This window comes from Melitaea cinxia, chromosome 23 (assembly GCF_905220565.1).
Source record: "Melitaea cinxia chromosome 23, ilMelCinx1.1, whole genome shotgun sequence".
NCBI classification, from domain to species: domain Eukaryota; kingdom Metazoa; phylum Arthropoda; class Insecta; order Lepidoptera; family Nymphalidae; genus Melitaea; species Melitaea cinxia.
Window position 1 is genome coordinate 853,880 of NC_059416.1, and position 250,430 is coordinate 1,104,309.

Below are 250,430 nucleotides of genomic sequence, written 5' to 3' on the forward strand. Positions count from 1 at the left end.
AATTTTTTAATTTATAAATCTTTCGAATGCTAAGTAGTGTTAGACAAGCAAAGCTCTGTGAATCAGTGTTAAGACATATATATACTTTAAAGATATAATAAAAGTAATTAATATAGTTAATGGTGTAACAAATATTCAATAGCATTTAAAAATATAGGTACATTAATACGGGAATTTTTATTACATAAGTACAACCTGTTAGTATCAACTAATTAGTAAATATATTAAATTCACAATAAATAAAAGGTCACAATATTATTATAAGTAACTGAGTGCTTATAATTTATAATACTACTACATTAATTAAGTTTATTTTTTATTAATTTCTCTCGCCGTTCTCTCGTTCTACGGCCAAATTCAAAAATCTTAACTACAGTAAACTGTACGTACCAACATCAAATTCAAATTTAAGGAAATTTTCATAATATAAATCAAAAATTAAGTACCATTAAATCTATAATCTACAAAAATTGGATTAATAATACAAAACTTGCAGTTATCAACAAATCTACTTTTTTACATATTTTCAGGGGCATAGCTACTACAAGTGTCAACAAAAATAAACAAAGCACGCTTAGGGCGTGTTTTACCAATTGTGGATCGCTATTTGACGGATGACAATATTCGACAGTATAAAGTTTTTCATTCATTTTTTTACCACCGAATTCTACTTTATTTATGAGATATATCTGCTCGTATATAATACTCTTAAAGTTTCCGTTTATTAATTGAGGAGAAACAGGTCCTACTGGTCTATTCTACCTCCTGTTTTCAAAGTCTATTTGTATCGTCGTCCGCCAAATAGCGTTATCCACAGGTGGTGAAACAGGCCCCTAATGAATATATTTTAACCTATTACCATTATAAAAAAAATAGTATAATTAGATTAGAATATATATTTTACAGACAGACAATAATTTTTTAGGTTAATATGTAAGAATGTATACATTTTTCTTTGGTATACTCTCTTTTTTTATAATCGTATTAATCATGAAATTGGTTTTAAAGAATGAAGTAGGTAATATACTTCGTAAAAAAATTACGAGCGCAAAAGTTGTTAATCGATTGAATTGACAAAGGTAAGACTTCGTGACATGAACTTAATTTTTATCTTGCGTTCGTTAGCTGTATGTCTTGTCTTGTTGATGGCAATATTAAATAAAAATAAAGAAATCTTAGTTATTTTTGAACACTAACGATTAAACCGTTTGCTATAGAACTTAGTACTTAGATACTTAAGGAACCAGACTTACACAAGACTACTTATGACAAATAAAACTACTAGACACCAACTACATTTAGTATCTGTGGAGTTTCTAACCAATCATTCCCTTCAGAATATTCCAAATTGGTGGCAGCATGATTTTAACTATAATTAATAAAAAAAAAAAAAAAAAAATTGTAATTTGTAAAAATTAATTTTAAAAGTGCTTTTGAAGCCTATTTGAAGTAATTCTTGATTTTGTTTCTACACGACACCTACGCTACGCCCCTGGAACTACGGTCAAACCTGCCTTACACGGAGAATTCCCTCAGCTTGTCGACCACTAGCTTCCTGTTCTTCTTGAGCCAGTCGATGTTCACGCGAGCGCTCTCAATACCCTGAGCGACGGTTATATTCGCACCGGACAGGTATTTCTCGTTTTTCTCTTTCCATGACATGAACTGAATTGACAAAAAATTATTTCAATTAGAAATCTATCTATATAAATATATTTGCAGATTGATTATAAAAAAGGAAATCCTTATTTAATTTTTATTTATTTATTTATTGAAGTAAAAGTTCTTTACGCACGCTTGACTTGGGGAGTAAGCTGGTGAGTGACGAGAGCGTTACGGAAAGTGTAATTGGGCGAGGTGAACGGAAGTTAAGACGGAGATATTAGTTAGATGGAGCTAAAGTAGTTTTACTTCAGTCGTATGGTCTAATGCACATTCGTTTTATTTTTGTTATGAATAATCTATTAAAAGCTAATGGACAGCCTTTAAACATTCTTTTACCAGGAGAATTCTACTATCACTGAGCAATATTTTAATAGGATAAAATGGGTCAATAAACAGTCAAATAATAGTAGTGAAATTGACGCAAACGAAGCAGACGAAGCGAAGCAGTTTTAAAAATATTAAATATTACGTAAATTTTTGATAATTTAATTTTACACATTTTTTTTTTAATTAAATAACCCAAATACAATAACATCCTAATAATATCGCACAACTAGACAAAAGGCTTTTCTTCTAAGTTACAAAAAAGAATCGTTATTCACGTGGGAAAAACCCGTAATCAGCATCAATGGATTTTTTGACACAAGACATTAGAATGGTCGCCAATAAAGTTATACGCTTATGAATAAAAATTACCTCATCAAGTTCCTTCTCAATGGTGAACTGGGCTAACAAAGTCTTCACGATGCCACCGATACGACGTTCTTGATCGCGGAAACTGAAAACATAAAAATATTTTATTTTATTTTGGATATGAATATTTACGCCTGTAATATCCCACAGCTGGACATAGGCCTCTTTCCCCATGTAGGAGAAGGAGCCGAGCCTAATCCATCACGCTGCACGCTGCTCCAAGGCGTTAACACGTTAAATGCCGCCTCGATTTTTTGGTTTTTCTGTTTGGGACATGGGGGACATCCTTTAGTCGACACACAATTGTTCCGTTGGTGCCGCATGGGACAGCACATGAACGCGAGGTGGAGTCAATTTAAAAATATGACAGAAAAATATGTCATATAATGTATGGAAAAATAAGTAAGACCTTTAAGAATGGGTATGGTAGTGAAATAAAAACATATCATAAGAATTCCATAGCTTAATTGGCTAGAGTACCGTCACGGTCAGTTGGAGATGCAGGTTCGATCCCCGTTGGAATGGTCGATTTTTGATATGATATTAAAAAATGTTTATCATAAGAATTTCGTAAAATGGTCTTTTAAGCTGGCCTCCTGGGCTAAACAAGTGAGGCCCTACTGGTGTCCCGCATGGCGTCCAACGTGATATAAGTAAAATAATAAATAGTAATAAATTTAAACTTACGCTTTAAAAATATCCCCAATCCTGTTGTATATGAAGTCTCTAGCAACATAGAATCCCACATCGGAGCGAGTGACCGCCATTATGACACTTCCGGCGTCCTGAAGTCGAATCTCTGATCCTTCCGTTATAGTCCACTCTAGGTATCTGCGAATAACATTAATAGGCTTAGTTAACACTCTATATAATGTCATGTAAATACGTATATGTGTGGACTTGGTGACGCTGTATTTCATTCAAGATATTACTAAATTTGTGTAAAAACACAGTTTATTTACAAAAAAGCTGCAATTTATTTCTAAAAAGTAACTGCGTAGATTCTTCTTATTCTTCTTTGCGGAATCTGCATATCGAATCGGAGGTAGTTTCATTTTTAAAAATTAAATTTTAATTCGCAAAATGACTCGAAGGTGCTTTTGAGGCCTATTTGAATAAAGGTATATTTGATTTGATTTGTAGTGTAACCAATTTATTGTGATAAGTATCAATTATGAAAAATTTAAGATATACATTTTTGTAATTTATGATATACATGGTAGGGCACAGCAGGAATTTCCTGCTCAAAGTATGGAGCAGCCCGACTGGGGTAGTACCTCGACCTTACAGAAGATCACAGCTAAATAATACTGCTTTCAAGCAGTATTGTGTTCCTGTTGGTGAGTAAGGTGACCAGAGCTCCTGGGGGGGATTGGGGATTGGGTCGGCAACACGCTTGCGATTCTTCTGGTGTTGCAGGCGTCTATAAGCTACGGTAATCTCTTACCATTAGGCGAGCCGTACGCTTGTTTGCCGACCTAGTGACATTTAAAAAAAAAACGTTTATAAGCTAAATAACAGTCTTAGAGTAAGAATCAACCCTCCAGCCCTCGGATCTGAAAGCAGGATCAATCATCTGTGCAACGGGCTAGTCAAAACCCTAAAGAAATATAAAGAGACCGAGCTCGTCGATAAAACACATTTTTTACTGAGGTAGAGCACAGCCGGAATTGTCCTGCTCCAAATCTAGAGCAGCCCAACTGGGGAAGTACCGCGACCTTATAGAAGATCACAGCTAAATAGTACTACTTTTTAACCGACTTCAAAAAAAAAGAGGAGGTTATTCAATTTGATCGTATATATATGTATATATATGTATATATATATGTATGTTCGGGGATAACTCCGTCGTTTATGAACCGATTTCGATAATTCTTTTTTTGTTGGAAAGGAGATATCCCTAGTTTGGTACCATGTACCATGATAAGGAAACCAGGATCTGATGATGTGATCTCAGAGAAATCGAGGGAAACTCTCGAAAATCTGCATAACTTTTTAGTGGGTGTACCGATTTTAATGATTTTTAATTTAATCGAAAGCCGATGTTTATATCATGTGGTCACACTTATACATCGAGATCTGATTACAACTTTTGAAGTAACATTTGATAATGCGTATTTACTTGACTACTTTTCGTTGACCTACGTTGTATTACTTTTTGATATAATTGAAGTCGGTTTTTCTTCGTTTGCCTGCAAACACAATTATTTGTATTGTGTAGTGTTGTGTTTCTGTTGTGAGTGAGGCAACCAAAGCTCCTATAGGAAATTGGGGGTAGAGTCGGCAACGCGCTTGCGACGCTTCTGGTGTTGCAGGCGTCTATAAGCTACGGTAGTCGCTTGCCATCAGCTGTACAGAACGTGGCACTCACTGCGCCAGCAGCCAGACGTCCCTGGTGCAGGCGAGCGCGTGCAGCAGCGTGTCGCGCGCCGTGGCCACGTTGGAGGCGCGCAGCCGCGCCAGCGCGAACCGCCACTCGCGCACGCCGCCGCGCCGCAGCGCCACGCAGTACACCGGCCGCCGCAGGTCCACGGGCGTGCTGGGGCGAGGAAAGTGGGCTCGGGCGGGGCGGACGGAGCAAGAGAGAAATATGCACATTTCCTTTCTCTCTTCCTCTCATAGCCAGTTAGCGGGCGGAGCAAGAGAGAGAGGTGCGAGCGCACGTTTCCTTTCTCTCTTCCTCTCATGGCCAGGTACGTTTCGTACATGTAAGGCACAGTGCGGGCCTATTGCTAAAGAAGTTTTTTTATTTTTCGTGTATAACTTTGTTATACCTACAATTTAAATGCTAGACTAGGCTCAATAAATTTTGCTCATTGAAAAAAAAATTATTAAAATAACACGGCGTATTTATACTTTTTGCCTACTTTTAAGTTGTAACTGGCCGAAGTCTGTACTTTCGAGTTTGGATGTTACACCACAACCGCTCTCGTGTAGCAATGCGAGTAATCGCCTAAAACACCGACGGTTTTTGGATTCGTTTATCGCTCAAAATGGAAATTTGCATTTTTACAAACATTTTATACCGATTTGGATGTCTGTGCTTATGGGTCTCCCCATCGTGCATCGGAAAGCACATTAAGCCGTCGGTCCCAGTTATTATCACAAATACCTGATAGCGATCGTTACTCATAGTAGAGAACATATCTGCCAACCCGCAAAACCCCCAGACCTACCCGATATGCACACAAAATTTCATAAAAATCGGTCTAGCCATTTCGGATGAGTATGGTAACTAACATTGTGACACGAGAATTTCATATATAAGATAACATGTAATATCTTAAATATATGTTTGCAAGCGTGTCTAAACCGCTAAGCTATTTACCATTCACTCACGTACAAGCGACGCAGGCACGAAAGTACAACCGTTAACCGGTCTGACGACACCCACGGGAAGAGAGGGGGTGGCTATATTCTTTGATGCCGTAACAACACAATCATACATATCACTTGTCAATGAACCCTTTTCTTAGCAAAATAGTCAGTTTTATGACAATTGTACCAACACATCGTCAAAATATTATGTTACTATGAAACAAATGCATTAATAGAATATTTAGTGCATAAAGATTGACGGTGGCACTTAATATTAGTATGTATTCGGATCACGGTCTCATATAAAGGTCTTGCAACGGAGGAGATAAGTACGATAAATAAGGCTGCAATGATGATGATGAATGATGTGATAGAAAAATAAACAGAATGCTATTCTATTTTCGTTGCAGAGCACACTAATCGATCGTCATGCCTCTGGCGGCTCTAAATTAAAAAAAAAGCGCAACAATTAAGCCAACGTACCCCCACTACTTTGTTGCATGACCTGTGCAGAAGACCGTGATTCGAATACTATCTGACTGATGTTCTCCTGTCTTGTAAACTATCAAAATAATAAGTAAAGTTTAAATAATCGTGAAGTTTTCAAAAAAAATGGTCTAAATTATCGCTAATTTATGTATGATGAATAATTCATCATACATAATTTAGCGAGCCAATTTATTTGTATAGATATTTGAATACGTATATACTTACGGGTTGTTCTCATCGGGGTTGTCCGTGTCCATCCACTGCTGGAACATCTGCATGGCGTTCTCCTCACAACCGGGGACCTTAACATTGCACGCCCATAAACTCGTCGTCACCTGGCGGGGAGGGAGATATTACTTTTACACATATATACAACTATAGTGTCAAAAAAGCGTATGATTCACCCGATGGTAAGAGGTCATTATAGCCTATAGACGCTTGCAATTTTAGAAGTATTGCAATCGTGTTACCGACCCTAGTTTCAATGCTTCCCAGGAGCTAAAGCCAACTTTACTCACCACAGAAACACAACACTGCTTGAAAGCTGATCACAGCTAAATAATACTATTTGTCTGTGATCTTTTGTAAAGTCGAGATACTTCCCCAATTGGGCTGCTCCAGATTTTGAGCAGGATATTTCCAATTATGTTCTACATTGATAATAATGCACACGAGAAATATGACGATAGATGATTCTCCTACAAACTACTTTTTAAGTAACATTAGGTATGTGTACTCGTATATTCTGGTGAAAGCTCAGAGTAATTCCAAAAAGTTTTTATGTTTGTACTTATTAGAATGATAAATAACTTATGAAGACAAATACACAAAACTATTAGGGAGGAAAAATGCCCACCAATTATCTAAATGAAAAGTAATGAAGACGCTATACAACTAAAGAGTATTTGCTCTGCAATATATAACAGTCATAGTCTTTTTAAATTGCTATATGATAATTTTTAAAATACGAGTAGTACCAAACTCAGGAATGTTTACAGAAGACCTTAAAACATCTAGATAACTATAATATCATCTAAAAGTACCTAAAGAGTTCACACACCTGCAACTTAACGCTGGTTAAGTCGTCTCCATTCAAGATTTTCTTGACAGCCAGTCCCCCGGACTTGTGGAAGATGTCTGTCAGAAGTCTCCTCATGAACTTCTGGAAGGCTCCAAAGTCTGATGTCCTTCTCAGCACATTCTCGATCTTTCCGAGCGCCGCGAGACCGGTATAAAACGGCAGGTAGATGGTCTCGCGCTTCAGGTAGCTTGCTAGCCTGAAGTTCAGTATCATTTGTTATTGAGTCATGATAGCCTTTTCAAATATATCATGATGTATAGGCTATATATGCACATTATATAATCAGCTATAATATTCACTAACACCGATAAACTTTAAAAAACTTAGTATGACTGTGAAACCAGTTCGTTCTTTCTGGTTAAGGATAAATCCGGAAACAAAAAATGTAAACACCTCCGACTGTACAGGATTTAGCACGATTGTCGCTTTGAAACTCCTGACCGTGACCATGGCGTCTGCAACATCGCCGAAAGGTCGGGAGTTTCAAAGTGACAATTTCCTTGAACCTTGAATCTGAGATGTTTGTGGTGACCGTAAAAGCTTAAAACCTTATATCAGAAACTTTGAATCTATCTCAAGTACTACAATTTGCGTTTCGGTTAATTTTTTATAGGACAATTGGTAAGTTAAGTGCCGATCTCAGTTATTTGTGGGAGAAAAGTACTTTGCATAGCAGAATAGCTTTTATCTATTATAAAACCACTTACTGCATAGTAATGCCGTAGTCCAGTTTGTTGTTCCAAGCAAGTGCGAATGCATCCGATAGGAGTTGAACCCGCCCCTCCACCGGAATGTTTTCGAACGAGTCACTGTTCAATGCGGCCGCCAGTAGCTTCCAGTTACGTTCGTCGTAGTTGATACGGTAAGGTGCTGGAATTTTGGTATTTTTAGGAGGTCTTTATTGCATGGAAAAAATCATTAATACTTAATTTTAGTAATATTTTTTCACTATTCAGAGACAAACGTATTCTTTATACAAAAAAAAGTACAAACTTAAAAAAAATAGATAATAAAAAACCAGAATCAAAAAGGAAACAATTTGTCTGCTAAGGAACATTCCACACATGAAGGAATTTTCAGTTTATCCTGAAACTCTTGACGTCTTACGTAAAAGCTTCAATAGACACACACAACTTGAAACAATTAAATTCGATTAGTGATCCTTGAAGTAAGGATCTCAATTTCGATGTAAGAAATACAGGTACCCAGAATAGCCAACTCACCAATCATATTATAGTTGAACAGCACCCACTGGTCTGGTTGGGCACCGTGCTCGAACCTGTGCTCGGCCGTCACCCCCTCCCCCTTGCCTAGCCACTGAACCTCTTGAGGGGTAGGCTCGCCCTCACATAGCACGCTCAGTGGCACCCACCAGGACGAGTCAGATCGGTCCATACCCAGAGACAGGTAGCGTTTCTGAAGGAGAAGACAGGAAGCATTATTTACACATATTTAAAATAAGAATTTTGGGACAAATGTCGAATTAATAACTGTTGTTTTTTCTACTAATCTCATATGCACATTTCGGAAGAAATCCTGAAACTAGCAACTACACCACTTTCATTGAAGTAGGCATAGCAGGATATATCCTGCTCCAAATATGGTACAACCCAACGGGTGAAGGACCTTACAAAAAATACAGTTAAAGCTTACTGCTTTCAAGGAGTGTTGTGTTCCTGTGGTGAGTAAGATGACCAAAGCACTTGGAGCAGGAGCAGATTAGGGGTAGATGCACTTGCAATGCTTCTGGTGTTGCAGGCGTTTATAAGTTACAGTAACCACCTACCATCAGGTGAGCCGTACGCTGGTTAGATTAAATATCAAGTCTTAGCCTGTACAGACAAAGATACCCAATCCTAGTACAGACCGTGAGCTGCTACAGTGCCTAGTCCAAACCCACCTGTGTCATGGTGAGCGATTGGTCACTGTAGTCCCTATTGACGGTGAGCAGCGGGTACCCAGTCTGTGTGGTCCACGTGTCCATAACCTCCTTGACGGTCACGTTCCTGCTCAGACCGCCGTACTGTCTGTTAACAGCTGTTAGCTCGTCCCACAGGTCATCTTTCTCCGCGTTCGAGTACGAGTACTTAGTCAGGTAACTGGAGATTAGTGTGAAATAATTGAATTTTGGAACAAGATAAGCAAAGCAAAACCTAAATGCTCTTATATTTAATTTAGCATTTAGAAAATAAGGTGCTCAGATGGATGTAAATGAGAAAAGTATGTTGTGTTTAACGGTGTCTTCATAAAAGATTTTATGGTTTCTTAAGAAAAAACAATTCACGTAACTTCAATACTGTAACACATCGCCACTTAATCTATATTTCCAATAATTTATATATCTTTAAGCATCTTCACAGACTATAAAAGAAAATTTAAAATTAATATTATAAAAGTACTATCGAGTCACCCTAACAATGTATCAACTATAAGTATATATGTATCTATATATGTATGATGTTTAGTTATTTATATATGCCTATTTTACAATGTTATATGTATGTGTATCGCTAAGTGTTAACTGTGTCTCAACATCAAAATTCTCTAATAAGCATTTTTTGTGTATCGAAATGTACTGATTGTGACTATTGCTTTCTTTTTCTTGTCAATGATAACTCCATAATCCCAATTTGTTAACCTTATGGAAACCTGTTATTGGCTTTATTATTTGTTGTATGCTATATGATAAAAATGATATGTGTAAGCTGTTAGTTTTCTAGATAAATAAATACTTACTTCTAAAAGACAAAAGCTAACAATACGTAACACTTTGATCATTGACAACAGATCAGGCCTAATGTCCATCTGTGAAATATTACAGATTGAATCAATCCATGAATCAAACTTTGTTTATATAGCCTGATCTATAAAATCAAATCAAAGAGGTAGTACTGTTTAATAGTAGATATAGCGATAGGCACGTACTTATGCAATGCCATCCGGAAGACATCTTCCCCGAGGAACATGAGCATCATTCGGATAACAGTTGAGCCCTTGCGGTACGAGATTATGTCGAAGATCTCCGATATCTTAGTCGGGTTCTCTAGTGGAACTGATACCTTAGAAACGGAAATATTCACTATTATTATTTATCAATCCATAGATTAGGAGCATCGCGACAGTGGCGTAGCGACGGGGGGGGGGGGGGCATGCCCCGGGCGCTAATTATAAAGGGGCGCCAGAGTTCTCAAAAAAAAAAGTTACTCAACATATTATATGGTTTCCGCGTAGGGGAGAGGTAGCGTTAAAAAGGTTTTGTACCCCAAGCGTGAGTTAGCTGGCTACGTGTCGTCACTACGTCACTGTCACGTGAACATTAAAACAATTTTTTCGCACCATATACAGTTTGTAATATACGCATACTACGGATTGACTTTCAAGAGGTGAATGAACCACTGAGGTTTTAGATTACTCGGCCACTAATTCTTGAATAAAATAAACTTGTTCGTGGTACTCGTCGTAAGAATCTTTTATTTAGTGTTTAAACTTCGAATAAGCCTTAATTCGATAAGATTATACATGAAAGAAATAACTTACTCTGGAGATATTTTTCATTACAACTTAACTCAATTGATCCAGACATTTTGTAATTAGTGAAGAGATTGAAGTTTTTATCCAAAGGAGATAATTTAGGTCACCATTATAGGGGGAAAAATAATAAATAATAAACCAACGCTTCACACTCAACGACCCCCAGTAGGATTTTCTCCTGTGCTGGGGGTCCGGAAACACACACATTACACAAGCACTAACGCCCAGACCACGACAAACATCTATATGACCATTACAAATATCTAAAATGGCTACAGAAAGCTAAATGTGAGAAGATATGGTATAATATATCATTTAGGAGAATTCAGAACATTATTAACACTTATAAAAGTAGATATCATTATACTTTACGTGTCAGGACTGACAATGGTACTATTTGCTTACTGAAATTAATGATAATAATTGATAAAACTTACAGGATGAGAAGATTCCAAAGCATCCAAACTCAAAACAGCCAGAATGTTTTCTACACCGTAGTTGACATCGGCATGCCAGGTCTTTTCCACTGCATTTACACCGATCGAAGCTATAAAGGTTGCGAAACCCTCGTTCAGCCACAGATCTGACCACCATTTCATGGTCACCAGGTTACCGAACCACTGGTGGGCAAGTTCGTGGGCTATTACCTATGGGAGGGAGAGTATTATTATTATCTTAGTAGATTTTAATCTTAGTTTTATATAAAAATCTTAATTTTTTAAAGTATATTGCACAATATTTGTTTTATACCCAAACTTACTAAATTTTACCCAAACTTTTTAGAGTAAAATTTCTTTACGCAACGCTTGACTTGGGATGTACGCTGGTGAATGCGTGACGAGAGCGTTACGAAAAATCTGATCGGACGAGGCGAACGGAGCAAGAGAGAGATGTGCGAGCGCACATTTCCTTTCTCTCTATCTTTCATAGCCAGTTACGGTTCGTATATCTAAGACACAGTGCAGGCCTATTGCTAAAGAAGTTTTACTTCAGTCGTGTGGTCGGGTCGGGCAGTGCGAGTAAAGCACATTCGTTTTTTGATAGTATATTATTTAAAATAGTAAAATATGATTTGCAATGAGGATTAATGAATTCTCATTTGAAGTGAATTTTTATATCTTTATGTGTGAATACGGCATTAAGAATATAGCCACCCCTTCTCTTCCCGTGGGTGTCGTAAGAGGCGATTAAGGGATAACAAGGTTCCACAACCACCTTGGAACTTAAAAGGCGGGATAACCATCCAACTGCTGGCTGTGAAATACACAGGCCGAAGACGGCCAGCAGCGTCTTCGTTGCGACATAGCCAGCCCTGCAGTCACCAACCCACCTGCCCAGCGTGCTCCATTTTTGGCGCGAACTTGTGGAGGCCTATGTCCAACAGTGGACTGTATTAGGCTGAAGTGATGATGATGATGTGGCATAGAACCTGTCTTCTATATGCTAAAATACTGTCTTCAGACCGAACTTACTTCAGCGATCCTCTCCTTGTTAAAGAAAGACGATTCATCTTTATCGTACAATAAGGCATTTTCTCTGTAAGTAATGAGTCCCCAGTTTTCCATAGCACCCGACGAGAAGTCCGGGATGGCGAACATATCTTGCTTCGGAAGTGGGTACGGGATGTTGAACCATTTTTCGAAGTAAGACAGCACTTTGGGACCGATTTGGGCAGCGTATGAAGTCTGAAAATTATTAAATAATCATTAATTAATAAAACATCTATGTAAGGTGGTATGGAAACACACAAAACAAACATCCAGGCTGTGTTAAATATCTGTATGATCTTTCTTTTTATGTCACTAGGTCGGCAAACAACCGTACGGCTCACCTGATGGTAAGCGATTACCGTAGCTTATAGACGCCTGCAACACCAGAAGCATCGCAAGCGCGTTACTGACCCAATCCCCAATCCCCCCAGGAGCTCTGGTCACCTTACTCACAACAGGAACACAATACTGCTATCAACAGCTATCTATACAAACAGTGGTCATAAGTGGATCGACCCGCCGTCAAATTGTAAATTAATAATAATTAAGTAATTTATTTATATTGTCCTTAGCCATTATTATATATTTATCTGAAATTTGCGAGATCAGATTTTCCATTCGAATGTGGCAGTAACTTCACTTTTAACCATTTACGTTAGTAAATTCCAAGGGAATACCTATGTTAATTAGTTTCATCACTAGCGGTACATTTAACTTAGAGTGAATTATCATACATATAATAATCGCGCTATCACTATCACGTTTAACTGCTGAAAGATCAAAGGAACACTTTTGTAGCGCGTTTATGGTTTATAAATTTTCATAATAAAACGGCCTATCTTACACAATAAAAACATAATGAGACAGTAATAGGCTTTGAAACTTTACGACTCGAAGACGCGAAGATTTAACCATAAACGCAAATTAAACTACTTTATCAAGAATATATTGAAAATGTTAACTAACCTGACCAATAGCATCCTTCCTCGCCCATATTCTGAACTTAGTGCTGGAAAGTTCTGGTGAACTTTCCACGTACGAAAACTTGGATACAACGTAAGCCACCAGGTAGGTTGACATCGGTACGGATTTGTGGAATTGATCCCATACGAAGTTCGATTGGGATTTTCTAGATAAAGAACACAAATTAGGTTAAAGCTAAGTAATAGTTAGTATTAGGTTAAAACATTTTGAAAAAAATACAACAGAAAAATAGGTAATGATAACAGGTAAAAGAAATTTTTAACATTTTACTTGTGTTTTAAGTTAACAGTCAAGAAGTCAAGATAAATGTTTCAAAAGAAGAATTAAAAAATAATTTTAGTTGTTTTACAAATATGCATTAAATTTGATTGAAAAAATTAAATATTAATAAATAATAATGACGCCGCGTTGGCGCGACGGTTACAGCCATGGATTGTACCCGTTACGCTGGCGGTTGCGGGTTCGATCCCCGCACATGACAAACATTTGTATTGGCCATACAGGTGTTTGCCGTGGTCTGGGTGTTTGTGCAGTCCTTGTAGGTCTCCCCACCGTGCCTGGGAGAGCACGTTAAGCCGTCGGTCCCGGTTGTTATCGTGTACACCTGATAGCGATCGTTACTCATAGTAGGGAATATATCCGCCAACCCGCATTGGAGCAGCGTGTTGGATTAAGCTCTGATCCTTCTCCTACATGGGAAAAGAGGCCTATGCCCAGTAGTGGGATATTACAGGCTGAAGCGTAAATAATAATGAGGCGTTTAATTATTATAATGACACTCAACGGCCCCAGTAGCATTTTCTCCTGTGTCGGGGGTCCGGACACACACAATACATAAGCACAAAAGCCGATATAATACTTACTTAAACTTTTTCCCGATAGTCTCCCATGGCCAGTAATCCTCCAGAGAACTGTAATAAAGAAAATGATATAACAAAAAACACGAAATATTTGGTAGGTAAACGAATGTATTTAAAAATATTTTTGAGGCAGCCATACAGTAGAACATTCAAATAAATCCTAAAACATATAATCCTAAACATATAACATTTCAACACATTTTGTCAACGTATTTAATTAAATAGCTTTGATTACGAACTAGATTAGATTTCATTACCCCATTTTTCCCAAATTCATCCCTTAAGAGAGGGGCGGAACCGACAATTTATTCATTTCAAATAACATAATGTGATACAGCGTGACAAATGTTGGGGGAGAGTTTAGGGAGACCAAATTTGCATGACGTGTTTTACAAATGGACCCCCAAGCTTTCAGGAACTGAATAGGGTGGGAGGGAAGCATAATTAATTTGGACACAAAATGTGTAGGCTCCATAATAGGCCTATTTTTATTATTGTTATTATTTTGTGTTTTGTGCACTATATGGATTATTTTTTAAATTACCAAGCGTCTCACGCTGATTTACTTGAGTAGAACTTTGATAAAAGTCAGTTTGTGTGACATTTAAACATCCCGTAGCGCACCTTTAAATCATAGCGTCATTTTACAGAGTCTACGTATCTTCTGAATGATAAAGCTCTATGACCATTAGCGTCAATTAATGACTAAAATTGTTACATGAATTTTAGGTTTCTTTCGATTACAAAGAATCAAACAAATATATGTATAGATTTATATAATAACTAGCTGATCCCGTTGTTTCGCCATATATGTTATTAACCCCCTTAATCCCCCCCCCGTCGATTCTCAAGATCTACCCGATATGCAAAAAGTTCATAAAAATCGGTCCAGCAGTTTCGGAGGAGTATTGTAACTATCATTGTGACAGGAGAATTTTATATATAAGACTAGCTGCGCCCGCGACTTCGTCCGCGTGGAATTTAACAAAATAGTTATTTTTCAGTTCGCATAGTTATCAAATAAATAAAGTTCTAAAATAAAAGTAGCCTAAGTTACTTCTTAAATTACCTAACTCCTTTAGTTACATAAGCTATCGGCCAGTGAAAGTCCCGTCGAAATGGGTCGAGTCGTTTCAGAGATTAGCCGGAATAAACAGACTGACAGACAGACAAACATTGTAAAAAAATGTTATTTTCTTATATGTACCGTGTATATATCCATATGCAATTAGTTAAAAGCGGTTATTTTAATATTACAAACACACTCCAATTTTAATGAATAAAATAACAATAACTGTTAGTTGTTTTTTATAAGAAGTGGAACAGAGGAATTAAGCTCTCCAAAGCACCGCTGGAACACCTATACCGGTAAACACCCTAATAAAAAAATATTTGTACAAATACATAGTTACATCTACGTGAGGAAGGGAATTTCCCGCCACAGATACCAATACATTCTGCCGGCAATATTATCTAAAATTTCCACAAAAGAAACCCAACTTACTTGGTACCACTTGAACTCATCAAGGGCATGTTGGATACGGCGTTGTAGTCCTTGTGGTGGCCGATGTTAATGGTGAAAGTTGCTTTGTAGTTAGGCTCGTCGAAGCATGGGAATCCCTTACGAGCTGATATAGCTTCGAACTGGGTTGATATCAAGTACCTGCATAAAAAATGAATATTTCAATAAGTTAAAACTATATTCAGAATTCGTGAAATTTGTAGATTTAATATAATTAGTTTTTAAATTCTAGTTTTCAAGATCTTTATAGCATGAATTATTTATATACTATTATAAATATATATATATATTTTTTTCCCTTTAAGCCCTCGCCTTATTCATAAGCTATGGTTTTATGCACTGGAAGATAAAATTTCATCAAAATGTTCATCTATCGCATGTCGCATGTCGCAAGTGTTCCGCGGTATTTGTGTTTTTTGATCTGAATATGTGTTATTTTTTTTATTTTTTAAATTTAAAACACAAAATTACTTTTTTATCACAATTTATTCACAAAATTAAATTAATTAACATTTATTTATACGAGTCTTTTGAATACTTTATTGCACATTCAGAATTACATTAAAGAAATTATAATATTCTAACTTAATAAGCGCAAAAGTGATCTTATCACTAATTATCACAAAAGTTCTTACAGACAACTTCTATCAATAGAGCAATATTTTTTTATACATACAACTCGGTCGGCAACAAGCGTACGGCTCACCCGATGGTAAGCAATTACCGTAGCCTATAGACGCCTGCAACTACACGCATCGCAAGCGCGTTGCCGACCCTACCACAATCCCCCAGGAGCTTTGGTCACCTTACTCACCACAGAAACACAACATTGCTTAAAAGCAGTATACTGCTTGATATTGTGATCTTCTGTAAGATCGAAGTACTACCCCAGTCTGGCTGCTCCAGATTTTGCAGCAGAAAATATCCTGCTGTGCCCTACCTCAGTTAAGTTATAACATAAACAATAAAGTACACATTTATTTAAATTACATCATCGACTAAAATGTAACCATCTACTCACTCGATTTCCTTGCTCTTTTTATTCTGATAGGAACTAATATACGCTCCGTCCAAACCTTTAACAAGGTTTCCGTAGAACGGTATCGTAATGGTGTAGTTCTCATTTTCCTTCAATTCCTTATCCAGTGATATCGTCAGGAAGTTGAAGGTGTCGTTTAGTTTGACTCCAGTCACTTTCGGAGACTCGCTCGCGCCAGTTACCGATACTTTCTCATCGTCTACTACGAAGTCTTGAGCGTGGAGCACGATCTTCTGTGTATTTTTCTTTGCTGTCACCTGTAACAAGAGGTTTTAATTAATCTTATATACAAAATTGTCGTGTCGCGGTGTTTGTAGCTAACTCCTCCGAAACGGCTTGACCGATTCTCATGAAATTTTGTGAGCATATTGGGTAGGTCTGAGAATCAAATAACATCTATTTTTCATCCCCCTAAATGTTAAGGGTAGTCTACCCCTAATTTTTTTTTTAATTTTAAGATAAATTATTTATTTGCTATTTTTTTATGATACTACATTAAAAAATACATACAACCCAAAATTTTCAACCCTCTACGATCAACCCCTATTTTTAAATAGCGTTTAGCGGCAAGACAACGTTTGCCGAGTCAGCTAGTATTAATATATTTTTTGTTGCGTTCCCGTGTAGTCATGGTTGTCATCCCCTAAAAATATATCTGTATTAATACATATTTGGCTTATATTTGTATTCCAACAAATATCTGTATCTGGTCCGGAAGTATGTCCTGGTGGGTCTCCCCAGTGTTCCTCAGCACGTAAAGCGTCGGTTTCGGTTGTTTATCACAGACATCTGATATTGTTTGTAACTAATAATGGGGATTATATCCGCGAACTCCACTGGAGCAGCATGGCTAATTAGGCTCCAGCTCTTCTCTGACACGGAGAAAGAAGCCCACGCCAATTACTAAGATGTTACAGCTGAATCGACAAATAATTAAAATATTACAACAAAAATTTTGACTTCTTAGTCTTCAAAGAGAAAGTCGCTGAACATTTCCAAAAATGATTTATCTGGCTATTTATCGTTTATATTATTCATGTCTTACAACTGACAATATTTATTGTCTTTTTTTTTAATCTTTAATGTATGTGAATAAAACGGTAAAATGATACGTTCACCTTTGGAACAACATCTCGCTTACATAACTTGATGTCACCATCATCATCATTATTATTCCAGCCTAATGCAGTCCACTGCTGGACATAGGCCTCCACAAGTTCACGCCAAAAATAGCGTGAACTCATGTGTGTTGCCCATAGTCACCACGCTGGGCAGGCGGGTTGGTGACCGCAGGGCTAGCTTTGTCGCACCGAAGACGCTGCTGCCCATCTTCGGCTTGTGTGTTTCAAAGCCAGCGGTTAGATGGTTATTCCGCCATCGGTCGGTTTCTTAAATTCAAAGGTGGTAGTGGAACCTTGTTATCCCTTAGTCGCCTCTTACGACACCCACGAGAAGAGAGGGGGTGACTATATTCTTTGGTGCCGTAGCCCCTCAGCACACTTGATGTACCGACAATGAAACAGGCTGTTGTTTCATGCATGTTTATAAAAACAGCAAAATTAGTTTAGGAGTTGTCCATAAAATATGTCACCAAAAAAGGTAAATATTGTTTTATATATGTTCATTTATTGAGGTAGAACATAAATGGTAGGGGTAAAGCCATAAGTGTTCGCGTCACCGACATGGTCATGACTGGCGCATGCGCAGCGGCCGTGTGCTGTACACGTTAGACGCTTTTTGGAAGGGTGAAATCTTGTGCGTTCTCGTTACTGACGAGCAAATTTTAATACTAAGCTTTCACTTCTATTGGCAGCCTCTAGAACTCACTTCAGCCTATTGCAGTCCACTGCTGGACTTAGGCCTCCCCAAGTTCGCGCCAGACATCCCGGTTTTCTGCAATCCTCATCCAGCCTACACCGGCAATCTTACATAGATCGTCGGTCCAACGGGTCGGAGGAGCCTCTAGAACTGCTGATTTTTTATACTGTATTCTATTTTTAATCACGAAATCATGTATGAGAATATGACCTAACTTATACGACGTTATATTTGTAAGAAGCTCACTGAAATAAACTTAGCGTAAGTGATCGAATTCGTTTTCGAATGTTACGCGAACATATTCTTTATTGCACTAAGTAAATTTTACAATAATCATTATAATATAGAAAGTTGGCGAGGGCGAACTTATCTCTACAAGAGATCTCTTCCAGTCAACCCATGGCAGTGAGAAATTATGTGAACGCGGGCTAAAGTAGTGCAGGAATAGAAGAATAATAAATAACATATAAAATACATACACTACACATACATAAACATATATAAATATACACAGATACACCTACATACACACATACAACACCCGCATACACACATACACCCGTATACATACATATACATAACATAAATATAATACATATCTCATACATCTGTACTGATTTTGGAAAGCAGATAGTTCTGAAGATTGTTTTCGAAATTGGACAGCGATGAGCTTTCTCAAATGAATTTTGGGAGATTATTCCAAAGGTTAGCAGCGCGTACAGAAAATGAATTTAACCATTCTAGCGGTATAAGCGTAACATTTAAGTTTTAAATAATAAAAAAATAAATGTTATAATGATAATATCGTAACAATACGCTATTCAGTACAAGGTGTGGGCGACACAATGCATTTGGGTTATGAATAAGAACGATTAATTTTCTATTTTTTACGAGGTCGGCGACCTCAATAGCTGACAAAATGCAATAACCATTGTTAATATTTTATAAGTGAAAATGAATACAGATGCAAATTATTACACACATATACACCTACTGAGACTTCCTGAATTTCCTTTGTTCCAAACGGCGCTAACGAAACCCAGACAACATACATAGACGTTTAAATAGATTACCCTTTACTTTTGAATTATACTATAAGTACATATAATAAAATAACATACATATACATACATACATATAATAAAATGGTAGGAAAGTCAAAACTGTAAATTGAATATTTTTTTAAAAGAATACTTGGGGTGTGATCTACAGTCGATACCGAAGCCAAAAATATAGTTTTAGAATTTTTGTCTGTTTGTCTGTATATATGTCCGGGATAAACTCAAAAAGTACCGCGTGGATTTACTTCAAATTTGGCACGAATATTATTAAGAAGTCGGGTCAACATATAGGCTACATATTATCATGCTATCACCTACCGGGAACGAGCAGTGAACCTTTACTTCCTCAATGCATTCTGTAACAACGTGTTTTTTTTTTTTTTTTTTTTGATATCGCAGGGTAACCCATTTACGGGTGATATCCAGGATGCCCGGGTAGGCATTCCTAGACCGTATGTCGGCTTAGCACTTGGGGGTGCACTACCGACCAAAACCCCTGCGGGAGCCTTCAGCCGCTTTAATTGGAGGGTCCCGGAACTGCAGGCAACAGGATCCCTCCAGCGACAGGCTGGCCTCGGCGAAAAGACCAGACTTCTCCTCCATGGGACTGTCCGGCTCACCTCTGAACAATCCCGACGACGCCATGTCTAGCTGGACCGGGTTCCCATCCCGGCCCGACATGGGCACAGGGGCGTTACTGGAGACGCATTAAGTAGCGCCTCCTACGCACCCCCGTTCGTCGCCTGCGGACGGAGGCCTCGTCGGCGGCCCCCTCTCTCATCCGCTCGTCGTTCTCCTTCTGGGACATTACTGTCTCGCAGAAGGAGACCATCACCTTCCAGGACTCGTCGTCACCGAGCATCGCGGTGATAACGCTCGGCAGTGACAAGTCCCCTCCGAGGACTGTCGTCAGATCGCGACGTAGCGCCGCCCATCTCGGGCACACCTCGAGGGTGTGCTGGGCAGAGTCCACCGCCGCGCCACAATCGTGACATTCAGTCGTCGGCTCCCTTTGGGCCGTCCGACACAAGTATTCACCAAAGCAGCCATGCCCGGTGAGAACCTGCGTCAGACGGAAGGTGAGGGGTTTGCGCTTACGGCGCATCCACCGCTCAAGGACCGGGCGCAAGGCAGCCGTTACGCGTGTGCCATACGGCTGCTCCACCAGGTCCTCCCCCCACCTCCGCATTATTGCTTCTTGCCCCATCCGGCGCACCCGTAGGATTCCGTCCAACGTGAGGTTCTCACCGAGAGCCCTCCTACCCGAGACGTATGAGTAGGTCTCGGCAAGGACCTCCGCCACGAGCTCCCACGGGGGGTCGCCAGCTAGAGCAGTAGCTGCAGCCCACGATACCGTACGATACCCCCGAATCACCCTCACCGCGATGATCTTCTGCGCCGACCGCAGTGCGGCCTTATTCTTCGCAGTGAGGCGATCCGCCCAAACCGGGGCACAACAACGTGTAATCTAACGACGCATATTTGAATGGTGTTGTTATTATGTTAATAACCATGCTATATAAGCTAGCTTCACACTATAAAAATCACGCAATATAAGTAATTAAGCCGATAAACATAATTAAATGAATATAAGTAGATAAGACAATTTTAAGGCAGCGCCATCTATGAGATTTTTCTGTATTTATGAAATGTAAAGAAGAAACGGGTAAATGAATGTTATTTTAAAAGGTATAATCGTAGGTATTTTTGGTGCTGTATAGCATTCACGCAGACGACGTCGCGGGCAGCAGCTAGTAATTAATAAAAACAAAAACTTAATTGACCATACAATCTATACCACTTACGATTACAACGTAAGTACCTACCCTATAAATATCTCATACTTTAAATGCGTCAAATCGTGCCATATACAGAGCGTGCTAAGAATTGTTTGAATACATAATTATGATCATACCTACATAAATACATATGCTTGATAAATAGCCTTACTTCGCAGTTTTGTAAAATTACTTACTCTTCTGATAAAATTTATCTCGCATATATGTTGCTGATAGGATTTATTAGCAGGAGGTAATATCGACTCTTAGGACCTGTTGAAATTCAGACAACAACTTCAACGGCCCAACAACAAGGATTCACTCCTGGGTCGGAGGTCCGGAAACACATAGAATACTGCAGCACAAATGCTCAGACCACGGCAAACATCTGTATGACCAATACAAATGTATGTCATATGCGAGGATCGAAGCCGCAACCGCCAGCGCAACAGCCATAAGCCAGTGCTGTGACCGCTGCGCTAACGCGTTGTCTAATACAAACATACGAAAGCATAAAAATAATTATATTAAAATTCGTTTCCTACTTTCTTTCACATATTAATCACGCGTTTGATGCGGCAAAAACAGTGCGCATCGCCGGTGGTTGGATGAGGACTTCGGAGAATCAGAAAGTTTGGTCCGAACTTGGGGGGGCCTATGTCCAACAGTGGACGGAAGCGGAATAAACTGTGCGTGCTAATAACAAAACAATACCCAAACATCACACGCTTCATTTATTAGAAGTATATTTATATTTATTTTATTGCAGTAAAGATATTTCGAAAGGCATTAAAATAAGTATTTAGAGCATTGTCGAATTTTTCCTTAGCCTTCTAGGTTGGCAGACGTTGCGACAGTATTAAGCAAGAAATTTTATATAAAAAGTAAAACAAAACAAATAATATGTATTTATTTTTATATAAATATTATGTATTGTTGTTTTTTTCGATTCTAAATTAATTAATTAATATATATAGGTATATAGGTATATCAAGAAATTGTGAACTGTAATTATATAACACTTAAAAACTTTTTTAAATAATATATATTTAATTTGTACGATTTTATTTTTGTGTTACCTACGCATTAGGAAATTCTAAACATTTTTAACCGACTTCCAAAAAGGAGGAGGTTCTCCATTCGACTGTATTTTTTTTTATGTATGTTACATCAGAACTTTTGACCGGGTGGACCGATTTCGACAATTTTTTTTTATCGAAAGGTGGTGTGTTGTTTAGTCCCATTTAAATTTATTTGAGATCTAACAACTACTTTTCGAGTTATATCTAATAATGCGTTTTTACTTGACGCTTTTTTCGTCGACCTACGTTAATTATAGCTTTTTACTGGATGTACCGATTTTGATAATTTTTTTTGTTGAAAAGGAGATATCCCTAGTTTTGTACCATGATAAGGAAACCAGGATTTGATGATGGAATCCCAGAGAAATCGAAGGAAACTCTCGAAAATCTGCATAACTTTTTACTGGGTGTACCGATTTTGATCATTTTTAATTTAATCAAAAGCTGATGCTTATCATGTGGTCACATTTAAATTTTATCGAAATCTGATAACTACTTTTTGAGTAATCTTTGATAACGCGTAGTTACTTGACTATTTTTCGTCGATCTACGTTGTATTACTTGTCGATGTAATTGAAGTCGGTTTTTTTCGTTTATCTAGGGATATCTTCTTTCCAAAAAAAAAGAATTATCAAAATCGGTACACCCAGTAAAAAGTTATGCGGTATAATACAACGTAGGTCGACGAAAAAAGCGTCAAGTAAAAACGCATTACTAGATATAACTCGAAAAGTAGTTGTTAGATCTCAAATAAATTTCAATGGGACCAATTGGCACACACCACCTTTCGATTAAAACAAAATTTGTCGAAATCTACCCGGTCAAAAGTTCTGATGTAACATACATAAAAAAAAACAATCGAATTGAGAACCTCCTCCTTTTTTGGAATTCGGTTAAAAAATGTACCTATAAATTAAAACCAGCCAGCTGTTACCTAAAACACAACCACTAAGTTGCCTACCTTATAAACTGACAATATTAATTTATAAGTATGTTAAACATAAACATTTGTGTTAATTCTTAAATAAAAAAAACCGCCTTCAAATGACACCGATAAGTAACCAAAATGAGAACATATTCAATACAGTAATACCCCGGACTTACGCGATAGGTGGGACTGAGCGCTATCCGCGTAAGTCGAATTCGCGTAAGTCGGGGTACAGTTTTGCGGGGTACTTTTTGTAATTGATCTGACTGTCGATTCCCAAAAAACACAAAATCGCAACTTATGTACCTACGCGCCGATTCCGCACTACACGTCTGTGCCTGTTGTAAACTGAACGAATAATAATGCGGGTGGGGGGAATCAAACAAAAAACGAATAGACGAGAAAATTAAATCGCGTAACTCCGAATTCGCGTAAGTCGGGGTAGCGTAAGTCGGGGTATTACTGTATCTTTAAAATGAATCAAATACATATTACGTATTCGCAATAACTCTAAAACTATTCGTCAGATATAACCTAATTAAATGGGACCACACTACAAGCATCAGCTTTCAAAAAAAAACGAGTGTGCTTTAGACCACACGACTGAAGTAAAACTTTTCTAACGTAACTCTCTCTCTTTCTATCTTCACTAACTTATATCTCCTTCTCAACTTTCGTTCACCCCGCCCGATCAAACTTTTCGTAACGCTCTCGTTACGCATTCACGAACATGCGTAAAGAAGTCTTACTTAAAAACAACAATCATCAAATTCTGTATACCCAGTAAAAAGATATGAGGTCACACAGATAAAAAATAGTCGAATTGAGAATGTCCTCCTATTTTGAAGTCCAATATATTAATGAAACGCAAGTCTGAGCTATATTCTCTAAATGTAATCGTCGAGCCACGGCCGGTGGTCACACAAACACGATTAGGTACCTCGTTCACGTGTGACTGGAAACCTTCACAGTAACATTGCCGCGAGCGCCTCGCGAATAACAAGCACCGACCTTTATTCATATGAATTAAGATTGACTACAATACTGCAATATCATTGTAAAACTGGTAAAAGTAAAGAAAGAAACACGTTTATTCGGGACATCGCACAAATCGCAGACCGTTTTTACATAATTTAATTACATAATTACACATTTAAGATAAATACAGTTAAATAGAATCAATAATAAAGAATAAGTAAATACATATAGAGAAAAAAAAGTTATAAATCAATATAAAAAAAGTCACAATAAAATTTAAATCTAAGATTTCAAAGAATATAGCCACCCCCTCTCTTCCCGTGGGTATCGTAAGAGGCGACTAAGGGATAACACAGTTCCACTACCACCTTGGAACTTAAGAAGCCGATCGATCTCGGGATAGCCATCTAACCGCTGGCTTTGAAATACAAAGGCCGAAGAAGGCAGCAGCGTCTTAGGTGCGACAAAGCCAGCCACCAGCCACCAACCCGCCTGCCCAGCGTGGTGACTATGGGCAACACACATGAGTTCACGCATTTTTGGCGCCAACTTGTGGAGGCCTATGTCCAGCAGTGGACTGCAATAGGCTGTCATAATGATGATGAATGATAAAGATTTCCAAAAAGTTATGAAAACTGGTAAAAGTTTTGTATAACAGACGAAAGATAGTTATAGCGTATACTCATACATTGAGACTGAGAAATTGTTACAAATGATGGAGAAAAACTGGGCAAGTATCTTATAACCTTACAATTAAATAAGTATTGGTCTCAAGTAGTGTTGCCTTCTGTAGCGAGTATAGTAACAAGTAGTAACAAGAGATTCTGGAGAGAGTCGCGGGTAGAACCGTACCGAACCGTACACTGTGTACCACGATAGTATGTATTTGCTCGCAAACGAAAAAAAAACCGACTTCAATTACATCGACGAGTAATACAACGTAGATCGACGAAAAAATAGTCAAGTAACTACGCGTTATCAAAGATTACTCAAAAAGTAGTTATCAGATCTCGATAAAATTTAAATGTGACCATATGATAAACATCAGCTTTCGATAAAATAAAAAATTATCAAAATCGGTATACCCAGTAAAAAGTTATTGCGGATTTTCGAGAGTTTCCCTCGATTTCTCTGTGACCCGATCATCAGATCCTGGTTTTCTTATCATGGTACCCAACTAGGGATATCTCTTTTCCAACAAAAATAGAATTATTGAAATCGGTACATCCAGTAGAAAGTTATGCGGTATAATACAACGTAGGACGACGAAAAAAGCGTCAAGTAAAAACGCATTATAGATATAACTCGAAAAGTAGTTGTTAGATCTCAAATAAATTTAAATGGAACCAAATGACACACACCACCTTTCGATTAAAAAAAATTGTCGAAATCGGTCCATACATAAAAAAAATACAGTCGAATTGAGAACCTCCTCCTTTTTTGGAAGTCGGTTAAAAAGAAATAATAAGTAGCTATACCTAGTAACCACGGCTTGCACTAGCGATCGCGCTGTTGATACGACTCATTTTTTGTAATTTTTCGTATACCTATGTCGCTTAGACAAATTATACGTAGTATTAAGCAGCATATTTAAATGTTATCTCAACATTTTCATAACTTCATCACAACTGGCACACACGGTGATTACGTTAACGACAACAATATTTGGCCATGAAAACGACATATTAGAGTAATTTTGGCACTGTTTAATTTTAATTTTACATTTAACGGGGAGTACTTGAAAATGCTTATAATTTATTTTTTTCTGTTTTAAAATAATTACCATTCGTTTTGTATATTTATTATATACTATTTTTAAAGTTATTACCTACATTTTGAAGTTGGTACATTGACATTTTTCTAATTCATTATTTCTAATACTTCTTTAATTTTTAGTTGATTAAATATACAAGCAATTGCATCTTGACCACTTATATTTAATTAGACAGAAACATTATTGATATGTTATCCTTAACATCTCTAATACACAGACATCGACAGATTCCAATTTTATTTATGATCGAAATTTTCTTCATTCAGGCTTCAAAAGTATTTCTAAAGTGTTATTAAAACTATATTTGTATAGATTACCGAATATACTGAAAATAAAAATAATGCAAGTCTGTGAAAGTGACCGTTACATTCACTTGAACATTACTTACATGACTCCGTTACTTAACTACTCGTAAGTAACTATTTTTGTAGAACATAATTTATATTATTACTAGCTGACCCCGCAAACGTTGCTTTGCCATATATCTTATTAACCCGCTTAATCCCCCCCCCTCCCTTATAACTTAGGGGTATGAAAAATAGATGTTAGCCGATTCTCAGACCTACCCGATATGCCCACAAAATTTTATTAAAATCGGTCGAATCGTTTCGGAGGAGTTCAATGTTTAACACCATGACACGAGAATTATATATTAGAGAAGATTATTTAAAAGTACAAATCGTATTTGCGAGTGATTCTTAAATTAAATACATCAATTTTAATTTTATGTAAATATTTATACTTCGGGTCGGTTTCGCTTTGGTATTTGGTCGCGGTTTCGATTCCGCGTGGAATACATATTTGCACAAAAAAAAATACGGTCTGGGTGTTTATTCTTGTAGGTCTATCCACTGTGATCGGATCGGAGAGCGCGTTAAGATGACGGCCTCGGTTGTCATCATATACACCTGATGGTAATCGTTACTCGCAATAGAGAATTCATCCTCCAACCAGCAGTGGAGCAGCGTGGTGGATTAAGCTCTGATCCTTCTCCTACATGGGAAAAGTGGCCTATGTCCAGTAGTAGGATATTACAGGCTGAAGCGATATACTACAAGATAGACACTGAGCGTTTTTTATCTCAAAATTTAGCACGATTTCCTCGGTAGCGGGAGTGTAAGTCAATATGATTATCACGAATCATGCCCCATGTAGAACTTATTCAGTTCGTAGTTACAAAATAAATAAATTTTTAAAATAAAAGTAGCCTAAGTTACTCCTTATTACACCAGCTATTTGCCATTGAAAGTCCCGTCAAAATCGGTCCAGCCGTTTCAAAGATTAGCCAGAACAAACAAACAGACAGACTGACAAAAATTGTAAAAAATGTTATTTTGATATAGGATTTTGATATTACTAACAAACACTCCAATTTTATCTATTTGTATAGATACTATGCTTGTCGATGATAATTTAAGTCGATTTTTTTTTCAAACAAACATAGTTATAAGTTTTTATTAGAACAGTCAAACATCGTACCATACTCTTGTTTACATCATTTCTTAAATACCTTTTTAGGAATCAATGACCTCATTCAACTTAATGCAAATCATCACTTCAAGATATTTGTTGGATGATGTCAGGATATGACGTAGAATTTATCGAAATTTTATTTGGAAACCATAAACATGTCAAACACACACCCGGACATAATATTTAAAAAAAAAAGTCAGATAAGAAGTTATATTAGCGGCTTTTAAATGTCTTATTTTGAATGTGGAATTAACAATTCATATTGAAACATCGACAAACACGCTGTACTTTATATATAATACTCGTATAAATTTATTGAATAATAATTGTGTTTGCTCGCAAACGAAAAAAAAAACCGACTTCAATTACACCAACTAGTAATACAACGTAGATTGACAAAAAAATAGTCATGCAACTACGCGTTATCAAAGATTACTCAAAAAGTAGTTATCAGATCTCGATAAAATTTATATGTGACCACATGATAAACACCAGCTTTCGATTAAATTAAAAATTATCAAAATCGGTACACCCAGTAAAAAGTTATTGCGGATTTTCGAGAGTTTCCCTCGATTTGTCTAGGATCCCATCATCAGATCCTGGTTTCCTTATCATGGTACCAAACTAAGGATATCCCCTTTCCAACAAAAAAAGAATTATCAAAATCGGTACATCCAGTACAAAGTTATGTGGTATAATACAACGTAGGTCGACAAAAAAAGCGTCAAGTAAAAACGCATTATTAGATATAACTCGAAAAGTAGTTGTTAGATCTCAAATAAATTTAAATGGGACCAATTGGCACATAAAACCTTTCGATTAAAACAAAATTTGTCATAATCGGTCTACCCGGTCAAAAGTTCTGATGTAACATACATAAAAATAAAAAAAAACAGTCGAATTGAGAACCTCCTCCTTTTTTGGAAGTAGGTTAATAATAAAAAATTGATCCATAGCTGTGACTATTGTAAGCGCGCCATCCCATCGGTCCAAATGCAACAATGTAACTATACTTGTAAATATTATAAAGGAAACCTGTTATTGGCCTTATTTTTTTTATAATTTGGTTATAGTATGTATTAACTGAAACGTTGTTGGTTTTCTTAATAAATAAATAAATAAATAAAAATAAATAAACAATATATATATTATGTTATACATATATGTTATGTATATAAATCTAAATTTTTAGTTCTTAAGTTATGAATTGTAAATATGTATAATATTTTGTATAAATAAAGTTATTATAAATATAAATCTGCATTAACATTAAACTACGAAATAAAATCGAAAGCGCGAATGGTAACTTAACTAAATAACTGATCTAATATGTATTTCCTATGGATCGATTCAGCCTGTAACATCTCACTGCTGAACATTGGCCTCTTTCCCCACGTAGGAGAAGGATCAGAGCTTAATCCACCACGCTGCTCCACTGCGAGTTGACGGATAATTTGTAATAATATTATTTAAAAGTATTTGCGCGTGTTGTTTATATATACCCGACTAGAAAAAAGGTCAGACTCAACCATATCATGTATCTGGACCGGATCAGGATAGAATAAGGCATGCCAGATCCGGCAAGGTCAATCAGGACCAGGTCTGATCCAGACAAGGATAGCCTAATGTAAAATATAATCAAGTATGGTAAGGCATACTGGATCAGGACCCGGTCCGGTCCAGATCAGGATATCCTGATGTAAAATATAATCAAGTATGCCCGAGTAGAAATTTTTTCGTCTTCCTTAGAAGGACCGGACCAGGCATGCCTGATCAGGACTAGATAAAGCACGTAACGCAGATGATTGGTCTGGACCTGATCAGGATGAGATGAGATTACCCGATCAGGTCCAGATCAGGAAATCTCATCTCATCCTGATCAGCCGGTTCGGTCCGGTCCTTTTAAAAAACACGAATGTATATTCTTGAAAAAATTGTTTAACAAAAAAAAATAAATAAATAAATAAAGCGAATTGATAGTATAAATATGTTACTTAACATAATTATTATGATATTTATTACCTTATGAACTTCCTTTCTCACCTCATGAACATAAAACTAGTTGCACTATTATTCGGCTACAATCTTCTGTAAAGTTGAGCTAATTCCCCAATCGGGCTGTTCCATATTGAACTAAGATATTTTCTTGTCCAGTTTCTGAGTCCAAATTTATATTAAATGTTTGCAATGTAACTTACCAGGATATCAGCAATGCCAAAGAAGCTGAAGTTAGAGGCTGGATCTATGTCGTACGCGAATCTTAGTTCATAATGTGAAGGTGCGACGTCACCAGGTAGAAGGTACTGGGAGCTAAGCTGGACTACTGCCAGCATACAGAGGGCCGTAAACCGACCCATTGTGTCGTCTGAAACAAATGATTATATATTAATTATGCACTTTTAAAACGGTATTGACTATTATCCTTGACTGGAATTGGGTCTGTGGCTGATGATTGACAGTGTTCATAAAAGCGTCATGGCGGAGTTTCTTGCGGGTTATTCTCTGCATAATCTACAGTCCAGATCGATGGTAGGTCTTCACATTGTTAAAATTAATTAATTGAAAAGCAACATTATTTCAATTTGCGAAATGACGGTTCAAATGTGCTTTTAATCTTGTGTAAAGTAATTTTTAAATTTGATTTTTGACTTAATTCATCAGTTATTTATTTAGATAATCTTGCAAATAAATTAGTGATAAGCTGTCAGAGACCTAGTATCGTTGTAGAGATTTTTATAAATAACGAAATTTTTTGCATTAATAAATTGTCGAGAACTATTATACCTAGATATATTAAATTATGTTATTATTATTATTATTGAATAATACAAAATTAAAATAATTTAATACAATTAATAGTTTCTTTTATTTGAATGAATTTATTATATTTGATTATTCATTTTAATTATTTAAAATTAAATCAAATTATTTATTTTATTTAATATTTAATTTAATAATATATTATTCATATCATTAAGTAACTATTATACAACAACTGATTGAATAACAAAATCACTTACTGTCGTATCACAAAAAAAAAAACACTTAAATTAACAACTTTTTGGTCAAAAAACTCCTTTTCAAATCGCAATATACATATATCTCCAATGGAACTACACTTACCAAGTCGAAACAACAATGTACGCAACAATCGAAGAACAAATGATGTCTGACAATAACGTCACACATATATATGCATGTAATTAACATATAAAAATCATTTTCATAACCATAGCCGAGGTTACACGCTGTACATAAGGAGAGAGTTACATAACTTGAACGTATATAATGTGAAATTTATGTTTAAGGAATAAATTTTTAAAAAAGGATATATTTGTCATATTACATTGTAACGCGGTTTCAGTTTGTAAAGTTTGTGCTAAACGCTATTAAGAAATAGGGGTTGGTGTTAGAAGGGTAAAAATTTAGGGTTGTATGTATTTTTTAATGTTGTATCATAAAAAAATAGAAATTAAAAATTTTGTCAAAAAAATAAAAAAATTTTTTTTGGGGTGGACTACCCCTAACATTTAGGGGGATGAAAAATAGATGTTGGCCGATTCTCATAGATAACTGATAAGTACAAAAAATTTCATCAAAATCGGTCAAGCCGTTTCGGAGGAGTATGGCAACAAAAACTGTGACACGAGAATTTTATATATTAGATTCTCGTGTCACAATGTTAGTTAACATACTCCTCCGAAACGGCTGGACCGATTTATATGAAATTTCGCGTGCATATCGGGTAGGTCTGAGAATCGGCCAACATCTATTTTTCATACCCCTAAGTTATAAATGAATCATACAGGGACAGTGTAAAGGCGCCCTATGTGTCACAGTTTAATATTATGCTAACAATAATACTGGCCCAGTTTTTATACGACTTTACTATGGTAATAAGATTTATAATTAAGATCCCGCATGACACGGAAAATCAATGTTCCTCAAGTTTAAATGAAACTAACTGTACCATGCAGTTTTGTCTGATTATCTTCCAATTTTATGGTAATTTTAGATAAAGTGCGTTAAACGTTAAATTTATTAAGGCTTAAAATCTGGAGCAGCCCGACTGGGGAAGTATTTCGTTCTTACAGAAGATCACAGTTAAATAGTACTGTTTTCACCCAGTGTTGTGTTCCTGTGGTGAGGGAGGTGACCAAAGCTCCTGGGGGGGAGGGTCGGCAACGCGTTTGAGATGCTTCTGGTGTTTCATGCGTCTATAGGCTACGGCAACGTCTTACCTACAGTATAAAAAGAATTGAAGTAGTCCATTACCTTCTCAGTTATCAATGACTCTGATTTCCGCTACAGGGTTGTGGGTTTCAATTGAACAAATTGTTAGGTTTTAATTTACAAGGCTTAAGTATATTATTCTAAGATGATTACAAGGTATACCTACATTCAGAAGCTAAAAGGACATATCATTTTTCCTCATACAATTAACATATCTATAAACTGTTTTATTCATCGTTATTTGCAACATAAATATTTATGTTACCGTAAACAAAGAACGGTCTCTGTATGAACTTGGACAAAACGAAAGTTACGTTTAACAACCAAGTCATACCGAGACCGGTATCGGTCGATGGTACCCTTCTCGAAGTTGTTATGGATTATATATATCCTAGGCCATACTATCCAACTAGGCCGCAACAACTTCGAGAAGGAGGCTGACAGTAGGATTCGTTTGGGCTGGGCGGCGTTTGGTAGGCTTCGTCGAGTCTTCACTTCGAAGATTCCGCAATGCTTGAAGACAAAAGTCTTCGAGCAATGCGTCCTGCCTGTGTTAACATACGGAGTCGAGACGTGGACACTGACGAAGGGACTGGTCCACAAATTTAAAGTCGCTCAACGGGCTATGCTTGGGGTTTCTCTCAAAGATATGATAGCCCACAGAATTAGAAAGTTGAAGTGGCAGTGACCGTGGGGTGGTCATCTGTGTCGCAGGACCGATGGCCGTTGGAGGAGACGAGTCCTGGAGTGGAGAACGCGTCTTGGCAAACGCAGTGTGGGACGTCCTCCGGCCCGTTGGACCGACGATCTACGTAAGATTGCCGGTGTAGGCTGGATGAGGATTGCGGAAAACCGGGATGTCTGGCGCGAACTTGGGGAGGCCTAGGTCCAGCAGTGGACTGCCATAAGCTGAAGTGATGAAACAAAGAATAATATACAATTTTGTTTCAGTGACGAAAACAAATATTTTGTTTACTTCTGTTGGCTGTAATTGAGGTAGGGCACAGCAGGAAATGTCCTGCTCAAAATCTGGAGCAGCCAGACTGGGGTAGTACCTCGACCTTACAGAAGATCACAGCTAAATAATATATGGTGACCAGAACTCCTGAGGGAATTGAAAATAGGGTCACCGATATTTCTGGTGTTGCAGGCGTCTATAGGCTACGGTAATTGCTTACCATCAGGTGAGCCGTACGCTTGTTTGCCGACGTAGTTATATATGAAAAAAGACTTCAAAAGCATTCTAATTGTCAACAACATCGACAGACCATGTCTGAACAGAATTATTTTTTTAATTCCAAGAATGACTCGACGCCATGGACTCTACAACCTGTTCTATATCCCCAATTATTGTACTAATATAGGTAATAGTTCTAATTTTTGTGACTTTTATGATTTAGATATAATTGATAATAACATATACAAATTTAAATCACTCTTCTCTGGATATCTGTCAGTTTATATCTGACATTGTCCGTTGTATAACTGACATATTTGTATTTAATTTATATGTTTTTAGTTCATTTATGTTTCTTTTCCTCTCTTGTCATTACAAACTTAATTTTAATTAATTTCCTTTCACTCTGTTTAGGTTTAAGTTCTTAACATGTAGTCGCCTTAAAGTGTAATCGCCTTGTTTCTTATTGTTGTAATTTCCAAGTCGATCCGTCTGATATATATGTGGACGATTGCAATACTAGTAGCATCATAGTACACGCTATCCTAACGCATCCCGAGCAGCGGTGGTTATCTGGCACTAAGACAATATTTCAAAGCAGTATCGCATGGCTGTAATTTTTTATAAGTTTAAAGTTCTTCCCCAGTTGATCTACGTTAAATTTACTCCAGATAGTAACATTATTTCATCCCACTTCTATCCTTTTCCTTCTGCCAGGTATTATGTATAAATGTCCCAAAAATCTCTCCAAATACTAGCGTATGAAATTGCAACAAAGTCAAACATACTTTATCAAAATATGTTAACAGTAAACAAGGGAACACATTACGCTGTAGCTCTGTACCTGTTCAGTAACAACCCGTTGTTAACTGTATTTTACTTAAGGTTGTCAATTTCTTGAAACAATAAATCCGCGTGGAATTTAACAAAAAGTTATTGTTCAGTTCGCGGAGTTATAAAATAAATAAATTTCTAAAACAAAAGTAGCCTAAGTTACTCCTTATTACATCAGCTATCTGCCAGTGAAAGTTCCTTCAAAATCGGTCCAGCCGTTTCAGAGATTAGCCGGAACAAACGGACTGACAGATAGACAAAAATTTAAAAAAATGTTATTTTGGTATATGTAACGTATATTATTAGTAAAAAGCGGTTATTTTAATATTACAAACGGACGCACCAATTTTATTTATTTGTATAAATATATTGCCTTTGCTTTGAAAATAACTGTGTTTTTCAAGTGCGTATAATTATATATACGATACTAAAATACAAGCAAACGATTTTAAAATGTATGTTTGTCTGTCTGTGTATCTGCCTTTTTGTTTGTTCGGGCTAATCTTCAGAGCGACTGAATCGATTTTTATGGGACTTTCACTGGAAGATAAGACTGGTTGTGGAGTGTCATATACGCTACTTATAATCCCGGAATTCACGCAAATTTACGTGGAAAACCCGTGTTTTTCATTTAATACAACAATTTTTGCGACCCAAATCACTAAAAACCCAAAAGGTTTAAATTGTAAAAAATATATATAAACACAATATAAACAAATAAAATTAAAACACTACATTCTGCATACCAAAAAATGTACTTTGTACTGTCAAGTCTTAATTATTATTATTTTTTACTTATTTCGCGTCAAATTGGCTAAATCAGTTATAAATAACAAGTTTGGCAGCCCTGGTTCACCAGTATGTGACTGCATACTTTCTTTCTCATTAAGGCGGAGCAACCGTTCCAATACATTAATTACCCATGTTCTTCGAACTTTTCAACGCTTGTTATGTGACTTTTTGCCATTAATTATAAAATCTTTGCTAATTATTACCGCAATGATAAGATAGAAGTATAAAATACTAAAGGCCAGTTTAAAGGTTGTGGTTATAGTCTATCCTGCACATAAGTTGCGAATAGCCTTTAGCAGCAGGAGGTAGAATAGATCATTAGGACCTATCAACTCCTCATTTACGCCATATACACCTGATAGCGATCGTTACTCATAGTAGGGAATATATCCGCCAACCCGCATTGGAGCAGCGAGGTGAATTAAGCTCTGATCCTACTCCTACATGGGGAAAGAGGCCTATGACCAGTAGTGGGATATTACAGGATGAAGCGAAGCGTATAGCTCCTCGTTTAATAAAGTAGATAAGTAGGTAGTACTTACTACTTTTAAACGCATATTTACGGATAGAAATATCTCATAATTATAGTGGAAAAAAATATGTACATTTAACGTTGTCTTTTGCTACGGTAGCAAAATTAATGCCTATGTATGAGTAACAGCCGTTGGACGTTATAATATCATTTTTACACCTACATTAATCTATATAATCGCACCTTCGGTGCAACAAAGTCACTACAGCTCATTTCTTAATTTTACAGGAGAGGGCTTTTAATTTTTTTTATCGCATTTTTTCCTCATTTCTGGATTACTATTTATGGTAGGTTTGAAACCTTTATAAAATTAATAGTTTATTTTCTTTGCTATAGTTTAAAAATCTTATATTGAAGTATCAAAAACTCCTAATAAAAGACATAACAAAAAAAGTGTAATTGTGACTTTGTTGAACCGAAGGTGCGATTATATAAATCGATATTCATCCGAGCTAATATCGGAGAGCTATTGGAACGATTTTAATGAAATTTTGCACAGATATGTAACTTTGTGCAACTTAAAATACAGGCATATTTTTTATTTTGCTCAATGACTGCGATATTTTTATCGAATTATAAAAAAAGGCGATGCATATTTCCTTTATTTTACGTGGGGAAAATTCATCATGGATCCAGCGCGGGGGCGCCAGAGGGCTATGTCAGACTCCTACTGACTAAAAAACCACCACGTGTAAGCAGACGCCTGGGTAGGGCGAGAAGGAGTCGCGCTAGCATTCGCCACGTCGATATGTTGCAGTCAGAACTCTTAACCAGTCAAAAGTACTATTAACTAGCGAAATCAGTCAAAAGTACTTTTGACTGGACAAGTTGGTCAAAAGTGGTTTTGACTGAAAATTATTGGTTATTAGTACTTTTGACTGCAAATTCGCGGTTAAAAATACTTTTGACTGACGCTCTCCGTCAAAAGTAGTTTTAACTGCAAAAAGCGTCAGTCAAAAGCACTATTAACTCGTTAGATGTGAATAAATTTAGTCAAATGATCCTGATAAACCATAATAAATTTATGCCCGCGATCTTCTTGTGACTGCATGTCAATCAGATCGACTTGGCAGCGGCTGTTCATTTCAGTGTGCAGGATCAGTTTCTAAGCCTGATCCATCCTTTTCTTGCTTTCCTCCTTTGGCATACTTCGCACATTGATAAATATATATTAATCATTTCTTTTGTAACATTAGCGTACTTTTTGCCGTTTTATTCTTAAGTCTATCGCGACCACCATGCCCTATAGAAATATGAGCAGCATCAATAATGTCGTAGATTTCCTCAGCCGGCAAAAATATTTGACAGGTTCTGTTTGTAACTAATTTTTTTTTGTACCACAAACTGGTGTTTCTTTTTCATTAAATTTCGCGTCTTCCACATCCATTGCAAACTTTTCAAATTTTTCTTTTGTCATCACATTGAAATGACTATATTTCATATCTTCCATCGCTAAAATTCTTTGGAAAAAGCCTTCTTTCTTTTCGTAGTCATTCATTTTTGTTCTAATATCAGCACGTTCTCCACTAATAATGAGTAATATAAAAGTTTATATGTGCGTTTGTCGTTATTTTTATCGACAACCTTAACTTTTTAAGAGTTTTGACTGATACAACCGGTCAAAACCACTTTTGACGAAATCATTTAGTCAAAAGTACTTTTAACCAGCTACATTGGGCAAAAGTACTTTTAACTGTTATTTTAGTCAAAAGTATTATTGACTAAAGCAAACGGTCAAAAGTACTTCTGACTGATTTTGCTAGTCAATAGTGCTTTTGACTGGTTTAGAGTTTTGACTGCAACAGATACATATTTCCCTAGGTCAGCTAGTTGAATATAAATAAATAAATGTAAATTACATCCAGGCTCGATATATTGCAATCAAACACACTACCCCCAGGGAAGAAAGCAGGGTCAATGCCAACTACGCCAAAGGATCAGTTATCTAAAGATCTAAACACTTGCGACAAAAGTATAAGACACAAATAGGCCTATAGGCAAATACAGTGTCAAACAACTTAGGTAAGTTTTCTTTAACCGAAGCGTAAACCTTGACATTATTATATTACCTCATAAGCTGTGATTTCCAGCGTCAAGGCGAATCAGTCAAGCGCTACTAAAATGTCGTTAAGTTGTTACCTGTACTTGTATAAAAGACCCAGCGAACTTCGTACCGTTGAAGATTTTTTTTTGTTTTAAAACTTCTTAACGCAAGCTTAACTTTGGGAGTAAGCTGGTGAATGTATGACGAGAGCGTTATGAAAAATGTGATCGGGCGAAGTGAACGGAAGTTGAGAGCGAGATATAAGTTAGTGAGTTAGAAAGAGTTACGTTTCGTAAGTTTTACTTCAGTCGTGTGGTCTAAAGAACACTCATTTTTTTTTTTTTAATTAAAACTTCATAACGCACGGTTGACTTGGGGTGTAAGCTGATGAATGCGTGACGAGAGCGTTACGAAAAGGATGATTGGGTGAGTTGAACGGAAGTTGAGAGATATAAATTAGTGAAGCGTGTACACACATTTCGGTGGATTATTTATATTTATATAGATAACTGAAGTTTGTTGGTTTGTTTGTAATAACGTATCTACAAAATAGCATCAATCGTTTGTAAATAATCGTGTATGATTAATTTTCGTTTAACTCGGAATTTTAAAGGTTTGCTATTTTGATGCAAACGCAGGTAAAACCGGAGGAAGATATCTAGCCTAACATACTTTTAGTACGCAGAAACGGTAATATGTGATTAAGAATGTATTGAGCGTCATCAGAATAAAATAAACATAAGTCACGAGGAAAACGAGCCCATGAATCATATAGCCTTGAAAACTTGGTACATATATATTTTTACGTATATAATAAAATTGTAACCAACGACACCAGGAGCGTTGCCGACCTCACAACCCAATCCCCCAGGAGCTCCGGTCACCTTACTCGGCACAGGAACACAACATTGCTTGAAAGCAGTATACTGCTTGAAATTATTTAGCTGTGATCTTCTGTAAGGTCGAGGTACTTCCCCAGTCGGGCTGCTCCATATATTGAGCAGGATATTCCCTGCTGTAACCTACAATGTGCGAAGGATGAGTGCAAAGCTCTGGCAACCTCACTCACCACAAGCACACTACACTATTTGAGAGCAGAGTTATTTGAGGATATTTATATATATATAAATATCGTATATATATATATATATATATATATATATATACACTAGCCAACTCGTCAAACGTTGTCTTGCCGCTAAACTCTATTTAAAAATAGGGGTTGGTGGTAGAAGAAATTTAGGGGTGGACTACCCTTAACATTAAGGGGGATGAAAAATAGACGTTGTTCGATTCTCAAACCTACCCAATATGCACATAAAATTTCATGAGAATCGGTCAAGCCGTTTCGGAGGAGTTAGCTACAAACACCGCGACACGAGAATTTTATATATTAGACAAACTAATAAGTTATGCGATAAATTAAAAAAAGTAATGTCGTCATTAGACGAAAAACGTCAGTCTGAACAAAATACACACAAAAATCTTTTAACAAATATAGTCATGCCTTTTACTGGACCGGACCTTGAAGTGTTTTAAGAATTGAAAGGCAGTGATAGTGATAGAACGAAGACAAGAAGGATAACTGCGAAATGAAATCATGCCTTGTTAAGCATATTGCGTATTTATGTACCTAGTATCTAAATTATTATCTATATAATAAAACGCGCAACAAAAACTTGTACCACTTTTTACGAAAATTGCGCGAACGGAGGAGTACGAAATTTCGCACACATAGTTTATATAGAGAAGGAGTGCAGAATGCTAATTTTTTTTTTTTAAATTATACTTAAAAATATATTAAATCAAGAAAAACAACATTACACACTCTACCATGTATTTGACACTCACACACATATATGTATTTATTTTCTCTTTTGTTTATTGTTAAAGTCTGACGTCATATTGAGAATAGAATAAAGATTATTAATCTATATTGAACGTCTACACTGAATGTCACAATTAACATAATATTTTTTTTTCATCTTTATTCATTACTTTATTTCTTGATTATTTATAATTATATAACAATATTTATTAAAATTATACATATTTACAATTCACAACTTAAGAACTAAATATTTACAGATAGTTTTGGTATAAATCATGTCCGCGTGGAATTGTGCCAAGAATGCTGGCAGCATTTCCCCGTTGAATCGCTATGCCGATTCTCTGGGCAAAAAATGCACCAACCCTCTTGTCACCAGTGGAGTCAATAAAAATACATACATAAATTCATTTACAATATATATATACTAGCTGTACACTGCGCGCATCGTTATTTTTTTTTTTTGGTCGTACCAACTCAGAAACCTTTGTGGGCTCATGCACAACACTTTGCTGAAGATCATGACTTGATCAAATGCATAGTTTACGATTATATAAAGGACATACAGACAAACATTAATTTTTATATTTATTGATTAAAATTAATTATGGTCAAATTTTTAATATTGTGTGTGATCCAATAAGTGTTTGGCACCCACTAGTTATTGCCGCATAGATTAAACAAATTTGGCTATTTTGTTTTATCTAATCTGGCAACAGTCTCTCTCATTCAGCTATAGCATTATACATCGTAGGCATTCTACTGGTAAAAATTTTGAAGCTGTATCCATTGAAATACAACCTCAATATTTTAATGTTGCGTATGAGCCTTGGTCAGGTAATCCGACTTATGCCGAACCGAACCAATTTGGTGCATTCCTGAAGCACTTGATAGTTTGAAAATTGTCAGAGAATTAAATGTATGTTACTTTCTATAGTCGATTGTCTATCTGTGTTGTTGTCTCTTGAGTGTGATCCAATCAATGATTTTTCTTTCTTTCTTTTACAGCAACCACTCGGTGTAGTTGTGCGTGTTTCATGTAGATACGCCACTAACAACCGGCGGTGTTCGCGTTCGATTCCCGCTCGGAATGGATATTTGTAACATTTGTTTCCGATTTGTTATGGGTCTCCCCACTGTGTCGCAGAGAGCACGTTTAGCTGTCGGTCCCGATTGTTATCTTATATTGGGAAAAAAATCTTGGGAATTTATCCGCAAACCCGCAGTAGAGCAGCATTGTGTATTAAACTCAAATCCTTCTCTTACATGGAGAGAGAGAGCTATGCCCACCAGTGGGATGTTACAGGTGGAGTCGTAAAGCCTCTTTTCCATATCAGAGATAAAGCTTAATCCATCATATTATTGTACTGCTTGTTGGCGAATAATTTATTTTCTTTTTTATTTCCTATATAGCGTATGATGGGTTTTATATGTCTCCAATATCACAGTGGCACTTACATTGACAAATACTCAAACAGCAATCAAATTATATTTACAAATATAAATATCTGCTCTAAGTGAGAATCGAATTTGCTTCAATTAAGGATACAGAAATATTCGAGAGACCCGTTTCGTGCAAGGAAAACCGTTAAAATAATTGTCGAAATGTTTATCGAATAATGTAATCAAAATCAAATAAGATATTGTGTATAAAAACAACTATTTGATTATATTTAGCAATATAAACATTTTTTATAGCTGAAAATTTCTTGTACATTACACACGCTTCATCTCTAAATGAAATAAATATATGTTTAAAAACACACACACACACACACACACGCACGCACGCACGCACACACCCACGTACGCACGCACGCATGCACAAACGCACGCACGCAAGGCAATTTAACAGGTAAGGCAACTCATACATGTTTTTTAGGTAAGAATCATGTACATATCTATATGTATATATCTACACTAATATTATAAAGCTGAAGAGTTTGTTTGTTTGTTTGCTTGAATGCGCTAATCTCGGGAACCGGTCCGATTTTAAGAATTCTTTCAGTGTTAGATAGCCCATTTATCGAGTAAGACTTTTTGTTTTTCAAATTAAATTCAATGTGTACTACATAATAGAAATAGGGAAACTAACATAATATCGGATATAACGCGGGGAAAACCGTCGACACAGCCAATAGCTAATAAAGACAACTTCTTTATAATTATTATTATGTAAAAAAATTAAGTAATATTCACCTGTTACAAATAAATAATAAATTAAGTGTAATGTAATCGCTTTCACTTTAAAATTTCACAGATAACTTTGTTTATATGAAAATATATATTTCGAGATCAAGATGGCTAAAACGTCAAAATGACAGTTGGAGACTCCTAGAGACTCTGGAGTTAAAACTCTTTTGTCTTGAAAACCGTCTTTAAGCTACAGTAATGGCTCACCATCAGGTGATCCGTACGATTTTTTGTTGACTTAGTTGTATAAAAAAAATAGTCCCTAAGGCAGGCATCTTAATGATTTTTTTTCTTAGCTAAAATCCGACTTATATAATACACACGCATTTATGATTCTATTAATTAATAAATACAGAAAAATATAATATGTAAGTGTTTCACCCAGGTTTGGAACGATAATTGAACCTATAACCCTCTCCTGGATCTGTAAGCAGCCAGCTGAACCAACAGATTAGTAATCTAGGACCAGTAGTTTATAAAAACCTCGCGTCACGATGTTGTCACGATCTTTGAAAACTGGATTTTATGGAATTTGGCACAGAGTAACTTTGCCCAACTTAAAACTAGGCCATTTGTTATTTCGATATAAGTTATTATTATATTCACAAAAAAATATGGCGTCAATTAGTAAATGTATTTATTGTATCATTTTATAATTTAATTAAACTAATTTTATATTTATTTTATTGAAATAATTATTTACATATAATAATGTTTTAACTTATTTCCTCATGGAATACTGGCAAGAATACAACAGCGTTTCCTGGCTAAATTCTGCCAGGAATTCCCCGTCATTGCCATTATCAGATCAAATAATAAACAAGCCCTCTTATTAACTATGAATGACTCCATAGTCACATGCTATCAATATTTTCGTTAAATAACCTTTAAAAGACTTGATTTACATATACTATTATTTTCCACTGAATTTTTTGTTCAATAAAAATAAAATATAGCCTATATAACTCCTGAATAGTGTAGCTTTCTGTTAGTGAAAGAATTTTCATGATCGGATCAGTATTTGCGAAGATTACCCGCTACAAACAAACAAAGTTAGAAACTTTATCTCTATAATATTACTATAGATTATATAATTGTTAACAAGAAAATTCTATCTTTTAATTCCACTGATTGATCATGAGATAAAATTAATTCGTATAATTTAGAATGTACAAATATTAACACATCAGTCTCTGAATAAAACGTATTCGTTGTGAAGTGTTTTTTAATTTTTATTTATTCACATAAAAAAAATTATATACGCCTAAAAACGACAACAACATAAAAATATTTAAGAAATTATTGAAATATATACAACTCGTTTATTCGAAGTTCATCATCCTCATACAAGATCGTTATTAGACTGTTTGAATTTTAAGTATTCTATCATAATAAAAAATAGCATCAGCAAATGAGGAATAATTTCAAGTAGGTATTCAATTAAATTGCCTTCCAAACACGTCAAGTAGATCAAAATTGATTCATCCATTCGAAAGTTTTGATGTAAGCTAATTGACAAACTTTTAAACTTTTGAAATGTCATGTATACGTCATCCTTATAAGATAGTGAAAATAATTTTAAAAAAGTTTAAACTTAAAATCCTGGAAGTTTCATGAAAAAACATGAGAATGCAAAGTTCGCCGGGTAAGCTAGTGTGTTTATAAAAAAAAGATATACTAACAACGAATATATAAAAAAAAACAATACTTAGGAAATCATAATCACATAAAGAACGATTGATCACAGGACTGCTGTGATGTTCATTCATTCATTCATTACAGCCTATACAGTCCACTGCTGAACATAGGCCTCCACAAGTTGACGCCAAAAATAACGTGAACTCATGTGTTTTGCCCATAGTCACCACGCTGGGCAGGCGGGTTGGTGACCGCAGTACTGGCTTTGTCGCACCGAAGACGCTGTGATGTAATGGTCGCAAATTCGCTTCCCGCCGGGAGTCGATTTTTGTGTTTATACAAATATGTATTTCCGGTCTGGTTGCTAGTCCTTGCGGGTCTTCCAACCGTGCCTCGGAGAGCACGTTAAGCTGTCACTCCCGGTTGTTATCATGTACACCTGATAGCGATCGTTACCCGTAGTAGGGAATATATAATATATCCGCCAATTCGCAGTGGAGTAACGTGATGGATTAAGCATCCAATCCTTCTCCTACATAGGGAAGGCCTATGCCCAGCAGTGGGATGTTACAAGCTAATGCGTAAAATAAATCAATTATAAGCTATGAAATATACTTACAAATATAAAATCATTTCTTTTTTAAGCGTAATTTTTGTCGAATATAGGAACAACTTATTAAAATTACATTGAACAGTAATACAACGTAGGTAGATATAAAGTCAAGTAAATACGCATTATTAGAGTGAACTCAAAAAGTACTCATAAGATCTCAATCATATTTGAATAAAACTACATGACGAGCACCACCTTTTGATTAAAAAAAGCATCGTCGAAATCAGTAAACAGTTATGAGGTAACACGCATCTATACAAATAAATAAAATTGAAGTGTCTGTTTGTATTATTAAAATAACCGCTTTTTACTAAATGCATATGGATGTATACACGATACATATACCAAAATAACATTTTTTACAATTTTTGTCTGTGTGTCTGTTTGTACCGGCTAATCTCTGAAACGGCTGGATTGATTTTGATGGGATTTTCACTGGCAGATATCTGATATAATAAGGAATAACTTAGCCTACTTTTATTTTACAAATTTATTTATTTTATAAGTCTGTGAACTGAGCAATAACTTTTTTGTTAAATTCCACGCGGACGAAGTCGCAGGCACAGCTAGTAGAAAATAGTGTGCTAATTGAGAACCTACTCCTTTTTTAACCGACTTCCAAAAAAGGAGGAGGTTCTCAATTCGACTGATTTTTTTTTTTTTTATGAATGTTACATCAGAACTTTTGACCGTGTGGACCGATTTCGACAAATGGTTTTTTAATCGAAAGGTGGTGTGTGCCAATTGGTCCCATTTAAATTTATTTGAGATCTCACAACTACTTTTCGAGTTATATCTAATAATGCGTTTTTACTTGACGCTTTTTTCGTCGACCTACGTTGTATTATACCGCATAACTTTCTACTGGATGTACCGATTTTGATAATTCTTTTTTTGTTGGAAAGAAGATATCCCTAGTTTAGTACCATGATAAGAAAACTAGGATCTGTTGATGGGATCCCAGAGAAATCGAGGGAAACTCTTGAAAATCCGCAATAACTTTTTACTGGTTATACAGATTTTGATAATTCTTTTTTTGTTGGAAAGAAGATATCCTTAGTTTAGCACCATGATAAGGAAACCAGGATCTGATGATGGGATCCCAGAGAAATCGAGGGAAACTCTTGAAAATCCGCAATAACTTTTTACTGGGTGTACCGATTTTGATAATTTTTAATTTAATCGAAAGCTGATGTTTGTCATGTGGTCACATATAAATTTTATTAAGATCTGATCACTACTTTTTGAGTAATGTTTGATAACGCGTAGTTACTTGACTATTTTTTCGTCGATCTACGTTGTATTACTCGTCGATGTAATTGAAGTCGGTTTTTTTTTTCGTTTGCAAGCAAACACAATTATTTATTAGACATTTACAAAAACTTTCACAAAAGAGTTAACTTTTAAAATATTGTCGTAAGTTTGTGAAAAAGTGGGGTGAGCCTACAGTTTAAAAAATTATCTGAATTATATTTACTATTTAATATACATTTATAAATTATGGTTTTATAAATAAATAATTCGCTAAAGTATTTAGAACTTACAAATATGGCTACTTATTATTACGCTTTGAAAACATAAACAATATTTTTTTTATTGAGCCTTTTACGCCCCACAGCTGAGGAAGATTAAGTAAATATTATAGCTATTTTATGAGGTATTAGTTATGCGTTCAGTCCTACTGTCATTATATAAGGAAAACAAAAACTATTTCGTGTTTATTAACGTACGTAAGCTCACCTGTATGTACACTAACGTTACTCCAGCACGACACTCAAACGACTACTGACGGGTGAATTGTTTTATATAATAAACCAATCGACGAAAGAATCGTGACGTTTCATAGCTTACGACATCGCGGTCACGACGATATTTTAAATATAAATCCTAAGAATAGTTAAAAAAGTTATTTAAAAAAGATTGTAGTTTTTTTTTAATAGTTAATCGTATTTTACCGCAGATTATGGATATAATAGAGATATAATAGGATATGTATAAAGGGTTATGATTTAAATTGAAATATTAACCTAACTATACTATATAATTACTTCACACAGCTAAGGAGAGATATTTTTCTCCACGCACAGGAAATATCGGAGCTTAATCAGCTGCAAGCTTAATTCGTAACGATCTTTATCAAGAATCGACAGTCGTTGGGTTGATCTAAATGATATTCGTGCTTAAGCCCAATTGTGCTCAGTTAGATCTTTTATAGCCTATTCAAACAAGTTTGTTGCGAGCGAGGATCGAACTTACATCTAACGAAACAGCTTAATGACCTCCTTTTCATGAGACAAGTTCACTTATAATTGTGTTTGCTCGCAAACGAAAAAAAAACCGACTTCAATTACATCGAAGAGTAATACAACGTAGATCGACGAAAAAATAGTAATACTTTGTTCGTATTCCATATAACGCGACATTATAAAATTGTAGAATTATATAATGTTCTACTGTTATTTCTAGCATTTTGTTAGCGATTGTAGGCAGAAATTTCATAAAAGTCCCGTCGTCGATTCGCGCGAAGCGCTGACATCGCTTATTACGGCGGGTTTTTTAGTTGAAGCGGATTTATATTGTATTACGGTTTATGTCTTTTTTATTAAAAATATGTAATGTTCATGTTTTCACACAGCTCCGATGCACGACTGGAGTTTACCCCTTCAGATCAACTGTCTAAATAGGCACAAAAAGGCTTACTAGTCTAAGAAATATATTATTACTATATCAAATTGTAAATAAATGAATCCAATAACGCCATCTATCGGAACCTAATTACGTTATTAGAAAACGTCTGAACGCCATCTCTAACAAGGTCATTCGTTCAGTAGATTTTACTGTTCAATTTTTTCATTCCGGGGCCTTAAATGAAAATCGATTCTTAAGGAGAAAACTCCAAAAACAGTCACGTAAATACGCCATATCAGATATAGCTCAAAAAGTTCGAGTCAAATCTCAATTATATTTAAATGGGACCACATGACAAGCACCACCTATCGATTAAAAAAAGAATCATCGATATCGGTCCACCAAGTAAAATAGTAATGAGGTTAATATAACGTTGGTCGACGTAAAATAGCCAAGTAAATACCCAGTATTAGCGATAACTCAAAAATTAAAAGCTCAAATATATTTATAACGAATAAACTGCTACTCTCTACTCTAGTGGAATATTGTAATTTGATCGATAGTGAACGAAGTAATTTCATTACATTTTGATAGATGGCGTTGTGGCAAAGTATTGAACATGACCACAGTCGTCTTAACATCGTCATGTAAATACGTGTCATCAAAGATTACTCAAAAATTGCTCATTATATCTCAATCATATTTAAAACGGACGACATGACAAGTATTAGCTTTTGATTTATACAAAAAAGATCAAAATCAGTGCACCCAGTAAAAAGATATAACGTATAATACAACGTAGGGTGACGAAAAAACCGTCAAGTAAATACGCAATATTAGATATAACTCACAAATTACGAATCAAATCTCAATTAAATTTGAATGGGACCACGTGACGAATAGTAGCTTTTAATTTATATAAGAAACGTCAAAATCGGTGCACTCAGTAAAAAGTTATGAGGTATAATACAACGTAAGGTGACGAAAATAATGTCAAGTAAATATGCGTTATCAAAGATTTATCAAAAAGTAGTCATCAGATCTCAATAAAATTTATATGTGACCACATGATAAACATCAGCTTTCGATTAAAGTAAAAATTATCAAAATCGATACACCCAGTAAAAAGTTATTGCGGATTTTCAAGAGTTTCTCTCGATTTCTCTGGGATCCCATCATCAGATCCTGGTTTCCTTATCATGCTACCAAACTAGGGATATCCCCTTTCCAACAAAAAAAGAATTATCAAAATCGGTACACCCAGTGGAAAGTTATGTGGTATAATACAACGTAGGTCGACGAAAAAAGCTTCAAGTAAAAACGCATTATTAGATATAATTCGAAAAATAGTTGTTAGATCTCAAATAAATTTAAATGGGACCAATCGGCACACACCACCTTTCGATTAAAACAAAATTTGTCGAAATCGGTCTACCTGGTCAAAAGTTCTGATGTAACATACATAAAAAAAAAAAAAAAAAAATACAGTCGAATTGAGAACCTCCTCCTTTTTTGGAAGTCGGTTAAAAATGCGGTACAAAAGATATGCCATTAGCTAAGTACAATCAAAGTTGGTAATTAACATTATTTAAATAATATAAATTTAGAGAGACGGCCTTATCACTATTGATAGTGATAAGGCCGTCTCTGCACTTTTTTATAAGTTACAGTATTATTATTTTCCTTATGTAATTTGCAAATATGCAACAAAGTGTTAAATAAATGAATAAACAAAAGTATCATGTCAATAATCTACAACAGGAAAAATGCTTGAGTTTAAGTCTTAAATCTTGATCTCTATAGCTAAGGAGAGCGTCGTCGCTTACATAACGCAACGGACTTTCACCAAAAGGACAAAGTTGTGCAATTGGGTACATCTCAATTTAAATAACTACCAGAATACTAATAAATATTTCGATTCAACACTTGAATAGTGTATAAATAATATTAATTCTTTCCTAAATGATTTTATAACTGGACGATACGTTGGCGCAGTGTCACAGCACTGGCTGTTGAGTTCGCCGTGGCCGATTTGATCACCGCACATGACAAAGATTTGGATAGGCCACGTAGATGTTTGTCATGGTCTAGGCGTTTGCGCTTGTGTATTGTATGTGTTTCTAGACCCATGGCACAGGGGAAAATCCTACTGGGGGCCATTGAGTGTGAGACGTTATTTAATAAAAGAGATGTTTATGACCTATTTGTTTGAAAGTGAGTTTAAATTAAATTTTATTTTCAAAACGTAAAGCGTATTTTAAAGCTGATATATTCGTGTATTATATTTTTATGACTGCATAATAATAACAACGTTTATCTATTTAGACATCCTTGGTCCATTTTTGATAAAATAAAATCTATACTAATATTATAAAGCAAAAGAGTTTGTTTGTTTGTTTGTTTGAGCGCGCTAATCTCAGAAAGTACTGGTCCGAATTGATTGAATTCTTTCAGTGTTAGATAGCCCATTTATCAAGGAAGGCCATATATATATATGGACCGAACCGGAAACATAAATAATAAGTAACGGAAAATACGAAAAACGATAATTTAATTTTCCAATATTCCAAGCTGTATATGTGTGTGTGCTGATGTCTTTTGTCAAAAATATTTTCAATTGGTGTTCAAATATTTATAGATGCGTTCAGAATGTGATCCATACTTTTCACAACTATATGTAGTTGATACAAAGTTCACCGAGTCATCTAGTCATTGATATAATCTTGAACTATCGAATAAACATTCTTTTTTTTGTAATTTTACAACTATACACATTAAAACAATATACATTTTATACAACTATATACATTTTATTATATTATAGAGGTTTTAGAATGGAAGTCGATGTCTGTGGCCGTATATTTTTAAGAGAGCATATTTACTATTTATCCGTTTTGTATAAATTTTTATATTGAGATTCCATTTTATTTGAATATAGTTTTAGCTTTTTTTTTTTTTTTATTAAATCAATAAAATCGTGTGTTATAAACGAGACAGAAGTGATAGTTTGGTTCAATATGGAACGAGTCTAGTCGTGTTGGTCGATTCGTTAGTTTTACAACGAGCGGCTGACGGATTATTAATCGCTCCATTTTGTATTGTAATATTTATTTAACAATCTTATCTTAACATCTACTTTTTTTACACAAATTTCTAACAGTTTTATTTATACAAAATATTATACATATTTACAATTCACAACTTAAGAACTAAATATTTAAAGATAGTTTTGGTATAAATCATGTCCGCGTGGAATTGTGCCAAGAATGCTGGCAGCATTTCCCCGTTGAATCGCTATGCCGATTATCTGAGCAAAAAATGCACCAGCCTACTTGTCATCAGTGGAGGCAATAAGGCGAGGTGTTATCTCATTTCAAAAAATTTTAGCACTGCTACTCCAAGGTCCAAGTGTTTCGACTGCAAACGGTACAAAGATGTAATTTGGAATTAGTGACGAATATTTGTGCCTTTGAGTCGTTTCAGCTTTCTCCGCTGCGGCTCCCGCTTTTAAGGCTATTTCCCTGACATCTAATTTATCTATTCTATCTATTATAATATATTGTAATCTATTCTACATACCTATAGTAAACTATTTGGAAAAGTGATTGTCGGTCAAATTTAAATCAATTCACAGAAAATAAACTTTTGCGTAACAAGCAATTTGCTTTTACTAGAGAACGCTCAATAACTGATGGTTGTGTAGAGCTTTTTACTTCGATAGTCAATGCTTTGGTTTAGATGTATTTTGTGACTTATCCAAAGCATTTGATTGTGTTTATCATGGTACATTAATCAGAAAACTCGGTCACTATGGCATTAAAATTACCGCGCTAAAACTTCTGAGTTCTTATCTTAGTCATAGAATTCAGGGATTTCAAGTAAATGCTACTACATTGCCTGGGTTGCATTTACATCTGTACTCCCATCTGGGAGTCCCACAAGGGTAAATTTTAGTCGATTTTTATTAATAATGATAGTGGTCGCCCAGTGGTCGAAATTTAACCATAATTAAAAAGAAACCAAAAAATAATGAAATTAAAGAACCTTTTTTTAATTTTTCAATTTAACTACAGTCTTTGACAATCGCCAAAAGAGTGTAATATGCGTGTGTGTCAAATACATGGTAGTGTGAGTAATTTTTTTTACTCATTTAAAATATTTTTCTGCATAATAAAAAAAAAAATAGAATTCTGCACTCCTTCTCTATATAAACTATAAGTGTGCGAAATTTCATACTCCTCCGTCCGCGCAAATTTCAAAAAAGGCGTACAAAGTTTTTGCTTCACGTACCACCTACCGTAGTTAGTAGAGAAAAAGCATGGAATAGTACTGTTTTCTGATGATAATTTATTTAAATTGCGTTTAAAAAACCAAACTGTGACGATTTAGATAAAAAAGTCACTGAAGTGGTGCATTTGATAAACGTAAATAACTTACTTCTCCATAGTAAAAAAACCAATTGTGACAAATTTTCAGCTCCAAACGTAAGAAAAATTTATGTACGACCAGAACTTCATCCTGATAAATGGAACTTAGTTGGTTATACCGTTTTCCTTGGAATCACTATCGATTTTAAGTTGCAGTGGAGACCCCGTATCTGTCGATTAAAGGATAGTCTGAGTTTTATCGCATACGCGGTTAAAAAATACGGTCGAAAATAACAAATAAATACTAGTAAATACAAGTCGAAAAAGTCTATTGCGAGCAGGTAGCGTGTTGTGATTTCGGCACACATCATCGACTGTCCCGCGTTTGTTCTGAGCACTTTATGGCCATACTGTAAAGCAAACTATCCCACGATTATCGGAAATTGTATTTATGTTAATAGGTCCCTGTATCATCGAGCATCGATATAAGGCATCTTTATTTTAATGAATTCAGCGAATTATTTCATAGACACATAAGTAAAATGCATTATAATTTTGTTTATATATTTATATATATTAGATAATGGCAATTATATATGTTTTGTTGAAAAGTTAGTGTCTCTAAGACGATTTGGTATAATTATGGTAAAAAGTTGTGACTTAAATATTATATACTTTTACAATTATGAATGTGCTTGTGTTCGAATTTAAATTTAAATAAAAGTTTCAATGACATCAACACTATTTTCATGCACAATTGTTTACAAATCATAGAATTTTTAATTAGCTAGACTTTAGACGTAGCTAGAACTTGTGGAACCTGTTTTTTTTTATATTACAAAGAGGACAAACAAACAAACGTTTGAGGGTGAGCGGATAACGTGGTTTATGGTCGCCTGCAATACCAAGAGACAAGCAAAAGTGTTACCGAATTTATCTCAAACCTACCCAGGAGCTCTGGCCATCTTATAGACCCAGGGCCGAATTTAGAGGTCTGGAAGCCTCGGGGCAACAAAGGAGTGAAGACTCCTTGGCCCCAAATTATTTTCCAAATAAAATGGTTAATTTTTTTAAAGGTAAAATGCAAACAAAATATGAATGAAAATGTTGTTTATTAGTCTGAATTTTAATGTTTTTTTTCTGAAGTCTATTGTGGAGGCCGCTCTTTTTTGGAGATCCCGGGGCTGTAGCCCTCGTTACCCTACCCTAAATCCGGCTCTGTATAGACCACAGAAACACAACAATACGTGAAACCAGTATTATTTAGCTTTGACCTTCCGTAAAGTTGAAGGTACTTCTCCAGTCGAGCTAATTAATTGTATACAATCATATCGATCTACTATTTTTTTTCAGTCCCCGATTTATATTAGTTAAAAGCGTATCTTGTAAGTTGATATATTCCTGTATTATGTATTTATTGATACATAATATATTTTTTTCTTTTTGTTGATATTAGAGACTTTTGTCCTACAAGGACACGCCAGTCTCATTGTAAGTTTTACAAAATAATCGCAACACGCACAAAAAACTTAAACAAAAATACCTCAATTACTAAAATCTAGTTACATAAATCAAACAAAGGATAATTTATAAAAATCAAAAATCATTCTAGCAGATTCTGATAAGGGATCCGCTAGAATACTTTGCACTGCCCCAACATCGAACAAACAAAGTTTTAAGTTCCTAAACAATACTTATCTCTGAGTCTGCAATTTGATACATTCCATCAACAAGTGATATAAATCTTCTTTAGTTCCACATGTATCACAATTAGGAGAGCCAATTTTTTTCATAAGAAATCCAAAATTGCTTCATAATAATAACACCGTTTATCTATTGAGGCATCCTTGATCCATTTTGATTTTGACGACGCGTTGGGGCAGCGGCCACAGCACTGGCTGTTGAGCTGGCGGTCGCGGGTTATATACCCGCTCATGACAGACATTTGTAGTCCATATAGATGTTTGTCGTTGTCTGGGCGTTGTGTTTGTGTATTGTGTGTGTTTCCGGACCCCCGAGACAGGAGAAAATCCTAGTGGGGCCGTTGAGTGTGAAGCGTTTGTTTATTTCTTATGTATTTATAAATAAAATACAAAGTTTATATCTAAATTAGTTATTGTGTTTATATGCATTTTATAACTTACATTTAAATCAAATCAAAAATTACTTTATCGAAGTAGGCTTTTTAAAGCCTGCACGTTTAAATCGCCATTTTACAAATTTAAATTATATTTTTCAATTTATTATAGTTAAAAGTGAAGTAACCACTGATTCGGAATAAAGATTCTGCAGCGGAAAATCTTTAACTTTGCTGTTACTCTTTAAAAAAAAAAACTAGCAATTATTGTATAATATACCATTGCTCAGCGCCACTAAGCCCACACATCTTTAGATAGATCAATATAATCTTGAACGATACAATAAATCTTGAAAAATCAAGAATCTCGAAGTTAGAATGCTATTCAATAAAAACATTCAAAAAAGTTATAATTTTTATGTTAAAATAAGTGGTCCAACATTTTTAACACAACTATCCAGCGTGACAACTTACCGCAAATTGAGGAGCAGGACCACTGTCGTGGCAAGCCGAAAAATCGACTTCAAATACACATTATTAGGTGTAACTCAAAAACTAATCGTCAAATGTCGCTCAAATTTAAATGGCACCAGATGACAAGCACCAGCTTTCGAATACAAAAAGAATCATCAAAACCAATACACTCAGTAAGATGGAAGTAGCACACAGAAAAAAATTATACAGTAAATTCGAAAACACTCCATTTTTTTGTGTAATCGGTTAAAAAGATATTTGCTAAAAAAATTGTGATTTTTCAATATATTTTATAATAATTACATAGGGGTACATTCAACAAGTTAGTATCAAAAAAAAATTATATTTCTTTATATATCGTAACGTATCAGTAGACGAGAGTGCAATGAACTAAAGCTGAGACTATTCTGAATAATGAATAAATTACGTCGTTTAGTTTAAAGTTACGAACTGGACGTTATAGTTATTAATAATTGTTTCGTTTGCTCGCAAACGAAAAAAAACCGACTTCAATTACATCGACGAATAATACAACGTAGATCGACGAAAAAATAGTCAAGTAACTATGCGTTATCAAAGATTACTCAAAAAGTAATTATCAGATCTCGATAAAATTTATATGTGACCACATGATAAATATTAGCTTTCGATTAAATTAAAAATTATCAAAATCGGTATACCCAGTAAAAAGTTATTGCGGATTTTCGAGAGTTTCACTCGATTTCTCTGGGATCCCATCATCAGATCCTGGTTTCCTTATCATGGTACCAAACTAGGGATATCCCCTTTCCAACAAAAAAAGAATTATTAAAATCAGTAGGTACATCCAGTAGAAAGTTATGCGGTATAATACAACGTAGGTCGACGAAAAAAGCGTCAAGTAAAAACGCATTATTAGATATAACTCGAAAAGTAGTTGTTAGATTTCAAATAAATTTAAATGGGACCAATTGACACAGACCACCTTTCGATTAAAAAAAATTGTCGAAATCGGTCCACCCGGTCAAAAGTTCTGATGTAACATACATCAAAAAAAATACAGTCGAATTGAAAACCCCCTCCTTTTTTGGAAGTCGGTTAAAAATATTGAAATTTTTGATGTAAAACTTCTTTACACACGCTTGATTGGTGAATGCGTGACGAGAGCGATACGAAAAGTGTGATCCGGCGAGACGAACGGAAGTTGAGAGGGAGATATAAGGTAGATGGAGCTAAAGAAGTACTACTTCAAAATCAAAAACAGCTTTATTCAAATAGGCTCCAAGAACACTTTCGAATCGTCATTTTACAAATTAAAACTTTACAAATAAATTATTATTTTTGTAAAAGTAAAGCTACCACCGATTCGGAATGTAGATTCTGCAGAGAAGAATCGGCAAGAACCTCCGCAGTTACTCCTTTGAAAAATAATATATAAACTGTGTTTTAGTACAAAATTAATAACATGTTGCATAAAATACAGCGTCACTAAGTCCACACATCTTTATCAACTATGTAATCCTGCACCGAGTAATAACTTTAAATTTACGTTGAGACAATTCCAAAATTGTTTGTGGGATTTTATTATACATGCGAATAACACAAGCACAACCCAGAAAGGAAACGTTTACTTTTCGCAGTCGGAAACTTGGAGTTACAATTTTGTTATTCCTTCTCGTGTTTACAATGCGATTATTACTATTTATCTCAAAACAATGAATATTCTGGCAGATATACATAATATTATTATAAATATACTGCGACGCAATCGTTAATATGTCTACCTTTTGGAAAACATCCCGTAGAGAGACTCGAACTCCAAGATCGTAAATGCCGCGAATAGCCCTTTTTTGCAAGATAAATATCGTCTCAATATCTGCAGCATTGACCCACAGTAACAGGCCGTAAGACTAACACTATGGAAATAAAATATATTAAGCGTGCAGTTCAGTCGTGTAGTCACAGTAGTGTAAAACACACTCGATTTTTAAAAGATGTCCGTGATAACAAATGTTTGTATGAAATAAAATATTTACTTCTTATCAAACTCTATAAACTGATATATTGGTTTATTTATTTACTCCTTGTAAAAGATGTATCAAAAGCTCAAAATTAAGTTGTAGCTTTTAACTGAAAATTACAGGACCTTCATACAATTTTTTGCTTATTTTAGCTCCTTATTAATTTTGTGACTACTTTGTGTTACAAATTTTGTGCTAAACAGTTGCTGTGCAACAGTTTATATACTATTTTCAAAAGAGAAACTGCGGAGTTTCTTGCCGTTTCTTCTCTGCAGAATATATTAATACATTTCGAATCGGTGGTAGCTTTACTTGTACAAAAATAATAATTTATTTTTAAAGTTTTAATTTGTAAAATGACAATTTAAAAGTGCTGTTTGAATAAAGTTGTTTTTGATTTTGATTTTTTAAATTAAAATGAATCAGTCTGTAGAGTCATTCTGCTGAACAGTAGCCTTTTTGTATGTTATTTATTCTAATTTATATGAAAATTATTCGTAAACTTCCTAAGAACTTTTCTATTCTTTGTCCTTATACCCAAAGATTGTCTGAAAGAAAAAAAATCTCTTTTAGAGATAAACCCGCTTTTGTACATCTTCCACTAATTGTGCTAACTTTTTTTTGTTTGTATCTTTTAATGGCGTACAATAAAGAATATTATTATTATTTTCTTAATATTGGAAGAGTGGGAGCTTAATCATCCACGCTCCTTCACTACGGATTGGCGGATAATTTCTCTACTGTGAATAACGATCGCTATCAGGTGTGAGTGATAACAATCAGGCCCAGCGAGAGCTGTATTTCCAATAAAACTTAAGCATACGTGTTTTGTAGAACATCACAAAATTTTGTTACCCTTTACTTTTCTAAAGATGACAATTAGATATACGTACATACATTTTGTAAGACCGTATAAAATAAAACAAATGCATCGATTTCAATGATTTATTAACAAAAGTTATCAATTCTATATTACTATAATAATAAAAATTCCATTACGCTACATTACATTCTAATTACATTAAAAAAAATAACTCAAATATCTTTTTTCCGATTAAGAAACAAATGGACGATACTTAAATATTTCAAACGTCTAGAATAAACGAAAAAAAATAATAATGAAATAGTATCTATAAATCTTCACTAATCCATTTTAAAAATAAATTAATTGAAGCATCATGTAATAGCTACTTACATAATTATTGCATATAATGAAAAGTCTACCACATACATAGATGTATACATAAGGCAAGAATTTGAACCAAATACCTCTACATGCCTTTTCTAAGCTATATACAGTCAAATATATGGAGTAGTTCAAGTTCAGCTGTCAACTTGTCTCGTGTCAATACTGCTACTGTTTGACTGACATGTCTATAGCTTATAAATGTAATGTAGTGTATGCGATTTAATATCACTCGCTTATATACATCTGTTTATTGGCAAAAACCAAAAAATTCAAAGTATTAACACGGTATCAATTAAACCATATAATAGCGTACATAAGTCTGGCCAATATGCAGTAATAAATGTTACGTACAATAAAAAAATGTTATATAGTATATATAGTTGAGATTAACGATTTATTTAAGTCATTTTATGGTTTTTTTTTTTCTGAACCATTACAGTATTATGTAAAATTAGTAATTTTTGTTGTTACGGTACAGATTTAAAAAAAAAAAACATTTCTTTTACCATTTATTTAACTAATTGCTGTATTTTACTAGCGCGTCTAATTAATTACTACAAAGGCAGACTGTGTCAAACTTTTTGATATTATGTTCATTTTTGAAGCGAATTAAGAATATTGTAGATTTATTTGCATTTCTTAATTATTCGCTTTTATTTGATTTCTTAGAAAATAGAGCATAGGAAATTTTGTGACAGGATTTATTTATACAAAAAATGGATTTTTTGATATTTATAAAAACTTTTAATTATATTAAATCATATTTATTTAGAACAAAGAATTCATTAATAAGGCATTGATTTATCATCTAAAAAAATCGAGACGAGAAATAAGAAAAAAAAAACAAATTCATCAAACTGCTAAGTTTTTTAATTACCCTCTTCGACACAAAAAAAGAAAAAATATAAAAAAAAGGTTGAAAATATTACTTATCTGTAATTCTAATTATGGCGTGATTAGCAAAATTTGACAACATGGCGTCTCATCGGTGGTTTTAATCTATTGTCATGATTTTATTGTAAAGAAAACAGTTCAATGTTAATTATTTCTGTTACATATTACAACAAGTTATTACGACTTTATCGCTCTTAATTTCAAACGTTTATTTTCAAAAGTAATTAAAACATTTTTTTAACTAAATTGTTATACGCTTATGAATGTTGGAACCAATTAAATACCTTTGAAACCAAGATTAAGATAAAGTAAATTACTTAAACATAATTTTAAGTTTGTACCATTAAAAAAATTGCCTTTATTACTTTCAAATATTGTCATAGATATTATGAAAAATTCAACTTTGACAAGTTTTGGGAATTCCTGATTTTACTCAATAAGTTCAGAGCGATCAAGTTACTCGAAATATTACAAAAATACAAACGTAAAAAAGCTTAATTATTTTTGGTCGATATATTATTGAACTATAAAATAACACAAAATAAAAAAAGCATAATATTTTTAATTTTATATTTCGAAATGCAAGTTATATTACACTATTGCCGTTTTCTTCAAAACCATTTCGTATTAACTAACAAAATGGACCGCACATCACTAACAAAACGTTATAGAATAAAACTTATTGACTAACTTATTTTAATATATTTTTTAAAATCGAATCTTGTTTTCATTTCATTTGAAAACTTAATGGAAGAAAAAAAGAAACGTTGATCCGATCTTAAAAACGACTTAAATCAAAATGGACTTGTTATTTATTAAGGAATTTTATAATATGTACGATTTTATTTTTGTGTTACCCACACATTAGAAATTCTAAACATTTTTGAGCGTCTCATCACATACATCGTTCCATAGCTTAATTGGCTAGAGCACCGACACGGTCAGTCGGAGACGCGGGTTCGATCCCCGCTGGAGCGGTCGATTTTTGATGTGATATTCAAAAATGTAAGGAATTTTATTTTGAATATTTATTCATACTGATAAGAAATTTCGCATTTAGCAATCAGTTTTAAAAAGACGTCTTCACTCGTATAAATACTACTAATACTAGTTGGCAATGATGTTTGTTACTCTTTCACACACCAACTATTAAACTTATTGAAAAATTAATTTTAGTGTTAGTTAATTTTTTTTTTACAAATTTATCGCAATCCTATAATTAAAATCATTTAGCTTTCAATAATTACACCGTGATCAAATTCAGCCTAAAATAAGAATTAACACATAAGTGTTGCACGAGTTTGCATCTGCTTAATACCGATTGTAACTCAAGAAATAAAGATTACTCCATAATTATAAAACCATCAATAAATGACAAGTCCTCGATATCTACAAGTCACGTGATAAAACTTTTTTAAGTCCGAGTTTAAAACACAGTACCTCGCTCGGTACATAACGACTACTCTCGCATATAACGTTCTCTGAACACATTTCATATTTGCATGTATTACTCGTTACTATGTACATACAATATGTAAGTAAAAAATATCATTATTGTGATTTTTTTCTAAACAAAATATATGTTTTAAAGTATAAACAGATAAATAATGGTTGAATAAACAAAACACAGCGCCTAGGATTATTATTAACTTTTTTTTATATGAAATTGCTTCAAAAAGTATTTATTTATAAGGAAATAATGATTGAACATATAAAACACACATGATCATTTAGCTATATTACAAATGTATTATAACTTTGCTCAATTTCTCATCAATCTAGTAATTCATTGTGTTCATTTCACAATTTATATGTTTTTTTTTTAAATATCAATTATCAACAAGTAATCTATGAAATAATATATACAGAATACAAGCGAGGAATTAATTGAAACCAACACACCCTACATAGGTACCATTCACCCTACATAGGTACCATTTACAAACAGAAGCCGTAATTAGTGTCTGTTTCAACGTTTGTGGATAATGCTATTTGACGGATGATGGTATCCAACAGATAAAATTTTATGATATATTCTTTTTTACCATAGAATTCAACTATATCTATGAGATTAAAAGTTGTTTTTTGTTAATTGAGGAGAAACACGTCCTACTCGCTTATTCTATCTCCTGCCGTTAAAGACTATTCGTAACTTATGTGCTGGATAAACATTATCCACACTGAATCCGATCCTAAGTTCAATTGTAAGCCTATCTCCTGGCTAAAGTACTTCTTCCATTTCACCGATGTCTTGTACATAGTTTGTAGATGGTAAATAGTGTATGTGGTTCAATTTAATAGCACATGATACACATAAACACATAGTAACGAGTAATACAGACTGTAAATAATATATTATCAATACTAGTAAATATGCATAATTTTTCACACTTTGATTGCTCAATTTTACAAAGAATATCGATTTAGAGACAATTGCGTTTACTTCGTAATATAAATAATGAAATTTTGTTATATCAATATTTAATGAAAGTTTCAAAATGTAATTCTCAGTAAATCCCGTGAAATGAAAAGCTTTATATCATATGAAAAAAGCGCTTGCGTTTCTGATACAAATCTATTTACTAATGTAAATATATAAAATTCTCTTGTCACAGTGTTAGGGGTCCAACTCCTCCGAAACGACTTGACCGATTCTTATAAACATCTTTCTGCATATTTGGTAGGTCTGAGAATCGGTCGTCAACTATTTTTTAAACCCCTAAATTATACGAGTCCACACCAAAAAAAAAAAATAATAATTTATGACTAAATTTCCATTTTTATTTTATTAAGATTTGAGATGAGTTTAGCGGTAAAACGATTGCAGAGTCAGCTAGTTTTTAAGATATAACGTAAAATTATTTACATAAGAACCATTTTATTTGACACTTAGCTTAGCCACGCCCCTCGACCAATCAAATCATAGAAAATTAGAATGCCGTGTATAAATTAACGAGTTGAAAAAAGTTTTACATACACTGGTAACAATATTTTTGTCTGTGTGTTCGCTCTCAAGTATCCTGTTTAAATATAATTGAACGTGTCTTTGGTGATTCTTATTTATTTATTTTTTTTACTATTGTCAATTATTAATATTAAGGATCTTAATTTAAAATTTATATTATGAAGTAAACGCTTTTGAATTTCTTTTAATAACCTTCATGATACAAATGATCCGTAGCCACCTTGCTCGGATATTTAACAGATCAAGAACATTATCGAAACGCCTAGATTAAAAACTTTATCAACACAGATAAAAAATATATTATGTTACCATTTTAACGCTTCTTTTAAAGAAACTAACGGATACTAAAGAAATTTCTTATATTTAGAATCAACCTAGACATTTCATTATCGTCTAATCTAATGTAAAACAACGTCTTGCAAATCTTAACACTCAGAGACAATATTAACGTACAATATTTGTACTATGACCAGTCCCGTGTTCGATTTCATAAAATATTCTGAAATTATACTACTCGTGAATAATATCTAAACTGACGCTGATATTGGTTGACAAACATTATATTTAACTAAATATTTGTCAAATTCGTACCTTCATTACTAATAAAGTAGAAATTTAATCATTTTATTTAATAAAACATTATTTTTTGCTGGTTATTTTGAAAGATAATTTTACTTTCATATATAATGTAAAAATATTTTGAATATTGTTAGCAAAATCCAGTTTTGAGCAAAATATATCCCAGCACTCGGCAAAGATTTAGTAAATAAGCACCAAACACAGCATCAGTTATCTCAAGTTATGATATAATTAATCACAAGTAGTATAATACAAACACTTACATGAGAATACACCTCTTGCTGTCCCTTTCTACGGTTGGCTGGGGGGTGTTGGATGTGTATGGGATGTTGGGGGTGATGGTGACGGGTGTGCTGACGTCGATAGGTTTGATGGCTTCAGGGTCGAAGGTTTCTGTTGATGCGACCGGTGCGGTTAAAGGCAGGTCGGTGTTGATCCCTACGATCTGGAAAATGAAATTAAATTATTTAACATGACCCACAAAAAAAAAAGATTTTTAACTATCTTAATCATTTGTTTTATTATAATTGGCTTGTTCCAGTAGTTTCGTTGTACTGAATCGATAGTAGACCAACGACCAGACTAGACCTAGACCCAGGCGGTGTGTCACACACGAGGCGGGCCAGAGACTCACCTCGGGCGGGGCGGCGCGGAAGGGGCGCGCGAGGCGCTCCAGCAGGCGCGGGCGCTTGTCCCCAGGCGGTGTGTCACACACGAGGCGGGCCAGAGACTCACCACGGGCGGGGCGGCGCGGAAGGGGCGCGCGAGGCGCTCCAGCAGGCGCGGGCGCTTGTCCCCAGGCGGTGTGTCACACACGAGGCGGGCCAGAGACTCACCTCGGGCGGGGCGGCGCGGAAGGGGCGCGCGAGGCGCTCCAGCAGGCGCGGGCGCTTGTCCCCAGGCGGTGTGTCACACACGAGGCGGGCCAGAGACTCACCTCGGGCGGGGCGGCGCGGAAGGGGCGCGCGAGGCGCTCCAGCAGGCGCGGGCGCTTGTCCCCAGGCGGTGTGTCACACACGAGGCGGGCCAGAGACTCACCTCGGGCGGGGCGGCGCGGAAGGGGCGCGCGAGGCGCTCCAGCAGGCGCGGGCGCTTGTCCCCAGGCGGTGTGTCACACACGAGGCGGGCCAGAGACTCACCTCGGGCGGGGCGGCGCGGAAGGGGCGCGCGAGGCGCTCCAGCAGGCGCGGGCGCTTGTCCCCAGGCGGTGTGTCACACACGAGGCGGGCCAGAGACTCACCTCGGGCGGGGCGGCGCGGAAGGGGCGCGCGAGGCGCTCCAGCAGGCGCGGGCGCTTGTCCCCAGGCGGTGTGTCACACACGAGGCGGGCCAGAGACTCACCTCGGGCGGGGCGGCGCGGAAGGGGCGCGCGAGGCGCTCCAGCAGGCGCGGGCGCTTGTCCCCAGGCGGTGTGTCACACACGAGGCGGGCCAGAGACTCACCTCGGGCGGGGCGGCGCGGAAGGGGCGCGCGAGGCGCTCCAGCAGGCGCGGGCGCTTGTCCCCAGGCGGTGTGTCACACACGAGGCGGGCCAGAGACTCACCTCGGGCGGGGCGGCGCGGAAGGGGCGCGCGAGGCGCTCCAGCAGGCGCGGGCGCTTGTCCCCAGGCGGTGTGTCACACACGAGGCGGGCCAGAGACTCACCTCGGGCGGGGCGGCGCGGAAGGGGCGCGCGAGGCGCTCCAGCAGGCGCGGGCGCTTGTCCCCAGGCGGTGTGTCACACACGAGGCGGGCCAGAGACTCACCTCGGGCGGGGCGGCGCGGAAGGGGCGCGCGAGGCGCTCCAGCAGGCGCGGGCGCTTGTCCCCAGGCGGTGTGTCACACACGAGGCGGGCCAGAGACTCACCTCGGGCGGGGCGGCGCGGAAGGGGCGCGCGAGGCGCTCCAGCAGGCGCGGGCGCTTGTCCCCAGGCGGTGTGTCACACACGAGGCGGGCCAGAGACTCACCTCGGGCGGGGCGGCGCGGAAGGGGCGCGCGAGGCGCTCCAGCAGGCGCGGGCGCTTGTCCCCAGGCGGTGTGTCACACACGAGGCGGGCCAGAGACTCACCTCGGGCGGGGCGGCGCGGAAGGGGCGCGCGAGGCGCTCCAGCAGGCGCGGGCGCTTGTCCCCAGGCGGTGTGTCACACACGAGGCGGGCCAGAGACTCACCTCGGGCGGGGCGGCGCGGAAGGGGCGCGCGAGGCGCTCCAGCAGGCGCGGGCGCTTGTCCCCAGGCGGTGTGTCACACACGAGGCGGGCCAGAGACTCACCTCGGGCGGGGCGGCGCGGAAGGGGCGCGCGAGGCGCTCCAGCAGGCGCGGGCGCTTGTCCCCAGGCGGTGTGTCACACACGAGGCGGGCCAGAGACTCACCTCGGGCGGGGCGGCGCGGAAGGGGCGCGCGAGGCGCTCCAGCAGGCGCGGGCGCTTATCCCCAGGCGGTGTGTCACACACGAGGCGGGCCAGAGACTCACCTCGGGCGGGGCGGCGCGGAAGGGGCGCGCGAGGCGCTCCAGCAGGCGCGGGCGCTTGTCCCCAGGCGGTGTGTCACACACGAGGCGGGCCAGAGACTCACCTCGGGCGGGGCGGCGCGGAAGGGGCGCGCGAGGCGCTCCAGCAGGCGCGGGCGCTTGTCCCCAGGCGGTGTGTCACACACGAGGCGGGCCAGAGACTCACCTCGGGCGGGGCGGCGCGGAAGGGGCGCGCGAGGCGCTCCAGCAGGCGCGGGCGCTTGTCCCCAGGCGGTGTGTCACACACGAGGCGGGCCAGAGACTCACCTCGGGCGGGGCGGCGCGGAAGGGGCGCGCGAGGCGCTCCAGCAGGCGCGGGCGCTTGTCCCCAGGCGGTGTGTCACACACGAGGCGGGCCAGAGACTCACCTCGGGCGGGGCGGCGCGGAAGGGGCGCGCGAGGCGCTCCAGCAGGCGCGGGCGCTTGTCCCCAGGCGGTGTGTCACACACGAGGCGGGCCAGAGACTCACCTCGGGCGGGGCGGCGCGGAAGGGGCGCGCGAGGCGCTCCAGCAGGCGCGGGCGCTTGTCCCCAGGCGGTGTGTCACACACGAGGCGGGCCAGAGACTCACCTCGGGCGGGGCGGCGCGGAAGGGGCGCGCGAGGCGCTCCAGCAGGCGCGGGCGCTTGTCCCCAGGCGGTGTGTCACACACGAGGCGGGCCAGAGACTCACCTCGGGCGGGGCGGCGCGGAAGGGGCGCGCGAGGCGCTCCAGCAGGCGCGGGCGCTTGTCCCCAGGCGGTGTGTCACACACGAGGCGGGCCAGAGACTCACCTCGGGCGGGGCGGCGCGGAAGGGGCGCGCGAGGCGCTCCAGCAGGCGCGGGCGCTTGTCCCCAGGCGGTGTGTCACACACGAGGCGGGCCAGAGACTCACCTCGGGCGGGGCGGCGCGGAAGGGGCGCGCGAGGCGCTCCAGCAGGCGCGGGCGCTTGTCCCCAGGCGGTGTGTCACACACGAGGCGGGCCAGAGACTCACCTCGGGCGGGGCGGCGCGGAAGGGGCGCGCGAGGCGCTCCAGCAGGCGCGGGCGCTTGTCCCCAGGCGGTGTGTCACACACGAGGCGGGCCAGAGACTCACCTCGGGCGGGGCGGCGCGGAAGGGGCGCGCGAGGCGCTCCAGCAGGCGCGGGCGCTTGTCCCCAGGCGGTGTGTCACACACGAGGCGGGCCAGAGACTCACCTCGGGCGGGGCGGCGCGGAAGGGGCGCGCGAGGCGCTCCAGCAGGCGCGGGCGCTTGTCCCCAGGCGGTGTGTCACACACGAGGCGGGCCAGAGACTCACCTCGGGCGGGGCGGCGCGGAAGGGGCGCGCGAGGCGCTCCAGCAGGCGCGGGCGCTTGTCCCCAGGCGGTGTGTCACACACGAGGCGGGCCAGAGACTCACCTCGGGCGGGGCGGCGCGGAAGGGGCGCGCGAGGCGCTCCAGCAGGCGCGGGCGCTTGTCCCCAGGCGGTGTGTCACACACGAGGCGGGCCAGAGACTCACCTCGGGCGGGGCGGCGCGGAAGGGGCGCGCGAGGCGCTCCAGCAGGCGCGGGCGCTTGTCCCCAGGCGGTGTGTCACACACGAGGCGGGCCAGAGACTCACCTCGGGCGGGGCGGCGCGGAAGGGGCGCGCGAGGCGCTCCAGCAGGCGCGGGCGCTTGTCCCCAGGCGGTGTGTCACACACGAGGCGGGCCAGAGACTCACCTCGGGCGGGGCGGCGCGGAAGGGGCGCGCGAGGCGCTCCAGCAGGCGCGGGCGCTTGTCCCCAGGCGGTGTGTCACACACGAGGCGGGCCAGAGACTCACCTCGGGCGGGGCGGCGCGGAAGGGGCGCGCGAGGCGCTCCAGCAGGCGCGGGCGCTTGTCCCCAGGCGGTGTGTCACACACGAGGCGGGCCAGAGACTCACCTCGGGCGGGGCGGCGCGGAAGGGGCGCGCGAGGCGCTCCAGCAGGCGCGGGCGCTTGTCCCCAGGCGGTGTGTCACACACGAGGCGGGCCAGAGACTCACCTCGGGCGGGGCGGCGCGGAAGGGGCGCGCGAGGCGCTCCAGCAGGCGCGGGCGCTTGTCCCCAGGCGGTGTGTCACACACGAGGCGGGCCAGAGACTCACCTCGGGCGGGGCGGCGCGGAAGGGGCGCGCGAGGCGCTCCAGCAGGCGCGGGCGCTTGTCCCCAGGCGGTGTGTCACACACGAGGCGGGCCAGAGACTCACCTCGGGCGGGGCGGCGCGGAAGGGGCGCGCGAGGCGCTCCAGCAGGCGCGGGCGCTTGTCCCCAGGCGGTGTGTCACACACGAGGCGGGCCAGAGACTCACCTCGGGCGGGGCGGCGCGGAAGGGGCGCGCGAGGCGCTCCAGCAGGCGCGGGCGCTTGTCCCCAGGCGGTGTGTCACACACGAGGCGGGCCAGAGACTCACCTCGGGCGGGGCGGCGCGGAAGGGGCGCGCGAGGCGCTCCAGCAGGCGCGGGCGCTTGTCCCCAGGCGGTGTGTCACACACGAGGCGGGCCAGAGACTCACCTCGGGCGGGGCGGCGCGGAAGGGGCGCGCGAGGCGCTCCAGCAGGCGCGGGCGCTTGTCCCCAGGCGGTGTGTCACACACGAGGCGGGCCAGAGACTCACCTCGGGCGGGGCGGCGCGGAAGGGGCGCGCGAGGCGCTCCAGCAGGCGCGGGCGCTTGTCCCCAGGCGGTGTGTCACACACGAGGCGGGCCAGAGACTCACCTCGGGCGGGGCGGCGCGGAAGGGGCGCGCGAGGCGCTCCAGCAGGCGCGGGCGCTTGTCCCCAGGCGGTGTGTCACACACGAGGCGGGCCAGAGACTCACCTCGGGCGGGGCGGCGCGGAAGGGGCGCGCGAGGCGCTCCAGCAGGCGCGGGCGCTTGTCCCCAGGCGGTGTGTCACACACGAGGCGGGCCAGAGACTCACCTCGGGCGGGGCGGCGCGGAAGGGGCGCGCGAGGCGCTCCAGCAGGCGCGGGCGCTTGTCCCCAGGCGGTGTGTCACACACGAGGCGGGCCAGAGACTCACCTCGGGCGGGGCGGCGCGGAAGGGGCGCGCGAGGCGCTCCAGCAGGCGCGGGCGCTTGTCCCCAGGCGGTGTGTCACACACGAGGCGGGCCAGAGACTCACCTCGGGCGGGGCGGCGCGGAAGGGGCGCGCGAGGCGCTCCAGCAGGCGCGGGCGCTTGTCCCCAGGCGGTGTGTCACACACGAGGCGGGCCAGAGACTCACCTCGGGCGGGGCGGCGCGGAAGGGGCGCGCGAGGCGCTCCAGCAGGCGCGGGCGCTTGTCCCCAGGCGGTGTGTCACACACGAGGCGGGCCAGAGACTCACCTCGGGCGGGGCGGCGCGGAAGGGGCGCGCGAGGCGCTCCAGCAGGCGCGGGCGCTTGTCCCCAGGCGGTGTGTCACACACGAGGCGGGCCAGAGACTCACCTCGGGCGGGGCGGCGCGGAAGGGGCGCGCGAGGCGCTCCAGCAGGCGCGGGCGCTTGTCCCCAGGCGGTGTGTCACACACGAGGCGGGCCAGAGACTCACCTCGGGCGGGGCGGCGCGGAAGGGGCGCGCGAGGCGCTCCAGCAGGCGCGGGCGCTTGTCCCCAGGCGGTGTGTCACACACGAGGCGGGCCAGAGACTCACCTCGGGCGGGGCGGCGCGGAAGGGGCGCGCGAGGCGCTCCAGCAGGCGCGGGCGCTTGTCCCCAGGCGGTGTGTCACACACGAGGCGGGCCAGAGACTCACCTCGGGCGGGGCGGCGCGGAAGGGGCGCGCGAGGCGCTCCAGCAGGCGCGGGCGCTTGTCCCCAGGCGGTGTGTCACACACGAGGCGGGCCAGAGACTCACCTCGGGCGGGGCGGCGCGGAAGGGGCGCGCGAGGCGCTCCAGCAGGCGCGGGCGCTTGTCCCCAGGCGGTGTGTCACACACGAGGCGGGCCAGAGACTCACCTCGGGCGGGGCGGCGCGGAAGGGGCGCGCGAGGCGCTCCAGCAGGCGCGGGCGCTTGTCCCCAGGCGGTGTGTCACACACGAGGCGGGCCAGAGACTCACCTCGGGCGGGGCGGCGCGGAAGGGGCGCGCGAGGCGCTCCAGCAGGCGCGGGCGCTTGTCCCCAGGCGGTGTGTCACACACGAGGCGGGCCAGAGACTCACCTCGGGCGGGGCGGCGCGGAAGGGGCGCGCGAGGCGCTCCAGCAGGCGCGGGCGCTTGTCCCCAGGCGGTGTGTCACACACGAGGCGGGCCAGAGACTCACCTCGGGCGGGGCGGCGCGGAAGGGGCGCGCGAGGCGCTCCAGCAGGCGCGGGCGCTTGTCCCCAGGCGGTGTGTCACACACGAGGCGGGCCAGAGACTCACCTCGGGCGGGGCGGCGCGGAAGGGGCGCGCGAGGCGCTCCAGCAGGCGCGGGCGCTTGTCCCCAGGCGGTGTGTCACACACGAGGCGGGCCAGAGACTCACCTCGGGCGGGGCGGCGCGGAAGGGGCGCGCGAGGCGCTCCAGCAGGCGCGGGCGCTTGTCCCCAGGCGGTGTGTCACACACGAGGCGGGCCAGAGACTCACCTCGGGCGGGGCGGCGCGGAAGGGGCGCGCGAGGCGCTCCAGCAGGCGCGGGCGCTTGTCCCCAGGCGGTGTGTCACACACGAGGCGGGCCAGAGACTCACCTCGGGCGGGGCGGCGCGGAAGGGGCGCGCGAGGCGCTCCAGCAGGCGCGGGCGCTTGTCCCCAGGCGGTGTGTCACACACGAGGCGGGCCAGAGACTCACCTCGGGCGGGGCGGCGCGGAAGGGGCGCGCGAGGCGCTCCAGCAGGCGCGGGCGCTTGTCCCGCTCGGCGCGCTCCTCGGCCTCGGGCCGGCGCTTGCGGCCCACCACCGTGCCCGTGGGGCGGCTCGGCGGCTCGGGCGTAGCTGGAAGAGGGGTTTGTTATTAGCTAACTTCTTTAGAATCACACTTCAGCCTATCGTAGACCACTGTTGAACATTAGATCACCGCAGAAAAAAATAGTATTTAAAGCAATAGCTTTTAATGTTGTTTCTTTTTACAGGTTTGTAATTATTTACTTGTGTTAAAAAAATGCCAGATCAAGAGTACCCTAAACTGAAGAGCATGTATGAAGGGAATAATGAAATTAGATGAAGCTAAAGAAGTGTGTAAGGATCGTAGCAAGTGGAAAGAAGTGGTCTCTGCCTACCGCTACGGGAAAGAGGAGTGATTATATGTACGTTTAAAAAAAAATTTGTAATAATGTTTCATAAAAAATAAATTTCTCTTTACAGAGAAACAATTTTAATTTTTGTTACAATAAACGACATATTACATGCAAAAGTAAATTAAATTTTTTAATTTATCAAAACCAGCGAACCTCCTTAACTCAAATCCCACCTACTTACCAGTAACTGATATAGCAGAGCGAGTACTCCGGTTGATAGAGATATTCCTGAGAGACATCTCCTGCAGAGGGCGGTAGGACCTCCGGGCTCGGATGCTGCGGAGACCGCTGAGATAAGGACTGTCGCCAGTCTCTAGGAGGGATGGTTCCGTGATATCCATCTCCATTGTTGTGTTGTTACCTATAAAGTGATATCACTTTCAATGAAATTATGCAAAAAAGTGGTCCACTAAATACACTCATAAAGACAGACATGAACGTGACTGAATTGAAAAGACTTATAAATGTCCTGATGACCGCGTTAGCGTAATGATTCATGTATGGCACATGCGTGTATTCGTGTACACGCCGAAACATCGTCGGTTGCAGGTTCGATTTCCTTTGTATTTATAGAAATATTGGTATCCAGTCTGTTTGTCTGTCGCTGCGAGTATCCCCACCGTGCTTCGGAGAGCACGTTAAGCCGTCAGTCCCAGTTGTTATCATATACTCCTGATAGCGATCGTTACTCATAGTAGGGAACATATCCGCCAGCCCGTAGTGAGGCAACGTGGCGGAATAAGAGGTGGAGGCCTCAGTAGTCTGATGTTTCCGGCTGGATCGAGGGTAATCAACCACTCACCCGTGTAGTTGGCCAGCAGCGACACATCGGTGTTGTCGGTGTGGTCGAGCCGACTGCGGCGGTAGGGGGACACCTTCACCCTGGACTTGGAGTAGTTGGTGTCCGACTTGACGCGACGCGACTCTGTGGACGCGATACATCACACTACACTTATCGTCATACCGCTCTAAATTACACTCACTTTGTGGAAAAATAAACCAAGTACATTTTTTTTTAAATTTCAGACAATATTAATATTACTTTTAGGGTGAATCACTCACAAGTCATCTTTTAAAATTTACCCAATCATTAGTAAAATAAATTGATCGAATGGGGTCGGTTACTTCATTCGCTGCAATTTTAAAATTAGCAGCTTACAGATCATATATTTTGCACTATTGGAAAAGTCTGCCCTTACTCTATTTTGAAGGCATTTGAATGGAACTTATTTACGCACTTTCAAAAAAAAAATGATTCGTACTAAAACTTTTTCTACTTATATATATATACATTTCTATCAAACTCAATGGACAAAATATTTTTGAAATTAAAAAAAAAAACAATCAGTTAACTAAATATGTCAAATATATGAAATAAATCTAAATTGAAAATATTCTATTTACCTTCATTTTCAACTTCAACGACTTCAACTTCGATTTCAATTTCATTTTTATCCTCGTCCGTCTTACAAGGTTCCTCTTGCACGGGTTTCAGAGTATCTTTCTTTGGAGATTCTGATTTCTTGGAATCCTGAACCTTTTCCATCTTTTTGTCCTGAGGTTTCGGTGAATCAGATGAACGTAGCTTGCGGTCCGTTGATATATTGTCATCTTTTAATTTCAGTAATTTTGACTGGAACAAAAAATATTATCATTAGAAAATATGCGTGTGCAATTCACACACGGCAGAAGCGAAACTTCTGAATAGTAGATTACAAGAAATTTGTTCCACCGAGGATATAAAATACTGTGTAATGTATTCTGTCTCATTCTCTCCTATACATTTATGTGTTTTCTTTTTTAATCGTGTCGCATTTTCGTTTCATCGAGTTTTAAATTCTAAAGAAGTTTTACTTTAAAATATAAATAATAGCCCAGCGTTCCACTAAACAATCTCAAGCGGTCATATTTAGTGTATCCAGAAATTACATGGAGCAAATATTACTTTACACCAAAAGCAAAAAAATGGTTTTGCTCAATTGGTATAAAATCTTCACCTAATTTATAGCTTTTTTGAACAAAAGCGAAAAAGAAAGGTAATTTTATACGAGTAATTTTTTGCTTATTTTTTCTTTTTAATTAGATACCAGCTTTTATTTTTAAATTGTCAATCTCGATCTCACATTTATATTGTAATTATTTAGTGTTCTCGTGACGACTATTTATTTATTTATCAATGATTTATTTAACTTTTACAAATAAATTAAAACCGTAATAAATAATTTATTGTCAACATTACAAATGAAAATAATCCGAAAATAAAATTAAAAGTAAACACAGGTGGCTTGCATTATCAATACAGTCACTATGTAGACAAATGTAGGTTAATATTACTATATGTTTTATTAATACTAAAGTGAATATTTGTTTTTTGGCTATTTTATATCCAACTAGCGACCCGCCCTGGCTTCGCACGGTTGCAAAAAACTATCAGTGTTCCTCTATTATATTATGCATGTATTATACTTATAAACCTTACTCTTCAATACTCTATCTATTAAAAAAAACCGCATCAAAATCCGTTGCGTAGTTTTAAAGATTTAAGCATAGGGACAGAGAAAGCGACTTTGTTTTTAACCGACTTCCAAAAAAGGAGGAGGTTCTTAATTCGATTGTATTTTTTTTTTTATGTATGTTACATCAGAACTTTTGACTCGGTGGAGCGATTTCGACAATTTTCTTTTAATCGAAAGGTAGTGTGTGCCAATTGGTCCCATTTAAATTTATTTGAGATCTAACAATTACTTTTCGAGTTATATCTAATAATGCGTTTTTACTTGACGCTTTTTTCGTCGACCTACGTTGTATTATACCGCATAACTTTCTACTGGATCTACCGATTTTGATAATTCTTTTTTTATTAGAAAGGAGATATCCCTAGTTTAGTACAATGATAAGGAAACCAGGATCTGATGATGGGATCCCAGAGAAATCGAGGGAAACTCTTGAAAATCCGCAATAACTTTTAACTGGGTGTACCGATTTTAATAATTTTTAATTTAATCGAAAGCTGATGTTTGTCATGTGGTCACATATAAATTTTATTGAGATCTGATAACTACTTTTTGAGTAATCTTTGATAACGCGTAGTTACTTGACAATTTTTCGTCGATCTACGTTGTATTACTCGTCGATGTAATTGAAGTCGGTTTTTTTTTCGTTTGCGAGCAAATACAATTATATACTATGTAGTGATGGCACACAATATACAGGCCATACAGAGACCGAAGACGGGCAGCAGCGTCTTCGGTGCGACAAAGCCAGCCCTGCGGTCACCAACCCGCCTGCCCAACGTGGTGACTATGGGCAAAACACATGAATTCACGTTATTTTTGGCGTAAACTTGTGGAGGCCTATGTCCAGCAGTGGACTGTATAGGCTGTAATGAAAGTTAGTCAAACACGTTTTATTATATTTGAAAGGCCTCACGATCCATCGTGAAGGCCTTACGATCCATCGTGAAGGACCAAAATGTTATTAGTTTAATATAAGAAAAAAAAAAAAACAAGATTCATAACGAACAAAAATTGGATTATTTTCTGCTGCTATACTAATAACTGCTGCTTCGTGCACGGTTTCAGTAGAACTTCTTCAAACTACTACATAAATGAATTTATAAAAAGACGGTATGCTTTAAGCCACACGATTGAAGTAAAGCCTATTTAGCAATAGGCCAGCACTGTCTTCGATATACGAAACGGCTAAGAGAAAGAAAATGTGTGCTCGCACCTCTCTCTCTTGCTCCGTTCGCCTCGCCCGATCACGCTTTTCGTAAAGCTTTCGACACGTATTCACCAGCTTAATTCCAAAGTCAGCGTGCGTGAGGAAGTTTAACTTCAAAAAAAATCTGCTTATTATTTATTGGCAGTGATGCTTTTATCTTTATCATTTCAACGGTTAAGTCAATAAATAATTTAATTTGGCTTGTCTGAAAGAATTGGTTAAAATAGCCACAAGTCCGTCCACTGTACCTGATGACATGTAATATATCTTAAGGGCTATAAGCTTTGTTTGTAATGTATTTTTGGTGTACAATAAAGTATAAAAAGTAATATACATGAGTCATAGTCGATATACATAATATAGCCTGGCCAGGAATTTTTCATATAGACGTTTGTCGTGGTCTGTGCGTTTGTGTCTGTGTTTCCAGACCCCCGACACAAAGTGAGTGTGAAAGATTTATCATAAAACTAGCTGACATGGCGAACTTCGTACCGCCTTATTTTTTTTTTCCGAAATATAATAAATAAATATATAAAAATGAAATATAGCCTATCGTTCAAGTTGGATCAAAGTTAACTCACATCATCGGGTACGTAGTCTTTGTCCACGTTTTTCTCGGAAGCCGGCCGGGGCGTCTCAGGAGTGCGGGTCGCCTTCACCTATCACCACACACGTTAGTACAGACGGACACAAAACTACTATTAGTAGTGATGAAGCGTCACTGGTGTTTACGTACAAATTTTAAGTTGTTGATATTTGGTTTTGCAACTCATAGAATTTTGAAATTGAGCTCCGAAAGTTAAATGGAAAGAAACAAACGAAATCTTTTACATTCATAATATTAGTATAAATTTGGACTTCCCAGGTTTCCCAGTTTAGTCAATTTCAGATTATGTAGATTGACAAACAAACATATATCTGCAAAGACGAATTGGTATGGAATTTAGTGCAATTTCCACATTTATTAGAATACATAAAAATGTGCAACTATGTAACAACAAAAAAAAAACAGTGCTTTCTTTACTAACAAAACATCCCTTCACCGAGTTTATATTGTGCTTAATGTTAAGTTGTCGCTCAGTTAAAAAACATCAGTCACAATATACATGAGATGATATCTTTATAATTTATATTTTATTACCTTTAAGAGGACAAAATTTTATTATAAATATTTATATCTTAGAAATAATGAAAAAGACTTACATTGACGTCGAATTCCTCCGATTTCTGAGAGAGAACTAAATCTAGTCTTACCTTCAAGCTTAGCAGTACTGGCGGTAGATATAATAATAATACAATTAAACCTATAGGCCCTTATTGGTATCTCGAATAATTTTGAAAGTCGAGAGAATAAACCTTGTAGTGCGTGAGTTGTCTATCTCGTTCCAGAACGTCGCAGCTTCCGATTGAGACATAGGGACTCTTGAGACCTGTCTGAGAAACCCTTATATATGGCTACCACCACCATAAATATCGATGCTTGATAGAACTATCTTCAATCCTCAACATATCGCTGACAATATTTCCCAGACACCGTCCAAAAAAAAAACGGAAAAAGCAAAAAATAACTCATAACCTTCACCCGAAGAATGATCAGGATTAAGCTTGGGCAAAACTCCAGAGCTTCAAACACCCACGCTCCCAAAGGCGGATAATTTGATGACAAAGTTTGGGCAAATGGCAACCCCAACTATAACCTAATTTTACTGACCTGCGATCGGCGTGTATAGCTGCGACTGGGCAGACCCTCGGGGGTGTTGGGTTCGAAACACTCGTCAGAGTCATCGTAGGCAAGTTCGGGAAACATCTCAGCGTCAGACTCGATATCCTCGTCCGAACTCACCGTGTCACCGTTCTGTTCTCCGTTCACGCCGTTTTCTTTAGACTTCGATTCCGGTTTCTTTGCCTTATCGTCGTTGCTTTCGGGCTGGAAATTGACAATTTATTCTAAACAGAAACGTATTAACTATGACAATTCTTTAGATTTTACGATTGCTGAAATTTAAATCGATTTAATAAAATAATTTAGATGATGATATTCAAAAATGTTTAGAATTCCTAATGTGTGGGTAACACAAAAATAAAATCGTACATATTAAAAATAGCATGGTGTCGTCTCCTGTCAAAGATTTTCATTGTAATATGAAACTTTGAATAGTTACGGGTCTCTGTAAAGAACTCACTATAGACGTCGCCACGGTTCGCTTAAACCGAAAACAAAAATCATCATATCAAAAATTTCGCTCTAGCGGGTGCATCGTTCCACAGCTTAATTGGCTAGAGCGCCGACACGGTCAGACGGAGACGCGGGTTCGAACCCCGCTGGAGCGGTCAATTTTTGATATGATATTCAAAAATGTTTAAAATAATTTAGGTTTTATAAACCTATATACAGCACATTTTGTAATTTAGACAATACAATCGCTCACCTACTGATTTTTGAGCTGACTTTTACTATGGAATTTGACACGAAACACAAAAAATGCAATTCTTGCTATTCAGTTATTTTGGGAAATTATTCAACCATATTGATAAATCCAAAAGTTGGTTTACCTTGCCATTCTTCTCTTTACTATCGCTTGTCTTTTCTGCTTGAGCGTCCTTTTTATCTGACACCTTTTTGTCAGTAGCCTTTTCTGTGCTATTGTCTTTCTTCTCAGAATTTTCCTTTTTGTCAGCACCTTTATCTATTCTATCTGCTTTATCCTTTTTCTCTACATGTTTATCTGCGACCTTTTCGGGTTTATCTTTCTTTTCTGGACCTTTATCTGTACTCTTTTCTGCTTTTTCTTTTTTCTCTGCAGACTTGTCTATACCCTTTTCTTGCTTATCTTTCTTTTCGGCAGGTTTTTCCGCAGTTTTCTCTGTGGATTTCTCCGTCTTTTTCTCGTTTTGAGCGGCTTTCTCTGCATTTTTCTCAGCCGCTTGCTTCTCCTTCTCTGCGTTAGCGGCTAATTTTTTCTTCATTTCTTTTACTGGGCTGTCTGCTTGTCTCTGTTTAAAAAATATAACGATATTTAACAGTTATTCATATAATATAAATAATGGTTACTTATTGGTATTAAAAGAGACAAAAAAAAAACTATTATTGCTAGTACCTAGTTAAGTTAAATTACCTAAATTGAAAAAAATAATGCGGTTCTACGTTTGTTTTTTTTTTTAGACCACCCAAGAAGACGTTTATTAATCCGCCCGAATTAATTAGCATCACTTGTATCTTTTGTAACCATAGCAATTTATTTATTTTAATAAAACTCCATTAAAAACAGGGTCCCGAGCACTCTGAGAACGAATTGAGTAATAACATTCTTTATTATACACATAAATATAAACAGTAATAATGCGATGAAAGGTATGCAAGATGATTTTATCACAAAAAGCAATTTCTTCGAAATAAATTTTCGAGTATAGGACATGATATAGTAGCATTGGTTAGAAAGTGTACTTGCCTTATCTTTGTCCTCACCCACCGGCCCTTTACGCGTAACTATCTGACTCATGATTTACCTGTAAAGAAAAATTGAAAATTAAACAAAAAATTGATTATTTCTTGTGATTTTTAGCCACTTTTGGCGGTTTTTGGAATTTACTCAAAATTAGGATGTAGTTAACAAACGGACCCTAAATTCAAATTCAGCGCATGGAAATACATAACCCTAGATGGGTCTGGTCAAAGCTACAGTGCACTTTTTATGGGCCAGCGTTTTTTAAGCGGATTACATGTTAAATGATGACCTATATCAATCAAAAAAATTTCTTCAACGCTAGATTAACAACAAAAATCTCAAAAATACGAGGAAGTTTTGTGGTGAAAGGAGAAAGCCTCTGGCCCTCTATCTCTCTCCTTACAAAATCAAGCCTTTAATCTACAAATTTTGTGCACTAATTTTTTTTTTTTTTTTACAAAAATCATTACGCGAGGGTGAAACAGCGCCTAGTATGTGTAGTTTGTCATAAAAACCAGGTACGGACAAAGAAACACGCATCGAGACAATTATGTAATGAACAAGTGATCGGTGTATGAAGTGGTGGGCGAAGGAATTTAAATTCATTATACTGATCTAAATTAATATAATAAAATATATTTTTGCTTTCGAAATAAACTTGTCATGTTAACAGGAAAGAGAGAGTAAAGTGTCTAGTTTGAATTTAATTAATACGCTAGAGATAGTTACAACTTTGGTACATTCATTTAATCAAAAACTTATCTACGACTGTCCTATTACCTCAATTTGCAGTAACACTGCCTTTTGTATCGGGATTGTGGGTTTGTTTCCCATCATTATTACATATACATAACAAAGCAATTCAATATTTATTTTTTTAAATGTATAAATAACTTTTATAACATACGTAGTCCATTATTTTATATACACTTTCCGCCCTAACGTAAAGCTCTCTAAACAATTAAAAACCCCAGAGACGCTCGGTTTTAAAAAGTAATGGTACCATAGACTTAAGTAACATTAGACCCGAATTTCAATTAATAAAAAGAACATTATAATTTACCAATACTTGATATGATATTTCGTTGGTAGGCGGTTAAAAGTAGAGAATATTTAAAAATTAAAAAAGTATAGATATTTATTGAAAGTTTTATATTTCTATTTATTGAAACTTTTAAGTAAAGTTAAGAAATAAATGACGATTTAAATTATAACATTTATTTTTGAAAAAAAAATCACAAAAAAATCTAGATTCAATTAAAAAAACCATTAGATCTCTAGCATTAAAAAAACAAATACAATTAAAAATTTGTTATCTTGTTTTTTCATCACCAGTCTATCGCAGTCCACAGCTGGAGACGTAGACCTCCACAAGTTCGCGCCAAAAATGACGTGAACTCATCATGTAATATCTTGCTTTTTAGTGTACCTTAAACTCAACTTAATTCGCCAACGTATTAAGTTAATAATTTATTTTTTGTCAAAATAAAACAAATATATGAACAGTCTATCAACGCAGGGCTCTACATCGTCATACACGAATAGAGACTCGGGGTGAACGAACTCGCCGACGCACACTGTGATATATCGTTTGTGAGCTAAAAAAATGCTTAGGTGGTATACGGAATAAGTCGAATAGGAATTTTTATTATTACAAAACTTAATAAAATGTGATATTTATATATTGTAACATTTTTGTCGTCGAATTAAATAATTTAAATGTATTGTAAACTGTAACATCCTACTATTGACTGGAGAATGATATTGAGGAGAATGATGGAAGCTTAGTCCACTACGATGATTGACTGCAAGTTAGGAGGATATATTCCCCACTCGATCGGATCGACAGCTTAGTACTGTCCAAGGACAGAGTGGAGAGACCCAAAAAGACAGACATATGGAAATAAATACTTGTACAATTACAAATAATTTCAATGACAAATCATATTTTTTATTAATCGCTACAGCTTCTACTTTGAGTCACATAACACGCACACACACACACGAACACAAGGGTCGCCATTAGTTCTACGAGCAGATGCGAGCAATCACACCAGCGTAATACAATATTAGCCGTTGAGTGGAGAACGGCCAGTACCAAGGACGATCATTAAATTATTATAACTCCAAGAATTTAAGAGTCAATCTTGACTGTAATCTGTCTTATTTTTGTATTTATTCTTTCATTTGTATTTAAAAGTGTGGCAACATACGTCCAATGAATTTTGTATTTCTTTATAGTTATATTGGTCAATACGAAACAAATACATAATATTTTTAACCAACTTAAAAAAGGAGGTCTCAATTCGACTGTATTTTTTTATGTCTTACCTCAGAACTTTTGAATGATTTTGATTTTTTAACCGACTTCCAAAAAAGGAGGAGGTTCTTAATTCGATTGTATTTTTTTTTAATGTATGTTACATCAGAACTTTTGACTCGGTGGAGCGATTTCGACAATTTTCTTTTAATCGAAAGGTAGTGTGTGCCAATTGGTCCCATTTAAATTTATTTGAGATCTAACAACTACTTTTCGAGCTATATCTAATAATGCGTTTTTACTTGACGCTTTTTTCGTCGACCTACGTTGTATTATACCGCATAACTTTCTACTGGATGTACGGATTTTGATAATTCTTTTTTTGTTGGAAAGGAGATATCCCAAGTTAAGTACCATGATAGGGAAACCAGGATCTGATGATGGGATCCCAGAGAAATCGAGGGAATTTCTTGAAAATCCGCAATAACTTTTTATTAGGTGTACCGATTTTAATGATTTTTAATTTAATCGAAAGCCGAAGTTTATCATGTGGTCACATTTAAATTTCATCGAGATCTGATAACTACTTTTTGAGTAATCTTTGATAATGCGTTGTTACTTGACTATTTTTTCGTCGATCTGCGTTGTATTACTCGTCGATGTAATTGAAGTCGGTTTTTTTTTCGTTTGCGAGCCAACACAATTATTTGATTACTTTTTATACTCTGCACTCACGATTACACAGTACGTGTTGTAATCGTCATCCTTACCCATTACACTGATTACATTTTAGCAAGTCTGCAGGATGGTAAGCGATTACCGTTGCTTATGGAAGCTTGCAATACCAGAAGCATTGCAAGTGCGTTGTCGATCCTACCTCTAATCCCACCAGGAGCTCTGATCACCCTACTCCCCACAGGAACACATAACTACTTGAAAGCAATATTATTTAGCATTATTATTTAAGAAAGCTCACACGCACTCCCGAATCTTGTCTTCCGAAACCTATAGGAGTGAAATATGTCTAGCGCAGTCGGTATATGCCTATATAACTTGTCTATATTTTTTAAACCCAAAGCCAAATGCCAAACAGTTAAACAACCAAACGACATTTTTTTCGTCAACGCTCAAAGAGCTTTCAAAGCTAGGAGCTTCTAAGTAAACAAACATTCACAACACATGGTCGATGAACATGGAATGACAGATGCCAGATATATTTACATATTTCGCTAACAGGTACGACAAAGCCGTTTTCCCTTTTACAAATAGATAGATAGATAGATAGATAGATAGATAGATAGAATATACTTTATTGCACACCACTCGGAAAAAAAACATTACATAAAACAGTTATTTACACATAGAGATAGTAATGTACAAAGGCGGTCTTATCGCTTAGTAGCGATCTCTTCCAGACAACCTTTAGATATAGGATAATATGCATTGAAAAGGTAGCAGCGCAATTATCTGTATAATTTGTAAATTCAACATTATGCATGCAAACATGATGCATTTTCGTTCCCTACTCAAAAAATATAGAAAAAAAAATACTTCATACATAGACATATATACATAAAATATCTACATACATACAAAGCATACGTACTTACATGCAAACACATATACATATATACATACATACATACATACATACATACATACATACATACATACATACATCCATACATATATACATACATACATACATACATACATAACATGTCGTCACAATTTAACAAAGTTAATAGAAAAAGAAGATAAAATAAGTAAAAGTGATGCAAATTGGAAAAAGCTAAACTGATTAATTAATCATAGTGAGATAGTAGGCTTTAACTAACTTTTTAAAGGAGATAAGTGATTGTGCTTTTTTGATGTTGAGTGGCAACGCATTCCATAATTGGACTGCCTGTACAGAAAAAGACAATTTGTAAAATTTGGTGTTGTGCACAGGAACCCTTAGTGTCAGGTTCTCTGCTGAACGAAGAGTTTTATTGTGAGTTCCAAGAAATTCAAATTTATCTTTGAGGTAGATTGGTGCATTTTTGTGGAATAACACACAGTACAATAGCGAGAGAACATGCAGATTCCGGCGAAGACGAATAGGTAACCATTTGAGCCTTGAACGAAATTCGGACACGTGATCATATTTGCGCAAACCAAATATGAAACGTATGGCGATGTTTTGAAGTCGCTCAAGTTTATTCATTTGTTCTTCGGTTAAATTGAGATAGCTTGCGTCGGCATAGTCGAGAATGGATAGGATTAGAGATTGGGCTAGCATAATTTTGGTAGGAATTGGCAGAAAATAACGCAACCTCTGAAGAGATTTTAGTGATGCTATAGTTTTTCGGCTTAATTCTTTAATGTGATAGGTCCACGATAACGTGGAGTCTATGTATAAACCGAGGTTTTTTACATTCTTGCTATATGGTATGACGGTTCCGTTGAATTTTAGCTTCGGTAATTCCACCCAATCGATTCTAGAAATCAGATTCTGGCTGCCAACTACAATAGCCTGAGACTTAGCAGGATTTACTGTGAGGCCGTACATCTTGCTCCAGTCACAAATAATTTCCAAGTCCTTATTGATAACAGAGACAGCTGTAGGTAGCCCCTCAAGAGAAGACTGAAGATAAATTTGTACATCGTCTGCATACATGTGTGAGAGAGAAGTTATGTTGGAAGTTATTGAATTAATATACAATGAAAAAAGTAAAGGAGACAATACACCACCCTGGGGTACACCGGCCATTACATCACACCACGAAGAGAAAGTCTCTTCAATACGAATGCGTTGCCGGCGCCCTTTAAGATAACTTCGAAACCAATCAACCACTGCTGGAGATATGTTAAGAGAGCGCAGCAGACCTAACAGTAAGTCAAAGTCAACGGTATTAAACGCATTACTGAAGTCAAGTAAAGTGAGTACCGTTAGGCACTTATTATCCATACCCCATCGTATGTCATCGGTTACCTTCACCAGAGCTGACATTGTACTATGACCGGAACGGAAACCGGATTGTAGAGGGTTAAGGATATTGAATTTATTTAGGAAGAGACTAAGCTGGTTATGCACTATTTTTTCTAAAACTTTAGAAAGGAACGGTAAAATGGAGATAGGACGAAAGTCAGTATACATGGAAGCATTAGGTTTTTTAGGCAGTGGGATAATTTGAGCTTGCTTCCATGCGTCAGGAAATTCACAGTTAAAAATGGAATGGTTTAGGATATGGGTCAAAATAGGAGTGACAATATCGATTATAGGAACAATCATAGCACGGCTAATGTTATCAGCACCGACGGCATTAGAAGCAATAGACAAAATGCTCTTCTTAACATCACAATCAGTGATTTGATTAAAGATAAACGGAGGATAGTCTGGAATTTGGCAATGAGAAAGAGTGTTACTAGTTGATTTTTTAATAGCGCTATCCATAACGTTAGCAGCTGAAAAATGTTGATTGAGGCGTTCAATATCCACGTTACTTAAAGGAGTACTATGAGATGTTTTGCCAATTCCAATTGTTTTCAGAAACTTCCATGTTTTCGCTGGGTCGCCGTTTTCGACTGATTTATGAATGTGGCGTCTCTGTGCATCTCTACACAATGTATTGCAGCGATTTCTGATCCTGATGTATTTTTTACGGTTATCCTCAGTTGGTTGACATTTATAACGATTTTTGTAGAAGCTCTTTTTTGCAATTAGTGCTCTTATGTTATCGGTTAACCATGGTGCAGGAAGGTGTTTCATTTTAACTGGTCTTACAGGCGCATGTTTATCATACAATTTAATCAAAAGTGAATTAAAAATATCGATCTTATTATTAACTGAAGTAGCTTCAGCGACTACCGACCAATCAACCTGACGAGCATCATCACAGAGACGGTTACTATCCATTCCACCAAAACTACGCTGCAAAAGTATTTTCGACTTTGCCTTGACGGGACGAACTTTGTAGGAAAGAAAGATAAGATCGTGATAAGAGAAGGTATCAGCAGGACACTGACCAAACCTATAAACACGATCTAATGAAGAAACCATGATCAAATCCAAAAGTGATGGCATGGAATTTGGAAAATTATGGGTGGCTGCTAGTGGCAAGATATGCATGTTGCAAGATTCAACCGCAGATAACAAACGTTTACTACGAGTATCGTCTTTGAGTAAACAGGTGTTAAAGTCACCCATAATTATTGTATGGTCATATAAGTGTATAAGAACATATTAGAATACTTTAGGTATACTATTGGTCTTCCATTTACTATTTTTTTTTTTAATTTTCGTTATAAGGCTTTTCATTATTTTAATTTCACACTTATTATTTAGCGTTGAAAACAAAAAGAAATATCATTATATAATTTTTAGACTTGATTCGTTAACTTACATTAACTATAACAAAAAAAAAAAATAGCACAAAATACAATGGAAACGAAATGATAAAAATATGATTAGATCGTACATAAATGTTAAGTTTTCCTAATCGTTCCTAACCTAATGTTTTTTTTTAAATGAAACAGAATAATACATTACATGCATTATCATATTCATGGCATAAACACACGAAAATATTTTAAGAACAAGTTTTACAACATCATTATATAAATGTCACATGTTTTTGAGATAAAGTAATGCAAAAATAATTCTCAACTTTATGTAACAACTAGCTGACACAGCAAACTTCGTTTTGCCATATATATTATAACCCCCTTAATCCCCCCCCCCCTGTAATTTTAAGGGTATGAATAGATGTTGGCCGATTCTCAGACCTACCGGATATGCACACAAAATTTCATAAAAATCGGTCAAGCCGTTTCGGAGGAGTACGTTTAACCAACATTATAACACAAAAATTTTACATATTAGTTGACTTAAAAGTCAAACGGCCAGTTTCAAAACTTAATCTATCTCTGGTTTTGCTTACTAGAAATAGATTTTTGATACATTATTATAAATTGGCCTACAATTTATTAATTAATTTAAAAGCCACGTACCGAGCATTGCTTCCCATAAAAAAAAACTTTAACAATGCAAGATTATATAAAATCTGGTTATATAAAAAATAAATTAGACCGTAACTACGCGACTACTAGACGACGCGTTGGCGCAGCGGTAATAACACTGGCTGTTGCGCTGGCAGTCGCGGGTTCGATTCCCGCTCACGACAGACATTTGTATCGACCATATAGATGTTAGTCGTGGTTTGGGCGTTGTGTTTGTGTATTGTGTGTTTCCGGACCCCCAACACAGGAGAAAATCCTACTGGGGGATCCGTTGAATATGAAGCGTTTATTATTATTATTAACTCTATTCGTTTAATTTATTTTATGTTATCAGAGAGCGTTCTATAATCTACACCTAATTGTCTAGACAATAAATCAACAGACAAAATATAATTTTTTATTATTGTCCATCTGTAGCCATGCATCACGCTGTATGTCAATGAATGTATTTTAATTAAACTTTGCATGATTTGAGACTTTATGACGTGCTAGGGCATTCGATACTTTTTTATGAAATTCAGTAGATAACCTACCTTGGTAGGGTAAATAAAATTATATATGTATAATCACACAGGCCGAAGACGGGCAGCAGCGTCTTCAGTGCGACAAAGCCAGTTACTGCCCCGCCTGCCCAGCCTGGTGACTATGGGCAAAACACATGAGTTTACGTAATTTTTGGCGTAAACTTGTGGAGGCCTATGTCCAGCAGTGAACTGTATAGGCTGTGATGATGTATAATCGGCTACGTCAGGAGTACAGCTAGTAATATAAATTAAAGGAAATTCTTTATCATGATTGTAGGATATGATTTATCGATCTATTATAATAATAATAATAATAATAATCATTTATTTCAGAAAAAAATCCATAATCAAAATTAAATTAAATTAAATTAAATTAGGTGTTAGTAACAAATATACTTCAAATAAGATAAAACAAAAAGAGGGTTAGTAACAATTACATTATATAAATTAAATTAAACTAAATTAAAATTTGTTGTTTCCGGTGAGACTCCCGTACTAAAAATAGTAGTCCGCAGCGGGAGCATGGAGCTGTATCCAGCGATGAATCAATGGGGAGTCCCATCGGTCGGCCAACACACTCAGGACGGTGTTCGATGTTCCACGCACTGAGGCGCACCGCTTTCTAATGATCGCGTAGAAGCAATTAGTATGCGCCTCGGCGAACATAGACGACGCACTACAGAAGCGTGGCAGACCGAACAACATCCTGAACGCGTTATTGTATTGGACGCGCAGTGCGCTGTATGCTCGCTGCGTGAAGTCGACCCACAGACTGCAAGTGTAGAAAGATTGACAGTAAGCTTTGAAAAGCGTCAGTTTGACTTGTTTACTACAGCGTGCAAATCTGTGAATCAACATGTTACAACGAACAGACAACGCCCTACGCTCTCTTTCAATGTCAACCGTATCTGACAAGTTCTCAGTGACCCAGTGACCCAGATATTTGAATCGGTCAACTCTTTTCAGCTGGGATCCCCCTAGTGTAACACAAGCAACTCTCCTACTCCTCGTATCCTTAGCCTGAAAAACCATGAACTCACTTTTAAGCGCGTTATATTTGAGCCCATGAGCCACTGCGTATTCCTCACATAATTTAAGTAACTTAGTCAGGGCACCGATCGACGATTATAATTAGTTACTAACTTGTGAGTTGTAAATATCATATTGTTATATTTATTTTATTTAGGATCACCAGTCTTTGTTAACACGAATATGTAACTATATACCAGTCGGCTGCTACCTATAACACAAGCATTAAGTTGCTTACTTTAGGAACAGACGAACGTGTATTTAAAAAAAAAAAAGAGAAACCTAATTCAATTAATCTACATTACAGTTGGGTGTTACAATTTCTTAATGTGAACACTACATTCAATAATATATAACATGTACAACATCGTAAAATTTGGAAACATTGTACCGTCCAAACATTTCCAAAATACTGGTAATAATTTTCACGGTATCTCTCTTATCAGCGCGCTGTCAAACCAAAGGTGTGCCTCGTTTATCGCTAGCACGTCAAGTTTATATGATCTAGTTTTGAATACTGATTTTAAAATTCTACATATTATAGATATATTATACTAAGCAAACGTTCAAACGAATTTAATAGAATACTAGCTGACCTGGCGAACTTCGTATCACCTTATTTTTTTCTGAAATATAATAATAACATAATATATCAAAATAAAATATAGCCTATCTTTTAAGTTGGATCAAACTGCACACAGTGTGCAAATTTGACTAAAATCGGTTAAGTAGTTTAGGAGTCCATTGAGGACAAACATTGTGACACGAGATTTATATATATTAAGATAACTCGGATACGCAAGCGCAATAGCCAATGCTAGGACCGCTGTGCCAACGTCGTGCCACTGATCATCTAATAAATAACATACACACATACATACATATAATCACGCCCCTATCCCGTAGGGGTAGGCAGAGATCACTTCTTTCCACTAGCTACGATCCTTACACACTTCTTTCGCTTCGTCCAACTTCATTATTCCCTTCATACATGCTCTTCGGTTTAGGATACTCTTGACCTGGCCTTTTTTCAAGACGTCCCTTATTTGGTCTCGGAACGTCCATCTAGGTCTACCCCTGCCAACCCTTCCCTTCACACTCGCCTTATACACTTTTTTCGTCAATCGTTCTTCTAATAAATAAATCAAAATAAAATTAACCATTGAGAAATTCAACTAACTATTCTAATTACAAAAATAAACGTGAGATGTATATCAACTTGGCGGATCACAAAACCTACCTTATAACCGAAATTAAGGGCATTGACAACAATGTCAAGGAATTGTATCATATCAGTTTGTAGTCAGACATCGGGACCTATGAAAAACCAGCCACCCACCAACGCCCGACGTGATTCGAAAAATAATTTCTGATATTAGCGCATAACGAAGTACTAAGCTTTATAACTATGTTTTTATCAAACAGGCGTACGGCTCACCTGATGGTAAGCGGTTACCGTAGCTTGTAGACGCCTGCAAACAGTACAAGCATCACAAGCACGTTGCCGACTCTACCCCCAATTCCCTATAGGAGCTCTGGTCTCCTTACTCACCACAGGAACACAGCACTGCTTGAAAGCAGTATTATTTATCTGTGGTCTTTTGTAAAATTGAGGTACTATCCCATTCGCGCCGCATCATATTTTGAGTTGGTTAAGATTTCGGATCTTTATTTCGTATTATCTTGTAAATATCAATAGTAGTCAAATAAAATTGAATTATACATTCCAGAGAAATCAAAATACGCGATAAAAATATCAACACAATAAAATAAACTAAAACAAATATTGATAAAAAAGAACGGAGATAAGAACTCAAGGTCTAGGTTATACGTATACATATAAACAAAACAATCGCATTACTCTCCGCACTCGAGACGTAATTGGGTCAAGTAGTATTTGTATAAAAAAAAATTATCTCTATAATAAATTCGTAATTTTTTTAATGGTTGATAGATAACGTACTACGGTTGCGGGTTCGATCCCCGCACATGACAAACATTTGTATTGGCCATACAGGTGTTTGCCGTGGTCTGGGTGTTTGTGCAGTCCTTGTGGGTCTCCCCACCGTGCCTCGGAGAGCACGTTAAGCCTTCGGTCCTGTTTGTTATCGTGTACACCTGATAGCGATCGTTACTCATAGTAGGGAATATATCCGCCAACCCGCATTGGAGCAGCGTGGTGGATTAGGCTCTGATCCTTCTCCTACATGGGGAAAGAGGCCTATGCCCAGTAGTGGGATATTACAGGCTGAAGCGTGAAGATAACGTACTGGTTTTGAAATTTCACCAACCAATATTGTCTTAATTTGCTCTCACAGTGGAAAATCAGTGACGGATACTTTTTCAAAAATATATCATTATTATCTTCGATACAATTGTATTGCAGAAAATTTATATATTGTATAGATTAACATAAGCGCTGACATTCGCTAGCATTCTAGTATATTTGCTGAGCCTATAATGCAACAAAATTATAAACTTTAGTAGTTACGTAGTGAAGCAAAGAAACGGATTAAGCTTCCACGACCTTTGTAATATACCTAAAGAAGCTTTAGTTCTGTAATACGAGTATGGAGACTCACATAGCGTATTAACTTCAGAAATTATACTGGTATTCAAATCACAATTTTGGTGGTTCTTGATATTATGATTTTTTTATACGACTAGGGTCGAAAACCAACGTACCGTAACCCATTGACGCCTGCAAGACCAGAAGCATCACAAGCGCCTACCCTCCCCAAGAACTCTGACTGCCTTACATGTCCATAACAGGAACTCAATTTTAATTGAGAGCAGTACTATTTAGCTTTGATCTTCTGTAAGGTTGAGGTACTCAATTTCCCAGTTTGGCTCCTCGAGATTTACCAACTTGCTAGCAATATATCCGTAATAGTTTCGTAAAACTTGATTTTATTTACATTTAGAAAGCATAGTATCGAGTCAAACAACTTTTTATTTGAAAGGGGACGTTCACTAACATAAAATACGTTTATCATACACGTTCGTCTGTGGGCAACTTAATATTTTACAATATACTAGCGACCCGCCCCGGCTTCGCACGGGTGCAATGCTGATACTAAATATACTACAGAATGTCTTTATTTATAGTTTGAAGCTAGCTTTTAGCGTGGTTATAAACATAATAACAACATTCAAATATGATTCGTTAGATTACACGTTGTTACAGAATACGTTGACGAAATAAAGGTTCACTGCTCGTTCCCGGTAGGTGATAGCGTGATAATTTGTAGCCTATATGTTGACCCGACTTCTTAATAATATTCATGCCAAATTTGAAGTAAATCTATGCAGTACTTTTTGAGTTTATCCCGGACATACATACAGACAAACAGACAAAAATTCTAAAAACTATATTTTTGGCTTCGGTATCGATTGTAGATCACACCCTAAGTATTATTTTAAAAAAATATTCAATGTACAGTTTTGACTTTCCTACCATTTTAATATATGTATAGATTACTTTTAATATAGTTACTATAGTTATTAGTAGTAGTTTTTAATATAGGTTACTATATCTAATTTTGCTTACTAAAGGCATAATCTATATCTATACATATAAATAAAATTAGAATGTCTTTTTTGTAATAATAATAATAAATAACCGCTTTTTATTAAATGCATATGGGTATACACGGTACATATACGTAAGTAACATTTTTTACAGTTTTTGTCTTTCTGTCTGTCTGTTTGATGTAGCTAATCTCTGAAACGGCTGGACATATTTTAACGTCTGACTGTCACTGGCAGATCTGATGTAACAAGGAGTAACTTAGGCTACTTTTATTTTAGAAATTTATTTATTTTGTAACTCTGCGAACCGTACCGAACCGTTTCTAATTCCACACGGACAAAGTCACGGGCACAGCTAGTTTTAATATAAAATTACGATTCAAAGGTGGTTTTAAAGCCTATTTTGAAGAAAGTGTCTTTTGATTTTGAAGATATAAATTCTTGCTGACTTATTTACAGAATTTTAAACTATTCATCAAAATCAGCTATAGATAACTAAAATCGTCGGTAAATACGCTTGTCATAACATATCTCTAATATTTAACGTTTTACAATTCACAGAATATTGTCAATCCGTGTGAAATCAAAGTTGGATGTGCGCCAGTGCGACGTGAACAAACAATGGACGAAACATTGAACTCGCTTTAAAATAATTAAAATAATTTTTAACTAAAGGAAATATTATTATCATTGTTGAAGTTATAACACTACGTATAATATTTTTGGCGGTTTTAAATTTTTGTTAACATTCGCTAGAAAATAAAAAACGCTAAAACAACTTTAGCTAGTCAAAACCGAGCAATATTAAATTTATCTTGTAAAATAAATCGCTATTTATAGTAACAATATAACGATGTTTACTAAAAGATCTAAATTATATACCGAGGTTTAAAAATAATTGTATTTGCTCGCAAACGAAAAAAAAAACCGACTTCAATTACATCGACCAGTGATATAACGTAGGTCGACGAAACGACAATAAATACGCATTATTATAAATAGCTAAAAAATACTTATCAGATCTCGATTAAGTTTAAATGGGACCACATGACATAAGCCACTTTTCGATTAAAAAAAGGAATAATCGAAATCGGTCCCACCCAGTAAAAAGTTACGATAAAACACACATAAAAAAAATCTGTCGAATTGAGAACCTCGTTCTTTTAATATTAAAATAAATCCATAATTATACAAGTCGAAAGACTTCTAAACTAATCAACAAAATTACAATACCATCCATTGTTATCATTTGAACGATTAATTTCTAAATTGCACAAACTTTGAAATACCTACTTTTGCTATTACAAATAGATTACGTTTTGTTTTAAAATCACTTAATCTTCCATTCTTACATTTGGTTTAAACATTTTAATGGCGCCAAAAATTACAGATTATTTCGCCAATGTCACGAAGAACGGAGATCGAACTGTGCGGTCAAGGTTACAAACTTCGTAACGGTATAAAACTTAAAACTAAATAAATAAAACAATGCATGGATATTCAAATACTTTTTCACAAACATATATTGCAAAGAAAAAAATCATTTCAAATTACTATCGACGGTTCTTTAAGTCTCTTCTCCTTCTTGATATTGTATGAACAATATCAAGAAGAGAATATTTTTCGGAGACAGTTAATAAAACAGTTGCAAAATTAAAACTCAAAAAATTATAAAAAAATGTCGCTGTCACGCTATATTTTGTCTTTGATCGACTTCCCTATTATTTTGCCCGTTTACGATACTATAATTACGAAATTACACTCGTTAATGTTGAACATAAAGTAATCTCGTAAAAAAATTATTTCGGACATAGAACAATAAAGCCACACAGGATATGAGATACCAACTGCCAATATGCCGACACATTTGGAATCACAATTGATGATACTCAAAAGAAATCATCGCTGATTTATTTTTTAACCGACTTTAAGAAGTAGGTTCTTGGTTTTAAGAAAATGTTTTTTTTTTTGTGTTTGTTGGTGTGCGACAAGCAATCTCTTATCACTGCCATGCATCATTAACTCACCGTAGTAGACTAAACTAGGGTGTAACTAAATCTATCTTGTAAATGTTATTTCTCAAACACTCGTCACGTTAATTATACATTTTTCTCTACTTACCTTTTAGTACGGGAGCCAGAGACAGATATTCATGACCAACTTTTTGATCGGGAGGAAATAATTGACCAAATTTTTACGTCGCTCCCGTACCATAAGTTAATCAGCCAAGTATTTGATTACATACTTCATTTCCACCGATTACAATACAAAATGCTTTTTAAAAGCCATGATATATTTCAATTGAAGTAAAGATGACTTAATAAAGCGTCGTCCTGTAGCCGAGTGTGGAGTTACCGAGGTTAATGGTTCGCGAGTAACTTCGTATAATAAAATTGGCATGTATGTTTTTACGTCTGTGTATTGACTTAAATATGTACGCATATAATTTTATGTGTTGTAGGCACAGGTGGCTGGAGTTGTTATATGCTTTACAAAGTAAATAATATTCTTATATATACATGTTTATGCTATAAAAAAAAAAAACAAAATATCTCAAAAATTATTGCATTTAACTATTTATGACACGAAATCATTTCATCATTTCATCATAATCATTTCATCATTATCATTTCAGCCTATTGCAGTCCACTACCATACTAGACATAGGCCTCCACAAGTTAGCACCAAAAATGGCATGAACCCATGTGTATTGCCCATAGTCACCACGCTAGACAGGCGGGCTGGTGATTTTTTTCATAATAAATAATAAATAACTAAAAAAATGTACCTGCTCTGGAAGTGACGCTCTCGTGAGAAAGAGATGAACAATTTTTAAATATCAATTATCGATAACCGTTAGTAACAGTAAAGACCAGTCGTAGCTGACACACTCGTTTCATTCATAATTATCTTCTCCAATGAACTGACACGTATTCGATGGCACGTGAAATCGTTCAAGGTTAAACGAGAAAAAATAACTAATTTAAATATTATTTCACAAGAATCTTTTATCGATACATTTTCTTAATGCGCCATGAACACTAGGATCAAGGTCGACCTGAGCCTGAATAGTAAACATACAGAGAAACATAGTCACTTTATGCGTTTCCTTAGGTGTTATTCACTTCCTAGCTGACTCGCCAGACGGGCAGCAGCGTCTTCGGTGCGACAAAACCAGCCCTGCCGCCACCAAGCCGCCTGCCCCGTGTGGTGACGATGGGCAACACACATTCACACATTTCGCGCCATTTTTAGTGCGAGCTCTTGAAGGCCTATGTCCGGCAGTTGACTGCGATAGACTGAAGTCGGTGTGTGTGAGTGAGCTGACTTGCTAGACGTCCTTTATTGCAAACTATCAAACACGTGTAACTTAAATAATCGTTTCGGTTTTCATTTGTTTTTCCAATATTCTGCTCAATTTCCTAATTTTTACTATACCAACGTTTCCAAAAGATTTAAAGTTAAGCGGGAGTGCAGCTAGCTTGTACATATATTAAAATGTCACGAACATTAAGCACAATGCTTCGCCAAGTTTGAGCTATTACAATAATCCCATCATGGCCTACATACTGAGTTAAGTTTCGTATTACGCTAATGTATGTAGAATCATTTGAAACGGCTATAATGAAAATATGTATCAAATTTCTAGTGCAAGGTTTAGTGATGATACGATAAAATTAATAATTATTAATTTTTGAATGCAATATTTAAAAGCTACCGATTAAAAGAGTAGTGAACTAGTCGCCGGTGATTGCGGATTATATTCAAAAAGTCACTTCCCGCTGTCTGTATGCTTAGATCTTTCGAACTATTTTCATTAACTATTGGATTTTGATTTGGTCTTCTTTAGTCAATAGAGTGATTCCAGACGAAGGTTTATATGTATAATACATGCGTAATAGAGAGGAACACTGATAGTTTTTGCAACCGTGCGAAGGGAGGGCCGGTCGCTAGTATATTATAAAATATAAGACAGTCTTTGTTAACATGTTAATTCACTAAATTAACATTTGCAAAGCTAGTCATATTGTATATATGCAATAGTGTCCTATTCAGTGGTTCTTGAACCTAGATTTCTCTTAGGGTCGGACGAGATCTGTCTGGAATTTGAATTGCAAATACTATGTTTACGAAACACTACCATCTTAAGATGAATGTTACGAGCAAATGAAAATTCTTGACAGTAATATGGTCTATACTCAATTATAAGTCACACGTTATTTTATATTATCTCGATTTATATTGAAATCCAAAGAATTATAAAAATACTAACTTTAATTAAAAACACGATTTTTATTACAACAAAAATAATATAAATTAATATGTATCAAATTCAATTCATCTTATTATGTAATACGTTATGTAATTTTTTGTATAGTTAATATAGTTTATAATATGTGTATGTTTGTATGCATGTATGTATGTATGTTTCTTCCTGTTTTCTTCCATTTTAATTCTGTACACCTCCGCTTTTTTCACATTATCTCCTCCAAGCTAGTTGTCTGGAAGAGATCGCTGTTTAGCGATAAGACCGTCTATTGTACTTTTTTTTTGTGAATTGTTTTATAAATTGTAAACTTCTTTTTGTGTGTACAATAAAGAGTAAATTAAATTATAGATATATACATACATTTATTAATAAAATTTTTGGTTTGAAGATTTTCCATAAAATTAAAAATTCCATAAAATATTTATTCCAGACAAACTATCATGACATGACATGACTTGAGCTGATTAAGCACAACAATTTTGTTGTTAACAAGACGCAATACAAATCGACCTCACAACAGTGGCTTATGATAATAAGAAATATCAGAATATCACCTAGCAACTAAATCCATGAATGAAAAAAAAGACAAAAAAACAAAAGCTACTGAGCGTGAAGCCCTCCTTTGTTACAGTACAATCAAATACTTAAAAGTTGTACAAAGCCTTAAAATTTACAATTATTCAAACATAATTATTACTAGCTGCTGGCTTCACCCGCGTATTTCCGATCCCGCAATTATGTCGGTATAAAAGGTAGTCACTGAATTATTTTGGATCCTAAATAGTGGTGCGTGCGCCATGTACGCGCTAAACACAGGCGGTTGCGGGTTCGATTCTCGCTTGGGGTGGATTTTTTTTTTTTTAGAAAAATACTTCTTTCTCATTTGGATGACCCAACCGTGCCTCGGAGAGCACGTTAAGCTGTCGGTTCCGGTGTACACACACACCTGATAGCAATGGTTACTCATAGTACAGTTAGTTACAGGTTGAATCGGGTAGCTATTTATGTACCAAGTTTCATTATAGCTTTTCATTAAACTTATATAGTTTTTGGTCATTGAAACAAGCAAGCAGCGCTTTGTCTTTCCGTGGGTGTCGTAAGAGGCGACTTAGGGATAACACAGTTCCACTACCGCCTTGGAACTTATAAAGCCGACCGATGGCGGGATAACCACCCAACTCCTGGCTTACAAATACACGGGCCGAAGATGGGCAGCAACGTCTTTGGTGCCACAAAGCCAGCCCATTGCGGTCACCAACCCGCCTGTCCAGCGTGGTGATTATGGGCAAACACATGAGTTTTTTCACATGAAACACATGAGTTCGACATTTTTGAAGCGAAGTTGGGGAGGCCTATGTCCAGCAGTGGACTGCAATAGGCTGAAGTGATGATATGATGATGAAACAAGCAAGGTGCAGCCAGTACAATATAAAGTACGTAGTCGACACAAATTTTATCAGAGTGTAAGGCTCATGTTACGACATAGATCACACTCCAATGATTTTTACGCATCAGTTGTTTTGTGTAAAGGACCATGCTTCCTTTGTGATTAAGTCGTTATATAATATGACTAGCTTCTGAGCCCGACTGAAGACATATATTTAGATTTAGCTTATAAAGTTTTTTTATAAGTAAATAATTATTTTAGTAATATAAATTTAAAATTACTTTAATTAAACTATTATATGATAAATTTAACGTTTCAATCGATATACAAATAACACAATTGGAGTGTCTGGTTAAATTGTTGTACAAAAATAGCCGCTTATTACTAAATGCATATGGATGTATACATAGTACATATAAAAAAAAATATTTTTTTTGTTACAATTTTTGTCTGTCTGTCCGTCAGCCTGTTTGTTCCAGATAATCTCGGATACAGCTGAACCGATTTTGACGGGACTATAACGAGCAGATAGTTGATGTAATAAGGAGTAACTTCGGCTACTTTTATTCTAGTAATTTATTAATTATTTTATAATTCTGCGAACTGCACAATAACCTTTTTGTAAAATTTTACGCGGACGAAGTCGCGAGCACAGCTAGTGTTAAAAAATATACATAGCCGACCTAGCGATCTTCGTGTCGCCTTATTTTTTTTTTTTTTTCGTGAATATAATAATTTTATACATCAAAAAAAAATATAGCTTATATTTGAAGTTGGACATGTACATACGTACAAGATACGCGCGTAAAACATTACAATACAATTTATTCAAGTAAAAATTACTAGATTTATAATGGAAAAAATACAACAAAACTACCGTGAGACTGAAAACCCAAAATAAATTTTGATTATCCAATGTGGGTGTTAAGTTAAAGGAATTATCAAGAGGATCTTTAAATGCTATGTCAAAACCATATTTAAAATAATTTTACAGTCCATTTTTTTTTAAATTGTATTTCTTTTTTTATATAAACTCCACACTTGACAGTTCCCAAGACATATTAATGTCTGTCTGCTTAGCTTGTATATAATAATGTTAATTTAGTCAGCTAGTATATATAAACATAATAATTTGCATATTACTTTCTACAAATTAATATTGCATAAATAATTTGTAGAAAGAAATCATTATAGTAAGCACTCAAATGAGTGTAAATATTTACAACAATTATTAACAATATTCAAGCTTTTACTTAATGTTATTTGGTATACATTGGTTTTAACCAACTTCAAAAAAGGAGGAGGATAGTTACTAATTTTTTTTGTGTATCTTGTAACATACACACACAGTCGTCTGTTCCTCTGATAAGCAACTTAATACTCGCGTTACAGGTAACATCCGACTATTAGAACTATTTTCTTTAATATACATACAAATAATACATATATAAATACAAATATACACCCAGACATAGGCGGGAATCGAACCCACAACTCGCGGAACAGAAAGCAGGGCCACTACAAACTGCGCCAACAAGCTAGTCGACCGTCGACGTCGATATATGTATGTATATATATATGTGTATGTTAGGGGTAACTTCGTCGTTTATGAACAGATTTTATAATTATTTTTTTGTTGGAAAGGATACATCCTACGTGTAGTACCATGATAAGGAAACAAGGATCTGATCATGGAGTCCCAGAGAAATCGAGGTAAACCCTCGAAAATCGTAGTGCATTTGTTAATATTTTTCGTCTACTTACGTTGTATTACTTGTCAATTTAATTGAAGTCAGTTTTTTTCGCTTGCGAGCAAACACAATTATTATTATTCTTACTTTCTTATTGTTATAATTTACCTCATATATTTTAAATTTATTATCTAATAGAAATACAAAAACATATAAGCCTATCAATATAAATTGACACAAACGAGATCAATTACACATGTCCATTAAAGGTCGTCGAACTTGTGATTCATTGCTTATGTATTAATGTAAAAATAATTAATACAGATACTGCAAGTGTATTAATAAAACAATTAATTAAATATAACGTGTAAAGGACTAGATCTAGAGTTTGGGGACAGAATTTTCTGCTACACATTATAAGTACTATCAACACAACCAAAAAATCAGTTTTCATTTTTTGTTTATAAATATTTTTTTAATTAGATTATACATAGATTTCAGTCGAAAAAATACTTTTTAAGGCCTAAATAAAGTAGGTATAAAATGATTTAAACAATTACATTATTTTTTTAATTCTTTGTATTAATAAAAGCTAATCAAAATTATTAAAAATTAGCACTTTAATTTGTACTTGGATTGAAATTAATTATATTGAAAATAATTATAATTATAATATAGAATATTGAAAATAAAATAAAATTAAAAATAATAATAAATAGTTATTGATTATCTTATCAAATACTAACTAACTTATCATATATACAAACAAAATCAAATAAATATCACAAATATTATACAATACAAACAGTTTACTATACTAATTTTTTTTCTATGAATAATTTATTCAAGTTTTTGTTAAAGCAACAATAAAAAATAATGTGGTTTTTCTAAAATTTACATTTTAATTACAATTAAAATTAAAATGAGAGTAAGATTTATATTAAAATTAAAATAAATATAATTATTGATTCCACCCGCAAACTGGTTTCGAGTCTAGTAAAAAAACTAAGATGTAATTTGTATAACTATTTCACCAACTTCGCCGAGTAAGGTCATGGGTAAAAACAGTTGATACTTCCTTGTTTTTTGTTAAGGCTTCTATTGAACCAGTTTACGGCGGTAATTAGGGCACGTGAATATCCCTAAATTCCTAATTACCATTAAATTTATGATTAAATATAAACAATATCTATAAATGTTCATGCTATGCGATTTTTTTTTCCGGAAAAACGCAATAATTTTCCTAACCTTAATGATATAACTTTGCTTATTTATGTAACTTAAAAGTTATATTGTGATACGAAAGTACTTATTAATAATGAAAGTACTATTTTAGATAAAAAACAAAGGTAGCAAAATCGAATTAATCACAAAAAATAAATTGAAAGAATGGCGGGCGGCATAACATGGCGCGCGGCTAGATTTACAATTATATTAATGTATAAAAGTGTACTTACGTGTAATCAGGAAAAAATCCACAATCAAAAAATGAAAACACTCAACAACTACAAATTATGTCCGAAAATATCAACGAAAATAACTTTTTAAGTTTAAAGCCTTCTAACAGTTCATCACATCACAGCACAGCGGCACAAACGTAAAAATGACAATGTTGCCAGACTATCACTTAAATTCTTGTTGACACAAAATCACAAAATTCACAAATAAGTACCTAAAATCTAAATAACATATTTTATTTTGATAGTTTTCACTTTAATTAATTTATTTAATGTCATTGAATCCTAACTGTAATAAGTAATAGTATACTAGAAAATAAAATATTAATGTTTATAATTGATAATTGTGACTAAGGATTATTAATATATTTTTATTACTTTGAAAATTGTAGTAGAAGTAAATTTTATTGATTTGGCTTTTAGGTGAAAAAAATATATAAAGTGTGTGTATGCAATTCACACACGCTAAAAGTGAACATTCGGAAAAGTAGCCTACAAGAGTTTTCTTTTTTTACACTGAAAATATAAAATAGTGTATATTGTACCATGTATTCTATCTCATTGTCTCGTATTCATTTATGTGTTTGTTTCTCTATCGAGGTGCATTTTCGTTTCATCGAGCAATCGATAAATTGCAGTGTCTGTTTATTTATTTAAAATAACTGTTTCTTAATTATTATTTTTTTGCTATTTTATATTAATAAAATGGCAATATCTATAAGAATATGTCAAGAGTAACCTCAAATTATTAATCTGTCGTACAAAGTCACCGGTGTTCTCACAATGTGTTTTGGTATTGTCAAAAATACCATGTGAGTTTATTGTATTTGGTGTTGAAAATAGTTCTGTGTTATAAAATAAAAATAACATGGATTACGTGGTAGGCAGTGTCGCTGCCTTAATATCAGGTAACGTAACGCCGAACCGCCCCAAGAGATTAAAAAAAGCGGCTACACCTATGAAACATCAGCCCTCGCCTAACGTGACACCAAAAAGTGAGTTTGTAGACGACAGGTCTATATTTTTATCACCTTCAATGCAAAAGAAAAAGGCTATAGTTAAAAAATCACCTAAAAGAATATTCGAGAACCCAGATTTAGATGTTACTAAGGAAGACGAGAAGAGTGCGACCATAACTAGCCCCAAGGCTGATAAAGTAAAGAAGCATCTCAAAGAAGACTTGGACGCGAATTTTGTAGCTAGCCAAATTATGTTAAGTCCTAAATCACCAAATGATGAACAAGAGAAAGAACCTAAATCACCATCATCAAAGAAAAAATTGAAAATAAGTGAAGATAATGTTACTAATGTGAACGACAGTCCATCAAAAAAAAGGAAAAGGCGTAAATCAGTCGCTGACCGAGAAATTTTGGAATATCATGATGAAAATATTGCTGAAGAAAAAGAAAATATTGCATCAAATGTAAATGCAACTGAAAGTGCGAAACCTAAAAAGAAGGCTAAAAAGCCAAAATTGGTATCTGAAGAGATAGTTGAGAAGGAACCAGATACAAACACAAATGACGAACGAAACTTAAAAAGGAAGAAAAAAAATAAATCAAATCGACCTCCAGTAGAACAAAACATAGAAACAATAAGTAATGAATTACAATCACAAAGCCCTAAAAAGAAAAACAAAAAAAGGAAAAATAAAAAGCAAAAAGCTATTGACAAAGTTGAGTTTAAAAGCAATACAAACTTGGAGGATATTAATAATAAAAATTCAACAGATGGTGAAACTAAAACAGAATCAATAATGGAAGATGTTAATAAACAATTATCAACAACTAAATCACAATCTTCTAAAAAGAAAAACAAAAAGAAAAATAAAAAGCAAAAAGCTATTGACAAAGTTGTGTCTCAAAGCAACTCAAACTTGGAGGATATTCACAATAAAGATTCAACAGATGATGAAACTAAAACAGAATCAATAACGGAAGATATTAATGAACAATCAACAACTAAATCACAATCTTCTAAAAAGAAAAACAAAAAACGAAATAACAAACAAACATCCAATGATAACATTGAAAGCGTAAATGTAAACGCAAACGCAATTACAAACAAAGACACCGACTCCGAACACGAGTCAGACGATGAAATAGAATCGGAAGATGATGAAATAAACAAAAAGTCTCTTGAAACCGCTCCCTCCGATAGTTCCGAGAACGAAAGTGAAGATGTAGCAAAGAAGGAAAAGAACGTGGCTAAAAGTGAAGCTAAGAAAGAAACCCACGTTGCTACAGAGGATGAAGTTAAGAAAACAATCTTTGTAGGCAATGTGCCATTTAGCAGTAAATGTAAGAAGGAGATTAAGAAGATCTTCAGTGAATACGGTCAAATTGAAACTGTTAGGTAAGAAGTTGTCTACATCTGTTTAAATAAATAAAATTAATCATTGAATATAAATGCCATGCTCTCAGGAACCAATTCTATCTAGCCATATTTATTTCTAAAGTTTTCTAATACTTTCTATAAGGTTCTTTTGGAAAGAATAAGTGGTAATTAATAACAATTATATTAAGTACTAGCGACCCGCCCCAGCTTCGCACGGGTGCAATGCTGATACTAAATATACTACAGAATGTCTTTATTTATAGTGTGAAGCTAGCTTATGACATGGTTATTAACATAATAACAACAACATTCAAATATGCGTCGTTAATTACACGTTGTTACAGAATGCGTTGAAGAAATAAAGGGTCACTGCTCGTTCCCGTAGGTGATAGCATGATAGTATGTAGCCTATATGTTGTCCCGACTTCTTAATAATATTTGTGCCAAATTTGAATTAAATCCATGCAGTACTTTTTGAATTTATCCCGGACATAGATATAGACAAACAGACAAAAATTCTAAAAACTATATTTTTGGCTTCGGTATCGATTGTAGATCACACCCCAAGTATTCTTTTAAAAAATATTCAATGTACAGTTTTGACTTTCCTACCATTTTAATATATGTATAGATTGGTCATAAGTAGCAGTATTGAAATTATTTAAAACGGGATATTTACTTACTATGTTTTTTATTTTTATTTTGTGGAGCTCGATATTTAGACGTTATCTACGAATGTCTTGGTCACGAAACTCGTTAAAATAATAATTTATATATTATATATATATATATATATATATATATATATATATATATATATTTTTTTTTTTATGTATAACTATAGAAATAATTTTTGTAATGAAAATAACCACGCTAATTTAAAATCTTATATAGTAGCTGTATGTTAAGAGTAACTGCAGAGTCTCTTTCCCTGATTCTTTTTTGCCGAATCTACATTCCGAATCATTGGTAACTTCACTATAATAAATAAATAACAAACAAATATAAATATAATTTGAAAAATGATGATTCGAAAGTGCTTTCAAGGCCTCGTTGAATAAGTAAATTTGAATATATATTTTTTTATTGTTGTTTGTGTACAGAATACGCACGATACCAGTAAAGGACGCTAGAGTGACTCCTAAGTTAGCTGTGATCAAGAATGAGCTACATCCCGACCGTAGCACTGTCAATGTTTATGTGAAATATGCTGACCCTAGCTGTGTGGACAGGGTAAGTCCTTTCTGAACTTGATATTTTATATTTAAAATTTTTTAGACAAATGGGACTAAAACAGGTTTTAAATTTTAATGATTTTAAAAATTATTTTAATGATTTTTTTTAATATTTATCATTTAATGATTTTTCCTTAGCCCTTTACACCCGACTTGATATGATAGTGAGACTTGATTTTCAAAAATTCTGGCGCGTACGCAAATTGATTTTTCGAGACGCAACCGGCCTCGATAGATCGTGAGACTATCCTTTTCTTAGAAAAAAACTCGCGCGGGCTTCTTGTGATCATATTTGAACCTGTTAGTCGCCCGTAATCAGAGTGAAGGATGGCTGCCTTTATTGGCGCGCGAACTCACCCAGGTAAGTAATTTATTTTCTATAAAATTATTCCAATTTTTATAGTTTTGTTTGTGTGATTTACTTAAATAAGTGTTGTTTTATACATATATGTATCTAATTTGAACCTAACACGTTTATTTAGGCATATATTGTGACTCAAAATCAAAGACGCACGATCGTGTAGGTTAGGTGTTATGTACTAAATGGATATTTATAATTTTTTTGTACCTTAACAGGATTTTCCAGTACTTATGATCGTTTGACAAGGGTTTTATCTTAATTTTTAGAAATACCCCTAAGGGATGACCAAGTAGCGCAAATATTAGCAGATGGAAATGACTCGGAAATTGAGGAATTTGCCGATGATGAGGATGATATTATGGCGGGAGTCTAAGACCATCTAGAAGAGAGTGGATCTGGTTCTGGCGATGAGTGCTCTTAAGTGGATGAGGCACCACCACTTATACCAATAATACCCAGAAGCAGGGGTTCTCTAGAGGCAAATCAGGTAGAAAAATATATAGATGACTGGCTAGTGCAAGAGATAGAGGGCAGATTATGGGAAGAAGACAGGTTAGAGGAAGAGGACAGGCTAAAAGAAGAAGAGAGACAGGTGAGAGAGTGTGTGTAGAAACTGTCTATACAGATAAAGCTCACGATTACACTCCGCTTATGATAAATCAAGTTCGCTCTCCGATTGATTATTTCCGTGACTACTTTGATGATTCATTCCTGGAAGAAGTTGCTAGGTGCACGAGTCTATCTATACCATTTGCGCAAATCCTGCATCGAATTCAAAACTCCCAGACTGGAAATAGTAAAACTCTTTGTTCTTCAACTAATCATGGACTGTATTTCCTATCCAAAACTATCTATGTACTGGAAAACTGGAATTAAACTGGCATTGGTCAGCGACATCATGACCAGAGACAGGTTTCTAACTCTACGTAATGCACTTCACGCTGTCGACAGCGACACGCCAACAGAAGCTGAAAAAGGCAATGCTCTGGGGAAGGTACAACCCACCCTAAAAAAGTTCAAAGAAACGTGTAACCGATTGGAGAGCACCCAGCTACTACTTAATAGATGAGCAAATGATACCTTTTACTGGACGATGCAAACTTCGCCAAGTAGTAAAAAATAAACCAAGGCCAGTATTGTTGAAAAACTATGTTTTAACAACCATATTTTATAAGTTTTATACCAAAAAAGATTAATAACCTAAGTAAGGAAGAAATATTTTAGTTTTCTAATAAGATTGTTGATTGTTTTGTCAAAAACATTATAACAAATGTATAAAAATTACTCATTATTAATATCGTCAATAAATGATTGTAAAGACTGTTCAATTAATTTAATTTTCATTTAGATAATATTAAAATATATCCAAAAACTAGACAAAACTCACATCTCGAGCTATCTCCTAAGCCCCACGCTCGTGAGGGTATGTTTTCAGGAAACCAGAGACTTCAGGATTTTTTTAAATATTTTTTACATAATACTTAGAGGCCCATGAAATAGTCATGTGAATTTCAAAAATAGCTGAGTGAATTATTTTCTTCGGTTGTAAAGGGTTAGTCACGAAAATTTGTTTTGGAGATATTTAATCGAGAAAATGTGTTATATTTAGTATTGTTACCTTTTATGGGAATAAATGGTACAATAGAAAGCTAAACAAAATTTGATCTGATATTTTTAAAAGGAAATATTACGAAAAACACATTTAATAATTATTATACAGCTGTATAACACAAAAAATATCTCGAAAAGATAGAATTAATCACGTGTTTTCTTTTAATTCTTATATATTTCTTCCAGGCCTTGGCAGCTAATAATACGGTCCTAAATGGTAATCATCTGAGAGTATCTCGTAGTGACACAACTGGCGCAGAACACGATCCAAAGTGCGCAATTTTTGTCGGAAATATACCGTTTGCTTTAGAGGATGAAGCTCTGAGGGCTAAGTTTGAGAAATGTGGGGAAATCGAGTCTGTACGGATTGTAAGAGACGCGAAAACAAATGCTGGAAAAGGTAGTAAAATTATTAGTAAACCCCTTAAGTACCTTCACATGAATTATTATGACACATGATATTACAACATAAAAATATGTTTTATCGTATTAAAAATAAAATATACAATACCTGTATATACATGTATCTAAGGATCAACAATTGTTGACTATTTTTGTGTGGACCTGTGTGGTTATGGCAGTAAAGAATATAACCACCCCCTCTTTTCCCGTGGGTGTCGTAAGTGGCGATTAAGGGATAACACAGTTCCACTACCACCTTGGAACTCAATAAGCCAACTGATGGCGGGATAGCCATCCAACTACTGGCTTTGAAATACACAACTCGAAGACCACAACCACCAACCAAGGTCACCAACCCGCCTGCCCAGCGTGGTGACTATGGGCAAAACACATGAGTTCACGCCATTTTTGGCGCGAACTTGGGGAGGTCTATATCCAGTAGTAGACTGCGATAGGCTGAAGTGAGTAATGTTTATTGAAGACGATCTTACTAAATTAAGGTTATTTTTAAGTAGCAAGAAAGAGTTTAAAGCAAAAACCAAGTTTTTCAGAAACATTTTCCAATAGTTATTAATATATTACAGGATTTGGGTACGTGAACTTTGCTTCTAAAGATGGCGTAGAATTAGCGTTAGCACTCACAGAAGAAGATCTAACGATAAAAAACAGAATATTAAGAGTGAAAAGATGTACTCAGCCTACACAGAAAAAATTAAATGATAATAAATGTAATAGAAACACACAAGTTTATAATAGTAATGCAAATAATAAGTTTAATAGAAACACGCATGGTAATAATAATAATCCGAATAATAAGTTTGATAAGAATACACAAGGTTATGATAGAAATCCGGATAATAAGTTTAATAGAAATACGCAAGGATATAATAGAAATGTTAATCAAAAGTTCGAAGGCAAATTTCAAGGAAAACAGAATGACGACAGGGCAGACGGAGCTTATAGACGTGTAATGAATAAAAGGAAATATCAGGTAATTATTTGTTGTCTTTTTTTAATAACAACTAGCTTGGCAAATAAGCGTACGTCTCACCTGATTATAAGTTATTACTGTAGCTCTTAGACATCTGCAACACCAGAAGCATCGCAAGTGTTTTGCCGACCCTACCCCAATCCCAAGAGCTCTGGTCACCTTGCTCACTACAGGAACACTAGCTGGTGCTTGTCACATCCTATTTAAATTTGATTGACATCTGATAAGTACTTTGTGAATTATATCTAATAATGCGTATTTACTTGACTATCTTTTTGTGTAACTACGTTGTAAAACTGGTCGATATAATTGAAGTCGGTTTTATTTTGTTTGCAAGCAACACAATTATATTTATTATATTCCAATTTATTCGATAGAGATAAATATCTTTAAGTTTATTAAAAGTTTTTGACCACCCACAGAAATTAGACTGATATATGATATATATCTTGTTAGTACTAAATTATATATTATAATGTACTGTTTGTTTCCCAAATACAAATAAATAAAATAAAACACTGAAAAAAAAATGAGTGTGCTTTAGACCACACGACTGAAGTAAAATTTACGAAACGTCTCTCAACTTAAGTTTGCTGCGCCCGATCACGCTTTTCGTAACGCTCATTACGCATTAACTAGCTTACTCTCTCAGTTAAGCGTGCGCAAAGGAGTTTTACTTAAAAATGTTGTTGAACTTATGAAAGATTAAATATAGGTTTTTCTCAAGTATATGTTCTAGGACCGCATCTCTATGATTTTATTTATGTGTATATTTTTCTTTACTTATAATTTTTAAACTGTAAAAGGATGATAACGACGGGCCTCCCAACAAACGTCAAAACACGAACCAACCGCGCAGAGAGAAGAAGGAGAGAAAAGAGTTCGTTGGAATGACAGCGGAGAAGAAAAAGGTATAATTTAATTTTATGCGTAATTTTATTAATTCTATAAATTGATTTTATAAGTAAGAATATGAAAGAGCGGGGCATCCTGACACAGGTAAAACACTTACTTAAAAGGATGTCCCAACAACGGTATCATGTTATGTAAACGTTTTTCTAAATATCTGGTACCTGCAGTGAGATGTTACAGGCTGAATTAATCAATCAATTTCAATTAATTATGAATGTGTTTCTAAGCTTATTAAATAAGATCATGTTTATAGCTGTTGCTTCATGGCTCAGTTTTTTCTGTTGTTTATAGTCTAGACCAGGGGTTCCCTGTTAACCTATTTTGTCTACTGCTCAGTAAGAGAATAAATTATTTTATAGTGCCCACTTTGAGCAATCTTTTAATGAATATTAGTTGATGTTCACAATTTGTAGTCGAGAGTCCTTATAGCTTAAATGACAAATCCCCAAGCTTCTACACAACGGCACCAATTTTTTTTAGGTCTCTTACCCCTTTAGTACTGTTGCGCCCACTAGGGGGCGTTATCGCCCACTTTGGAAAAACAATGGTCTAGACTCTAGTTCGTTACTAGGAGATTTGTTCTGAGAAACTGAATTTCTAAAATGATCAAAGCTTTATTATTTACAAGCAAATAACATTTTATTTTTTATACTATTTACTAGACAACATTTGAATAAAAACTCAGTTAATTAGAACTCGTTATTAAAAAAAAAAAAAAAAAAATTATGAAATGTTACTATATTAATACTAATTACTATACTAATATTTGAAATTAATAAACGTAATTTCATTTCTTCAAATTGTTTTTAATAATGATGCTATTATAGTTAACTTTTTAAAGTTTTTTTTTTCTTATTTTCAGAAACAAAAGTTCAACAAGGGACAGAAGAAGAAGAAAGTGTTGAGTGAGATTTTAACAAAGAAGTAATTTGTGTTTTGTGTGATAATTTAAATAATTACATATTGTAAATTGTTTTACATGAATATTGTATCAATAAACTGTTAATTTGAGTAATGTGTTGTTATTTATTAATTGTAAATGATGCTTGAAGGCCCCTTCACTGGCGGTCATGAGTCCGATTCTCGTTGGGATATTGTTTTGTATTAATACTTGTTTCCTGTTTGGATGTCTGTTCTGTTCCTCCGAGGCACGGTGGATGTTAAATCAATCATTTTAATAAAAAAATAAATAAAATATTGTAGTAGAGTTTAATATGAGATAATAAAACAACATTATTATTATTTGGTACAGTTTTATTGTATAATTTTCATTACAAAAATGTCAATGTTAGCAAAAATAATCACAGTCTGACACTTGTATACAATTAATAGTCACTCGCAATAGAAACACAGTATTGCCAGCTTACTACAATAAAACATATTACAGAAAATAAATATACAAGTTTTGTCGATTGTAATCTTAAACGCAAGCATCTTTACTCAGCGAGAATAAAAAATAAATAAAAAAATGGCATCAATCCAATGTTGCCTGTTGTGTGTTAAGACATATCTTGAAATATAAACATACATTATTAATAACCTTACATACAGCTTATTACTAAGATTTATACTTACTGTACAAATATACATAATACTAAAGACAACCAATCGAAAATTCCCATAAAAATATACGAATCGTAGGTGGCTTTAAGAAGCATAGATAAAAACTAAACTGCCATAAATGTTTTGGTGTTGCCATGTTCAAAACTGGTAGATATTTTTAGTTTTTTTTTTTTTTTTTTTGTTATAGTTGAAATAAATCACCATTACGTCTATGGCACCATCCTATTCTATGGTAACTCATTAATCAGGTATCGTACTACCTCTACCTCGAAAGGTACCCAGAAAGCGCAGGACCAGTCATTATTGCTAACATTCCCTAAACCTTAGTGTACTAGTGTACTCTATCATAAATACGTCTAATATTTACAACGACTAACAGTCATTTAGCTACAAGTAATAGAGTATGGCGGTGGACGCGATCGATACTTTTTGTTTGTATTTGAAAGAAAATTATGTGTAGCTTTTTCATTTATTTGGGCAAAGATAATGTTCACAATTTACATTTTAGTAGCATTGAACGCTGTCATTTGACAGTTGACATTTTAAATGTAACTTTTTTTTTAAGTCAAGAGGAGTATTACGTGGTGCCAGTGTATGTACTGTGTGAATATAGCCATTCCCTTTTTTCCTGTAGGTGTCGTAAGAGGTGACTAAGGGATAACACAGTTCCGTTACCGCTTTGGAACTTAAAAAGCCGATCGATGGTGAGATAACCATCCAACTGCTGGCTTTGAAATACACAGGCCGAAGACGGGCAGTAGCGTCTTCGGTGTGACGAAGCTAGTACTGCGGTCACCAACCCGCCTGCCCAGCGTGGTGACTATGGGCAAAACACATGAGTTTACATTATTTTTGGCGTAAACTCGTGGAAGCCTATTGTATAGGCTGTAATGAATGAATGAATGAAAGTTTACGTTAGTTATATCAATGACGTACGAATGCCACATTACCCGCCTGCCCAGCGTGTTGACTGTAGGCAACACACACGAGTTCACGTTATTTTTGGCGTAAACTCGTGGAGCCCTATGTCCAGCAGTGGACTGTATAGGCTGTAATGAATGGACGAATGAAAGTGTACGTCAGCTACATCAATGACGTGCGTATGCCACGTTATATAATTCTAATATCGGGTCGAATAGCCACAGCAGAGGACAGTCGCTGGCGGCCTGTGTCCAGCAGTGGACTGTATAGGCTGTAATGAATGAACGAATGGAAGTGTACGTTTGCTACATCAGTGACGTACGTATGCCACATATTATAATTGTAATATCGGGTCGAGTGGCCGCAGCGAGGCGAGCGCTAGCCGCGCTTGAAGCGCAGGATGAGCAGCGTGAGCGACAGGAAGAGCGCGATCCAGGCCAGCGTGGCGAGGAAGCCGAGGTACACGGCGGGCTCGGCGAGCGGCCAGCCGCGCGTGAGCACGGCGCGCAGCGCGGACGTGGCCAGCGTGAGCGGCAGGCCCAGCGCCGCGCCGCGCAGCGCCCACGGCATGCCCTCGATGGGCCAGATGACGCCCGACAGCAGCAGCGTGGGGTAGAACGAGCCCAGCGCCAGCTGGATGGCGTTGCGCTCCAGCTCGCACGCCGCCGAGATCACGAACCCGAAGCACATGCCGCACAGCCCTGCCGACACCACGTTCACACTGTTCAACCTACTCTTACTAGGTCGGCAAACAAGAGTATGAATGCGAAATGTATAATATTATAAATGTGAAAGTTTCGATATTAAGAGCAAAAACCCCATGGAATCCCCCTATAATCTCTTACACCTCATCAAAACATGGATTTTTTTTTTATGTCACTAGGTCGGCAAAGAAGAGTAGGGCTCACCTGATGGTAAGCGATTACCGTAGCTTATAGACACCTGCAACACCAGAAGCATCGCAAGCGCGTTACCGACCAAATCCCCAATCCCCCCAGGAGCTCTGGTCACCTTACTCACCAACAGGAACACAATACTGCTTGCAAACAGTATTATTTTGCTGTGGTCTTCTGTAAGGTCGAGGTACTACCCCAGTTGGTACTCTACTTGTACAGCTGAGGTAGGGCACCGCGGGAATCTCCTGCTCAACGTATGGAACAGCCCGCCTGGGGTACTACCTCGACCTTACAGAAGATTACACCTAAATAATACTGCTTTCGAGCAGTATTTGTTCCTGTTGGTAAGTAAGGTGACCAGAGCTCCTGGGGGGATTGGGGATTGGGTCGGCAACGCGCTTGCGATACTTCTGATGTTGCAGATGTCTATAAACTACGGTAGTCTCTTACCATCATCTACGTACGCTTGTTTACCAAACTGGTGACGTAAAAAAAATATCTCACAATTTACCAAAAAATATTGACTAACGTTGATATAAAAAAAAACTGCAACTAACTCGAATTTAACCTCGATCCATACCAAAATTTAGCAACCAACTCAAATATTATCATAAACAAACTACAACAACTTTTATTTAACAACTTCAATCTCCCACTCACCTTGCAACAGCGTCAACATAATCACATAGACAATGTTCCCGTTACACTTGACCCCGAACACCAGGATCATGAAGATCAGCACCAGCGCCGTCTGGCCGCACATCACCACGAACTGGGTCACCACGTGCGAGAACAGGATCTCCCCCGGGGACACCCCGGCCACCCAAGAACGGTCCAAGAGCCCCTCCATCCTCTCCACGATGAGGGCTGATGAGGTCAAGGCGACTGCTAGGAAGAATACGATCCTGTGGAGAGAGAATTTACATTCTTGAGAAATATTTTTTTGGTGAAATTGAATTTTTTTTAACATCATTCTTTTTTTAAAGTAATTTTTAAATTGAAGATGTATAATATATATATGTGTGTTTGCTCGCAAACGAAAAATACCGACTACAATTACATCGACAAGTAATACAACATAAATTGACGAAAAAAATTAAGAAAGGCATTAGTCGTCACTACGATTTTCGAAGATTCCCCTCGATTTCTCCAGGATCTCATCATTAGATCCTGGTTTCCTTATAGTGGTACCACCCTTGAGATATACCACCCTTGAGATATCCCCTTTCGAACAAAAAAGAATTATCAAAATCGGTTCATAAACGAAGAAGTTATCTCCGAACATACATTAATATATATATATATATATATATACGGTCGAATTGATTAGCCTCCTCCTTTTTTGAAGTCGATTAAAAAGACAGTTAAAAGGCAAAAATGTGGAAAAGTCCTTTTCATTAAAATTACTACATTGTATAATCATGCCGGTCTTTAATTTCTTTTTAGACGATGTCTCTCCTAGTATTTTTCCATACCACGATGTCTGAGTCTCTTTTAAGGAGGAAACTTTAGTTATATTTGGGAGTTTGTTACTCACGTGAGAATAACTCCGGGCGCAACGAAGTCGGTAAAAGAGGGGTTGTTGTCTCCGTAGATTGGGTCCTTGAAGTCGATGGGGATGTCGCCCACCTTGGGGTTGTAGTTGCAGGTCGAGAGCAGATCCTGGAAGACACGTGGAACATGTTACAACTAGCCATTATAACATTTTATAATAACCTCTTAAGGACCAAAAAAACTAATTTAAGGACCAAAAAGAATTGTGTGGTTGTATGAAACCACGATGCAAATGAAACTTTAGTGAATAAAAACATTTATTATTTATTTATTTTATTTTATACTTTATTGTACACCACAAATATATAAATACACAAACAAAGCATAAAGATAGTTACAGACAGTGAAGTACAATGGGCGGACTTATGGCTAATTAGCCATTTCTTCCAGACAACCCATTACATTAATCTCCTTTATCCAACCCATTACATCATCCTCAGATCATCCCGTTTACATTAATCCTCAGATCAAAACACACAAATACCGCGGAACATCCGACATGCGATTGATGAACGAAAAATTTTGTGGCGATAGAATAAGTTTCACTTTAAAAAACATTTAGAATTTACGGTCCAATTCGATTCCCAAAATCATACAATAACGGCCCAGTGACCTAAAATTGTGCAACAAGATGTAAACCTATTTTTGTTTTTTTTTTTTTTTTTTAAGAAATGTAACATTTTATAAATCCTTATCAAAATATGATAAAAACTAGAACTTGTCATTTTTAAGCTAAATAACGTTGCGTCAACAGACTGTGGAAGAGAGAACAAGGTCTTGGAACGCAACCATTAGAACTATTTTTTCACTTCCCAAAAATATCCTACGAGGTATCAGAAAACTTTGCAAAATAGGTTGCGGAAATCAGTAAAGTCGATCTCGAGTTATGACGTGACGAAAGGAAATGAGGAATAATACTGACCCCGCAAACGTTGTTTTGCTATATATGTTATTAACCCACTTAAGCCCCCCTTTATATCTTAGGGGTATGAAAAATAGATGTTTTATTTTATTTTATTTTATTTTCAAATTTTGAAAACTTACAGCTAAAATACAAATATAAAAAAACAATGATCAAGTTACGGCCAATTACAAGTTTTCGCAAATAGTATGTTGGACATATGGAATAAAATCAATTTAATATAAGATCGAAAACAATAACTTCGCAAACAACTCCATACAACGGCCAAGAACACACCACTTCTGAAATAAATATACTACCGTTGATTTGCGAAAAAATCGATACACAACGCTCTTTTTAGTCTTGTCACAGTTGTGCTAAATATATCAATATCGACCCTCCGGCACACCGTATTGAACAACCGGCAAGCTCTGATCATGAATGAATTCTGCCTGTAGATACTACGGGTGGCAGGAGTGTAAAGAAGATCATGTTTTCGTAATTGAGCTGATGGTACGCGCATGTTGGCCGATTCTCAGACCTACCCGATATGCACACAAAATTTCATGAAAATCGGTCATGCCCTTTCGAAGGAGTATTTTAACTAACAAAATATATATAAGATGATATATAAATATATAGATATACAGTGTTACCTTGGCAAAGTCCCGGTACGAGAACTGTATGTCCCGGTTGAGCATGAGGCCGATCTGCTGGTTGGACATGTCGAGCCACACTTGCACCTCCGAAGACGATATGGTTTCATTGTCCGCAGTGTCCGCTAAAATCATGATCATCAATGATGAATCCTTTAATTGAATATTTGTTTAGATCGAAGATTATATTATAATATATTGGGTAAAACGTACGCTTGTTTGCCGACCCAGTTGTGTATACATATATATATAAAATTGAAGTTGGTAGGTAGATAGTTGTAGATACGCTTCATCCTGTAATATCCCACTACTGGGCATAGGCCTCTTTCCCCATGTAGGAGAAGGGTCTGAGTTTAATCCACCACGCTGCTCCAATGCGGGTTGGCGGATATATTCCCTACTATGAGTAACGATCGCTATCAGGTGTACATGATAACAACCGGGACCGACGGCTCAACGTGCTCTACGAGGCACGGTGGGGAGACTCACAAGGACTGCACAAACACCCAGACCACGGCAAACACCTGTATGGCCAATACAAATGTTTGTCATGTGCGGGGATCGAACCCGCAACCGCCAGCGCAACTGGCACAATCCATGGCTGTGACCGTTGCGCCAACGTGGATAATAACACATTTAAATTATGAGCAGATCTACAAGGTGAAACTAGTTACATATAAATGTTGAATGAAAGAATAGTAACATTCATCCTCCTGATTCCCATTTGAGATTTAACGATCACAATTAAATAATACGCCTCTGAATCGATTCAGCCCGTAACATCCCACTGCTGGGCTTAAGCCTTTTTGTCCATGTAGGAGAAGGGTCATCACTTCTTAATGCAACTACTTTCTTCTCATTACCTATTTTTACACAAAGAACACTCACCCAGAGCCAACCTAGCAACCAGGGAATCCGTATAATTCTCATTGAAGTAGATAGCTCCCCAAGCATGGCCAACCTCCACGGCATGTATGGCGGAACTGAGGTCCGCGTAGTAATCCTTGATGATGGACTGGTTCTTGAGGTTGGCGAGGTACCGGCAGGACAGGTTCTTCATGGAGCAAGAGGCGTTGTAGGGGCAGTAGCCGTCCAGGACGTGGACATCGTCGTTTACTATAGCCTAGAATTAGGTAAATGTAATGTTTCATTGTCGTCTAATATAGCCCAGGTTGGAGGTTATATTATTTAATAATATTGTTTAAATTGTACAGTTGTTTGATAACTTTTCGAACGATATTAGGAAATATGGTATAGAAATGTGTGCAATGTAACTAATTGTAATAATCAGAACGGTATTGTTAAATTGTTACATGTATAATTGTAACTGTGTTTATCTTATCTATGTGTATAAAATGAATGTTTGTCTGTATGTCCGTTATGGAATCGTAAACTATGCATTTGAACATGTCATGAACTTCAGCAAAGTGTTGTGCATGAGTCCAAAAAATTTTCTTAATTGGTACGACCAAAAAAAATAAAAATTTTTTTTATGTATGTTACTTCAGAACTTTTGACTGGGTGGACCGATTTCAACAATTATTGTTTAATCGAAATGTGGTGTGTGTCAATTGGTCCCACTTAAATTTACTTGAGATCTAACAACAACTTTTCGAATTATATCTAATAATGCGTTTTTACTTGACTATTTTTTCGTCGACCTACGTTGTATTATACCACATAACTTTTTACTGGGTGTATTACCGATTTTGATGATTTTTAATTGAATCGAAAGCTGATGTTTATCGTGTGGTTTATTTAAATTTCATCGAGATCTGATAACAACTTTTTGAGCAATCTTTGATAACGCGTATTTACTTCACTATATTTTCGTCTCCCTACGTTGTATTACTTTTCGATGTAATTGAAGTCGGTTTTTTTCGTTTGCGAGCAAATACAATTAATGTTTATTATAGGAGCAAAAACGCTGAGCATTACTTTTCCAATAAATATATAGACGAAAAAGTTACTTACAAAACGTATGCTATTTAAATGAAAGTTATTTTGAAAAGATCGATAAATAGACTACACACACAAACAGTTCATGACACTCATGATTAAAATTTACAATTTTATTTGCGATATAGATTTAAAGTTAATAACATGTAACGATAAGAAGCAAGAAGAAGGGAGTACCCACCAGGTGGAGGCCGCTGGGGTCCCTGCCGATGGCCAGGCAGAAGAGGATGACCTGCATGACGGGCAGCGCGAAGATGAACAGCATCACGCCGATGTTGCGCCACATGCGCAGGAAGTTCTTCTGGATCAGCGCCTTGATCTTGCCGCGGGACGTGAACTGGAAAGGGGCATTTATTGATCAATTGTATAATATTGCATCATCATTATTTCCTATCAGAATTATAATTCGCTCACTGAGAAACATAACAAAGCTAAAAACGAGCGTGCTTTGAGAAAACATGACTGAAGTAAATCTTCTTTAGTTACCCCTACAGTAATATAGGAATCATAACTCTCTCTCCTTCTATCTTCACTAACTTATATCTCCCTCTTGACTTTAGTTCGCCTCCGATCCCACTTTTCGTAACTCTCGTCACGCATTCACCAGCTCTCTCCCCAAGCCAAGCGTGCGTAAAGAAGTTTTACTTCAATACCAATGAGAGTTAAATGCGACTTAAGCTTCACCATCCACAAATAGTTCACCAAACAAAAATAACGTTACATAACATAAACATCTGGAGATCTTTGGTGGAAGAGAAGATATCAAAAAAATTAAACTAGAACGAAGAGATCATCATCATCGTGTAAACATCTGGCAATCTTCAATTGAATAGAAGGCACCAGTAAAGTAAAACTTCAATAAAGTTTTTTTAAGTTATTGATACTAATATAATAATTTTAACAATAGCTAAACTTAGATAATCAAGATACAAACAGTAGAAAAATATTATACTCTCATGTTAAAAATGTAAATATATATAAATATATATTAAATTATATACCTTTTACATCATCACAAACAAAATATATATTACGAAACAAACACTTCTTTGAAGAAAAAAAATCGAATATTGTGCGATATTTCCATGCAAATATTATGGTGTTACACAAGGAACCATACTTTGTCCATTACTTTTCGATTTATATCCAATTGACTAGCAAATTAATATCATTAATTACATGAATTTTTAATACAATAATGCTTTAAGAATTAGAATTAATATAAAACTCACGTTGAAACAATTACCGCAGTCCTCGCACTCAGATTTCACAGCTTCTGTCATTTTACCCGGAAGCTGAAACAAAATTACATATTTCAATCTGTATTAATATTACAAATAAGAATTATTTGATTTTTTTAATTATCTGTAATCGATAGTTTGTTTTATTTATTAGAAAGCCATCGTAATGAATATATAAATATTACAAAATATATTACAATTACGGGCTAACTTAACATACAGTAAACTCAAAATGTACTGGATTTATATTAAAAATTCTTTCACCAGGAAAATGCCACGGTATTACTGAATAGTGTGGGATATATTTTACCAGGCGAAAAGTGAGTCTATATCTATTATTGGCAAAATCGCTAGTGGAAAGCTAGTATTAGATAAAATTGCTTAGTCATATAACTATTTAGTATTTAAAGCGTATTACAATGTACTTTTACTTTCATTCCTAAAGCAATTAATGACTAATCAGATATTAACTGATAATGATTTAGAAAGTACACACGCATATTATACTCTTTTGTTGGTTTGTCAAAGTATGTAGTCAAATTGAAAAATTCTATAAAAGGTTCTTTATTTTCTTAATTTTTGGTTTTCTTTAATTCAAAAATGTAATTATGGTCGAATTTCGACCTCTGGGCGACCACTAGTATTATCATTAAAATCTTTAATTATCAATACTCTTGTATTGATATAAGGTAAGAAAAGGATTATATAAAAGCGCTAGTCTCTGATGCTAGGATCTCAAATAGGAATAAGGAATTAGGAAATAAGGAATAAGGAAATTAAATAGACCAAAATATGATTTGTAGGTGAATATAATTTATTTACATGCCCAAGGTTACATAAAGAACCTCTATCTACTCTATAAATCCGTATGAGTGTTACAGAAGCGATCAATTAAGAGGAGGAACCAACTGATAGATGGACTGTTAGGCTCATTTAACCATTTAAAAATTCAAAATTGTTTAATTATTTTACATAGACCGAAGACGGGCAGCAGCGTCTTCGGTGCGACAAAGCCAGCCCTGCGGTCACCAACCCACCTGCCCTGCGTGGTGACTATGGGGAGTTTACGCCATTTTTGGCACGAACTTGTGGAGGCCTATGTCCAGCAGTGGACTGCGATAGGCTGAAGTGAGTGAATTATTTTAAACAAATGATAGTTATGTTAGATAAAATTTTATAATATATGTATAGTAAAAATAATAATAATTGAATATTGTATGTATATGTTGACAAGCGTTAACTCCGCCGATAAACTGTCACGAAAGTTTGGCGGGTTAAGAAATTGTACAGTATTTGATCTAATAAAGAATTTACTATTATTATTTATAGCTTTGGTGTATAGATAGACAGCTAATGATTTTTAAAACATAAAGATTATTTTTAATATTGGAATTTCACAAGATGTACCTTAGATGAAAGGACTAATGATAATGACTAAGGATGAATTGATGGAATTAATGACGCTATAACTGTAAGTTATATAAATACTCGTCTTTTGTATATTGAGCAACATATTTGAAAAACAGTTTTAATCCTCAAATTTCAAAAGGTAGTCTAATGACGTAGGACAACTGATTTTGGACTTAGCATGGGTACGTATGTAAACTTACGTCGCCATTAGATCCAGCAGCGTGGTCAACTATCAGCACCTCCTTGCTCTGGTGGAAGTTCAGACCTACAACTTGGTTATCCTCAGCCGCGTAGGGCGCTTCTTCACGTTTGGACATCTTGTTTAGTCCAAGGGCACCCCCTGATACGTTCAGCTCTACAACTTGGTTTGCTTGACCTGGAAAGATCAGTTATATGTTAACGTTAAAGACACATTGTTACTAGATAGGTGTTACGCTAAAATATATAAATAAATCCTTTCCTAATACATATATCTCAAAAATTAATGTAAGAAAACATATGTAGTGACATTTATCGCGCGGCATACAAACTCGAGAAAACTGACGTATCCTACATCGCGCTATCAAAGTTATCAAAGTGATTGAGTATATATACAAGATCCCGACAACAACCGTTGGGGGCGTTAGCCCGCCAGACACAACACCCGTCTGGTCGGAGGATCCTCCCTTTTCGATGGCCGACGTGAATCTTCACACCACGTTCCTCTTCGTACCCCAAACATACATATGTATAAGTCATACAGATATTAGCCGTGGTCTGCGCATTTATGATTACGCATAGTTTATTTCCAGACTCTAGACGCAGGTTTCTAAATAGAGATTCCTAATGGAGCCGTTGTATGTAAATATACGCTTCAGCCTGTAATATCTCACTACTGGGCATAGGCCTCTTTCCCCATGTAGGAGAATGATCAGAGCTTAATCCACCACGCTGCTCCAATGCGGTTTGGCGGATGTATGTAAATTTAAATATGTAATAGTATGTATAAATATGTATAGTGTATATAAACATAAATAAATAAATATCTTGTAACATACACACACGGTCGTATGTTCCTATTGCAAGCAACCTTATGCTTGCGTTATAGGTAACGGCCGACTTATAACTAGCTACATAGTTTTTTTTTTTTTTTGATAATTAAACATAGAAATAATACATACATAAATATATAAATACAATTATTATACACAGGCAGGAATTGAACACGCAACCCGCGGAGCAGAAATCGAGTTCTTTGACGATAACATATATAATTAATAGTATTAATGAGAATAATATTCAATGCTCCTAAAAAATTTTAAGATATAAAGAAACAACAATGGAAAACGTTAAAAACATTAACACAACAAGAAGCTCTCGTATATGGACAAAATCTAAGCATTTTTAAGGTTACTCAATTCGAAAGTATATATATATATTTTTTCGAACATACATAATATAATAGGATAATAGGATAACTCCGTCGTTTATGAACCGATTTTGATAATTCTTTTTTTGTTGGAAAGGAGATCTTAGTTTGGTACCATGATAAGGAAACCAGGATCTGATGATGGGATCCCAGAGTAATCGAGGGAAACTCTCGAAAATCCGCATAACTTTTAACTGGGTGTACCGATGATTGTTAATTGATGATTTTTAATTTAATCGAAAGCCAATGCTTATCATGTGGTCACATTTAAATTTCATCGAGATTTGATTACAACTTTTGGAGTAATCTTTGATAATGCGTATTTACTTCACAATTTTTTCGTCTACCTACGTTGTATTACTTGTCGATATAATTATAAAACAAACACAATTATATTTAAAAAAATCAAACCGGATTATATATATATATATATATTTCGTGATTTAAAAAATCAAAGAACGTAAAGAACGCATCGTTGATCGTAACTCAGACATTACACAAAAAATTTAGGCAAAAAAACGTAATCCCAACTTTTAACGTATGAATTAATTTTTTATTAGTTTTGTTTGTACGCTTTAACGCCTTGGTTGAGTTTTATTAAATTTTAGACATAGAAAGTATGGTATAAGATTATAGCCTTAAATATTTTATTTGAATTTACTAAAATTACAAATGCGAAATGTATAATAATATAATTGTAAAAGTTTCGATATTAAGAGCAAAAACCCCATAGGCCCCCCCTATAATCTCTTAGACCTCATCAAAACATGGACAAATACGGACCAAATTTTCATAGATCTCATATAGCCTCTCATAACTCGGTATTAGATTTATTCCATAGGTACACACGTAAATAGAGAATTACTTGAGTGTGAAACCGGGAAGCGTAGCGAGTATGATTATATAAATTAGTTTTAATGTAAAAAAAAAAAAACATTAATAAATATTAATGTTTATTTGTAAACTAGCTGTGCCCGCGACTTCGTCCGCGTGGAACTTAACAAAAAAGTTATTGTTCAGTTAGCAGAGTTATAAAATAAATAAATTTCTAAATAAAATTAGCCTAAGTTACTCATTATATCAGCTAGTGAAAATCCCGTTAAAACCGGTTCAGCCGTTTCAGAGATTAGCCGGAGTAAACAGACAGATAGACAAAAGTTGTAAAAAATGTTATTTTGGTATATGTATCAGATCCATATGCATTTAGTCAAAAGCGGTTATTTTAATATTACAAACTTATAGATTTCACACCAGTCCTGATTTTGATGTAATATTTGTTTCTCCATTGTGTGTTTGTCGTCGACTCCCCATTAATGTGCCTCAAACAGCTCGTAAAGCTTGAGCCAGTTAACATAACAACGACGTTTACTTAAACCTCTGATTGTAATCATTAAACTTACTAGATAACTTTTTTAAGTATAAAATTTACTGAATTTAATGGTTTGTGCTTTCCTAATATAATCTTTTAATCTTTAATCGCTGCCAATTTAAAAACCAGTTCTGTTTGTTAAGCATTAAAAAGTGTGCGTGCGGAAGTTTTGAGAAAATAACTGTTTCAGCTCGATTGTTTTATACGCAGCTTTTCAACGCTTCAGCCTATAATATCCCACTGCTGGGCATAGGCCTCTTTCTCCATTTAGAAGGATCAGAGCTTAATCTACCACGCTGCTCCAATGCGGGTTAGCGGATATATTCCCTACTGTGAGTAACGATCGCTATCAGGTGTACATGATAACAACCGGGACTACTGCTCAACATTATTCATCAATCCTAGTGAATGCCTTTTAGATTATTTTCTTATAGATATAATTTTTCTTATACTTGAATAAAGTAAGTTGTAAAAATAATTAAGTACTTAACATACACATGGAAACCAATCAATAACATTAAGATATGGACTATGTCTGAAACAAAATAAGTAAATAAAAATTGATATACAAAAAATTAAATAAAATACAACGATTGAAGATTTTGTAATTATATTAGTACTTCAACTGATGCTATTATTTTAATCTACAGATCCTGAATCTGAAGTCGGCATTTTTTGCTTTTTTAGCTGTGATATTTAAACTGCAATTTGTGCTGTGCGGCTACGGCACTAAAGAATTTAGCCACCCCCTCTCTTCCCGTGGGTGTCGTAAGAGGCGACTAAGGGATAACAAGGTTCCACAACCACCCTGGAACTTAAAAAGCCGACCGATGGCGGGATAACCATCCAACTGCTGGCTTTGAAATACTCAGGCCGAAGACGGGCAGCAGCGTCTTCGGTGCGACAAAGCCAGTACTGCGGTCACCAACCCGCCTGCCCAGCGTGGTGACTATGGGCAAAACACATGAGTTCACGTTATTTTTGGCGTAAACTTGTGGAGGCCTATGTCCAGCAGTGGACTGTATAGGCTGTAATGATGATTTAAATGTAATTTGACAGCTACAATTGCACAATATTTGCTATCATATTCCTAACACGTAACAGTACGACCAAACTTAAATCTTACTTTCAAAAGAAGGGTATAAAAGTCATTTAAGCGCACTTAAGTAAAAAAAAGTGTACATCACGCATCGTAACGCAAATCCGTCAGCAATGAAACAAGTAAATTGAACCAATAACATCATTCGCGTGCAAGCTCGTTACGAAACAAAGCAAGGTTGCAGCGAGCGATGTATCACCGAGCCTTGGGCTTGTTTCACTGACGAAATACCATTTTAACACTAGTTTTGATGGCATTTTTTAAAAGTTCGTATGTATGTAATGTTTGTGTTTACGTCCGGTCGAGAAACGGAGAGGTTATAATTGTGTTTGCAGGCAAACGAAAAAAATCGACTTCAATTACATCGACAAGTAAAACGACGTAAGTAGACGAAATAAATTAACAATCGCACGAGCCGTCACTACGATTTTCGAAGGTTTCCCTCGATTTCTCTGGGATGCCATCATCAGATCCTGGTTTACTTATCATAGTACCACCCTTGGGATATCTCCTTTCCAACAAAAAAAAAAAAAAGAATCAGCAAAATAGGTTTATAAACGACGATGTTAGTTATCCGCGAATACACATAAATATATGTATATGTAATATATATATGTATTTATATTTATATATACGGTGGAATTGAGAAACCTTCTCCTTTTTTTAAGACGGTTAAAAACTAATGGTTATAAAATAAATATTTTATATATAAATCGCTGGGTGTTCCGGTTTTAACAATGCAATTTCCGATCCCGTGGGGAACGTCTACTCAGTAGCCCAGGTTTTAATATGAATCTCCAGATATCTACATACACAACTTTCCTACAAGAAATCATTTTTTTTGTGTGTGAAAAAGGAAAAAACATCCATATTTTCATCCTGAGAAACTTTCATATTATAATATTAGTAGAATATCTTGTATAGAGACATTTTATTGAGCCATTCCCTAAAATTCTCTGGTCTCGTTATACCCTAAATTCGTTCGTATCTTCCTTAATAGCATTGGGTATATAAGTTGCATTAGAACACATCAAAGAGCAGAACACCGAAGCTCTCAAATAGCCGAAACCAAAACCGAAATCGGCTAATCCGGGTTTGCTATATTCAGAAAACTTTTCGCTTTATTGTTGTTCGCTTTGTAATTTAAATAAATATAATAAAAAATAAAAAAATCTCAATATTACATTACTTATGTCATGTCAGTCAATCAGTCAATTCAGTCTGTCAGTCCACTGCTGGACATAGGCCTCCCTAAGTTCGCGCCAGACATCGCGGTTTTCCGCAATCCTCATGTCATGTAAAATTAACATAATCATGACATAGTGCTAGACGCTTACGTTGTTTCGTAAAAAATAAACGTGATTTTCGCAGTTAAGTCTGTTTTTTATTGGTGTTTTTGTAATGTTTTATTGCAAAGTTTTGCTTTAGTATATTTTTGTACATATTTTTTTATAGTTTAAATTATTAGCTATTAACGTGATTATTATATGTTTTATATAAATTGTTCTGATAAATGGCGACGTTACCCAAACAGAAACTTTATTTCGCAATAGGAATGACAGATATTAGTATCTTTAAAATAAAATCAAAGATTCACTTTATCGAAGTAGGTTTTACAAGTAATATTTAATCACTATCTTACAATAAATATGGATTCAGTAAATCTTTAGCGCACACCGGTAAAGTAGAATCAACTGAGAAGAATTCTCGTCACAAATTCAATATTTACTCATTGAAAATTCGTAATATATTCAAAATATATTTTACGCCGCGTTGGCTCAACGATTACAGACATGGATTGTACCTGTTGCGCTGGCGTTTGCGGGTTCGATCCCCGCACATGACAAACATTTTTATTGGACATACAGGTGTTTGCCGTGGTCTGGGTGTTTGTGCAGTCCTTGTGGGTCTCCCCACCGTGCCTCGGAGAGCACGTTAAGCCGTCGGTCCCGGTTGTTATCATGTACACCTGATAGCGATCGTTACTCATAGTGAGGAATATATCCGCCAACCCGCATTGGAGCAGCGTGGTGGATTAAGCTCTGATCCTTCTCCTACACGGGGAAAGAGGCCTACGCCCAGTCGTGAGATATTACAGACTGAAGCGATATTTGAATTCAAACGACCAAGTTTTAGATCGTCGTCTTGACTATTTTTTCGTGTACCTACATTGTATTACTTGTCGATGTAATTGAAGTGGATTTTTTTTATTTTGCCCGCCAACACAATTATTAATAATGAATTAACGCAAAATAAAAAATAACGATAAATTAATAATTGATACAAAATACACAATTAAAAGATTGAGAGTAATTGCTTCTCAAAAACTGATAGGCGCTCCAACAAAGGGTGTTTTTTTTTTTTAAAATCATATTTAAATATGAATTACATATTTATAAAATATGAATAATATTTTTTTTACCGGCAATAATAAAAAATATAAATAAATATAAAATATCAAAAATAAAAAACAATTAAAAATAATAATGATAAAATAAGAATAATATTTTTCAATTTTACCAACATAATAATAAAAAATAAGACCTGCCTCTTTAAATAAAAAATAACGAGTGCAATTTAATAGAAAAGAAAAAATAATTGATCCCCGGACATGGGGATTTGAACCACGACTTCTAAGACGACGTCAAGTTTTAGATTACGTATCATTTACAAAATTTCTTTTTTTATATCCTATCTTTGCATATTATATAATACAAAAGAACCACAAACAAAATAAGAATACAAGTCTCAAATAATCCTAAAGGTCAGATATAATTAATTTCAACGAACAAAGTTAACAATGATTTATGTAATACACATTCAGCTTACGAATGATACACACGTACATTGCGTCAAATTACATAAAACATTACCTAACATATGGGAAATTCATTAAATATTAATACTAAAATACATAGGGTCATATGATATTAGCATATAATATGCTAATGTTGTCTTGTGAGTAAAAACTCTTTGTATATTACGTGTGTCGATTTGTTTGCTCAGTTAATCGTTGATTCTCGGTTCACAAGGTTAACGATTTTAACATCTTTAACTTGTTTTGAATTGACGTATAATTTTTGCGTACGTATGTAATTTTTTTTTTTTGTTCAAAATTGATTTTGAGCGTGTTATTTATAACTAGCAATACTCGTGCGAATAATTCGCACTAAATAAGTAAAAATGCTACCGACCGTCAATCATGTTGATTTGGTTTCTAAATTAAAGTCGTCATAATTATATATAATGTTAATAATTAATTATTATACAAAAACAATAATAATTTTTTAGTTGTAGATGCCGGTAAAGCAAGCGATTATCTATAAAAAAAATATATAATTTATGTGGAGTAATTGTGAGTTTTTTTTTTTTTTTTTTTTTTTGTAAAAAGGGAGACAAACATCTTAACCTTAGCGGATTAATATATATGACAATTAATTACCTGAAATGGATTACATGTCGTAATACCGCCAATATAGTAATAGGTAGTATAAAGTATGACAACTTCTAAAAATATTTGTTTTTGTTCTAAAGCAAAGAAATAACAGTCTTCAAATGCACATTATTATGAATAGCTCAAAAACATCAGAACTTGCTCAAATTAAACAGTGGTCTCATTCGAAAAGCACCTGCTTTCGAGAAAAAATTAAAAAAAAGTGTGTGCGTACCAAGTACACACGTCAGAAGTGGAACTTCTTTGGCAAACTAATTTTTACGTCTCGTTTATATATAAAAATCTAAAGCATTAGACTTCAGTTCCAGCGCCATCGAAAACGTTGCCATTTCATCAAAACGTTGCCGTTTCATCCGTGTGAAAATCTCACCCTCATGCGCCTAAAGAATTTTCACTTCAAAAATAATCATCAAAATCGGTACACCTAGTAAGCAATTATGAGGTTAGACGCTTTTTTAAACGGTTTTATTTAGCTCACCCCGTTTGTTTTATTTTTTATTCTTGGGTCAAATTTAGTAATTCAAATTTCACCCTCTTCCTGTCAACCGATTAATCTGAAATTTTGTACACACTTTGGATTTTGGTGACAATACAATTATGTTTATTCATTACCATTATAAATTCAAGATGGCCGCCGCTACAAAATGGCGGATAATTTATATTTTATTAATCCCATCAATATGGGTATCAAATGAAAGGGCTCAACAAGCAGAATACAATATAATATAAAAAATTGAAATCCAAGATGGCGGCCGCTACAAAATGGCGGATAACGTAGGTTTTATCAATCCCATCAATATGGGTATCAAATGAAAGGGCTCAACAAGCAGAATACAATATACTATAAAAAATTAAAATACAAGATGGCGGCCGCTACAAAATGGCGGATAACGTAGGTTTTATCGATCTTATCAATATGGGTATCAAATGAAAGTGCTCAACCAGTATAATCAATGTACTATATAAAATTAAAATCCAAGATGGCGGCCTCTACAAAATGGCGGATAACTTAGGTTTTATCAATCCCATCAACATGGGTATCAAATGAAAGGTCTCAACAAGTAGAATACAATTTACTATGCAAAATTGAAATCTAAGCTGGCCGCCGCTACCAAATGTCTGATAACAATTTTTTATCAATCCCACCAATATGGGTATCAAATAAAAGGGCTTGACAAGAAGAATACAGTGCACTATACAACCTCAATATTTAAGATGGGCCTTGCAATAATGAAGCACTAAATGAATTAAACAGAATGCGAAATAAAAACTAAAAACTAGAAAATAAAAATAGGTAAAAAAACTTTTTAAGTTAAACGGTTTTATGTTAAACATACATTGCAATGTTTAAGATAAATGTACTAAAAACCAAAAAATAATAAAATAGATACAGTCGTGGGAATTATAAACATATGCATAGACTAGACTAAAATAAAACCGTGGGGCACGTCAATTGTCTACAAATTATCGACTTAATGTGCGATAGAAGAATCGTTTAATTTGTCGTTAAAATAGGCAGTTGGCCCGCAGACGGTGAGGAAATTACTTACTATTTTCTTGCTCATGGAAATTCCAATAGTTATACACTCCATGTAAATAAAAGAGATGTTTCAACTAGTTTATCGTTGGACATTCACTCTGCTGGCTGGCGAGGAATCGTTTCACTGCTCGTAGTTTGTCTTTAATCGACAAAACATATGATAAAAGTACTACTCGCTCACCACTATGAAACCCTAAAACTCGCTTATAATCGAGCTTGCTAGCTTGTTTCCACATTCTAGCCCTACTTATCACACGTCCATCGTTGTCGGTTGAACAACTGCCTAATTATAGTGTAACATTACAAAACAAACATTTTAATCAACGATTGTAGACAATTGACGTGCCCCACGGTTTTATTTTAGTCTAGTCTATGCATATGTTTATAATTCCCACGACTGTATCTATTTTATTATTTTTTGGTTTTTAGTACATTTATCTTAAACATTGCAATGTATGTTTAACATAAAACCGTTTAACTTAAAAAGTTTTTTTACCTATTTTTTTTTACATCGAAGCGAGAATTGAGTCAGAACTGCCTCCGTTTTTTGAAATCGTTTAAGCAATTGCGATTCTGAGAATTGTCGGATGTACTTTAGTTACAAAGTACATGCCTTAGAATGATCTCGAAGGTTTTCTCACGAAATTTTCCTTAAGCATCGAACATGAGACGAATGTTTAAAAATATTTAAGACTATAAAATCACTTAAATGTGCTAAGGTTGACTCGACTGAGTCGCGGTCAACAGTTTCGACCACGTGCTTGAGCCAGCGAGTCAACTCTAAATATTTTTTTTATAATGTATGCTGTATAAGTTTTTCAATTTTCACACTCACTAATACTATGTAAACAAGATATTTATCCCGATACAATAAAAAATAATCACTAAATATATCGCGCTTGCAAAACTTAAGAACGGCTGTAACCAATTTGGTATTTTTTAAAGTTAAAAAACTGGAAAAGTTTCTAACTAAATGAAAAATTAAGAAAATTTCACAGAAAATTGGAAAATTGTATAAAACGTAATGCTAGTTTTCAAAATAGGACAACGTTGCTTAGATCAACTAGTTTTTATTAAGAATACAAAACAGGTAACAATATAATAACACAATTCGTTATTAAATAATTATCGTGATTATTTTTACACACCGCTTAAATATTTTTAACATTAATAGTTTACGTGGCGAATATTTAAAATTTTGTAATTTATTTTAAGAATGTAACTTTATATAATGCGTGACTGAAATAATTATCGCTTGGCTAGTTTTGTAAACAGCACGGTAAAGACATCTGTGGCCAGAATCCGTTTGATTGACTCCCATTTTGAGTCTGGAATGTTATATTTTTTTTTTGTGTACATTTATTTAACACTAGCGGCGTCTTCGTTGCGACAAAATCAGACCTGCGGTCACCAACCCGTCTTGGTGGTGACTATGGGCAAAACACGCCATTTTCGGCCCGAACTTGTGGCGGTATATGTCCAGCAATGGACGGCGATAGGCTGAAGTGATTTATTTAATACAGCATGTTACGAGTATGTCCGCCAGCTATTATCTACTCATTACTCAGGCATTAAGTTGCTTACAAATAAACTAAAGTGTTGTTTGGAAGAGATGAAGAATGGAGAGAATTTAGCGATAAGACTGCCTATATCCGTACATTTTTTATGTAAAATATATATGTATGTATCCAATATGTGTTTATATCGTTTGCTTACCCTGTCTTCTGGAGAGTTTTAAGAACACGTCTTCTAAGGAAACACAGCTGTACATGGTGAGGAGAGCCTGAGGCGACTCCTCGGCTAGAAGGCGTCCACTGCGCATCAGACCGATCTGAAAATAATATACACATATTAAATAAAAGATAATTACGCATTCAACATAGTATTAAAATTTTGTAGTTGATCTATGGCAATCTTTGCTTTGAAGCCGGCAGAAACTTGATGTTAAATCTATACAAATAAATAAAATTGGAGTGTCTGTTTGTTATATTAAAATAACCGCTTTTTACTAAATTCATATGGATGTATACACAGTACATATACCAAAATAACCTTTTTTTTAATTTTTGTCGGTCTGTCTGTCTATCTGTCTGTTTGTTCCGGCTAATCTCTGAAATGGCTGGACCGATTTTGACGGGCCTTTTACTGGGAGATAGCTGATGTATTAAGGAGTAACTGAGGCTACTTTTATTTTAGAACTTTATTTATTTTATAACTCTACGAAGTGAAGAATAAGTTTTTATTAAATTCCACGCGGACGAAGTCGCGGGCATAGCTAGTATAATATAATTTTGAAAAATTGTGGAAATTGAACTTGTGAGTCGACGACCTTTTTCGCCAGTGTGTCACCCTAAGGACGCGTACTTTAAAACCGCCGAGTACTATATAATATATTTTATGCAGTAAGATAAATCATCATCACAGACAAATGTTTACAGAGTCAGTAAGGAGTTAAGACAGGATATTCTTTTAACGCGTAATGGAAAGTTTTACGTGGTTAAGCCTAAAAAAGAGCTATACAAGTTTTAATGTTCGAGGTCGGACATGTATACGTGTGCGTAGCTATATGTACACATATGTAGTTTAATATTTGTATATAATACAAGTATTTAGTTTTTACAAGGTTCGGCACTCGAAGTGTTACTAACTTTACGTTGCCATAGCAACTAAACTGTTTACTGCATGGCGCCCATTTTTTCACATTCCTTAGTTTATTGTATTGTTAATAAACTTACAAAAGCCTATTATTTTTCGTCGTTGTTAAAAAAAGTTTTGCAGATGGAAGTCAAACGAAACAGTGTCATTTCTTTGTATTTGGCTGGAAAATCGCAGTCAGTCATCGTTAATGAGCTAGGAGGACATTTACATTTGAACAAAATGTTTGTGTATCGGACCATCATGCGTCACAATGATACGGGTAGCATCAAAAAATGCCATGGAGGTGGACATCCAACAACAGCAACATCATCAGAAACGGTTCGAAAGGTAAAGGCTAGAATTGAACGAAATCCACGACAAAGCGCAGTTAAATTGGCGAAAAGTCTTAATGTATCTGCCCGGAGCATATGACGCATATTGAAAAATAAACTTCAACTGAAGCCCTACAAATTACAAAAAGTGCAAGACGTAACACGTGCACAAAAGGCAACTCGTCTTGAAAGAGCTAAGAACTTAAAGCACTTGCACGTTGGTGGCATGCTTGAAAATTTGGTATTTTTCGATGAAAAATTTTTTACGGTTCAGCAATATGTGAACAAACAAAATGATCGCGTATGGTTAAAGTGTAAATCAAATGACAATTTAGACCAACGAATTGCCTTGCGAAAGCAAGCACCAGCATCTGTGATGGTTTGGGCTGCGGTAACTGCCACGGGACGCTGCACGGGCTTTCATTGACCAGGGTGTAAAGATAAACCAGCAGATCTACCGTAAAAACATTTTAAACGATGCTTTGTTACCTTGGGCACGTAAACAAATTGGTAGAAATCATTGGACCTTTCAACAAGAATCGGCACCATCTCACAAAGCACGTGAAACCCAAATTTTTTTACAAGAAAATGTTCCGAGCTTCATTTCTTCGCAACAATGGCCACCATATTCCCTGGACTTAAACCCAATGGAATTTTCTATATGGTCAATTCTAGAAGCCAAAGTTTCAACAAAAAAATATGTGACGGTCGACGCCTTAAAGATTGCTCTCCGCCGAGAGTGGAACAAAATACCAGCAGACCACATTCGTGCAGCGTGTGAAGCCTTCTCGGTCAGACTCGATGCTGTTATCCGCGCTAAAGGTCATATTGAACAATAATTTCTTTTTTATTTATTTTATATGTTTTCTTTTCGATACTAAAGTTTTAAAATAAATATGCTCATAATTAAAAAAATTACAGCATTTTGTATTAGTAACACTTCGAATGCCGAACCCTGTATATGGTTGTCACCAATATAGAGTGATTTCTGAGCAAGGTTTAGGGCTTAGGGGTATAGTTTTTTAAGGTTTTGAGTAAATTTGTTTAAATACGATATGAGACTCTGATTAATCAGGGACCTAGCAATTTTCATCCAAAACAATGCCTAAACTCTTAAAAAAAAATGATGGAATAATTTTATCATAGTTATATATTATACGTTATATTTATTTTCAACAGACAACACCAATTTTTTTTTCATTCAAGGCCATTAATCCAAATGATTGAATCCCTTCTCTTTTAAAGCTGTAATGGCTGGTTTACACAGTGCGAGCTAGCGTACGAGTCAGCCTTCCGAGTAGCTGCACTGCAGCAACTCACATCGTTAATTGGACGTTTAGTGCGAGTTGGTCAGTGGCTCACATCCGAGTTACTTAAATATTTTTTGTTTTCACTCGCCTGCTCGCCCGGCAGTAACTCGTACATGACAGTGGCTCGGCCGTCGCTCGCATGGTTTGGACGCGTTCGGCAATAGCTCGCCAGTGCGAAGTGTTATCAAATTTAAAAGTCTTTTGACTTGTTCAGGTATCACTCTCATCACTGCTTTATGTTCTCGGGGGTCTTCATGGTAGAGCTCGTTGACAATCATACGTGTTGCCCCAAAATATCTTCTAGTCATCCAGTCTCTAATCCAAATCCATTTCTTTGACTCTTTTTTTTATATTGGTTATAGATATTTTCCAATTCCTGACATAATATTGTAGTCATAGAGCGTACCACCGGTTTTTTTATTAAAACAAGTTCACCAGACATCGCGACTTGACTCGGACTGGGCAGTAGCTAGGTGTCGTGTAGACAGCAAAGGCGAGCCGAGCTACTGGCGTACGAGTAGACAAACCGAGTAGCTGTCTACTGGCCAGGTAACAGCTCGCACTGAGTAAACCAGCTATAACGCATTCTATCTAGTTTTACGTAACCCTGTCAGACCTAATGGTTTAATATTAAATTCCAACCTTAGATATGATGTAGTTGTAATGTAATGCATTATCATTTATAAACTTAAAAATGTCGTTTATGTGTTATTTAGTTCATCTAAATAAAAAACTAATCCATCACAGATAAGCCTTGATTTATGCTATGGGAGACAAAAAAACATTTATCACAACTTATATATCCTTAGGAGGCCTTTGGGGAAAAAGTGAATGTAACGTAAAAATTTGATGAAGTATAGGCGTAGTAGTAATAACGACTTTTGTGTGATCAGTAACGATTTGATCAAGTTGCGAGTGTAGCGACATCTTTCTCGCGACATATAAACTAGAGAAAACTGACGTATCCTACATCGCGCTATCAAAGTTATAAAGTGATTGAGTATGTATACAAGAACCCGACAACATCCGTCGGGGGCGGTAGCCCACCAGACACAACTCCCGTCTGGTTGGAGGATCCTTCCTTTGCGATGGCGGACGAAAACTTCACAACCTATTCTTAGCAACCCCACCAACAGGCTTGTTGATCATAACAAGAGTTTTTGTAAATTTACGAAAAAAAAGTAATAAAAATCATAAATGTCGTTTAGGAAGCGGAAATAAGCACGTCACTCATAACTGTAAATGTTCTGTTACATATAGTGTGTTCCGTTTAAAATTATTTTTGTCAACAATAATGTTCGAACATTTACTTTAATTAACAACGATTATAGTTAATGGTTTTAGAAATTGTTTCGTGGTTTTAAATTGTGATGTGGTTCGCGAGGAATTTACTTTTTTTTCGGAAATAAAAAATATATTTAGATTATTTTATTATTACATTATACGACCCGTTGGCGCAACCCCTCCGCTCACTACAAACATTTGCATTGGCCATATAGATGTTTGTCGTGGTATGGGCGTTTGTGCTTGTGTATTTGCGGACCCCCGACACAGGAGAAAATCGTACCGGGGGTCGTTGAGTGTGAAGCGTTTATTTATTATTTATTTACTTACATTAAAATTCAGAATATACACTTTAGCTACAGCACATAACAGAAAAAAAAATAGTTATTAAGTTTCATTTCCAGACTACTTCGCTGTTAAGTAATAAAAAAAAAATACGATAATTTCATTAAATATAAAGTTATTACATTTTAAGAAATATTAATTCTTATAAAGGCTACCTACTAAATAATATATGAAAAATAAATATATTGCGCATCATCCCAATATAGACAAAATAGCGAGTCTTAGCTTTCTTGCCACAATAACGCTATTAATATTACGAAACCTATTAACCTTAAATTTTTCATCAGCAAAGTTCTTAACATTTTTTTAATATCATATCAAAAATCGACCGTTCCAGCGGGGATCGAACCTGCATCTCGTGGAACGATGTATCCGCTAGATCGAAATTTTTGATATGATGATTATTCGGTTTAAGGGACCGTGGCGCCGTCTATAGTGAGTTCTTTACAGAAACACGTAACTATTCAAAGTTTCATATTACAATGAAAATCTTTGACATGAGACGACACCATGCTATTTTTAATTTGTACGGTTTTATTTTTGTGTTACCCACACATTACGACATTCTAAACATTTTTTAATATCATATCAAAAATCGACCGTTCTAGCGGGGATCGAACCTGCATCTCCGACTGACCGTGTCGGTGCTCTAGCCGATTAATCTAGATGTATCCGCTAGATCGAAATTTTTGATATGATGATTTTATAATAAAATCGTACAAAGCAAAGTTCTTAATTTCCTTGATGGCGTGTTATTTTATACCCACGTCAAGTAAATACAGACAGTTCAACTACATAGTCTTTATAAGTCAGCAAATTGATACTTACACAGTGCGCCTGCCTCGCCTCTTCAATATAATGCGTGGTGATGATGACGGTCTTATCACCGGAGCTGGTGATGCGGACCAGGTGGGTCCAGATGGACTGCCGGAGGAGTGGGTCCACCCCCACAGTGGGTTCATCCAGGATTAGGAGCTCAGGATCATGCATCAGAGCCACCGCGAACGATACTCGACGTTGTTGACCTCCACTAGTAATAAATAATAATATATGTTAGCGAATAAAAATTACTACGTTTCATATATGTGTGTATAAAATTAATTGCTGTAATGTAGGCGTATAATTTCAACCGCCTGCATTTAATAAGATAAGCAAGGAAAATGTTTGTATCAATGAAAATTTAAAAAATAACGATTTTTTTATACATTTAAAAAAATGCCAAAACGAAGTACTCTGGGTAAGCCAGTATTATTTGTTTGTTTATTTTTATATAGCTAGGTCAGTAAACAAGCGTACGGCTCATCTGATGGTAAGCGATCACTATAGATTATAGACGTTTGCAACACCAGAAGCATTGCAAGCGCTTTACCAACCCTATCCCTAATTCCATATAAGAATCCATATAAATATTCCCTCCAGGAGCTCTGGTCACCTTACTCACCAACAGGAACACAACACTGCTTAAAAATCTCCCAAGGACTGCACAAACACCCAAACCACGGCAAACATCTGTATGTCCCCCGTTGTGATATACAAATGTTTGTCCCCCGCAACCGCCAGCGCAACAGCCACAAACCATTGCTATGACCGTTGCGCCAACGCATCATCAACAACACCAATCAGATCTTAAATGATAAACTTCATAAGTCATCACAGGCGCTAAGAAAATTTATCAAGCAACCGGCGAACCCATTTCACTAATAACGAGCATCAATTATTTACAATAATAGGTAAACAATGAAACCGAATGCCGTACAATTTACACAGCACTCAAACATGCTAATAGCCATCGTTATGGTAATTACACCACAATGGTGTAACGAATGTAATGTTACACCGTACGAGCTGTGACGAGCTATTATTTACTTTAAATTGAACTGAAACAGTCCAGACGTTCTGTAACAATGGCTTGTGTGACAAATGTGTAAAGGCAAATGAATGTTTTGAAAGCTAAGTGAATTATCGTGGAAAGTTGGGTCTTTAATAGGATTTGTTATGGGAACTGAATCGGGCTGAAAAATACCACTTTCAGGGTAAACGCCTTTTATAAATCATATTTGAGAATGATGTTGCATATTCTCATTTTAATTATTGATATCTCATATTTTTTTATTCAACTTCAGAAAAGGAAGAGGTTACCCGATTCGACCGTATATATTTTGTGTAATTTCGGGGATGATGGCTTTTAGATGTTAACGATAAGAACCGCGGCAAACTGCTTTGCGTGCTCTCCGAAGTATAGTATATATAGTGTAAATATTTGTAAAAATTAAATATCTACCCCAAGTGGAAATCAAACCCGAGACCGCTGTGGAACCATATCTACACGCTCCAGTATACTAACAACAAACAGAACAGACAAAATTTCATATAGGTGCTAATTAAATACGGTTATAATTGGCAGAGCTGTTAAACATTTGTCGATTGTGTGATTATTGCAAATCTTTTATTTAATCGTTACTTAGCGATAGCAACCTCTGTAAATCAGCATTCTCATGTATATTCAGTTAAAGTTATTTATTTTTGGAGCTTACTCTTAAATACTCGATTTTCATATAAGGCCCCCGGTATGAAAACAATCATCATCATCATCATCATCATCATCACAGCCTTTCGCAGCCTTTTGCAGTCGACTACTGGACATAGGCCTCCACAAGTTCACGGCTGAACAATGGCTTGAACTCATGTGTGTTGCCTATAGTCACCACGCTGGGCAGGCGGGTTGGTGACCGATGGTGGATGAAAACAATATGAGAAGTAAAATCTACTGAACGAATGATTTCGTTACTTTTCTCGTAACGCCATAGACGACGACATTTTCTAATTAAAAAACCTATTCGGTTCCGATAGGTGGCGTTATTTGATTCCTTTATTTACCATTTGATATGATATTAATCTTTTACTTAGATTAGTAAGCCTTTTTGTGCCTATTTAGACAGTCAATCTGAAGGAGTACATACACTCCAGTCATGCGTCTGAACTGACGAGCACACTTTTTTTAATCTCTACAAAGGTGTACAATATAGCATAAGATTTATTGTGAATAATTCTTAAGTTATAAAAGTCTAAGATAAATATAAGACATTATTATTATATTTATTTACTACCCGACATCCTGTCTTGCGAAGAATCAAACGGGTTAAGATTAAGGAATCGTTACAGCAGTCCTTTTGAGCAATAACGTATTCTATCTCATTCTCTCCTGTACATTTATGTGTTTCTTTCTTTATCCAAAAATGTCGCGAACTCATGTGTTTTAGCCATAATCACCACGCGGGGCAGGCGGGTTGGTGACCGCAGGACTGGCTTTGTCGCACCGAAGACGCTGCCTTTGGACTCTCCTTATAGTATAGCCCGTAGAAAATCAATTTTATTTATATCTTAAAATGCTCAAAATTTACTTATATAGAGCAATATGTACCAATTAATATTTAATTGAAGTCACAAATTAACAATTAAACAACTTAAACATGATTTTTGTTATAAATTATAATAAATTAAAACAAAATAATTTAAGTCACGTTTCATACCACGATATAGTTTAAACAATAAAAAATACCGGTTTTGGTTGTAGTTAAGAATTTATTTTATCATTGCAAGTTTTATTTAATTCTACCCACATTTTTACGTCAATGAAGTAGGAAAAAGTGTAATAATTTTATCGACTACTATTTCCGTAATTAAATCATTCTCGCTGTGACTTGTGATTTTTATGTGACTTTAAAAAAAAGTAATGAATGAAAAAGTTGTTTCATCATTATGAGAATGATCTCAATCCAACTGTATTTTCATCTGTGTTAGCTTATACCATTCTACGGACTGATCTTAATTATTCTTTTTTTTATACGCGACTGCTGATGCTTGTTATTAGTTTCATTTGAATTGGAACGAGATCTCACGAGTCGTTTTTGAGATTTTCCTTATAAATGTTTTGTCATTTATAACGACGCGTTGGCGCAACGGTCACAGCACTGGTTTGAGCCTGTGGTCTGACGGTTCCGCGTTCGATCTCCGCACATGCCAAACATTTGTATTGGCCATACAGATGTTTGCCGTTGTCTGGGTGTTTGTGCAGTCCTTGTGGGTCTCCCCAACACGCCTCGTAGAGCACGTTATGGCGTCGGTTCGATCGTTACTCATATTAGGGAATATATCCACCAATCCACATTTGAACAGCGCGGTGGATTAAACTCTGATCCTTCTCCTACATGGGGAAAGAGGCCTATGCCCAGCAGCGGGATATTACAGGCCGAAGAGATAACTGTTTGCGATTGTATGAGTTATGTTGAGAATGTGTTATAGAGACACATGCTAGGTTTTAATATAGTAACTTGATCATAAAAAAGCAGGAAAATGTTAAATGTTATTGACCGTAAAGGTAATGTTATGTGAAATTGTCGAATTAATCGAGTGTCTCTGTTCACTTCCTCAAAAGCTTTTTTTGAAGTTAAATATTGTGTAAACAAAATTATTGTAAAAATAAGTTTATTTTTTGAGGAATTAAGGAAACGACAATTTCTGAAGTAAATAATTATTTTTACATATTTGGTATCGTCAATGTAATTATTTCCAGGTAAACGTTCTTCCGCCAACCCGATTGGAGCAGCGTGATGGATTAAGCTCTAATCCTTCTCCTACACGGGGAAAGGGGCCTATTCCCAGCAGTGGGATATTACAGGCTGAAGCTTTCTTAACAAATAATAAATTTCCAGTATCAATTATTTGGTTTGTATTAAAAGTATTTGTAATATTATTAATTTAGTTCATTCCATACACTTTTGTAACATGTATTTAAAGAACAAGAAAGTTGTATATCTATACAAATAAATTAAATTGAAGTGTCTGTTTGTAATATTAAAATAAACCCTTTTACTAAATTCATATGTATGTACACTACACTATATTGGCAAAAACACACAGTCTTAAAATAAAAAATAACGTTATTCAAATAGGCATCAAAAGCACTTTCGAATCGTCATTTTACAAATTAAAATTTTAAAGTTAATATTATTTTTAAAGCTATTTGCAAGGTTACGGTGGTCCATGGACGCCTGCAACACCAAAAGCATCGCAAGAGTAGACGATCTTAAATCAATAAACAATGTAACAGCACTAACCTCAAATTCTTAACCATTCTGTTCTCGCTGGGTAAGTCCAAGAAGTCCAAAAGAAAGCGCAGTCTGTCCACGATCTCCTTGGTCTCCATACCGAAGATCCAGCCGAAATACATCATAGTTTCCTTGATGGTGAACTCGCCGTACAGGGCTATTTCCTGAGGCATGTAGCCCACACGCTTGCCTGGTACGCCAGAACCTGTTAATATTTCGTTATTTTAAAACTTTTATAAAACAAAAGCAAACGGCAACAACAACAACGACAGTCCTCCCGTGACTATGGTTCCTGTAAATTATCCGAAACGTCAGGCATGTAAAAACTTAATAAATCGCCATAAAATCCGAAAAAGTTGTTTCATTGTAAAAAGCAACAATTTTCAACCAATTTATTAGTACGTACATTATTAATATATGTTATAGTTTTTAGTTACATACGTTTAAAATATCGATTCAGCCTGTGACATCCTACTGTTGGGCATAGACCTCTTTCTCCACGAAGGAGAGGGAGTACAATAGGCATTTTAAGACATTAGGATGTTGTGTTATAAGTGAATCGCATTATATACTACAAATGACACGTATTAGAGTGAAAAACGCGCGGTGTCGTGGGACACCAGATAGGAATGAAATTCCTTATTATAAAATATTAATTTCAAGTTATATTCGAGGTATATGAAAAATAATTATTCGGGTATACAGTATACACCTTTATTTTTTAATCGACTTCAAAAAAAGGAGGAGGTTACTCAATTCGACCGTATATATATATATCTTTTTTTATGTATGTTCGAGGATAACTCCGTCGTTTATGAACCGATTTTGATAATTCTTTTTTTGTTAGAAAGAAGATATCTCTAGTTTGGTACGATTATAAGGGAACCAGGATCAGATGATGGGATCCCAGAGAAATCTAGGGAAACTCTCGAAAATCCGCATAACTTTTTACTGGGTGTATTGAAAGCCGATGTTTATCATGTGGCCACATTTAAATTTCATCGAGATCTGATTACAACTTTTGGAGTAATCTTTGACAATGCGTATTTACTTGCCTATTTTTTCGTCTACCTACGTTGTATTACTTGTCGATATAATTAAAGTCAGTTTTTCTTCGTTTGCATGCAAACACAATTATTATCTAAATCCTAAAAATATTCACGCTTTTAATATTTAAAAAATAAAGATACTATCATATTAAAATTAGTCATAACATGCATATTTTTTATTTCATATCAGTTTGATTTCTAACCGAATCCGTTTCTGTTGGTATGTGGTTTCGTGTGTGTTCAAGTGTCTTCTATATTTGTTTTAATTCCGACGTAAGTTTCATTCGCATAGGTACCGATAATTTTTCTTTCAATATATTTATAATTATCGAATGATATAATAGTAATAGCAAACTGCAATAATAATAACAGCCATCACTAGATTATACATTATACACTGTATAGCCATCATACATTACTACATATAAGAATATTTCGCTATTATTTAAAGTTACGGACGTTTTTTGCCGGCTCGGCCGTTACTCTACGCCGGCGGCTCCGCAAATCTCTATAAGGAACTTCGTTCCAAAGATTTCTTTACGCACGCTTGACTTGGAGAGTAAGCTGGTGAATGCGTGACGAGAGTTACGAAAATCAAGCGAGGCTTAAGATGGAGATATGAGTCAGTGAAGTTAGAAAGTTTCAGCCGTGTAGTCTAAAGCACAGGGCAGGGCTATACTACAATTGCTTACTTATTGCTCACTACTCTTGCATAAGCTGTAGATTGTATCGTATACAGATTGGAGGAACGTAATAAAAAAGGTAATTATAGACTGTACGCGTTCAGTTTCACATCCTTGCTCTCTGACCTTGCATAATATGAAAATACGCAACGACGAAGAAAAAGTTTTGAATAAAAAATAGTTAAATATTATGATTTTTTTTAAATATTCAACATGGTAAGTATAATTTACATTTTTTTAAATCATTCAACATCTCTCAATCGTAACCAATTCCTTATTTTATGTTTTCTAATGTTTTTAATTAAGATCCTATTACTACTTTTCATTCAAATAGCAGGAAAATTCCTGCTCAAAATATGGAGCAGCCCGACTGGGATAGTACCTCTGACCTTGTCAGTGTTGTGTTCCTATTAGTGAGTATGACCAGAGCTCCTGGTGGGAGTTTGGGAATAGAGTCGGCAACGCGTTTGCGATATTTCTGGTGTTGCAGACGTCTATAAGCAACGGTAATCGCTTACCATCAGGTGAGCCGTACGCTTGTTTACCGACCAAATCATATACAAAAAAACATATCGGAAAGAGTCAAGACGATAAAAGACGCTGATCATTATTTAAAAGGAATTTTAAAAAATCCAGTTTTAGCGGTGCATCATGCAGAATTTTCACTTTTTGCTTTTTTGCTGGTTTGGTACACAATTATTTTATATCTTTACAAGATTACATGCCAAAGTTTTTATGCGTGGATATCAGACAACTTGTTTCGTGACGAAAATCGTAATAATGTAATATTTGTTATAAGTAAATAAATATTTTTTAATAGATTTATAAAAGAACGACCTACTACCGGACGTCGAAACCTTGGAAGGATTATAACATTGCTTCTAAGAATGTAATGAATGTTGTTGAACTCAATTTGGAATAAGTAACCAGATTTAATTTATGACGGCAAAAATATTGCCTATTTAGCCTTTAGAATATTCTAATATAAAAATATTACAAAAAGTGCGTTATTAAGCAACAATGCTCTATTGTAGTGATAATTCAAGTAACATTTTTTTTAATTACAAAATGCAACGAAGTTTTTAATGCCTGTCTTAATACTTAATATAAAAATATTGAAATTTAAGTAGTTAAAATTATACTTTATTCGTCACTATTCAACAATGTACTCCTTAGCGATACTCTTTAGCGATAAGATCGCCGTTGTACATCTTGTATTGTATCTTTCTTTATGTGTCTGTATTTTGGTGTACATTAAGAACAAATAAATAAATGTATGATAATCACGTGTCATTGTTCTAACAATTTACAATTAACAACTATTCGAATGTGAATTCCGTTGAAATGAACCGACAAGAAACGAAAGAGTATCTTATTTTATATAGCACTGGGATGGTAAACAAGAGTAGGTACAATCCACCACATAGTAACGGTTTCGGTAGCCTATGGAAACTAACAGTACACTAGAAGCATCGCCAATTATCCGTATCTCACACCCTCCTCGCGTACCTTTCACACAAGAATACAACACGATTTGGGAGCAGTAATACTTGGCTGTGATTCTGTAAGGCTGACTTCCTCAGGTGGACCGTGACATAACCCATACACTATTGTGACATCCTCAAATAGACAGGTCTTACCTTTAGTCCCAGGCTTTCCTCCGAGTACCCATATCTCTCCCCGGTTGAGTTTCCGCCGCCCGACTATACAGGACAGTAAAGTTGTTTTTCCACATCCTGACGCGCCGAGAAGACCGTATCTGTAAAAGAAATGTAACTTTTTGCATTTTGAAACGGTAACTTAAAATTATATTTGACAATAATTACAGTATAATTTAATATATTTCGAAGTAAAACTTCTTTACGCACGTTGACTTGGGGAGTAAGCTGGTGAATGCGTGACGAGAGCGTTACGAAAAGTGTGATCGGGAAGGCGAATGGAAGTGGAGGGAGATATAAATTAGTGAAGATAGAAAGTCTTACTTCAGTCGTGTGATCTAAAGCACACTCGTTATTCTATATCTATCATCTCTATCGTATCTTCGCTAGCGCAAGTTTAAAAACTTCTATTAACCCTTGAAATAAAACAAAGAACAATTGTCACCAACAAATTAAGGTTTTTTTTTCCTTAACAGTTCGTTTTGCCACCAATTCGAAAACTCAATAATGGGATTTGTAAACGAAGCAAGTCTTAGTTCCAGAATTACACGTGAAGTCAATTATAATTTGTAGTGTGTAAAGTCAAAATAAATTTGAAATCATATGACCACGGTTGCTGTAAAGTATCTGAAACGTCGGGCATGTAAAAAACCTAATAAACCGCGATAAAATCCGAAAAAGTTGTTTCATTATGCTTTCAAAGGAGAATGCGACTTTTGGGCCAAAATGTAATGAGTAGAGATATTGTTTAAAAAATTGTTCATATTTTTTTTATTTTAAAATATAAAATATCAGCTCAATTCTGAATCTAGAAGCGGAGAAAATTGAGAAAGATAGTTTTCATCAAATTATTTGGGTATCGATTCCACTATAATCGATTACAGAATTCAAAAAGAAAATGTTTGCACTAGTTAATTAACTCAAGATATTCAGATGCATAATTAAAGCTGTAAACAATAACGTGTATTTAAATAAAGATACATTAATATCGAAAATATCAATTAATATTTGATAAACCAAAACGATTATCGATTTCGTATCGATTTAAAATAAATCATATTTTTAATGACAGCTTTGACAGCTTACTAACAGTAATACTGTGTCCGTCACTCGTTTCGTGTTTACTGTTTTCCGATGCATTCTGAGTCCATTCCTGATATTTATTTATGGTTTCAAGTGTATATTAATATTTGTAATGAGTTTTCAAACAGTCTTTACTAAATATAACAAACATTAATGCTACAAGAACTTAGTGATCGGGTTTTTTATAGACATTGTAACATAACCTCACTTTTACAAAAAGTCTAATAACTCCACTCTCAGATAGCCAAAATATAGATAATTTTCAGCGAGGGATCAATAAGCCTAAATGCATTAATTTATACCATTTTCATTTCATTACATTTTGGCCCAAGAATGTATGGAACCGTATCCATCTCCTTTACGTTTTATGCCCTTGCAACCTTAAAACTAAAGTCATATCTCTCATTTACTTATTACTAGAGTAAACGTGTATTAAATATTATAATATAAGAAATGTCTTGTCAATTTTTAAATAATTAATATTTTCAAAGAAAAATCATTAAAAAATCATTTGATACGCTATGAGTAACATTTAACAGATATTGCTCAAAAATGATGACGAATCCATTAATAAATGATGAATCACGTCCAAGTAATAAGAAAGTAATTACAAATAAACAAATGTACAGACACACAATTGTTATTTCTCAATATGGATGACAATTGGTGATTAATAATTTTAAACTGCTTAGTGATGATTGTAGCGTTGTTTTAAAATCGTAAATGTTGACTCAGGATTAACACATTTTCATGACATGTCTTTATTATATACTAGCTGCCCGGACAGACTTCATTCTGTGAAAATTTAAGGGTAAAATTTAATATATTTTTTATTATTATTAAAAAATTCCGTGGGCCTTAAGGAACATACAAAAAATAAATTAGCCGAATTGGTCGAGAGGTTATATTATAACGGAAGAACTGTAACTGAGGTACAGCACAGTAGGAAATTTCCTGCTCAAAATATGGAGCAGGGCGATTGGGGTAGTACCTCGATCTTACTGAAGATAACAGTTCCTGTTGGCGAGAATGGTGACCAGAGCTCCTGGGTGGATTGGGGGTATGGTCGGAAACGCGATGCTTCTATAGTGTTGCAGACGTCTGTCTTCTTCTTCTCACGGTGCCTCTTCTCTACGAAGGTTGGCGACCATCATGGCTATCTTAATCTTCGAAGCTGCAGCGCGGAAGAGAGAACGAGTACTTAGCCTAAACCACTCACGGAGGTTCTTCAGCCAGGATGTTTTCCTTCTGCCAGGTCGGCGTTTACCCTCGATTTTTCCTTGAATCACAAGCTGAAGAATTCGATATCTGTGTCCTCTCATTATGTAACCAAAATACTGTAGTTTCCTCTCCTTCACAGTCCTCATTATTTCCATCTTATTACTCATTCGACGTTTATAAGCTACGGTAATCACTTACCGTCAGGTAAGCTACGGCCTGCCGACCTAGAAGAACTAAGAAAAAGAAAATGGAACAGCTAAAATCGAATAGTCCACGCGGGTGTAGCAGCAACCATGACGCTTGTCGATTATTAAATATTATCGTGGACTAAGAGCTTGCTATATTTTTCGTAATTCCCAATTAAATTAATTTTAAAGTGGATATGAACGATTAAGCCCTTATAATAGTCATTAATACTATATATGTATAACTAAAGAACTGTAATTGTTAAGTAAATGTAATTTGTTCTTGAAGTTAATTATATATTTAGATCTCTGATACAGCTACGTGTTTTTCTAAGATCAAACAAGGTCGTTCAGATCTAATCCAGATACAGTTCTACTCAAGTACAGTTCAAGGTATTTATGTAAGTTTTACACGCGTGTATAATTTTTTTTAAATATATTTTATTTTAAGCAAGAAAACCAACGCTTCACACTCAACGGATCCCCCAGTAGGATTTTCTCCTGTGTCGGGGGTCCGGAAACACACAATACACAAGCACAAACGTCCAAACCACGACGAACATCTATATGGCGAATACAAATATCTGTAGTGAGCGGGGATAGAACCCGCGACGCCAACGTCAGTCGTTACGTATGTCAAAGCAATTGACATACGTAAAAGATTTTCAGACGACGTATTTTTATATATTACTAGCTTTTACCCGCGGCTTTGCAAGCGTTGATTTATTTTCAATAAACAGTATTCAATGTTACTTCTAATATCTCCAAGAATATGTGTTCAAAGCTTCATGATGATCGGTTGAGTAGACAGAGTCTTTCACATTTATAACATTAATTAGGGATTAGGGATTAAACATAAGCCTCCATTGTCTATGTATAATTTTTAACCGACTTCCAAAAAAGGAGGAGGTTCTCAATTCGACTGTATTTTTTTTTTTATGTATGTTACATCAGAACTTCTGACCGTGTGGACCGATTTCGATAAATTTTATTTTAATCGAAAGGTGGTGTGTGCCAATTGGTCCCATTTAAATTTATTTGAGATCTAACAACTGCTTTTCGAGTTATATCTAATAATGCCTTTTTACTTGACGCTTCTTTTGGTCGACCTCCGTTGTATTATACCGCATAACTTTCTACTGGATGTACCGATTTTGATAATTCTTTTTTTGTTGGAAAGGAGATATCCCAAATTTAGTACCATGATAAGGAAACCAGGATCTGATGATGGGATCCCAGAGAAATCGAGGGAAACTCTTGAAAATCCGCAATAACTTTTTACTGGGTGTACCGATTTTGATAATTCTTTTTTTGTTGGAAAGAAGATATCCCTAGTTTGGTACCATGATAAGGAAACCAGGATCTGACGATGGAATCCCAGAGAAATCGAGGGAACTTCTTGAAAATCCGCAATAACTTTTTACTAGGTGTACCGATTTTGATAATTTTTAATTTAATCGATAGCTGATGTTTGTCAAGTGGTTACATATAAATTTTATTAAGATCTGATAATTACTTTTTGAGTAATCTTTGATAACGCGTAGTTACTTGACTATTTTTGCGTCGATCTACGTTGTATTACTCGTCGATGTAATTGAAGTCGGTTTTTTTTTCGTTTGCGAGCAAACACAATTATTATTTCTCCACAGTAACTCCTTAATTATTCAATCCGTATAAATTTATAGCATACGACTCAATAAAGGCATTCAGTAAATTTTTATTATGAAATAGATACTAGCTGTGGCCGTAGTTTCATTTGCGTTGATGTGAAAAAAGCTACTAAAATGTTATATAGTCTGTAGCCTACCGCGGGAAATGGACTGTCAAACACAAGAAGATTTTTTTCCATTCGGACCAGTTGTGAGATTAGCGAGTTCTAACAAAGTTTTCAGCTTTATAATATTAGTGTAGATAAAATTTGAAATATTTATAGATCGTGTGTAAATAAGTCGTTGGCTAACAGTGTTCTCGATATTAAATGCATGCAATTAAAAATGAGTTGTCCGTACAAGGCGATGCAACAGGAAAAGAGCTAGAGAAATTTGAACAAGGTCGCTTTACAGTTAATAAACATGGACTGTTTGTAAAGTATATATTGATTTATTTAAATACTTTATTTTATTAGAAAATAGACATATAGTAAAATTGTTCAGCGTCTGTATCTTGCGCATTTGTGATAATTGTGTTTGGTCACAAATGAAAAAAACCGACTTCAATTACATCGATAAGTAATACAACGTTAAGTAGACGAAAAAACAGTCAAGCAAATACGCGTTGCTGGGGATAACTCAATATTTACTCGTCACTTGAATTTAAATGAGACCACATAATAAGCGCCTTAAGTGCTGTGTGGCTACGGCACCATAGATTATAGGCACCCCCTCTCTTCCCGTGGGTGTCGTAAGAGGCGACTAAGGGATAACAAGGTTCCACTACCACCTTGGAACTTAAGAAGCCGACCGATGTCGGGATAACCATCTAACCGCTGGCTTTGAAACACACAGGCCAATAATGGGCAGCAGCGTCTTCGGTGCGACAAAGCTAGCCCTGCGGTCACCAACCCGCCTGCCCAGCGTAGTGACTATGGGCAACACACATGAGTTCACGCATTTTTGGCGCGAACTTGTGGAGGCCTATATCCAGTAGTCGACTACAATAGGCTGGAATCATGATGATGATGATGATGATGATAAGCGGCAAAAAGTCAAATTAAAAAAAAATTAATTACGATCTCACGAAAGTAGATCCTGAGATTGTAACGAAACATTTAACGTAACAAAGTAGTTACACAGAGGTCATTGAACTCGTTAATGTTGGACTAAAGTCTAACAAGACGTTCTAAATTTGGCAATTCGTACAGAAAACAAATCGTTATTGAATGTAGTAGTATTACTTAAATAAAAATATGTTTATTTAGTGCTAACCACCTTATACTTAACAGACCCCAGTAGTAATTTAACTGTGTTGGGGGCTCGGAAACAATACCCAAGTACAAACGCCCAGACCACGGCAAACATCTGTATGGCAATAAAATAGTTCGCCATGAGCTATGACCGCTACGCCAACGCGTCGTCATTACCATTATTTTCAACCGACTTCCAAAAAAGTAGAAGGTTTTCAATTCGATTGTATTTTTTATGTATGTGTTACCTCATAACTTTTGACTGTTTGAGTTACATCTAATAATACGTATTTATTTGACTATTGTTTTTGTCGACCTACGTTGTATTATAACCGCATAACTTTTCACTGGGTGTACCGATTTTGATTATTTCCATTTTATTCGAAATCTGATGCTTATCATGTGGTCCTATTAAAATTTGTTTGATATCTGATGACTACTTTTTGAGTAATCTTTAATAACGCGTATTTACTTGACTAATTTTTCGTGTACTTACGTTGTATTACTCGTCGATGTAATTGAAGTCGATATTTTGTTCCTTTGCGAGCAAACATAACTTTTAAGATATAGCTTACGTAGTAAGCTACAGCTGCCACCAGGGTTATTATGATGTTACATAAGCTGACTTTTCACTGTAAAGTCCACAGGTCATATACAAAACCTTTCACTTACTAAGAGCACAATAAAAATAACTCTTTGGCTAAAAGTAAACAAACTATCAAGTATCAAAACGTTTTGAACCGTATACATTATACTTCAATGTCGCAATTTAATAAGTCTCGATATTTGCGATTGAAGTGCAAAGAAATTTGAACTATAAATATATAGCAATACGTTTTAAATACATTTATGTGTACGTGTGTCTGTTTATATATCGTAGAATGTGAGTTTCGACAGCGAACGTGCAACGATGAAACAGACCGTTGCAATTGCATTGCATTATTCACTTTACACATTTAACTATGTTTTCAATTATATAAACAGTTAACAGGTACACAACGACCCTCAGTAGTATCAGATGTTAAGGAAACACACACGTACCTAGACTATATCTTTACGACCTTTAAGGACATTTTGTTGTAGTAGTGACGATGTAGTCATCATGTTACTCTATTATTTTAAAATTTGACACAATATCTAAAGCTTATTGTTATGTTTACAAGAATAATCTACTTTTATTATGACTATATCTTAAGCCACAGAAAAGATAATCAAGATTTCGAGATATTAAGAGCTATAAAATGGCATTACACTTCTCATCACTTGTCTCAATCACGCTTTTATAAATCTTTAATGATTTTTATGTAATGAATCAACTTTTTTTTGGATTTTTTTTTATTTATTTATTTATAGAACACCAACAAAGTATCCGCCATATTTCAAGTACATATACAATAACAGTAGAGTCTATGTGTAACTTTAATTATAGGTGATAACTACATTAAATTTGACTAACATACACTAATAACATACATAAATAATATACACATGGAAATAACTTAAGATAGTGTTTTACAATTAAATTAACTACAATACAAGATTAAAACAAAAGAAATCTAAGAATTAAAGAGATATTTATCGCGGTTAATTAGGTATTTACATGCCCGATGTTTCGGATACTTTACAGCAACTATGGTCGCGGGAGGAGTGTACCCGTCGTCCGCTACCGCGTGCCGCTAGTCATTGTTAACAAAGTTGTTTGATATTCGCGTAAAAATTAGAAAAAAATATAATTTTATAAATCACTTATAAAAATAATCAATGTGCTGTGTGGCTACGGCACTAAAGAATTTAGCCACCCCCTCTCTTCCCGTGGGTGTCGTAAGAGGCGACTAAGGGATAACAAGGTTCCATAACCATCTTGGAACTTAAGAAGCTGACCGATGGCGGGATAACCATCTAACTGCTGGCTTTGAAATACACAGGCCGAAGACGGGCAGCAGCGTCTTCGGTGCGACAAAGCCAGTACTGCGGTCACCAACCCGCTTGCCCAGCGTGGTGACTATGGGCAAAACACATGAGTTCACGTTATTTTTGGCGTAAACTTGTGGAGGCCTATGTCCAGCAGTGGACTGTATAGGCTGTAATGATGATAAAAATAATCGTCACAATAAACTGTCTTGTAATTGCAGTCCTTATATTATGTCTTGTATTTATTTCTATGTGAATAGTAATAAAATCAATATACTGTTTTTTTTTTACCCTGAGGCCTAATCCTCTAATCGTCTGACAGATATCGTTCTTAAACCTTTGTACATAATTTTTTGCTTATTCTTGGAGTAGTGTCTATATAAACAATGATTATTTATTAAACACTAAGCTCTTTACACATATGACTCTATCTTGACGTCGGTCACTCGATACAACGTTGCGTAAGATCACAAATATGATATTACGCGGCGAGCTCCGTCCGATTCACGCTTTGAATATGAGGCCAGCAGACTAGCCTTAAACTATGGTGAGATTTACTTGGAATACTTATTATTTCATATATAGTTATAGTATAGGGTCTTAGTTCGTATTAAATTTTCAATGCTAAGAATTTTTGATGGAATAACTTGTTTTTATAAATTGGTTTATCAATGGAAAGTTTTAACAAAATATCTTTAAAAAGAAAAGAAAAAATAATTTTTATTTTGAAAATGATTCCATAATTTTCTTACAAACTGGATGGTCATTTTTATGTCTACGCCAATTAAAGGCAGTCGAAAGAAATAACCTAAATAGTATGTAGCATTATAATATTTTAGGGCAGTGATTATTGAGCGTCTCAACGGAGGTGTTAATGTGCAAACATTGACTGTGCTAGCGACTTACACAATAACACTTATATCTGTTAACTTGTTCTACAAATGAATAGGTGACCAACTAAAGTATTTATTGAGTTGTCGTCCCCGAACTTAAATAATCGTGGTCACAAGTTTGTGAATCGTGACTCATTTTGAAATCTGAATATCATTACATAGCATAAAACAAAATCGCTAGCCGCTGTCTGTATGCTTAGATCTTTAAAACTACGTAACGGATTTTGATGCAGTTTTCTTTAGTGAATAGAATAATTCCAGAGGAAGGTTTATATGTATAATAGATGCGTAATATAGTAGAGAAACATTGATAGTTTTAGAGGTTTCTAATGTGATGTCATAAATGAAAACATTGTTTTGCGCATATATTCTATATTATATTTATTTTATTGTATATTTATTTTATATTTCGTATCAGTATTGCAACCGTGCGAAGCTGAGGCGGAAATAAATATTTCCAACCGTGAACCGTCTGCAACGTCTCCGAATTATCGAGAGTTTCTAAATGAAAGTCGCGGTAAGTCCCGTACAATCGAAAATGTTCTCGGTGATCGTGAAAGCCTTAAATCTTATAACCTAATCACAGTTTAGTATTATCATCTGATTTAGGATTATCGAAAAGTACTAAAAAACTAATCTAAGCTTGGGACACCATAAATACTGCTATTTAGCACTAAAAGTTTTCCCATTTTAATTCTTAATGCAAATGTAATTAGGTAGTTTCTTCCGTCAAACTTTTATTACGACGTCTCACGAACCAAAATTTTACACCAGTACAAGCCTTAAGAGCGAACACAACCGATACATCCTTTTTTAGCTCAACACACGAACGTCATAACTATTGTAATAAGTAACTAAGGTCTCTATTTTCTAAGACATAAGGTTTTTAGATCAATGGCTTTTAGAACAATGGTTCTCAAAGGTTAATAATCTTTTGTTTGCTAGGTTGTATGTTGGCGTGCTGCCACCCTTCCTTCTCGCTAACGTCATTAGACAGGCATAGACTCATTATGTGGTATATCAATTACACAGACGTATTTAGCTCTGAATATATAAGCAGTTTGAAATTGTTCCGGAATCTTATGCTTAAGCCTTAATTTAAAGATTTGTAGGAAAAATATGTTTGTATGTATGTATGTGTATGTGTGTGTGTGTGTGTGTGTGTGTGTGTGTTTTTGTACACGTTCTACCGCGTCTCTATTTTTCTACGCCTAAGTCCTTGTATGCCCAAAGGTTGTCTGGAAGAAATCGCTTTTAGCGATAAGACCGCCGAGACCTTTGTACATCTTTATTTGTATGTATCACTTTTTTTGTAATGTTTCTTTGTGGTGTACAATATATATATATATATATATATATATATATGTGTGTTTTTCATGAACTCTGAACTTTGATTGCCATGATAATAAGCCTGTAAACGCTTACAATACTACAAGCATCTCAAGCTCGTCCACTCTACCCTCGACTCTCCCCAGTTATTTTGGCCTTACCTTACCCACCACAGGAATACAACACTATTGGAGAACAGCATCGCAGAATCGCCGCATCGACTTCGCTCTTCGTTTTGAGCGAGATAGAACTCGAAAAGATGTTGCTCCAGATTTTGACCAAGAGTAAGTAGAATAAAACATAATTAGGTAACTTACATGGTCCCCTTTGCGACGGACATGTTCAGATTGCTGAGGACGTGGTTCGGTCTCTTGTTGGAGCCGTAGTGTTTGAACGCGTGCCGCACGCACACCGCTTGCTGTCGCTTCTGCCACATCTGTTGGAACAATAACATAATGAATAACAACAATGCTCCAGTTTAATCAATAACCCTTCTTCTACGGGGAAAAAGACGCCTATGACCGGCAGTGGGATGTTGACTAGCATAAAATGTTACAGATTGAATAAATGAATCAATTATTATCATCATCATCATCACAGCAGCCTTTCGCAGTCCACTACTGGGCATAGGCCTTCACAAGTTTACGCCAAAAATGGCGTGAACTCATGTGTTTTGCCCATAGTCACCACGCTGGGCGGGCGGGTTGGTGACCGCAGGGCTGGTTTTGTCGCACCGAAGACGCTGCTGCCCGTCCTCGGCCTGTGTATTTCAAAGCCAGCAGTTGGATGGTTATCCCACCATCGGTTCCCGTCATCATTTTCCTATTCGAGAAGGCCTTAACTTTGAATCGGCACTTTACAAATTAATAGTGTAAATCTAGAATCGATTCGCCATACAGACTACTGTCCTACTTATAGGAACCTGCAACAAACTCCTAAATCTTACTATAATAAACAATTTTATACTCAAACATATAAATAACATCATATGACTGATGAGACTTGGCATAGTAACTATTAGCAATAGATAATATTAAAGATATATATATACTTGTATAAAGAGGAAAAAACAACATATGTATGTTGCTTCAAAGACTAACGCGCCAGACAGCTATAAACGCTTCTGACTATCCTTCCTACATAGTATTTGATGTAACCATTTTCGTTTTATAGACCATTGTGTGTGCTGCTTGAGAATAAATATTAACTATTACTTACATATTTGTATGTAATTACATTTTAAAACATTTACGTCAAAGTACGTCGCCTTATGTCTACGTTAACGAATATTTTTATACACAAAAAATGTATCTAATTTTAGAGTGTTAATAAAAATTCTAATTAGAGTAGATATACGATTAAAAAGGCCGGTTCCATCAGTTGTTGATATAAATCCAATAGTTTAAGTTTATTTCTTTACAATAAATAGGTCATATATTATATAACTAGCGACCCGCCCAGTGGCTACGGCAGTAAAGAATATAGCCACTCTCTCTTGAACTTGTGGAGGCATATGTCCAGCAGTGGACTGCAATAGGCTGAAGTGATGATGATGATGATGATCTGCTCCGGCGTCGCATGGTTGCAAAAACTATGAGTATTCCTCTATATATTATGCATGTATTATACATATAAACCTTCCACTGGAATCACTCTATTTAATAAAGAAGACCACATCAAAATCTGTTGAGTAGTTTTAAAGACCTATGCATACAGAAAGCGGAAAGCGGCTTTGTTTTATATAATACTATGTAATGATTATATAGGTCTGCTTTACGACTTTATTAGATATAGCTCGAAAAGTATTTATCAGATCTCAATTTTATTTAAATGAGTCCAAACGACACGCACCACCTTCGATTAAAAAGAAACATCGAAATCGGACCACCCAGTTCTGATACTTATAAAAATACAATCGAAATGAGAAATTACTCCTTGTTTGGAAGTAGGTTAAAAAGTTAGGTAAATCACTTAGGTTTTATATATATATATATATATATATATATATATATATATATATATATATATATATATGATAAAAGCGATTGTAACATACCTGCGAGATATGAGAAGCTTTTTTTCTTGCTAGCATATTTAAAAACAAAGCTTTCAGAAGAGAAAGAGTTATCGAACTAATATGTAACTTAATTAATGCAACGAGCAAACGTTCGTTTATAAGTATTAAGGCGCTCTCAAATTTAATAAATATTGATATAAAAATGTATGTATTTATACTTGTAAGTATGTGATATATTACAGCTATTTAGTTATTATCTTTACGTTGTTATTTCTTGCACTGTGTTCCCCGCTATATGACTCTCTCATGACCATTGGGTGACTGGAAGAGATCTCTTCTAGAGATAAGTCCACCTTTGCCATTAACTTTACGTATAATTTTCTGTATATTATTTTTTGTGCAATATTATATTATATTATTTATTTTGTATTGGCCATACAGGTGTTTGCTATGGTCTGGCTGCAGTCTTTGTGGGTCTCCCCACCGTGCCTCGGAGAGCACGTTAAGCAGTCGGCCCCGGTTGTTATCATGTACACCTGACAGCGATCGTTACTCATAGTAGGGATCCGCCAAGCCGCATTGGAGCAGCGTGGTGATTTAAGCGCTGATCCTTCTCCTACATGGGGAAATCTCCTATGCCCAGGAGTGGGATATTACTGGCTGAAGCGTATATATACAAATCTTAATTTATAATTATAAATATTTTTATTTTCTCCTTTGAAATACTAAGCATGTTATACGTAACTTATTTTCGTTTATAATACAAAACTCAACATTACGTGCAAAATTTGAACGCAAAAGTTTGCGACATCATTTCGATAGCAAGTCGCAATGTATGTCTATTTGTAACTATGTTATAGAATGAAATAAAACCATTATTTAATTAACGTAATGTTCTCACTAATACTTATATAACAGTTACTTAATTTTTATTTACATATTAAAAAGGTTTATGTAATTATTTTAACCTTTTTTTTTTAATACTAAAAAAATATTTTAAACTTTTACAATTTTATACATAGCAACACTGATTCTGTTTCGTGTCTTCCCCATTTCACTCAAAATTTGAGTAATCATCTTCGCACTTGGGAATATTTTATTACTGCAATTAATTATAATCCATACTAATATGATTTTGATAAAATTTGGCACAAAGATAGATTAGATTTTAGGAAAGGACATATACTACCATTTGTTGCGGAAAAAAGGTTTGAAGGGGTTGAAGTAAGGGGTGAAAATAAATATGTTATTAAGTATACATGGACACTGACGAAGGGACTGGGCAACAAGTTTAAAATCGCTCAACGTGCAATGGAACGGACTATGCTTGGGGTATCTCTCAAAGATAAGATTAAAAATGAGACTTTCCACGAGAGAACGAAAGTAACCGACATAACCCAGAGAATTTGCAAGTTGAAGTGGCAGTGGGCTGTCACCTATGTCACACGACTGATGGCCACTGGATCAGACGTGTTCGGGAGACCGCGTGTTGGCAAACGCAGTGTGAGCATTGATTTATAGAAAAAAAACTTTATAAATCAATAAGTTTGAAACGTCCTTCAGTCAACCGGACCGACGGACCAGGCGATGGAGCCTGGCTGAGGATTGCGGAAAACCGGGATGTCTGGCGCGAACTTGGGAAGGCATACATATAGCAGTGGACTACGATAGGTTGAACTGAACTGAAATTACTACTAATGAAACGCAGACAACGTCACGAGTACCAATTAGTAATTCAATACATTGAAATTAACTGTTATATAAAAATAAAAAAAACGAGTCTGATTTAGACCACACGACTGAAATAAAACTTACGAAACTCAACATCCGTTCGCCTCACCCGATCACACTTTTCGTAACGTTCTCGTCACGCATTCACCAGCTGACTCCCCAAGTCAAGCGGTGTAAAGAAGTTTTACACCAAAAAAGTTTTATATTTATTATATAAATACAATTACATACACTCATATCCTTTGTGCATAATTTTAAAACATTTAGGTTAAAGAAAGCACTCCTAATGTAAATAAAAATCCATGAATACTAAACACATGAAAGTTCCATTGTGGTTTTACTTTCAAGCCTTATTGTCTTCAAATTCAAATCAACATTTCACAAATGATAAAACCGAGACTTATTTTATAATTTTTGACCAAAATAGCAATTGAAGCGCTTAGCGAAAATGTAGCCCAACTAACACGAGCATTTATTTTATTACGATTATATGTAGTCCTAAAATTAACAAATACCTTTATCTTGTAATCATTACATAATATAAAACGAAGTCGCTAGCCGCTGTCTGTATGTTTAGATCTTTAAAAGTACGCAACGGATTTTGATGCAGTTTTTTTAGTAAATAGAGTGATTCCAGAGGAAGATTTATATGTATAATGCATGCATAATATAGTAGAGGAACGCTGATAGTTTTTGCAACCGTGCAAAGCGGAGGCGGGTCTTTTTAACGAGAGTTATATTATATATGTATTTTTTGTAAGGTTTAAAAATCAAGCTTACCATTTTGTATTTATTGTGTTTGTATTGGTAATTTAGCAATTTTTATTTTACTCTACGTTTTAGCGTTCTGATATAAAACCAATGGCATTGCACTGACAAAATGTTCCCAGTGAATAGACCATAATAACACAAACTATACACGCGTTAGCGCAGCGGTCACAGCACTGGCTGTTGCGCTAGTGGTTGCGGGTTCGATCCCTGGACATGATAAACATTTTTATCGGTCATATAAATGTTTTCCGTGAACTCCCGACACGGAAAAAATCAAAGTACGGGCCGTTGAGTGTGAAGCGATTTATCACTATTACTAGTGGTCACCCAGTAGTGGTCGAAATTCGAGCATAATTAATATAAATTATACGTTTGAACATTAAACAAAAGAGTAAGAAATACATGGTATAGTGTGTAATATATATTTATATTGTTTTAATGTATTTTTATGCCTAGTTTAAAAAAAAATAGCATTATGCACTTCTCTATATAAACTATAAGTGTGCAAAATTTCACAATCCACCGTCCGCGCGATTTTCGTAAAAAGGGGTACAAAGTTTTTGCTTCACGTACTAAAATATAGAAGATTTATATAGATACATAAATACGATTATCAGTTTCGCTCAAACGAACAATATTCGGTTTGTTATTAATACCAATATTATAAAGTTAAAGAGTTTGTTTGGTTGTTTGTTTGAACGCGCTAATCTCAAGAGCTACTGGTCTGATTGGAAAAAATCTTTCAGTGTTAGATAGCCCATTCATCTAGGAAGGCTATAGGCTATATATCATCATGCAAAGATCAATAGTAGGGGAGCACTTATGAAGAACGTTTCAAAATCGGGATTTTTTTTTCAAGTAACTATTCAACGCGGATGAAGTCACGGGCAGTAGTAGCTAGTTAGTAGATATATCATTTACTTACAGTACTACTTGTTTTTTCTAGTGGTGGTGAAAATTGCACTTGATTCATCTTGGACTCCTTCTCGTCGCCGATGGGCGACGTAGGCGAGGTCTCTCTGTGGACAACAAATTAACGATTAGTATTTGCTTATATATCCGCCAACCCGCATTGGAGCAGCGTGGTGATTAAGCTCTGATCCTTCTCCTACATGGAGAAAGAGGCCTATGCCCAGCAGTGGGATATTACGGCTGAAAAAAATCAAAAACATTTCATTCGAATAAGTTTCAAGAATGCTTTTAAATCGTCATTTTATAAATTATAATTATGTCAGCTTTTAATAATAGGCTGTTATTTCGCGCACAATAGTGTAAAATAAACCGATAGAAATTAAGATGAATAGACGCAGCGGAATAGAAGCAATAACTTCTATTTGACTGATATTCTGTATAAAGTAAAGAAATGGTATTTATAATTGAACAACTTTTTCGCGGTTTATTAAGTTTTTTTCGATGAGTCCTCCCGTGACCATGGTTCTTGTAAAGTATTCGAAACGTCGGGCATCTAAAAAACTTAATAAACCGCGATAAAATCAGAAAAGGTTGTTTCATTATAATGAGTGAAATTCGCGTAAAAGAAAATAATAAAAGAAACGGTGTGTAATATATTATGTTTAAATTAAAATTAAACAATAAAAACGTGCATGGCAGCTCCGGCACGCGACTGGAGTTAACTCTTAAGAACGATGCCGTATTTGAAAAAAATCATTTAGGAGTAAGCACCAATAACTGTTGAAATAAATAATAGCAGTCACTTACATAGGTACGTTATTCCTTTAAATTATTATTATTAGACGACACTGAATACGATGGTAGCTTTAAATCTTTTTTATATATTTAACGCAATATATATTTATATAAGATAAATACATAATATACTACCATATTGCGTCAATGTTAACCAAAAAACGAATTTGTATATGTCGGCTTATTTATCTACGAGTTTTTAAAATTATTAATAGTACAGATTAACTAAACGATTGTGTCAGTGATTGCTATTATTATTATTAAAAGATAAAAAGTATTATTAATTAAAATACTGAAATAATTACATAAAGAAGAATGGGACTTTTGGGCCAAAATGTAATGAGTAGAGATATTGTTTAAAAAATTGGTCATATTTTTTTATTTAAAAATATAAAATATCAGCTCAATTCTGAATCTAGAAGCGGAGAAAATTGAGAAAGATAGTTTTCATCAAATTATTTGGGTATCGATTCAACTATAATCGATTACAGAATTCAAAAAAAAAAGGTTTGCACTAGTTAATTAATTCAAGATATTTAGATGCACAATTAAAGCTGTAAACAATAAAGTGCATTTAAATAAAGTTACATTAATATGGACAATATCAATTAATATCTGATAAACCAAAATGATTATCGATTTCATATCGATTTAAAATAAATCATATTTTTAATGACAGCTTTGAAAGCTGACTAACAATAATACTGTGTCCGTCACTCGTTTCGTGTTTACTGTTTTCCGATGCATTCTGAGCCCATTCCTGATATTTATTTATGGTTTCAAGTGTATATCAATATTCGTAGTGAGTTTTCAAACAGTCTTCACTAAATATAACAAATATTAATGCTACAAGAACTTAGTGATCGGGTTTTTATAGACATTGTAACATAACCTCACTTTTACAAAAAGTTTAATAACTCCACTCTCAGATAGCCAAAATATAGATAATTTTCAGCGAGGAAGCAATAAGCCTAAATGCATTAATTGATACCATTTTCATTTCATTACATTTTGGCCCAAGAATGTATGGAATCGTATCATTCTCCTTTAGTAAAATTCTTTCACCCTTCAAATGCTGTAGAAATTATAGGCTTTAAACCGATGTGTAGAGTAACAAATTTAAGTAAAATTAACAAACCAAACCAAACATAACTCACCATGTTTGATACGATACATAAAAGAAATATCATAAGGTCAAAGAACTAATTTTTCATAAAACTAATGTGATCGAACTCAGAAATACATAAATAATATCACTTAATTAATCTCCACGCAAACATAAGGTCGACGTAACTCCTAGGGTATAGATAGGGTTGCCAGATGGTCGGGATTCGTCGGGATTATCCCGACATTTCGTATGATGTCCAGAGTCCCGAAAAAATACTAAATGTCCCGACAAACAACAGCAAAACAAAAATCTAAAACTATCGCGATAATAAATGTAATGCGAAGTACATGTGGCAGTAATTTATCAAAAAGGAGTTCAAATTACTAATAATTATAATACTTATTAGAATAAGTGATTGTGATAATTAATGATCTCAGAATCTGCCAAAAAATGCTATTTTTTTTTTGTTTATTGTTTTTGTGATTTTTATTTTTATAATAAAAAGTAATGTTGTTTATTGTTTTTGTGATTTAAATTTTTATAATAAAAAGTAATTTTTTATATTTCTTAATATTTATTTGTCCCGTTGGTCCCGACCCTAATCCCAAAATCCCGACTTTTTGAAAATTTGCCCAGATATTTTAGTCTACCCATCTGGTAAACCTAGGTATAGACCTGTTACGATACAAATCTGGATTGCATTCTGCCGCCATTGTTCTTACATTTTTAATTCAAACGGCATAGGCGCATTTATATTCAGACCACTAACAGACTCCTTGTTTTGACATATTGCTCACGGTCATCGTGGCGAAATTATTACGATAAATTACGCGGCGTAGCTTATAGAAATATCTCTAGCTCTGTCTAACAACGGCCTTGGTTGCGTGTTACGTATTGCTGTTTCGTTTCGTCAGACTAATTCGTCGTAAATTAGAGATGATTGTTGCGATACAAATTGTCGTGATCGTTTGGTTAGTGATATGATGTTAGCGTTTGTTTTGATATGTTTGATATGTCAGATTCCTATGTTTTCTTGACTTAGCAACTAAATCTATATTGGGCATAAACTAGTTAGTTGATCTTCTAAAACGTTTAAACTCTGAAAAAGAAACTTTCTTCTGACGACTGTCTTTAAAACTTATTAGGTTATACTAACTTATTACTATGACCAGTACAAACGACAAATTTTTAAATTAGGTTTTCTTTAATTTCAAGTAACGACTTATATTTTTTTTAATAATTGTATATACCACACACATAGATAATACATCTGCACTCGATTGTGGAATCAAACCTACATCCTTGCAACAGAAATCAGAGTCACTGCCAACTGTAAGTAATCACTCTATTTTATATACTTACGCATTTATTTATTTTTTTATATTTTGAAATCGTTCAATAATATAATAACTAATATTAACATCGATAAAGGCAAATAAAAATAGTAAATGACTTAGTATGTGGGCTTTAAAACTTGTTGTTGTGACGTCAATTTTTTTCCATTGACGTCAGGCGCTGCTACGGTATAATTCACTAGCTTATATTCGCAGCTTCTGCAATATTATATTAGTGCGCGGATTTACCAGCAGAGTGAGTAAGCTGAAGGTCTAGAGAGGATTAGGCGACAAAAGGGGACGACAATTATGATCTATTTTTTTGGTCTAAATTAATCAAGAAGATTTAATAGTTAGTAGATGTGACAAATTTAAGTAGCGTACAGTTTGCAAATTTGCAAATACGCCATCCAGCTACGACAAATAACCTTACTTCAGGGAATATTGGGTGGAGCGAAGTCGCGGCGTAATACGATAAGAAACGATATTTAGAGCATAACAACCAGTCCATAAGCATATTAATTTATAAAAACCTGTGTTTAATACATTGGAGGCGGCCTCGATGCCCGTTGTAACGTCTATTTTATTCCGTAAACAGTGTTATATTTAGTATTTTTACGCATATATCAATTTTTATAATATTTAATGAAGTTTTTCTATGGTAATGTACTAAAAATATTTAGAATTTATATGAGGATCCAACTCAGGAGTCAAGTACAAAATAAAATTGTTAACTCATTAGAAGTATTGAAATGTTTGTCAGCTCAGCCAATTATAAAAAATATATGTTTAGAATACATAACGATTCAACATTTTACATCCCACTGCTGGGCATAGGCCTGTTTATACACGTAGGAGAAGGATCGGAGCTTAATCCACCACGCTGCTTCACTGCGGGTTGGGGGATATTACCATACTACGAGTTAGAGTTTATTATCAGCTGTATATGAAAAGAACTGGAACCGACATCTTAAATAAACAGTCATCTATACCCAAGGTAGGAAACTTGATGCCCGTAACATCCCTCGTGTTTAAGATACACACAAACGATTATCCATTTCAATGGTAGGAAAATTGATACCTATACTTTAGCTAACAGCCTTCTGATATACCAATAGTATTTATAAGTATCTGCCTTATAAATTAAATAATAAATACTTGAAATAAAAACTATTTACGTTAACAACAAAATCTTTTAAAACCAAATTGCAATGAAATATTAATAAATAAATAAAAATTTCGTAAGAATATATAATTTAAATACTGCGGAACTTAAACATCGACATTATATTATATATATTTATATATGTGTATATAGTAAATATTCGCTTATTTCCCACCATAATGGAAGTGTTTATGTAAGTGTCGGTCCGCTAGGAAGCCGGCACTTGCTTCCTTCTACTCGATAATATGTACTTGCGACATTTTTACGATGCTGGCTTGATGAAGCGTAATGTTTTACATAATTATATGAACATATTTAAGTTATATATATTGATATAGTGGTAGACCTAATTATGTGTGATTTTGTTTAATATCCCTATATATACTAGTATTATAAAGCTGAAGAGTTTGTTTGAACGCGCTAATCTCAGAAACTACTGGTCCGATTTGAAAAATTATTTCAATGTTAGATAGCCCATTTATCGAGAAAGGCTATAGGCTATATCATCACTCTAAGACTAATAGGAGCGGAGTCCACGCGGACGAAGTCGCGGCTCGAAGCTAGTATGAAATAATATTAATCAAAGGATCGCCTTTAAAGATTTAACATGACATAAAACATGATTTGTTCCCGTTGGTTCCCGTTGATAGATGACTTAGTCTTTAAATTTAATTCGAATTTAGCTGAAAGTGTGTTCCCGTAAAAATCATACTCCATATATCGGTTTAATAATAGAGTTCTGAACAAAAAAAAAAACACGTGAATTTAAAACTATTTTTATATAATTGTGTTTGGTTGCAAACGAAAATAAACCGACTTCAATTACAGTGACAAGTAAAACGTAGGTAGATGAAAAAATAGTCAAGTAAATATGCATTATCAAATATTACTCTTAAAGTTGTCATCAAATCTCGATGAAATTTAAACGCGACCACATGATAAACATCGGCTTTCGATTTAATTAAAAATCAAATTTCAAATCAAAATCGGTACACCCAGTAAAAAGTTATGCGGATTTTGAGGGTTTCCCTCGATTTCTCTGGGATCCCATCATCAGATCCTGGTTTCCTTATCATGGTACCAAACTAGGGATATCTCCTTTCTAACGAAACAAGAATTATCAAAATCGGTTCATAAACGACGAAGTTATCCCCGAACATATATAACATATACGATCGAATTGAGTAACCTCCTTCTTTTTTTGAAGTCGATTAAAAAAGGTTAAAAACTAAACTAACAAATGACGTTTAGAATAATATCAATGTACCATTTACTTTTATATTTCTGATATGGTAAAGCAAAGCTAAAAATACTGGGCTATATACTGCTATAAAACCTTCTTCAAATCTTCTCCATTCTACGTGAAATTAGTGAAATGATCTGTGCTATTTTCGCACTATTGAAAACCATTAATACAAAATTAATTTATAAACTACTAGCTGCCCGGACAGACTACGTTCTGTCAAAAGTTATTAGTAAACATTATATAGTTTCTTTGTAGGCCTTAAGGAATATACAAAAAACAAATTAGCCGAATCGGTCGAGCCATTCTCGAGTTATGCGCTTAGCAATGTTCTTTTTTATTTATATAGATTATTGAAATAAACATACCTAATAATTTTGACAAGACACTTAATTTTCGTGAATTTTTTCACATTCACATTCGTAACTTTCGTGTGAAGCCGAACTGAGACTCTAGTAGAGACTAAATCACTATGCCTATATTATATGTTATTAACTATGTATGGGTTATGTGTGTATCTAAGACGTATGTCCTTGTACGCTTAAAAGGAATAACTTAAAACTAACAGGATGGCAAATACTTTAAAGAATATATTTTGCATGTATCCGGTCGTAGATAACATGTATTTATATTATGTTAATATTAACATTTTAACTCACAAAATAAAAAAAAAATATGTTTATTTTGCAATTTCCTATATTCTATATAAATAAAAATGAATGTTTCTAAACGCGTAACTCGAGAATGGCTCGACCAAATTAGTTAATTTATTTTTTGTATGTTCCGTAAGGCAAATGGAAGGTTTTAATACTAAAAAAAGAAATTTAAAAAAATTCAAATAAAAATTAGTTTTTACTATTAACTTTAGACAGAACGAAGACTGTCCGGGCAGCTAGTATTTAAATAAACATTTAGTTTATCCTTCTCCTACATGGAGAAAGAGGCCTATGTCCAGCAGTGGGATGTTACAGGCTGAATCGTGACGAAACATTGCGTTAATAATAATAATTTTATATTAAACAAAAAAACAAATTCTTCTATGACTTGACCGACTTGTGTATTTTTAGTAGAAATTGAATGTACGAATGTCAACATTGTTTTCAATTTGTAACCCAAGTTGTCATAGCAAAAAATATAAATAAAAGAGCTTTTAATAAACGTATTTAATATATACACACCGTCTGTAAAAGCTAGTACATATATCATTCCCGAATTCGAGGTGGAAATTGACTGAACAGACCCTAGAACAGAAAGCAGGTACCTACTAAGTGATTCAAAGTACGACCACGGTTTGGGGCAATATTATTATTGTTAAAAATAACATATAACCACACGGGCAACATCCTGTTTTTCATATAAATCATAGTGTCAATGATCGCGAAAGCAAAAAACCTATATCACATAAATTTATAAATATAATTTAAAAAAATCTAACACAAATATCTTGTTATACGTAAATCCTATTAAATATAACTATTTTATAACATTTTACATTTTAAATATTTCTATATCATTCAACGTTGCTTGTTTACAATAAATAATAAATCTTTAACCTGTGTAATATTTGCACGTCACGAGCAGAAACAAAGATCATGCAAAAAACTTGTGGAAAATCTTGCGTACTGAGACAAAACAATGCGCGCAGCATTGACCCACCACCTCGACTCTGTACAACAATAAATTACACTAAACGTTTCCTAGTGTTAGTGCTTATTACGTAGTTCAAAGGGTCAAATTTTAATAGAATTAATTATAAAAATAATTACGTATTACTTTAACAATATTATATTAACTGATACCAAGATTTTTCTTGACGTTGATTTTCTTAACGTATCTACGTTGGCGCAACGGTCACGGCACTTGTTTATGACTGCTACTTTGTGTCTTTTTTTTTTAAAGTGTAACTTCTTTAGGCCCATGAGGGTAAAATTTTTACGGATGAAACGGCAACGTTCTTGTTGATGGCGCTGGAACGGAAATCTAAAGCTTTAGATTTGTATAAATATAAACGAGACTTAAAAATTTGTTTGCCACAGAAGTTTCACTTCTGACGTGTGTACTTTGTACGCACGTACTTTTTTTTTGTTGCGGGTTAAATCCTCGCACATGGTAACATTTGTATTGGCCATTCTGATGTTTTCCGTGGTCTTGGCGTTTGTGCTTGGGTATTGTGTTGTGCTTGTGTATTGTGTGTTTCTGGAGTTCAGGAGTTAATCCAAGTGGGGATCGTTAAGTGAGGTGTTTACGTTTATTAATTTTATTTTTGGAAAATAATTGAAACAAGCTGTGGATGTTTTTGGGTTAAACTTCTGAGTTGGTGGAACTTATTTTTGTTTAAAGTAATAATAATACTAACTAAACCAATGTTCAAAGACTGAGTTACCTTACCAAATCAATGTCTCTAATTTATTAAACGTTTTTTCTTTAAAGGTGCCATGAAAAGAAGCAATTTACTGAGAAGAATTGAGTTAGAATACTGGGTATTTTGATACATAAACAATAACAGCTAAAATATTTTTTTTGTAAATATATATGAGAATGTTACTGTAATAACAACATCACGAAATCCTCACGCAATGTAAAATATCCTTAACTTGATCAGTCACGCGTTAGTTATATTTAGAAATCCGTTCTAATTGATATAACAAATAATTTTTTTGCGAGGTAATATTTAAAATACTTAGCGTACATAATTTTCGGTGATTCATTTTTATTTATACCTATAGATAGATAGCATATTGTATATTAATGAATAAAATAATTGTGTTTGCTCGCAAACGAAAAAAAAACCGACTTCAATTACATCGACAAGTAATATAACGTAGATCGACGAAAGAATAGTCAAGCAACTACGCGTTATTAAAGATTACTCAAAAAGTAGTTATCAGATCTCGATAAAATTTATATGTGACCACATGATAAACATCAGCTTTCGATTAAATTAAAAATTATCAAAATCAGTACATCCAGTAAAAAGTTATTACGGATTTTCGAGAGTTTCCCTCGATTCCTCTGGGATCCCATCATCAGATCCTAGTTTCCTTATCACGGTACCAAACTAGGAATATCCCCTTTCGAACAAAAAAAGAATTATCAAAATCGGTATATCCAGTAGAAAGTTATGTGGTATAATACAACGTAGGTCGACGAAAAAAGCGTCAAGTAAAAACACATTATTAGATATAACTCGAAAAGTAGTTGTTAGATCTCAAATAAATTTAAATGGGACCAATTGGCACACACCACCTTTCGATTAAAACAAAATTTGTCGAAATCGGTCCACACGGGCAAAAGTTCTGATGTAACATACATAAAAAAAAAAAAAAAAAAAAAAAAAAAAAAAAATACAGTCGAATTGAGAACCTCCTCCTTTTTTGGAAGTCGGTTAAAAAAACGAGAACGAGACCACACGACTGAAGTAAAACTTCTGTAGGAATAGACCTGCACAATAGTCCTGCACTGTCTTAGACATACGAAACGTAACTAGCTATGAGAGAAAGAGAGAAAGAAAATGTCTACTTGCACTTCTCTCTTGCTCCGTTCGCCTCACCCGATCACACTTTTCGTAACGCTCTCGTCACGCATTCACCATCCTCCCAAGTCAAGCGTGCGAAAAGATGTTTTACTTAAAAAATATTGACTGTTAACAATCGAATGCTCCCACGTTAGAGGTACGTGCTGAATAAAATGCATATGCAACGTTCGTGCATACAATGCTTGAATCACCGTCCAGGCATGTCGTGTGTAAATTTATATCATCCTTTGTCTGTCCGTCTGTCGTGTGATATATAACTTTACACATTTGTGATGGTATTACTTATTTATTTCTTAATCGTAAGTTTTCTACTTAATAGTATATGTAGTATATATCTATATAAATATCAAATAAACTAGTATTCAAACTTGTAAATAAAATGATACATAAACGCACAGTACATATATCTAAAAATGCAAAAATTCCGAAAACGCATAACTTTCTTTTTGGAGAGGCTGTATTAAATATTCTGATAAGCATGTTTTAACATACTACTCGTATATACCTATGATCAAAGATCCAAGTCTTTGTTTAACCTTGATTGTACTATACACTACATTATTATGTAAGTTTTGAAGTTACTCGTACCAACCCCTACCGTACTGAAACCTCTCTAATAAGCCTTCATATCTCACCACATTACTGTACCACATAGAACAATCGAACACTTTTACTCACATATATTTCTTCTTATCATGGTCATATTCACACTACGTGATAAAAATACCGACGCCTACACCGATAAGCTCTTGTTCCGAGACGTGACACTTATAACCGATAAAATTCGCATCAGCAATTCTTTAATCAGCCATTCACGAGACGCTAGTTGCACAAATGGATATTACGACAAAATGTCGCAGATGATACTTTATATGATGATACATTTGGGTTACTATGTTAGCGATCGCTAAATTTATTAAGGTAGGTACAGCATACGGAAAGTACTACAGTCTTTACTTGCGATTATGGACCCTGGAGATTCTGAAATCGTTAGGTTTTCCGAAGCAACGGCGTAGATAATATATATTTATTCGATCCTCACTTGTGACAATTATTTGTATGATGTATTTTGTAAGTTGTACAGATGTTTTTCGTGGTCTTGGCGTTTTTGTTGTCTGTGTTTCGTTAGAATGTTTCCCTAAGTGTGAGACGTTTGTCATTTTATTTATTGAAGTAAAACTTCTATAAGCATGCTTGACTTGAGCAGTAAGCTGGCGAATGTGTGACAAGAGCGTTACGGAAAGTGTAATCGGGCGAGGTGAGCGGAAGATATATAGATTGAGCTACAGAATTTTTACTTCAGTCAGTGTGGTATAAAGCACACTCGTTTTTTTATTTGTTGAGAGTTGGATCGTAGGCATTCAAGGTCGCCTTTTTTACAATCGCAGTAAGATTCAAATTATTTGATTTTAAAATACTTCACCTCAAAAAGCGCTTTAAGGCGTAAAATTTTTAGTAGCTTTTTGTAGAGTCGGGATGTGTCGTTTTGAAGTTGAGTTAGTATCCTCTTTACTTTATTATTAAGTAATTGCAATGACAATGTGATCAAATCATGACAGACGAAGTCGTCAGCTAGTATTCTAATAAATGCTATACAGATAAATTAGAATAAGACGACTGTGTTATCGTGAATAGCGACTTTAACGGGCTTAGGTTACAGACTTCTTGGTGGTTTGTCATTTGTTAAATTCTCGTAATAAATTATACAGACTGTTAGTCGTGGCTTGGATATTTCTTTGTCATAAACACCAAAAGTTTAATTATTTTCTCAGTTGATTTTAGTAATAAATTGCTAAAATATAAAAACAATATTTGTTTTAGGAAAAATATTAGTGAAATCGATATTTATAATTTTTTAAATTATGCTACGAATTATTATGGCGAAGACTAAAAACCAGATTTTACTAATTATTATACACAAACGCTTATGAGTCAAGTGTTTTTGTTCGTTTTACACATTTTTCATTCATCATATGATAGAAAAGATTTCTTAAAATATTTTAATATTAAGTAACATAACCAAATAAAAGATTTGTTCGTTTGTATTTTATTTATTTTTATTTGAGAAACAAACAGTGCACTATTACACAAAAAATAAGAGACAAAAACAAGATATCGCCCAAACCAGTCCACTGATAACTAATAAAAACAGGAAGCAGAAAGAAAAATGATATGAATTTAGAGAATTAAAACAAGAATTTATTAGAATATAAAACAACTACATACAAAAATAAAACTCATGCAATTAAACCAAAAAGCTGGGCTGTGACTACGTTGAAGGAATTCAATTAATTAATTTAACAATTGATTGATTCCTATATAATTATCAAATTAAAGTATTGACCTGACTTTAATAGTTCTCACAGCATCAGAAAACTACAGTATTAATTAATTCTGAAACGAAGTTTAACTTAATCTCTAATTATACTGAATATGTTCAATATAAATAATAATGTACAACAGCCTGGAATGTGTATTATTATTATTATATACTTTATTGCACTAAAAAAATAATATACAGAAAATTACACGTAAAGTTGATGGCAAAGGTGGACTTATCCCTAGAAGAGATTTCTTCCAGTCACTACCCCTATTAAGAGATCTCTTCCAGTCAACCAATGGTCATGAGAGAGAGTGTCATATAGCGGGGGACACAGTGCAAGGAATAACAACGTCATGAAAATAGCTATATAACTGTAATATATCTATACAAATAAATGCAATTAGAATGTACGTTTGTTATAATAAAATAACCGCTTTTTATTAAATGCATATGGATGTATACACGGTACATATACGTAAGTAACAATTTTTACAATTTTTGTCTGTCTGTTTGTTCCGGCTAATCTCTGAAACGGTTGGACTGATTTTGACGGGACTTTCACTGGCAGATAGCTGATGTCATAAGGAGTAACTTAGGCTACTTTTGTTTTAGAAATTTATTTATTTTATAACTCCGCGAACTGAAGAATAACTTTTTTGTTAAATTCCACGCGGACGAAGTCGCGGACACAACTAGTTACTATATATTACTGTCAGAGAAACTCGTAACACGATCCCAAAAAAATCAAAAATAACTATCGAACAGGTTTCAAAATCACATTCGACTTGTCATATTACAAATAATTTTTTTTATCACCGTTAAAAGTTAAGCTACAACCGATTTCATAAAAAAAAACTATGTTTTATTATAAAATCGGTAAATAGTACATGAAAGGCTGTCACCACTGCGGGAACGCGTCATCAAATACCGGTTATTTGATAGTACAAAATCCCTAGTTAATATTATAAAATAATGTAAGTTTGTTTGTTACGCTTTCACGCGAAAATTACTTAACGGATCATCATAAAACTTTGTACACGTGTACTTGGAGGTATTGGAAGTAACAAAGGATACTTTTTATTTTAAAAAAATTAAATGCGAGCGAAGCTACGGGTAAAAGCTAGTCATTTATAATTTGTAGTTTACGTCTTAACAATCTCGTAGACTGAAGCGAATGCATAACGCTTCTTACAATACAATATTCTTCCTGCTTCCCATTGCGCGACACACTTCTTGTATGTCTATTTGTGTGTTACGAAATACAACGTAATCAATGCCCGTTTTCCTTAGCGCTTTATTTTAATGGTTTATGGTTCAAGTTGAATTATAGTATTTTTTTTTTTCATTTTAATGACACAGAATTACAGGTTTTGTAAAATTATTTATTTTTGAAGTAAAACTTCTTTACACCCGCTTGATTTGGGGAGTAAGCTGGTAAATGCGTGACTAGAGCGTTACGAAAAGTGTGAACGGGCGAGGCGAACGGAGCAAGACAGAGAGGTGCGAGGATACCTTTTCTTTCTCTCTTTCACTCATTGCTACTTACGTTTTGTATATCTAAGACACAGTGCAGACCTATTGATGTGCAGACCTATTGATGTGCAGGCCTATTGCTAAAGAAGTTTTACTTCAGTCGTGTGGTCTAAAGAACACTCGTGTTTTTGTAATGAAAAACTATAAAGCTGGTAACGCTCCATGTCATGTAACAGGGACCCTTTCGCACTACTTTGACCCCTCGTAACAAACCTACAACTCGTAAACTATTTAATCTACATACAGCAAGTGTGGTACTTTTATTAAACCCACCTTTTAAAGAATTTAAAATTTCGTTAATTTAGTTCCAACGGTTACTGACATACTAACATTTATCTTGGAAACTTATTTACATGGAAACATAACTGCGAAATTGCCGTATTCACTGCATTAATACATTCATATTTCATACAAAAATCACATGACATTTAACAGACTTATTTTATTTACTAGTTTTTACCCGCGGATTCACTCGCACCAATTTTTTATTTTCAATAAAAAATATCCTATGTTACTTCTAATACATCCAAGAATATGTCTACAAAGTTTCATAATGATCGGATAAGTAGTTTTCACGTGAAAACGTAACAAACAAACTTACGATCACATTTATAATATTAGTAGGGATTTATTTACGAAAGGGACGTATTATTACAAAACACATAATCAAGACTAATGTGAATTCCGAAGCGATTGTTTAACGATTTATACAATTACAGCCACAATTATAAAATTGCTGTTATTTCGCTAAACGGCTACGGGTGTGGGTATAGCTTTATGAATACGCAATTTATAAAGGCGCGGTATCTAGGGCTAACAAGTGTATAGAGAGTGATTAATCGAACAAAACATATATTAAGAAAATAATTTTACATACGATGATAATTACTTCGGGAAATTAAATTAACTGCGGGAAAGGGGTGTTATTACATTCCATTTCTTTCATGTAATACAAATATGAATGGCTTCCGCAAAACTACTACAGGGTCAATTAGTAAGGGAGTATGAAACATGATTGTGTCCGATAAAGATTATTATTAAAAAATACAATAATTTCTGCAGAATAATTTCTTCTAAGAGTGGCTTAGTAAGCCATCAAGATGAATTTTAATTTTTAAATTATTTACATCTATACTAATATAATAAAGCTGAATAGTTTGTTTTTTTGAACGCACAAATCACAGGGGCGTCTTCGGTGCGACAAAGCCAGTACTGCGGTCACCAACCCGCCTGCCCAGCGTGGTGACTATGGGCAAAACACATGAGTTCACGTTATTTTTGGCGTGAACTTGTGGAGGCCTATGTCCAGCAGTGGACTGTATAGGCTGTTATGATGAAATCACAGGGGCTCTTTTTGTTTTCGATAGTTCTGTGGGATATCCATACATATACAAACTTTTTTATATCAGAATAATAATCAAACCTCGTTTGTAAATATAGTATATGTGGTTCAATTTAATGACTCTCGGTTGTAAGCACGCTGCATTTATCACTCTGGCAACTGAACACGTGTATATAGATAATAGTTTAATATACTCATTAAAATGATAGGGTTAAGGTCGAACTATTATGTTACAAAGATGCATGTTTCTTAAAATCACCACTTACACACTCTTACCACGTGGATAGTGAGTCCGCGTTTTTATTTAGAGAAATATGTTTTAACTATTCGGTTTAAATTAAATTGAAAACAAATATTTTAAGTACTTGAATACGTCAAAGACATGTCATTTCCGAATGTCCGCCATTTTTAATTTATAGTCTATGACTTCAACCACTATTTAATTACTTTTTTATCTGTATCATATGTTTAACTACAAAAATTTTATTATATTTAAAAATTAAGATTCTAATACACTTTATCGTACACCAAAAACAGAAATGATACATATCAAAGAAAGAAAAAATATTAACAATATATTCATTAGGTACAAAGGGCGGCCTTATCGCTAAAAAGCGATCTCTTCCAGGCAACCTTAGGGCAAAGGAAATGGTCTAGCGTCAGCATAGGTGTACAAGTTACAACAAATTTATTATAAATATTCAAATAATTAAACATATACATACATACATACATACTGACATCTGTACGTATATACCCACGTACATGCATACATACATATATATAAATAATATATACATTATAATTATGAATTATTTGTTCATTGTTGAGTTTGAAGAAAAAGCTATACAAATAATATATATATATATATATATATATACGTATCTCCAAGTATATGTTAAATTTGTAACACCTAAGGAGTTTTTATGTGATAAAAACTGTAATGAAAAAACCTATATTATAAATTTTATTATCTTGACCATAATTATGAATAATATAGAAAAATCCATTTAGGTTATTTACTGCTCTCATGTAATTAGGTTTAAAAAAGCAATTTTTTTATCAAGTTTTTATTAGGAAAACATGAAAAAGTTTGAATGGGTTTTTTCAAACATTCACGCTTCTGGGTCACGTGTTAAAAAAATTCAAGATTGCGCGTTTTTTTTTTAATTCTTAAAACTCTGTTGAGTATTATGTATTCGTGGTGCACAATAAAATATTAAAGAATAAATAAATATGTACCGAATTTGCATGCACAATTACGTTTTTAGGACTAAGCATTTTACGTAATTTTAACGATTTAGTATGTATTTAAGAACATTAAATTCTGTCAATAAATATACAAGATTACATTGAAAATATCCGAATGAGCGGTATTTTGATCGTTTTGGCTAATCTCAGACACAATTGCACTCATTTGGACAATTATTTTACCATTTACAACGCACCTTATACTAGATGACAAATATACAAACATCAAAACTAAATGCGAAAGAAATATGTATTTTTTTATATATTTTTTTTACTATTGTTAGGTACCATTTTTAAGATTTTTGTGATTTTTATTTCGACGTATACCTACAATATCAACGCTATTGAGAAAAACAATATTAACAATACTATCATATTAATCAAATCATTAAGAATGCGAGGGTAGTTGACGAAAAAGTGATGCATTGCTTATTCTTTTATAACATACTAGCGACCTCTGTCCGTACACATTTTTACACGATAAGTAATCTCCAACATATCATATACTAAAACCTTTGTCGAAACACTCTGCATCGTATGCTATAAGTATTATTCCGATTGATAAAGTAGTTTTCGCAGTATAATCGAACAAAAAAACTGGCTCTTCATTTTTTTGTATATATATATATAGGTAGATTCAAATGTGTAAAAACTCGCTTTATTATTTGTAACATCGCACGTCAAAACACGACAATAAGAGAAAATAATTAAAGTAGGAGAAGTTTGTTTGATTGGTAGGTTAAGCTCAAAGATTCAACAGAAAATTTCAAGCGCTGATGATGCTACCAATTACACGGCTTTCTACACTTATCGAAATGACAGTCACCTTCAAGATGTGATTACGTTCGCAGATGCGTTATGTTATGTCTTACAATTTGTATTTATCTCATACAGAATTAAATTTTGTAATATACTATTTTAACAGAATAATTTACAAAAAAAAGACTTAATTAAAAATTAAAAATAAGACTAATGGTCGTTTTCAGTAATCTCAATCAGTTTCGCAGGAAGTTTCCTGTTCAAAATATGGAGCAGCCCGCCTGGGGTAGTACTTCGGCCTTACTGAATATCACAGCTAAATAATACTGCTTTCAAGCAGTATTGTGTTTCTGTTGGTGAATAAGGTGACCAGAGCTCCTGGGGGATTGGGTATAGGGTCGGCAACGCGCTTGCAATGCTTATGGTGTTGCAGATGTCTATAAGCTACAGTAATCGCTTACCATCAGATGAGCCATACCCTTGTACGGCTTGTATCTATCTCTGGTATTGCCTACTACCAATGGTTTTTTGACATATGATCGACCACGATTCAGCCTGTAACATTCCACAGCTGGGAATACGCATCTTTCTCCGTGTAGGAATTCAATAACAATACATTTTTAGTACAAAAATCAATTTTAACATAGTCACAAATTCAACATTCAATTATAAAGAATGTTAAAACATACGTACACATACATGTTAAAAACAAATCCAGCACGAATCGTTACATCTGTTACCGCATCGGAGAAACAAAAAAAAAACTAGACTAATTTTAATAGTTTCACAGTTATTGCACTTAAATTATAATACTCGTATCTTTAACTGTATAATATTGCTATTTATAATTAAAATCATCTTGTGACACACTTTCTTTGTGAAGGTAAATGAGGTCGACGTACTTTAAAACCCAGAATATTAACTGTTTCTTAACTTTGTAATCGGAATTAGACATTTTGAAATAAGACTTTTTTTTTTTTTTTTCTTTATTAAAGAGCTTTGCCGCTACTGCGACTATGTCGCTCTGTTATTATACATTTATGTTAATACAATTACATGATTGATTGAACTTCATCGACCAATTTATATAATTTCTTTGCCGAAATAGATTCTGGTTTTGTCAATATACTATTACATTCTCCAACATTCGTATAAAACAGTTTATATGGGAAAAATTGGCGTCTTCTGGTTTCGTTCTTAACACATTCCATTAATATATGATAGGCATCCTCTACTACTCCACAAACTGAACAATTAGGGTGTGGAGTTATACCCATCAAATGGCCAAATTTATTGAATGGAATATGTCCAGACCGCAACCGTAAAGCGGTGACAACGTCTTTTCTGTTCAATAACACTGTGTCTATCCAAGGTATATTGGGTGGGTGAGGTTGTATGGTCCGGTACCAGATGCCTTTGTCTTTCGACCTTTTATCAAAATATTCTCTCCACAAATCAATGCATTTATTTTTAACTATGTGTAAACACTCGGAAAAAATAGGCCTAACAATCATTTCTATACCATCGCAAGCGCCATACTTTGCTAGAGTATCCGCCATATCGTTACCTAATAGGTCAATATGAGATGGAATCCATTGCAAAAAAACTGTTTTAGACTGTTCTCTTAAACTACATATTTGTTTTAAAATTCTGTACGCTACGGGAGTACTTCTAGCGTTAGATGTACATCGAGCTACATGTTGAAGAGCGCACTTAGAGTCTGAGAAAATAACAAATTTGTCGTAATCAATGGAGGATACATATGATAAAGCTTCAGAAACAGCCAATAGCTCAGCGTGCATGATAGAAATATTACTACTAATTTTAAAGTAAATTGAATCTGAAGATTCGGCATCAAAAAATGCTGCACCTATGTGTAGGCCATCCTTAGAACCGTCAGTGAAAATTTTGTAAAATCCGTTATACTGTTCGTCAATAAAGTTCTTACAGTGGTTATTTAAATATGATGTACTATAGTTTCTTTTAGGTTTATTAATATTCATTATATCTATTTTAATTAAATTTGCTATTTGAATATTGTTCGGCCACGTATCAAGTGAGAAGATATCCAAAGATTTACTTTTATTGACCTCAACATTTTTTAAAATATCGTAGACCTCTATTAACAACGGTTTACGCTTTCTTTTCCACGAAGTAACTAAATTTGAAGATATAAATTTGTCTAATATTTGTATGAGTGAGCTATTGGTCATAGACATCGATTTCAATAAAAATTTACCCGCTAAATAAAATCTTCTGAAACAAAGAGGTTGTATACACAAATCTGATTCCATTACGTGAGATGGTGTACTCCTAATGTACCCACCAATTATTCGCAAAGCTCTGTTTTGCATCCTATCTAATTTAATCAAATGAGCTACACTGCTATCGTTATAAACAAAACAGGCATAATCTATTCGGCTTCGTATAACAGACAAATATAAGCGTCTTAAATGTTTTGGATGAACACCCCATCCATAGCCAGCCAAAACTTTAAAAATGTTAAGAAAATTCGAAATCTTGTTACATAAATCATTAATATGTTTGCCCCACCTTAGCGATCTATCTAACCATACTCCCAAATACTTTGCATGATGTACTACGGACAGTGTGGAACCGTTGACGATAATGTTTACTGGATATCTATTAAGTCCCTTTTTAAACACACAAACTTTACTTTTGGACGACGAAATGTTCAACCCTAAATTACCTACCATAACGACAAATTCATCAACTGCCGCTTGAAGTTCTCTCTCAGCCTCACCAACACTTTGTCTCGTAACATATAAAACAAAATCGTCAGCATATTGAGAGATATGAACATAGTTATTCATTACTTCACATATATTTCTTGTTGCAATATTGAAAAGCAATGGAGATAATGGATCTCCTTGGGCTATACCCTGGCTAGTCTTACGAGAAATCGTTACATTGTTAGTTCTTATTTTAAGGAATCTTTTAGACAAAAAGCTCCATAAATAACGACAAAACTTTGTGCCTACACCCAAATTATCTAAAATGCGCAGCAATGAATAAATATCAATATTATTATAGGCATTGTCAATATCCATGAAGCAGCCAACAGTTACATAATTATTACAAAAACCGTTTTGAATTCTAGACACAAGTACACTAAGGCTATCAACTGCAGACCGCGATTTTCTAAATCCTACGGTGTCTGGAGAGAAAAGGCCGTTTCTTTCAACAAACCATTCTAACCTTTTATTAATAATTGAATGAAGAATTTTACATAAACACGAAATTAGGGAAATTGGCCGAAAAGTATCTGAATAAGAACCTTGCTTAGGAATAGGAACAATTGAAATATCACGCCACTGATAGGGTATAACATTTGATATAAAAATTCTATTATAAAGATCAAGTAGTATAGTTTTAGCTATTACTGGTAAGCATTTAATCATAGAAAATGAAATATTGTCGTACCCTGGTGCAGTATCATTAGGTTTAATACATGCTTCTAACTCATGTAACGAAATTTCACGTTCCAAATCGTAATTAAATGAAGTAAAGTTTGGTGAATTTCGGCAAGTAAAATCAGGACATAAACTATGTAATAATTTATTAACATTCTCTTCACTGATCATGGATCTTTGAATTTTATATCCTTTAATCCACTTCATTCGGTTCCACACTTCCGAAGTTGTTGACAATCCGTGTAAAGATGAACAAAATTTTCTCCATGCCGCACACTGGGCAATTCTAATAAGCTTCAAGGAATGTTTTATTTTATCGTTTAGAATATCTTAATTACGTGGAGTAGGGTTACGACGAAAATTTCTTAATGCCAACCGACGAATAGCTACGGCTTTTGAAAGCTCTGGAGTCCAGTAGGGTTTTGGAATGAATTTACTGTGTGGGGTAAGACAAACTTTAATGTAGGGAATATATTTGTCTGCAGCCTCGTTCACATAGCCAATAAATAAATCGTAATCTTTTTGAATATCATGAGTAAAATTAAATCCAATAAAAAGAGATTCTAAATATGTTCGATAACCAACCCAGTCAGCGCGTTTGAAATTACGTTTCTTTAAATGATTTAACTCACAATGTATTGTAGTATTTAATTTAATAATAAGATGATCACTGCCCAGTGATTCATTCGAAACTAACCAAGAAAAATCCATAGAAATATCTGATGTTATTAAAGTTAAGTCGGGTGATGACTTGCGTAAAATATTTTCATTTAGTTGAAGTCGAGTAGGGCTACCGTCATTGAGAAGGACAAGATTAGTTTCAAGTAATGAATCATGAATTTGCGTACCTCTAGTATCCGTTTTAACAGACCAGCTTGAATGGTGTCCATTAAAATCACCCATCAATATTGATTTCATGTTAACTAAAGAAAATAAGACTTCTTGACGCACGCTTGGATTCGGGAGTAAGATGGTGAATGCGTTACGAGAGCGTTGCGAAAATTATGCGAGGCGAACGGAGCAAGAGAGTGACGTGCGAGCACACATTTTCTTTAACTTTTTCGCTCATAGACAAATGGAAACGTAATTACGTTTCGTATATCTAAAACAGTGCCTATTGTGCAAAAATTTGACTTCAACCGTGAGGTGTAAGGCACACTCGTTTTTTATATATTAAAAAAGATACGAGAATATAAGATAATATAGTACAATAAAGTAGGTTCAAATGCAACGTGTATGACAATTGTTTTCATACTTCAAATACAATCGAATAAAAATAGCTTTATAAAAATAGTTCTTTTATCTGTTTTACTTACACGTAATACTCCAGTCTCTTAACGATATTACGTGTAAGAATGTAAGTAATATCTAGATTGAATTGAGCGTATCTGGAGAATATTTATTTATTCATCGGTTTAAGGTGCCCAAGTTACGTGTGACAGAAAACACAGAATCCTAAAAAGCAACTCGGCTGCCCAATTTGTCTGAGTCTGATATTAGCCTCTAGCTGGTGTGTTGTTGATCTTTACAGCTGATTTTGTATTAGACTTAAGACAGTTCTCAAAATTCAGATTGGAAAAGATTTAAATGCTCTCGAATCAAAGCGATCAGAGATAGAGTGTAATAGAGAAACCTTTTCAACGGTGAACATTTGAAGCGATTCGGCCAAACTATACCCATCCAGTTTATTCTGAAAAAGTTAGAGCACAGATCTCATAAATTTATGCCTACATCACACGCACGAACACATACAAACCGTCACGTAACAAAACTCAACAAAGATCAAGACAAGAAAAAAAATATGTAACGAAATGATTAAGACTCGCCAAAATATTCACTTTCTAGTCGAACGGAAGAAGTCGGACCAGTCGAGATCATGACCCACATAACTTGCGCAAGCGCCGAAATCAACGTAATACGACATAATGACGATTGCGTCACATGACGGACAATTAACTACCTTACTTATACTTATTGTAGGAAGAATAATATTTAATAGGAAGCAATTGGTAAGCAAATTATTGTATATAAGCAACCTTGCGCTCGTTATTATAGAGCTGCTTTTTGAGTGATTGGTGTGTAATAAGATTAATTTTAAGGGTATATTAGTTTATCAATTAGTTTATACTAATTGTGTTAAATTATTTTTTTTTGGGGTTTTAACAAATATTTGTGACATTGTAGGAATTTTCGAAGTAAAACTTCTTTAGCACGCTTGACTTGTGTGATCGGGCGAGAGGGAGACATAAGTCAGATGGAGCTAAAGAAGTTTTACTTCAGTCGTGTGGTCTAAAACGCACTTGTTTTTTTTTTCATTTACATACATTTTTCATCTTTACAATGAAACGGATTAGACCCAGCGGTCGGACGAAATCTTGTATCAACTTAAATTGTAGTAGAAAAAAATTACGATACCTCTGCGCCTATATTACGCATTAAACATAAATAAGTAAATTTAAAATTAATTTATAATATTACAACTATTTACGTCCCACCGGGATAGTAATAGCTTTTAATTAATGCTATCTTACAAAATTTTAATAACAGGATAAACTAAACCAAAAGCAGCGAATGGTAGAAAGGAAGCCTCATTTTATATAATTATGTATCGGACTAAATTATAATCACACATGCAATAAATATTTAAAAACCGCACCGAACGTGAACCGAGGCCGTCGTATGTGGGTAAGTGTGTCCCTTACATAATGCAACGTTGGACCAACGTTTGTTAACAAAGCCAAACTTAGCACCAACACGTGCTAAAATCACATCCGCTGTCGATGACGCGTCCTTGATGAGAGAGTCAATTGTAATCGGATTAACATATTGTATTGAAGATCATAATGATCAATCACTGAACTTTTTTTATTAACAAGGGCTCAAACGAGTAGACGTTTTGAGTGACCGTTTGATGTTAAACGGTTTCCATCGCCCGATATTTGTGACTTTAGAAGAGTCACGGGTGCACGGGGAACTGAAACTTGAACTTTATACCTGTTGCGTCTTTATATTTAACTAATTTCCTCAAAAAAAATCATTAATGTAACAGAAAATCTTTCTTTTTTCGATTTTATATCTATTTAATCATTATATAAAGCCTATTTCCTGATAAGCTTTAGGTTATGTCCGAGTTAATCACAATTGAAAGCGGTACGATTATGAAAGCGTAACATAAAACCAAAGTTACTTTCGTATTCATAATAAGCACAGCGTAGAAGTTTGCAGTCCAACACTTTTGAAGTTTCGTGAAATGATGCTTTGTCATTTAGGACTTAGTTTAAGTTTACCAAGTATGAAATATTTTTGACCAACTTCAAAAATGAGAATGTTGTCAATTCGGTTGATTTTTTTTAGGTATGTACACCGATTACGCCGAGATTTCTGATCCAATTTACGTGATTATTTTTTTATACGGAATAGCTGCCATTTGGTTCCATAATATATAAGTAATAATAATATATAATCCTTATAAGTAAATAAATAAATAAATAAATAAAAATTTAATTGCGTTTGGCTCGAAAGTTTCTGCTCTATGCTCCATCTACATTAATTAAATTGGTCGATGTCATTCTAACGATACTTTGTTTATATGTACACCGATTACTTAAAGATTTCTGCCATTTTCGCCTAAATAAATTTGACCTAATAACTTTCATTTTACGAGCAGTGTCGGTTCCAAGCCAAATGTAACACTTGCCGTGACGTCGTCTAGACCTAGAACAAAATAGCCCAAGCGTAGTAGGGATTTCATTGCAATAATTTACCAGTGTTCATTTGAGCTGTTTATAATATTAAGTTTCATTTTGTGTAGGGCCTGAACTGTGTTACTTTTGGCTTGGTGTCGACTTTAAGCCTTATTAGTAGATAGCACATACAAATAATAGTATTTTACTAAAGGTAGTAAGTAGCACAAGACGTGTTTCAAATTAAATCTTTATAAGTTATTTTTTTCTTTTTAGTTTATGGAGTTGATTTTTTTAACCGCAGTTTATTTATTTATACATATTTTTAATAATTCGGCTTCAGCATTTGGGGGTAATAATAAAAGTTCTACATAGTTCACTTCTATCGTGCAATATCACTCTATCTGACCATAGATAGATGGAGTAGTGGTTCTTTATAGGCTGATTGTGGATTCAAATTTGTCACGTAACAAATCGTACGGCTATATTAATTTTTAGAAATATGATTTATTGATAAATTCGCGAATCTAAGTATTCATAATAGAGCTACTATTAATACTACTATGTGTTGAGATGTGTACTTTGCACACATACATTTTTATTTTCATAAACCAATTCGATTCGTGGAAGGCAAAAAAGAAATTATACGCTCAAAATCTGCCATAGCTCATATTACTTTAATATTATGACCATTCTATTACACCTAAAAACATACCTATCAAATAAACTTACAATGTAATCAATAAAACAACAATTTACACAAACAGCGAATTTATGACGTAATTAAAGATTGCGACACCGTTTAGCACCGGCGACCATCTTCCGATAGTTATAGGTCGCACGAAATTTCACCGGCCTTCGGTATTGCGGCACACTACTATTCGCAACGTTGCGATATTTACGCAGGTATAATTAATTTTTATTTATCTGATACATATAGTGTTTGATACGCTACGCGTGTTTTAGTAAACGTCCTTGTATAGAATTGAAGTTGATTTACAACTGGAATTCAAAAAATGATTCGTTATTTCGAAATATTCAATTTCGAACATGTGTTTTACATAACAATAACAAATTGTTATATATAACATTTGAAAATAGAAACCGAGCGCGTGATATTTGGTTCTAATCTAAGTGTATTTATGTGCGTCGTAGAGCACGTAACCGAGTTAGTTTTCATTATAGGCACCATATAACAGTCGTCAATCAAGGTAGAGAAAAATCTGCAAACCCATAGCTGAGTAGAATAGTGGAACAGTTCTACGTTGTAACCTTTCTCTATTATAAAGAGTATGTCTTCGACCACCTGCGGTATCTCTACATTAATTTCAGTTCAATACAACACGCTTTAATTCAAGTGCAAATTCATATAATGTTTTATTAGGTTTTGCATGATTGCAAAAACTATCAGTGTTCCTCTACTATATTATGCATGTATTATACATATAAACCTTTCTCTGGAATTGCTCTATTTACTAAAGAAAACCGCATCAAAATCCGTTGCGTAGTTTTAAAAATCTAAGCATACAGACAGCGAGAAGAGACTTATTTTATACTATGTAGTGATTAGAATTAATGACTTTTAACAATCCCAAAAAAGTATGGAAGATTTTGCCAATGTCACGAAGTAGAGAAGTTGATTGATTGGAGCTCAATAAATGCATTGAATTATAAGCAAGAATGATAAACAAGATTTGTGCGTGATTAGCGTCAATGTCAAAGTTGCCATTTTGTTATTTTCATTATAATCTGCAATTGAGGAATAAGTTTTTGTTTCGCTTTCAATTTAAATGATTTCCCGTAAACAATCGATTTAGAATATTAAGTAAATATAACTAAATGTAAGTATAATTGTGTTTGCTAGCAAATGAAAAAAAAAATGACTTCAATCACATCGACGTATAACTATATATAATAGGACGCAGTTATACGAAAACAATTAACAAACGCACTAGTCGCCACCACGATTTTCAAAGATTCCCTTCGATTTCTTGAGAGAGATGCCATCATCAGAACGTGGTTTCCTTATCATGGTACCACCTTTGGGATATCTCCTTTCCTACAAATATATATATATATATATATATATATATATATATATATATATATATATATATATATATATATATACGGTCGAATCGTAAAACCTCCTCCTTTTTTGAAGTCGGTTAAAAATATGAAACTTGACTTGTTATATAATTTTAGACATTCTTATGTACGCCATACACAGTTACCTACTCGTATTGTATTTCAGTCTCTACTCAAGACACAATCCGGTTTCACTCGAAAGTTACAAATAAAAATACAATAAATATTTAGCGAAATTATTAGGTTTGTTTATTTTACAATAGTTCAATCTTTTATTTTGATATTAATGGCTTTCATTGGTGCCAACACAGCATAGCTGATTTCGCCGATGTCACGTAAATAGAGGAGGTACTAAGAAGATTTACCGGTACGGTCGAGGTTACAACCTTGATAGAATTTTGAAGGTCGTAAAAATTGAATGTATTTCTTATTTATCTCTTCATCTAGAACCAATATTGTATACATTCTTGTAACGAATGTAGAGACGTTAAAAGAGCCAACAGTTTTAGGCTATTTAGTTCAAATTTATGTTAAAATAAAAGTAAATTAATAATGATGAGAACATTAATATTCGCCTCAGCTACACGGACGGACACTGTAATGCTAATATCGGCACATGTGGACCTTGAGATATCGACCTTTTCTGTCAAAGGAACAAGGTTTGATATGAATTAAGTAAGTTTTTAATTCTATTTGCAAATTACGGACATTCGGATAGTGATCGAACACAAATAACTTTATTTCGTTTTGTTTAGTTTTAACGGAGAATTATCATTTGTGAAATACGCAACTGTGTTTCTACTGTCAATAGTAGGTGTTAATTTATACAGAATATATAAATGAGAGGCCTCACAAACACAAATCAAATCACATGTAGGTACTATGTACTATGATATGTATGTACTATGTAGGTATGAGCCTATCGCAGTCCACTGCTGGACAGAGGTCTCCACAAGTTCGCGCCAAAAACGGAGTAAACTCATCTGTTTTGCCATTGTCACCACGCTGAGTAGGCGGGTTAATGACTGCAGGGCTGGCTTTGTTGCACCAAAGACACTGCTGCCCGACTTCGGTCTGTGTATTTCAAAGCCAGCAGTTGGATGGTTATACCGCCATCGATCGGCTTTTTATGTTCCAAGGTGGTAGTGGAACTATGGTATCCTTTAGTCGCCTCTTACGACACCCACGGCAAGAGAGGCGGTAACTATATTCTATGTTGCCGTAACCACACAGCCTATATGAAAAGTATTATGACATAATAATTACCCAAAATATTCATCAGAAGTTCTTATAAAGTAGTTTTTGAAGTTATACTTTTTTTGGCACATCATTCGTCATCATCATCATTTCAGCCTATTACAGTCCACTGCTGGACATAGGCCTCCACAAGTTCATGCCAAAAAATGGCGTAAACTCATGTGTTCTTTTGCGCGCGCACACTGTTACAAAAAAAACCGACACCCTGAACTTAGCTAGCTAATGAAGTATAACTTCTTACGTGCGTACATATGTACACACATACTGTTTTTATTGCTACTATTTATAATATATATACACACACATATAATTAACATTCAATGTACTTGATTTTAGCTTCCTATAAAACAAATGAAGGAAATTACACTACAACTGAAATTTGTATTTTAATCGATAAAATAATATAGTGATATTCTTGGCTAAGTAGTTTATAAGTATAAATGTCCATATTTATTTTATACTTAAAGTATCGTTTAAATATTTTATTAAGATGACTTGCAATATATCGTGATGACACTGTTCGTGACAGACACTTTTATTACAATTTACATTCAAAGTAACAATCCATATTAAACGAAAATCTACTATCACTTAATATCATTTTACTGAGATTATGTTAGGATAAAATAAAAACTCATATAATTATAAATAAATATAAATGAGACGCATTACACTCAAACCCCTATTAGGATTTTCTCCTGTGTCGGGTATCCGTAAACACTTACAATACACAAGCACAAAGAACCACGGTAAAAAACTGTATGGGCAATACAAATATACGCCATTTGCGTAGATCGAACCCGTAACGGCGTTAAGCCAGGACACTGACCGTAGCGCTAACACTTCGTCGATAAAAAATAGTCGAAAAAGAAATTAATAAATTAAATTTGTTCACACCATAATACGCATGTACGAGTAGATTAACTATGAAAACGGCTGACAGCTGATACACACGTTACATAGTTCAGCTGTAAATCAGCTTCCACCCTGACTCTACCCTCGCCGCCCTCATGAACTCTGAGTACCTTACTACAGAAACACACCATTGCTTGTAAGCAGTATTTGGCTGTGATCTTTTGTAAGGTTGACTTAATTCACTCATCCATTTCATAGAACGATTTTAGTTGCAAAATCGTCAATCACTCGAACACTCTACAATAGTATAGTGGATCGGTTGACATACACAGTATGTCCCTGGCTAGGTTTAAAACTATTATTGCCCATAAGCTGAATTTGTAGTTTCACATATACTTACAGCCTCGGTATTTAGCAGACTGTTTAGTTTGTAAGATTTTTTTTATATATATAATATAAATAGCATGGGTCGTATACCTATAATTGATTGTGTCATTGTCATCAGCATATCACAGTCCACCGCTGGACGTGAACCTCCCCCAGGGTTCACTACAAGCCCCGATTACCCGCTTTCGCCATTCACTACCAGCTACTCTCTTTAAGTTGTCAGGCCATTTGGCTGATTAATTGAATTTGAATTGATTTTGTAATTAGTTCAAATGCCATATGTATTTGTCAGTAAATGTAAGTTCCATTGAAACAATCATTGGTATATCAAATTGGGGAATATATATTTAAAAAATTTCCCAGTCGATACCCAAATTATAGTATGATATTTCTTTCTGTGCTCTACGTCAATAGAGAGTTTTGATTTTATACCCTCTTACAACCTTATAAAGATGAACTCAAATAATCCTCAACCAACAAGTACGGTTATTCTCAATCTAAACTAAAATAAAAATAGGTAAAAAAACTTTTTAAGTTAAACGGTTTTATGTTAAACATACATTGCAATGTTTAAGATAAATGTACTAAAAACCAAAAAATAATAAAATAGATACAGTCGTGGGAATTATAAACATATGCATAGACTAGACTAAAATAAAACCGTGGGGCACGTCAATTGTCTACAAATTATCGACTTAATGTGCGATAGAAGAATCGTTTAATTCGTCGTTAAAATAGGCATTTGGCCCGCAGACGGTGAAGAAATTACTTACTATTTTCTTGCTCATGGAAATTCCAATAGTTATACACTCCATGTAAATAAAAGAGATGTTTCAACTAGTTTATCGTTGGACATTCACACTGCTGGCTGGCGAGGAATCGTTTCACTGCTCGTAGTTTGTCTTTAATCGACAAAACATATGATAAAAGTACTACTCGCTCACCACTATGAAACCCTAAAACTCGCTTATAATCGAGTTTGCTAGCTTGTTTCCACATTCTAGCCCTACTTATCACACGTCCATCGTTGTCGGTTGAACAACTGCCTAATTATAGTGTAACATTACAAAACAAACATTTAAATCAACGATTGTAGACAATTGACGTGCCCCACGGTTTAACTTAAAAAGTTTTTTTACCTATTTTTATTTTCTAGTTTTTAGTTTTTATTTCGAATTCTGTTTAATTCATTTAGTGCTTCATTATTGCAAGGCCCATCTTAAATATTGAGGTTGTATAGTGCACTGTATTCTTCTTGTCAAGCCCTTTTATTTGATACCCATATTGGTGGGATTGAGAAAAAATTGTTATCAGACATTTGGTAGCGGCGGCCAGCTTAGATTTCAATTTTGCATAGTAAATTGTATTCTACTTGTTGAGACCTTTCATTTGATACCCATGTTGATGGGATTGATAAAACCTAAGTTATCCGCCATTTTGTAGAGGCCGCCATCTTGGATTTTAATTTTATATAGTACATTGATTATACTGGTTGAGCACTTTCATTTGATACCCATATTGATGGGATCGATAAAACCTACGTTATCCGCCATTTTGTAGCGGCCGCCATCTTGTATTTCAATTTTTTATAGTATATTGTATTCTGCTTGTTGAGCCCTTTCATTTGATACCCATATTGATGGGATTGATAAAACCTACGTTACCCGCCATTTTGTAGCGCCCGCCATCTTGGATTTCAATTTTTTATAGTATATTGTATTCTGCTTGTTGAGCCCTTTCATTTGATACCCATATTGATGGGATTAATAAAATATAAATTATCCGCCATTTTGTAGCGGCGGCCATCTTGAATTTATAATGATAATGAATAAACATAATTGTATTGTCACCAAAATCCAAAGTGTATACAAAATTTCAGATTAATCGGTTGACAGGAAGAGGGTGAAATTTGAATTACTAAATTTGACCCAAGAATAATAAAAAATAAAACAAACGGGATGAGCTAAATAAAACCGTTTAATTAAAAAGACCGAATCGACACATTACACTCTCCGTAATAATCCACACTCAAAAGGTCATTGATCTCCAACTTATATATTTTTTTCTTTATTACTCATAAGTTTCCGTGTTATTAAATTTTAAAACATGGGTATTTTTAATTCAACTTAAGCAGAATTAAGGTTAATTGTTATACATGATGCTAAATTCTTTTCATTAATTCTAAAGCTATAATTGTGAAGCAAATGATCAAAATGGCGTAACTGGGAAATTTTCTGGTTTAACTTTGTGACATGCGCCAAGGATTGTGGGCTATGGTCTTAATTCACATACGTATTATTTATATGTACATACATTTATTATAAAAAAATATGTATGTATCAGCCAGCTGTTAGCTTAAACAAAAGCATTATGTCCACTTAAGGAGTGTACGACAGTGTACGTAGATTACATTTTTTTTTACTTTTTTTCGGTTTTCATAGAAATACAGAAGTATTCTGGTATTTAATTTAAGAGTCATATAAACGTAAAAATAAAATTAATCACATAATAAAGATTACATTAAGAAGTATCTTGATATATTTTTTTATACTATGAAAATGTGGTCTAAGAATAATAATAATAATGTTTATTCTAATTCATCTAAATTCGATTGACCAAATTTAAACCAGACTTAGCTACGCATAACACAAAACTTGTTTAGACACGTTGCAAAGCCTACAATGATTGATGATTTTTTTTTTACACTTACATTATTACACAACGATAACTGATGAGTTTAAAACTATAATGGACACATCCTCGTGATAACGTAAATTATTCTGTCAATATTTAACTTTCACTGGGTAATCCCCCCTTGCGAATGTTCTCGAACAACCAGGATACAGGTGAATGGCCTTATGACGGAGTTCATTTTGTGGATAGCTAGCTTTCCGTCATTTATTGCATTAAAAGATTAACTTACACATTAACGTTACCAGGATTATATTGATGACAAAGATGTGTGGATTTAGTGAGGCTGTAATTCATTCAAGATATTACCAATTTTATATAAATATAAAATTTTTGTTTTTTTTTTAAATGTAACTGCGAAGTTTCTTGCCGATTCTTCTCTGCTGGATCTACATTCTGAATCGCTGGTAGCTTCACTGATTTGAATCCCTTTGAAGCCTATTTTTTCAAGTTATTTTTGATTAAAACAAATAATATTATTAGTTAATTCATTTTTGGCCTTATTAGCGTTATTTCAATATAGTTACTGTGAAATATCTAAGTAACTATTTCCTTACTTCAAATAATACCAACTCTCAATCAGTGCTGTGTTGCTGTAGTGAGTAAGGCGATCAGAGCTCCTAGGTGGAGTTGAGGGTAGGATTGGTAACGCGCTTGCGAGGCTCTTAGCGTTCCAAGCGTCTATAGTATACGGTAATTCTCATAGATCTAAAGGAAGGAACGTCGGTAACAAACAAACTAATTATATTATATAACTAGAAATCTATTACTTATATATATTAAACGGTGTGTAATACAATTTTGTACATATCATAAAAAAGTAAATTTTGAGTGTGACGCGTTGATGTCTTTCCTATGGGTGTTATATAATGCAGTTGTAACTCTACATTTCATTACATATTTTAAAATTAACTGAGCTGTTACAACTTACAAACACAGAACTTTGTCTGCTCACATTTTTTCTTTATGAATTATTTTATAAATATTGCTTAATCTTTTCATTTTCTACTCCCAACACAACTACGTCCAAAACAAAACTATTGTTAAGTTATTGCTACACGTGGAAACTTGTCAATGGCCTTCTGTTGTTATAATTTATATTATTGCTAGTGTTAGCTGTAAGTTTCCCAAAAAAATAAAAAATAAATAAAAAAAAATACATTTTGACACGATGTTGACTGATATTTAGGTACTTTAATATAAAAACTAATACATATATAGAAATATGTAGAAAGCCCTAGTCACTCCTTTATTGCATTTACAATTGTTACATTGAATCACAACATTGGATAAACTAAAATAAATTAAATTAACGAAAAACAAAGACAAATAACGTAAAATGAAATGAACTATTAAATACCATAAGTAATGAATCATTATTATTATTTATTTTTGAAGTAAAACTTCCTAACGAACGCTTGATTTGGGGAGAAATCTGGTGAATGCGTGACGAGAGCGTTACGAAAAGTGTGATCGGGTGAGGCGAACGGAGCAAGACAGAGAGGTACGGGCACACATTTTCTTTCTCTCTGTCTCTCATAGCCAGTTACGTTTCATATATCTAAGACACAGTGCAAGCCTATTGTGCAGAAGTTTTACGTTTTTTACGTTTTCGTACGGTCTAAAGCACATTCGTTTTTTTTATTTTATATTATGTATTCTAAATAATATAAACGATAATAAAAAACAAAAAAAAACTCTATACATCTTGAACCCAAGCACAAAAAAATTATTTTCAAGGTGGGTAAAAATATATTCATGATTAATATTTTAATATTCCTTCCGAGACGCAATTTTATTGTATAAACTTAATTCATATAAACATACTGGTTGTGCCCCTCGGTTTCACCCGCCTTAATTTGAGGAAACAACATACTAAAACATATAACCTAGCTAATATACGTGATCTCTTTATTATTTGCATGCTATGTTTATTTATTGTATATAGCAAAATGAACCTTCGCAGATTATCACTTAATGCACATGCAAATTGTTCGTCTCGATTCAAACTTCTGAAGTTCAATGCTGACATAATAACAATAATCGTGACGTCACACATTTTATTTCATGACAACATAATCACTTATTCACGACATGCGATACGTAATCTTTGTCATTTCATTAAAAATAAATTATATTTTTCGGTAACTCGAACTTAATTATATAATTTTAATAATTTGGGTCCTGTCTTTTTTAAATTAGGTAATTATTCTTATTAAATTATTAACTTTATCAAAAGCTATGTAATCATTGAATTATTTTTTACTTTTATTTCCTTATTAGTATTTTATCTGAATTAAATTTGAATATAAATGTCTAAATAATAGACAAAGCCTATCTAAGAGAGAAATTCAATATAGGACAGAGATCGAAGCTAATTGAGATATATTTCAAAATTAGCGACCCGCCCCGGCTTCTCACGGTTGCGAAAACTATAAGCTTTCCTGTACTATATCATGCATGTATTATACATATAAACCTTCCTCTGGAATTACTCTATTAACTGAAGAAAACCGCATCAAAATCCGTTGCGTAGTTTTAAAGATCTAAGCATACAGATAGCGGGAAGCGACTTTGTTTTATACTATGTAATGATGGTGAATTATTATTTACAAAGGGTAACAATTACAGCAATTTTATTAATGTTTAGTATTTCAATAATATATAGCAGACCTTCTGGGGTAGCACCTCGAAGGTACAGAAGATCACAGCTAAATAATACTGCTTTCAACAGTGTTGTGTCCTGGTGGTTAGGTGATGTTAGAGTAGGATGGTCATTTCTGGTGTTGCAGACTTCTATAAGATACGGTAATCGCTTACCACCGGGTAAGCCGTTCGCCTATTTACAAAGTTGAGTAAAAAGGTTGCTTAGACCAAATATAAAATCATCATATCAAAAATTTCGATCTAGCGGGTACATCGTTCCATAGCTTAATTGGCTAGAGCACCGACACGGTCAGTCGGAGATGCAGGTTCGATCCCCGCTGGAATGGTCGATTTTTAAAATGATATTTAAAAAAAGTTTAAAGTTGAGTAAATTTACAATTGATTACAGAACGTAATAGCAATTCATATTTATTTATCTTTTATTGAATCTAACGACACTAAATTTATTTCGAAATACAATATTATACATATTTACAACTCAACTCACTTCATACAATTCATTACACAATGGTTTAATGTACTGAAACAGCAACAAGCGACGACATGTCTCTATTGTACATTATTTTAAACTATAATGTAATGTATCTCTTTCCGCTTTATCAGTACAAGACTAATCAGAGCGCGGTGTTCTCCTTACGAAAACGCATTCTCTCTTATATAACGTCGGTTACTGTGTGTAGATCTTGGGATTTATGTTTGATGTTGCTGTATTTAATTTTTATAATAAATCAAATATTTTAAATTTCTTAAATTAAATAGACTTAAAAAAGGTATTTTTGAATTGTAATTTTTCATACGTCATTTTTCATAAACCGACTATTAAATAAATTAATTATAATTAATACATCGTTCGATTCGGACTGTAAATTTTTCTTAACAGAATTAGCTAGTTAGTCTTTAAAAAAACATCAATAAAAAAGTTATCAGTATGAGGAGTACTTAATACGCTGAAGTTTTTTTTTCACTACTTTTTTATAAAGCAATAAAATATGACCAAAAAAAATCTAATAAACTTCCTGCTTGGAATCTGACTGTCTTATTATTAATGCAATAATTTTATACATAGTTTTTAGCTATATAAAATTTAACATACGTATTTCCTTGTTCTACTTACGTAAACAAAAAATTAAAAACAAGACCCTTCAAGTCGTAATGAAAGTAAAGTACAACCTGAATAGTTGTATTGTCATTAAACTGGTTTTTGTCGAAAACGTTTTCCACTTCAATCTACGAAATAACAACTATAATGTAATAAAGAATTCAAATATTATTTTTGTGCTTTGAACACATGTCCGTACGGACTACGGTTGATCCTTTCAGACTACATGGCCTTTCCTGCAACAAGAGTCCAGGTAGGTTTTCCCGCCACGGTGCCCTAAATGAAACCATAAAAAGAGCCATCTTGCCACCATCGACGTTCCTCCTCTTATTGAGCGTACTGGAATTAGTCACGATGATGGAGAGACCTGATGGATTGACGTTAATTCCCTGCGAAAGGGGATGAGCGCTTTTGAGGAACGCAACCTGCGTTGACGCACTTCCTCCGTCTCATGTTAAGGAAACAGCCTTATAAGCGGGAGCCGCAGCGGAAAATGCTGAAACGACTAAACGGCACAAATATTCGTCACTAATTCCAAATTACATCTTTGTGCCGTTTGCAGTCGAAACACTTGGACCTTGGAGTGGAAGTGCTAAAAATTTGATCATGAGATAACTCCTCGTCATATTGCTTCCACTGGTGACAAGAGAGCTAATGCATGTTTTGCCCAAAGATTCGGCATAGCGATTCAACGCAGAAATTCTACCAGCATTCTTGGCACAATTCCACGCGGACATGATTTATACCGCAACTATCTGTAATATTTACTTCTTTAGTTGTGAATTGTAAATATGATGTATAATATAGCAAAATTTCGAACGCTTCAGCCTGTAATATCCCACTACTGGGCATAGGCCTCTTTCCCCATGTGGGAGAAGGATTAGAGCTTAATCCACCACGCTGCTCCAATGCGGGTTGGCGGATATATTCCCTACTATGAGTAACGACCGCTATCAGGTGTACATGATAACAACCGGGACCGACGGCTTAACGTGCTCTCCGAGGTGGGGAGACCCACAAGGACTGCACAAACACCCAGACCACGGCAAACACCTGTATGTCCAATACAAATGTTTATCATGTGCGGGGATCGAACCCGCAACCGCCAGCGCAACAGGTAGAATCCATGGCTGTAACCGTTGCGCCAACGCGGCGTCTTTTCAAAATTTCGAAATAAAAAAATATTATATATTTATACATATTTATACTTTATGGTACACCACAAATGTATTTTAAAAAAAAGCATAAATATATACACACAGTGAAGTAGAATGGGCGGACTTATGGCTAATTAGCCATTTCTTGTATACATATTTTAGCACTGAAATAAAAAATTTATGAACACAAAAAAAAAACACCAAAAACCAACCTCCCACGTCATAAAAATCATTTAGCATCTTATAAGTCGATATATATATTTTCAAGTTTTACGAAACCTTGGTGATTATTTCTTCCTAGTTTTTTTCCGAGTCAGTTGGATAAACCTACGTGTTATGCTAATGAACGGTGAGAAATAAGGCTACATATTTACTTTGCTAGTTACTTTATTTGCATCACGAGTATGTTGAACGGAATGGATTTTCTGTTATAGCGTTACTTTTTTATAAATAAAACTAGTCATACTCAAAAGCCTCATAGTAAGACGTAAATTCTCCAAAAGTACAATCAACAAAGGACAAATGTATATATATAGCTTAGACAGACAATTTTGTCATGAGTGAGAATCAATATGGAAACCGCTAGACCAATACGCAAGCTAGTCATCGTGATCATTTGAACATATCTCGTACTATTACTCCACATACACTACATACAATTGCAACTCATATAACAAAACACCAGTCAAATAGAATCAGTAGTTTAAAGACAAGATAGGTTAACAACTGAACTTAGAACAACTGTAACATTTATATATCTATACTTACCTGATCACTTTTTACATACAAGTCAAATATATAGAATCGCTTCTATAATCTGCTTACATGAATATTGTAACCTTGATATTAACCTAATAGGCCTAATAGTTATTTTTAGAAGAATTCGAAAGAATGTGATTTTGATGTTTTGAACAAAGTTTCTTAATCCATATGCTTTGTTTGTTTAGTCCGAAAGGAACTAAGGTGGTACTACTATTACCTATTTAACTGAGGTATGTGAATATGAAGCAACCCGACTCGGATAGTACCTCGACCTTACAGAAGATCTCAGCTAAATTATTATGTTCATATTATGTTCATGTTGGTGAGTAGGGTGACCAGAGCTTCTGGCGGTAATTGGGGAGATGGTCGGCAACGCGCTTGCGGTGTGATGCTTCTGGTGTTGTAGGCGTCTACTGATACTGATCTGAACGCTTGTTTACCGACCTAATTATAAAAAAAAAATATAGATCCACTTGTTATTTCAAAGACAATCCCATCAAGGTTTTCCTATTGACATATTATTATTATTACATAATATACAAGATACGATTCTCAACCATCTTAACGAATTAATTACTAAAGGTTTTTAAACATCCTTCAAGCTCACGTTTCGAGTAAATCAAGGTGAAAAACAGACCGACCTCCAGTTCAGGTTTAACCAAAGGACTTGTCATTTAGTTACATGACATTTTACATATAAAAAAGTTTTACGGGGTCACATACCATATTAATGTTTTTTGCTTCATTACAATAAACATTTCACCATAAATGTCAATGTATTACAACTGAATGTGATATGACAATTTTCGTTACTGACCCCTTACTTTTTACGACGCTATTATACAAGCTTTTCCCGCCACTTCTTATAGAAATCTAGACAATGGTATCAATATGTAACGGTGAATATTTTAGGGATAAAAAGTAGTCGAGAAACTACTCGTATTGTACCAATTTTGATGGTTATTTTTAATTTCGAAAGCGGGTGTTTGTCGCCAGGTTTCATTTCAATTTGAGCGAAATAGTTTCGAATTATCCCTAATAATTTGTATTATACTATACTGTGCCAACCCGCATTGAAGTAGCGTGGTGGATTAAGCTTTGATCCTTCGCCTATGCCCAGCGGTGGAATATTACAGGCTGAAGCGTACTAGACTTATTATATATTGCAGTTGATTTTTTTATTATTACATATTTAAAATTAACATCTATGGGCTCTAAAATGCCTACGCATTTTGTTGAACATCATGCATTTTTTTTTTGCATCATGCATTATAGTCATGCTTATCCTACAGGCGATTTATTATTCAAACTCAAGATCGACAGTCCTGTGACTGCCTAGTAAAGCTAGGACGTGGTCCGACGCTGAGGGAATTTTTCTCTTACATCTATATTTTTTTTACTGTACAGTTTTCATTTTTTGCGCATAGCCTTAGCGCTATGGGCGTATACTCACAAGAAAATAGAGTTATTTCAATATAATAAGCGGGCTGAAATCGATTTCAATATAGTGTACATCGTTTGATTAGTTCCGCCACGAGAGTAACAAGAATCATTAAAAAGTACAATAATGAAAATTTATAGATTTAAAGTAATAAGGTTTTATGTCTTTACATCTATACTAATATTATAAAGCTGAAGAGTTTGTTTGTTTAGTTTGTTTGTTTGTTTGAACGCGCTAATCTCAAGAACTACTGGTCCGATTTGAAAAATTCTTTCAGTGTTAGATAGCCTATTTACCGAGGAAGGCTAAGGCTATATATTATTTACACTAAGATCAATAGGAGCGGAGTACTAATGAAGAATGTTTCAAAATTGGGATTTTTTTTTCAAGTAACTATTCAACGCGGACGAAGTCGCTGGCAGTAGCTAGTTATAAAATATTCCAATTAAACAAATTCCTGTTAATACGAACTTTGTTTTGAAACTGGTTGCGATCAATGTCGGTAACTTTTAATACGAATTTATACATTCTTATTAAAACCGTCAATGAACGTTAGAATTTGTACCTTCAACTCTCGACACTTAGTCAACAAATTCAAGTACACTTGGATAACAGATTTGGTCGTGAAAAAACGTAAACATGTATTTAAAATATACCAAAAACCTCGTATCAGAAATAATATAGAATAAGAGTAAAAAACTGTTTATGTTGTACTAAGTGCACGTATAGTGAATGCTTTGTATATAATTTGTTTGTGTTATTTTTTATGTAATACGCATACATGAGGAAATTACAAAAGAGAGAGAGAGAACACACAAGTAAAAAAGGAGGGATCGAACCCGCACTTCCGACTCACCATGTCTTTGAAACGGTCGGTATTTTTTCAATGATATTAAAAATGTTTATAATTTGTATATAAGCAAACGTCTATAAATAATAAAAAAATTTTTTGCTCACAAATTAAAAAACAAATACTTCAAGTTACATGAAAAAGTACTATAACTCAGCTATATTCGATTTTAAATCGGATCATATGACAAGCAACAATTTTCAATTGAAAAGAAGAGTCATCAAAATCGGTACACCCAGTGAGTTAAGTTAGTTAGTGAGTGTAAGTTATGACGTAACACATAAAATACCTATACAGTCGAATTGTAGTTACCAGTATTACTTGTAGTTTTTGTTTCATTTTTCTTTATACGACTATGGTTTGGTTTTAACTTTGTGTATGTTTTGTTTATATAACTAGGTCGGTTAACAAGCGTACAGCTCACCTGGTGGTAAGGGATTACCGAACGAACCGAACTTATAGACGCCTACACTACCAAAAGCATTGCAAGCGCATTGCCACCCCTACCTTCAATTCCCCCCAGGAGCTCTGGTCACCTTACTCACCAACAGAAACACAAAACTGCTTGAAAACAGTCTTATATTAAGCTTAGCTGTGGTCTTCTTGGTACTTACTACCCCAGTCGAGCTGCTCCATATTAATAAAATTATATATAATTAATAAAATTGTGTCTAGGCAATAATGCTAAAAATAAAAAAACCTTAAGCTTAGATAAACGTATTAGTTTAATATCATCAATAAATATAGCTTTAATTCGTACCTTGCAACATTCTGTGTTTTATTTTTAAAGCTCGGTCGAACCAGACTTGTGTCATAGTTAACTAACAGGTAGAACCTAGCTATTAATCTACCCTGTTAACGCGATCGTCATAGCAACTGACCATATCTCTGACACGATCCCCAATCTCAAACCCGCTTCTGATAAATTTGTGTATTAGGCATATTGAACCTATCTTAAGCTCGGGCTTATATTAGCAATATTAGGAATCAGTTTCTCTATTTAAAAAAATTATTGTGTTTACTCGCAAACGTAAAAAAACCGAGTTTAGTTACATCGACAAGTAATACAACATACACGTAGGCGCACGAAAAAAATAGTCAAGTAACTACGCGTTATCAGATCTCAATCAAATTTAACAATATTAATATATATCTTAATAATATAAGATATATATAAGAAACCAACCCCTTTATAAGAACCTTGCCCTTTATAAGAAAAAAATAATACAATGACATACTTATTACATTCTCCTCTTTACGTTATAAAACATGGTAAAATAAAACTAGTCTTTGACAACAGAACCTTAATAACGTTCAAACTTATAATTTAAATTATGTAATTACTAGCGACCAGCCCTGGCTTTGCACGGTTGCAAAAACCATCATTCTTCCTCTACTATATTATGCATATATTATACATATGAACCTTCCTCTGAAATCACTATATTTACTCAATAAAACCGCATCATAATCCGTTTCGTAGTTTTAAAGATCTAAGCATACAGACAGCGGGTAGCGACTTTGTTTTATACTATGTAATGATGGTCGAATTTTGATCACTCGGCGACCACTAGTAATGATTATTTCATCTATTTTTTATTTAAAATGGTTACAGTCAGTCAAAAAGAAGTTATAGCTTAGACACGAGATACGTTTCCAACTGAATTGTAACTGCTAATTCATTTGATTAATATTTTGTATATAGCTTAGAAATGTTATCATTGATAATGTTATGAAGCTAAAAAGTTTGTTTGTTTGTTTGTTTGAAGGCGCGGTTCGACTGTAGAACATACTACCGAAAAAGGCTATAGGATATATATTATTTTACTAAGTATTTCTTACAATTAATGCGGGTGATGCCGCGGGCTACGCCTAGTGTAGTATATGTGGTCTATATTATTGCTTCTCCTTGTATTTTCTATGAATCTATTTAAGGTTTTCTTTAGATAAAGCGCGAAACTCGTTTTTTTTTTTCAAATATGAATACAGATTGGTATAGTAGAGGCATAGTTTTGATGTATTACGAGAGAGCGCGAAAATAAATCTGTAACTTGTTTTCAAACTGGTTCCGATCGCAAAATAGAACGATATCGAAGGACTTTGACATACGATTCGGTATTGTATTTAATTTCAATAATATTTATTTAAAAACAATCTTGTTAAGTAACTTCAGTTGTACTGAATATTTATTTAAGGTTGGCAATAATGATTTACCCCATAATGTTACATGTGTATCCTGTCGCTGTCCCTTTTGTTTATATCAAACGAATCGATGTTAATATAAAAATAGTATAGTAAAAAAAACAGTCTTGATAAATAATTTTAAAGCCATCATGCGCAAGAGGTGCGCGTCGTTACTTAAGCGTTTCCGCGGCAGCTAAAATAGTATTCTGAAAGTGTTTGTAGATCGATGGAAGAGTCCAATGCTGCGACATTGGATAAAGCTCCATGTAATATGAATATAAATATAAAAATGTTATTATTTTAAATTTGTTGTACTAACACTAGATTATAAGAAACATTGTTACTAACACTATATGAGCTAGTCCCGAAATAAATGCTATTATTATTATTATTATTATTATTATAAATAAAAGGATTGTTCTATTAGAAATAATTACACGTATATTATTTTTGATAATGCTAATTTCTCTTTTTGCATGAATCATAAAAACTTCTATGAATTTTTTTTAATAAAAACTTCATGGTTGGTTTTTTTTTTAATAGACATTATTTTGACAGTTGGGAAAGAGAACGCACGAGTTCGGGAAAGGTAAAAAAAAGCACGAGTATGTAATAGCCCGCATCCCGAATGCTATACGTCCCTGCAATACGCCACTTTTTGAGCAACTGTATTAAAAACCTACTGGTAAACCGTAACGATAGCCCACGGACGCCTGTAACACCAGAAGCATAACGCGTGTTGCTGGACTCTACCTTCACCTTGCATGTGGTTATCTATTAAAACCTACTCAGTAATACATACATTTGTTGAAGTAAAACTTCTTTAACTAATCTCAGTAGCTACTGATTCGAATTGAAAATTAATAAATATATATCGTAATGACGACGCGTTAGCGCAGCGGTCAGATCACTAGCTGGTTGCGCTGGCGGTCGCGGGTTCGATCACCACTCATGGCAAATATTTGTATAGGTCATACAAGCGATTGTTGCAGTTTGGGCACTTGTGCTTGTGTATGTTTCCGGACCCCTGACCCAGGAGAAAATCCTAAGGCCGTTAAGTATGAAGTATTTATTTTGTTATTTTTTTTCCTCCTTTAAACGGTAAATCATTAGTTTTCGGTATTTATATCGAAAACTAGTCTCTTACCATTGAGGTTAAAACATGAGTAAAATACGAGTATAATGACGTTAACGTTTAATTAATTGCTTAACAGAAATTAATTACGTTGTAAGCGGTATCTGGAATTTAGTTTACGTGGACTTCTCAGTAGAGACAATTATTTTATACATATATATGTATCTGTATATACATAGTTATTATATAATACATGATTAATATTGAATTTATAAGTTAATTTATCTTTATATACATGCTATTGTCTTTGGAATTTTTTTTCGCATTTCGCATTGGAATCCATAACTGTAGATATTCCTACATAATATTATTAACATTCCTATTTTTGGTTGTTTTATTTATGTAAAAGTAAAATGAATATTTAACTAAGCGAGATTACAGTAAACTTCTTATAATATTTTCTTTTCTTTTAGCTCGGTTACAAACAATATTCTCTTTGAAGTACGCAACTTAGTTATTTCAAGCGAATGATATGCTGGAATATTCAAGTAGGAACTGCAAAATCATAAACCTATCACGTTCGAGAGTTTTCTTTGATCTCGTGTTGCTGTCGAGCGTTATGCAACTAAGTCAACACAAAGTGCACATTTTTAATTGCAATTCTAATCACATTTTAATAAACTTACGTTATGAGCATCTCAGCGGCCTTCCAGTAACATACAATCACTCAAACACTCACTAAAAATCACTCAATTCGAATTTAATATCGTTAACACGCGCGCACTTTTAAAAAATATTAATTAATTAATTTTTTTTTTCAACTTTCTAATCGTTGGCGCGATTTTTTTTGACAGCTCCGCGACCACTCTGCGTGCGAATCGGTACGCGGTCGACTTCGTACTGGCTGCGTTCCGTTTTCGACGTTGCTAGTTTTTTTTTTTTCCAGCTGGCCAGTGCGTCGATCGTTTAGCCAGCGACTGTCTTGTTCGTAATGTAATGACGCAAGTAGTTTCGGCAACTCAAAACTCGAACTCGTTGGGGTTTTTTTATTGCCACAGACGCGGTGTTCTTTCTTTGTAATTGTTAGTGTACAGCCGTCTTATAAGGAAACGTTATGGCAAAGAATAGTAAGCAAATTGGAAGTTCTACATAGGTATGCTATATAGTTGATTCTTCATTTTTAATTAAAATTGGTGTTCTAATTTTAAATTGTACCGTGGTATAACTTTTTTGCTGTGTTGCTGTGCTGTGTGTGCTGTGTGTGTGTGGCTACGGCACTAAAGAATTTAGCCACCCCCTCTCTTCCCGTGGGTGTCGTAAGAGGCGACTAAGGGATAACAAGGTTCCACAACCACCTTGGAACTTAAGAAGCCGACCGATGGCGGGATAACCATCCAACTGCTGGCTTTGAAATACACAGGCCGAAGACGGGCAGCAGCGTCTTCGGTGCGACAAAGCCAGTACTGCGGTTACCAACCCGCCTGCCCAGCGTGGTGACTATGGGCAAAACACATGAGTTCACGTTATTTTTGGCGTAAACTTGTGGAGGCCTATGTCCAGCAGTGGACTGTATAGGCTGTAATGATGATGATGAATGATGATAACTTTTTTAAATATCAGAAATCTTGTCGTCGACAGAATCGTGTGTCAGTGACAAGCACAGTTTTGTATTTACTTTTTTTTTATTGCTTTTCATTCGCCGATTCATTTAGGTTCACGGTTTTCAACAATGCCAAGTATCAAAAATAATTTTGCCAATGTCACATAGAATGGAGATAAAGATTGCCGTTCATTTCGTGATGGCATATGTTTCATATACTATTCTATGGTTATAAAAAATAACTTAGTTCAAATGTCAAATACGAACATAAAACGTTTGTATTTAACTATCTTATATATTACAGTTTGACGTATGTTCTGACGACCTCAGTGTTCATCGTCCATTTTTTATATAACTAAGATTTTTCTAATAAAAATAATGAACATTTTAAAACATTTACGTTGTCTTCATGGTAATTCGGCTGTATATGTTACGATTCTTGGTCAAAAAATATTTATTTAAAAAAAAGTAATCAAAATCAATCTGTCTACAATATGGCGGTTTCCAACTCCTATCACTTCTTATTAGAAATTTTAAATTTTTGCACAGATTTTTATGCAGCAAAACTAGTAACCATTAACCAAATATTGTTTTAGTTCTCGCTATTGAATGGATGAGCCTGGAATGATCAAACTTTGAATATATATATAATTTGAATAAATCCTTTAACTCTACAAAAACAAAAACCTTTAGAGAATTCCAAAAACTACCAGGCAATCAAGCCTATAGGATAATAGCCTAAAGGATGAGTTTGTACTCAAATTTAAAAAAAAAATAGCTTCAATATACATCGATGAGTAAATACACACTATTAGATATAACCCAAAAACTACTCACTAATCTCGCCAACAACAAAATTCAATATTTTTGTAGAAACAGAACCATCAAATTCGTGCAACCAACCATTAATTTTAATAATAATAGACACACGTAAAAAGTAGATATTTTGTTAATTTATATAAGTACTGTACTTAAAAATATCTATATTGTGACAAAAAATATATAAAAACATTGTTTAACAATTTTAATTAGTGGTCCCAACCAAGGGGGAGGTCATTACCCCCATGACCCCCCTGGGTCCGTCTTTGTTTTGAAGTCTTTTAAAAAAACCGCAGAAGACAGACTTAATGTTAAAGATATTCTCTACCAGACAATCAAGCCTATATAATTCAAAAAATATTCATCATTACAGCCTATACAGTCCACTGCTGGACATAGGCCTCCACAAGTTTACGCCAAAAATAACGTGAACTCATGTGTTATATTGTCCATCCTAATTAATACAATAGGCTATGACAGTAGAATGTCGTATGAATTATCAATCAAGCTACTGGTAGGTCTGACGCACCTCCGTCACGCGGTAAAGGAAGGAAAACGCAAGGATCTGCACACATGTGTAATCAACTAATTGAATAAGTCTTTATTTTAAATAAGGTCAAATGACAATACTATATAAGTAGCATAAATAATGCTATATTAACATTCAATTTATGCCTTATCTAATATATAAAATTCTCGTGTCGTGGTATTTGTAGTTAAACTCTTCCGAAACGACTAGACCGATTCTCATGAAATTTTGTGTGCATATTGGGTGGGTCTGAGAATCGAACAACATCTATTTTTCATACCCCTAAGTTATAAGGGAGGTGGGGGGGGATTAAGGGGCTTTATAACATATATGGCAATACGACGTTTGCGGTGTCAGCTAGTTTATATATAAATTTTTAATACATTTATAAGCAGAGGGGGAGAAGAGTAACTGCGGAGTTTTTTGCCGATTCTTCTCTGCAGAATCGACATTACGAATCGGTGGTAGCATCACTTTTGAAAATAATAACCATTTTAAAATTTTAATTTGTATAATGCCTATACGAACCATCGTATAGTAATTTTTGTCTCTTCTTTCTCGTCTTTTGAAGCCTATTTGAATAAAGTTATTTTAATTTGATTTAATTGATCAAGAGAAAGAGGCGTTAATTAAACCTAGGTACATTATACTAGATATCATTTCCGAGATACATTCAAAATATCAGTCAAATAGAAGTTAATAGATAGTTTGTTAGGCACAAGAAAGGTTTATAAGTGAACTTAAACTACCGCATATTTATCTAATTTTATTTTTTATTTGATGCAGTCATATGCAAGTTAGTTTTATTATGAACTGAAGGGAAGATATTTTTATGAAAAACATTTTTAAATAAATTTAATTGATAAATTTAAATATGATGGATTCTTAATTCTCTGATCTTTCTCTTATATGGGGAAATGAGCCTATGCCCAGCAGTGGGATATTACAGGCTGAAGCGAACGAGCGTGAAGCGAGCGAAATTTAAATGTTATTAATAGTTTTGGTTTATAAATTTGACTTGTCATCTCTTTCACGCAATAATTGCTTATGGCAGCCTCACTAACTAAAATGATTTGTATATGACTGATGATGGTTTGTAAGTGATTTTAAAGTATACTGGACTGTAATTTCGATAAATTTTTGTATAGTGTGTCTAATATAAATAATCGAAAGTGATACCATATGGAACGACCAGTCTAGTGGCAGTTAATACCATCGGAATACATCCAAATCAATTCCGTTAATAAGAACATCTTACTTTGACAAAAACATATGTTTTAACTTAAATATAAAAGAGGTCCTATTTGAAACTTATTGTTTATGGTACGCCACATACAATTTTTTTTAAATGTGCCGTTTCTATTGCGGAATTCTCAGCAAATACGCACGATCTGTGTTTAATGTGTGCGTCATTGACATGTCATTAATGGACAATCTCGGTTCGATGATTAACCAGTTACTGAGAAAATTTGTATTAATTAGTATAATATATTATTTATTACTAAATCACCTGACAGAGGTTGTCGGTTGTAGTATCTTGCCAGGGCCGGATTTAGATGTCTGCAGACCTCGAGGCAACAACGGAGTAGAGGCCCCCTGGCACTAAATTATTTTTCAAATAAAATGGATAATTCTTTTCAATTTTTTTTAAAAGATGAAAGACGAAAAAAATATGAAAGGAAGAGTTGTTTACTAGTGTTAACTAATCTGAATTTGATTTTTTTCCGAAGTTTCTTTGTGGACGCCCGGGGCTGTAGCCCCGGTTGCGCTCCCCTAAATCCGGTCCTGTATCTTGCAAACTAGCAACCTCATGGAATTTAAGATGGTTCTCTAGTTTTCTGGAATTTCCTAATATTCTGGGCAAGTTTCTTAAATTTTAATTCCGTAAGACATTTCTAGAAAGTAAAATACCGAAAGTAGCTGACATTTTCCACAGAATTAGCAAGTTGAAATGGCAGTGGACTGTTCGCCTGTGTCGCAGGGCCGATGGCCGCTGGAACAGACGTGTCCTGGAGATTGCATGTTGGCAAACCTAGTGTAAAAACGTCCTCCGGCCTACTGGACCCACGATCTACGTAAGACTGACATTGTAAAGTGGATAAGGATTGCGGAAAACCAGGATGTTTGGCGCAAACTTTGGGAAGCTTATGTCCAACAGTGGACTGCGATAAGCTGAACTGGTACTGGTAAGAAATTTCTACAATGTATTAAAAATTAAAAAAAAAAATAAGATGAATACATTTATTATTTTCAAGGAAAATAGAGCCTACTTTATTTCGCTCAAAAGAGTCACTCATACCTTAAAGTTATTTAATTGCTATTGGTTTTTAACCGATTTAAAAAAAGAGAATTGTACAATTCGTATCTGCATTTATCGAAGTTATATTGTTTTTAAAGTTATTAACTCGATTTACCTGCTTTGTAAATTATTACTTATTGATTTCCTACAAGAATGTATATTGTGATTTTTTATAGACTTTTTATTATACCTTCGAGGTCATTTTACTGGTCTGTAATAATGAGTCCTATAATGAAGTAATACAGCCTACTTTAGCTTACACTCACGTTGTCACTTTATATTACAGTTCAACAACAATAATTCTTACCGTGATGTTCAACAGCCGATACGTCTTAATAGCGATAGGTATCAAGATATTTTAAAGTTTCAAAGTTACACATTTACCAAAGAATGTAATATTTCTAGTATAAAATATTACTGCAAATATATTAAAATGTCTCAATACCAGTTATAAGTGTAACGGATATCCGGTTAATATAAGAACGTAGCATTATACTACTTTTAGAGCAAATAGAGGATACTGCATTTTGCAATACTTATGTCACACTAGTAATGACCTGTGGTTTCACATGAATTAGAACTCTGTGAGAGTTTCAGGTAAAAAAAAAACGAATGTGATTTAGGCTAATCGACTGAAGTAAAACTTCTTTAGCTCCATCTAATTTATATCTCCCTCTCAACTTCCGTTCGCCTCAACCGATCACACTTTTCGTAACGCTCTCGTCACGCACTCAACACTCACCAGCTTAGTCCTCAAGTCAAGCGCGTGTAAAGAAGTTTTGATTCAAAAAGGCTACATTTAATGTGAGACTGAGCCTTCTGTATTTGACAATATTTTATAGCTGTTGACGCAATCGTTAGTTCAGCTGGCTGTTAAGCTAACAGTCGTAGATTCTATTCAAGTTACATAGTTACGTGCGTTTATAAACCCTAACACAGGATTTTCATCATATTTTACGGTCATTCTCCAATTCAGCGTTCTTTGCCTAATTACCGTGACGTTTTTTATTTTTCACTGATTTGACTTAAACACATTAAAATATGAAACAAATCAAAAATACGAATTCAATAATTATTTTGGCACGTGACAGTTAATTGTGGTTTTCTAGATAATGAGACTTAAAAAAATTTATGGGTATGGTAATTAGAAAATTTTTATATTTAATGTAACGGTAATTAGAAAATATGCTGTGTGGTTACGGCAGTAAGAATATAGCCACTCCCTCTCTTCCCGTGAGTATCGTAAGAGGCGACTAAGGGATTACACAGTTCCACTACCACCCTGGAACTTGAAAGTGCCGACCGATGGTGGGATAATCATCCAACTACTGGTTTTGAAATATACAGGCCGAAGACGGGCAGCAGCGTCTTAGGTGCAACAAAGCCAGCCCTGCGGTCTCCAACCCTGCCCAGCGTGGTGACTATGGGCAAGACAAGACAAGACACATGAGTTCACGCCACGTTTTTCTTGAAATATATTCTCTCTTGCCAGGACAAATGCGACTGATCTCATCTTGCTCAACAAAAATTTGGACGTCTTGTTTGGTTTTCTCTACAGTAGTCCCTATATTATTACTATGTAAATACTTTGGTTCTATTTCTTTATCATGACTTTGTTTTGGTTTTGGATGTGGCGTGTTTTATATTTCAGTCTTAATGCTTGCTTCCTGTACTTTTCTTTTGCTCTTCTTAGCTCTACTGTTTAGTCTCAAATATGACATTTCTTTATGTGTTTTCTATACATGCCTTCTAAATAACAATAAGAGTGAGATTTTTTTACGTATCGATTTCTCGACAGTTATCTTTGAAGATGGTGAAGTTGGTGTTGAACACAAGGAAGACGCTCGTTCCGTAATATTCACACTTGTATCTTTATTTTCGGTCAAATGCTCATTATTGATTAATAATAAAATAACATACTTTCAGTAGAAGATGATGACAGAGCACTAGATGGACGCGGCGTTGATGTGGTTAAAGAAGGTTTAAAATGTGGTGGCTTTTTCAAGGGAACTAATTCTTTTTCAAAAGAAGTCGACTGCAGAAAAATTTGGTCTTGCTGATTATCTTCTTTTTTTGATTTGGGATTTTCGGGACAATTTTGTACTCTTTTAGTGTACTTTTTAGCGCAGCGAGTATGATAAATCATTGAGAGGTGGTGTGACAAAGTTTCAAGAGGATCTGTTATATTGTTATCAAGCACCTCTATATCTAAGTTCACTTCTTCCTCGATTGTTTTCAATTTTCCCTTTTCCTTTTGTCTTTTATAGTAAGCTCTGAAATTTTCTCTACTTCTTTTTTGAGTTTTCTTCCGGCTTTTGGTGACATTTCGCAGATAGGCAGTATTTTTTTTATTGTACCCTTCTTTCTCCTTTATTTTTTTTGATTGCTAATACAAAAAGGGGCATTTTTAATTCGTTCTCGGCATTGTCGCGCGGCAAGTCTTCTATTTTCTTTAACTTCCTCTTTGGTCTTTTTAGGTTTATCTTATAAATTAAATAATTTGATGAATGGTCAGCATATAATATAGACATATTTACGGACAATAATAATAATAATCTACGAAAACCGCGGTAAACAAGTATTAATTTTTCATACAACGGTAATTATAAACATATGGTAATTAGTATACGGTAATTAGAAAACGATAAATTTTCATAAAAATGTTTAAAACCGACACAGTATACAAATTCTAGCTTATCACAACGTACGGAGGCCAAAGTACTGTCTCCATTTACATGATCAACTTGGGTCTATCTTAAAAATCTAGTATTAAAATAAGAACAACGGTAATTAGAAAAGTTTTTAACCAAGGCTACGGTAATTATATACTCACGTGCTTCATTGGCGGTACACTAACATGAGAGTCATACAACTGCTGATGGACCTCGGTACATACTGAGGAGACGCGATGCGTACGGTAGTGATGTGCCAAATAGTTTTATTTAGGGATGTGCACTCGAGAACAGCAGATGTTACGGTAATTAGAAGTTTCCATTGGACATACGATTACTTCATAATAATTATTTGTAGACTGGTTCTATTGAGTTGATATTTTGTTATGCGATAGACGCTGCTTAATATCGTTTAAAACGATTAATGGATCAAAGTAAATCTATACGCTATAAAAATTACAAGCAAGTTTTAAGATTAAGTTGGTGTGCGGACACGCCACGGTAATTAGAGAACAGAGGTTTTTTGAACATAAGTTAAATTAATTTAGTCTTAATTACTTAAAACAGAAGCCAATATTTTTTTTACAGCTAGGTACGGATGCTATCTAAAATATATAAAAAAGTGCATGATTGAATATGATGATATTACGGTTTAAACAAGCCCGGACACGAAAAATTTGCTAATCGGAGAATGGCCGTTTACAGCTAAGCGTTAGGCGTTTATTATTATTTATTGATATTTATTTTATATCTAGACTTTATTCTATATATTTTTATCTTCCTAACCTATTTATTTAGATGTGTGTGTGAAGTGCATCTAAATCAACTCACATAACGTTCACTCTGAAAAAAGGAGATTGTCCTCCAGTACACCCCGGAGATAACATACTTCCCCACTCAGACAGAGTTAAATACCTTGACCTCCATTTGGACCGCAGACTAACCTGGAAATATCATGTTAAATCCAAAAGAGATGAGTTGAACATAAAATATAAAACAATGCTCTGGCTGCTAGGACAAAACAGCAAATTGTCAACGGACAATAAACTCTTAATATACAAAATGCTCCTGAAACCAGTGTGGACGTATGGGATACAGCTCTGGGGAAGTGCCAGTAACTCAAATATTGCTATGATACAAAGATCACAAAATATCATCTTGCGCACCATTTCCAATGTTCCTTGGTTCATCACAAACGGTGAAATCCATGCCACATTGCAAATGAACACAGCGAAGTAGGAAATTAGAACTGCCTCAAAAATATGCCAACAACGGCTTTTCCTACACCCTAATCAATTGGTAACCCAGCCGCAAAGCTAAAAACATCTTAGGCGCCTAAAGTGGCATGATGTACTACAGCTGCACGAGAGGGTTTAGCACCCTCATAACCCGAGAAGTGCTCTCGATGGAGGGTTCACTCATTACGCCAAATATCGCACCAGCTATCCGCTTATAGTCCAAGGACTGATTGCAGATGAAAACATAACAAAAAAAAAATTATTTAGATTTACATTACTAATTAAAATCAAATTAATTACAAATTAATTTAGTAGACTTATGCTCCTGTCCTAACTAGTACAATCAATAAGGCTTGTAAGGTCAAAGCTTTAGAGCGTTCGTACTTTGGGATCATTGCCCTCGCGCGGGACAATCAAATAATTATAAAATGTTTTTTTATGTGATTACTGATCTATTTGTATAGTAATTTAAACACTCGTGTGATATTAAACTGTTACACGGCTTAGTAATTAATAATTACTATATTATATGAATAATACGGGTAAAATAAACTTTGCACCCCTTTTTACAATAATTGCGCGGGCGGTTTTATATATAACTAGGTCGTCAAACAAACGTACAGTTTATCTGATGGTAAGCAATTACAGTAGCTTACAGACGTCTGCAACACCAGAAGCATCGCCAGCGCGTGGTCAACCCTACCTCCTATTCCCTCCTGCTCTCGCTCTCGCTCTGGTCACCTTACTCACCAACAGAAACACAACACTGCTTCAAAACAGTATTATATAGCTGTGATCTTCTGTAAGGTTGAGGTTCTGGCCCAGACCGTACCTCAGAACTAGAATTTTAATATATAGATATGGTACATATATTATTAAGGCATTTGATTCATATAAAATGAATTATTTCTAGACATACGAGTAATTGCATTAAAACATCACACAAGACGTGTAAAGCAACAGCGAGTTATAGAGAGAGGGTATGTTGGGTTAAAGTCCAACCGCCGTTGTCGAAGCAAGGACGACAAACCAGTTTCGCTCTGACCACTTAATTTTAAACTCACTTAAACTCACCGAGTTACAGTAAACCAAAACTGTTTTATAACCATTTTAATATTTCTTGAAAGAATAGGGGAGAACGGGTAGAATTCGTACACTTTTTACTCTTAACTTTATAACAGAAAAATATTTAGCTATTGCAAAACGCTCATCAACATACTGCTATAATATAAATATTTAGCTTCATCATTACAGCCTATACAGTCCACTGCTGGACATAGGCCTCCACAAGTTTACGCCAATAATACGTGAACTCATGTGTTTTGCCCGTAGTCACCACGCTGGGCAGGCGGGTTGGTGACCGCAGTACTGGCTTTGTCGCACCGAAGACGCTGCTGCCCGTCTTCGGCCTGTGTATTTCAAAGCCAGCAGTTGGATGGTTATCCCGCCATCGGTCGGCTTCTTAAGTTCCAAGGTGGTTGTGGAACCTTGTTATCCCTTAGTCGCCTCTTACGACACCCACGAGAAGAGAGGGGGTGGCTAAATTCTTTAGTGCCGTAGCCACACAGCACCCGCAATATTTAGCTTATTTGTAGTAAAATAAGTCCCGATACAAACCAATATGGAGAAGCTACGGTAACATTTCTGAAAAATGAACCCCACACGCGAGATGGCTTCGTACACAGAAAACGACGCATTCGTACATATTCGTAATAAACACAGTGATTAAAACGGCTTTCATATATTAAATTCACCATAAATTAACAGAGAATCAACTCTAAATGTAGTAATAACGTTGTATTTCACAATCAACTTCATTAAATGTATACCGGGAGATATCTCATCGAAGGAAGAACAAAAACTTGTCATCACTATCAGCCTCATCCTCTTCAATTATCTTTTGTTTCTTTAGTTTGGCATCTTTAATTATGTCTGATAGCTTTAATTTGTATATCGTATATATTTATATATACTATCTTACCTATTATTCTATCTAATCTATCTATTTCATTAGTATCTGTCCTCTCTTGTTCTTCTCTCTTCAACTTCTTGGCTTTTTCTATTTCTGTGCACTCTATTCTTTGAGAAAGAGTATTTGTATATATTGATTCTCTAAACAGTTTTCGTGTTTTTAAGTTTTTTCAGACTTCGATTTGTATTTCATCTACAAAATAATTCAAAATCCTTCCAGATCATTCTAAAGGAAAGAGACTTTGGAAATTTATTGTGACCCTGTTGTTTTAGAACAGTAAATTTGATTTCCGCCCCATTTCTGAGTATATTTATATATTTACTAAAAGTAAGGTAGTAAGATATTTATTTATATTAATATCTTCTGTAATGTGTGATGTTCTGCGCCGCTAAGCGCGATATGAATTCTTGAAACTGTAACGGTATTTTAAACTTAAAGCATATTCTACAAGTATAAACGTCTAGTAAATTCCACGAATATCTTTCAAAAACACAAAAACTAAAAATGAATACGAAAAAATGCGTGTACGGTGGCCAAAAGAAGTTTCCTCTTCAAAAAGAATTAGATAATTTTATCCAGTCCTACTATATTTCGACGATTCCTTTTTATGTACTCAGATACAAAATCTTATTATCAACTAAGCACATAGATATCATGCGAGTGAAACCGCAAGGGAGGTATAGTCACAGACGATACTATTTTCAAACAACAAGGCTATCTAAGACCGTATCTTTTAAGAGGACATCTAACCTTACGTCCGAAGGTGAAAGATTCCGCGATGTTTCCTGTTGAGAACATGAAATGAATAGTAAGTGATCTGCAGGCTGAATAGTAGTGTTCTAGTGTTCCCATTACCAATGACAGTCGTGGATTTGATTCCCACTCTGAAATAATTTCTGTGTTTAAACAAATACATTATTTGATACTAGTTGGAGTAAACCCTTGATGATTTGCCGGTCTCTATCCATGGCGTCTCTTACGGCCGTGTAGAATACATAAAATACATATTATGTGACAATTTTAATATCTTTTAGTAGAATATCGACTGAACAAGCTGAATCGGAAATCTGGTATGTGGAATTTATTTCGAAAAAAAAACTGCACAGTGAAATCTAGAATGGTGAAAAAAACGGGTCAAGTTATTCGAATTAAGAATTGTCGTTAATGGAACACATCGTTTGACACAGACAGAGAAAAAAATAGTTTTTGTTTCAGTCTAGACATATAAAGAGTTCTCCAAAAAAGACTTTTTATATATCAAGCGCGTTGTCGACTCAATCCCCCCGGAACTATGGTCACCCTACTCACCAACAGGAGCACAACACTGTTCAAAACAGTATTATTTAGCTGTGATCTTCTGTAAGGTTGAGGTTCTAGCCCAGCCCGTACCTCAGAACCAGTATAGTGATTTAATACATAGATACGGTACATATATTATTAAGGCATTTCATTCATACACAGAAGCACACACACACACACACACACACACTTCAGCCTATCGCAGTCCACTGCTGGACATAGGCCTCCCCAAGTTCGCGCCACACATCCCGGTCTTCCGCAATCCTTATCCAACCTACACCGGCTATCTTACACACAATCTCGCACAACACTGCAAACAGTACTATTTAGCTGTGATCTTCTGTAAGGTCGAGGTACTTCCCCAGTTGGACTCCTCCATATTTCGAGCAGGAAATTTCTTGCTGTGTCTACTTCAATTAAACTTTTCAAAATATCTCCAATAAACAGAGTTGCACCTTTTACTTGTTTATTACTAGCAACCCGCCCCAGCTTCGCACGGTTGAAAGAACTATCAGTGTTCCTCTACTTATTTGCATAATATAGAGTATTATTTTATTACTCTATATTATGCATGTATTACTAGACTAGCCCGTTGGCGCAGTTTGTAGTGACCCTGCTTTCTGCTCCGAGGGATGTGGGTTCGATTCCCACCCTGAGTCTGGGTGTAATATAAATATTTATTTATATATTTATATATGTATTATTTATAAGTATGTTTATCGAAAAAAAAATGTAGCTATATACCAGTCGGCTGTTACCTATAACACAAGCATTAAGTTGCTTACTTTAGGAACAGACGACCGTGTGTGTATTGTGTAGATATTTATTTATTTATTTATTTATTTATTATTATACATATAAGTGATATTGAAGATGCGATGGCGCAACGGTCCAGCACTGGTTTGTGGCTGTTGCGCTGGCGGTTGCGGGTTCGATCCCCGCACATGACAAACATTTGTATTGGCCATACAGATGTTTGCCGTGGTTTGGGTGTTTGTGCAATCCTTGTGGGTTTCCCCATCGTGCCTCGGAGAGCGCGTTAAGCCTCCGGTCCCGGTTGTTATCATATAGGTACACCTGATAACGATCGTTACTCATAGTAGGGAATATATCTGCTAACCCGCATTGGAGCAGCATGGTGGAATAAGCACTGATCCTTCTCCTACATAGGGAAAGAGGCCTATGCCCAGCAGTGGGATATTACAGACTAAAGCGAGATACGTATAAACCTTCCTCTGGAATCTGGAATGGAATTTAATAAAGAAAATCGCATCAAAATGCGTTCCGTACTAGTTTTAAAGATTTAAGCATAGAGACAGCGGGAAGCGACTTTGTTTTATACTATGTAATGATAAGTATAAATTAGTATATTAAAATAACTTTTCTAAAATTGTATGTAATATATATATTTTCGACAAATAATATAAACCCGTTACTTAACTATATCTTGAAATTTGCGTATGCCTAATAAAATATTATTATGTAAAATATAATTATTAGCTATATTATTATGTGATTATATTATTACATATATTATTACATAATTACATTATTACATAACAAGGTCTCTAATTACATGTATATGAGAACGTACATATGTGAGATCTAGGGACATAATGGTCTACTTTAATTTTTTTTCTTTTGTTTTAGAAAACGTTTTTATTGATGGAGGTTGTGTACCTTTGTGTACTGATTTTACATTTTTTTTTTCATTGAAGTATTATTTAAAATCTGCTATTTAAGCCTGCTAAAATGCTTTGAAACATTTATAGATTTTAACCTATGCAGCACAAAATAACTGGCGGGAAAAAATAATAAAAAGCATAAACAACTACGTACGCCGATTTACAATGACGTAAGCGACACAGTCTGATCAATTTGTTAAGTTCAAGTACATGTTTTTGTAAATATTTGAAATAAGAAAAAATCTTGGCGCCAATTTTTTTTGTGTAGTTTATGTAGACATGTCATAAAAAATTCCTAATCCGTACATAATGTATAATACTTCTAAAGAATATTTACATAAGCTACACAGTTATATGTTATACAAAAAATCATACTCAAATTACATTTTTGGTTTATTAAATCTTTATGACATACATAAAACTGTCTAGCAAACACATATTAGGTTTTAAGAATTTATTTTCTCCTAAAAACGTAACGTTCACTTACAATGAGATACAATCAATATACTATAGTAGGATGTAACAATTTTTACCTTTGGAACGCTTAATCGAAACATTTATAATGCCGCCGAAATAATCACAGATTATTGTAATATCCGTCTGACGTCACTACGTGAGAGAATTTGCGTCAATCGAGGGGTCTAAAACCTTTTTGAATCCGTACAACTGTTCACTGAATCATTTTAATGTTAAGATACAAGATGAAATTCGTATAAAAACTCGTTTAGGAATTTTAAGGAATCTTTTATGAATTATAAGGTATTTTTATATAAGCATATTTTTTTAACGGTATAATCACGTTAGTCTGTTCCTAAAGTTGTTGCGTATTTTAGGTAACATTGATAGTTGATACATTTTGAAGTAAAACTTCTTTATGCACGCTTGACTTGGGGAGTAAGCTGGTGAATACGTGACGAGAGCGTTGCAAAAAGTGTGATCGGGTAAGGCGAACGGAAGTTGAGAGGGAGATATATGTTAGTGAATATAGAAAGTTTTACCTCAGTCGCGTGGTCTAAGGCACAGTCGTTTTTTCTTAATAAATATACATACAAAAAAACATTTATAAAAATATAATATATATATATTATACTAAGGTTTATGGTGGGCATCCAACCTATTAACCAAGAAGCAGGAAGCGAAATCTTTGCAAAACGGCGCTAACCATATACTCGTATTACATTAGTTGGTTATGGCGCTAACGAGCTTGACAAATCATACCTAGTTATCCTGCTGAGGCCGTTGAGTGTGGCGCGTATAATTTTTTTTATATATTTGTCTGTATCTTTCTATTTATTTTTAAGTATTTAAACAAAGTTGTCACCTTGAAGGCCTTTTTTTAACAAATAATAAAATATTTTAAAACACCTCCATGACAAAAACCCTGTTTATTCAAATGATTAACCTTCCTGACGACCCCTCTTCCAAAATATAAATAAACGTCAAAATATATGAATTTATTTAAAAACAAAGAACAAAATTAAGAAAAAATAATATTCTTCAAGGATTACTACAAAGTATTTCCTATTACTTCAATGTTTCTATGTTGAATATTTAAATATTATGAAAAAGAAATTCATTTGTTTAAATGTATTTGAATGATGACTATAATTTATGACATAAAAGCTTCATGTAGTATTAGTGTAGTTTTCATAATCCAAAAATAACAAAATTTATTATCCTACAAATTATATGATATCATACTAATATTATAAATGTAAATGCATAAGTTTGAGAGGATGTATGTATGTATGTATGTTACTCTTTTACGAATTTTTGAATCGTTATATCTCAGAAACGACGGCTCATAGGAAAAAAGGTATTTAACATTTTTTATAGATAATTTTATGATCTACAATTTTTGTCTGCAGTATTTTTATGATAAAACTTACCGTTTTGATGAAAATCGCGAATAACCCATTTTTTTACCTTTTTGACCTTGAATAAAAAAAAATTCCATACAGGGGAAAGAAAGAAAGGGACAAGGAAAGAAGACTAGCAATCGACAAAAGGCCAGGTCAAGAGTACCCTAGACCGAAGAGCATGTATGAAGGGAATAATGAAAGTGGACGAAGCGAAAGAAGTATGTAAGGATCGTAGCAAGTGGAAAGAAGTGGTCTCTGCCTACCCCTACGAGAAAGAGGCGTGATTATATGTATGTATGTATGTGTAGTTATCGACTGAACTTTTTATTTGTAATTCTATTTCATTTATTTCACTCAAAGGTCTCCAGTTCACTGCAATTGGTATAAAGTTTTTAATTTTTTTTCATATTATGCAATGGATATGGTAGGAGTCAGTGTTCCAATTAACGTGGAATCATTTTCACACTGTTCGAATTACATTGCGTTGATAGGTAATGATATTTTTTAGTATATTCTATACTAGCTGTTCCACGCGGTTTCACACGCTGTAGTTTAAGGAAAAAATAGCCTTTATCTTTCTTCGGGAAATAGCCTTTTCAAAGTACTTCTTGAGATCATTGCGTTTTTAAAAAACAAACCAACCTTTCAGCTTTATAATCTTACTAGCTGACTCGCCAAATGTTGTCTTGCCGCTAAGCGCTATTTAAAAATAGGGGTTGGTGGTAGAATGGTGAAAATTTAGGGTTGTATGTATTTTTCAACGCCAAATCATAATAAAATAATAAATAAATAATATATCTAAAAATTTAAATTTTTTTTAGGGTGGACTACCCTTAACATTTGGGGGGATAAAAAATAGATGTTGTTCGATTCTCAGACCTACCCAATATGCACACAAAATTTCATGAGAATCGGTCAAGCCGTTTCAGAGGATTTTAACTACAAACACCGTGACACGAGAATTTTATATATTAGATCTAATATATAAACTTCTCGTGTCACAATGTCAGTTACCATTCTCCTCCGAAACAGCTGAACCGATTTTTAAGAAATTTTGTGTGCATATCGGGTTAGTCTGAGAATCGGCAAAAATTTTTTTTCATACTCCTAAGTAAGTATAAGGGGAGGGGGGATTAAGGGGGTTATTACGTGTATGGCAGAACAACGTTTGCGAGGTCAACTAGTATTTGTATAGATTTTTTTTCAGTCAATGCAAAAAGCACACAACGTTGAAAATATTACGTAAAACACAGATGACGAATTTTCTTGCAAACTTTCCATAGCCTTTTTTATCTACGTGTATCTTAATTTGTCTGATGGTTAAATAGATAAGTACTTTGTCTCGCTTTCTGATTACATTCTAAAATAAACGTGAATATGGTTCATACTCACTGGTAAACATCACTCAGTTACGTAAGTATTACTTTTATGGAATTTGTATCTATCAAAGAGTTGATAGTTATTTTATTTTGACGACACGTTAGCGTAATTATCACATCTGTTTATCTGGCAGTCGCGGGTTTGATCTTCTGTAAATGCTGATCTTCGGATGCTGGTCGAGGATTCGATCTCCGCATATGTTAAACAGTTTTATAGACTATACAAATATATTACGTGGCCTGTTTGTGATTATGTTATTATTTCCGAGTCTCCGATATGATAATTGTGTTAGAAGCGTGTATTTAGTTATTCCATTTAGTACACGAATCAGATTTTTGAAGTGAAACTTCTTTGGGTGCATAAAGGTAAAATTGTTACGGATGAAACGCATCAAAATATTAGCGTCACGAAGATGTGCAACGTTTTTCTACAACAGAGCCATCTAGCGTGTACTATAGAGACTACAAAGGTTGTTACATTAATATCGATAGTATTTATATTACAAACTAACTAGCTGGCGCTGGAACGGAAACCTAAAGCTTTAGATTTGTATAAATATAAACGAGACTTCAAAATTTATTTGCCAAAGAAGTTTCACTTCTGACGTGTGTACTTTGTACGCACGCACTTTTTATTTTAGAAATCGACAAGGAGTCAAGACAACAATACTATTTGAGAACAGTATTGTTTTGTTGGAATTTCGACTCAGGATGATCCAGATTTTGAGCAAATATTACCTACGGCACCCTACTTTATTAAATTATCAAATGTAAGTGGACAATTTAAATTATATTAGACTTCTAATTAGTTATAGGCGTACAAAACGTGTGTATGTAAGATTTGTTCGTAAGACCACATCTCACTGGTCAACATGTCAGTCTTGAATTCCATCACGTGCGTCTTGCTAATATTTAACGATAATAATGTTATTTTAATGAAAATATTCAATATTTAAAGTTTATAGTTAAGCTGTGTGTGCAGATTGTTAACATAGATATATAAAACGATTGTTACTCATTGTTCATATAACCCGCAATGGAGCAGCGTGATGGGTTAAGCTCTGATTCTTCTCCTACATGGGGAAAGAGGCCTATGCCCAGCATTGGGATATAACAGGCTGAAGCGTAGCATATATATTTATATTTACAATTGTATGTATCCGACCGAATTTCGGCTATGGCGACCACTTCGACCCCTTACAGGGCTAGGCGCTGGTGCACACGGAGATGGCTTATATAGCCGATTTTTGCAGTAAACTCCCTTGCACAAAGTACCGTTACCGTAGCGAGTACCGTACCGAGTTACCACTCTCATAATTACAATAATACAATAGTTACAATTAATTTTAACATGAATTTTAATATCATCTAAGAGATAAAAAATAACTGGCTGAATGTTTAAACAAAACCGGTTGTAGTGGTTTCCTCGAGGAGTCCTGACCACCTCACCACGGGAACAAAACACTACTTGAGAACAAAATTTACCTGGTTTTTCAAGTATAATTTTTTTAGAATCGTCGATGAAACGAAAATACATCACGATAAAGAAAGAAACACATGTCTACGAGAGAATGAGATAGATTACATAACTGCTCAAAACGCCGCGACGCGCTTTGCGTGGCGCTTACGACCTTTTTCACTAGACCGTGATCATCGTGGAAAGAATAAATCTCATCATCGATAGAACGAATCGCAACAGCCTACCTTCCTACGACTTTTAGAAGTTTCACTTCTGCCGTGTATGAATTGCATACACACTTTTTTTTCAGATTCATATTGCTAACTTGCTTAGTTACTGATTTTGCTGAGTCATACACATACCAGTGTATAGTATGTATTGTAAACATGCGTCATTTTTATTTGTAACTGTGTGCGTAACAGAGTTGCCATAGTGTTTTATTTTGCAATATATTCAAATAATGTAATAATAAATAAAGGACGAGGTCGCTTGTACCTATTAACTAGTTTAAATATATTTTTAGTCTAGTTTCATATTAAACTAAAACTTATTGTTTTTACAATTTTTTATTACTTAACAACTGTGTATTTTATAAAAACAAATAGAATGTTATACTATTTCTTGATACAATTTATTTATAACCTAATTATTAATTATTTACTTCGAAAGATTAATGAAAAATGGTAGCCCCAATTTTCCGACTACAATGACGAGAGTAATTATTGTTATGCGCATTTCATTTCTATGCACACTCATTAAATTCAGTCAATTTTTTATTAAAATGGAGTAATGGTAGTTGCAACTAAATGTCATTTGCTTGATAGGTATATAAGGTTACTGTGATATGGGGCTTTACATTAATTACGTCAGCACTCCTTATGGTATAACGTTATTTATGGCCCCTATGTATAATAGAACATTAAAGACGAGAATATTTTATTACATACTATTATTTAAATATAATGGACAGACGTTAGCTCCTAAATAACTCGTTTAAAAAGTTCCATAATAATAGACGATTTTAAAAAGTACTTAGACCAGTCTTACTCAAGTCAAGTATCTTGTTTTAGAACCTAAAAATACACCTTAAAATGGTATCAATGAAATAACTGAAAGTGTGTAATATATAAAAAACCTTAAACAAAACAAGATAACTACTAACGCCATCTAGCAATCAATCATAAAAACGCAACGTCCTCATCTGTCACCTTTATATGATGGTCTCGATTACATACAATAGATGGCGGTATATACAAATATATTTTTTAGAAACCTCAATAGAGGGCAGTACTTCAATATAGTTAACATGTTAAATATTATGTCAATAAAAAACCTAATTATAAGCTAGCAATCTATGGAAATCTTTTGTAATTTAGTAAATCAAGATCGACATCCATACAATACCTTTTACGAAAAATTATAACAAATATGACCTTTTGATCCGACTGAACTAAATTTGAAAGAAAGAAAGAAAGAAAAATATTTTATTGTTCACAATAAAAATATCCAAAAAAAAATACAAATACAGTTTCATAGATATTACGAACAATACAGGCAGCCACTCAGCATTTGTCACACCATTGCAAACAATGGTGAGACGCTGATTTTCAGTGACTCCTCATTGTCACTCGCTTGGAGCGACATCACTGACAGCACTCAACCAATAACACACTCACACAATTATAGCTCACTTAAACCACCCACTTAACCGACACCAACATACACCACAAGTACACTGCACATATCAGAAAAACATAAACATCCGCAACCGCCATACACCACCTACACCCACAAAAAGAGAGCAGCACATCCACACTGACAATATATATACATAGCATACACATACACATATACACTTACATATACACACACACATATACACATACATATGCATATACATACACTTAACGAATATTTTGACACAATCTATCATATTATTACAGTATTTATCATATTATTATTATTTCTATTATCTTTCCAATTTCAGTCAGGTCAAAAGGGATCCGAGTATCTAATCGTCTTACAACATTTATATAATTATCAGTTAAAAAATGTTAAAATTTCTCTATACATAATGAGTATAGAAAAATATAAATACCTACCTATGTGCTAATTTTAACAAAATCAAGATCTTAACTTATCCTTATGATGAATGAATGTAATTTGTAGAAAAATTTAAATATTTATAATCAAGTAAGATCGTAATTCGCCTGTACGTGAGTTATCATCTAGGTTAACAGGTCCAGTTCATCAACATCTCGGCTGCGGGCGAAAGTAGCTCTTACGTCAGCGGAGCTTTCATAACTTTTGCATCATGTTATGTTTTTCAATGATTATCTATGTTCTGATTAACTTTATAATCAACGTAATATACTGTTTTTAACCGACTTCCAAAAAAGGAGGAGGTTCTCAATTCGAATGTATTTTTTTTTTATGTATGTTACATCAGAACTTTGACCGACTGGACCGATCTCGACAATTTTTTTTAATCGAAAGGTGGTGTGTGTCAATTGGTCCCATTTAAATTTATTTGAGATCTAACAACTACTTTCCGAGCTATATCTAATAATGCGTTTTTACTTGACGCTTTTTTCGTCGACCTACGTTGTATTATACCATATAACTTTTTACTAGATGTACCGATTTTGATAATTTTTAATTTAATCAAAAGCTGATGTTTATCATGTGGTCACATTTAAATTTCATTGAGATCTGATAACTACTTTTTGAGTAATCTTTGATAACGCGTTGACTACCCAAGCAGGAAACCCCCAGAGTTGACAAAGGGGCCAGGCTTGGGCCAGTACTGGGAAACCTAGCTTCGGCGTACCAGTATTGGCCCATGCCTGGGCCAGGCTGCTTAACCCAGCCTCGGCCATGCCAATGATTATCCAACCTTGGGCCAAGACTGGCTGACCCAGCCTCGGCCATGCCAATGATCACCCAACCTTGGCCCAAGACTGGGTTACCCAGCCTTGGCCATTCATTGGAGATCCAAGCGTGGGCCAAGACTGGTTAACCCACCCTCGGCCATGCCAATGATCACCCATCCTTGGGCCAAGACTGGCTAACCCAGCCTTGGCCATTCATTGGAGATCCAAGCGTGGGCCAAGACTGGTTAACCCACCCTCGGCCATGCCAATGATCACCCATCCTTGGGCCAAGACTGGCTAACCCAGCCTTGGCCATTCATTGGAGATCCAAGCGTGGGCCAAGACTGGTTAACCCAGCTTCGGCCATGCCAATGATCACCCAACCTTAAACCAAGACTGGCTAACCCAGCCTTGGCCATTCATTGGAGATCCAAGCGTGGGCCAAGACTGGTTAACCCAGCCTCGGCCATGCTAATAATCAGCCAACCTTGGGCCAACACTGGCTAACCCAGCCTTGGCCATTCATTGGATATCCAAGCGTGGGCCAAGACTGGTTAACCCAGCCTCGGCCATGCTAATGATCAGCCAACCTTGGGCCAACACTGGCTAACCTAGTCTTGGCCATTCATTGGAGATCCAAGCGTGGGTCAAGACTGGTTAAACTAGCCTCGGCCATGCCAATGAATACCCAACTTTGGACCAAAACACATTGTAACGAAATTCGAATAATAAATGTTTACAACACCAAGCAATGTAAAAAGGTTAATAATGTAACCGAAAAAAGGAATAATTTTAAAATAAAGAAAGACTATTGTTATATTTGTTTGTTGTTTTATATAGAACTTTAAGAACTAATGAATTAAATAAGTATGCGAATCAAACATTATAAAAATAAAAATATAGTTTTGAAACTCGTGTCATCATAGCTTATAGTAGATTACGAATACCTGTTGTGCGAACAGATAAAGTTGTATATTCTATTCGTATAAAACTATATGAAAAAATAATTTAATTGAAAAAATTAGCTAACATTATAAAAATAAAGTTTTGGAAGATCCGAAATAAAACAACCTAGTATTAAATACTTATTGTTGTGGAATGTTAATTAAAGTAAAAACTAAATAAAAAATGAAAACAAAAAAGGAATGTCGGAACTATTAATATGTGTGTAAGAAACAAACCTGAACCGATATATACCTATATAATATTATAAAAATAAAAACAAAGCTTTGTAACTTATAATATATTAAAATAGATATATGAGCATTATAAGAATAAATAAAAGTAATATAATATTAGACTATTGTTGTACATATTTAAGTTTATTTGCAAAGTAATCGATTAAATAGTTTTCACGTCTTAATTACTTCAAAACTTAATATAATTATTTAAAACTTTAAATTGAGTTTTTTTTCCATAAATTGATAATCTACAATTTAACTATGAGCTAAATAAATTAACTGTATAATTTAAAATACTGAAATGATTTAATTTTTAATTGATAGAAAAAAAATATTAATTTTTACAGTCAGTCAGACACGTTTATTTTTCTTTATTATTATTATTTAAGAATTATTAGAAGCCGTAAATTGATATACTTAATATAAATATGTCTGTGGCGAACTTCCTGATGATAATAAACGCCACAATATTATTTTATCAACTTGGACCAGCTCCTTACAAATTTTACACATTGGACCACACGATAAAACCAATGCGTTGAAAGAAATATGACGCCATCAAGAATTGAAGTGTTCGGCTGAACGGCGCTCACACACCACACTTGCTTACGAATCTTAAAACTAACCGTGCATCTAAATTTAATTATTATTTCATTCTCATATTAATTGTAATATCGTTTACTTTATAAATTAAATTCATCTACATAATAAATTTTGTTATTAATAATTATCTCCTACATATAGTAATCATATAAAACTAAGAACATCTTTTACAAGTACATAAATTACATTAGAGAGTAACAGTCAAATAAATGTGAGGTTATTAGGATAGACCGAATAATAGCTAGGCATTCTAGTGACCCCATATTATTGGTGACCCCGACGAGGAACGAAGTTTGGATTTTGAAAACATCGAAAAGATACCTTAAGGAATATTGAGTTGTGATTTTTAGGGTGTGCCTCAAGTGATAGCGGTAAGCGAGATTTTTTTTTCTTATAAATATGAATCAGGATGATCCTAGAGATGCCGATGTCGGCACAGATGTATTGCGTGTAGGCGTGAAAGTACCACCATTTTGGCCAGAGGAACCCACCTTATGGTTCGCTCAAGTCGAAAGCCAGTTCACGTTATCTCGAATAACAACCGACGAGACTAAGTTTTGCTATTTAGTGGCTCAATTAGATCACCAATATGCAGCTGAAGTAAAAGACGTAATTACTAATCCGCCCGTTGCAGATAAATATTCAAAACTTAAAAACGAGCTCATTAAACGCCTATCTGCCTCAAAGGAGAAACGCGTAAAGCAACTTATAATGCATGAGGAGCTAGGCGACCGAAAACCATCACAGTTCCTACGTCATCTCGAAGGACTGGCAGGTCCATCAGTCCCTAAAGATTTTTTAGCCACTTTATGGTCTAGTCGATTACCTCAGACAATTCAAACCGTAATCGCTTCACAGATAGATCTACCGTTAGAGAAGCTGGCAGAATTGGCCGACAAGGTGCATGAAATTGCTCCATCAACACCGCAGATAGCAAGTACATCTTCTAATACTTCATCTTCTTCATACGATGACTTGGCTAAGCAGGTATGCGAACTAGCAAAGCAAGTAGCACAACTTAAGGCACGGTTAGAACACAATAGCTCGCGCTCACGCTCAAATACCCGAAAATATAATCGCTCACGAAGCCGCTCATGTCCCAAGCAACCACCCCTAGATCATCCTCATTGTTTTTACCATTTTACCTACGGCGCAAATGCAAGAAAATGCAAGGAGCCATGTAGTTTTTCTTCGGAAAACTCCACGGGCAGTCGGAAGTAGCGGCCTATGACTGCCCAACAACAACTACAGGCCGTCTTTTTGTAACCGATCGTGTAAGTAAAATGCAGTTCCTTGTAGACACTGGTTCCGACCTGTGTGTTTTCCCACGGTCAGCATTAAAGACGCCCCGCAAGCAGACTAATTTTGAGTTGGTGGCTGCAAACAACACAGTCATTCATACTTACGGACCAATAAAACTGCATCTTAATTTCGGACTTCGTAGAGACTTCACATGGAACTTTACAGTCGCTGATGTCTACCGACCTATCATTGGTGTCGATTTCCTGACTTACTATGGTTTGCTCATAGACTGCAAACAGCAACGCTTGATCGATGGTATCACTTCCCTCTCAGTACGTGCTAACCATACAGTTCCGTCTGACGACATCGCATCAGTGAAGACTGTCACAGGTGAAACTGAATTCCACGAGATCTTGCGAGAATTCCCGGAGATCACAAGGCCAGCAGGTATACACTCTCCGACAAAACATAATACTCTGCATTACATCAGAACCACTCCTGGACAACCAGTATCTTGTAAGCCTCGTCGTCTAGATCCTGTCCGTTGTCAGGCTGCTAAAAAAGAATTCGAGGATATGTTAGCAAGTGGTACAGCCAGACGCTCTGAAAGTCCTTGGTCTTCTGCTCTTCACTTGGTTAAGAAGAAGGACGATGGTTGGAGACCCTGTGGTGACTATCGAGCACTCAATGCTAGAACGATACCTGACCGATACCCGATACGTCATATACATGACTTTTCATACCAGTTGTCAGGATGTTCAATATTCTCTACTATTGATCTTGTTAAGGCATACAATCAAATAGCTGTAAGTCCGAAGGATATACCAAAAACTGCTATCACAACACCGTTTGGATTATTCGAATTCCCTTACATGACATTTGGACTTAGGAATGCAGCACAAACATTTCAAAGATTTATTGATGAGGTGTTATCCGGTCTAGACTTCTCCTACGGATACATCGATGATATTTTGGTATTTTCTAAATCTAAAGAGGAACATAAGTCACATCTAAGGCAGTTATTCGAACGTCTCAAGCAGTATGGCATTTTAATTAACACTTCCAAATGCTCATTTGGTCAAGAAACTGTAAATTTCTTAGGATATAACGTTTCTGCTTCTGGATCTAAGCCTCTTGAATCAAAAGTCCAAGCTATCAACGAATTTCCTGTACCTAAGACAGTTAAAGAACTTCGACGGTTTCTAGGAATGCTAAACTTTTATCGTAGGTTTATTCCGAATGCCGCAAAACTCCAGGCGCCGCTGAATTCCATTCTACAAGGACCTAAACTGAAAGGTTCTCACCCAGTAGAGATGACATCTACATTACTCAAGTCTTTCGAAGACTGTAAAACTTCACTATCGCAAGCTACACTATTAGCTCATCCAGATTACTCGGCAGAACTCGCAATCGTCACTGACGCTTCAGACTTTGCTATCGGTGCGGTACTCCAACAGAGGAAAGCTGATGACTGGCAACCTCTAGCATTTTACTCTCATAAATTGTCTACTGCACAAAAGAAGTATAGCCCTTACGACAAAGAACTTCTAGCTGTATACGAAGCTGTCAAGTACTTTCGACATATGATAGAAACTGCTACATTCGCTGTTTACACCGATCACAAGCCCCTCACTTTTGCTTTTTCTACCAGTAAGCAAGACTGTTCACCACGACAATTCCGGTATCTCGACTTCATATCTCAATTTACCACTGATATAAAATATATACCGGGTAAGGACAACAAAGTAGCTGATGCACTTTCTCGGATCGAAGAAATCAGTACCATAGATTATCAGACTCTTGCACAATCTCAGGACAATGATACTGAACTGCAAGACTTTCTTCGCCGTGGTTCTTCACTGAAGCTTGTGAAAATGTCAACTGAATTTACTACTATACCCATCTACTGTGACATCTCCATGCATTCACCTCGACCGTATATAACACCAGAATTTAGAAGACAAGTCTTTGACATGGTACACAATTTACATCATCCTGGAAGGTCAGCTACAGTACGACTGGTGACACAAAGATTTGTTTGGCCAGGGATTCGTAAGGACTGTAGAGAGTGGGTACGGCAATGTTTAAAATGCCAAAAATGCAAAATTATCCGCCATACAGTATCCCCCCTTTCCACTTTCCTTACTCCTTCTTCAAGGTTCTCTCACATTCACCTCGACATCATAGGACCTTTACCTATTTCTTATGATTTCAGGTATTGCCTTACCGTCATCGATAGATTCACGCGATGGCCTGAGGCGTTCCCGCTTAAGGACATAACAGCTGAGTCCTGTGTCGCAGCTTTGGTGTCCGGTTGGATTGCACGCTTTGGTTGCCCAGCCCGGGTAACCACAGACCGCGGTCGGCAATTTGAAAGTCAACTGTTCAAATCTCTCACAGCGACAGTTGGCGCTCGACATATTCGCACTACCGCCTACCATCCTGCAGCAAACGGTATAGTTGAGCGAATGCATCGACAACTTAAAACAGCAATCATGTGCAACAGCAACTGTAGTTCTTCGCAGTGGACTGAGTCTCTTCCACTAGTACTTCTTGGCATGCGCAGCTCCTGGAAGGATGATCTTCAAGCGTCACCAGCAGAGCTCGTTTATGGTGAGCCACTTATATTGCCCGGTCAGTTCCTGTCGCCTAAGGATGATTACACCGCAACAGATGTAACTCTTTACGCCACACGCCTACGATCTCATATGGCTAAACTTTCCCCAAGACCAACTTCCTGGCATACATCTACCGCATCACCATTTTATATACCTAAAGACTTAACAAACTCATCGCATGTATTTCTGAGACAAGACCGATTGCGTGGATCGTTAGAACCACCGTATGCCGGACCCTTCAAGGTCATCGAAAGAACGCCTAAGTATTTCACACTAGACGTCCAGAACAAAAAGGTTAATGTTTCTATCGACAGGCTTAAACCGGCGTACATGGCAAGAGAAGAAAAGGTAACACTATCACAACCTGTCAAAACTTCAACAGAGAAGTACACACGAAGCGGGCGAAGAGTCCAATTTCCCAACTTTTATCGACCGTAGTTACGGTCTAGCCAGGGGGAATATGTGGCGAACTTCCTGATGATAATAAACGCCACAATATTATTTTATCAACTTGGACCAGCTCCTTACAAATTTTACACATTGGACCACACGATAAAACCAATGCGTTGAAAGAAATATGACGCCATCAAGAATTGAAGTGTTCGGCTGAACGGCGCTCACACACCACACTTGCTTACGAATCTTAAAACTAACCGTGCATCTAAATTTAATTATTATTTCATTCTCATATTAATTGTAATATCGTTTACTTTATAAATTAAATTCATCTACATAATAAATTTTGTTATTAATAATTATCTCCTACATATAGTAATCATATAAAACTAAGAACATCTTTTACAAGTACATAAATTACATTAGAGAGTAACAGTCAAATAAATGTGAGGTTATTAGGATAGACCGAATAATAGCTAGGCATTCTAGTGACCCCATATGTCTATACACGGAGACAATAGAAAGTGTAGCAAGTAGCAAAGCAACTGTTCACGTGTCGCATCGTGTTTGACCTTGAATGCGCAAAACCTTGCGTAGTAACAGATTTTCGGGTCTGCGTAAGCGCGCACTGTCGCCTTGCGTCCCTCTCCACCCTCGCACACGCTTCTCGTGCCCTAGAGTACAATAACGAACGAAATGGATTCGTTTGTCTATTTTATTAACGTTTAATTTTGTGTCAAAATAATGCATCAACTTCAGCCAACTTTAAGACGAGAGAAGAATGATTTATTTGTTTATTTATTTAAATTCTTTATTGTACAATAAATACACTAAAACAAATGTGTACAAAAGGCGGGCTTAACGCTAATGCATTTTATATCTATCTATCTATAGTTTCTTTATTATTAATACACGATTCAATTATTCATTTGCTGACAAACTTATACTAGTATATATTTTATAATATATTTTGAATTTCACGGGCAACCGCAGAGGTTGGTGGAGCATTTGCCTTAGCACTTTTGTCTACAATAGTACCTGCGCAAACGGTGACAGCGACAGCCATATTTTTTCCTAATTATTTGCTGCGACATACGCTACGCTACTTTTGTGTTGATGTTGAATCAGTCGAGCTACGTGCTTGCTTCACTCAACGTTTTTAATTTCTTTTAGGTTATTATTAATTTTTTTTACTTGTATAATGACGGAAATTGTTATAAATAAATTTAAATTAAACAATAAAAAAATTATAGAGTTAGTACTAATCTCTTGGCTTACTGAGAACGAAACTACCTATGTGTTTGTGGCCACCAAAAAAAGATGAAGACAAAAGGTGAATAAATGGGTTGAACTTGAAATCGTGCCTTTCATGAGATGGTTAAAATAACCAATCAGATTATCAGCTAAGCTAGTGAGTATTTACGCACATTAATTATTTTATTTATAGTATTAAAATTATCTCGAGACAATACCTTGTAATTAACCTTTTAATAGATATCAAAATCGAATTTAATCTTTTAGAAGTTTTAAATTGTACAACGTAAATTTGTTTTCGCTAATGTTATTGAATTTCAATTCTAATAATAAAAGTAATGGTGCTCGGTGTAGTAGTAATCGTGTAGTAACATAATTTATTGGCGTTTCAGAGGATTATAATCAAGGATCACGCCGATTAAAAAATCCTTTAAAACAAATGATGTTGAGAGCACTGACAGTGATTGATCTAAATACTGAGCCTATGCTCTTGTAGTAATTCCTTCCAACGACAATTTAGAAGGAACCTGATAAGAGCGATGAAGCTGCGTGTAAAAGTATAATGGAACCTAAAGGTATAACTTACTTAATATTTCCTGAATTAGTTATCATGTAATAATAATTGAAAAGTGATACGCGTTTTAGAAATTACACATGATAATTACAAATTGACATTGAACAAACATATTAATAATTAAGGATTATGTTGTTGTTGTTTTTATTAATATTGTTATTATTATATTTACTTATAGACCAGTACATTTAGCTTTTGAAACCTAAAAAATTATAGTAGGATGAAACCCATTGGAAAAGAAAGAGAATACAACGAAAATGAAAGGAAAAATAAATGTCGGGAAGTGAGGGGTTATGGGGATAAAAACGGCTTATGTCGATTTCTGGCTAAACTACAAGTCTTACGGAAATAAGGTAAATGGCAAAGTTGTAGGTATTAAAAAGATATATACATTTTTTATTTACACTTTTTTCTTATAACCTCAAAATTTATCATTTAGGCCCTAAATGACCTAGGACCTACCTAATGCCTCTCTAGGAGACACCCTAAATTTTAGGGTGTCTCCTAGAGAGGTCGCACCTCGGCTTATAACAAAGTTGGTGTGGTGGTCGAAGCGCGCGGTCTTCGACGCGCTATTACTTTTTAACCGACTTCCAAAAAAGGAGGAGGTTCTCAATTCGACTGTATTTTTTTTTTTTTTTTTTTTTTTTTTTTTTATGTATGTTACATCAGAACTTTTGACCGGGTAGACCGATTTCGACAAATTTTGTTTTAATCGAAAGGTGGTGTGTGCCAATTGGTCCCATTTAAATTTATTTGAGATCTAACAACAACTTTTCGAGTTATATCTAATAATGCGTTTTTACTTGACGCTTTTTTCGTCGAACTACGTTGTATTATACCGCATAACTTTCTACTGGATGTACCGATTTTGATAATTCTTTTTTTGTTGGAAAGAAGATATCCCTAGTTTAGTACCACGATAAGGAAACCTGGATCTGATAATAGAATCCCAGAGAAATCGAGGGAAACTCTTGAAAATCCGCAATAACTTTTTACTGGGTGTACCGATTTTAATAATTTTTAATTTAATCGAAAGCTGATGTTTGTCATGTGGTCACATATAGATTTTATTGAGATCTGATAACTACTTTTTGAGTAATCTTTGATAACGCGTAGTTACTTGACTATATTTTCGTCGATCTACGTAGTATTACTCGTCGATGTAATTGAAGTCGGTTTTTTTTTCGTTTGCGAGCAAACACAATTATATTATTATTTACGGGCACGCGCCCGCGCCGCCCGGCCGGTACCGCCGCAACCGCTATATCCCTGCATTTTAAATTTGTAATATCTTCGAAACTATTCATTTAAATTACATGCTGTGAGCTGAGGGCCATATTGATCTATATTAAATGCATAACCTATTTAAGGTGCTTAATTGGATAAGGGTTAATACTGTATTGCTTAAAATCTCTTCGTTAGTGAGCTATAATTTCACGTAAAAGGTAAAGAAATAAAAAACGGTTATATACTACTATAATGTATTTTTTTTCACTTTTTACCATTATCAAAGGCTAAAAGCACTGGTCAATTATTGTACGAAAATATTATACATTTTTAATTTTAAAATAATACAAATTACCACGATCATTTATTGTACAATTTCCAGGCATCACAAACTACCTACGAACATCTTGCGAAATATTTGCAGCGTATTATTTGCACTGAAATGTCTAAAGTAAAAAAAAGCGTCAATTACACCATTGGACAACAAGTTAAAAAAATATTAGAAGTCGTCCAGCAGTCAGGACATGCACCGAGTAAACTAAGAGCTTGGAATATTATCGGTGACGCCTTGCCATACAAAGACATTGCGACATTTGTAGTTTTATAAATCTTTAAAAGATAACGAGGAAAAACGCAAAGCATTGGTATTTAAAAACTATCCAAATATTATTCACAAAGATTTACAAATTATTAAAATATTGTTAGCAAAAGATTGAAAAATTATAGGTTGTCACCGGTAGAACAAGCATTATTTATATTAATATATATGATGATGATTTATATTGTATTGTTAATTACAGTCAGTGAAGTATTTTAATGTAATTTAACTAGTGCATCATTATAATAAAAATATAGTTACTATCAACATGTATTTACAATTATTAATCCCATTTTTTTATAAATGGAAAATATTCGGCATTTAATTTTTTGGGCAGTAATAGCAGTTAAGCGAGGTCTAATATTGGCAATAAAGCATGGCCTAGTCCTGGGAATTAGGCATGGCCCGATCTTGCCAACCAAGTCAGGCCCGGTCCCGGCAACCAACCCTGGTCAAGTCCCGGCACCCAAGCCTGGCCCATCGTTATCCTTCCAGACTTCTACCAAGACTGGGCCAAGCCCGGCTCAGTCCCGGAAACCAAACCTGGCCCAGTCCCGGTAACCAAACCTGGCCCAGTACCGGCACCCAAGCCTGGCCCATCGTTATCATTCCAGACTTTACCAAGACTGGACCAAGCCTGGCTTACACGTCTGGCCCAGTCTCGACAACCAAGCCTGGCCCAGTCCCGGCAACCTAGCCTGGCCCAGTCTCGGCGACCAAGCCTGGCCCAGGCCTGGCCCATCGTTATCATCCCAGAGTTCTACCAATACTGGGACAAGCCTGGTTTGCAGGCTTGGCCCAGTCCTGGCGATCAAGCCTGGCCCAGTCCCGGCGACCAAGCCTGGCCCAGGCCTGGCCCATCGTTATCATCCCAGACATCTACCAATACTGGGACAAGCCTGGCTTGCAGGCTTGGCCCAGTCCTGGCGATCAAGCCTGGCCCAGTCCCGGTGGCCATGCCTGGCCCAGTCCCGGCGACCAAGCCTGGCCCAGGCTTGGCCCATCGTTATCATCCCAGACTTCTACCAATACTGGGACAAGCCCGGCTTGCAGGCTTGGCCCAGAGTTTTACATAGTTGGGCCAAGCCTGGGTCAGGCTTGGCCCCGTGGTATTTTCCTGTATGGGTATTTTTTCGTCGATCTACGTTGTATTACTTGTCGATGTAATTGAAGTCGGTTTTTTTTCGTTTGTCTGCAAACACAATTACATATTATATGATACTGTTTTATATATATTATAGTTCGGCAAACAAGCGTACCGCTCACTGATGGTAAGCGATTACCGTAGCTTATAGACCTGTCCCCAGACATGCTGCCCCAGATTTTGAGCAGGAAATTTCCTGCTGTTGTATTTTACGTCAGTTATAGTTAAGTATCCTGCTAATATTTTAAATAACAAAGTTTGTGAGGATGGAAGGATGTATGTGTACTTATTTGTGTGTACGTGTATTTAATTATTTCAGAAGAGCTACAATTATAATGTTCGTTAATTATTAAATTAGTTGATAAATACGAAATGTCACTAAAGTAAACGAGTTTATTTTTTAATTTAGTGCACTCACCCAGTTGTCCAACTGAACATTTGCCTGACCCTGTCTGACCGGAAGTCCTTCGTCGCCATTTTGACTGTAATCAAAAAAGGTTATATTATTAAGATTTTCGATGACCATAGTGTATTTATAGAAGTTAGGTTACGTCATAATTATACTAATATTACAGAGTGGAAAGCGTGGGCGTACCCACGGTGGGCATTTGCCTCACTCGGAGGCCAAGCTAATAATTGATAATTTAATTTTAAGAAGGAACTTTTGGGTAGATTTTGAAGACTAATTTTGAAGTAGTGTAGATAGTGAAAGGAAATTAAAAGTGAATTTTCTCATACTTATGAAGTTTTACTTTTTTGCCCCACCTTTACAAAATTCTGGGTACGTCTACGATGGAAAGATTTCTATTTTAGTATTTTTAACGTTTATATAGAAACTAACAAGATACTCAATATAAGAGCGATAGAAAAACAGTAAAAACCCGAGAAAACAAACAACAGAGGAACTACGTAGTAAATTCACAAAGAAAAAAACCCTTACAGAAGGTGCAGATGGAAAAATTACAAGGACAATGATTTTATAAGTATAGGCGTAATAAAATACCGTTTGTATGCATAATATGCTCATTTATATTATACAAGTGTATTCTAGTTCGATTACCAACGAGTCTGAAGGCTAAATAGTAACGGTCTTTGCAACTGTAATTTTTTATTTATTTATTCATCATCATCATCATCATCATCATTCCAGCCTATTGCAGTCCACTGCTGGACATAGGCCTCCACAAATTCGCGCCAAAAATGCGTGAACTCATGTGTGTTGCCCATAGTCACCACGCTGGGCAGGCGGGTTGGTGACCGCAGGGCTGGCTTTGTCGCACTTAATACGCTGCTGCCCGTCTTCGGCCTGTGTGTTTCAAAGCCAGCGGTTAGATGGTTATCCTGTCATCGGTCGTCTTCTTAAGTTCCAAGGTGGTAGTGGAACCTTGTTATCCCTTAGTTGTCTCTTACGATACCCACAGGAAGAGAGGGGATGGCTATATTCTTTGGTGCCGTAGCCACACAGTACAATTTATTAATTTTAAGAAATAAGTAAATCAATATTAGTTCATACTAGTTTATTGATTAAAGGGCATAGCAGGACATATCTTGCTGGAAATTTCGAGTATCCCAACTTGAGAAGTTCCTCAACCTTAGAAGGTCTGAGCTAAACATCACTGTTCCTGTGGTGAGTAGGGTGGCCAGGGCTCATGGGGAGGGTCGAGGGTGTCTGTAAACTACGGTGTCAACCTACCATCTAACACAAGGTCTTAGGTACGCTGTTTACCACATTTGATTACCAAAAAAAAACCCTACTATTAGATCGCACTTTCTCTGTATTCATATAGAACACGATAAAAATAATGCATGTCAATTTGATTGAAATTTACAAAGAATAGGTAATGCATTCATTGTGAAATATTGATAATGCTTTAAACTTTATTTAAAATGTGTTGTTTTGTTTTTGTTGCTTTTTTAGAGCAGCAACTAATAGGTATAAAGCAATTATATATTATTAGGTATTATTTTTTTTTGAATTCTCTGTTAACATTATTTAAATAAATAATGACAAATAAATAAAAAAAATTATGATTATAGAAATATATAAAAAATATTAATATTTGTATTATTTCTTTATAACAATAATATGCAGTCGTTTTATAAAACATAATAACAAGCGAACGGAACAAAGAGTAATCAATTAATATTTCCCCGCTACGAAACAACTCATTAAATAATTGCTCAAGCGATCATTGTCTTCTCCGGCCATTTTATTGTAACTTGCGATTAACATAATTACAAGGAAAATCTGCGAGATGACTAACATATACCTACACTATGTACTATTGTTCTTTTAAATACTATAAACAGTAAATAAAATAAGATAAAAATGAAAACACAACGGTTAACGTGGCAAACAAGCGTAGGTATTTTCTATTTGTCAGTAAGTGGTTACAGCCAACTGCAGCCAGTGGACGCTCACAGCAAAGTAGCATTGTAAGCACATTACCACCTGTCAGTAAGTGGTTACTGCAGCCAATAGATGACTGCAACAACAGTAGCATGTCAAGCACATTGCTGACCCTATAATTTACCCTCCCCAGCAGCTCTGGCCACCTTACTCACACCAGGAACATGATACTAATTGTGAACAGTATTATTTAGCTGAGATCTTTGTTAATGTCGAGGTACATATCCAGTCGGGTTGTTACGAATTTCTTGCTGTAACCCTCCCCCTCCTATATATTTTTTCTTTTGTAATGTAACTGTATCGAGATCCACAGATATCATAAAATATGTTTTTGGTTCTCAAAAACCTTTGCTATCATCATCATCATCTTCATCTTTTGTAAATTTTCTGAACGAATAATACCCATGAAAATATTCAAAAAAGTTTTAAAAATAATAAATAATAATGATAAATCCCTTAAATAAATAGAAATGAAAAAGGAAATAATTATCAAAACATTTTAATATGAGCAAAGTCTTTTAACATCCGAATAAAATAACCCTAGGTTAACCAAACAATTAAAAAGATAAAAGTAAAACAACAAATTTATGAAGAATTTATTAATATAATACTTTATTACAGTAGAAGCGACTTATCCTATAATTTTAAAAATGAAAAAAAAAATAATGGTCATTCCATCTAGGATTTATAATAAAAAGAAATTGATGTTCATTCCAGTCAAAGCAAGGATTATTTGTGGAGCAGGCACCGAACCGGTTTCTAACGGAACGAATTAATGCATCCTTCGAAACATGCGTTTGACCCCCTTTGATACGAATGAGCGTCGAATCACGTAGGAATAATAAGTGAAGTTGTTTCTATTGTATTTTAAACGTTTGTGTACAAAATATGAATTAAGTAAGCTTTATAGACTAAAAATACTATAATATAAATCGTTAACATATTTATATGTAGCTTATAATATTAATCACTCCAGCCTATCACAGTCCACTGCTGGACAAAGGCCTCCACAAGTTCGCGCAAAGAACTAAAAAGAAATAAAGAAAATAAATAGTAACTATCCCGTTTTAATGATTATTTTAATAAAAACACACATTCAAAAGACATTCAAATTGAGAAATTCCTCATTTTTGAATTCAAATAAAAACTTCCAAAATAAAACATAAAATTTACGTACATATTTGAATGTAAATAGGTACACAAACTCTCACCAACTTGCGCTTCATTTTATATGTTCTCACTAGCTGACCTGGCGAAGTTCGTATCGCCGTATTTTTTTTTTCTTAAATATAATAATTACTTATATCAAAATTAAATATAGCCTATCTTTCAAGTTGGTTCAAACTGATTAAAATCAGTAGTAAGTATAGGAGTCCATCGCGGACCAACAACACACACGGATTTAATAAATGCGTGTGAAATGATTCGTTCATGGCTTCATTTGTTATTTACTTTAATGTAATCGCTTAATAGGAATCCTTGAAGTGTATTTTGTATAATTTTAATATACTATTATTGTATTAATTAGTAATTTATGTGCGACTTTTACGTTTCAAAATATGTCAGATAGTAACGTATCTCTATATATACAAATAAATAAAATTGGAGTGTCTGTTTACAATATTAAAATAACCGCTTTTTACTAAATTCATATAACATAACATTTTTTTTAATTTCTGTCTGTTTGTCTGTCTGTCTGTCTGCCTGTTTGTTCCGGCTAATCCCTAAAACGGCTGGCCGACGGGAATTATACCAGCAGATAGCTGATGTAATAAGGAGTAACTTAGTCTACTTTTATTTTAGAAATTTATTTATTTTGTAAGTCTGCGAACTGAACAATATTTTTTTAATTGCGTGCGGACGAAGTCTCGGGCACAGCTAGTATATTATAAGCACTAACTATAATGTATTGTTAACTTGAAACTTTAAGGACATGTCATAATTATCAATATATATATATATATATATATATATATATATATATATATATATATATATATATATATATATATATATATATATAATTTTACCAAAATATAACAAACAATCACTATAGAGCTAATGGTCTGCCTTTATTACACAGAAGATGGATGGATGGAATCCTTCCTGGTCTCAAGAATGTTCAGGAACCTACAATAGAGAGCATTTGTAAACTGTGTTATATAAATATTATGCGAATTACACAATAATCTGCAAATGTCGTTCGGAGTTCATTCTTGCGGATGTGATGAACCTACGTAAATTCGAACTCATACATTCTAGTTGCAAATCTACAAACATCATGTTTATTGTGTTAGTATGCTTCGCGAAAATATTAATTGCATAAAACTACGCCATCGACACAAGAAAAACAAAAAGATAGATGTTATCTTAACAATAATCTGCAAAATAGCTCGATAAAACATGTTCATTTCAATCCTTATATCAATTAAACTTAACAGCCTTGAGCGCGTTGAAATCTACGAATACTATAAAAAATGGATTTGGGTGTATTTCCATACTCAGTAATTGTTTTTGTTGTAATTTAAGAATAATTAGTACGGTTAATGACTTGCCTATTATCGCAGAGGCATACATTGATTACTCGTACTATTGACCCGAAAATCATTAAAAAAAATTATACAACTAGGTCGGCAAACAAGCGTACGGCTCGGCCCACCTGGTAGTAAGCGTAACCGTAGCCTATAGACGCTTGCAACACCAGAAGCATCCCAAGCGCGTTGCTGACCTTACCTCCTACCCTCCCCAAAAAGTAGTCATACCTTACTCACCAAGGGATTACAGCTACATGAGACCATAAATATTTTGCTGTGATTTTGAATTATGCTATTGACCACTCTAATTCAGCACTGCGTGAGTGTGGATAGAGTGTCCTTGTAGGTCTTTCCACGGTACTGTGCCCTGGAGGGCACGGTAAGCTGTCGGTCCAGTGACAAATGATAGTTATTTTTACTTGAAATATCCGACAACCATCCATGAATTAAGATCCAATTCTTTACCTACATGAATAAAGAGTTACGTGCCAAACAGGATGTGTCAGACCGAATCAATAATAATAATAATCAATCAAAGATCGTTGTAATTCGTATAATCTTTTACTGAATACCCAAAAATACCCAAACATTTATTACCATAGCTATGGTTCATGTTCTTACCAACGTATATTTACAAAAGATCGTCAGAGTATTATTATTAGTCGTATTTCACGACTCTTACTTCGATTAGTATCCGATGTTACAGGGATATCGCGTTAACCAACCGACATCCTGTTAGAAACGTACGGACGGACAGTTGCGATATGCTGGTGGTAAATTACTTGTAATTTGTATTTATATAAAACTAGCTGGCCTGGCGAACTCTGTACCGCCTATTTTTTTTTAATATAATAATTATTTATATCGAAATAAAATATAACCTGTCTTTCAAGTTGGATCAAACTGCACACGGTGAGCAAATTTGATTAAAATTGGTTAAGTAGTTTAGGAGTCCATCGCAGACAAACGTGATGCATTCACGTTTACATAAATGATGCGTTACTACGTTTTATATATGTGTTATAAGGGGGTTGTTATATTTATTATGTTGTATAATATGATTGTTATATAATCGCATTTATAGATACAGGTTGCTGATAAATTTTATCTGACTCGTAAATTCTTGATAGGGTTATAATATAAGTACCGGGAAGAATCCTACTGATAATTTCCTGCTGTTCCCTACCTCAGTAGTAGTGGGTCGCACCACGAAGCCGAGCTAGTTAATTATATCTACTGCAAGGTTAACACAAGTTTAACCATAAGCAACATCATTTCCATTATCCTCTTGAAGCAAAAATGCGAAATACATTTTTGAAAGAAAAAAAATTTCCACTCCGCATTAGTTCAACTTTCCCGACTACACCGAAACGGTCATCATCAAATTCGATGCCATCTACCGTTACTTGTTATTGTGTAATGTTATCGAGAGGGTTACCCGTTCCAATGTCATTCACCTTACCTTCTCAGCGAGAGATGGCGCCACAAGTTAAGAATGCCAATATTGCGAAATGTCCACTATTACGAGGATGGTTGGAGTATTGTCATAAACACTTGATTTGTATAAATATGGATTTAATTTAACTGATAAAAAGTGTTATTTAGATTATAGAGTGACTGCACACATTCGTCTATGTATTTTCGTACCTCCAATAAAAGATTTGAACCTACAAAGACCGTGTAAAGCATTTTATATTTATTATACATTAAAATATATAAATATTACTCAAAATGTAGTACTATCAGCTACGCCTCACATAAATGCGTATGCACTTAAAATTATGGATGCTATATATACACATACTTTATTATACGGGTCAGAAAATATGTCAAATTCAATCTCTAGACCTATTTCTAGGTTGTTTATATGGAGGTTGTTTATGTATATGTAGATATATGTGGACAGGTACATAAGAATATTTCGAAAGGAAGGTACAAGCACACATGCACATGAAACGTCAATAAAACGAAGTTACATACCCAGTTCTTGTCTTTATTATCTAATACTAGAAGCATATTCTCATCATTTACGATGCCGCAATACTACATAACAAAAGATATCAATTCATCACTAATGTACCTACAGATTAAAAAAATTAAATATCTCTTCATATAAAAAAGAAACATCGACTGCGTATACTTATTAGTTACTATTTATTCATAGTTACCGAAATACTTTCGTAAGATAATAAATATACAAACTTTAAATATATTTACAGAAACTTCTTTCGCATACATTATCGTAAATATCTCAGGATTAAATCGACGTATTAACATGAAACATTTACTAATTTTTAATTCAGCCCTGCGAATACCGTATTAAATATCATTCAGTAATTTTTCATCATTCATTCAGGCAGACAAACGAAAATTTTAAAAAGACTAATTTTGGCTTCTTTTGGTTGTGATACATTTTTTTTCTCATACATATATTAATAACTTACTACATACAAACAAAAACCAATTAAATTACTACATACACAAACAAAAACCAGTTACAGTTTTATTAACAGACTAGCATCCCGCCCCGGCTTTCAAATTCAAAATAAATTTTTTCCTATTTTTTTTGAAAATATAATATAGCCTATGTCACCCGCGGACAGTGTAGCTTCCCAACAGTGATAGAATTTTTCAAATCGGTTCAGTAGTTTCGGAGCCTATTTAATGCCAACAAACAATCAAATCTTTCCTCTTTTTAATATTAGTATAGATGTAGATAGTGAAATTACAACATCAAATTTTCGGCTCTACCTTTGTAGAGGTCAAAAATAAATTGATTGCATCTTGTGAAATAAAGAAAATCTTGTAATGGACTACCATAACAGGCACAGACGAGGTGTGTCTGAATTGTCACATACAGTATCTCCTCGTGCACCATCGACTAGTTTTGGAGATATTTAATAATAATAATACGTTTATTTCAGACAAGGTCCATACAATGAAAAAAGAGTATACAAAATAATTAGCGTAGAAACAAAGAAAAACAGAAATATAAAGAAATATAATTTTAGAGATTAAATAAAATATATTTTTTTAATGTGAGTAATTAGAAAATGCTAAGTCAATTCAATTGTAATTAAAATACTTATGATCTAAATATTGTGTTGTGATAAGGTTTAGTTTTCACAGATTTTTGAGCACTTTTAATACAAATTTTAACAAATTAACGGAATCTTTACGCTATTTTGCAAAACTCATATATGTCCTGTACAATCTCCTCGTCCAAATCCTTTTTAGGATCAGAAAAAAAAACTCAAAAGCATTTCAAGATTGGCAACCCTAAAATATTAAAAAAAAATAGTTCTCTGTAATATGTCACTCCAGAGTTCTTTGATTTGTCAAGAACTCTGGTTTTACTGTTTACTCCTGACTCTAGAAAAATTCCTATCAACATAAAAGTATAAATGGTATTACAAGCTGTAATTACTTAAAGACATATTATTAAATTTTTAATAAACTCGAAGTGTACCTTGAACCTTAATCATTACCCATATCCGTCTGATTGCCTAAAGTTCAGAATGTCAAAAGTGTAATTACGTGTACTCTGTAAATAATTATTTTCCTGTTACCATAAGTCATGGTAACTACAGGTTACATTTATAAATATTACCTTTTGTTGACAGTTTTACTTGTATTCAGTTTTTTTTTGGCATGGTTCAAGATTAATTTTATACATGGCATATGATATTTTATTAAGTGAATTCATAGTAATGTAATTTTATCACGATTAACTGTAAATAAGTATTCGTTCATTATAAGTAGTCTTTGTAGAGTTAATTATAGTTAGGTGAGTCTAAATAAATGTGCGCGAAATAACAAAATAACATTAAAAATTAATCTTCCATAATCTTTTGTGGCATATCAATAAAAAAACGAATGTACCTTAGACCACACGACTGAAGTACAACAACGAAACGTAACTCTCTCACTTTCTATCTTCACAACTTATATCTATCTCCCTTTCAACTTCCGTTCGCCTCACCCAATCACACTTTTCGTAACTCTCTCGTCACAAATTCACCAGCTTACTCCCCAAGTCAAGCGTAAGTAAAGAAATTTTGTTTCAAAAACTTAATCTGTAAGCTAGTTAAGTTAAGAAAAGGATCAGCAGTGAAAGGAGTCGCTGGAGTCGCAGTTACATAACGAAACCGGTCTCAACCGGACTCGAACTGGGACAAGTGGAATTCCGTCGGTTTATTTATCAAAAACATTGAGAAACACACGTCTAATGTCTTAGAGTGACGATGATGACAAAAAAATGACACACTAAACTTATCATATAACTCGGTAATTAAAGTTATAGCTCATGATTTCCATTTGTGTATAAAAACGTATATATTTATATGCGTTTTTATTTATAGTTATTGATAAGTAACTTAAATTAAAGAATTGAGTCTGGTACAAATGGTATACGATATGTAGATCTACCTTGAATTAAATTTGAAAAAGCTTGATTTTGAAAACGGAAATCTTTTAAATTATACACATCAATGTTTATATTTGTCTACTACAGTCTTTATATTTGTCTAGTTATGTTAATATTTGTCTTGCATATTATTTCCTTAAAAACATGTTCTCGTCACGTTCTTTAGTAAGCTGTACCCAGTGATAGTGTACTTTCTATCGTGTTAAAGCAATAAGCCTTTTAAAGCTCTATTTGATTCTTTAAATGCATATACACATTAAGTTCAAAGTAATTTAAGTTCTTTTTCTCATAAAATAAGATTCAAATCAATTCGGTAAATTTTGGCTGTACAGTAACGATCTACATACACGCAATAAATTTGAATAAACACAAAGTAACACTTTCACTCTCACAAAGTGCAATAATTTCTAAATGTTAAACGTTTTTTTAATTTCATTTGAATTCTTTTAACAAGATTCGTTACGATTTAATCGTTTGAAAATGGAGCATTTTGAAACATGAATATATTGTTACGTTAGAAATTTCACTTTTATTGACGTTTTTTACTTTCTTTATTTACAAACTAGCTGTAACCGCGACTTCGTCCGCGTGGAATTATAATATTGTTCAGTTCGCAGAGTTTCAAAATAAATAAAGCTCTAAAATAAAAGTAACCTAAGTCACTCCTTATTACATCAACTATCTGCCAGTGAAAGTACTGTCAAAATCGGTCCTGCCGTTTCAGAGATCAGTCGGAACAAACAGACAGACGGACAAAAATTGTAAAAAAAAAAGAAGTTATTTTGGTATATGTACCGTGTATACATCCATATGCATTTAGTAAAAGCGGCTATTATAATATTACAAACAGTCACTCTAATTTTATTTATTTGTATAGATAATATTTTTTGTAATTTAAATTACGAAATAAAATTCTAAATTCGTAATAAATAAATGAGAAATGGGTATTAACTAATATGCAAACGAACTCACGTATCTATTTTAATTTCAAAATTAAAATATATCGTATGTGTATAATGTATATGTATATATAATTGTTATATATTCTATTTTTTTTTCTTTTACTTATTTAAATCTATATACCACCTGCCCATCTGAAAAGCAATATCCCTTTCATTATCAGGTTGTCTGGAAGAGATTGCTTTTTAGCAATAAGATCGCCTGGTTGTGCAATTTGTTACTATAATTGCTTGTAATTTTAATTTTGTTCTTTATTTAAATGTGCAATAAAGTATATTATTATTATTATTATTAAATAAATATTACACAATTCTTATAAGCAGTAAAGGTAGTAATATTATGCATCGTAATATAAATTCGAGTTTATTCAAGATAATTTTTTGACCACTGCTGGGGCAACCTGTTACTTGATTCAACAACTGTTGGACGCAGTAGTCACAGTATATGACTGTTCTGCTATCTTGGCATGTTTTTGTAGGCCTGATTCCATTATGATATATATAGTGGTCTGGGCGTTTGTGTTTGCGTTCTGTGTTTCTAGTAATAACAACTGAAGATATCGTTTTATTTGAAAAAGTGACTTCACATAGAAATGCTCATATTACATGAAATATAGTACGCTAATGAAAGTAAAAATTTTCCCTATTTGTCCAACATCTTTTATCGATGCTAATTTTGATCATAACGATGTTATATAGCCTACATAACCTTCTTCAATTAATGGGCGATTTAACACTGTTTTCTAACTTAAAATAGGTAGGTATTAAACAAATTGGACGCTTTGAACTAAACCATTTCTTCAGCTTTACAATATTAGTACATGACATATGAATCAATAAACGTTGAACGTGATACGTGATAGATCGTAATGAGGGTGTAACGGACGTGTTGTAGTGGGTAACAGTTCCTATTGTGTTATGATGCGCAAATATTAAGTATTGTACTCGTGGTTCCGTAATAACGTGTATGATTAACAAATGGAATGATGTGGTGTTCACCTTAAGAAATTGTAACACTTAGCTGTAAAGTATTTATTAAGATTAGGTTTACGTTATTGTGTAATTAGTGTTACCAATTACTGGTGATAAATAAATAAATAAATGAAAAAAATATGTGTTGACTGCTTTTTATTTGAAACTTCTCTTTAAATCTCTCAGTCTCAATTTTTCGAAAAACAAAAAAAAAACGATAAATATCTATAGCACTCGGCTTTAGATTAAAACACAGATGTAAATGTTAGTGTGTAATGTGTAATACACAGATTACACATCTTCCATCTATTATATTATTCCTCATTTGAAACAAACCTCTGTAGTATTTATAAGCCATTGATAAAAAAGTATGCAAAGAAAATAATTACATACAAAGTTATAAACAAACCGAAGTTCTCACGAAATAAAATGTACAAATAAACTTATAGCTATAAACAAGTCAAGGACTTTTCACGAAAAAACCAATTATCATGGAAATCACAATTTAAATACAAGGCATTAACAATGAGAGAAAATAAATATATATAATTTTGTCGATTAAATTAAGTAGTTATGAAAACGGTATTCTTAATATTCTTTGTTATTTTTTTTAAATAAATATATCTTCATATCACAGATTGTGATTACAATTATGAAATCAATTACATTACATTATTTCTATATTTATATACGTGCATACGTCCGAACTCCACAGAGTCTCTATCACGACTTATCCCCACCACTTTTTTTTCGAATTGTGGAGTGCTGTTGGCCCTATCGGCCTTTACAGCGTCACCGGTGAGAGGGGCCGGTTACTAAAGACATCGGCCACGAAGGAAGAAGGGGATTCCTCTGGGAGGGCTCGGGGGGAAAACGCACGCCCTAAGGGTGTCTCTAGCGAGATCGCACCTCGACTTGGAGCGTCGTCGGAGTGGAGGAGGCGCTATGCGGAGCGCTGAGACGGCTTACGGACGGTCCGCTAAGGTTCGCGCGCCTAGGCGCGTGCGAGCCGTCAGAACGCGGGATCCCCACCACAAAGCGGTCTGGCTATTAATAGGTAGGGAACCTACCTTCTAGAATTTCTTGACTTACGCTTGACTTGGGGAGTAAGCTGATGAATGCGTGGCGAGAGAGTTACGAAAGTGTGAACGGGCGAGGCGAACGGAAGTTGATAAGTTCAATGATTTCATGTGGTCTCATTTTGTCATCATTTGGTTGAGATCTGATTAGCACTTTTTGAGTAATCTTTGACAACGCTTATTTAATTGATTTATTTTTCGTGACCCTACGTTGTATTACTTGTCGATATAATTAAAGTCGGTTTTTTTTTCGTTTGACAGCAAATACATACAATATTATAAATTTGAATGTAAGTTTGTTTGTTAACTAACTACTTAACCGATCATCGTGAAATTTGGAGGTACTAGAAGTAACATAGGATACTTTTTAAAAAAAAATCAATGCGAACGAAGCTGCGGGTAAAAGCTAGTATATATGTTAAGGCCTCATTTTCCTTATTTAATGTTCCGCTTGTAACATGTCCTACACGAGCCAAAAGCCACGTGTAGGGTACGAGGTAGGGTACCTTGTATTACTAGTCGATGTAATTGAAGTCAGTTTTTTTAGTTTGCGAAAAAAAACATTATTCTATACAAATAAATAAAATTCGAGTGTCTGTTTGTAATATTAAAATACCCGCTTTTTACTAAATGCATAGGGATGTATACATGGTACATATATACCAAAATGACATTTTTTACAATTCTGGTCTGTTTGTCTGTCTGTTTGTTTCCGTTAATCTCTGAAACGGCTAGACCGATTTCAACGGGACTTTCACTGGCAGATAGCTGATATAGTAAGGATTACTAAGGCTACTTTTATTTAAGAAATGTATTTATTTTATAACTGCGAACTAAACAAACATTTGTTAAATTCCTCTCGGACGAAGTCGCGGGCACAGCTAGTATTACACAATATCGTTTATTAAATACCAACACTAGAGATATTACACACCAAAAAATGTTCACAACCTTACAAAAAAACAATTTTAATCGAAAAATGAAATGATATTTTATAATCATTCGCTAACACTTGAATATTTTAAAAGACAACACAAACAGTACAATTAATTTGTTATATTATTTTTATATGTCGGTAGATAATTGCTAAGAAAATATAAATCTTTGTTCAGTTCCTCGTGACGAGTAATAAACAGTTTTTTACATATTTATATGTATAATAACACTTGTCCTCTATGCGTTAATTTTCATAAAAACGCCAGCAAAAATTTTCCACAGCAGGATTATATGTAATACAATATAATTATTGTTTTTGCAAATGATGACTAAGGAATTCTGCAGACGCTGTTGCATCTCTTTTCTTTATATTGAAATAAAATATTAGTGAAAAGGATGCAAGTAGTTCTCACAAATTGATTGCATCTTTTGCATTGAAATATTATAAAACTAATTAATATTATTAACCGACTTAAAAAAAAATATTCGTCAGATTAAGCTAAACCCTAGAAGAGATTTCTTCCAACGCACCCGAAAAGGCACAGTTACAGACAGACAATTAGAGGTGGTAGACGTACAGTTAAAATCATCTAAACATATAATAAAACTGTAGAGGTCGAATTTCTGTACATTGAAAAACAAATGCTGAAAATTGAGTCAGAGGGGTGTAAGAAGTGAATTAAAAGTAATTTAGATTTTTTTCAAATGTTTGTTTCTCTATTTGTCTGTCTGTTTGTACGGGCTAATCTCCGAAACGACCGGACCGATTTAAATGAAATTTTGTATGGTGATAGCTTATATCATAGTCCCCCGTGTGATAGTTAAAAAACTTTAATTACTTAAAAAGCTTATTATACAAATTACGCGCCTAATTAAGTATTGATATTGCCAGATCATCATACAATAATACAATTTATACAGAAAAAGTAAAACCTTCAAAAACAGTGATCGCTGTGTAAGCGATAACACCGTCCTCTTCATTTAATGCAAATTGACTTTTAAAATTAATTCTTTGTTTCTATTTTGTAATAATGAGTAAAAGTGTGAATAAATAAAAAATATATATAATATATTTACATTTTAGTATGTTAATATATGACTTAAATTTCGTCAAACAACATCCGTAAAACAATTTCTATTTTAAAGTAACTTTCAATTGCGCTAAACATACAAAGATTACTTCGCCAATGTCACGTTAGATGACGTTGTCAATACAAATTCGTTGTCAAATCATAAGTTCAAACAGAACGAATGACGTACGCTAGTGTCAAACTTGACACTCTCTCTTTTTTTATAATTTTAACGAATTTATTCATGTGAATACATCGTTTGTTTTGAGCCTTGAACGTGAGTGTAGGTGGTAGGACTGACCCAATATTAAACTGTGTGTACAAGAACTTGATTACAAACCAAATGAAAAGTCTGATCACTCCTCTAGCGATAAGACCGCCTTTGTACACTGTTTTTTTTTTGTAATATGTTATTAAAAGTCTAATAAACATCCTATTTTGTAGTAGTGTTGATAGCTTGGTGTATTGAATCGAGTAAATCCAAACATATTTATGACCTGCATAAAGAACCTATATGTAGAGAAAATCTTTTTACCTTTTTACTGTCTTTATTACCTAATACACTACTCATCCATTCATTCGCATAATGAACTTAGGGCCTGTACCATCAGTTGTGGATAAAATTTATCCTGCATATAAGTCACGAGTAGACTTTAATAGCAGGTTTTTTTTTTCTTATTTTACATACACACGGTTGTCTGTTCCTACGGTAAGCAACTTAATGATTGTGTTATAGGTAAGAGCCGACTCGTATAGCTACATATACATATATTGTTATCGATAACCATCCATACAAATAATACATATATATACAAATAAATATATGTATTACACCTAGACTAAGAGTGGGAATCAAACTCATAACCCCCAGAGCAGAAAGCAGGGTCACTACACACTACTCCAATGGGCTAGTCGTTTAGATTTTCTCTTGTTTAATACATAATCTAATTGTTTCCAGATTGTATGACGTACGTAAGTTCGCGATATCGCTGTCTGACGATAACTATCACTTGTTTTCAAAAGCGTTTAGTCATTGACTATAACTTTTGCTGTTCCGCCTCTTATATGATTAATTATAGTTTGGTAGTGTATTAGCATGCAACTACAGTAGTTTGGACTGATTGAAATCGTATATGCGCATAACTTACCTACTTTATATCTAAGTGAGGTAGGGCACAGCTGGAAATTTCCTGTTCAAAATATGGACCAGCCTGACCTTACAGAAGATCACAGCTAAGTAATACTGATTTCAATCAGTGTTGTGTTCCTGTTGGTGAGTAAGGTGACGGTGAAGGTATAGGGGATTGGGGATAGGGTCAGCAACGCGCTTGCGATGCTTGGTGGTGCTGCAGACGTCTATAAGCTACGGTAATCGCTTACCATTAGGTGAGCCGTACGCTTGTTTGCCGACCTAGTTGTATTTGAAAAAAATATCATTTAGTATATCATAATTATTATTTTAATATATAAAATGCAAAAAAAAAAAACAAAACAGCTTACCGTAAGAGGTCTATTTCCGTCGACATTAAAATTCAAAAGAGTTATTGCATCTGCCAGTATGCTTATAAACGTGCTTTGTAAGTCAATGCCTTGGTCATATGGCGTACTAGTTTTAAGTGTTTTACTCAGAAGGCGCATAACAGGAATTCATCATCATCATTTCAGCCTATCACAGTCCACTGCTGAACATAGACCTCCACAAGTTCTCGCCAAAAATGGCGTGAACTCATGTGTGTTACCCATAGTCACCGCGCTGGGCAGGTGGGTGGCGACTGCAGGGCTGGCTTTGTCACACCAAAAATGCTGCTCCCCGTTTTGGGCCTGTGTATTTCAAAGCCAGCAGTTGAATGGTTATCCCGCCATCGGTCGGCGTTTTAAGTTCCAAGGTGGTAGTGGAACTGTGTTATCCCTTAGTCACCTCTTACAACACCCACGGCAAGAGAGGGGGTTAGACGGAAATTAAAATATAATGGAATCCGACCGGGGAAGTACCTCCCTCTCCGTTGTTCCCGTGGTGAGTAAGATGAGCTCTATTGATTGTAATTGTACGTTCGGTAACGCTCTATACTACTAGAATTTGAAATTGAAAATGAATGAATAAACGGTAAATAGGAAAAGCCACAGTAAAAGGTCTCCCTATCTCTCTCTCTTTAGCCTATCGCAGTCCACTTATGGACATAGGCGTAGACAAGTGCAATTCAAATATAGAGATATTGTTGTTATCATATGCACCTGGTAGCAATTTTTATTCATAGTAGGGAATATATCCAACAACCTGCAGTCGAGTAGCATGGTGTATTAACCTCTGATCCTTTTCCTACATGAAGAAAGAGGCCTATGTCCAGCAGTGTTACAGGTTGAATCGTATAGAGAGATTAATATACTATCTCCATATATCTTATATTTGAGAAATAAGCTACGATAATCACTTACTTGTTTGACGACCTAGTTATGTACCAAAAAAATATATATCTAGGTATGTCTGTTGTCCGCAACCCTCACCTAAAGTATTAGATTATTTAAATCTATGAATGTGTGAGTTTCAATTACGATTTAAAATGTTAATTAATGAATACAATAAAGCAAAGGTCAAGCAAACTTATTCACGCAAACTTTCATTTTAGAATTTAATATCAATACCTTATAATTAGCAGATAAAACACGTGGGCTTCAACGAAAGGTCATCTGTTGTCATCGGAACGACATAAACTTAACTTATAATTAATTTTTAAAATTGAACGTTATTGTACTAGACGGAAATGTTGTTTGAAATCCACCTTGTGCCGGAAATTCTAATATGTGTTTATGTATTACCCATCTCATGGTGACGTGGGTTAATGTGCAATTTCTTTGATAGCAATTTTATGATATTTTTTAAACCGATAGAACACTTCTAATATGTATTTTTGAAGTTATACTTCTTTGTGCGGGTTAGAGAAAAATGTCCGTCACGAACAAACCGACACCCTGAAGTTAGCTAGTCAACGAAGAAGAAGTTACCAACCTAAAGTTAGCCAATGATTTTTGTGTTTGTTGTTTATGATTGTTCTTAATTTACTACATCTATTTTTAATTAGACTCATCTGTATTTCAATTTGTAAATATAATATTTTATAATACTAATGTTACATATCTTTTTGTGCATGTTGTGACAACTTAAAATGTTGCGCATTTAAACTTAATTGTACCTATAGTTTTTATGTGAAAATTGCAATGTAGCAACTACTGTTTGTCCAAATAAAATAAAAATAAAGTATAACTTCTTACGTGCGTACAAAAGTACACACACTTTTTTTAACAGTAATAAATATATTAACCTTAATACGTAGGATATTTAGTTTTTTTTTTTTAATTTATATTCAATGCGTGCACTAGAACCTCATCAGAAGTTCCAGCCACATTACTACAGGACACACTACTTAAGAGTAGAGAGTATTATGTGTATGTGTGTGTGTGTGTGTGTGTGTGTGTGTGTACCTTCTGTAAGGTTGAGTACTTCCGTCGTCGGATTACTCCAGATTTTGAGCAGGGTATTTCCTTCGATGCTCTTGAAATCTCAGCTTTATTTTCTTATACTATTTTATACTTTCCCAATAATTCTAATACTCGATTAAAGATTTCACCATAAAAACAGTTCAGGGACGGATTAGCAATGTTATCGATATTTTAGTAAAATTATGTTGATTTATGCACAAAACGTATAATGCAACCTGCCCTTGGTTTTGTGATTTAAATTTACGATTTTGTGAAATTACTATCATTAATAAAGATTGAAAGAATTTCTTAAGCAGTATATATGCAGTATTTTTTTATATAAGTACTAGCGACACGCCCCGGCTTTGCACTTGTGCAATGCTGATACAAATTACTCTCTACAACAATAGGTACGTTAGAAACCTCTTAAATCATCAGTGTTTCTCTACCATATTATGCATATTATACATATAAACCTTCCTCTTGAATCGCTCTATCTGTTAAAAAAAACCACATCAAAATCCGTTGCGTAGTTTTAAAGATCTAATCATACATAGGGACCGACAGACGGGATATAACTTTGTTTTATACTATGTAGTGATATAAACTGATGGTAAGCGATTACCGTAGCTTATGTACGTCTGCAACACCAGAAGCATCGCAAGCGCGTTGCCGACCCCATCCCCAATCCCCCCTGGAACTTTGGTAACCCTACTCGCCAAAATCAACACATAACTGCTTGAAAACAGTATTATTATTTAAGGTCGAGGTACTGCCCCAGTCGGACTCCTCTATATTTTATATAGGAAATTTCCTGCTGTACCCTTCCTCAGTTAGTCAGCCTCCGGTAACAAAAACACATATTTCGCTATTTAAAAGACGCAATATTCTTCGCTAGATAGGTATTAGATATATTTGTATTTATCTCGGAAATTATACCGGTTTTTCTCTACAGAACCTACATTCCGAATCGGTGGTAGCTTCCCACAAACTATAATTAATTAACAAAAAATGTACGCCGTTTAAAACGACGATTCGAGAGTCCCTTAAAGTCAACTTGAATTATGGAATATTTGATTCGATTTAATAAAGCGTGTTCTATTTAGAACACAGACCTCTCGAAAATTTTATACATAACAAAAATACAATATATTTTATTTGTTGAATTACAATCAGTTATATGCCAAGGTATTAAATATACGATGCCTAACAGCCTAAAAGGGTCAAGCGACATTTTTTGAGAAACTGAGTTATATATATATAGTTAGAATCGAATACAACAATATATATAAATTAGGCATCGATATACAAATAATTCCTCCTAAAGGTAGTTACAGCATGCGCTTTAAACAATTAAGTCGTCTGCCTATTCAAAAGATTTTGAACATACAAGATTTAAACAAAAAAAAATACATACAAAATAAAGAACTAAATACATAACTATTACTTTTATAAATTAATATTAGTGCTACTTAGCTTTTGATTTGAGGAATCAAATGGCTTTAATAGTTTCTTCTTAAATACAGCTAGGTTATCTGCAAAGATGTCTAACGACTCGTTTTTAACTGTAAATTCTCTGTAGAGCCTACTCAGTCTAGGGATGAGGGAATAATTACCGAGGTTTGTTCTCTGGGTTTTATAAGCAAATAGTCAAATGGGATATCGTGGTATGCGAGAGGGAACGTTAATTGAAATTTTGCTTAGGAGTTCGGAACTATTCACAGTTCCATTCACTAGTTTGTGTAAGAATACCATATCAAGTAGCTTGCGCCGGTTAGAGAGTGAGTTTAACCGAAACTTATTTAGTCGCGAGTAGTAGGGCATTCTTTTGTCCTGTCCAATAGAATAAAATTGCGTAAACCGTCTCTGTATACTTTCCAATCTATCTTTATGGGTCTGGTAGTTAGGGTTCCAAATGGGTGTTCCATATTCTAGCTTACTCTTTACTAACGTAGTGAATAATTTTTTTTTGGTTTTAAGTTGTTTAAATTGTTTACAATTTCTAAAAACAAACCCCAACATCTTGCGTGCCGACCTTCATATGTTGTCAATGTGTACATTATAACGTAATTTAGCATCAATAGTGATACCTAAATTGTGAACGTACTCCAATTTCTGTAATTGGTGCGTACCAATAACATATTTTTTTAACAAAAAATCGTTTACGTGTGAAAGTAATATATGAACATTTGGAAGGGTTAAGCTCCATTCCATTTAACTTACACCATTCGAAAACTCTATTGATATCTTCTTGTAAAGTTTTAACGTCATGCTATTAATCTAGCACCACTCCCGTTCTCCCCGTAGAGGTCGTAAGAGGTGATCGAGGGAAAATTCCAGGAGACGGCCATCAGCGTCTACTGAGTATTCATATACTGCGCTCACCAACACGCAGTTCCAAGCGCGGTGACTATACCTAAAAAGCCCCAATGATAGGCACAAATATATACAAATACCTGTATAAACCTAACGCCAGTTAAACATTCAATGTTAATAAAGGATGAGAACTGAGTTGAGAAACAACAATGACTAATTAATTTACATGATTTTGGTATAGGTACCTACAACAATATATTTTGGTATAACGTACTCAACCTTATAAGATGAAGTTCTCACTAGCAGGTCGGTTGGAAAAAATCTCTTCTAGAGATAAGTCTGACGTAAACTAAAATTTTAATAAAGTTTTATGTATGTACTGGCTTCTGCCTGCGCCTTCGCGTGGAATAGGAACAGTTCTGTGACATGATTTTTGCAAAACTTTTAATGTTTACGCAGGGCACGCAGCGGAAGCTCTCAAAAGGAAAAAAAAACAATTTTAAAACATTCGTCATTAGTGTTCCGCTCCTATTGGTCTTAGCGTGATTATATATAGCCTTATAATACTGAAAGAATTTTTCGAATAGGGCCAGTAGTTGCTGAGATTAGCGCGCACGAAATTTTTTATATTAGATGATATTTTAATATAAATATTTTACAAGATAGCTTACATAATGAAATTTTATTTCGAAATATTATCAATCGATTTACATTATTACATAAAAAAAAAAAACAAATAAGTATGTTAATATATTCATGACATAGATAAAAAATGTGCCTCCATCCCATTGTTGTAAACAACGCAAAATCTCACATACATTATCACAAAGACATGAGAATAAATGCTTGTTACAAGTAATCATTAATAATTAAACCTACTTATAATAAAAAGTTTAAGACCAAAGGTGTATTTGTGTGTATGTTTCTTTTTTCTACTCATAATCATTGTAAGATTACGAACATATATGAAACATTGAGGTGGGGCACAGCAGGGAGCCGGGGCGAGGTGGCGAATGCTAGCGCGATCCCATCTCTCCCCACCCAGGCACTGCTGACGACTGACGACTGCTCGCACTTGGAGGGTTTTTTAGTCAGTAGGAGTCTTATAGAACCCCCTGGTGCCCCTGTACCGGAGCGTTTCTCCACGTAAAAAAAGGCTCAGAAGTACCTCATCTTGACAGAAGACAGCTCATAACACTACTTTCATACTCTGAGCTTTCAAGTAGTGTTGTGCTTACCATCTTCCACCATCTTCTTACCAAAGCTGTTGACAGAATCTTGGTAGTGTTTATCCAAAATAATTAAACGAACTTACCATATCATATCCTAATAATATTATAAATGCGAAATATTGTAAAAATGGATGAATGGATAGCTGGAGACTGGAAATAACATGTAGACTATTTTTTTTTAATCGGTCGGTAAGTAAAGTATAATATAAATCTGCTCTATGGTTACAGCAGCAAAGATTATAGCCACCCCCTCTCTTAACCTGGGTATCGTAAGAGGCGACTAAGAGATAACACAGTTCCACTACCACCTTGGAACTTAAAAAGCCAATCGATGGTGGGATAGCCATACAACAGCTGGCTTCGAAATACATAGGCCGAAGACGGGGAGCAGCATCTTCGGAGCGACAAAGCCAGCCCTGCGGTCACCACCCGTCTGCCCAGCATGGTGACTATGGGCAACACGTATGAGCTCGCGCCATTTTTGAAACGAACTTGTCGAGGCCCATGTCTTTGTGTGCAGTGGACTGCGATAGACTAAAGTGATGATGATACATATATGTACATGTATTTAGCGATACGGGGAAAGTATATTCGCCAAGGGATATCAAAACACGGGCCTTGGACACGACTCGTCGTACGTTGTCTATATTTTCTTACGACAGCCGGCAGGTGGCAGCAGTATTCCCCTTCCATTCCAAGCTCATTAAAACGCC

At 35.5% G+C, this 250,430-nt stretch overlaps 3 protein-coding genes and 1 long non-coding RNA gene across 5 annotated transcripts; 2 read left to right on the forward strand and 2 right to left on the reverse strand.

The window, feature by feature from the left end:
• Nucleotides 1-1,373: 1,373 nt before the first annotated feature.
• Nucleotides 1,374-30,823, reverse strand: LOC123665276 (aminopeptidase N-like). Its single transcript, XM_045599601.1, has 18 exons — nt 30,688-30,823; nt 29,763-29,929; nt 16,655-16,929; nt 15,616-15,774; nt 14,115-14,162; nt 13,234-13,396; nt 12,250-12,462; nt 11,215-11,424; nt 10,172-10,305; nt 9,147-9,345; nt 8,470-8,662; nt 7,954-8,116; nt 7,226-7,442; nt 6,391-6,500; nt 4,730-4,897; nt 3,046-3,189; nt 2,362-2,443; nt 1,374-1,665 (listed from the first exon to the last, which is right to left on the reverse strand). Exons 2-18 carry the CDS (start codon nt 29,919-29,921, stop codon nt 1,516-1,518), a joined length of 2,787 nt encoding a protein of 928 aa, XP_045455557.1. The 5' UTR covers nt 29,922-29,929; nt 30,688-30,823; the 3' UTR covers nt 1,374-1,515.
• A 66,517-nt stretch (nt 30,824-97,340) lies between these two features.
• Nucleotides 97,341-105,444, forward strand: LOC123665079 (nucleolar protein 12). The gene is made up of 6 exons (XM_045599427.1): nt 97,341-98,939; nt 100,025-100,154; nt 102,315-102,528; nt 103,115-103,521; nt 104,328-104,432; nt 105,296-105,444. Exons 1-6 carry the CDS (start codon nt 97,453-97,455, stop codon nt 105,359-105,361), a joined length of 2,409 nt encoding a protein of 802 aa, XP_045455383.1. The 5' UTR covers nt 97,341-97,452; the 3' UTR covers nt 105,362-105,444.
• A 1,826-nt stretch (nt 105,445-107,270) lies between these two features.
• Nucleotides 107,271-228,768, reverse strand: LOC123665080 (ABC transporter G family member 23). 2 transcript variants are annotated; one of them, XM_045599428.1, is made up of 15 exons: nt 228,728-228,768; nt 153,779-153,872; nt 148,652-148,770; nt 138,793-138,911; nt 135,430-135,625; nt 131,141-131,342; nt 126,121-126,235; nt 115,735-115,910; nt 114,116-114,178; nt 113,065-113,220; nt 111,813-112,047; nt 110,925-111,049; nt 109,351-109,475; nt 108,474-108,718; nt 107,271-107,618 (listed from the first exon to the last, which is right to left on the reverse strand). In XM_045599428.1, the coding sequence occupies exons 1-15, from the start codon at nt 228,745-228,747 to the stop codon at nt 107,296-107,298; spliced, it is 2,313 nt and encodes a 770-aa protein (XP_045455384.1). In that variant the 5' UTR covers nt 228,748-228,768; the 3' UTR covers nt 107,271-107,295. The 2 variants fall into 2 exon arrangements, with proteins under 2 accessions (XP_045455384.1, XP_045455385.1); XM_045599429.1 differs by lacking the exon at nt 228,728-228,768 and adding an exon at nt 123,040-123,042 and having other exon boundaries at nt 153,779-153,841.
• On the forward strand, nt 224,577-227,388 carry LOC123665082. Its single transcript, XR_006744984.1, has 5 exons — nt 224,577-224,682; nt 224,763-224,920; nt 225,156-225,338; nt 225,516-225,690; nt 226,950-227,388. It is a non-coding gene; the product is annotated as an uncharacterized LOC123665082 (long non-coding RNA).
• Nucleotides 228,769-250,430: the final 21,662 nt, after the last annotated feature.

Excerpts from the sequence above, each read along its gene's own strand:
- LOC123665080 (XM_045599428.1), bottom strand. The coding sequence starts at position 228,747 with ATGTTCAGTTGGACAACTGG. Across the intron at positions 138,912-148,651 it reads TCCGTCGCAAAGGGGACCAT|ATACGGTCTTCTCGGCGCGT; the intron begins GTAAGTTACCTA and ends TTTCTTTTACAG. Across the intron at positions 126,236-131,140 it reads AGGCGAGGCAGGCGCACTGT|ATCGGTCTGATGCGCAGTGG; the intron begins GTAAGTATCAAT and ends TATTATTTTCAG.
- LOC123665276 (XM_045599601.1), bottom strand. The coding sequence starts at position 29,921 with ATGGGTCGGTTTACGGCCCTCTGTATGCTGGCAGTAGTCCAGCTTAGC. Across the intron at positions 16,930-29,762 it reads TTGGCATTGCTGATATCCTG|GTGACAGCAAAGAAAAATAC; the intron begins GTAAGTTACATT and ends CTCTTGTTACAG. Across the intron at positions 4,898-6,390 it reads AACCCCGATGAGAACAACCC|CACGCCCGTGGACCTGCGGC; the intron begins GTAAGTATATAC and ends TCCTCGCCCCAG.
- LOC123665079 (XM_045599427.1), top strand. The coding sequence starts at position 97,453 with ATGGATTACGTGGTAGGCAGTGTCGCTGCCTTAATATCAGGTAACGTA. Across the intron at positions 98,940-100,024 it reads GGTCAAATTGAAACTGTTAG|AATACGCACGATACCAGTAA; the intron begins GTAAGAAGTTGT and ends GTTTGTGTACAG. Across the intron at positions 100,155-102,314 it reads ACCCTAGCTGTGTGGACAGG|GCCTTGGCAGCTAATAATAC; the intron begins GTAAGTCCTTTC and ends TATTTCTTCCAG.